The 288,358-nt window shown below is 40.1% G+C and overlaps 6 protein-coding genes, 4 long non-coding RNA genes, 1 other non-coding gene and 4 pseudogenes across 50 annotated transcripts; 10 read left to right on the forward strand and 5 right to left on the reverse strand.

The window, feature by feature from the left end:
- Nucleotides 1-25,358: 25,358 nt before the first annotated feature.
- On the forward strand, nt 25,359-29,504 carry Fam136a (family with sequence similarity 136 member A). The gene is made up of 3 exons (XM_005322122.5): nt 25,359-25,540; nt 26,476-26,616; nt 27,995-29,504. The coding sequence occupies exons 1-3, from the start codon at nt 25,454-25,456 to the stop codon at nt 28,181-28,183; spliced, it is 417 nt and encodes a 138-aa protein (XP_005322179.1). The 5' UTR covers nt 25,359-25,453; the 3' UTR covers nt 28,184-29,504.
- On the reverse strand, nt 28,667-30,646 carry LOC110597828 (uncharacterized). Its single transcript, XR_002483610.3, has 2 exons — nt 30,465-30,646; nt 28,667-28,873 (listed from the first exon to the last, which is right to left on the reverse strand). It is a non-coding gene; the product is annotated as an uncharacterized LOC110597828 (long non-coding RNA).
- Snrpg (small nuclear ribonucleoprotein polypeptide G) lies at nt 30,615-38,218 on the forward strand. Of its 2 annotated transcripts, XM_013357169.4 has the most exons (4): nt 30,615-30,755; nt 34,641-34,663; nt 35,644-35,768; nt 38,042-38,218. In XM_013357169.4, exons 1-4 carry the CDS (start codon nt 30,724-30,726, stop codon nt 38,090-38,092), a joined length of 231 nt encoding a protein of 76 aa, XP_013212623.1. In that variant the 5' UTR covers nt 30,615-30,723; the 3' UTR covers nt 38,093-38,218. The 2 variants fall into 2 exon arrangements, with proteins under 2 accessions (XP_013212623.1, XP_077885175.1); XM_078029049.1 differs by lacking the exon at nt 34,641-34,663 and having other exon boundaries at nt 30,638-30,755.
- A 493-nt stretch (nt 38,219-38,711) lies between these two features.
- On the reverse strand, nt 38,712-58,519 carry Pcyox1 (prenylcysteine oxidase 1). Its single transcript, XM_005322121.5, has 6 exons — nt 58,331-58,519; nt 57,136-57,342; nt 55,826-56,000; nt 43,453-43,664; nt 42,710-42,859; nt 38,712-42,297 (listed from the first exon to the last, which is right to left on the reverse strand). The coding sequence occupies exons 1-6, from the start codon at nt 58,440-58,442 to the stop codon at nt 41,639-41,641; spliced, it is 1,515 nt and encodes a 504-aa protein (XP_005322178.2). The 5' UTR covers nt 58,443-58,519; the 3' UTR covers nt 38,712-41,638.
- Nucleotides 58,520-58,948: 429 nt separating this feature from the next.
- LOC101966591 (eukaryotic translation elongation factor 1 epsilon-1 pseudogene) lies at nt 58,949-62,375 on the forward strand (annotated as a pseudogene).
- A 2,128-nt stretch (nt 62,376-64,503) lies between these two features.
- LOC144369351 (uncharacterized) lies at nt 64,504-69,654 on the reverse strand. Its single transcript, XR_013428881.1, has 2 exons — nt 68,860-69,654; nt 64,504-64,649 (listed from the first exon to the last, which is right to left on the reverse strand). It is a non-coding gene; the product is annotated as an uncharacterized LOC144369351 (long non-coding RNA).
- Nucleotides 69,289-69,359, forward strand: Trnag-ccc (transfer RNA glycine (anticodon CCC)). Its single transcript has one exon. It is a non-coding gene; the product is annotated as a tRNA-Gly (tRNA).
- Nucleotides 69,655-69,790: 136 nt separating the features above from the next.
- On the forward strand, nt 69,791-100,592 carry Tia1 (TIA1 cytotoxic granule associated RNA binding protein). 16 transcript variants are annotated; one of them, XM_021724332.3, is made up of 13 exons: nt 69,791-69,925; nt 81,841-81,943; nt 84,026-84,124; nt 84,911-84,965; nt 85,135-85,167; nt 86,385-86,472; nt 89,530-89,605; nt 93,630-93,738; nt 94,130-94,225; nt 94,346-94,430; nt 94,804-94,927; nt 96,104-96,249; nt 97,903-100,592. In XM_021724332.3, exons 1-13 carry the CDS (start codon nt 69,900-69,902, stop codon nt 98,027-98,029), a joined length of 1,167 nt encoding a protein of 388 aa, XP_021580007.1. In that variant the 5' UTR covers nt 69,791-69,899; the 3' UTR covers nt 98,030-100,592. The 16 variants fall into 16 exon arrangements, 14 of the variants coding, with proteins under 14 accessions (XP_021580007.1, XP_021580008.1, XP_005322175.1 ...); XM_021724333.3 differs by having other exon boundaries at nt 96,107-96,249; XM_005322118.5 differs by having other exon boundaries at nt 81,841-81,937.
- Nucleotides 100,593-101,982: 1,390 nt separating this feature from the next.
- On the forward strand, nt 101,983-102,081 carry LOC120885146 (U6 spliceosomal RNA; annotated as a pseudogene).
- A 4,535-nt stretch (nt 102,082-106,616) lies between these two features.
- Nucleotides 106,617-140,931, forward strand: C12H2orf42 (chromosome 12 C2orf42 homolog). 11 transcript variants are annotated; one of them, XM_078029055.1, is made up of 11 exons: nt 106,617-106,706; nt 113,911-114,188; nt 114,946-115,780; nt 117,044-117,154; nt 122,103-122,207; nt 126,265-126,369; nt 128,639-128,746; nt 131,125-131,225; nt 132,854-133,016; nt 133,989-134,047; nt 140,286-140,931. In XM_078029055.1, exons 3-11 carry the CDS (start codon nt 114,958-114,960, stop codon nt 140,472-140,474), a joined length of 1,764 nt encoding a protein of 587 aa, XP_077885181.1. In that variant the 5' UTR covers nt 106,617-106,706; nt 113,911-114,188; nt 114,946-114,957; the 3' UTR covers nt 140,475-140,931. The 11 variants fall into 11 exon arrangements, with proteins under 11 accessions (XP_077885181.1, XP_077885187.1, XP_040127011.2 ...); XM_078029061.1 differs by having other exon boundaries at nt 117,074-117,154; XM_040271077.2 differs by having other exon boundaries at nt 133,993-134,047; nt 140,286-140,373.
- Nucleotides 140,932-147,668: 6,737 nt separating this feature from the next.
- Nucleotides 147,669-147,771, reverse strand: LOC120885152 (small nucleolar RNA SNORA70; annotated as a pseudogene).
- Nucleotides 147,772-163,641: 15,870 nt separating this feature from the next.
- On the forward strand, nt 163,642-164,679 carry LOC144369352 (uncharacterized). Its single transcript, XR_013428882.1, has 2 exons — nt 163,642-163,905; nt 164,311-164,679. It is a non-coding gene; the product is annotated as an uncharacterized LOC144369352 (long non-coding RNA).
- A 34,220-nt stretch (nt 164,680-198,899) lies between these two features.
- Pcbp1 (poly(rC) binding protein 1) lies at nt 198,900-200,583 on the reverse strand. Its single transcript, XM_078029064.1, has one exon. It carries the CDS (start codon nt 200,351-200,353, stop codon nt 199,283-199,285), a length of 1,071 nt encoding a protein of 356 aa, XP_077885190.1. The 5' UTR covers nt 200,354-200,583; the 3' UTR covers nt 198,900-199,282.
- A 193-nt stretch (nt 200,584-200,776) lies between these two features.
- On the forward strand, nt 200,777-256,875 carry LOC106144768 (uncharacterized). 14 transcript variants are annotated; one of them, XR_013428897.1, is made up of 7 exons: nt 201,758-202,027; nt 202,437-202,527; nt 205,234-205,366; nt 207,037-207,121; nt 226,411-226,487; nt 229,864-229,955; nt 250,676-256,875. It is a non-coding gene; the product is annotated as an uncharacterized LOC106144768 (long non-coding RNA). The 14 variants fall into 14 exon arrangements; XR_013428896.1 differs by lacking the exon at nt 207,037-207,121 and adding an exon at nt 208,992-209,070 and having other exon boundaries at nt 201,759-202,027; XR_013428890.1 differs by lacking the exons at nt 201,758-202,027; nt 207,037-207,121 and adding an exon at nt 200,777-201,023 and having other exon boundaries at nt 202,434-202,527; nt 250,676-250,990.
- A 15,584-nt stretch (nt 256,876-272,459) lies between these two features.
- LOC120885111 (small nucleolar RNA U13) lies at nt 272,460-272,570 on the forward strand (annotated as a pseudogene).
- The last annotated feature ends 15,788 nt before the right edge of the window (nt 272,571-288,358 follow it).

Raw genomic sequence — 288,358 nt, forward strand, 5'->3', positions numbered from 1 at the left:
TTGTTATCTTATTGTTTAATTTTTTGAGTTCTTTGTACATTCTGGATATTAGGGCTCTATCTGAGGTGTGAGGGGTAAAAATTTGTTCCCAGGATGTAGGCTCTCTATTTACCTCTTTTACTGTTTCTCTTGCTGAGAAAAAACTTTTTAGTTTAAGTAGGTCCCATTTGTTTATTCTTGTTGTTAACTCTTGGGCTACGGGCGTTCTATTAAGGAATTTGGAGCCCGACCCCACAATATGTAGATCGTAGCCAACTTTTCCTTCTATCAGACGCAGTGTCTCTGTTTTTATATCTAGCTCCTTGATCCATTTTGAGTTAACTTTTGTGGCTGGCGAGAGAAAGGGATTCAATTTCATTTTGTTGCATATGGATTTCCAATTTTCCCAACACCATTTGTTGAAGATGCTATCCTTCCTCCATTGCATGTTTTTAGCCCCTTTATCAAATATAAGATAGTTGTAACTTTGTGGATTAGTCTCTGTGTCCTCTATTCTGTACCATTGGTACACCTGCCTGTTTTGGTACCAGTACCATGCTGTTTTTGTTACTATTGCTTTGTAGTACAGTTTGAGCTCTGGTATCGCTATACCTCCAGATTCACACTTCCTGCTTAGAATTGCTTTTGCTATTCTGGGTCTTTTGTTATTCCATATGAATTTCATGATTGCTTTATCTATTTCTACAAGAAATGTCTTTGGGATTCTGATTGGCATCGCATTAAACCTGTAGAGAACTTTTGGTAATATCGCCATTTTGATGATGTTAGTTCTGCCTATCCATGAACAGGGTACATTTTTCCATCTTCTGAGATCTTCTTCTATCTCTCTCTTTAGGGTTCTGTAGTTTTCATTGTATAAATCTTTCACCTCTTTTGTTAGGTTGATTCCCAAGTATCTTATTTTCTTTGAGGATATTGTGAATGGAGTGGTTTTCCTTATTTCCATTTCAGAGGTTTTGTTGCTGATATACAGGAATGCCTTTGATTTGTGCGTGTTGATTTTATTTCCTGCCACTTTGCTGAATTCATTTATTAACTCTAGCAGCTTCTTTGTAGATCCTTTTGGGTCTGTTAAGTAAATTATCATGTCATCTGCAAATAGCGATAATTTAATTTCTTCTTTTCCTATTTTTATGCCTTTAATTTCTTTTGTCTGTCTAATTGCTCTGGCTAGTACTTCGAGAACTAAATTGAATAGAAGTGGTGATAGAGGACATCCCTGTCTTGTTCCAGATTTTAGAGGGAATGCCTTCAGTTTTTCTCCGTTTAGGATGATGCTAGCCTGAGGTTTAGCATATATAGCTTTTACAATGTTGAGGTAAGTTCCTGATATCCCTAGTTTTTCTAATGTTTTGAACATAAAGGGGTGTTGTATTTTGTCAAATGCTTTTTCTGCATCTATCGAGATGATCATATGGTTCTTGTCTTTAAGCCTATTGATGTGGTGAATAGCATGTATTGATTTCCGTATATTGAACCAGCCTTGCATCCCAGGGATGAATCCTACTTGATCATGGTGCACAAGTTTTCTGATATGTTTTTGTATTCAATTCGGCAAGGCAATATTTTGGAGAAATGAAACAGGTAATCTGAAGTCTTTGAACATGTTCTTTGGGAATGAACCAGAGTGGCTGTTAGGGTACCTGGCATGTGGCCTTGTGCTGCAGAAATGTCACTTCCCTCCCCAGCATGTCAATGGTCTTTAAGGAACAAAGATATGTTGTTTGTAAGCCCCCATTGAGAGGCTTAAGTTCTGGGCATAGATTTCTCCTTAAGAAGATAAGCTACTCCACTGTCTGTCTTTAACCTTTCCCCATCTCTACTTCACTGATGTGCTCAGAAACAGTCATCCAAGAGCATCTCTAATAATAAAATATTGAACAATTCTATAGCACTTTATACTTTTTAACATATTTTCAAATCTCTGTATGTGTGTGTGTGTGTGTGTGTGTGTGTGTGTGTGTGTGTGTGTATTCGCACTTGCATGGGTACTAGTGAGGTTGACAGTGGATCCTCAAGACCAATTACAGCACACAAATTGCCAGAATGCCTCTTCTACTTTAAAAACTACTTGGTGTACCCCAGAGAGCCCATCAGAACAGCCAAAGCCGCAGCTTCCCACATCTCTATGCAGTCTGAACTCCAGGGCTCCTGCCATATAGCAGCTCACCTGCTTTTCCAAAGCTCCAGACAAAGGAAAGATAACCCCGTTCAACTTTAAAGTGATTTACAACGGGCAGGGCAGCAGAAGTTAGTAGGAGCGTGTTTTCTTCAAGCTGAAGGAGGTGAGAAGAAAAAAAAATAGTTGTAACAATCACTTTGTCAGTACCAAGGACATGGTGATGCAGGGCAGGTCCTTGGCAAGCAGACACTGAGCTGGGATAGGCCCACACCTGATAGTCAGAATAGCATTCTGTGATCCAAGAGGGAAGGAATGCATCTGCTCAGGAAACCAGGTGAGGCAAGCATGTCATTAAGGCAATCTGGGCAGAGCTATGATTACAGATGGACCAGCCTGTCTGGAAGAAAATTCACAGTGCCCGCTCCCTACCATGCAGCCAGCCTCTTCCATGCTGTCCTTTGGTCCAGCTGGTATATCTGGGTAGTGACATGGCCTTAAGTATTTGTGGATAAAGCACCTGATATTTATCAAAAATAATAATAATTTAAGAGTGTTAATGAGTGAGCTTTTGTTTTACATGAAATAATCAATCCTCACTCTCTTGCTCGTGAATTAGATGGAATGTTCTAAATTGAGATGGGTGTTGTTGCTGTTGTTATTTTTGCTTTTTGCTTTGTTTTTCTTTGTTTTTCTTTGTTTTTATGGTGTTATAGATTGAACCCAGGGCCTCACACACACTAGAGAAGCACTCTACCATTAAGCCATACCCCCAGCCTTAAGATAATTTTTACTTAACCAACACAGAATCATTTAGAAACCCCACCTAAATATTAAGAAAAAAATTATAAGCTGGTTAGTGGTGCACACCTATAATCTGATGGCTCAGGAGGCTGAGACAGAAGGATCCATGAGTTCTAGTTCAGCCTCAGCAACTTAGCAAGCCCTAAGCAACTCAGCAAGACCCTGTATCTAAATAAAATATTTTTTTAAAGGAGGGGGCCTGGGAATGTGGCCCAGTGGTTAAGCACCCCGGGTTCAGTCCCTGGTACCAAAAAAAAAAAGAAAAAATTGTATTCATTTCTAATCCTGTGACCCATATACAATGACCCTGAACATGTTACAGAGTAACTCTTCACACTTTTCTTCTATGCAGACATAAAACACATTTATTTCTTATGAAAAATAATATCATAAGTGCAGACTGTTTTGTTTCTTGATTTTTTTCACTCGATCAAGTATAACATACATCTTTCCATGTCGAAAATAAAGCATTCCTCCAGGTGCAGTGGTTCATGCCTGTAATACCAACAGCTTGATCACGATTTCAAAGCCAGCCTCAGCAAAAGAAAGGCATTAAATAACTCAGTGAGACCCTGTCTCTAAATAAAATACAAAATAGTGCTGGGGATGTGGCTCAGTGGTTAAGTGTCACTGGGTTCAATCTCTGGTACCAAAAAAAGAAAAAAAAGAAAAGAAAACATTCCTACAGAATCATTCTTTTTTTTATTTATTCTAATTAGTTATATATGAGAATAGAATGCACATTGACACATCATACATAAATGGAGTAAAACTTCTCATTCTTCTGGTTGAACATGATGTAGAATCACACAGGTCTAGTAGTTATATATGTACACAGGTTAATAATGTCATTCTATCCTTTCTACCTCCATACCCCTTCTGTCTCTTCACTCCCCTCTACCTAATCCAAAGTAACAACTTGCACAGTGATTTGGTTTTTTGTTTGTTTGGGGGGTGGGGGGGTACCAGGGGTTGAACTCAGAGGCACTCCACCACTTAGCCACATCCCCAGCAGTATTTTGTATTTTATTTAGAGACAGGGTCATTCTGAGTTGCTCAGTGCCTCAACATTGTTGAGGCTGGCTTTGAACTCGAGATCCTCCTGTCTCAGCCTCCCAAGGCATTGGGATTACAGGCATGTGCCACCGTGCCCAGCCTTGTTTTATTTTTGATCTCTTCAACTTTTAATGAATCTGAGTGTTAGTTCATGCATGCTAATTCCCTAGGGCTATTGTAACAAAGTATGGAAAACAACAGAAATTGACAATCCCGTAGTTCTATAAACCAGAAGTCTGAAATCAAAGCGTCAACAGGGCCATGGGCCAGGCTCCCTCCAGAGTCATCAGAGAGGATTTGTCCCAGGCCTCTCTCCTAACTTCAGGTAGCCTCTTGTAGATAGCTATATTCCCCCTGTCTCTTCATATCATCTTCTCTCTGTCCGTGTCTGCTTTCATGTCCAAGTTTTCTCTTTTTGTAATAAAGGATCCCAGTCACATTGAATTAGGACCCAATCTAGTCATCTCAATTTAACTTGATTATTTTTGAACAGACTCTATTCCCAAATAAGTCATGTTCTGAGATACTGGAGGCTGTTGGGACTTCAACATATCTTTTGGGGAGGTCATCACCTCCCCAAACAATATGCATGGCTCATGGATCAGCAGCATGGACTTCACCTGGGAGCTTGTTGGAAGTAGAGAATCTTCATTTCCCCCAAGCTTCCTGAATCAGAATCTGCACAGGATGCTGTGTATGCACGCCTGCAGTTGAAGAAGCATAGGAGTAGTGAGGATTTGCTAATTCAAGAAGCAAAGAAAGAAATTAAATTCCTAAACTATGAAAAAAGAAGGAGGAAGAGGAGGAGGAGGAGAAAGAGAAGGAAAGAACGGTTCCTTGAAGATGCCATGAATAGGGGCTGGGGTTGTGGCTCAGCAGTAGAGCACTTGCCTAGCATGGGCGAGGCACTGGGTTTGATCCTCAGCACCACATAAAAATAAATAAATAAAATAAAGGTATTGCGTCCAACTACAACTAAAAAATATATATTTAAAAATATAGATGAATGAGTAAACTTACATCTGGAGGAAAAGGAAGCATTAAGTCAACAAGGGAAGGAAGAGTACAGCAGGCAGAGGGGACAGAATGTGTTCAGCCCCTCTGACAATGGAAACCTGATGCATGTGAAGAACCAAAAAGGCCTGCAGGCCTGGAACACAGAGCTCCAGGCAGCGCTCCAGGGGAGATGAACTTGCAGAGAGAGGAGGGGCCAAATACATAGACCCTTACGGAGGAGTTTTGTCTTTATGTTCAAAGCAATAAAAATTTATGGTTATGTTTCAAGCATGGGCATAACTTAATTGCAGTATATTTGGACTACACCTCCTTTATGTCTCTGAGCACAAGCTGGAAGGTTGTGAATTTCCTGTTGCCAAGATTGGCATTCTTCTCCACGTGGAGGATAAAATAGAGCCAACACACAAAGAAATGCAAAAAGGAGAAAACTAAAAGCTCTCAGACTGCTCTGAGGTCTTTAGATTGAGGCAAAGCTAGCTTCATCTCTGCTCTTTCTTTGTCTGATGACACAAACTAACAAATTCCTTTGATACTTTCTTTTCTTTTTTTTTTCTTTTAACTAGAGATTGACAGAATGAGACACCAGACTCATCTTTTCCTATAAGGTCTAAAAGAACTCAGCCTGTTTTTATCTTGGACTCATTTTCTCTGGAAATCCCTGAAATGAATTTTGCCTGCCTTTGCAGGCTGCTCCCCTGTGTGTAGCCTTTCTGGGTTACTTTGTTTTCATGGCGTCTCTTAACAGTGGCTGCCCTTCACTTCAAATGTACCTCCATGAAGTAATGAAAGGTGAGTGTGGACTTCCAGGACTTTGGTTAGTTTGTGTCTTGCCCTTGGTTGCCAGCTACATTACTCAGCCTTCCATCACTTGACACAATGCCTGAGAAAATCAATTTATAAGGGAATAGTTTATTTCAACTCATGGTTTCAGAGATTTCTGGCCACCAGAATTATCCGTTGCTTGGCACTGTTGCTTTGGGCCTGTGGTGGCACAGTATATTAAGGTAGGAGCATGTGGCAGAGGAGGCTGCTCACCTCATGGCATCTGGGAACACAAACAAGAGAGAGAAGGGGTTAGGGCCTCTTCAAGAGTACACCCCCAATGAACCATTTAGGCTCAAACTCCTAAAAGTTGCACCGTTTCCCAGTAGCACCCCAAGACAATCATTAAGCCTTTAACACATGGGTCTTTGAAGGACATTTAAGATCCAAACTATAGCACCAGCCCAACCTACCCTGCTTCCCTCTAATGACTGTGCAACACAGAAGACTCTCTGGCCAACTTTCTCTTCTCCTCTGGTGTTTTTATCTTCATAACTACTTAGGATTTTCCTGTCCTGATTCAGTTTCTATCTCTTTCCCAAACTTTTCTACTGTGCTCGTTCAAATTAATTTTGCATATGTTAAGTCCTCCCATACCATCAACCTCCCCACTAAATGCTTTCAGTGGAAATATTTCTTCACTTCCTTCTCTTAACCAAAACTAGATTTTCCCATGGGATCTCCACTTCTAAAATATATTTAAAGTCTGTGGAAACTCTACCCCCACTATGTCATTTCAACATTCTTTCCCTTTAATTTCTTTTGTATTCCTTTTTTATTTATGTGCTCTATTAGAAAGTTCCATGTTATTTTTGCCTACTGTCCCATGATCTCATCTTTTTTTTTTTTAATCTTTCCTGGAAACCACATTTTCTTGACTTTTATCTAACAAAAAAAAGTGAAGATATTATCTGAAATTTTGTTCTGCTTCTTGCAACAAATATTTTCTAAAAACATTTTTTTCTTTGTTTATTCTGTGTTACAATATTCCTTCAGGTCCTAGAAATTTTTTTTTCTTTGCAGTGCTAGGGATCAAACCAGGGTCTTGCATGTACTAAGCAAATGCTCTATACTATTCAGCTACACCCTCAATCCCAAGTCTTAGAATTTTTTTTTAATAGGATTTACATGGGTCTTTTTTCTCAGTTTACTAATTCCTAAAATAAAAGAGTTTGGGGACTCAGTGTTAGAGAGCCTGCCTAGCATGCACAAGACCCCAGCACTGGAAAAAGGAGGAGGAGGAGGAGGAGGACGAGGAGGAGGAGGAGGATGAGGAGGAGGAGGAGGAGGAGGAGGAGGAGGAAGAAGAAGAAGTAGAAGTGGAAGTCTGGTTTTCTCCTAGAAACTGGGTGGGTGGGCTCTCATTAACTCCCCTCACTCTCTATTTGTAGGCAAGAGTTCAAGTACCTCAGGTTGAAGGGTTCTGGGCCTATTCAGTGGTCCAGGTATCTCAGGGGAACCAGGGCCAGGTATAATCAAGAGAGAGGAACTTTGCAAGTATCTTCTGCATTTTTAGTGAAGTTGCTATGCTATGCAACTCCTGGTGGTTCATCAGCCCTACTTAACATCCAGAACAAGTTATCAACATCCATAACTATTGCCACAGCCATGACTGATGATAGGCAGGCAACCCCCTAGCAGCCCAGCAGATCTTCCCTTCCCTCTCCCACATCAAGCACCATTAAACCAAGCCCACACCTCTTCTATCGGTGAAGAGCTTTTTTTTTTTTTTGGTGTGGGGAGGGATAACTAGGGATTCAAGTCAAGGGCACTCAACCACTGAGCCACATCCCCAGCCCTATTTTGTATTTTATTTAGAGACAGGTTCTCACTGAGTTGTTTAGCGCCTCACTATTGCTGAGGCTGACTTTGAACTCATGATCCTCCTGTGTTAGCCTCCTGAATCACTGGGATTATAGACACCATGTGACCAGCTTGTGAAGAGCTTTTCTGACACTCTAAACTTCTCCACAGAAGCCACTAAATACTTGCTATCTCATTATAGGCCCCTAACTCTCCACTGCCCCCTGCCACCACTGCCCACAGATCCCACTGGACCACAATGACCATAGGATCTCCTGTCATAAGCAAGAAGGCATGGTGGTTAAGGGTGGCCCAGCTGTGAATCCTGGCTTTGCTACTTGCAAACACATGGCCTTGGGCAAGATATCTAACTTTCCTGTTTCCTCATCTGTAAAATGGGAACAACAACAACAACAATCCCATAGGATTATAATGAAGATTAAATGAATAGATATTTGCAAAGTGGCTAGAATTATGCCTGGCACATAGTAAGCTATATCTTTTTAAATAAGTAACTTAGACTTTCCATACCACCAGACCTATTTACTCTATGCTTGGCATTGATCATGGGGTCCATAGTCTTCTCCATTTGTTTTCCTTCTAATTTTTAATTTGAAATGTTTCATGCAAACAGGAATGTATATTGAGACTAATAAAGTCAATACTTATGTGCTTATCAGTCAAACTACTTTTTTAAATATTTGCATAGCAGATACATATAGATAGATATAGATAAGTAAATTATAAGAATTAAAAGTGAAATTAACAATGAGGAGAAATTGTTCTTTTACTTAACTTGGAAAACAAGCAAAGCTTCCAAGTCTTGGGCAGGGTGGTCAGAGTAAAACACACAAAAGAAAACTAGGGGATTGGAGTCATAAAGAAAAACACAATAAGAGTGGAGGAAAGAGGACCCAAACCTCATGGCAGGCAGAATGTTCCACATCTCCACTGAAGGTAGGAATGGTGGAACACATTATGAACTCTACTCTCTTTGTTCAAATTAAAGTTGTTTGCTATACTGTGATGCCATATGACTTCTCTTGTTGCCTCAAACTTTCAGTCAACAACTGCCATTCACACTGCCATTCATGCAAGAGAGTATAGGAACCAAGATGGTACCTAGTAGGATGACAAGGTTTAGAAATGGAAGGGAGAACTCTACACGGGAAGAGAATTCCAGCCAAGATTAAATAGAGAAATGTAAGCCCCTTAGAGTTCTCAGAGGAACTGGGAGAAGGTTGTCATATTTCCTGGCACATGTGGATGAAGGTCCAAAACCATTTTATTTCAATCTTAAAGGGCAAAGAGGAGGCTTTTGCAGACATTCAGTGGCCAATAGTAAATTTATATCTTAAACACGTTTGCCAAAGTGGGAAGAAATGACAGAACTTGGCCTCCAATACAGGGTCCATTAGAAAACGTAAGATACTTTCATGTGTTCTCTTAAATCTCTGTCTACTGAATCTGTTCCTCTTAGTTCAGGCAACAGTGTCTAGCAAATGTGGGTTGGAATGCATTTATTATGTTCTAGATTATTCATACACAAATTGGCTGCCTTCCTCTTATCACTTAAAAAAAAAGGAATATTCTTTCCATTACTCCTTTATGCAGTTATTAGGCTATGTGTAGGACTTTCCTGGATTCCAAAGGAATTGAGATCAAAACTAAAATGATTTAATGCTCTCAGAGTTCACAGTCAGATCTGATGGGGATGAAGAGCTGGGAGAAAATAATGTTATGCCAACAAGTGCTACAGAAAACCAGAGAAATGGGATAGATCTTCCCAAGTAGGAGAATCACAAAATAAGGCTTGATCTTGAAGGACAGGTAGGTCTGAGTAGGAGGAAAAAAGGTCCATATTGACTTATTCCACTGTCTCCTTAGCATAAGCACATCATTAGCCCATGAGAGCCCCACTTCAAAGAAGCAAGAGCTCAAGATTGTCACTTGAGTTTGCCTAATGTTTAGCAGAACAAAGAATTTACTACCTCTGTGACTTTCCAAACATGGTTCGAACTCCTCCTCCTTTAGTGGTTTGAACAGGGACTATTAAACTTTACCTTCCACACTCTTCTAATCAAACTTCCCAGGATCCTTAACCAACCACATAACTAAGAGACCACTGCCACAGACCTAGGACATTCAAGCACTGTTCTCTAAAGGGAAAAACTGCTTCGGGGGATGTAGGTCTATCTTGGAGATCCTGCTATGCCATCAGAACAGTCCAAGTCCTTGGATATACAATGCCCCGAGCATCTATAATAGAACTGTGACTGCAACCTGCAACCACCTGCCCAGCAAACCAAACCTTATCTACAATAAACCACCCAGGGGGGCTGGGGATGTGGCTCAAGTGGTAGCGCGCTCGCCTAGCATGCGTGCGGCCCGGGTTCGATCCTCAGCAGCACCACATACCAACAAAGATGTTGTGTCCGCCGAGAACTAAGAAAAAATAAATAAATGTTAAAATTCTAAAAAAAATTAAAAATAAAAAAATAAACCACCCAGGAAGCCAGCCTGCTGTAAATCAGACTGTGGGAGGCCAGATTGCTATCTCCAGTGACAACCCCAGAAGCTAAACAACAACTTCCATAGCAATCATCTCAAAATGGCCAGGATTTGATTAATAACCAAAAGCTTCCCTAATTTTTGTCTCCACTTCCAATTTAGAACCAACCAGAGAAAGTCAACTATACTCTCCTAATGAATTATATAGGATGCCTTGTTTCTCCTTAGCCGGGCTAGGCTTCCCCAGGCCAACAAGGCAGGCCTAATGCTTTCCCCATTTTCCATTTACAATTCTTTCCCACTCCTCTTCCTGACTTTGAGTCTCTGCTAAAATGCAAGTCATGGTGGCTGACTATTTATCTAGCAAGTTCAGAATAAATAATTTTTGCTTTTCTCACTTGATTGGTCTTCAGTTATTTCTACAATCCACTAATGTCACATCTCTAGGTTACAGGAGGCCCAAGGTGCCATCAGCATATAGAGGTTCCAGGGGAGGCTCAGTAATCAGAGACAAATAGGCATGAGGAAAGTGGTGCTAATATGCACTCGAGGCCCACATACCTATAACCTGCCTTACTCCAGCCAACTCCTTGGCTACCTACCAACTAGTTCCTTTCTTCTTCCTCAGCCGCCACACACATCCCACTCTTTGTGGCTCTCCAGGGACAATATCTGTCTCTTCCATGTCTGCCTGTCAAGTACATTTTAACTTTATTATTTCCATGCAAATAGTGGAGAAAGCCAACCCTTGGCCAAGCCCCATAGCTCATTCCCATGAGGAACACACAGCTCCCCTCTGAGTACCTGGAAGTCTTCCCATGCCATGTAGGGGTTTTCTGGTGCAGGTGAACCCAGGGTATTTGTTTTCCCTCTTCTGTCCCTCCATTAAAAATGTGCTCACCTAGCCCTCTGGTAAATACTCTTCCTGGTCCCAGTAAGGAAGAGAGAAAATCATGCTGATCATCCTTCTTGTCATTGTCAATATTATCTAACCCCACCTCCTTTGGTGTTCCATAGAGCTGTCCCTGCAAGTCTACTAAGAGTTTAACTGGAACTTGATGGTCCTGCCTCTCTTAGGTTCCTAACTAGGAGCCACAAGCCCAGAAGTCCTAAAGCCCAGAAGTGCTGCTGGTAAAATGACAGCTCTTCTCCCCCCTTCAGCATATCTTACATTATTTCAACACAGACCACCTAAATAAAAACTCTTGCTAATCCACCATCACACCCCATGCCCCACCAAGTTGTGTTGACTTAGTGACATAAGTAAATGTGCATATTTGGACTTTAAAAATTACTTGGGCATAGTGGCACGTGCCTGTATTTCCAATTACTCAAGAGACTGAGGCAAGAGAATGGCAAGTTCAAGGCCAGCCTGGATAACTTAGCAAGAGCCTGTTTCAAAATAAAAATCAAAAAAGGTAGAGGACTTGCCTAGCATGCATTAAATCCTGGCTTCAGGCCCCAGTAACAGGATAAAAAAAGTTGAAAACAACCTTTTTATATTTCCAGGATCAAATACCCTCAGTGGTCCTGGGCCTGATGGGGAATGAGCTGCTTGTGCTTGGCCTGTCAGATCTGAGCTGTCCTGACTTGACGTGAAGTGCCACTCACATTCTAATATCACTAAGAGAAACTATGTCTAGCCCATTTGTATCATACTTCTCGTTGAACTTGGGTGTATTGTTAATATCTGCATCACATGGCGTTTGAAGTACACAAATATTTATTATTTATAGTAGATGAAATAAATCTTCAACAATTCTAGATTTCTCCATAAAGCCCCGCTCCTAATCCCTGGTCCTCTCAGGAGACTAGTGTCCTTATTTGGCAGAACCCATCAATCCTCACCACCTCCACCAAGTCTTTTTAAGACTCTGTTATGATTTGGATTAATGCCTCCCAGAGGCCTGAGTGTTAAAGGCTTGGTCACCTGCTTATGGTGCTAGTGAGAAGTGATGGAAACTTGAAGAGGCAGGGTTTAGTGGGAGGAAGTTAGGTCACTGGGGGTATGCCCTTGAAGAGTATAATGGGACCCCAGATCCTTCTCTCCCTTTTTCTTCCCAGATGCCATGAGGTATGCATTTATTATGTTCTAGATATTCTGCCTCACCACAGGACCAAAAGCAATGGGCCAATCAATCATGAACTGAAACCTCCAAAGCTGACCCAAAATAAACATTCTCTCCTTTAAAATTTGATTATCTCAGGTATTTGTTACAGTGACAGAAAGATAACTAACACAGCCTTAGAACAGACCTTTCCTCACCTCTAACTCTCCAAAATGTGGCTACCTGGTATATTTCTCAATTAGCAAGGGTCTCTCAGCCTCTTTGGTAAAGGGTGTTAAAGGGAGTAAAATTGATGAGAACCATAGATATGGATTAATTCAATTTTGCCCATTTAAAGAGAGATAAAGAAACAGTTCCAGAAAAAAAAAAAAGAAAGCCTAAGACCAGCATATATCCAAAGACTACAACCAAATTTCCCAAAATGGACTTTTATTATAATGAGAAGCAGAGCTCTTTGAGTTAAGAGTGTGAATGACAGGGTCAGGTGGGGTGGTACATGCCTATAATCTCAGTGACTTGGGAGGCTAAGGTAGGATGATCTCAAGTTCCAGGACAGCCTTGGCAACTTAGTGAGACCCTCAGCAAATTAAAAACACCATGTCTCTTGGGGCTGGGGATGTGGCTCAAGCGGTAGCGCACTCGCCTGGCATGCGTGTGGCCCGGGTTCGATCCTCAGCACCACATATCAACAAAGATGTTGTGTCCACTGAGAACTAGAAAATAAATATTAAAAAAAAAAAAAAACACCATGTCTCAAAAAATATAAAAGGTCTGAGGATGGAGCTCAGTAGTAAAACACCCCTGGAGATTTGGTTCAATCTCCAGTACAAAAAAAAAAAAAAGTGTATGTGACAGGCTCAGGCCCCTCCTCCCAGGCAAACTGAACACTACCCCACAACTGTCCTTCCTTAAGAGGCTTTTCACCACTTCAGCTCCCAAAGCCTGACCCACAACAGGTTCCATGAATCATTATCATTCCCATCATTATTATTTTTATTATGACAACCAAAGTAATAAGAGGGAGAGAGAGGGAAATACAGAATTCCCAGCAACAATAATAATTATTTACCTCATACCTCAGAACCATTAACTACACCCCTGAGACCTAATAACACTGTCTACAATTTACAGAAGAGAAAAGGAAGGAAGGGAAAAGGGAGTGGCTCTGGCATTGAGTTAGCTGAGGGTCAACTTGTCAGAGGTAAGCTGAGAACACACAAAAGAGTTTGTGGCTCAGTCCAAGATTGAACCCGTAGATCAGTGTTTCAACAGAACCTATCTATGTGTCCTACACAATCCCTCAGCTCAGGCTTTCCAAACCCTTTGGACCATTACCCATGGTAAGAGTTGAAGGCTATGGGAAATGACAACACCCAAGACAGGGTATTGACAATCCCTGTGGAGAAAGTCAAAACATTGACCTTTCACAATAAACCTTTCCCCAGTGATAGGACAATCCCTGGGAAGGAGATACTCATCAATTTTAAAATGGCAGTCCCTGGGAAAAGGACAAGCACTGATCCTTTCCCAATAAATTTTTTCCTAGTGTCAGTACAATAGACCCTGGAGGGAAAGAGATAAGCACTGAATGCTAGACCCTCCATCCTTGCCCAATAAAAACATTGCATAAAAACAAGTTTCAGCTGGGCACAGTGCCACATGCCTGTAATCCCAGCAGCTTTGGAGGCTGAGACAGGAGGATTGTGGGTTCAAAGCCAGACTCAGCAATGGCAAGGCACTAAGTGACTCAGTGAGACCCTGTCTCTAAATAAAATACAAAATGGGGCTTGGGGTGTGGCTCAGTGGTTGAGTGCCCCTGAATTCAATCCCTAGTACCCCACATCCCCCCAAAAAAATTTCTTTAAATTCTCACAACTTGTTTACTGAATGCCCAAACTGAAACATTCTGTCAAAGTGATTAAATCATCTGTCAGTGTAATCTATAAAAACCCAAACCCCTTCTGTAATTGGTGGGCTATTTTCTTTTTCTTTTTTTTTTAATATTTATTTTTTAGTTTTCAGTGGACACAACACCTTTGTTTGTATGTGGTGCTGAGGATCGAACCTAGGCGGCACGCATGCCAGGCAAGTGCGCTGCCGCTTGAGTCACATCCCCAATCCTGGTGGGCTATTTCCTACCCAGAAAGTGAGCCTAACTCTACTGCTGAATAAAAGGCATGACTGATCCATGAACTCGGTTCCCATCCCAGTTATTTGTGCATTTATTATGGTGCCAAAATTGTTTTGGTTATTTTTGCTTACAAGAGTTAATTATTTTACACACCTTTCACACACATACATACACATACACATCTGAGATAAAAGTTTTCACAAAACAATCCTTTTTTCCTTACCAGCATAATATACTATTTCAATATTTTCTGTTTCATTCTAGTCTATTCTAGTTTGTTTTTTTAAAGTACAAGTTACAGGCTGGGGCTGTAGCTCAGTGGTAGAGCACTTGCCTAGTACATGTGAGGCACTGGGTTTGATTTTCAACACCACATAAAAATAAATAAAATATTGGGGCTGAGGATGTGGCTCAAGTGGTAGCGCGCTCGCCTGGCATGTGTGCGGCCCGGGTTCGATCCTCAGCACCACATACAAAGATGTTGTGTCCACCGAAAACTAAAAAAATAAATAAATATTGAAATTCTCTCTCTCTCTCTCTCTCTCTCTCTCTCTCTCTCTCTCTCTCTCTCTCTCTCTCTCCCTCTCAAAAAAAAAAAATAAATTAAATAAAGGTATTGTGTCCATCTACTACTAATATTTTTTAAAAATAAACAAAGTACTAGTTATGATCACATAAATGTACTTCAATGCACATTAATGAGTTATGACTTACAGTTGAAAAAAATACATCTTCAGAGTCAGGCATGGTGCACATACCTATAATTCCAGCAACTCAGAAGGCTGAGGCAGGAGGATCACAGGTTCAAGGCCAGCCTCAGAAATTTAGCAAGATGGCTGGCAAGAGCCACTGACACAATTTTAGACCAGTAAGTTCCACAGGAGCCAGGGAGCATGCATGGGTTTGGGAGTCATCAGATCTCATTTGAGACCCTTTTCCACTGTTCTAACTCTTGTGACTTTAGACAATTTATTTGTCTAAAAACTACTTTCTCCTGACAATGTTGAATTTCACTTGAGCCCAATGGTTTTGGAAAACAATAAAGGTTAGAAATTCCTTTGTGTCCCAGAAAAACAGCCTACTGATAGGAACCATATTTTCCCATGTGACCTAAAGAAAACCCACAGATGCCTCCCTTCATAACTAGGACTAAGCCAGACATAGTCCCTACAAATTCCCATTCTTTGCCTTAAAATGACAAGCTGAACTGCTTGTCCTCATTGATCAATCAGAATAAGGGGCTTGTAAACCATATTTTGGGTTGAGATTTTCTTATCTCTCCAGGCCCTGAACTTGGTCTACTCCTAGCCTGAGCCAGCATACAACCCTCCTTTAAGATCCCTCCCAGACAAAGCTAGCCACAGAGTAAAATCTTCTGTCTCCTCTCTGCTGATCATGCCATCCTTTCATCCCACTTCCCCACACTTGGTTCTTTCTTGCTTTGTTTACTCATTTACAACTGGAAAACTCTTGCCCAGCTTTTGAGGCTTGCAAATCTAATGATGACAAGGTGCTCTCTATTGCAATAGCATCCTTCCTTAGGGCAATAGTCCTCCTTCCTGTTGCAACAATCTTTTGAATTAAAATCTTCTTACTAAACCTGGATTTGTTTTTATTTGACACTTCCCTGTCAAAAGGATAAAAGTAACACCCACCACCCTGCAGAAAGGGTTAGAGATTCCATCCATATCACCTAGAATATCTATCACCCAGTATGTGCTCAATTAACAGATGCTACTGTTATCATTATTCAAAGCAACATCCCAGAAAAGAAAAATGAGCTCTACTCAGCTCTCAGCATAGGTCCAGCCCCAGACCCCACTCTTCAACAAGGAGCATTACCGCGATGTGATAGTATTAATAGAGGAAAGTGATCACATGGGACATTTCAAAAACCGCATGCTTGCCCATCTACCTAATCCCCTTGGAACTAGACCACCAGTTTCTCCAAGGAAGCTTTGTTCTCTGCCCACCAGAGTTATTGCCAGGTGAGAATAAGAAAAAGAGCTGATTTAGGTGGAACCCTCTTAAGTATTGTTGAGTTTGTCATATGTGAATCATAGAATTTCCCACAAGGAGAACTCTGTTGCTCTTTCCGGTGAGCATTGGCTCATATATTCAATGATTTGACTCATAATAACAATCCTCTGTGTTAAAAGAGATTTTCTTCTAAGAATCCAAAAATACTATTTATACCTCCCTGAAACTGGCTAGGGGTTACAGATTTGGCTCTCATATTAGAAACTGAGGGGCTGGGAATGTGGCTCAAGCGGTAGTGCGCTCACCTGGCATGCGTGCGGCCCAGGTTCGATCCTCAGCACCACATACAAACAAAGATGTTGTGTCCGCTGAAAACTAAAAAATAAATATTAAAAAATTCTCTCTCTCTCTCTCTCTCTCTCTCTCTCTCTCTCTCTCTCTCTCTCTCAAAAAAAAAAAAAAAAGAAAGAAAGAAAGAAAGAAACTGAGACCCAAAAGAGGAAAAGTCTCAATTAGCCTCATCAGGCTGGAGGGTCAAACACGGTTGGGAACAACTTCTAGGCAGGTCCCAACCAGGTAATCCCCACCCTCTACCTCTCTCTTCCTTCTGTGACTGGTTAAAGTTATTTCTCCACAAGGGGCTTGATTTTTCTCTGTCAACAGTCCTTGGGCTAGTTACTCAGTATCACCCCAAATAAAAAGAGTTCAGCCAACATCCCCTAGTGAGGTCTGTGTTATACTAAAACCAGTGCTAAGGAGAATGCAAAGAACAGCACCCTGGACAGTCTCCAGAGGCTCACCATCTAGGGGGATGAAAATAAAGAAAAGAATAATGGGCTTACTGAAGAGGTGCCAGGCCTGGGTTACCATTTTTTTTGTGGGGGCACATAGAGTTTGAGGGAAAAAATTGAGAATATATTTTTCAGTCTGCCTAGTCCCCATCATTCTTCACACACAGGACTTATACCAAGTCAACTTCTCCTGCCCATGCTCCCGCCAGGGCAAAAGGTGGGTGAGTTTGAGACCCCTGTTTTCTGAAAGGATAATAAGATCACAATGGGAGGGGTCAGATAACACAACACTGCGGGAGCCCACAGGGGCAAGACCTCCTTGTGTGGCTTTTGAGCCAAGGCTTAAGGAGGATCCCACAGGAGAAAGGAGTTGGGGCAGGGCTGGGGATACACAAGAGCCCAGAGGCTTGAAAAGGGATGAAGATGCATTTAAGGGACTATAAGTGGCTGGACATGGGTGGCATATGGTAAGGAAGATCTGGAGAGCTAGTGTGAACAGGCAGGTTACGGGCAGATCCTGATGGGCCTGACGATCCATCCTAAGAAGGCAGAACTTTCCTCTGGAAAGCTGGTGGGGGACTTTGAGTGGACAATGGATGTGGGGGAACTATCAATAACATCATATTTACAGTTTAGAAAACTCATGAAGGTTTGGAGCACAGATAGTTATAAGGTTCAACAAAGGTAGTTTTAATAGTCTTGGAGGGATAAGGGTGCTGAACCCAGGGAATGGCTAATGTCATTCAGGTCCCACTCCAGGGAGAGTGAGTTGGTTGATGAGGTCCATCTGGACACAGAAAGCAACCAGAAGAGTGCCTTCTCAGAGCCTAGAAATGGGAAGATAAAGAGCTGGTTCTGGCATCCTGAGTAGAGAAGTAGAACTCCCATTTTCTTAGTCACTGAAGATGCCCATGGAGCGTGCGTGTATGTGTGTGTGTGTGTGTGTGTGTGTGTGTGTGTGTGTGTATGTGTGTGTGTTTTCCTTCTTTTATTTTATTATTATTTTTTTTGGGGGGGGTGATGCTGGGGACTGAACCGAGGGCCTTATGAATGCTAGGCAGCACTCTACCAACTGAGTTATATCCCCAGCCCCTCCTTTTTTTTAATATTTATTTTTTAGTTTTAGTTGGACACAATACCTTTATTTATTTATTTTTATGTGGTGCTGAGGATTGAACCCAGGGTCTCACACTTACTAGGCAAGCGCTGTACTATGAGCCACAACCCCAGCCCATGTGTGTTGTGTGTGTGTGTGTGTGTTGTTTTGTGTTTTCCAATTGTATTCTTCACCTAAGGAACATACTTGGCTAATACAAATCTCAGTCCATAAGCTTCCATATAATTTTATTTTTCTAAGTCTATGAAATTTCTAAATTTGAGCTACCGTCTGCCAGGTAATCTCAATCAATTTAGAAGCCTGCACCAGAGCTACATCTCAGTGACAAGATACTTGGTGGGAGGGTAAGTCATATCACCTGCCCACACTGGCTTCTCCAAGGGAAAGGCTCATGCCAGCCACCACAGGATCTGTCCAAGTCTAGCCCTCTGGGCTCTGTGCTTGCTTCAGCTGCCTGGAGATCATTAGGCAGCTCCCCTTCCCGGCCATAGGACAGAGTGCTCCCAGGCTATCTGAGGCCTGTCTGGTTTCAGGTTGCTCTGGGGCAGCTCTGAGGCACATTGAGCCTTGGAGAACCCCTGGGGCTGCCCAAGACCCTCTCTGATCATAAACAACTAATAATAAAAATAAAAATAAATAATAAAAAATAAAATAAACCTAAGCCATTGACATTACCCCTCTGGAGTCTGAGCCTTCCCTGGGACTCCACTGTGGGAAGCCACCCTGAATGAACACACCTTTAAGTCCTGACGCAGGGGGCTCTGACCAATTACTACATTTTGTAGTGACTTAGACGTTGTCTCAGCTCAAAAAACAAGGCATGGCTCCAGCTGCAGGCGTCCCTGCTGGGGTTGAGTTACACTCACCTGTTCCCTTGGAATCCTACCCCTTCTGCTTTTTTTTGGATAGAATGTTCGAAAAAACAGCATCCCCCCAAATAAAAGCCCACTTCCGAACATGTTTGCCCTGTCTTTCGCCCACCTCTCATGACTTTCTCTTGTTCTCCTTTTTGGGGAGCTTGAGGCCGGGAGCCAGGGAAAGCCCTCCTGAAGCTTGTGTAAAGGTATTTTGTGTCTGCGTTTTAATTTGCATCACCCCAAATTCATATAAGCTGCCCCAGAGCAACCTGAAACCAGACAGGCCTCAGATAACATAAGTTCAGCCGCCCACGCTGGTCAGGCGCACTTGTTCAAACCTTAACATTTGTATTTTAATTCCAGTCCTCTTCTACTTAACCTTAATCACTGACTACATGCTATGTTTCCCTTTATTTTTGCATAATGATATGCAAACACTTATAAGTATGAAAGCAAAGTATCCAAGCATATATATTTTATTACTGCAATGTTTTTTTAAAAACAACACATAGGGGTTTGGGGTTGTGGCTCAGAGGTAGAGCACTCGCCTAGCACATACAAAGGCCCTGGGTTCGATCCTCAGCACCACATAAAAATAAATAAACAAAATAAAGGTATTATGTCCAAATATAACTTAAAAATAAAATATTTTAAAAAACACATAGAAAAAAATTGGAAAGACATAAATCCATATAAATAAATCAATACCATATACCATATAGATGGACATGGAAAAACAATCAGAAAAATCATGGAGCTGCCATATGAACCCTAGACTGCTTATCTTCAGATGATAGGGAAGAAATAAACATTTATCATTTATAAACAGAAGAAAGGAAGGAAGGAAAAGGAAATGAAGGAAGGATCAAAATACTGTTGGGTGTAGTGGTACACACCTATAATCCCAGCTACCCAGGAGGCTGAGGCAGGAAGATCACAAGTTATAAGCCCAGCCCATAAAGCTTAGCAAATAAAAATTTAAAAGAGCCAGAGATTCAGCTCAGTGGTAGAGCACTTACCTAGCATAAATAAAACCCTGGATTCATAGTAGGCCGGGCGTAGTGGCATATGCCTGTAATCTCAATTGCTTGGGAAGCTGACAGGGTAGAAGGTGCTAAGAAAATACATGAGAGAGAAGCATACATGATGGAAGGGAGCCAATCAGAAAAGACTTCTCTGATACCAGGATTGCAAGTTCAAAGCCAGCCTCAGAAATTTAGCAAGTCCCTAAGCAAGTTAGCAAGACCCTGTCTCAAAATAAAAAATAAAAAGGGCTGGAATGTCACTCATTGGTTAAATGTCCCTGGGTTCAATCCCTGGTCCAAAACACAAAAACAAAAACAGGGGCTGGGGCTATAGCTCAGTGGCAAAGTGCTTGCATTGCATGTGTGAAGCACTGGGTTCGGTCGTCAGCACCACATAAAAATAAATAAAGACATTGAGAGTCCATCTAGAACTAAAAACAATATTAAAAAACAAAAACAAACAAACAAAAAAAAAAACCTGGCCCAGCACAATGGCAGACGCCTATAATCCCACCAGCTCAGGAGGCTGAGGCAGGAGGATTGAGAGATCAAAGCCAGTCTCAGCAAAAGTGAGGCAATAAGCAACTCAGTGAGACCATGTCTCTAAATAAAATACAAAGAATTAACTGAAAGATTTAACTGTTATCATTGTGTTATGTCCCTCCTACACCTGGCAATGAATGCCTTGTGTGTATCTTGAAGTCAGACTAAAAATAAATAAATGACTGGGTACAGTGGCATATGCCTGTCATCCCAGAAGCTCTCAGGAGGCTGAGGCAGGACGATAGAGAATTAAAAGCCAACCTCATCAAGTGAGACACTAAGGCTGGGATATACCTCAGTTGGTAGAGTGCTTGCCTCACATGCACAAGGCCCTGGATTCAATCCCCAGCACCACAAAAAAAAAAAAAAAAAATAGGGCTGGGGATATAGCTCAGTGGTTGAGTGCCCCTGAGTTTAATCCCCAGTGCCCATTCCCCCCCAAAAAAAACCTGGATTCAATGTCCAGCACTGCAAAAAAAGTAAAATAGTAGGGTAGTATGGATTTTTACACTTTTATCTATTTATTGTTGCTTTTCTCTGGTTTCCAATTATTTTTAGTAACTTGATTAATTACTTTTTAATGAAATTAATTCGTTTATTCAATCATTAAACAAATTTTTACTAAAGAGTTAGTATTTGCCAGACACTAAGCAAAGAAATTGGAAACAGCAGTGAAAAACACACATGGTCCCTGTCCTCTTTGAGTGTTTAATCTATCAAAGAAAAATCCGGGACAAGTAATGAGCTGTAGTGACAGGCACTGTCACAGTAAAAGGTGCTAAGAAAATACATGACAGAGAAGCATACATGATGGAAGGGAGCCAATCAGAAAAGACTTCTCTGATACTATAAAGCAAGTTTCAACAAATCAAAAGACCAAAATTATACAGAGTATGTTTGCTGACCATAATCAAATCCCAAAAAAATTACCTAAAATTACCCATCTGTTTGGAAATTAAAAAATACTTTTCTAAATAACCTATGAACCGAAGAATTTGTGATGGAAATTAGAAAATGTTTGAAAAAATACTACACATTGAAACGTGGCAATAGCTAAAGCAGTATTAAGAGACATTTATAGAATTAGAATGTATATACTAAAAAGGTAAAAGACTGAATAAAATAAATAAATACAATTTTTAACATCTTAAGAATATATTAATGTCTTGGAGTTCACAAACATCTTTTTTAACAAAATGCAAAAAGAATGACCAATGAAGGGGAAAATTACAACTAGGACTACACTTAAATTAAGATTTCTTTCATCAATTCATGTTATTTAAAAAGTGAAAAGGCAAGTCACACAATAGAAAAGATATTTGTGACACTTTCAACTGACAAAGAGCTCATTATAACACTATATAAATATATTCTACAGGCCAAATAAAAGATGACTCAATTGGAAGATATGCAAAAACTTAAGCACGGCAAATTATAGCAGCCCAAGCAAATAATAATAATGAAAACTTTAGGGTGGTAAATAATAGGCTAGAGAGATGTGCATAGATTCAAGAGACTTTTATGTGGTATGATATATCATAAAACATTTGCTTTATTTATTTTTATAAAATAAACATAAAATAACCATTGTAAGTTTCAAATGTATTTTAATACTTTAGGCTTCTAAAAGGTTGAATACCTTGTTCGGCAGAAAATATTGTCCTTTGGGTGAGTGTTGTATTTTCCCCAGCAAGGCTTCCTAATCTACCAAGGAGTATCATAATTTGAAAATGATAACTTAAGAAATGCTCATTGATCCATAAATGTTCATCCAGAACTCTTCAACCAGACTTGGCTATAGCTAGTTCTTTGGCTGTCACCTACTACTAATCTGAGGATTAGAAAATGTGGCAGCAATGAGCAAAATTCACTCCTCCCCTCATCCCAGCTCTTCAGGTACCCATTTGTCCCACCCACATCCTAAATATAATAGGGAAGAGCCCTGATCCATCTAGGGCCTTTGTCTCTGCTGGAGTGACTGGGAGTGTATTTGCCACTGTTGGGCCTCCCCCAAAGACCTGAGTTCAGTGGAGATCAGAAGTTCAGTAGAGATCAGAAAGAAATCAAGACTACATAACTAAGCACCCCAGATCCTAAAAGAACTCAGACTTGCTTCCAGTGAGTCAGTCAAGGCTAGAGCCAGATAATCCTGAAACCTCATTATCTATTCTCAGAGCACCAGTATAATAACACAATCAGGTATCTGAGCTTCCTAACATGAGATTAAACTCTGCTTTCACCATGCTTCCCATTGATGTCCAAAGCCAACTGGAAGTCAGGAATCACTTTTCATAAAAACTAAAGAGCCATTTATTTGGGGGCTGGGGAGATAGCTCAGTGGTAAAGTGCTTCCTAGCATGCATGAGGCCCTGAGTTCAATCCCCATCACCATATAAAAAATAAACAACAACAATAAAAATTATATTTTTGAAAAGCCATTCATTTTGCACACACTAGTTTGCATAAACTGACAAAGACATATTACTGGAAGACTTTTAAACTCATTTTAGTATAATTAACTGGGCTCCTACACCTAGAAGTTGCCAGAAATATTTAGTCTGACATTTTAGGAATATGGGAGCAAAGTGAGGAGTTTTAGACTATGCCCTAAAGAAGAAAGAAAGAACTTTCCATGGGATTTATAACTTAATATACATTGAGATTCCTATTCCAACCACTTCTCCAAAGTTTCGAAGCTTGTTGGAATTGTTCTGTTTACAACAGCCTCTCAGGCCTGGACAAAAGAGATTTCTTACTTCTACAGTAAGAAATGGATGTCAGCCCATCAGGGTTGGTTGTCTAGCTTGCAACCTTTGGCAAGTGACTGCACCTCTTAGGCCTGGGATTTCTGCCCCTGAGTGGGGGAAAGTGCATAACAAAGTAACCATCCCAGAGAATTGTTGTGGAAATTAAATCAGATAATCCATTTAAAAAAAAAAAAAACTTAAAACAACACCTGTCCACTAGCATCATCTGGGTTCCAGCTGCTGCTGGGAGCAGTCTGTAGCCTGATTTTAAGTGGAAAGAATGTCATGGACCCTGAAACATGGATTTCCAGGGGGTTCATTGGCACGTGGGTCTGATGACAGAAGAACAACTTTGGGATGATGGTCTTTTCTTTATTGATGCTAGAAAATCAAACCAAAGACTTTGACGGAGGGAGCTAAGTACTATGCTACACCCTAGTCCAAGAACAACTTTCTTTTGGGGGAGGAGAGGGGACTGGGGATTGAACTCAGGGGCACTTGACCACTGAGCCACATCTCCAACCCTGTTTTGTATTTTATTTAGAGACAGGTCTCATTGAGTTACTTGGCACCTCGCTTTTGCTAACGCTGGCTTTTAACTCTCCATCCTCCTGCCTCAGCCTCCAGAGCTGATGGGATTACAGGGCATGGGCCACCTTCGGGTGAGAACAATTTCCTTGAAAGGATCATGGTTGGAGTCCAGATGCCCACTGCCCTCAAACCAGAGTTGCCCTGCCATCTAGTGCCCAATGGCAGCAAATGCCTGAATTCCACCCATAGGACCTCATTCCTTTGTGTCCCACTCAGCCACTAGTCTCCTTCCCTGCTCCAGGCACTTCCCCAAGGCTTCAATCTGGTTTGCTCTCTGTTTTGCTCATGACAGCCTCCGGAGCCTGGCCTCGGGGACTCTTGTGTGCCCAGCGAAGGCCCGCTCCTCAATTCAATCAGATTGAATGCAAAGGCGTTCCTGAGGCACCTGGGCGCTCATTTCCTTCTTCCCCGTGGGACCATCTCCTATAGCACTGTTATTCCAATACTACCTGCAACTGTCGACTTCCCCTTCTCACTGATGCTACCTTCTGCACCCAAGATCCTACCTAGTACAGTGCCCACAATGTGTTTGATAAATGAACGTTTAGGATAGTAAAGATGGGGGTTCGGTGGGGCATGCTAGATAGAACCACTCCAGAGTTCAAAAACAGCCTCCTGTTGCTTTCACATATATGCTTCGCCATTGATTGGATATCTGTACCCCCCCGCCCTGCCCTTGATGCTAATTTTTTATTATATATATATATCACACACACACACACACACGTACCCAATATTACTTCTAGATATTTACCCAAGATTAAAGAAATTCTGTGTCTTGCAAAAAACTTGCTAAGAGATGTTCCTAGTGACTGCTTTATTCATAATAGCTAATAATTGGACAAGACAAAAATGCCTTCCAACAAGGGAAAGGATAAAGTGTGGTTGCCCATTCAAAGTGATACTCCTCGGCAGCAAAAAGGGAACCAAAAACATGGTTCTACTTCAAAAGCATTATGCTAAATGGGGGGAAAAAAAGATAGACACAATGAGTATATGCTCAATAATCACATACACATGAAGCTTTAGAATGGGAAAAATGTAATCAATAGTAACAGAAAGAGCGGAGTTTGGCAATGGACACGGCTTGTTAAAACTCATCAAGTTGATCTGAGTGTTTGTATGTTAATTCCACGGGTTGTTTTTTTTTTAAGAATTTTAAGGATGGAACGGAAGAAGAAATAATGGAGGAGAGAAAAAAGGGAGGCAGGTGGGCAACCAGCCGCAGCGCTCGCTGCCGGGCGGGCGCACATCCCAGCGATTGCTGGTGGCTGGCTGCGCACGAGCCTGCGGTAGGCGGACCAGGGACTGCGCGGCGTGCGCAAACGCTGGCGTGCAATTGCTCCCTTTGGACGCCAGGGAGCAGCACGGGCCTGGGGAGGGCGGGCCGGAGAGCCGGGACGCCGCGGCGAGGGGCGGAACGTGCGCTGAGTCCATGTGGGCGCCGGCGCGGCGTTGCGCGGGGTCGCCATGGCGGAGGTGCAGCAGCTCCGGGTGCAGGAGGCGGTGGACTCCATGGTGAAGAGTGTGGAGAGGGAGAACATCCGGAAGATGCAGGTAACAAGGGGGACCGAACTGAGGTCCCCTTTCCCGCGGTCTGATTCCCAGACTCCCTCAGCTGCTGCTCTATGCGCGGCACCGCTGTCCCATCCCTGCAGACCGAGTCTGGGCGCCTCTGGGGTGACCGTGGCGTCCTTCAGCCCGCCTCGCCCTCAGACAGGGCTTTGGAGCTTAGGTTTATCGGGTGAAATCCTTGGCCCGGCCACGCGGTAGGCCGTTGTCCACCCAGTTCGACCTGGATGAGAGGGTTCCACGGGCCAGAGTTAGAAGGCTTGGGTGTGTGGGGCGTTCGTCCCGCCCCCCGATCCTCTCTGGCTCGGCCCCTTACGCAGGTGAACAGCCCGAGACCCAGAAAGGACAAGATGGAAGGTCAAGTAGAAAAAAAATCTCCCGGTCTCCCCAATAGCCAGGTCATGCCCGGTTCTGTTGCCCCGAACCTTGCATTACAAAACGCTAGTGTGTGTACAGTTCTGCTTTGACACACACACACACCCCCCGCCCTAAATGTTTTGTGATTGTTCGTCCCACCTCCCTCACCGGATTGTGGGTTTCCTTTATACTGTCCCTTGAGTCAAGGATTAATTGGTCGAATGCCATTTGGTGGAAGTAAGATTACTAGGTTGCCGACCTCTGTACCTGTGGGTTACCTGGTTTCACTTGTCCATTTCTTCCTTCCCTATCCACTCAGCCATTGGTACCAACAGGCACCAATGAGCTAGCCATAAGAATGCCATGAAACACTGTACTAAGCACAGGATAATTTTCTTGGTCGTGGTTTTAAGGTCCTGATATCTATTCTAATGGAAGGTAAAAGCAGGTTAAGAGAGACATGTAAATACACATGTAGCCTCCTAAGCCTTGTATTTACTACTTGATCATCTCTGTCCCTCTGAAGCTTTTCTACCTGACCAGGCTCTGTCCTCTCTCCCCAGGGCCTCATGTTCCGGTGCAGCGCCAGCTGCTGTGAAGACAGCCAGGCTTCCATGCAGCAAGTACACCAGTGCATTGAGCGCTGCCATGCACCTCTGGCTCAAGCCCAGGCCTTGGTGACCAGTGAGTTGGAGAAGTTCCAGGTGAGGAATACCCCAAATAGAGGTGTCTAGTCCCTGATGTACTCTGCAAGAGATAACAAGTGTTTGTTTAGGCTCTTGGCTTTAGTGTCTTAGTTCTGTTTAAATTTGTAATAGTCCTATGGCTAATCAATCTTCCCAGGGTTTGAAATTTTGAAAAGATCCTGAAAGTTGAGTATTAAGTTGAACTATCTTTTTCCATAAAACAGTGATGTAAAAAGGAATTACCAGACCTGGTGTGGTGGCACAAGCCTGCAATCCCAGCAGCTCAGGAGGCTGAGTCAGGAGGATCACAATTTCAAAGCCAGCCTCAGCAATTTAGCAAGGACCTAAGCAACTTAAGAAGACACTGTCTCAAAATAAAAAAGGACTGGGGATATGGCTCAGTGGGTTAAGAGCCCCAGGGTAAATCTCCAGGACAAAAAAAAAAAAGGAGTTGCCAGGGGAGTTTATGACCAAAAGCCCTTATACTTTGTGTTGTAAAGTTTGGAGTGTTTTAGACACATACAGATAGTGTGTATGCTATGTAGTATAAAATTTTCTAAAACATATGTTGATCCATTTTTAAGACAGAATTCCCAGGAAAGTAGAATAAGACAGTTTTTAAAGGTACACGGTTAGAGCAAAACCCTGCATTTATTTTGTGAACTTACAAGACCCACCCAAGACTACCCCTGCTTGCCTCACCCAAGGGGCAGTTCTGGTGTCACTGAGAATGGTCATTTATATGAAGCATTTTTGTTGACTGATGCCTGGCTCAGAAACACTCCCTGACATTCCTAAGAGAGCTGTCTTTTACCTTTCCATTTTATTCCCTTCTTCCATTTATATTTAGAGCCCTCTTCTGAACCAGTCTCTCATAACCTGAGATTCCATTCACAGGAAAAAGAATCACACCTAATCAATCTCAGACCAGACCTCACTCCTGAACTCCAGATTCATATGTCCAATGGTTTCCTCAACAGGTCCACTTACTGATTTTGTTGGTCTCTCCCCTCATTGAAATGCAAGTTCCATGGGGACAAGAACTTGTATCTGTTTACTCATTGCTGTATTCCACAACATTAGAAAAATGACTGTCCTCAATAAATATTTGAATTGAATTGAGTGTTCCTCTGTCACAAAAACAGACAATAAAGAATCAATACGTTTCAAGATAGTACAGTGGTTTCCACATAATTTACCCTCTTGTTCCCCTTCTTTCTAGTAATGGTTTGTCTGGATCTTCCTGGTGTGACCTTCTGTTTCACCCAAGACAATCTTAATTAATTGAACTTAGTATTCCTTTAACTGATCCAGATATGAATGCCAAGACTAGCACATGATGAGCACTTAGTAAATGGAACCCAGCCTCTCAGCCTTCTCTTCCTTCTTGCTTTAGGACCGCCTGGCCCGGTGTACCATGCATTGCAACGACAAAGCCAAAGATTCAATAGATGCTGGGAATAAAGAGCTTCAGGTGAAGCGGCAACTGGACAGTTGTGTGACCAAGTGTGTGGATGACCACATGCAACTCATCCCAACTATGACCAAGAAGATGAAAGAGTCTCTCTCATCCATTGGGAAATAAAAGTTCTTGCCAGTGACCACTGGGGCTCAGAGCAGGAATCTATTTTAAAAGGATTGAGAATTTTTAGTCTCTTAAGCAAAGTTTATATGAATGAAGAAACTAAGGATGGCAGCAAGTTTAAGGCATATATCACTTGACTCTAGACACTGGTTCCTTTGTGTCTTGATCCAAGAAAATGAAATGGGAAAAAAAAAATGGTGCTAAAATTTGAGTGAAAGGATGGGAGAGCCTTTTAGAGCCTAAATTTTACATGGCAAGTGGTTATCCTGACAGTAGAAAGCTCCCTTGTACCAAGCCAGAGTCCTCTAAGGTACCAGATTCTTACAACACAGGTATCTACAGGATGGCAGGTTCTTCCAGACTGCCAGTGACCTGGTAGAGTTTGAGAAGAGGTGTTTTTTGTTTGTTGCCAACCTCCTGTTTACCAGAAGTAACATACCATTTTCCATAAGCTGTAAAACAAAATCCAGGAGATCACTAATCTAGGAGAGGGGAAAGATTTCCAGATCTTTATTTGGTTTGGTAGTTTTTTATATACAAGGCATGAAATGGACTTAAGATGTGAATCTGAGAGGGAGAATAGTTTGAATAAGAACTTGGAAAGCTTCAAGCTTCCTTGTGTATACCCTTTATGGCCATCGAGATATGGATTTCTTGACATTTTTATTGCATCTCTCAGCTGGGAGACCACTGCAAAAACACAAGAGGCAATGTCACATTAAGTATGGGAAGCAGAGCTTCTTCTACCAGCATATGAGCCTTGAGGCATTCTGCAGCAAAGCGACAGAATAATCTTTCCCCCTTTAAGAGAAAGGAATTTTGATTGTGATACATATACCAGTATCTGGAAATAGTAAAACAGTGACTGTTCACTAGCTAACGGAATTGTGAAGTACTGTCCTTGGAAGAAGAAGAAGAAAAAAAAAACAACAGCGTTTCATAGAACAGAAAGGAACAGAAGCCTAAATCCAGCATTTCTTATTTAGTTCCCTGAATTAACAGAGCCTTATGGAGATAATCCCCTGGCAACAGAAAAGTTAAAAAGTAAACAGCTTGGGCTAGGAAAAACTGTGACACCCACTCCCACTTTGAGAGCAAAGGAGGGACAACCCACACAGTAACCTTTACCATTTTTGCCTGGGGCCTTTGCAACATGCAATATTTCTGCCCCAGCTTGGCACCTTAACTTCTGGATAAGGAGCATGTTGTCTTTTTTACAAATTTATTACTTGAAATGATAGTATAGCCTCTCTGTTTGCTCTGTCAAGGCTGTAATATATTTTCCTAGTGGTTTGGTTTTAAAATAAATAGTTTCATTATCTCCCTGTGATGATGTTTCTTTGTATCTGGACAGTTATTTTGTCACTTTCTTAGTATGTTTCTTCTCATTATGTGTGAAATTTTTTTTAAGATGTATGGAAGAGTGGAAATTAATTATATGTTCAGATGTAGGACCAATTCACAGAGGGAAGGCTAGGACATGATGACTTGAAATCCATTAATGAAGAAAAGAAACTAAAAAAGCCATATGACAAGTTTCTAGTTTCAACAGTAACAGCAAGTAATGGAAAAGCTACATTGTTATGACCCTTCAAGAGAAAATTCAGTGCCTAGGATTTTTGAGTACCATCATACATCAAATATATGATGTATTTTGTCTTTACTGAACATTAGGAATGCATTTAACTTTAATCTGGATTTTACTGTTTAGGATAACAACAGAAAACAAATGGGAATCCACTTTTTAGACTTGTATACTTGATGTTGAAAATCAATACCTCCTTAGAGAATATCTACGCTGCACTTCGCGTTTCATACATTGGGTGCGTGGTACATTGAATGGAGTTCTGGAGGCAGTGTTAAAAGAATTACTGGGGACTGGGATTATGACTCAGTGGCAGAGCGCTTGCCTAGCATGCATGAAGCACTAGGTTTGATCCCCAGCACTACATTTTTTAAAAAAAACTAAATAAATAAAGGTATTGTGTTCATCTACAACTAAAAAAAAGAGAGAGAAGAAAGAATTACTGGGCCATCAATAGGGACCACATTCCAAGGCTCTAGGTTCAAATTCCTGGAGACAGACCCAGCAGCCTTACTTCTAAATCACTAATTTGGGTGTTATGGAAAGCCCAGGAACAAAGTAGTAATTCCTGCCAAAGAAATATCATAGGCCCACTCCTCCAGAACTCATTTCCATTCGGCATATATAAAGAAAATAAGCAACATGATCCACAAACATAACTGGCCGGGGTTACCCAGAACCAGACACCTGACTTACCTCAACTTCACAAAAAGGAAACAATCAAGGCCCCTCCTCTCCGACAAGGCCAATTGCCCACGACGTAACCGGAAACCGGCGCCTGACCATCGTGCTTGGACTTCCTGTAAGTATCGCGAGGTGAGATGTAAAAATTACCGACCAACGATTGGCTATCGGGCCGGTGACGTCAATCGTAAAACGCCGAGTCTACCGCGGTAGCGTGAAGGAGGCCGCCAATTCCGATTCGAAGCGGCTTTGAGCTTGAAGAGTAGACAATATGAGCAAGGCTCATCCTCCCGAGCTGAAAAAGTGAGTATGTGTGAGGTCCGCACGGAAAAGGCCGCTTCCATGTTTGCCCCAAGTTTCTTTAAGTCTTTTCCATTTCCCGCCATTGTGACTGGCGTGTGTATGCCGAACGGGCTTGGGCCCCTTTCTGCCCATTTCTTATTCGGACCTGAAGCCCCTCGGGATTCACACCAGGGTCTGGCTTTCGAGCCGGAAGCCCGGGCAATCGAAAAGACAAAATTGCATAACTATTTCTTTGAGCTTTTACTAAGAAATTCCATTCCTTTTTTCTTTCTCCTTTTTAAATTTAAGTTCATTTGTAATTCATACATAGAAATCCTACTTACAAGGGCTGGGGTTGTGGGTTCAGTGATAGAACACTCGCCCTGGGTTCGAATTCTCAGCACCACATAAATAAATAAAAGTATTGTGTCCATCTACAACTAAGAAATATTAAAAAAATAAGAAGAAAGAAATCCTACATATGAATAGGGTACCACGTGCTGTTTCGATACATTCTTGCCCTGTTGTAATTAAGTTAAACTTGAATGTGGTGTTATGTCTTGTTCTGGTGTTAGAATTGTGTGAGAACATTAATTTTTCTAACCAAAAAAGGCTAGTCCTTTGGAGTTTTGTTCTGCGCCTGGTAGAATCACCATAGATGTCTTTAAGTAGTTCCCGGTTTAAAGCTTAACCTCCGCAAAACTTTTTGCCTGAACTTAACGTATGTCCTGTCTACGAAGTACTTGTCTTCTTTATAACCAAGTAGTAATTTATACATCGTTCTTTATCTGCATGTGTTAATTGGATTGCACAGCCATATAATCTGCCTTTTGTATAATCTGTTTTTTAGTGGTCCTGAAAAAAAGATAGACATAAGGAAGCGTTTGTATTTAAATGTACATTTTTATCAAAGCAACTACTGTGTACAAATCTGTGTGTATTTTAATTGAATTTGTTAAAGAATTATTATCTGGGTATAAGATTGGAGGTAGAGTGTTTACCTAACATTCCAGGCCTAGGGTTCAATCCCAGTACAGCAAAAAAGAAGAAAAATTATTAAACCATAAGTTCCAGCATTAAGAAGAATAGAGATTTTTGTGACAACGTTTATTTAAAAATTATTTTGTTGGTGAGCTGATGAATGAAGTCTTGTAGGTATCTGAATTCATCAGAGACTGGTAAAATGGTGATTATTTTTTAGCAAAAGGACTGTTCTCGTGTAATTTTAGTTTTCCTTCCTGTTTCTTGACAAATATTTGAGAATTTCAGAGAATGAAACTAGTTCTCATTCTTAGATATTATGAATTGTTAAATCCTATCAGGTATTCCTGCAAATGAGTAGATTTCTTCTTTCTTTAGTTTCCTGCAGATACTTTCTTTTATCTTTGTATTCTTCTCCTAGCTCAACATTTCTCAGTGATTCTTAAATGGGGCTGAGGAGTTTAGTGCTGCCAGCATCTAGTGGGTCAAGGTTGGGGATGCTGCTAAACATCCCACAAGATATTGGATGGCCTTCAACAACCAAGAAGTATCTGAACCCAAATGTCAGTAATGCTGAGGGTGTGATACCTTGGCCCAGCTAATTGACCCTCCCACATCTTAAAGTTTGATGCCCAGATAAGTCTTGCCAATGATTGACTGTGTTTTAACAATTTACCACTGTCTGCAAAATAAAGTCCAGATTTCATATCTTAGCATTGAGTCCCTCCTCCTAAACTCCAAGCATCAAATCTTAACAACCACTGATGTTTGAGTGTCTTTTTCTTCAGTCAAACTGAACCATTTGTGTTGCACACACTTTCTCACTAACTGGGTGACTTTGGGCAATTTACTTAAACTTTCTGAGCCTTGGTTCCCCATCTGTAAAATGGTGGTAAACAATATAATTCTCAGCTCCACATAAATACATACATACATAAATACATAAATAAATAAAGGTGTTGTGTTCATCTATAACTAAGAAATATTTTTTTAAAAAAAGAAGAAAGAATCAAGCTCTTGTTATAATATGCTGCTAAACATAGGTCCTACTAAAATGTATGATTTTATTCATTATACTTAATAAATGTATTTTTATTTGTAAATGTGTTTATTCCTGCCTACAGTCAGTCCCCATGTGTTATTATCTTTGAATTCTTCCATGATACCTTTACATTAAAATTGAATGGGGCTGGGGGCATAGCAGGGTACTTGCCTAGCAAGTGCAAGGCCCTGGGCTCAATCCCCAGTACCATTTAAAAAAAAAAAAAATTTTTTTTTTTTTCTTTTTAAAGGGCCAGGTACCATGACTGTAATATCAGCTACTTGGGAGGGTGAGACACCAGGATCACAAGTTAAGACCATGTCTCAAAATAAAAAGGGCTGGGGGCTGGGGTTGTAGCACAGTGGTAGAGCGCTTACCTAGCATGTGTGAGGCTCTAGGTTCAATCCTCAGTACTACATAAACATAAAGTAAAAGGTATGTGTCCATCTTCAACTAAAAAAAAAAGTTTTTTTAAATAAAATAAAAACAAAAATGGCTGGGATTGGGCAGCTCAGTGGTAGAACAACCCTGGCAATCCCCTGTAACACCACCACTCCCCCAAAAAAAATTGAACAAAATTTCATATTTTCTGGCCTTTAACTTAAAGTGGTAGGAATTAATTTGGCTGCATGGCTTAATGTTCACATACTATCCTACTGAGATGGGATTTTTCTTATTTAACTGAAATTTCAAAAAAAATACATTTATTGTTTTGTGTTGAGAACTGCCCTTAATACTTAAGCTTAATGTTTTAATATTAACCTATTTTTTGTCCCAAAGTCCCAGATGTGAAACACCTATAAGAATTTAAATATAAGGGCTGTGGTGTAGTTTGATGGTAGAGAGCTTGTCTAGCATACACAAGGCCCTGGGTTCAATCTCCAGTACTGGGGAAAATAAAACTTAGATATAGCCAGGCATGATAGTACATACCTATAATTTCCCAGCTACTTGAGAGGCCAAGGCAGGAAGATTACAAGTTAGAGGCCAGCCTGGGCAATTTAGCCAAATCCTACCTCAAATCAAAAGAGCTGGACAGGCTGGAGTTGTTGCTCAGTGGTAGAGTGCTCATCTAGGACATGAGAGGCACTGGATTTAATCCTCAGCACCACATAAAAATAAATAAATAAAAAGTATTGTGTCCGTCTACAACTAAAAAAATTAAAAAAAAAAAAATAGCTACGGGTGTAGCTCGGTGGTAAAATGCCCCTACTTCAATTCCCAGGACTACCCAAGGTGGGGTGGAACTACTTAAATAAATGTATAGTTATATTTTGATAAAAATATGATTGTAATATGATATTAAGTAATAATATAATCTCTAGATTATGAGTTCTGACCTATTTTAATGAACCTCTGTCAATTTCATTGAACTAGTTGTAAAATTGAAATCTTGGGACTTAATAGGTTAAATAAAACAATACTTCTTATCTCAGGTGTAAAATTAAATACTTATTGAATTGGATATAGTTTGATTACTATTTTGGAAATAACCAGAACATAACCAGATTTTTGTTTTTCTGTTTTGATTATAAAATCCAGTCATTGAAAATTGGGTCAGTGAAGCAACAACATGGTATTGAACAACAGTAATACTTTTGAAATTCACATTTAAGATTCAATTTAATGTAGATTAATATAGTCTACACGTTCTGTTTTATTGTCTTGCACCATCCCAAATTTTGTTATTTTGTATGATGTCTAATTTAGGTAACCTTTTGATCCATCACCCTTTACAATAATATAAGATTTTTACTATTTTAAACTTCTTATTCCAATTGTATAAATTTCAGCAAATTATTTTAATTGTACATACTTTTGTGCTTGTTTTTGCTTAAAATTTTTGAAACAGTTATATAATTTTTACCCCTTTGTTTTTTCAGATTTATGGACAAGAAGTTATCATGTAAGTTTGTTGCTTTGTCTTGGTTTTTTTTTAATTATTCAGTTGCTTTTTACATGTATCTTTAGTGTCCAGTGTTTGGAGCCACTTGATAAGAATTTAAGCACACAGAACTTCTAATTCACATCCATTCCTTAAGTAGGTTTATCAAAATGCTAACCAGACAACTTTATTTACCTAATTTCTAATAGCACTTAAGATTTTGGATAATTTAATATAAACCCTTCCTCACTTTGATAAAATTAACAGAAATTTTCTATGCTGTAATATTTGAAAATTCAACCATCAACCTTTTTTTCGTTTTAAAACAAGCTACAGGGCTGGGGTTGTGGCTCAGCGGTAGAGCACTGGCCTAGCTCTTATGGGGCCCTGGGTTTGATCCTTAGCACCACAAATAAATAAACAAAATAAAGGTATTCTGTCCACCTAACTAAAAAAATGTTTTTAAAAACAAGCCACAAAGGATTTAGACAAGGAGCGCTTACTCTGTTTCTTGGTAATATATAGGAAAAACAGATTTGTTAAACCTAAATAAAGGGGATGGGGTTGTGGCTCAGGGGTAGAGCACTGCCTAGCAGTGTGAGACACTGGGTTCGATCCTCAGCACCACATAAAGAAATAAAAATATTTAAAAATAAAATAAAATCTGACCCATGCCATAATTGAAGTACATAGGAATTAAGAGCATTAGGCTTTATAGGTAAGCAGTCTTTAGTTTGATTGAATCTCAGCTGTGACAAACTAACCTTAAAGCTTATTAATTTACAACTTCAGTTCCAGTGCCCTTGGATAAAGATATTATTACTGTTGAGGGTTCTTACAAATTAAAATGTAGAATTAAATATAAAATGTTTAGGCCAGTGTTTGACATATAGTAATGATAGTGGGTCAAACATCTCAGCTACCTGTGTCTTATCATACCTGGTTAGTAACGAATGGCTGTTAATGGATGGTTTTATTAAAACTTTTTTCCCTTTTTATAGTGAAATTAAATGGTGGCAGACATGTCCAAGGAATATTGCGGGGATTTGATCCCTTCATGAATCTTGTAATAGATGAATGTGTGGAGATGGCAACTAGTGGACAACAGAACAATATTGGAATGGTGGTAAGTAAAGAGAAGACCTCCATTAAAGATTTCATTCTTGCTTTAGAATATGTATTTTGTTCCCTTACAGTAAATTTTATACTTAGAGTATTGACCCCATAAAAGGCAAATATCAGGGAAGATTAAGACTTCCCATTTCCTTTTTGGTTTATCATACCTGAAAATAAGTTTTCAAGTACACAAAATCTTATAAGGTCCTGTAGCATGAAATAGCTGTTAAAAATCATTTTTTAACTTTATAAGAGAGACCTATAATCAGTTCTTCAATAAAGTAGTAAAGTAATACTTGAATATGTATATGAATCCCCAAGGCACCTTATTAAAATGCAGAGTCTGATTCAATCGATGTGGGATAGACTTTGAGATTTTATTTTATTTGTGTACATAGTTAAGTTTAATTTTCTGATTATCACACCCAAAATTTAAAAGTAGTCGAGGTAAAAGTTGCAAGGGATAATCATGACAGCCATTCACATGGGAGAAAAGAAGGTGTGTGTGTGTGTGTGTGTGTGTGTGTGTGTGTGTGTGTGTGTGTGTTAATTAGACTCTTTATTTTAGGGTAAACATTCCTATATTCATTAGGCCAGAGTTATGTGGCTACCAAAGAAAGTTTTGGTGTTGTGTTTTTGTGAATGTTTTGTTTTTATTGGTGCATTATAATTGTATATAGTGATGGGACTCATTTCATATGTGTACATGCACACAATATAACAATGTACTTTGGCCAGTATCACTCCCTAGCACTTTCCCCTTTTACTCTGTAGTCCCTTTCCTCTACTGATCTTTTGATTTTCATGAGATTCCCACCTCCACCACCTTTCTTTTCCTTTCTGGCTTCCATATATAAAAGAAAACACATAACCCTTGACTTTCAGAGTTTGGCTTATTTTGCTTAATATAATGGTCTCAGGTTCCATCAACTTCCCTGCAAATGACGTGATTTCATTTTTCTTTATGGTTAAGTAAAAAACTATTGTGTATACATACCACATTTTCTTTATCCATTCATCTGTTGATGGAAACCTAGACTGGTTCCATAATTTGCCTATTGTGAATTATGCTGCCACTGAGTCAGACCCCAGCCCAAAATGCCTCTATTTTTAATAAATACTTCGATAATCATATTTTTTATCATCCCACTCCTGTCCTTTCATTCTTCAGTTCTACTTCACTGGTCTGTGATCTACAGATCTTCATGATCCATAAGTCCACCAGAAACTTCTTATTTCCAGTCCCTTCCAATTTCCACTTGTTTTTCTATCCCTCTTGAATTTACTTATCACCATTTCATCTATGTTCTCATAAATATCCCGGCTTATCATTGTTTATAGCATATTTACTAAGTCAGGCACTGTGTTCCTAGGGCCCTCTCTAACTTCCTGCCTCTAAGCACCTTCATTCATATTTACATATGTTGTTGCCAGGACTGTTATTGTCTTTCCTCTAATCATTAAGTTTTATTTTATTTTAAACTATTGGTTTGCCAGTTAAATGCCCTCCATTTTAAGATTGGCATTTGAGACCTTTTAAGATTGGATACCAAGTATCTTGGTTTCCACCTTCCTTCATGTCTTTCCTGTGACATTCAAATTAGATTCTTTCCTTATTCCCTTATACTTTGTCTTCATCCTAATTCTGTTGAGAATTTACCCTGTCGAAGTTCTACCCACTTTCCTAAGTAGGTCCAGCTGATATTGCACAAATTCCCTCCTAAGTTTTTTCATATATGTATGTACTGACATATATACCCTTCTTTGCCTGTTTTTCCCATTGATTTTTAGATCTGAAGGACAGGACTGTGTATGTTTTGAGTCCTGTAAGTTTAAAAGGTAAATTGAATCAGTGGGGATTTGGCATCTCAAAAAGTAATTATTGGCTGGATGCAGTGGCACACGCCTATTATCTCAGCAGCCCAGGAGGCTGAGACAATAGGATCATGAGTTCAAAACCAACCTCAGCAATGACAAAGTGCTAAGGCAACTCAGTAAGACCCGTTCTCTAAATAAAATACAAAATAAGGCTGGAGATGTGGCTCAGTGGTTGGTTGAGTGCCCCTGAGTTCAATATCTGGTACCCCCTGCACCCCCAAAAGAAAAGAAATCATGTATCTCTTCCAAAGGACTTAGTATACTATTTTCATGTCAGGATTAAAAGATTTATTTGGTCGCCCTATGACTTGAAAAAAGTCTCTCAAACTGATATGTAATGTGGAGAATCTATTAATGATTTGGTAGAAATTATCTACTGAATGAAATTTACTTTTCTCTTTCCAGGTAATACGAGGAAACAGTATCATCATGTTAGAAGCCTTAGAACGAGTATAAATAACGGCTGTTCAGCAGAGAAATCTGTGTCCTCCCTCCAGAAGCCCTGTTTAACTATGACTTGAAAATTGGGTCATGTACACTTTCATATTAAACTTTTTGTTAAATAAACTTCAGTAGCAAAAAGCTTTGTCAGATGTTTTGAATGCAGACATAGAATGTTAGCTCCTAACTTTTCTAACATGAATTTTCATGGTTGAGACTGATTCTAAAAAGTATATTTATACATTAAAATAGGAGAATCTTACTGAGTGTGAAACATTACAAGGATTTTTCTCCATTTTTTAGTGCTGAGAGAAAGAAACAGCCAACCTGAATGCATGAGTGGGGTTACTATGAAACATGTAAACTGGTAACTTATACTCTGACTTTTCCAAGTGTAGATTATCCCTTATCCAAATGCTTGGGATCAGAAGTGTTTCAGATTTCAGAATATTTGTACAAACAGTAAGTTATGGGATGAGACCCAAAGCTAGTGTTTGCTGCATTTTGACAGCAGCTAGTCGCATGAGGACTGGTATGAGTGCTCCAAAAAAAAGTTGTAGTATTGCAGATAACGACTGCTCATTCTGTACATCTACATTCTAAGTATAGTGCAACAGAAGTAAAACACAGGACGTAATAATATAGTGGTTTATTTTTTAAACATAATCATTATGTGGAGAAATTTTGAAGAGTAGAAATAGAATTTCAGAGAAAAGCATTCCAGTGTATTGTGGCTCTTAGAATAGAGAAGAGCAGTGAGAATGCTGTCCACAATATATTCATCTAGTTCATGAAATTTTATTTATGGCTCACAAGCTCAAATGAGAGGTTTATTACAGATGGTTGTATTATAAGCCTAACCTTAAACATTCCAAGAAAATGCTTAAGGCCTATTTTTATGATCTGAAAAAAGCCTGCAAATCAGTTAAAACTATGTATACATGAATACATACGGGAATATGTAAGTTTTTTAACACAATCAAGAGTATAGATATAGTATTTCCTATTTATAGAAACTATAAAACAAAAGAACAGCCAAAGGGATCAAACTAAATCACAGTAAAATGAGTTGACAAGAAGTCCAGTATATTCTTTAGCATTTCTGTTTTCACTGCTGGTAATTTTTGCAGCCATACAGAACTAACTTGTAGAACCAGTTCTCCCAAGTGTGGTTCCTAGAACAATAGCATCACCTCAGAACTTAAATAAAAGTTTTTGTATCCCACTACAAATGTGTTGAATAACAAATCATACTTAATTCAGTTGGAGAACCACTGGAGTAGAGTTGTCTTCGTTCCACCCCTACATCATTTCTCCCAGTCTCTTCTGTTAAAAAAAAAAAATAATAATCTCCTGGAATAGCAAAACCTGATAGTATTTTTGTTTTAATAAAATTATTCTAAAGAATAATGCTGTAGTTACATTAAAACTAGTAGGCCTGGAATAGCAGGCTTTAATAGTAATTTTTCTTCTAGAAAAAAATATTATTTTTTAATACTGTAATTATACTGAAACTACCTAATACTCCTGCTAGAACCTGTTTTGGTTTTGAGGAAGCAATTTCAGATGCCCTACTGGAATTTTAAGTCAGTAGGTTTGATATGAAACATTTTAAATAGGTATTCTTACAAGAAAAAATATATCCCATTGTAAAACAAGTATACAAATGATAAAAGTTAAACCATTTCATTAGTATTTACCAATATTTACAGTAGTCCTCCCATACCTGTGGTTTCATTTTCCAATTTTTAGTTTACCCTTAGTCAACCATGGTCTGAGTGTACTAAATGGAAAATGACAGAAATAAGTTTAAAATAACATTTGTTATATTATTTTTTTATGATTATTGTTAATCTAATGTGCCTAATTTATAAATTAAACTATATGTGTATAGATATATAGGAAAAGACTGTCTTTTGCTATGTATACTGTCTACAGTTTCAGGAATCCACTAGGAGTATTCCAACATAATTTCCCTCAGATGGAGGAGGGACTATCAAAGCATATAACAATGTTACATTCACTACAAATAGTCTTCATTAAAACCACAAAAGGAGAACATAAATGCCTCTTAACATACTTGATAAGAATAAAATTAGAAAAAATATAACCCTTCAACAAATGATAAACTTAATTCCTGCCTCTATATCAACTATCTTGGCAGTTTTTTTTTTTAGATATCAATATTCAGAGACATAGTAGGGAAGAAATAATGGTTAAGAGTCAGCATTTTCTCACATCATTTTGCTAAAGTAGCTACTGCCATAATCTGGCACTTAACCTGGTTTCAGTTATTTATTAATGCATAAGCTTTATATGGGTTCTTTTCTACCAGTGACTATGACATTGATTCATGATCTCCATATAGCAGATGTAGAACTGATTCTCAAGTTTGGTTGTGTACAGGAAGCATTAAGCCCTACAGTTGATTCTAACAGCCAAAGTTGAGAGCCACTGCCACTGAGATTTTAGCAACCAACTTTTCACCTCACATGCTACAGTAACTGATGCATTTAACATTCCAAAACTATCTGAACTTGGTTAAGTTTAGTGGCATTCTAAATGTCCTTCTCTAATGCCAGCTGCTCTAGGGTTATAGAAGTTGCCTCTGCTGTTAGGCTGTCAGTGTTTCTTACTATCAAGATTAATTCTGAAGTTCTCATTGAGATTCCTTGCAATGGATCTGCTCTGATGTTTTGTGTTTCTTACTACTTTTAAGGCACTTTTTAAAAACCCTTTATAGATATTTTAATTCCCCCATCTGTGCTTCTTTAGTTGCACACTAGAAATTTAAACTGACAAGGTGGTATCTTTAGTCCTCCTTTTAATGACAAGTTGGTATCCTCAGTCCTTTAACTTCTAATCTATAGTTGTGAGGACCTATCAGTAATTTTTAAAAGCTCCTCAAGTGAGAACATTAGAACGAAGGTTGTGGTTCAGTGACAGAGTGTTTGCCTAGCATGCCATTTTTTTAAATTTTAAGATTATACTCTATGACTTCTGAATTTTACCCCTAATAAAATCAAAACATAAACAATCAAAAGTCAAGGTTTTAGGCATTTACATCAAAAAGGCATATAAATTACTAAGCCAACTTCCAGAGTGGTTTTATCTGACTGAAGATTTTATTCAGCTGTGAAGCTCAAATAAACTAGTACCCAACTAAGATGTCTTTAAGTTCTTCCTCAAGTACTCATCTTAAAACACTTTTGATCAAACTCCAGGGTCCCACCCCCTGAACCTACTGAATTAGAATCTCAAAGAGAGAACCCTTGTTTAAGGAACTCCAGATGATTCTTATACTCAGACGAGCTTGGGCAACACTGTCAATGGATATTGCAAGAAATTTTGGAGATGGATAAGGGCAAGAGTTATCCAAACCTTGTAATTTTCTTGGAACACAACAGGATTACTTTGTAAAATGATGAAAATGGCAAAATATCTGTTTCAAAATCATTTCTGCTCAGATTTTTCTTTTTCTTTTTTTCTTTTTTTTTTTTTTTTTTTTTTTTGCCAGTGGTACTCATGGGGAACCAGGAGAGGAAAAACGAGAATGTTATTTCATAGCTCCGTTTTAAGTTTCTCATAGAGGCCATCTTGGTCAATCATGTCTGCGTTCCCATTCCAGCGGTGATAGGCAAGGAGTGCAGCATTATGGGCTGCGATGGCACTCATTTCCATGGCACTTGCTGCAAACTCTATACCATTGAGGTAATACAGCCGATCATGGAGTATGATGGAGGGACATTTCTCCGGGGGCTTATAGTGAGGATATGCAAGCCAAGACTTCTTCACAGCATAATCATAGGACAAAAAGAGCTTAAAAATTTGCTGTTTAGTAAGAACTTCTGGGGAAAAAGTCTTCCAAACATACATTCCATCTGTTGATGGTTGAGGACTGTCCTTTTCTCTTACAGAGGACACAATCCCAACGTTGTTAATAAACAGGTCTGAACTATCAGTGGTCAAAACTGTAGACAGGCCAAACTGATCTTTGGCTCTAGAGCTAAATACAGTTGAATTCAATTCTCCCTTAACCAAAGTTGTCACTATATGTTGGTAATACTGATGAAATTCCTCAATTGGAGGATCAAAGTTGAGGAAAGTAATGTTGGACATTTTTTGATTCAATGGAGTGGCCACCAAGACGATGTCATAGAAGTCTGAGTGGGTCTCGGATCCACTTTGGTACACCACTTCATACATCTTTGTGGGATTTCCTAGAAAGAAAAAGGCAGCACACATTTCTTAGTGTTTCTAACATACTGTATTTTATACCATCTAAAAATAATTCTAAAACTTAAATAGTTTCTCTTTAATTCCAAGAAATTAAAGAGTTTTAGCCCTTAAGCTAACTAAAGGTTCCTTGCAATTTTATTACATTGAGGACAATTTCCTATTCAGAATGTCAATAAATACAAAATATGGCATTGTTACTCTTGATGAGATTGCTTTTTAAATCCAAAGAGTCATGCCATTGTATTTGAGAACATTTGGAAATATTTCTACAGAGTATAACATAAAACAATTTAAAATTCTATCTTTTTGAAACAATGAGAGATGCAAAAGGAGTTTTTCTCACTGAACAACCATTTTCTGCAGGGATAATTAGAAATAAAAATTCAAACTCACCTGTCTGCTTGGTCCTTGTTTTCTCTATATACATTACTGAGCCAGATATAAGATTGCTTTTGGAAGCCTGGAGGAGCCGTGAGCAAACAAGTTTATTACCACCTTCTACTGCCCAAAGGCCAGAATCAGCAGCAGTCAGTGACACTGCCCCTGTTGTCAAAAGGGGGGAAAAAAAATGTGTTTTCATTCTGACTTTGAAAGAAGCCCAATAACCACTCTCCCTTTCCAATTAAATGTTCTGTTCAGAATGTCTTCTGACATTGCCAAATGGCCCTTTGGGGCAAAAATCTTACCCAGTTGAGAACAAATTAACTATTGGAAGCTAAGAACCTTCTCCTAAAAATACACACCTATAAATACATAATTTTGCTAACAATGTCTGAATTTGGGGGGTTTTTTGTTGTTGTTGTTTTGGTACTGGGAATTGAATCCAGTAGGCCTTAACCACTGAACCACATCCCCAGTCTTTTTAATTTTATTTTGAGACAGGGTCTCACTGAGTTGCTCAGGACTTCACTGAGTTGCTCAAGACCTCGCAAGTTGCTGAGGATGGCTTTCAACTCGCAATTCTCTCAGCCTTTGGAGCCATTGGAATTATAGGGGTGTACCACCATGCCCAGCAATGTCTGCAATTTTGAGAAAGACAGCCTTCTCCAAACCACGGCCCAAAGTGAGGAACCATCCTAACACCATCAAGTTCTTTTATGAACAATCATGCAATACTTTTTCAAGGCCTAGCTTACCCACAAAGGCATTGATGTCTGTGCTTTGACCGTAATTGACCCTCATGACGGGAGCAATCATTTCATTGAGGAATTTCTCAGAGAAGCCTGCTTTCTGCAAGGTTTCATGAAGCGTTCGGTTAAGCAACCCAAGGAAGTCATCTCCTCCTACAGCATGGAGTAATTTTTCTACACTACTGAAGGCATAGTCATGAGACTGGTAGCGGTAGATCCTTGCAAAAAGAAGAAAAATGCCATTAAGCACCAAAAAAGGTGGGGGAAAGGGATATATAAAGATAGAAAAGAACATCATAAAAGTCAAATTGACTTCCATGTTTCCTTCTGGTGAGTTTCTGCCTATCTTCTGAGACACAGCTTAGCCATCACCTTCCCCAGCTCTCCCAGAAGCTCTTGGCCCTCCCCCATCCTCCACCTCTTCTGAAGTCTATGGTCCTTTGAACACACTCTTCTTTTTCTGCACTAGGATCACCTTATAAAGAAATGGGGCTGGGCATGCTAACACACCTATAATCCAAGTGGTCTGGGAGGCTGAGGCAGGAGGTTTGCAGGTTCAAAGTCAGCCTCAGCAACTTAGCGAGCCTAAAAGCAACCTAGTGAGATCCTGTCTCAAAATATAAAAAGGAATGGGGATATGTCTCAGTGGTAAAGCACCCTTGGGTTCAATCTACCCAAAAATTCTTGCTTATTAAACAAAGTCCAGATCATTTAGCCTGATATCAAAAAAAGGAATTGCATGCAGGTGTGGTGGCACACACCTGTAATCCCAGCTATACAGAACAATGAGGCTGGAGGATCACACGTTCAGGCTGGCCTGGGCAACTCAGTGAGACCCTGTTTCAAAAATATAAAGGGCTAAGGATGAAGTTCAGTGGTATATCACCACTGGTTCCAATCCCTAGTACATTAATTAATTAATTAATTAATTAATGAAAAAGTAGAAGCAAAAGGCTTTGTCTAAAGGTGACATGCAAATAGAAGGCTTAAAAACACAACTTGACATTTCTACCCTCAATCACTCACACATCCTCCACATGTGCACTTCTGACCCGTTCACTGATCTTAACTATCTCTGCATAGTCCCCTCAGGACTGTATAGGCTCTTCCCTCTCTCTGGACTTCCCATTCCAAACACAGAACAGCTACATCTCTTCCAGAGAGCTTGAGTCCTGCCTTCTCTGCAAAGTCTTGCCCAACTTCCCCGTCCACAGGAATGTCACTATCTCCAAAGTCCATAAAATTTAATATCAATGCCACTCACTCCCAGAAAATATCACATGACATTTCTTTGCACTCCATGGATTTTTAAAGAACATTTACATAAATTAACACTTGTAGTAATTCAATGAATGGTTGTTCAGGTTTTGCAAGGGGTATAAAGACAAGAAAGACATGGCTCCTTTCTCTCAAGAAGCTACGGTTATAGACAGGGCACACACACAGATAAATATATGAAATAAAGGAAGAAATAAGAGCCAAGGAAAGATACTTCTCAGTGATCATAAGAGGAAAGCTTTTATATAAAGTTTCTTCTCAAGTAATAATAATAATAATAATAATAATAATAATAATGTTTTTAGAGAGTAAAGGGACAATATTATAAGCTTTTTTTTTCTTTCAATACTGGAGATTGAACCCAGGGGTACTCTACCAATAAGCCACATCCCCAAAGACTTACCAATATTTTTTGACACCAATCTCACTAAGTAGAGGAGGCTGGCCTCAAACTTTCTGACCCTCCACTCAGCCTTCCAAGTAGCTAGGATTAGAGATGTGTACCACTGTGCCTGGCTATATGCATTTCAGTTTTACCTACTAAGAATGTAGTGTACAGGGGCTGCGGATGTATCTCAGTGGTAGAGTGCTTGCCTTGCATGCATGAGGCCCTAGGTTCGATCCTCAGCACCACATAAAAATAAATAAAAATAAAGGTATTATGTCTATCTACAACTTAAAAAAAATTTAAAAAAAAAGAATGTAGTGCACAAAATGTAAAATAAGGTTTTATTAGAAAAAAATGATTGGATTCAGTGCCAAAACAGAAATACTAAAACAACATCACCCAACCATATCATTTGAGTTTTAGTTTTAGGAGCTAGGAAAAACTAATATGAAAACACTGAATTCTTGGTAGAGCACATGACTAGCAAGTGCAAGGCCCTTGGTTTAAATCAAAAGAAAGAAGGAAAGAAGGAAGGAAGGCAACAAACACTGAGTTCTTCAGAAAAATAACCAACTGAATAGAACGTAAGATAAAGAGTAATCTTTGGCTAATAGCATGACAAAATAATAACCAATTAAATAACCTATAAGTGGTGCTATGAGTCAAATAATCTGCCAATGAACTTCACCCCATTCAATCAAGCCTCCTGAGATAAGTCCATCTGGAGGGTGAGACAAGACCTCAAATATGAACACTGAGAATTGTACCTATTATACAACAGTAGGTGCAACTAAAAAATCAGACATGTAAACAGCTGGTAGTTTCTGCTGGTAAGACTGCTTATAGTCTTTTTTTTTTCCAAGTGACATTTTTATAACCCTTAATATTTACTTACTTATTCAGTCAACAAATATTTATGAACTTTGAGCCAGGCACTGTTCTAGGTGATGAAAATACAAAGGTCAACATAACATAGATAAAAAGAATCACTAACTTCAGGAAGTTTGTGTTATACTGGAGGAAACAGGTAATAAAATTCAAGAAACTAAAGTAAGTTATTTAATAGGTACAAGGATAAGTATTAAAGAGAAAAATAAATCAAAAAGAAAAGGAATGCATGGGGCAAGCAAAGTTATAATTGTAAATAAGATGGCTCAAGAAATAAGTCCAGTGGTCAGGGAAGTCTCACTGACAAGGCAACACCTGAACAAAGATGAGGGAGGGCAGATGCAAGCCATGCAAACACCTGGGGGGTAAATCTTCAGGTAGAAGTAAAAGTAGTACAAAGGCCACATAACAGAACCTGGTTTCTTGAATAAACAGTGAGGCCAGTGCAGCTGAAGCACAGTGACCCAGGAGGACAGGAAACATACATTCAGAAAAGGGGCAGAGGACTTGAAATACTTCCAGAATGGTTAATGAGGACCTCTGAGAATCAGCTCCTCCATGAGAGCAAGGAGTAAGGACACTGGCAAAAACTGTCAGCACTGGGCTGGGGATGTAGCTCAGTGGCAGAGCACTTGCCTAGCATGCATGAGGCCCTAAATTACAAAAATAAAATGTCAACATTTTGAAAGTCAACATTTCTTTTTCAGAACTCAGGAAATAAATCAAACCCTTAACAAACTATAAGGAGTATTTATTCAAGGAAAACGGCTAAATCTCAATAAAAACGATGAGCTCTGTAGAATTACAATTTGCCTATTCCCATTCCCCTCTTGTCAGCTCTGCGGTAGCCTTAAAAAGCAGCCAACTTGCAACAACAACCATGAAACCATCAAGCTAGAAGCCACTGGAAAAGGCAGAATGGATTTGGAGCTCCTAAAAAAACATAATCCCCAGAGAAATGTCACTCTTTGACCTATCTGGGAACTCAGGAAAAGCACTATCTTCAGGGCTTGTCTTTATTTGATCTGATTCAGACCTCATTCTGTACAAACCAGCTCCCATCCCAAACCATTTGTCCAAAAAAAATCATTGGCAACTATTTAACATCACTGACGCCTTAGGGTTGTGATACCAATTGGGGCTAATAAGAAACTGACTAAAAAACTATAAAAAGATACTAGGGAATGAAAATGTTTCCAGGAATCTAGAAAGTCATGTGATTGTGCAAGACTGTCTGTCCTGGGCCAAGGAAAGTTCTGAAACAGCTTCCATCTATCGGTCAACTTTTACAGACTTTGAGGCTTAGAGTAAGCAGGAAATTAAGGCTAAAGTAGAGTTTTAAACTATATGCTGGAGCACTGAAAATATACACCAACATACACACTTAAGTGGCCTTATATGACAAAGAATACAGAACTGATCCCAGAAAGTCAGTAAATAAACCAATAGTAGCAACAATAAGCAGCCTTGGGGTCCAGGAGAATCCAGTTTCCAGAGCTGCCCACCATGCCCAGTCCAAAGTCTTTAAATCAACTATTATAAATATGTTCAAGTAACTAAAGGAAATCATGTCTAAAGAACAAAATCAAGTATGAGAATAATGTCTCATTCACCAAATACAGAATCTCAACAAAGAGGAAAAAGTGATTAAAAAAAAAAAAAAAAAATCAAGCCAAGCACAGTGGCACACATCTGTAATCCCATCGGCTTGGGAGGCTGAGGCAGGAGGATCACAAAATCAAAGCCAGCCTCAGCAACTTAGTGAGGCACTTAGCTAGACCCTGTCTCCCATAAAATACAAAAAAAAAAAAAAAAAAAGGGCTGGGGATATGGCTCAGTTATTAAGCATCCTGCATCCTGGATTCAATCCCCAGTACCAAAAAAAAAAAAAAAAAAAAAAAATTCTGGAGTTCAAAAGTATAGTACCTGAAATGAAAAACTCACCATAGGGACTAAACAATAGATTTGAAATGGTAAAAGGACCAGCAAACTTGAAGACAGATCAACTGAAAGTATAGTTTAAGGAAACGAAAGAAAAAAAAAAGTTTAAAAAAATAAGCAGCCACAAGACCTATGGGACAACCTGAAGTTTATGCAACATGCAAACACTGAGAATCCTAGAAGGAGAAAAGGAAAAGAAAGAGACATAAAATTATTCAAAAAAATAAAGGCCCAGCCAGGCACAGTAGCGCACACCTCTAATCCCAGTACCTCAGGTGGCCGAAGCGGGAGGATCACAAGTTTAAGTCCAGCCTCAACAACTTAGGCCTTTCTCAAAATAATAAATAAAAAGGGTTGGGGGGGATAGTTCAATGGTAAAGCACCACTAGCTCAGTCCCTGTACCAAAATTAATTCCCAAAACTTCCCAAATTTGATGAAAAACATTAATCTGCACATCCAAGATGTTCAACAAACTCTACCCATAAAAGGGTCTTCAGTTAATCTTAACAACTGACTTCTCACTAGAAACCATAGAAGCCACAGATAGTGGGATGATAGGCTGATATCCTTCAAAATGACACAAAATTAGGGCATTCCCAAGTAAACAAAAAACAGAAAATTCAACACTAGCAGATCTGCCTTACTCTTATAGGCTGACCAGGAGGCTGGAGGAAAGGGGGTTCTCATGAAACGGAGACCCAGAATAACCCTGTCTGAGCCTGTAGTTCCTTCCCCTCCCAGCTTAGGGGCTGGGAGCATTTCAAAAGAACCAAACACCTCTCACTTATGTCCCTTCCTCAGTTACATGGCTACACCACTGACCACCTTCTTAAATGTAAAGGGGAAAATTTGGCTGCGGGCAACTCCCAGTGCTACCTTGGAGCATTGCTACCCAACCAGTGGCAAGCAGCCCAAGCAGGCGGATGTAACACTTTTGTCCTGGTAGAGTGGGCTCTCTGGATGCCAAGTGGAGTACTGGTTCTGCTATCACTGCAATCAGAACCAGCCCACTCTCCTCAAGAAGTTCTGAGAAGCTAGTTGGAGGTTCACATTTTACCTGATTGCCTTCGTTGCTGGGATGCCATCATTGTGGGTAAGCCCTGGTCTATGACATGAGGAAAATTTGGGAGAGATATCCCATACAGAGCATCATCCCTTCTCAGTATTGGTACCACGGTTGAACTTTCCTTCTTCTGGTCACTGCTTTCAGCATTGCCTCTGACATCAACCAAAAGCTTGTTTGTTTCTTTGAGTGGAGGTGGGGACCAGGGATTGAACCCAGGGGCATTTAACCAATGAGACACATTTTTTTATTTTGAGACATGATTTAAGTTGCTAGGTCCTAGCTAAATTGCAGGGTCTGGCCCCAAACTTGTGATCCTCCAGGCTCAGCATCCTGAGCCTCTGGGATTACAGGTATGCACTATCACATCTGTCAAGCTTCACCTGTTTTGCCAATTACCTCTGAGAGGAAACTCTCATCTTGGCTCTGCCTGACTCTTCAGACTATAATCAGCCAAGATGTTTAACTACGGGACATCTTCATGGTTTTGGCTATTGTTTTTATCATCACGGGACTGGTAATCCTGCCCTTGTGGATGCTGCACTACACCCGGGTATACCCGCTGGAACTCTAGCCTGCCTTCCTTGATTACTACTTCTTCATTGTCATGATGGAAGTGCAACAGAATGCAGACGTAGGGTCCCAGCCAATGGCCATCCCATCTGCAATCACAACCATCATAAGAATAACTGAACAAGTGTCCTAGCTGCCTCCCAGATTAATGCATGAAGCCAAGGAACTAGCCAATCTTGCCCATAGGGTCACTTCCTGCCCTAGAGAGATCTAAGGAGAAGGGGGAAAAAGACTTCTCTGTGTCCTCCCTCCTGCTTTATCAACCAGTCGCCTTTAAAACAAATTCTAACCAGGCTATCCCCAGGTAGAGAGGAGGCTGGTTATCTACTTTATTAGCAATAGGGTAGTTTTATTTTCCTTTGTTCTCTAGGTTATCTTTTCTATTGCTTTCAGGACCCTTCCTCAGTTCTGGGAGTAGGGATTACAACTCACATTCCTTATTCTTGAAAATTTGGTCCTGTTTGCCTGTGACTCCCTCACTTCCAGATCTAGGTTGTGCCTTAATGTGGGTCTTATTTTGCCAAAATTGGACCAAGGCTCATTTTCTAAGCTCCCTGACTTGGGTCAAAAAACAAAGCTAAATATGTACAATATGTCAAAATACACTCTACTGTCATATGTATCTAAAAAATAATTTTGAAAAAAGAAAAAGTTAAACTGACTCTTATTCCCTCCTGAAAAAAAAAAATGAACTAAGCACAGGAGGGTACACAGGACCCTTCCTCTGCCAATAAGTGGTGACGACACCAGGACTGCTCAGATGACTATGATGCTACTTCTCTGCCAGCTGTGCCACCGCCACTGGTCCAAGATCTTCCAGCTTCCTCTCTCGGGCCTCTTCCCCTTCCTCTTCTCTTCAGCTAGGCTAGCTTGTTTGGAGTACAATGGCAACTAATCCTGATTTTTTAATTATTAAACATTTAGAGTTTTGGTTTTAAAGCCAGAATTACAGCTACCACCTGATACTTCAGGAGAGGACCATTTCAGACAAAAATATACTGCTAATTTTTTAATATGTATATTAACAATTAATATATTAAAGAATAAGTAAAGTGTGGCAACAAGTTAAAAAAAAAAGAGGCTGAGATAGAATATTAGGCAAAAGCTTGACTCCACATGAAGAAGACCACTAGTAAAGACATTTACAGAAGTAAATATAAAAGGCAGTTTAAAGGCATATTTGTTTGTAACTTTTATTCTCCTATTTCACTTAAAAGACAACTGCATAAAGCAATGATGATAAAACTGTAATAATGTGATTATAATAAAGAAAGATAGAATTTGTATAACTACAAAAGGTGGGGGTTACAAAGCCATGATAGAGTGAGTTGGTATTAAAATAATAAAGTTATTTTAATTAGTTTATTTTTAACAATCAAGGTTGTCCTAAAATATTGTTAGAGAATAATTCAAAAATATATAACAAGCCAGACATGGTGGCATATGCCTGTAATCTCAGGGGCTCCAGAGGCTGAGGCAAGAGGATCTCAAATTCAAAGCCAGCCTCAGCAACAATGAGGCACTAAGCAACTCAGTGAGATCCTGTTTCTAAATAAAATACAAAATAGGGCTAGGGATGTGGCTCAGTAGTCTAGTGCCCCTGAAATCAATCCCTGGTACCCCAAAAATAATAATAATTAAAATGGTACTCAAAAAAAATCTATTTAAAGCAAAAGAAGGCACCAGGCACAGTGATGGACAGCTTTAATCCCAGCAGCTCAGGATTCAAAGTTCAGTCAGTGTACAAAAAAAATAAATTAAAAATAAAGACAGAAAATCTAGACCTGTTGGGACTTCTGTACCATGGTACAAATTTTGGCTGTGACTCTATGAAATAGAAAGCACTGAAGGTTTCTGAGTGAGGAGTAGTATGAGAATCTTTAGCTAGTATCCTGAAAAGAAGAATGGCACAAGGATAGAGCAAGGAGATATTCAAGAGGTATATTAGGGCTGGGGATGTGGCTCAAGAGGTAGCGCGCTCGCCTGGCATGTGTGCGGCCCAGGTTCGATCCTCAGCACCACATACAAACAAAGATGTTATGTCCGCCAAAAAATAAAAATAAATAAATATTTTAAAATTCTCTCTCTTTCTGTCTCTAAGAACTCACTCTTTAAAAAAAAAAAGAGGTATATTAGTTTCCCTGTTATAATAAACTCGAAGACTTAAAATAACACAAAGGCATGATAGACAAGAACTCCGCTAAACTACATCCCAAGCCCTTCACTACTAGGCATAACTGGCACATGCCGGCTGAATACCAACGTTCTCTTCAACTGTTGTTGTTGCTGCTCTTTGTTTGTTTGGCACCACAGATTGAACCCAAGGACACTTATCACTGGGCCACCTCCCCAGCCCTTTTTATTTTTTACTTTGAGACAGGGTCTCACTAAGTTGCTGAGGCTGGCATCAAACTTGCAATCCTCCTGCCTCAGCCTCTAGTGTTGCTGGGATTACAGGTGTGTACCACCATGCACAGCTCTCCAACTGTTTTACAGAATGAAAAAAGCATCAAAACAAAACTTACATGATACTGATTCACACAAAGAAAGAGATGTATGATGAACATAAAGATCAGTGTATACAAACAAATGTCAAGGATGGGGGCCATCCTCTCCAGTAGTTATATAAGCCCACAGACTAGTGCATTCAAGGAGTGACCCCTATCATTTCCTGTCTTTGCCCTGAAGAAACTGTCTCTTTTCTACTTACTTAAATAAATCCTACTCTTTTTTTTTGGGGGGGGGGTGAGGGGTACTGGGGATTAAACTCAGGGGCATTCAACCACTGAGCCACATCCCCAGCCCTATTTTGTATTTTATTTAAAGACAGGGTCTCACTGAGCTCCCTTTTGCTATAGCTGGCTTTGAACTCGAGATCTTCTTGCCTCGGCCTCTGGAGCTGCTGGGAATACAGGTATGTGCTGCAGTTCCCAGATAAATCCTACTCTTCTATGCTTTAAAAAAAAAAAAAAGATGGGAGCCATCAGATATTTGACAAAGGCACCAAAAATATATCTTGGAGAAAAGATAGCCTTTTTATAAGGCTGGGAAAGATGCTAGGAAAACTGGATAGCTATATGTAGAAAAATGAAATTAGACCCCCTTCTCTCTCACCCTGCACAAAATTCATATCTAAATGGATCAAAGACTGAGGAATTAGATCAGAAACTTTACAACTGCTAGAATAAAACAGGGTCAACACTTCATTACATAAATATAGGCACCAACTACCTTAACAAGACCCCCAAAGCACCAGAAATAAAAATCAAAACTCAATAAGTGAGATGTCATCAAACTAAAAAGGTGCACAGCAAAGAAAACAATTAAGGGCATAAAGAGAGAACTTACAGAATGAGAGAGGGAGGAGTATTTGTATATCCAGAATACACAAAGAACTTAAAAAACTTAACAAAAAGAATTGAATAACCCAATCAATCAATAAAAGAACTAAAGAGAAACTTCTCAAAAGAAGAAACACATGGCTGATATATGACAAAATGTTCAACATCTCTACCAACCAGGGAAATGCAAATCAAAATTACCTAAGAAGAGCATGGTGGCACGCACCTGTAATCCCAGTGGCTCGGGAGGCTGAAACAGGAGGATTGTGAGTTCAAAGCCAGCCTCAGCAAAAGCAAGATGCTAAGCAACTCAGTGAAACCATATCTCTCAATAACATACAAAATAGTGCTGGGAATATAACTCAGTGGTCAAGTGCCCTTGAGTTTAATCCCCAGTACCAAAAAAAAAAAAAAAAAACACTACACTAAGATTTCATCTGACTTCCATCAAAATGGCAATGATCAAAAATAGGAACAAGAGGGACTGGAATTGTAGCTCAGTGGAAGAGCACTTGCCTAGCATGTGTGAGGCACTGGGTTCAATTCTCAGCACCACATACAAATAAATAAATAAAATTCCATTAACAACTAAAAAATATTTTTTTAAAATAGGAAAAAGAATAAATGATGGCAAGATTGTAAGGAAAAAGGAACACTTGGACATTGTTGGTGGGACCACAGACTAGTACAACCACTCTGGAAAGCAGAATGGAGATTCCTCAATAAACTAGGGATAGAACCACCATATGATCAAGCCATCTACTCTTTGGTATTTTTTCAAAAGATCTAAAATCAGCATACTACAGTGACACAGCCACATCAATGTTTATGGCAATCAATTCACAATAGCTAAATTATGGAATCAGCCCAGATGTTGTCAATAAATGAGTGGATTAAGAAACTGTGGAGGGCTGGGGATGTGGCTCAAGCGGTAGCTCGCTCGCCTGGCATGCGTGCGGCCCGGGTTCGATCCTCAGCACCACATACAAACAAAGATGTTGTGTCCGCCGAGAACTGAAAAATAAATAAAATCTCTCTCTCTCTCTCTCTCTAAAAAAAAAAAAAAAGAACAGTTTAAAAAAAAAAGAAAAGAAAAGAAACTGTGGAGTGTGTGTGTGTGTGTGTGTGTGTAGAATGGAATATTGCTCACCTTAAAAATGAATGAAATTATGCAAATTAGTTTGCTGGTGGAGATGAAGGGATAGAAATGAAGACTATTATGCTAAATGAAATAAGCCAAACTCAGGAACTCAAAAGTTGAATGTTTTCTCTCATATACAGAAGCTACAGTAAAATAAAGGAAAGGGGAAGGGAAGGACAAGATAATATAAAGAACCAATCAAATATAAATTAATAGATAAGCAAAAGAAAGTCAAGTAGAGAAAGGAGAGTGAGAGGGGGAAGGAGGACAAGAGGAAAAAGGAAGGAATCATGAACTGAAATTGATTTCTAGGCATGTATGAGTTTGTCAGAAGGAACCTACTACTATGTATAACTATAAAGCTCTAATTTAAAAAAAATTAAAATGGAGGAAGTGCAGCAATACCATAAAGTCTGAGAATTCTTTTTCTATTTTTTTTCTTTGGTGGAGTAGGGGTACTTGGATTGAACTGAGGGGTGTTTAACTACTGTGCTACATCCTCAGTCCTTTTAATTTTTTTCTTTTGAGACAAGGTCTCACTAAGTTGCTGAGGGTCTCACTAAGTTGCTGTGGTTGGCCTTAAACTTGAGATTCTCCTGCCTCAGCCTCCAAAATTGCTGAGATGGGAATTCTTTTTTTTTTTTTTTTTCTGTATTGCGGATTGAACCCAGGGGTGCTTAACCACAGAGCTACATCCCCAGCCCTTGTTATTTTGAGACAGGGTCTTACTAAATTGCTGAAGCTGGTCTTGAACTTGGCAATCCTCTTGCCTTGGCCTCCTGAGTCACTGGGATTATAGGCATGCACCACCGCACCCAGATGAGATGGGAATTCTTTTCAAAATCCAAAACAGTACAATCTAGGAGCTATAGAAGCTCAGTAGTAGAATAATTGCCTGACATACTCAAAGCCCTGGGTTTGATCCCTAGCACTTGGAGAATCAGAGAGAGAGGAAGGAAATAAAGAAAAGACTAAAAAAGAAAAAGAGTCACCTGCATTCTTGCTACCCAAGACTGCTGTCATTTAATACTGACATTTAAATTCTTAGGGCACAAGCGTGATACTCTACTTCAGACTGTTGGTTCATTGAAATATCATATCACTATTAAAACTCATTCAAGGGACCAGAGATATAGCTCAATCTGCCTAGCATATGCAAGGCCCTGAATTCAATCCCTGGGAGGGAGAGAGGGGAGGAAGGAAGGGAGGAAGGAAGGAAGGAAGGAAGGAAGGAAGGAAGGAAGGAAGGAAGGAAGGAAGGAAGGAAGGCAGGCAGACAGAAAGATAGAAAGGGAGTGAATGAAAAGAGAAAAAAAAAAACTTCATTTAAGCTTAAATGAGTTTTCTTATAGCTTTTCAATCATCTACACACCAGCACAGTGCTGACACTAAGACTCTAATTCAGACTACCTGGTAACTCAGCTCCACCACTTATCAGGTGGGTGAACTTATACACTTAAAACCTCTGGATGCCTCCACCTTCTATATCTATAGAAAGAAGCCAATAATAGTACCTACCTGAGAAAGTTGCCATGAGAATTCAAAGAGTTGATTTTTATAGAGCACCTAAGAGTGACAACACTAAAGAAGCATTTGTGAAGTACATTTCAGAAGCACATAACAAACTACAACTTCAATTCCCAATAGGATCAATGCATGTTTTCTACAAAACAGTGTGCCTAAGAATCTTACAAACGGGGCTTGCAGTTAGATACAGGACTGTTCCTAAAGGTCTTAAACCAGATGGAAAGGGGAGAAAAATTACCTCATGAACTTGTCCAACACATCTTCAACCCACATGTGCATTCGGAGTGACTGAAATCCATAGCGCCAAACTAGTTTAATCATGTTCATTATAAACCAGCTGCTCTCCTCAAACACCAGAGTTTGTCCATCGTACACCCCCAGTAGGCCACCCGAAGCCTGAACAGTGGAGAGACCTGCAAAAATAGAGAAAGGGCAGCTAAGTCAGTGGTTTCCAGGCTGATCAAATGAAAGAAAACAATCCAGAGGTTGTCCCAGGAACACTGTGAATTTGGGCTTCCATCAATTCTCAGGAGATACATTAAAGGAGCTCTATTTAGAAGAGCATGATACACTAACACTCACTGCACTGTCCAAAAGCAGATTCCCTAGAGGATGGGTCAGAAGATCATGCAGATGTATCTTCATTAGACTGGCTGTTCTTAGTCACAGAGACAGAAGCACAGGAAGCACCCACAGGGGATGCACAAGGTAGCCAAAGAGAAGAGGCATTCCCATTCCAATTTTAATCTTCTTTTGCAAAACTGGATTTTTCAGGTAAGTGGAAGGAGGCCAAAATTTCACAATATTTCCTAAAGAAAGTGCCTGCAGAGGCCTGCCAGACTTCCTTCACAACCTGTCCAGCATCTCTGCTTGGCAAGGCAGCAGTGAAATATCCCGAGCAGTGAGCACATGTCAGCACCCAAAGCTGTGTGAATGACCTTAAGCCAGGCACTCCAAGCCACTGGGTCTCATTTCCTCAGCTGTAACATGAGTACTCTAAGGTCTCTGCTAGCTCAAAACATTCTCTGATTCTTCGCACAAACTGAGAGGTTTAAGAATTGACAACAGCAGCTGGGCAGGGTGGCACATGCCTGTAATCCCAACAGCTGGAGAGGCTGAGGCAGGAGGATTACATGTTCAAAGCCAGCCTCAGCAAAAAAGCGAGACACTAAGCAACTCAGTGAGACCCTCTCTAAATAAATTCAAAATGGGGAGGGGAGATGGCTCAATGATCAAGTGCCCCTGAGTTCAATACCCAGTAACCACCCCCATCCAAAAAAAAAAAAGAATTGACAACAACAGCCATCTTCTCAACCCCCATGGCTGTAATTCCAGATAACAGAAGATACAGATAACTAGTCTCCCATTACAGGAGAATGACTCCTAAAACAGCACCAACTGCTACCTGGACAGTAAGGGAAACTATTTCACCAACTTCTTTGTAAATGACAATAAACAAGGCAGAAAAGTTTCAGTTCTTCCTATGATAAAAATATCCAGGGTTGGTCATACTGAATTCTGCTTAGCTCCAAGACCAAAATTACATACCCAGGTCTTTGACAAAACGCTTCATGTGCAGATTTAAAGGATGTATGACAGAACCTCCTGCCTCATATTCTTGCCCTTCCACAGTCAGGGTGGCTAAACGGCCCCCCACCTCTTTTCTTTCAAACAGGTCAATCTTCACATCTTTCCCAAATTTCTGCCGCAGATAATAGGCTGATGAAGTGCCACCAATTCCAGCTCCAATAATTGCTATGAGAGGAAAGAAAGAAGTTTTTTTGTTTTTTCTTTTTTCATACCAGTGTGGGTTTTGTTTTGCCTTCAAAAGGTCACAAGCTAATAACAGAGGTTATGCAAGGCTACCGTCAACAATTTAGGGAAGCCTGAAGGGGAAGGTTCTGATGAAAGAACTCCCAGAATGTGGACAGAGGCTGCTCCCAGTCAAATGCAGATTAAGTTACAAACCGACATCAATTCTTTTCCAGATGCCCAAAGATTCTCACAGGTCTGTGGAGGCACCAGTGGGCCTGCAAGCCCCTTTTCCGTGTCCCAACTCATGGATGCATTTTAAATAAAGGGGCCGCCATTTTTGCCTAGCTTTGTTCTTTGTCTCAAGGGTAGACTCAGTGTAGACAGGTTAATGATTCGGAATAACAGAACTTTAATTGGTGGGTAAAGGGACCAGAAGTAAAAAACCAAGACGACTGAAACGAGAAACAGAATAGATTATTTCGGCAGCTGCAGCAACCCTAGGCAAAGAAACTGGGCAATACCAGGGCCTCAGAGCAGGCCGACCTCAGCAAAGTGGAGAGGGGGAGAGGGGGTTTCAGCCTAACAAGGGAAGCAGACAGGGTCAGCTTGTTTGCACTGCTCCCTGTGCTGTGTCTGGGCGAGCCTGAAATCTGCTTGGCAGGAGCAGCCAGGCGTTCCAGGACCGGTCAAAAGACTGGCCTCCCGAAAGGGCAGCATAAAGGAAGGCATCAATAAGGACCCTATCCTCCCCAGAGCCCCAGGCCTCCAAGACTAGGGCTGCAGGGACGCTTGGTCCCCATCACAGCCCATGCTTCAAGTGGGCATCTCTCCAAGCCCAGGAAGCGCAATCCGTCTTTAGGAAGACGGAAAGCTGACCACAGGTGTGAATCGGTCAAGGCGCGACGTGCCCGCCCTGCCTGAATCCTGGCTTTCGGACCTGGGCGCACTACGCTCCAGAGCCCTCCCGCGCCGCCCCCTTCTGGCCTACCGATCTTCTCCGGTGGAGCCCGCAGCTCGGCGCTACCGAGGCACCCCCAGCTGCACAGCAGCAGCCACAGCCACAGCAGCGACAAGCCGAGCTCCCCGGCGACGTGCCCCATGGCCTTCCCAAACGCAGCAACCGGCCTCCAGTTCCCCGCAGTCCCCACGCAGCGGCGCGTCTGCGCGCTCACTCGCCCCGCCCCTAGATTGCCAGGCCCTCCGAGCCCCGCCCAGGCTCGGCGCAGGCCCGCCCAGTTCCTCCCCGGCCACGCCCCTGAAAGGCCACGCCCCTGCCCTGTCCCTCGCTTCCCAAATCCACCCCAACTCCGTATCCTAGGCCACTCAGTCCCCCAAGCGCGCTACGCTTCTCGGAAACCCACCCTCCTTCAGAAAAGATCCAAGGCATGGTTAGAAGCTTGCCCCATCTGTTCTTCCTCCCGATAAAACACCTTTCTTCGCTAGTGCGCTCTCTCGTCCCCTGGATCACACCATCACAGAGAACGCACACAGCTGTCAGAAACTGGCCAGGGGGGCAACAAATGCTTATTGAGTGATCACTTTATTCCAGGGCCTCATGAGACAAATGGGTAAATGGTACTGGGTGAAAAGAAAGATAAGACTGGCGATGGGGCAGTGCAAAGTGGAGGTAGCACAATATAGTGACAGAAATGAATAAAAGTAGTGTATCTGTAAAAGCCCAGAATGTGCATCTCAAAATATGCCTCTTTGGCATAAAGATTATTTAAAGCTGAAGGCAACTGTAAAAATGTAGGTACAAGAAAAGCTCTCTGTCCCACCAAAATTGCCTAAAAGTAGGACACAAATTTTCAAACCCAAAGGTGTCTCTTCTTCCCTCTCTACCTGGAAGGATAAGAGTTACTTTCTGAAGATAAATTTAGATCTTAAAAATATATATATATATATATATATATATATATATATATATATATATATATATATAGGAAACCATTAGTCTGGACAGAGTTCCTGCAATAGGTCCAATAAACCAAACCAAACCAAATGGAGTCACTCATGCTAAAGTTCCTTGCCACCAAGCTGAAACTATGTTATCTGACCGGACTTCCAAGAAATCAGGAGAGATATAACACAGCTAAATTTTCAAACAGGCTGGTTATAGCAGACAAGAGAAAGAAGTTCTCTTTGCTTTAATCTTTCAAAGAGAAGTAACTTTGAAATTACTAATATGCTTTTTGTCCTCTGTTTCTGCTTTCCTCAGCCCTTTTCTTTCTATAAAGCCAACCTCCTCTGCTCAGCTCATTGGATATTCATTCTATTTTACAGAATGAGGCATTTCCCAACTCTAGAATCACAAATAAAAGCCAATGGAAGGGGCTGGGATTGTGGCTCAGAATGAGAGCGCTCGCCTCGCACGTGTGAGGCACTGGGTTAGATCTTCAGCACCATTTAGAAATAAAGGTATATTTTTAAAAAGCCAATGGAAAACTTTAAATTTGTCATAATTTTGTCTTTTGGCAGGCTTTAATCAGCCATGACCAGAGGAATCTATATCTAACTTTATCCAAGAGCTTTTCTCTACCATTTATTTGTCTTCCCACAATCTGCTGCCCCTAGAGACTCAAAAATCCTTTTCCTTGTCTTGTCATTTCTTTAAAAATGTACTGTTCTTAGGGGCTGGGGGTTGTGGCTCAGTGGTGGAGCACTTGCCTGTCATGTGAGAGGCACTGGGTTTGATCCTCAGTACCATATAAAATAAATAAATAAATAAGGGTATTGTGTCCATCTACAATTAAAAAATATTTTTTTAAAAAATTTACTGTTCTTCACTGAAGATGCTATAAACCTGAATTCAAAGTCACCTCTTAGATATTTACTCATTTCTCTGGGTATCTTCTACATATACATGTGGTAAACATTTTGTTTATTCTTCTCTTGTTAATCTGTCTTTTGTTACAGGGATCTGTACGAATCAAGGAGAAGGACACTAATTAGAAGGATAGAGGAAAAAATATTTTTTCCTCTCCTACATACTAATGTTGTTAACACAAGAAGACCAGGATGAACGCAAACTTCACAGATCAGATCAGCACTTTATTCAGGAACAAAGTTTAACACAGGAACAGGGGATGCAGGGATGAAATGATGCCGTGGTGGGACCCACTTTCCTAGTGGAAAATGAGCCCCTGAAATGGGAAGGGACTGGACTTATATAGGTTATCCTGAGAGGTGGTCTAATGAGCATACCAGTTTTCTTGGGCACCCAGGAATTTGGGGTTTGTTCTATAAGTGAAGGGGTCAGTTTGAGTGCTGAGAAATTTGAGCTCTTGGGTCAGGGGTCTGTGCTCCGCATCTGCAGAGGATTTACTCCAAGGAAGGTCAGTGCCCCTGAGAGGCTATCACCTCAGTGTGAGGAGACATCTCTTTCCTGCCTGCAATTAGCATCAGAGAAGCATTTGTCTTGGGAAATGAAAGCTGTCAACGCATGGCTTTCTTTTTACTCCCTTTTTCTCAAGCCACATTATTTGGGGGATTCTTCATTTTCCATCTATTAGATGCCATTCAGTAAAACACTATGCATTCATTAATAAGAATGTCTGGTCTATAACTACTTTCCCAATATATTAGTTCAGGAAAACTGGTGGCTGAGTGATGCTTATAAAATGAGCCCATTTCTATTATTACAATACTTTTACCCAAAAAACCAAAATAACTGACAACTATAAGAGCATAAAGATGGGTTGGGATTGTGGCTCAGTGATAGAGCGCTTACCTAGAATGCATGAGGCACTGGGTTCCATCCTTGGTGCCACATAAAAATAAAAACAAATAAAATAAAGGTATTGTGTCCATCTACAACTAAAAAAAATGAACAAAAAGAATGGACTGGATGGGAGGAATCTGAGTTGGATACAAAGAAAAGTTTAGCTTAGACCCAGAGTAGAAAATTCAGAGCAAAAAGCATTTATCCATTAAACAAATGTTGTGTTCCATTCTAAATGGTCTAGATATTTTTGAAAATCAGACTCTTTAAAAACTAAAAGCTTGGGGTTGGAGTTGTAGCTCAGTGGTAGAGCGCTTGCCTCGTATGTGTGAGGCACTGTGCTCAATTCTCAGTACCACATATAAATAAGCAAATAAAAGGTCCATCAACAAGTAAAAAGAGGGGGCTGGGGATATAGTTCAGTTGGTAGAGTGCTTGTCTCGTATGCACAAGACCCTGGGTTCAATCCCCAGCACCACACACACACAAAAAAAGTTCCTCTAATGAAGTTGATATCCCAGTGGGAATGTGGGGTAGTAATTAGAGTAAATAAGTAAATAGGTAAAAGATCTAATATAGAGACTAGGGTGAGAGGATTGGGAAATGGGTTGCAGTTTTAAATAGGATGGTCAGGGTTAGCCTCATTGAGTAGGTAGCACTTCAGCAAAAATTTGTAGGATATAAGAGAAGCTAAGAGATGCCTTGCAGATTTGAGGGTCAACAAGGAGGCTAGGCTGGAGAAGTCCCTGGGGCTGAGTAAGGGAAATAAGTATAGTGCCCAGGGCTAGCAACAGATTCCAGTTCTTCAAAACAATGGTCCAAGCCTAACAGGATTGACTATCAGAGCAACTCATCTAGTCAAAGAAGCCAACAAGGAGTATTTGCTGGGTAGTACTGCAGAGGAAAAAGCAACAGTTCAGCAGTGGCTGGAGTAAAGGGTCATCGAGTAGATAGACACCCCTAGTTAAGAGGATATCCACACTCTGTTGAAGGATCTGAATTTGTATCTTGAAGATAAAGTCAACCTTACAGGATATAACTTTAACTTAGCAGATATTCTACTGTACTATGGACTTCATCGCTTTATAGTTGACCTGACAGCTCAAGAAAAGGAGAAAGATCTCAATGTGTTTCGCAGGTTTTGTCACATTTAGCATTACCCAGGCGTCAGGCAACATCTGTCTAGTGTTGTCTTCATCAAGAACAGACTATACACTAACTCCCACTAGAAGTCACCATGCCACACACGGAGTGATTAAAATGTCTTAAATGGAAAGTGCATCTGGACCATAGTACTAATGTAAATTGATATGCTGTCATTGTTTATTTGTTGCTAGAATTTTTGAAATGTAAAACTGTGTCTGAATGTTTTATTTGTTCTTTAGTTGAAGTTTTGCAAATTTTGATGTAAAAAAATTCAACTGCTGTCCCCCAAAAAATCAAGTGAAATCAAGTTATAAATTACCTGGTTTTTAAAAGATTAAATTTATTTTAATAAAAGTTGCAAATCAGTGGCCTATCTTTAAAAAAAAGGCAGTACTTTCAATGGTTGATGTACTTGGCTATTTATTAACCTCTCTTTCATATTTTAAAATTCTTTTTCCTATGGATATTTACCATACTTTGCTTATTAAAAACTGTGATAACTTATCCCAAGGATTGAGAAAGGGAAGACAGATGTATCTGATTTAAATATTTATGTGAGCTAGTAAACGTGGCTGAAAAACTCAAAAAAAAAAAAAAAAAAACAAGGAGGCTAATGGAATAGAATAAGGAGGACAGGGTGGAGGTGTTAATGGAAGAGATGTAGGTATTAAGGAAATAAACACATATTTAAGAACATAACAATATCAAGATTTTTCAATATCTTTTTTACTACATCTTTTTTTTTTATTTTTATTTTTATTTTTATTTTTTTAAAGAGAGAGTGAGAGGTGGGGGGGGACAGAGAGAGAGAATTTTAACATTTATTTATTTTTTCTTAGTTCTCGGCGGACACAACATCTTTGTTGGTATGTGGTGCTGAGGATCGAACCCGGGCCGCACGCATGCTAGGCGAGCGCGCTACCGCTTGAGCCACATCCCCAGCCCCCTTTTTTTTTTTTTTTTTTTTTTTACAATTTTAATATTTATTTATTTTCTTAGTTTTCAGTGGACACAACATCTTTGTTTGTATGTGGTGCTGAGGATCTAACCCGGGGCCGCACGCATGCCAGGCGAGTGCGCTACCACTTGAGCCACATCCCCAGCCCTTTTCACTACATCTTGATATTACAAAGAAAAAAACTAAACCGTCTTTTACTTTCCATTTTCAAAATTATATTATTCCTATAATACTTCAGGGCATTAAATACAATAGGCCCTCAATAAATGTTTACTAGTTGATTAGAACTGGCCATGTAATTGACTGTGGCCCAAGGGTTGTATTTGGAAACTGATCTCTGATACTGAAACCTTGTGAAAGAATTGACTGAATGGGCATTTCAATGAAGACAAACCTTAGAAAAATTTGCAAAATGGGAGGCAGAAGGCTTTTTCATTCTGCACCCTTGCCCTTTCAAAATAATGCTTATTTTTTTTTAATATTTATTTATTAATTTTAAAGTTGTAGTTGGACACAATATTTTTATTTATTTATTTTTATGTGGTATTGGAGTTTGAACCTAGGGCCTCGCCTGTGCTAGGCAAGTGCTCTACCACTGAGCCACAACCCCAGCCCCCAAAATAATATTTATTAAGGAAATTCCAAAAGGTTAAAAAAAAAAGAATCATGGGGGAAAATGTTACCACATACCTAAAGGAAAACTATAAGGTAATGTAAACATTACTTGAACACAATACCTTTATTTTATTTTTATGTGGTGCTGAGGATTGAACCCAATGCTTCACACGTGCTAGGTAAGTGCTCTGCCAACCTAGCTACAACCCCAACACGGTAAGGTAACATTTAGTCAAAGGAATGTTGTCCATAAACATAGTCTAGGAAGCTAAATACTGAAGAAGATTCTCTCCTTGACCAAACTCTAACCAGGCCCTCTTCTGAGCACTTTTTTTTTTTCCTACTTGGCTTCACTTTTGGTCTACAAAGACATTGTAACATTGTTTCAAGTAACTCAAAGCCACAATCCTACCTCTGAAAGTACCTGCCTGAAAAAACTAAAGACTGCTAAGAATTTACTGCTTGTTTCAACCAACATCTGAAGATAGGGCTTATTGTTTCCCAGCCTCCATGGGAGGTTAGGAAGGTAATTTAAATGTAGTTAACAAACTCAGTCAAGAGTCAGTTAATTGGCATGATTGGTTGCACATGGGCCAAACCTTACTTGCTACATTTAACAAATTTTCACTACCCTACCCTATAATTTGATGTCCTACTCACCCCCTTCTCTAGTCCCTCATTCTTCCTTTAAAAGTAGTCAGGCATAGTGATGCACTAGTGGTTAATGTTTAAATTATATATATTTTATTTTAGGCAAAGTAGAAAATTCAGAAGCAATATAAATTGAACATTCGGACTGGAGTTTGGTTCAGTGGTAGAGCACTTGTCTAGCATGTCTGAGGCCCTGGGTTTCATCGATTGCCAACTCTGCAAAAAGAAAAAGAAAAAAGATAAACAAACATGTGATTACATAAAATCTATCCATTTTAAGATGTCAGAGGATAGCATTTTAAAGTAAAATAATAAACAATAATGCATAAGAAAAGTATTTACCATTAATAATAAAAGAGAATTTAATATTACAAGCATACAAAAAGCTCTACAAATTGATAAGAAGAGGTAAACTGCTTCATCTCTCAGCTTTCAGATTCCTCGTCCAAACACTTACAACTAAATATTAGTTGGTTACTGGATCAGCCTGAGCTACCTTAAAGAGGTACATGAGGCTCTGCTTTGATGGGAATGGACCATGTGGGAATAATATCATACTAAAAAACAAAAGCTCATTCTAGAGTTTGGCAGGCCCATATCCACAGTAACTCGGAGAAAGCTCCTGAGCACTGATTGAACCATTACTTTCGTGCATTTTCTTCTGAGACATTTTCTAGAAAGATGTGTATGTTATTCCTCTGTTTGCTGGGAGAAAATTAAAGGCCTAGAGACAGGAAGAGATAGAAACAGGCTGGAGCAGAACAAGAGTTAACTGAGGAAACATATGAAGTCATGAGTTCTTAAACCCTAGTCCCCTCTCCATCCTCTCTTTCCACCAGGAGGCCCTCTGACCTTAGTGGTGAACAGTTTGCTATAGTGCATCTTAAGAACCCGCATGGCAATCTGAAAGGTGGCTTGCAGCTCTAGCAGCTCCAGCAGCTCCAGCTTGATAGGTGCTAAGCAAAAACTGCTGGGGAGCACAGGTCTAGCCAAAGCAGGGACAGATACACCAGTCTCATAGAAGTCACTCACTTCAAGCCAATGGTTACCCTCCCCAAACCCCCTAGCAATGAACATGCCTAAAGATTAAGAGTTGGTTTATAGCAACAGTTGTCACAGAGCATTTAAAACTCATGATTTTCACCTTCTAAATTTTGGCCAAGAGACTGAGGCAGGAAGATCACAAATTAGAGACCAGCCTCAGCAACTTAACTAGAACCCCCTCAATTAGGCAAGGCCCTGTCTTAAAATAAAAAACGAAAGGGGGCTGGAGGTGGAGCTCAGTGGTGGAGTGCTTGCCACACACATAGGAGGCCTTGGGTTCAATCCTCAGGACTGCATAAAAATAAATAAAGTAAAGGTATTGTGTCCATCTACAACTAAAATTATAATATATATTTTTAAAAAGGGACCAGGTCAGGTGGCAGCCGCCTATAATCCCAGTGACTAGAGAGACTGAGGCAGGAGGAATACAAATTCTAGGCCAGCCTCAGTAATTTAGCAAGGCCCTCAGCAACTTAGCAAGACCTTGTCTCAAAAAAATAAAATAAAAAAGGGTAGGGATGTGGCTCAGTGGTAAAGCCCCTCTGGATTCAACCCCCAGTAGCAAAATAATAATAATGATAATAATTAATTAAAACAACTAGGGATGTAGTTTGGTATAGAACATCTCTGAGTTCAATCCCCAGTACTTAAAAATAAATAGATTTGAGCTGGGTGCAGCAGTGCATGTCTATACTCCCAGTGGTTTGGGAGGCTGAGGCAGGAGGATCCTGAGTTCAAAGCAGCCTCAGCAAGGTGCTAAGCAACTCAGTGAGAACCTGTCTCTAATAAAAATACAAGATAGGGCTGGGGATGTGCCTCAGTAGTCAAGTGCCCCAGAGCCCAATCCTGGGACCAAAATAAGTAAATAAATAACTAAGTAGATTTTTGGCAAAGTTTAACAGCCAATGAGGATGCTAATTAAAGATTGCTTTCCCCCCCCACAGAGGTAAAAAAAAAAAAAGGTAAGAAGTAGTAAGAAAAGGATTGTGGTCGGGCTGGGGTTGGGGCTCAAGCGGTAACGCGCTCGCCTGGCATGCTTGCAGCCCGGGTTCGAGCCTCAGCACCACATACAAACAAAGATGTTGTGTCTGCCGAGAACTAAAAAATAAACATTAAAAATTCTCTCTAAATATTATAAGCATATAAACTTGGTCAATATTATAAGCATATAAACAGCTCTATAAAGTGATAAAAAGAGGTAAACAACTTCATAAATATAGACAAAGCCTATGAATACGCAACTTATAAAAGAGTAACTGTCAATGGTAAAAATATAGATATCTAGATAGAAAGGGCTGGGGTTGTGGCTCAGTAGTGGAGCACTCGCCTAGCACATGTGAGGCTCTGGGTTCGATCCTCAGCACCACATAAAAAAACACATAAAATAAAGGTATTGTGTCCATCTAAAAAAAAAAAGATGCTCAACCCTTTAGGCAAATGCAAGTAGTTTAGGCAAATGCAAGCTAAAACAAGGAGAAGCCATTTTTTTATCTAACATAGTGGCAAAAATTAGTAAGAATAATAACATCTTTTTTTTTTAAAGAGAGAGAGAGAATTTTAATATTTATTTTTTTTTTAGTTTTCGGAGGACACAACATCTTTGTTTGTATGTGGTGCTGAGGATCAAACCCGGGCTGCATGCATGCCAGGCAAGCACACTACCGCTTAAGCCACATCCCCAGCCCTAATAACATCTTAATGCAGAAGAAAATGGAGCAAGTTTGGTGAAGGACTCAGGGACTTTCAATTATTGTTGGTAGAAATATGAATGATTATAACCTTTATCTAAATTATATATACATTAATATATATTAATTCTGCAATCTCATGTTTGAGAATCTATCCTACAGAAATAAAAGAATCAATTTATAAGGATATATGTACCAGGATTGCAACACATTTGTAATAGAAAAAATGTAGAGTAACTTGAAGGTCCATCAACACCAATTATGGTAATTTATTCAATTTACCTTTGAATAAGTTGTGCACATTCATTCTATGGACTATTTTGCCACAACTAAAGTTGGGACTGGGAGTATAACTCAATGGTAGTATGTTTAATATGCCCAAAGTCCTAGATTCCAGTCCTTGTATGCATATATAAAAAGATCTGTATTCATCAAACTGGATAATACTATGATGTAAGCTTAAATGAAAAAAGTTGCAAAGTATATACCATGTATTTTGAAATAACTAAAAATCCTAAGTACTTACATATATGTGTATCTGGATACATATAGAGTAAGATGTGGAAGCTTACAGACTAATTTGTTAATATTAGTTCTTAAAGAGGGAAGAATAAGGAAATTTTTAATCTTTTCTTTATATTATCTATATTATTTCACTTGTGATGGTGAACAAGTAGTACTTTTATAACATTTTAATACATGACTGTATTAGCCTGGTACAGTGGTGCACACCTGTAATCCCAGCAGTTTGGGAGGCTGAGACAGGAGAATCATGAGTTCAAAGCCAGCCTCAGAAATTTAGTGAAGCCCTAAACAACTCAGTGAGACCCTCTAAAAAAAAATACAAAAAAAAAAAAAAAAAGAGCTGGGGATGTGGTTCAGTGGTTGAGTGCCCCTAACTTCAATACTAAAACAAACCAAAAATCTACAATACTAAAAGAACATTGCAAAGGGACTTGGGATATAGCTCAGTGCAAGGCCCTGGATTCAATCCCCAGCACTGTAAAAAAAATATAATAATACAAACAAAAACAGTTCAAAATATTTGAGGAGGAAAAAAAAAAAGGAAAGGTGCCAAAGAGGAAACTGATAGATACAACATACCAAAGAGGAAACTGATAGATACAACATATATGAACCTTGTAAGCATAATACTAAGTGAAAGAAACCAGTTTCAAGGGAACATATAGTGTGCAATTCCATTTCTATGAAATGCCCGGAATAGGTAGATCCAGAAGTGACTGTTAATTGGAAAAAGTTTCATTTGGAAGAATGAAAATGTTCTAAAAATGATTGTAGAAATGGTTGAACATCTCTATGAATAAATTAAAAAAAAAACTACTTTAAATGGGTGTCTCAAAAATGTGTTTAAAAATACTGTCCACTATAACATCTGCTTCATCCTCAAGAAATAAATCTTGATATCTTTTAATATAATCTGAAGAATGCATCAGGGACTCTCAAGGCAATTCCAAAAATGGAAATCAGAAATGTAAAATAGTTCTAAAGGAACTATTTTGAAGAGGATCTAGTTTTTGGATGTGTAAATTCTCCTATGTTTATAAAATATTTCATATAACTTATAAAGTTCATTATGAAATGCATAACGAATACACTGAATCACATTTTAGAGCCCTAATTTTCCTTCCTTCTAAAAGAGTACTTAAATTTATGTTATCTTCTGATTCACTTACCTTATGATTCTTGTGACCAATTTGCTACAGAAACCACTTCTTAAATGCTTTTCAATGTACATTGAATACACCACAGAAAGGCAAAATAAAGAAAAATAAAAGGTCTGAAAATATTTTTTCAAGTCTCAAATAATTGGTTAGCACCAACAAGGCAAATTCTTCTTACTGAAACACTTACGTTTTTAAATAAAAAAAAAATTAAAATTGAATATTTTTTCTGTACAGAAAAACTAGAAACATCCATTCAACTGCACTGCAATGAGATAATTCGTTTCTCAAAGCAATGAAAAAAATAGCAGATATGAACTATCAAACCATCAGTACACTTTTATTTTCAAATTAAAATAACAATATATGAAGTGCATCTTTGAATGGGAATGTCTGCTTGCATTTTCTCCTAGGAGACTCTGGCGAGCGCTTCCACCAACAGCGCCGCTGGTGTAGTGGTATCATGCAAGATTCCCATTCTTGCGACCCGGGTTCGATTCCCGGGCGGCGCAGGCATTTCTTTTGCTCAAAAATGTCTTGAAAGAATCTTCATAAATCTTTCCTGTAGTGAAAATACTTAGAATTTTTAATTACTCTGAAGATCTCCATTTCATTATAATTCACTGGTGAAACATTCGGATCTGAAGCTAACCGACAGTTTACGAAAGTTTCAAAATAGTTAAGCTTTGCGCCTGCGCAATCCGAGCCAACACGAGTCGGGTGAAAGAGCGGCTGCGCAACAAGTGAACCTACGGATTGAGGTGTAGCCCCGCGCCGCGAGAGTGAGAGTGCAGGGTTATTCTGCGCCTGCGCGGTCTGGGTCACTTCGCTGGCTGCTCCTAGGCGCCCTGCTCGCCGCCATCTTGAATCGGGGCTTCATTGTTCGCGCTGTGCGGGGCATATCGGCGTAATTACCGCGGAAGAAGACGGCGAAGTAACCTCCGCTCAGCCGAGAAACCCCGCCATCCCGCAGCCATAGCCGTTCAAACGATTTGGGAGGTAGTGAAGGGCAGGGAGCTGGACCCAGAGGCGCCGCCGCGACAGCAGCAGCCATGGAGGACGAGATGCCCAAGACTCTGTGAGTCTGGAGCAACGATGAGGGAGGCGGGATGGTGGTCGTCCCGGAGGGAGGCCTCGGCCCTGCGCCGCTCCCCAGCCTATTGTCTCCGTGGATGCTGCGATATCGTGGTTCCTCTCTCCTTAGCACACACCTGGATGCTTAGAGCCAAGACCCGGGCTGTGAGAGGACGAAGTGGAGGGACTGGGGGTCGACCCTCAGAATTAATCCCTTCGCCTTAACTGCACCAGCGCGCGGCCTTTGGCCTCGCCGCCCGCCCTCTGGGGTCCTTAGACCTGGAGAAAAGACTTTTTCATTCAAACCTCTCTTTAGAACTCGGCGGACCCTCCTGTCGTCCCATGCTTGCTTTCTTCTCTCTCTTTTTTTTTTTTCCCGCCTCCCCCCCTGTAATTAACCTCTTTATATCTTTTCAGACTTCCCTTTCATTTTATTTTTCTCCTGAAACTCTTCCTTTCGTTTTCTTCTTGTTGGTAAGAATTTTTTTTCCCCCATCTTGAGGCCGAGGTAAACTTTATTCTCGCAGTTGCCAACTGGAAAAAAGCCAAATATCTTTCTTTAACCTCTCTTTGGCTTTTCTTCTATAGCACCCCCGACCCTCGACCAAAAAGCCTAACCGGACCACCACCCAAGGATTTTGAAACTGCTTTTTTAAAAAAAAAAAAAAATGGAAATCTCACCCGGAGGAATATATCTACTGAGGGGAAGTAGATCTAATACATCTTTATAATCGCTTGCTACTCTGGTGACATGTTGCCAATCAAGCAGGCAGTTTTTATGAAGCAACAGTTGATTATATAACGTATTTAGGCAAGAATTTTTTAGTATTAAGTGATCCGAGCTGGGGATATTTTCTTTGTGGTGTAGTTTTTTCCCCCCCCCTCTGCATTCTTTGTTTTCAGAATATTAATTGGATGAGCGATCCTGCCTTTGTTGCATTTCTCCAGGGTGCGGAGGAGGAAAAGCTCAATGAGATATGTTTTTGATTTTTACTTTATTGTGTGAATTTGAGGTTTACAAATAATGTTTAGTATGAAATACACAGAGAGAGCAAATTGGTTACCCCAGTAAAGCCGACTTAACATATTTATCATCTCACATAGTTAACTTTTCAGTGAGTTCCTGACGTGGCTTTTTGTTTTACTGTTGGATACTGGCAGTTTGAGAGCTCAATGCATTAAAAATACAATTTTAGGTTTCTTTTCACAACTCTAGATATTAAAGTTCTGAACTAGAGAGTTGTTTTTTTCACCAAAATTTTTTGAATTCTAAATTGATATTTCTTATCTATATGGGAAATGTTACATTTTACATTTCTTTTTTAAAACTTTTATATTTTATTTATTTCATTTCATTTTATTTTTTTGCAGTGCTCAGGATTGTACCCAGAACCTTGCACATACTAGGCAAATGCTCTACCACTCAGCTAAATCCCCAGACTTATTTTCTTAATAGGTTAAATATTCTGCTAGTTTATGGGTATCTTTTTATAAGGATGCAGCAGTTAGGGAATGGACTTTGCTTATAGAAAGTTTGTATCTACAGAAGAACACTGCCTAAAAACCTACTAGACTTTTTTTCCTCTTAGATCTTAGCTAGAAGCATGATAGCCACATATTTGGGTTAAGCACTGCTCATATTTTATAATGCCTTTACATTTAAGATTCTTACATTATTTTGAAATTTTTTAATTTCAGAAACTGCCAGGAATATATGGGAACTTAATCTTTTTAGCACTTTGATTTGGGAATATCAAATAATGAAGACAACTTCAGCATTCTCAGGCCAGTCTACACAAGCAGGTAGTTAAATAGTACTAGACTGGGGACAGGGGACTAATCATTGCAGGAGAAATAATAGAGTTTTATTAATTCACAGAGAGTCATTAAATGCTTAGTATGTGCCAGGCTCTGTGTTAAGTGCTTTAAATGCTCTTTTAATACTCATCTGAACATTAAAATAATTTATTCCATTTTGAAGCCAGAAAAAGCAAAATTAGAGTCTAATTAACTCACCCAAGATCATATACCTTTTTATTCCTCATCCTGCAATTCGACTGTCTTCAGCTCTTAACCATTACACTAATGACTGATTTTGCCTTGAACCTCTCATTAGAACACCCCATTTAAGAATCTTTTTTTGCTCGAAGTAGTCCTATTGTCTTCTCACTTGCTTCTGTCTCCCTCAGCCAAAATCTCTCATTTTTCCAGTTATACCAATCTTGGTTAAATATGGGTAGGCACTAATTCCTAAGTTTTTCCAGCAGCATTCTTACTTTTAATGTTTGCTTTCATGACTCTGGAACTTATAATATGTCAGGGGCTTTTAATATGTTCTTGGCACAGCATCTGGTCCATGGTAAGTGATTAATAGATTTGTTTTAAAATGTGATACAGTTCAAGAAGAGAATCAAGATTTTACTCATTTGATAATAAAATAGTCTGAATTCTAATACAACCTGTGTTCCTAAATGGCTTAGAGGAAATATCCATTTGCCACATCTCAGTGGTCAGCATCACCGTGTTAAATTTGAGATTGCTAGTATTCGTCTTTCTCTCAGCAGTACTTTGGAAACACATTGTAAGAAAAACATTCTTAAAGATTTTCCTGCAAGACTATTTTGAGGAGTGTTCAAAGTAATTAGTAATTCAGACATTTGTAGTGAGTGGATGGGTTATATTTACATACTATTATTCTTATGTGTAAATTGGAAATTGTCCATAATGAAAAATAAAAATATGTGTATAGTGAATCTGAATTGGCCTTGGTCACTTTGAAAACTTTAAATTTGTGAAATAAAAGCGGCACACTAAACTATAAAAACATTGCTGGTGTTAATTGCTGGAAGTTAATTCCTTTAGATCCAGGCACTTTAATGTCCTCTGAGTGATTTACTCTCAAATGCATTTTGATATAGCTATACAGTTACTGTATGGCTTTGACATTGTTAACAATGTAGATCTCTTTAAAAGCCCTCAGCTAAATAATTGCTGTCTAATTATTACTAATGAGGGCCTTGCCTTTCCATCACCCCATGCATCTTTCTTATTTCTACACCACTCTTCTCCAAACACTTTTGTAGAAGGAAATAACTCTTTTTTGTTGAGTTCAATTGGCTTATTCATTCTTAACTAGTAAGGTGAGATTGAAGGAAAGTTTGACTAAAATGAGAATTTTAGTTATTGGATAATACATTGTTTCTGAAGAATGGCCATGCGTCCTTGTAATCCCAGCAACTCAGGAGGCCAAGGCAGGAGGATTCCAAGTTTGAGGTCAATCTCAGTAATTTAGCAAGACCCTATCTCAAAAAACTAAAAGGGCTGGGGATGTGGCTCAGACAAAAAAAAAAAAAAAATTGACAATGTGCTACAAACGTATTCATTAGTAATATTTGGGAATGTAACTCCTGGCTATCACTGTTCTAGGAATTGGAAACACATAGATCTTTTTAGAACTTACATAAATAATTGTTAGGTGGTAATTAAGTTCTATAGAGAAAAATAATGCAAGATAGGGAAGATAGAGTGGAAATTATAGAGAACAGTAAGGAAAAGTCACTGTGAGGGGAGAACTGAAGAAGGTGAGGGAGAGCTATGCATATATCTGAGGAAGGGGCACTGCAGAAAGAGCTGGTGGCCCATGGTGAGGCATGCTTGTTGCAGAAACTGAAGAGATAGGAGAGAATTAGGAAATGTGGTTAGAATGATGTGAGGAAGAAGGGGTTATTAGGGGAGGTAGAAGATAACAGGGCCCTATGAGGGCTGTGTCTTGGAAAAAAAGTGGTAAGGGAAGCAATCAGAGGATTTTAAGCAGGGGAGTGATATAATCTGTTTTAACCATTGAAAGGACAGAGTCAAGTAGACTAGTATAGTTTAGTTGAGTGACCAAATGGTGACTTAAAAAGTAATACTAGTAGAATGATGAAAAGTAGAAGGATTTTGAATATGTCTTGAAAATCTAGCAGCGGAGATTATCAGTGGATTGGATGTGTTATGTGAGAATGACACCAATGGTAAGTGGATTTATTTAGAAGTGTATATCAATCTAAAATGTTTGCTGCATAAGTAAAAATGAATGCCATTTTGAGAGCATGGATATCCCTTAAGATGTCTTCAATTTTAATATTAGATACATTTGTTCAATCTGGTTTGTGTGTATGGCCACACAAACCAACTGAAAGAATTACTAGCTAATAAATAAGATAGCTTCCACAATGTGTAACAGATTATCCTTTGTGAAGTGTACGTAATTGTTTAATAATAGGTTAGGATGCTGACATGGTGTATATATACACATTACAGGTTTGTTTGTTTGGTTTTTTTAGAGAGAAATTTTTTTTAATATTTATTTTTAGTTTTCGGTGGACACAACATATTTTATTTTTATGTGGTGCTGAGGTTCGAACCCAGCACCCCACGCATACCAAGCGAGTGCGTTGCCGCTTGAGCCACATCCCCAGCCCATCTACAGGTGTTAATTAGAAAATAATTGTTTCCCCTGTTAACTTTAGTAATTCGGGCAAAATAATTTCCTAGCAAATTGCAAATGTTCTGAAGTCATCTAGAGAGTATAGTTATTCAGCAAATATTTATAGAGTACATAGCAATGTTCCAGTCAGTGTTCTATATAGTATATTTCCAGTCTGAATTTTTAAAATCCGTACTCTTATGGAATTTATCATTAAGTTAAAACTTACTTATCAATGCTTTTTTACTCATTTTCACGGGGATTTCTTTATTAAATTCTCCATTTTAATGATTGTGGCTAGAAACAAACCCATTCTGCTTTGTACATTTTCTTTGTAGGTTAATTGTCTAGAGCTTGTATTAATAAAAAATGAATATTTTAAGTGTTCTTGGATTCCAGTTTTGTAACTATTCGACTTAGTTACCAACTTCAACAATGTGTATTAAGATAATATGAAATTCTATCCCTGGCAGAGCTGTCATGTGGTCACTAGTAGCAGTGATGACTATTGATTCTACTTCTCAGGTATTATTTATTTTGAGAAATTAAAAAACCTACAGAGAAGTAACACAAATTGTACATTGAAGACTTAACATGCCTTTCGGGTGGAATTAGCAATTATTGATATTTAGCCATTTATGGGGGGTTTTGTTTTTGGGGGGTATTTTTGCAGAAACATTTGAATTAATTGAAGACATCATGACACTTCGTGTTTAAATACTTTATTTCCTAAGAATGAGGACATTCTGTTACATAATCACAGTATAATTCTTCACCTTAAGGAGATTACATTAGTACAATATTTGTGTGTTGCTGGAAATTGAACCCAGATTCTCTGGTACTAAGCATGTGCTCTTCAACTAAATTACATCCCCAGATATATTACCTCCAGATATAATATTAACTAATGTTTATTTTATATTCATATTTATCCAGCTGCCCCAAAAGACATGCTATGGTTGGGTGTGGTTTGTCCCTGAAAGATTCATATTCAGGAATTTAGATCCTTAATGTGGCAGTGTTAAGTGGTGAAACCTTTTAAGAGGTGGGGCCTAGTGAAAGGTGATTAGGTCATGGGGGCATTGCCTTGGAAAGGAATTTTAAATGTAGTTCTTATAAGACTGGGTTGTAGCAAGACCAATGCACTTGCTGGGCCCCTTTCTGTTTCAATGTGTTGTGATGCAGCTGGGGCTTTTTTGGTTAGATGCCAGTGCCATGATATCTGAACTTTCCAACCACCAGAATGTGAATCAAATAAACCTTTTCTTTAAAAGTTACTCAGCCTCAGGTATTTTGTTACAGTAACAAAAAATGGCATTTTTAAATTGATTACCGTAACAAATAATTCTGTCTCCATTTTCCAGTTCTGCACAGGATTGGTACATTATCCCAGGGGTGATACAGTAAATAACAATATGAGATACTTAAATCTGTGGTGTTAGTGAGAAGTCCATGGAATAGCTAAAAAAGACATTTAAATGTTATTCAAAAAAATATGGTCAAGGGCGTAGCTTAGTCATTGAGCACTTGCCTACTATGCTTAAAGCCCTTGGTTGGATCCCTAATGTGGCAAAATAAATAACATTGGTATGGTATACATCAAAAAAAGTAAACATTTGAAAAATAAATACTAGATAAAATGAAATTGTACATTTGTTTAGTAGTTCAGTAGACATCTTGATGTGACCTTGGTTTGCAACTGCTTTAGTAGAATTTTTTTTTTTTTTTAAGGTATAGTTGGACACAGTGTCTTTTATTTTATTTACTTATTTTATGTGGTGCTGAGGATCAAACCTAGGGCTTTACCACTGAGCTACAACCCTAGCCCCAGTACAAATTTTTATATAAAGATTAAGTATATGGGGCTGGGGATGTGGCTCAAGCGGTAGGACGCTCGCCTGGCGTGCTTGCGGCCCGGGTTCGATCCTCAGCACCACATACAAACAAAGATGTTGTGTCCGCCGATAACTATAAAATAAATATTTAAAAAAAAAAAAAAGATTAAGTATATGTAGCAAGGGAGTACTTTACTATGGGTACTTTAACTATGGAAGGAGCTTATTAAAAAATATATTGGACACTCTTAAGAATTTGTAGGAAGGTCATGGAACTTGGCTTGGAAAAGAGAGACAACTATTAGGCACAGTCATAATCAAATGACAGACCATCCCAGAAAGGATCCTGCTTCCACAAACACTGAAGATCAGACTCCACAGTTTGTACTAGCACTGCTCTATTGTGCCACCAAAACATTTTCTTCCATCTTTTCTTTTTAAGGCCTCTCTGTGAAGTCTGTTCAGTTCTGGTATTTTTAATACAACTAACTTCCATCATATTCAAATGTTCCAGCTGCAAGGAGGTCTACAAAACCTATTTGTCATTTTCAGCTTCTGTAGAGAATAGGACTCTGCCATAAGGTAGTAACTCTCTAAAAGTCGGTAAGGAAGATATTTGGTAGCCAAAAGAAAAAAAAATCCTCTACGCATAAAACTTAAAGCCATATTTCAGAGAATCCTTTGTTTTTAGAAACCAAATAGTAAGGAAAAACTAAAGAAACTTTCATATATAAAAATGAGAATGAACTGTAAAACATTTTGCAAGATGTAAGAAAACCTCCCAGTGTCTCAGGAGGCTGAGGCAGTAGAATCACAAATTCAAAGCCAGCCTCAGCAATGGCTAAGCAACTCAGTGAGACCCTTACTCTAACCAAAAAATATAAAATAGGGATGGGGATGTGGCTCAGTGCTTGAATGCCCCTACGTTCACTCTGGTGTGTGTGTGCGCGCATGTGCGCACACACATACATATATGAATGTATAATTTGTTTTCCATTGAAAGTATGTATAAAGAGATAAAAAAGGGTTGTTTTTATTTTGATTTGTGGTACTGGGATTGACCCAGGAACAGTTTACCACTGAACCATATCCCCAGCCCTTTTTATTTTTTATTTTGAGATAAGGTTGCTGAATTGCTTAGGGCCTCACTAAGTTGCTGAGGCTGGTCTTGAATTTGCAATCCTGCCTCAGCCTCCCAGAACACTGGGATTACAGGCACGCAATACCGTGCCCCACTAGTGAGTATTAAAAGGATCTGCAGATTTCCTATTTTTAGGCTTTCAGTCTCAAACTATTATTGAGCAAATATACTTGTAATAGCATTGTTTATAAAAATTTGAGGTATTAGTGACTGACATTGGTAAAAAGTTAAAGATTACTATAATGGGTTTTATTTTTTTGCACAAAGATTTTGTCATTGATTAACATGAAAATGTATTGTTACCTATAGTCTATTGAAATGATGTCCAAGATTGAGAGCAAGTTTTGTGTACAGCTTCCTCAAAAGAGAATAAACAGCTATGTGTGGGATGAATTGATGGAGGCTCCTGGAGATTATTACAGGCTAAATTAAGCAAGTAAACATAAAGACAATACAAACTGTGTGTGTGTGTGTATGTGTGTGTGTGTGTGTGTAGCTGCACACCCCCCAAAAAAGTGTTTTGTTACTGGGGATTGAACCTGGGGTGCTTAACCACTGAGCTACATCTCCAGCCCTTTTCAATTTTGAGACAGGGTATTGCCAAGTTGCTGAGGCTGGTATCACACTTGTGAACCTCCTGCTTCAGCTTCCAGAATGATGGGGATTACAGGCATGCTACTCTGCCTGGCCAGTGTTTCTTTTAAACCAGCTTGTTCCTACTGCTTATTATTACCTATCTTCAAATCAAGTATCAGAAAATATTTGAATTTAGACAATTTTGCAAAGAGTAAGTGATAAGATTAAAGTTCTAAAAACTACCCACTTGTCACTAGATCTCTGCCTTTGGCAGAGTAGATCTAAAGTTTCAGAAGATCCATTTTTTCATTTAGACTTAATTGCAGTTTTGTGGATTTTTTTATCAGCACAAAAGTTAGGTGAGAATAGGTACAGGCAGAAATGGTTTTGGAATTCTCACAGTCTCACCCAGCTTCCCTTAATATTAACATTTTACATAATCATTCTACAATTTACAAAAATAAGAAATTGACATTGGTGGATGCAAAGCTGTTAATTACAAGTTTTATTCCACCTCGCCCAGTGTTTTTGCACCATTAACCTTTTTTTGTTTTCCAGAATCCAATGCAAGATAATACATTACATTTAGTCAAGTCTCTTAAACCTTTTGAATCTGTGAGGAGATACCTTGTATGAACTGAAAGTTTCAAAATACTGTTTCTTCAGTGTACAGTGACTGCTTTCTGAAAATGGTTTGTTGAAGTGAATCAACTAGCCAGATGTAATGGTACACATCTGTGATCCCAGGAACTCAGGAGGCTGAGGCAGGAGGATCACAAGTTCAAGGATATTCTCAGCAACTTACTGAGACACTGCTCAAAATAAAAAAGGGCTGGGGATGAAGGTCAGTGTTATAACACCCCTGGGTTCAGTCCCCAGTGCCTCAGGAGAAAAAAAAAAAACGAAGATGAATCACTGAAATTAGCTTACACTCAAGAAGAGAGGATTGATGTGCATTTCCTAGAGATGTATATCAAGAGAATTTGTGGTCAGAAGATAAAAATCACCAATTAACTGGTTAAAGCCAGAGACTTTGAGGCTATGCAAGTATTTTTCCTTAAAATTCATCAACTAATTTTAGTTTTCACGGGTGGATCTTGCATGTAGCAATTATTACTATAGAGGTTTTTGTTTTTTAATATTTTTTTTAGTTTTTCGGTGGACACAAACAACATCTTTGTTTGTGGTGCTGAGGATCGAACCTGGGCTGCACCCATGCCAGGCGAGCATGCTACCACTTGAGCCACATCCCCAGTCCTACTGTAGAGTTTTAATGGTGATTTTTTTCCCCTCTCATTTCTTCTATATTTATTAGCATTCTGCAAGAACAAGCTCTTTTTCTCCTATCTAGGATCCAGTCAAGGATTATTAATTATATTTTGTTGTCACTATATACCTTGTAAGTCTATAGTCCTTTTTTTTTTTTTTTTTAATTAGGGCTATCATGGATTTTTGTTGTTTTAGTGCTGGGGAGTGAACCCAGGGCCTCACACATGCCAGATAGGATTTTTAAAAAAACTTTTAAAATTTATATATGACAGCAGAATGCATTATAATTCATATTATACATATAGAGCACAAATTTTTCATATCTCTGATTGTATACAAAGTATATTCACACCAATTTGTGTCTTCATACATGTACATTGGATAATGATGTCCATCACATTCCACCTCATTTCTAACCCTATGCCCTCTCCCTTCCCCTCCCATTCCTCTGCCCTATCTAGATTTTGTCCATTCCTCCTATGCTCCCCCTCCCTACCCCACTAACTCCATCCATTTACCTGTAAATGCCATGATTTTATTCTCTTATTGCTGAGTAATATTCCATTGTGTATATTGTAGATGGACATAATACCTTTATTTTATTTATTTTTATGTGGTGCTGAGGACCGAACCCAGGGCCTCAGTCATGCCAGGCTGAGCTAACAACCCCAGCCCCTAAGCAGGATCTCTTAACTCTGAGCTACACCCCAGATGCAGGACAATTTCTTGAAGAGATCAGGTTGTCTTATAAAATGTCTAACATCTAGATTTTGTGGTTATCTCTATATGCCCAATATCCTATAAACTTAAATCAAATTTTTAAGCTTGATCAGATTAGGTTAAATTTCTTTTATATGAATACTTCATAAGTGATATTGTTAATACATGTTATACAGTTTCTCATTGCCCATCTATAAGGTGAATTAAATTTTGATTACTGGGTCATAATGGTGATAGCCAAAGCACTCATTTTTAAGGTAGGGTTTTCCCTTTGCAATTATTTAAATAATCCATGATAACTTTGGCACACTGATTTTCCATTTATACACCAACCTTTCACCTAGTTATTTTAGTATAAATGAATGAACTTACTGATTTTATTATAGTTTATATATTGTTGATTTAATGTCATCCTGTATTTATTAATTAGAATTCTGTAAAAAAGAGCTTCCCCTCATTTTCTCTCTCTCTCTTCTCTCTCTCTCTCCCTCCCCCTTGAATGCAGATGCTGTACCACTGAGCTATATCTCCAGCCCTACTCTCTCTTTTTTTAAATGCCATTATTCTACCTGATCTTTAAATGTTGTTTGTTCTTTAAAATTAAACACTTCTCCCTTTAACCTGTTCGAATAGTTTAATTCTAATAGGCACTCGATATGTTTGTTGGGACAGTAGAAAGAAGAAATGGAATCCATGCTTTGTGGACATGTATAGGCATTTATTTTTCTAAGGGAGAGTCTAGTTTTCAAGTTCTCTGAAGCGTACCTGGTGAAAGAACTCTACAGTTATTAAAAGCTGCTGTATTTTATCGTGTCAGAAGTAGTAAATATGTAATATGCTTAGAGGTAATCTCATTTGAAAAGCCCATTTTGAGAACTTATTTATAAACCCTTTATAAAGATTATGTGGACTTGTAGTGCCCTGTTTATATTAATTAAGTTCATTGGTCATCAACTCAAATTATCTGGAACCTTGTTGTACTGCCTTTTATTTTTCTTCCACTGATCAGTGATGTTTAGTGAAAGCTTCCCATCTGTTTGTGAACTCTACCACACCTGAGAAACAACTTTCTCATGATTTTTATAAAATTTTTTCATTGCATATTCAAAGTCATTTGGAAGAAAACAAATGATTTCTGTATTAATATAGAAAAAGCTGGACATGGTGGCATGAGCTTGTAATCCCACTGACTGAAGCAGGAGGATCACAAGTTCAAGGCCAGCCTTAGCAACCTTAGCAAGACACCCCCCCCAAAAAAAATAAAAACTAAAAAGGGCTGGGGTGGAGCTAAGTGGGGGAATACCCTTGGATTAAACCCCCAGTAACATCAAAAAAGGAAAAATTACAATATGTCCCAGGATTGATTGCATAAAATATTTTATACATCTAAGAGTTTCAAAAACAACTTCCTAAGGTATGCCTAGAAACGTAAAGGGCAACAAATTTAATTTGCAAAACCTTAACCAAAATAGACATAGTGGTGTACATCTGTAATCTCAGCTACTCTGAAGTCGGAGACCAGAGAATTTGCTAAATTTGAGGTCAGCCTGGGCATCTTAAACTGTCTCAAAATAATAAAGGGCTGGGGGTGTAGCTCAGTGGCAGAGTACTTGCCTAGCATGTGTGAGGCCCTGGGTTCAATCCCCACTGTTGCCAAAATAAATACATGCATATGTTCACACACTATCTTCCATTCTACTAGCAGTGTCTAATATATTTGCACATACTATATTTTGAATCCATGAGAGTTTTTTTGAAGTGTTGGCAAACATTTACAAGGTAATTCCTAATAGTATAGTGTAAGGCAAAGATTTGTCATCTCCCAGCATCCATATTACAGTAAGCAACTTTAGGAACTGATGCAAAAGAAGCAAATCTGAAATGATAAATTACTCTTCTTTGTGTTTCAGATATGTTGGTAACCTTTCCAGAGATGTAACAGAAGCTCTGATTCTCCAACTCTTCAGCCAGATTGGACCTTGTAAAAACTGCAAAATGATTATGGATGTAAGGGTATTTTACTTAAGTTAACTTTCTTCTTTTTGACATACTTGTTAAAACCATTACCTCAAAGACTTCTTAGTTTATGTCTAAATTCATAGGGATTTTAGCATATTTATAATAAATCTGTCTTAGCAATGGATTTTAATTTATTTGCTAAATAAAGGAAGAGAACAGGGCTGGGGATGTGGCTCAAGCGGTAGCATGCTCGCCTAGCGTGCGTGCGGCCCGGGTTCGTTCCTCAGCACCACATACAAACAAAGATGTTGTGTCCACCGAGAACTAAGAAAAAATAAATAAATGTTAAAATTCTCTCTCTGTCCCCCTCTCTCTCATTCTCTCTCTAAAAAAAATTAAAAAATAAAGGAAGAGAACAGAACTACTAATCATTCCTAGAGCAGATAACTATATGTGGGTATGTATATATGTATCTAGGTTTTTGTTTTCAAATGCATTGAAATATCAATTAATTATTGTTCAGTTAATCTACAGTTTAAGTTATAATTAGACTAGAAACGGGGTTAAAAAAAAATAAGATGCATTTAGTACAGTGAAAGTGTTTTTGTTTTGTGCCAGGGATTGAACATGTTTAACCACTGAGCAACATCCTCAGCCTTTATTTATTTATTTATTTGTAGTTGTAGATAGATAGCACACTTTTATTTTACTTGCCTATTTTTGTATGCAGTACTAAGGATTGAACTCAGTCCCTCGCACATGCTAGATAAGTAGTCTGCCACTCAGCCCCAGCCCCTCCATCCCCTTTTTATATTTTATTTTAGAAACAGGGTCTTGCCAAGTTGCTTAGGGCCTCACTAAATTGCTACAATTGGCTTTGAACTCTCTATTCTTCTGTCTCAGCCTCCCAAGTTGCTGGGACTGCAGGCATGTGCCACCACACTTAGCTGAAAGTGTTTTTAATTTTATTTTTGAGGGTCAAGTTTTTCTCACATTTAGGCAGTTCAAAATTAGGTAGAGACCTTAATAGGTAGAGAAAACAATAGAATTTATTCATATAATTGGTATTAACCCTGAATGATAATATGTATAGAAAAACAAATTTTTAAAAATTTGATGAGGAATTTTATATTCCTGAGTATACATGCTGATAATGTATATATGCTTAGCTTATTTTTACTTGAAAAGTTTGTTTTTTTCTGGATACAAATTAGCATGCATGGGCTGGGATTGTGGCTCATTGGTAGAACACTCACCTCGCGTGTGAGGCACTGGGTTCGATCTTCAGCGCCACATAAAAATAAAATAAAGGTATTGTGTCCATCTACAACTAAAAATTAAATATTTTAAAAAAATAGCATGCATGATCTTTTCCATCTGTTTGCTCTAATCTTAATTGCAAGATACTTTTTTAACCATATTCTTATACTTGAGAACATTGATCTTTGTAATAGAATTCTCATTAAGTTTATCATTAGTTTGAATTATATAATTTTTGTATTCTCTAATTTTTTTAACACAAAGTGTAGTCCCAGTATATTGAATTATGTGTTTGCCACTTTTGAATTTTGAATCAGTTCTGCTTAGATTACAGAAAGAAATAAATGAACTATTAAATTGTTTAGCGTTTTGCATTGATAGGTATAATATATTAGAATTTTTCTTTTTTTCTGCTTTAATTTATAATAAAACTACATATTTGGTTTGAGTGTAGCTCAACTTGGGTGTAGCATGTTTACCTAGCATTCTCAAGGCCCTGAGTTTAGTCCCTAGCATCCCAACAAAAGTAAAAACAAAGCATCCAAGTTATCTTATCCCAACACCAGCAGAGAATAAGAGAATTTTTTTATATTAAAGCATTTTGATTTTATTTGTTGTTATTAGATTTTTATTCTACTTCTGTCATCACAGTGAGAAGTAAAATTTAATATCTTTATTTATATATTTTTATGTGGTGCTGAGGCTCAAACCCAGTGCCTCACACGTGCAGGGCAGGCTCTCTATCACTGAGCTATAGCCTCATTCCACAGTGAGCAAATTTATATGATACTAATCTAGTTGAGATTACAATTTTTTTTTTTTTTTGATGGGAGTGGATAAAGCTTAAATTTGACTTGTGTATTTGTTCTTAAACAGACAGCTGGAAACGATCCATATTGTTTTGTGGAGTTTCATGAACATCGTCATGCAGCTGCAGCACTTGCTGCTATGAATGGGCGGAAGATAATGGGTAAGGTAAGCTGTCATAATTCAAAAAGGTGACTTGTGCTGGTAAATTTTAAGTTATATGGTTTCATTTCCATTTTAGAAACATGTTCACTTTATCCTAAAAAGTCATTCACATTTAATATTAAAATGGCAGGATAAAGCTTTTAGAGGGGAGAGGCCTGTGTTTATGTTGGTATCGTGCATGGTACTTGAACATAAGTGCTAAAATACTTTTGAATTACTAAAGCTTGGAAGAAACTAAGGGAAAACATACATTGATACTATTTGTTTTAAAAAAAGGTTATTTGAATGTTAACAGAAATGTATAAAGATTAGGATTTGTTAAAGTTATTGGCATAAATATAAGTCAAAATATGAGCATCAAAACTTGACTTGAGGAACTGGGGATGTGGCTCAAGCGGTAGCGCGCTCGCCTGGCTTGTGTGCGGCCCGGTTTCGATCCTCAGCACCACATACAAACAAAGATGTTGTGTCCGCCAATAACCAAAAAATAAATATTAAAAAAAAAAAACTTGAGAGGCTGGGGTTGTGGCTCAGTGGTGGAGCATTTGCCTTGCATAAGGCACTAGGTTCAATTCGCAACACCACATATAAATAGATAGATAGATAGATAGATAGATGAATGTCCATTGACAACTTGAAAAATATTTAAAAAAAAAAAAACACTTCACCAGAACTGGTGTTCAATGTTTCATCTCAGACATATCTTTCTTATGTATTCATAGATACAAATCTGATTTTGAGCTTTGTTTTTATGGAATATAAATGTAGAAATTTTTTTTTTTTTTTTAGGAAGTCAAAGTGAATTGGGCAACTACTCCCAGCAGTCAAAAGAAAGATACAAGCAGTAAGTATATTTTATACTCTTTGAAAATTTGTTTTTGTTATACCCAGTAGTTTTATTGTAAAACATATAAACGTACATGTTTGCAGTAATGTTTTGATCGTTATCCTAAGATATGATTTAATGTGTTTGTGTTAATAAATTTAAGAACAAATCTAATCTTTGTCATCAGGTAGTACCGTTGTCAGCACACAGCGTTCACAAGGTAATTGTATCTTCTTAAACATAAAATGAAATCTCTTGAAAGGGTATTCACTAACCACCTGAATTTTTTTTGTCTGATATGGGAGGGGGGAGGGATTAGGTAGTAATCTCTTTGTTATGTCTCTTTGGCAATATTTTCCCCCTTCCTCCCAGCATTGACCAAGTGTGACTTGTCCACTACTGTGGTGCTAGTTCAAGGAATTCTCTTGGTAACAGCTGATGTTTTAGAAATACTTTCACCAACTAAAAGACAAGATACCCTGCTTCCTTGAGGTCACCTGGGCTTCATATACAGATCTTCCAAGTGTTTGAGTTGCTCCTGAAACTTTACGGAAGAGCAACCCAATATGTTGCTTGAGGCCTACCACATAGGGGTAATTTTTCTTTCCAAATATTCTTTATCAAAACTATATATTTATACATGTGTGACCATTTTAAAGTATTCAAAAATTTTGCATTTTTTGTGTTTCTTGAGAATTGTCTTTTTTAGAAAAGTTTCACATATAGGATGGTTATTTCTCTCCAATGCTTTTTTAATGGTTCTGATATAAAGTGAAGGGATTACTGTTTTCATTCTGTTGCCTTCAGTCTTAGTTCACTTGCACATGGATTCACATAAACTGAATGGTGTAATGTCTGGGCAACCAAAACTGTTGGCTTTTGAGAAAACTGTCAAATACTTTAACATCAAACTGTTGCAATGCAAGGTATTTCTTTGATTGTTCTTCACAAAATATGGTTAAACCAAGTATATGATGTAGCTAGCTTCAGTAAATTGTCTTAACTGAGGCCAATCTAGTCTATATAAATTAATACCACTGTTTTAATTTGTAAAGCCTTCATATAGTGGTAAAATGAATAAAAGTAAATAATTCCTTTCAGAATGTTAACTAAGTCTTTAAATTTTTACAGTTCTGAAGCTTGTTATATATTATTAGTTTATTCTCTTAGACCAGTATAATTGACTATAAATAGAAATATAACTGCAGTTTTCAGTTAGCTATATTATAGTCTTTTTAGAAGAATCTTTCCTATATTGTTACCTCAATGTATTATGTTTAAAATTGATAGGCTTTTTATAGAGATAGGATAGTTTTTTAAAATACTTTATTATAATCCATAAATTATATTAAGATTGCTTTATTGTATAAATTTTGGTCTTTTTTAAATTCTAAAGTTCTATTTTTCTTTTCACTTCCCCTTCTATCCCCTTATAAGATCATTTCCATGTCTTTGTTGGTGATCTCAGTCCAGAAATTACAACTGAAGATATAAAAGCAGCTTTTGCACCATTTGGAAGAATATCGTAAGTAGCAGAAGATAAATAAAATGTTTTTAATTAGAAACAATTTAAAAGTAATAAAAATAATTCTATTGTGAATTTGGGACATTAATTTTTAACTCTTGAATTATAGTATATTACATTATTTAGAGACCATTCAAGACTTTAAGAGCAAAAAATTGTTTTTCCATTAATAAATCTTTGATCTCTATCTTAAACTATTTTTTCAAAGATTTTAAGCATTAGTTTTTAAGAGACATTTGCATTGTACATATTATAGATTCTTATATAGATGTCTTGCTGGCTTGATAATAATCTATAGTAACTTAGATTTATGATTAAGGAATTATTTGGGCACTTCTATGATACCATGCATTTTGTGTTAATGTAATTTAACAAAAAGAATTTTTAACAATAGTATCTAAAGGCAGCTATTAAGTTTATCTCCGAAGTATTTACCCTCTTTTTTAACTATTAACAATAATAGTGCCTTTATAGTATTTTATAAGGCACTATCTTGCTTGCATTTAATAATAATTATACATTTTAGGCCCATATATAAATCAGTCGAGGTAGCATTCATCATAGAAGAATTTTAATATTTTAAAAAGCATGCCATATTAGCATAAGAATAGCAAAAATTTTTTATAGTACCTTTTAAGGAGTAATGGTTGAATTTGGAAAGAAATTTTTTTAGGATTTCTAGTGCTTCAGTATTGTTTCAGATAGAAGAATAAGTAAAAGGAAGTTCTCACTTTGGTTTGTATTGAGCAGACCAAGAGAGAAATAAGGAGGTGAGGAGACGGCAAAATAAATGCCAGTAGCATTGCTGATGAATTTGGGGAGTTTTCATTTGAAGAGTTACAGTTCATTAGTATGGCCAGCTTTTTAAGGCAGTCACAGATTAGGGCTTATAAATGGACTCTTGTTAGTGTTGACATTTTTCTTTTATTTCTTAATAGTTCCTCTTAGTCTGTCTAAGGGTTTCAGTAGTGGTTAGCTTGCTTTCAAAAATCTAGACTTGCAGGGCCTTAACCTTTGGCATCTCAAGGACTCTCTAAATTCCTTGCAAAATTGTGTTTGTTTTCATTTTGGTATGGAGAATATAAATGTCATCCTATCCTCAGAGTAGTCACAGGACCATAAAAGGATTAAGAACCTTGGTCTAGGTCTTTGCTACTGCTTTTTCAGGGAAGCCTTTCAGAGAGAAATAAGTAACAATTGAGTATATTTGGAAACTGATGTTTCCTGAAGCTTTAAAGAGAAAAACCTCTATCTAACATTGCAAACAGATTAAGTAGCTGTTTTGTTAAATGCTTTGATTTTGATTGAAGCAGGTTTTCCAAAAATGAGAATTTTAGTTTGGGATTAAATAAAGATTATTTTAAAAATTTTGTGAGTTTAGATTAAATAACCTTTTTTAACAGTTTCTGATTTTTTAAATCATGGATCAGTAATTTCGTTTTGTTAAATATGTTGGTATCATATTTTCAGTCTGTAGATTTTCTTTTGGTCCCACAATTACTGATGTGTACATTAGTTGTTTTCTTGGTAAGGCCTTTCTTTAATGTTATAATTTTATATTGAGGTATTATGCAATGTCTTGAGTTTTAGGCTATATAAGGAGTTAGTTTTCCTAAACTTAAAAGACAACTGACAGCATATTTTCCTGACTTTTCTTTCTTTCTTTAATTTTTGATGGTGGTTGTTGTTAAGAGATAAGTAATAACTATATGTTGAAGGGTTCTCATGATAGGCATTTTTAATAGGGAGCCTTTAACAGTGCTTTATTTTCTAGAAGGTATATAATAAACAGTGGCCTATTAAAAATTTAGTATAAGAAATATAATACTTCCCTAATTTACAGAACTTAAACTCCTCATGTTTCTTGAGTTTAGGGTAATGTAGCATATTTTGGTATAGAAGTGAATCACATACCAAATTAAATGCATGTGTACCATACAGGTAATTTAATAAGTTAATTTTACATTTTGTAAAGTGACTTGCTTTAGTTTTCCCTTTTCACCAGCACTTCTTGTCATTTTGACTACACTTAATAAATCAATTTCTATATTGATCTAAAATATGCTTATGTATACTTTAATATGAAATTACATTGCATGGCTTTCTGACTTGGGTTTTTGTTATAAAAGTGCCTGTTTTGTTCATGTGTCCTGAGAGAGCAAGCATTGTGACATACCTGGCTAAATTAAAAGCAGATTGTGAAGCACATTATGAGTCCAATTTTTTGAGGTATGGAGTTTTAGCTATCATGGCTGGGTTTTTACTCAATCTCAAATAATAGGGCTCTGGTTATTTTGCAGAGTGTCTCTGAAGAATGGACAGAATTGCCCTGGCTAACTACAAGCTACGGTTCACAGTGGATAAATGTTGGCGTGCTTTTTTACTTTCTGACTTTTTAAAAATTTTGCTTTTATATCTTATAGTTTCCAATCAATCTTAATATGAATGCTGTTATAAAATTCAGTATAAAATCTTGTATATTTTAAAACTGAAGTGTATCTAGTATTCTTCTTCAATGATTTAACATTTCTCAAAAAAAAAATTTACCATTCCCAAAAGTGGGGGGTATAAATTGATCCGAGAAAATGAAATAATTTAGTTAGTTTAGGGAATATACAACTTTTTAATTCTTTTATTTCCAGTTCTCTATTTTAATTTTTTATGATTAGGTAGAATATGGTATCAAATAGCAAATTATAAGTTGCATGGTTAAAGAAAGCCAATATTTAATGTGCCTGGAAACTTTATAAGTGGTTAAATAATTCATGTGAATAGCTACTTTTACAATGTCTAATATTTAAAAGTTTAAAAAACATTTTGAAATGGGAGGCAATTTCTGAATAATATATACAAATATTTAAGAAGTTATTGATTTGCATGTTTATAACATAAAGCCTCACTTGTTAATACATGTAAATTTGTAGATTAAAAGGTAAATTTACATTAAAGGTTTACTTTAATGAAGGTGAAACCTGAAAATGAGTTGTATATAAAATTTTCATTTTATATCTAGAAGACAGTTTGCAAACCTAAACTTCTGGTTGTTTCTGTTTTCAGAGATGCCCGAGTGGTAAAAGATATGGCAACAGGAAAGTCTAAGGGATATGGCTTTGTCTCCTTTTTCAACAAATGGGTGAGCTCAATCAGAAGTGCATGTGCAGTGCTTTAAGAGTAAAAGACGTAAAAAGTTTATTTTTCTTACATCTTTTATTTTGCCAATAATTAGCACCCTCACTAGAAGATATCTTCTTTCTCCTTTCTGATTATTTAGTCAACATTTATTTAACATGTGATGCATACAAAGTACTGATACAGTGTTTCAGAATATACATAGTAAAGATATTTAAATTATCAGCCAAAAGTAGATGTTAAAAATCTCTGTTATGGGGACTGGGGACATGGTTGAATAGTAGATCACAGCTTAGCATGCTCCAGACCCTGAGTTCAATCCCCAAGCACCTAAATAGAAGGAAGGAAGGAAGAAAGAAAAATCTTGTTATTCCCCTTTTATATTTCCAGAGTAATTAAAAAGTAAGTAATAAAATTCTCTGATGGTTGAGAACCTCTTTAAAAAAATGATACATTGTATTGAAACTTCTCATATTTTCCTTTCATTCTACAAATAGTTACTGAACCCTAATTTGCATTAATTTGAAATTTCTGATTTTTGTAGAGACAAGGAAGGGTAGCGTACTCGTTGTAGAAAGATTTCTATAGGTATTATTAGCTGGAAAGCTAATTTTCATTAAAAGGAAAGGGACTTGTATTAAAGTGTGTTTGGGTTTTTTTTTTTTTCCCTTGTGGCGATAAAAAAGTCTCTTAGCAGGGTTTTGGGTCTGGGGGTAGTTGTTGAGAAACAAGCAGATGAAGTAATACACTGTACATTGTGTTGTAGTTGATAATGTAAGTATATTATCAATTCAAATAATTAAGTGCTTAAAACTTTTTAATATAACTAAAGGTCAGAGCAGTTAAATGAAGTAGGATCACACTTGCAAAACTACAGGGATACATGTGGGAGATTTATTTTATTTTTAATTTTATTTATTTATATTTATTTTAGTTGTTGAGGCACCTTTATTTTTTATTTATATGCAGTGCTGAGAATTGAACCCAGTGCCTCACACATTTAAGGCAAGCGCTCTACCACTGAGCCCCAACCCCAGTCCAGGAGAATTTATATGTACAAATCTTTCAGCATATACTACATTTGCATTAAACTTTGAATTTTATTGTTCACCATTATATTAAGACAGGTAGTTGCCTAAGATGAATACAAAGCAATGTATTTTCTGTATTGGAGAACCTTAGAATGAACCATTAAAAGTTAAAAAATAAAAATAAAAAGTTTTTCAAACTTGACATGTTGGTGCACACCTATAATCCCAGGATGATGTCAAGTTCAAGGCCAGCCTGGGCAACTTAGTAAGACCCTGTCTCAAAAAAAATCAGTTTTTTCTAGTTCCTGTGTCTACTTACATTGACCTATGTCTGATTATTCCTATGAACTTTTACCATCTAGATATGTACTATAACTACTTATGATCATTTGCCCCAAATTTACTGTCCAAATTAGAAATTTGCTTTAAAAGCCTAGATATGGCTAGCAGGGCCAAAAAAGAGAATATAAAATGTCCTGCAATTATAATTCAGTCATTTTCAGAACAACTTATGTCTTCTGATCAGATGATCCGGTGGTTGTGTCAATGTATAGTATAGCTATCATCTTTACTATATAAAATATAACTGTCTTCTAAAAAAAGAAAAATCTGTGAAGAAAATAGGTAAGCTTATAGTATTGGAAAGAACCCATATATTAGAAGAAAAGTTAGAAATTGTAAAAGCATCTTGACAAGTGAAAAGAAACAAGATCAGTCATGTATGTGTCCCATCTATCAATTATAAGATATTTTTCCTATAAGGTGAGAAAATAAAAATAATTATGAAGCATAGTTTTACTTTATTGTTAGTCACAGTATAGTATTTTGGAAAGATAAACAATTTATACAATGGATTAATAGCCACAATTAATTTGAGTTCCTTAGGGTATTGAATTCATAGGTTTTGAAGGTGGTTAATACAATGTAGGGAAATGAAGTTGCAGGTTTGGGTGGGCTAGAACTCATTTTTCCCATTTGAGAATATGGAATATAAGTTTCTACTATTTAAAAAAATTACTAGTGAATTCATATTTAGTAAGAACTAAAATCAAATGGTCTTTGTTTAGATGAGTCACAGACATCTTAAACTTATAAGCAGAACTCTTCATTTATCCCTCAAACCTATTCCTCACCTCCTTCCTAGTCTGTTCTCATTTTAGTTAAAGCTGACACTGTCCTTCCAACTTCTGAAGCAGGAACCTAGGAATTATCTTAGATTTGTCCCCTTTTGCTTACTGTGTCCTCCTCAGTACCCCATTTTGTTGGCCTTTCTTTTAGATTATAGCCACAGCTACTGGCCAACATCATTTTAAAAAATCTGCAATGTTGAAGTAGTCTCAAAATGTCCTTTTCCTTTTAATATCCATTCCCCTAAATCATTTTTCTTCTAGCACTAAGAATGCCCTTAAAACATGGATCAAGCTGGTATGGTGACATATGCCTGTAATCGCAATGGCTCAGGAGGCTGAAGCAGGAGGATCTCAAGTTCAAAGCCAGCCTCAGCAACTTAATGAGGCCTTAAGCAATTTAGCAAGACCCTTTCTCAAAATAAAAAATATATTTTATAATAGCCTCAGCCTCTTGGTTCAATCCCTGCTACCAAAGAAAACAGATTAGATCATGATGCACTTTCTTAAAGTTTTTCAGTTCTCTGGCACTCTCCCTTTTTATGCACTAGATTCTGTTGAAACTAATCTTCCACATGTTTTTGTGACACAGACCAAACTCTTTCCTGCCTTAGAACTGGCAGTGCTTTTCCATCTACTGGGGCTTACTTCCCCTTTATTTTGACTTGGCTAGCTTCTGCTCTTCACAGTCTCAGATTATGTCATTTTAAAAAGTACTTTCCTGCCAGGCTTGGTGGCACACACCTATAATCCCAGTGGCTCGGGAGGTTGAGGCAGGAGAATCACGAATTCAAAGCCAGCCTCAGTAAAAAGTGAACACTAAGCAACTCAGTGAGACCTTGTCTCTAAATAAAATACAGAATAGGGCTGGGATGTGGCTCAGTGGTCAAATACTCCTGAGTTCAATCCCAGTACCAAAAAAAAAAAAGCATTTTCCTACACATGCTGTCTAAAATAGATCCCCATGCCCATATTATTTATTTTAGTATTTTGTTCCTGTCATGGTACCTACCACAATTTATAATTGCTTTTTGTCCTCCTACCACAGTGTATTCCCAGCTCTTAACCTAGTACCTAGAACTCCCTATTTACTTTTAGATGAATGAGAAACCCAGTACTATCATAAATAAGTTTGTTGGGATCGTGTAAAATAAAATTTTTATTTATATTAGGTTGAATTTTTGCATAAAGTTGATGATAGCTACCTTATTATTAGGGGATTGGGACTCGGACTTTTTCAGATAATTAATGTTACCAAAGTCTGATATCCAAAAAAGATAATTAAAAGGCACCATTGCTGTGTGTGTGTTTGTGTGTATATGTGTGTGTGTGAGAATGATACCAGAGATTGAACCCAGGGGAGCTAAGCCACTGAACTATATCCCCAGCCCTATTTATTTTTTATTTTGAGGCAGGGTCTCTCTAAGTTGCTGAGGCTGCCCTTGAATGTGGGGGCTTCTCTTGCCCCAGCCTCTGACATTACACGTGTGTGCCACTGTGCCCAGTTTAGCACCATTGCGTTTTTTGGTGGGAGATCAAACTCAGGGGCACTCAACCACTGAGCACATCCCTAGTCTTAATTTTGTTTATTATTTAGAGACAGGGTCTCACTGAGTTGCTTAGTGACTCACCATTGCTAAGACTGGCTTTGAACATGCAGCCTCCCTAGCTGCTGGGATTACCTAGGCATGAGTCATGGTGCCTAGCATCACCATTGCATTTTTAGAAAGCTGTCATAAATTGTATGTTTAATAAAGTACCTTCACTAAAAAAACACTAACAGAAAGCACAAAGTTATGTCTACCGCTAAAAGTTGTTTACCATCTACTAATGGTATATTCTTTGTCATTTCTAATATTGTGCGGAACAGGATGCCGAAAACGCTATTCAACAGATGGGTGGCCAATGGCTTGGTGGACGACAAATCAGAACTAACTGGGCAACCCGAAAGCCTCCAGCTCCAAAGAGTACATATGAGTGTAGGTGTATTGGAGAAGAAAAGGAAATGTGGAATTTTGGAGAAAAATACACTAGATTGTAAATGTTAGAGCTGTTCCCGGAGACTTATTGCAGAAATAGATGAGAAGCAAATCAAGACTACTGTTCAAAAATGTACTTAGTTTTCATTTTTGTAATTTTTAAATAGTAAATGATATTCAATCTCTAATGTCAAGTCTCCTATTACATAGAGAATACTGGGTAATTTTTTAGACATTCTTGGGGGAGGTTTAATCCTAATGTCAAATGTAATGTGTGTTCTCTAAGCATTTTGATCAAATATTGCTATTATAGTAGTGTAGTTAATGCTGCTTTTGTCCTTCTGAACATTTATTTAATGAATTGAAAATGTAAAACTTTTTCCTTCTCCAGCAAACACTAAACAGCTATCATATGATGAGGTTGTAAATCAGTCTAGTCCAAGCAACTGTACTGTTTACTGTGGAGGTGTTACTTCTGGACTAACAGGTATGGGAGCTTTACCTATATGCTATCTGGAAATTAATCTTTAAGCTGAGAAGCTTAATATTTGTAGGATTTTACTATAACTGAGTGTGGTTTCTTTTGTTTTTGTTTTTTGTCTAACAGAACAACTAATGCGTCAGACTTTTTCACCATTTGGGCAAATAATGGAAATTCGAGTCTTTCCAGATAAAGGATATTCATTTGTGAGGTAGGGATGGTTTTTGTGAAAACTTTTCCCCTTCAAATAATTTCTGAACATTTAACAATGGTTTCTTAAGAATTTACCTCATTTATAAAGACATGGAAATTTCTCTAGCATATGGCATTTTTGCTCCTGTATGTTTTATTCTCCCTTCTTCCAACATATCCTCTATTTAGAAAAGTTTCTCCAGAACTAAAAGATCTTTTAAAGAAATGGCAAAGAAAACCAACCAACTGCTTGTTCTACCTTAAGATCATCTTGATCTTTTTTCCCCTGCCAAACGGCTATTGAGTTTATTTGCCTTGATTTTAAAAATAGGTCTTATTCTTAAATTCAATTTAAAAGAATTTTTATTGATTCTTAATATTGTTTTCAATAGGTTTAATTCCCATGAAAGTGCTGCACATGCAATTGTTTCTGTTAATGGTACTACTATTGAAGGTCATGTTGTGAAATGCTATTGGGGCAAAGAAACTCTTGATATGATAAATCCGGTGCAACAGGTAAGAGGGTCCTGAACTTTGGGAAGTAATTGCTAGGTTAATATTAGTAAGGTTATTTTAAAATGAGAATTGTTGATAATCTTTGTTAATAAGTTTCTAGTTCAATTCATAATATATAAGAGCTCTTCCTATATGTATTATAGTTCCAGAGTGGTGTTTTCATGGATTGCAGTGCTGACATGATGAGTGTAACTGCCTCAATTGACTCATGCTCACACAGTGAATTTTAAAATGCTCTGACAAACCTAACAGGGCTTTAAGTCTTTAATACTTGGTAGATTTATTCACATACTATTTGGAGAATTCACAGGTGTGCTTGACTCAACTGATTAAAAAATAAAGCTATAGGGGCTGGGGATGTGGCTCAAGCGGTAGCGCGCTCTCCTGGCATGCGTGCGGCCCGGGTTCGATTCTCAGCACCACATACAAAGATGTTGTGTCTGCCAAAAACTGAAAAATAAATATCAAAAAAATAAAAAAAAATAAAGCTATAAGTATGTTTAGCGCCTTGGAATTTCTTCCAGATTTTGCTGTTTTTTGTTTTTCTAGGCAACTTTAAACTTGATCTCATAAAGATTTTTTTGAGGAAGTTATAAGTGGAGCAGAGAGGTGGGAGTAAGAAAATCCTAAACTATATAGATTTCTTCATTTAAGTAAATAATTTACCAAACACTTAAACATTATATTAAGTTTATTGTTGGGGCAATAAACATTATATTAAGTTTATTGTTGGGCCTTATAGACTATAGAAAATGATGTAGAGTTGCAGCAGGAGAACCTAAGGGTTTTTTTGTTTGTTTGTTACCGGGGATTGAATTCAGGGGCACTTAATCACTGAGCCACATCCCCAGCCCTTTTTTTGTATTTTAGAGACAGGGTGTGGCTGAGTAGCTCCTTGCTAAGTTGCTGAGGCTGGCTTTGAATTCTGGATCCTCCAGCTTTAGTATCCCTGACTGCTGAGATTACAGGCATGGGCCATGCCATTTGGCCCTAAGGGGTTTTTTTGTTGTTGTTTTGTTTTGTTTTAGTAATCTCTAAATTATTGTTTATCCTGTCATTTTAATTATAAAGATGTTTTTTATATGTTTTTTTAAGTATTTGTTGTATATCAAGAACTGCATATATACAAATAATTTTAAATAATACTAAATTATCTCTTATAATTTTACCTAATAGCAGAATCAAATTGGATATCCACAAGCTTATGGCCAGTGGGGCCAGTGGTATGGAAACGCACAACAGATTGGCCAGTATATGCCTAATGGATGGCAAGTACCTGCATATGGAATGTATGGCCAGGCATGGAACCAGCAGGGATTTAAGTAAGCATGTTTGACCTTTTGCTTTATTAACATTCGAAAATGTCCATTTTAAGTAATTAGTAGGCAATGTGGCCCCCTATGCAAAGCACAACTATAACCTTTGAAGGACTTACTGCTAGAATAGTAATTTATGGTTTGGTTTGATACTGGAGATTGAACCCAGGAGCACTTTACCAGTGAGCTACATCCCCAGAACTTTTTATTTTTTGAGACAGGGAGGGTCTCACTAAGTTGCCCAGGCTGTCCTCAAATTTGGAATCCTCCTGCTTCAGCTTCTTGAGTGACTTGACAGTAAACACATGTGCTACTATGCCTGCCTAATTTATAGTTTTAAATAATTATCTTTAAAAATTTGCCTAGCATGTGCAGGCCTTGGGTTCGATCCCCAGTACTGCCTGGGACGGGGGCGGGGGATGTTGTTTTGTTTGTTTGGGTTTTTTTTTCTTCTTGGTGATTTTTCCTAGAAACTTGTTGCCTTCAAGTATAATCAGAGTCATACAAATTCTGGTAATGTTTGGTAAAAAAATCAACTAATTTTTTTAGTGAGGGAAAAAGTGCTTAATAGTTGTTAAGCCTTTCAGACGACTAATGGTCACTTAGCCATTCTTAGATGCACATTTTTTCAATCCAAGAGTAAAGTATTTGTTTGCATTTAGTGAACTTCTCTCCACATGGCTTTTAGCTACCAAGGACATAGTCACACAAAAAAAATCTCCTCAGCTCTTCTAGAGAGGAATTTGGACTTAATGATGATGGTGACTGGCTACTTTGAGAATTTTCCCTTTCCCAGAACTGTAGTAGCTAAATTGCACCACATCACTGGTGGCAGCAGTTCCAGGCTTGTTTTGGCAGCACTTTATCTGCTCACTGACCAACGTTCAATTTTATTAAGTCTGACAGTTTGGTTTATTAAGTCTGACAGTTTTTGGTAATACCTCATACCATCTTTCGAAAGTAACCAAGTGCTATTTGTCAGAATTGATTCTATGGTAATAATACACGCCACCAGCATTATCCTGGCCTCCCAGGTGCTTTTGGTTCTTGCCACTGCAGCCCTGGCCATGCTCACTTGGCCCTGAAGTTTCTTCAGTCCCTGGTCGTCATCTTTCTAATAGCATATCAGCAACTGAAACAAAAGAGTAGTATAGGAGCTGGGGTTGTAGTTCAGTGGCTGAGTGTTCGCCTCACATGTGTGAGGCACTGGGTTTGATCCTCAGCACCACATACAATGTTGAAAAATTTATGAGTTACACATGCTCATACTTATTTTAATTTCTTTAAGTAATATAAATGCTAGTTTTTTTGTTTTATCTTGTTGGGTGCTGGGGATTGTACCTAGGGTCTTGTACATGTGAGGTAAGCATTTTACCACTGAGCCACATCCCCAGCCCTAAATGCTAGTACTTATTATACCAAATGATGGAGTTTCTTTCAGGTAGTAACTTACTCAGTTTAAGTACAACTCAGAGGGAGAATATATAGATTTTTTTACTTTACTTTTGCGTTTACTTTCTCTCGCTATACAGTTACTTTTATATTTGGGTTTAAGTAAAAGTATGTTTTCCCTTTCCATGTTGTGATTTGTTCTTAGCATTGCATTGTTTTAACTGGTAGATGTCCCTTCTCTTCTGCTTCTTTCACCTTCTCTACCAGTCAGACACAGTCTTCTGCACCTTGGATGGGACCAAATTACGGAGTACAGCCACCTCAAGGACAGAATGGCAGCATGTTGCCTAATCAGCCAGCGGGGTATCGAGTGGCAGGGTATGAAACCCAGTGAAAAAGGACTCTAGAATATAAAGCCAGTGGCTTGAGGCTACAGGGAGTGTAGTAAAGCCGTTGTTTACTTAAAAGATTTATCAAATCAGTCAGTGCAAATATCAGATACAATGTATTTATTTAAAAGATTCATTTTTTAATCATGAAATTACTTATCATCCACATTGTTTTTAAAAAGAAACAAGATGCTGGATGTCTGCCAATTTTTGCCTTCATTACCTTTTTTGATAAAGTTTCTCAGATCCTTGTTTCAAATACAAATGCAGGGATTGCTGCCACTTTTTAAAAATTAAGAGGCAGAAAATTGCACAATGTTGAACATTTTTCCACTAAAGTAGTGTGCAGTTCTAGTTTGCATTCCTGATATGATTTAAAACATGTAATGTAAAGATGGTTTTAAAAAAAGAAAGAAAAACCAAAACTGTGCAAAGTCTAGAAGTTCTTTGTTATCTTCAGCTTGTGCACAATTCTGTTTTAGATTAAAAAAATAATAGGCATTGTTTGAGCTGTCCCATCTTCACTGTTACCCCTTGGGGTTTTTAAATATAAATTATTAGTTTACATCATTTTTGTATTTACATTTTTTCACAAATTTGTCTTGCCTTATTAAAGTTCTGTAAAATATAGTTAAATGGAAAAAAATGATGTTCGCTTAGATTGAAAACTTTTCTCAGATGGATTGATAATTGCATTCATCTTGTGTTTTATATGAGAAGGTGCCTCAAGAATTCCGTTGGATTTGTTTAAAAGGATTTTTATCTTCTGTGATAAACTTTGCTGTGTACCAGGAACTGTAAAAACAAAAACTTGTTACTCAAGAAAAATCTCTGAAATGTGATAAGTTCTTATGCCATGTAACTTTCATGTGTCAACTTATACATTTACATGTATTATTTCATTATGTAAAATGTTTTAGCAGTTTAATATTTTGCACAGTTACCAAACTTTGTATGTCATTTCCTTTTTAAAGGCATCATGCAGAGTTGACATAAGATTTATAAGGTTTTAGGTTGTTTGCATGTGAATATCAAATACATACTTTGGTAGTCTTTGAATACAAAATCATCTCTTGTTTTTCAAGAATTTTGAGACACAAAGTTTTATGTAAAGGAATATAATTTGCCATTTTCTAGTTAGATTTACTTAAAAAGAGTAAATCAACTTAATATGTACAAATGATAGCTGTGAAACTGTAGAATATCCTTATGTCAGGCTTGGGGTTCCTTATAAACTCCAAAAATAGCCTGAAGGACCAGCCGGGCAAAGCATTTTTTAAATGTTCAGAGGCCAAAAGATAAATAAAAACAAACAAAAGAAAAAAAAAAAAGAAAACCTTAAAATCCTACCTCCTTAAACAGCCTTCAAAGAAGAGAATCCTCAGTGCAATCACTATTTTGATTCTTTGGGTACCTGTTTTATTGGAGTTACCAATTTTATTATTTTGGTGTGGCTCCAAGCATTAAGAGGTTTAATCTTTGATGGCATTGTTCTAGTTTTGAAATTTCTAGTACATTTCAGAGTCTCTTAGAAGAGTTGTGGGAGATGTGATTTTTGTTTTGTTTTCAGTGAAGGTCACAAATCCTCCTTGACTCACAGAGAGGAAGGGTCCCCAGTGTATGTGTTTAAAAGGCTGGTGGTTTTTAAGATTCTCCGAGAGCTCCCAGTATTTTATTTAGGAACCACAAAGGCCTGTGAAGTCAAATGAGTTTCCTGGCCTGTATCTTCCAGGTAGGACAAATGACTCTAAGCTGGTCTCTAAGCCAATAATACTTTGTAAACCAGAGCCCAGGAAAGACAGCTTGTAAGTGTATAGTTTTCTGGAGCTCAATTCTATGCAGTTGTACTGATGTTTCATTAAGTCACTGTGTATTTTTAAGTGTTGATAATACATTAAAAGTTGCTTTATGGAAGATGAGTAAATTTTTCAAATACTTGGAAATGTTATTTCCTTGTTAACTTCTACAGATCAGGGCATGCAACCAAAAGCAGCTTAAATACTCAAAATAAAATATCAGGAAGCTATTTTTAGATTCTTCTGGCTTATGTTTCTATTTTAGAAGCCTCATTTTTCTCTTATTAAAAAGTATTTTCCTATACACTCATGGACTGCAGGGTAAGTTGTTTGGGCGTAAGTAATTTAATCTGAACACAAGTGTAGCTTTCTTCTCATTTTGACTATCTCAAGTAGTAACAGTTTTTATTTATATTTTCTTACTGTACAAGCTTTCAACTGTACATTGACTACTTTTTGAGGAGAAAGAGATACCCAGTATTCAGAATGAAAAGATCACTACTGAAAAAATTCATATTTCAGAAACATTGCTAACTTTGGTTTAAACCTTAGTGTTAAAACAAGTCATTTAAAGATTTTTCAGTCTAAAAAATCATACTGGAATTAGTATCAGGTAAGGAAATTAAAATTTTTAATAATTTCATTCTCTGCAATATGCATTCAGACTTTCTGGTACTGTAAAGAACCTGAAATGATTCACTCTTAATGGGTCATTTTAATCCAGAATTCTTTACCCTGTTTGGATATTAAAGTTCCTTTATGTTTTCTATAACCTGTGGGATCTTCTTGGCAGTGATTATTGTGTGTGAGAATTTTTTTCTTTTTGGTCTAGCCAATTGTTATATTCACTCATTCAGATGTTTATATATTTTAATTCTTATTCCAAAAACCGTGGCTTGCATTGGGTTAGCTGTTTAATACCACAAAGAATTTGCATTCTGCAGTTTTAACTAAATGTGAAACTAGGGTCTCATTTTCCTTGTTAATATTGTCTCCTTTTGAAAATGAGATTCACATTCTAGTTTTTATTCTCCTGTTTTATTCTTGTGATTGGTCATCTTCCGTTTATGTAAGCATTAGAGTCCCATTTAAAAAGGCAATCGAAAAGGACTAGATTGCACTTACAAAGGGAGTGACTAAATTCACTAAGTGAATTAGGGAAAAAAAGTGTTTGGGGCTGGGGTTGTGGCTCAGTAGAGCGCTCACTTGGTGCGTGTGAGGCCCTGGGTTCGATCCTCAGCACCACATAAAAATAAATAAAGGTATTGGGTCCAACCGCAACTAAAAAATAAATATTTTTAAAAAATGTATTTATAGAAACTAAAAAAGCAAACCTCTTAAATGATTTTTAGATACATTTATGCCTTTATAGTGGGTTATTCCTATTACATCTTATTTCATCCACTCCATTTTAACTGCTGTTTAGGATTTAAAGACCATAACTCCAAAACTCTGAATTTTAATTTAAAAGCTTTAATAAAATGATTGAGTATGTTCCATTTGAATAGGATTTTTCTCCTTTCATTTGGAGACTTTAATTCACATAGATATCATATAAGGAATTAACCAAATATAAAATATAAAGTCTATAAATATTTATAGTGGATTACCTTGAGTGAGTACCCTTGAGTTATTAAAAATTTCTGTTTTATTCAGTCATCTTCAGCACTGGATTTGGAACTGAGATTTTTACCAAGATTGACCAGTAATAATGATTTCTGAAATGGGAGGCTAATGTTACTCTGATAAGAATTCAACTGAAAAAAGGAAACAGTATACTTCCTTACTCGGCCATGCTGTACAGAAAAGGAACATTTACTGTATAAATTCATATTCCCTAGCATCTTATCTTTCTTCAGCTCTAGAATATATATATCCACCAGGCAAGATGTTGGAGAATCCTTCTGTGAAAAAAACTGAATGACTACCAAAAGGTAGGCACTGACATTTGAAACTCCACCAAAACAAAAACAAAAATTGGCCATTAGTCACCCTACTTTGAATTGTGCCAGTCAGAAATACTAAAAGACAAGGAAATGGGCTGGGGCAAAGCATTTGCCTTGATCCTCAGCACCACATAAAAATAAATAAAATAAAGGCATACTATCCAAATACAGCTTAAAAAAAAATCTTTGAATAGAAATCAAAAGCAAAGAGAAGTACTTGCTTTGGCAGCACATACTAACATTGGAAAAGCACAGAAATTAGTATGGTCCCTGCACAAGAATGACAGGCAAATTTGTAAAGCATTCCAATTCTTTTGAGGTTATTATGTTAAGTGAAATTAGCCAAACTCAGGAGGTCAAGAGTCTTATGTTTTCTCTCATATGTGGAAACTAAAGGAAAAGGATAAGAAAGGTGGAGGAGGGGGAAATCTCATGAAAATATCTAAGAGATAAGTAGAACAGAGGAAAGGGATCAGAAGAGAGAGGAGAGGGAAAGGGGAAATACTGGGGGGTGGTATTGAGCAAATCATTGTTGTGTGCATGTATGAATATGCAACCACAAATCCCACTATTATGTACAGATATAATCACCAGTTTTTTTAAAAAATGGAGAAAAAAGCAAAGGGAAAAAAAAGTTGGACCAATTTAGGAGACAGTATACAACTAATCAGACTCCAGGAAGAGAACTTGAGATTGTGAGTGGAATTTGAAATTTTTTCCTGATGAAATGATAGGTTTGGGGATCATAACAAAGCTATTATTGAATTAAAAACCTGTACCACTAAGAAATTTTGGAGGGGCTGGGGATGTGGCTCAAGCGGTAGCGCGGTAGCGCGCTCGCCTGGCATGCATGCGGCCCGGGTTCGATCCTCAGCACCACATACCAACAAAGATGTTGTGTCCGCCGAGAACTAAAAAAATAAATAAATAGTAAAAAAAAAAAAAGAAATTTTGGAACATTCTAAAAGTTGTGAAATGGAAAAAGGACAGAATAATACTGGACTTTGATTCTCAACAGCAACATTGAAAACGAGGGGTCAATAGGATATTGCCTCCAAAAATTTGTATCAATTAGCCATGGTGGTGGTACACACCTATAATCCTAAGCACTGAGGAGGCTAAGATAGGATGATAAGTTCAAGGCCAGCTTGGGCAACTTGACAAGACCCTCTCTCAAAATGAAAAAAAAAAAAAAAAACTGTGGATGTATATAGTTCAGTGGTAGGGCCAGTATGGGGAAAAAAGAAAGTATGATGGAGTGTCTAGAGATGGGATTCAGCACAGGAATGGATAAAGGGAAGTGCTAGGATGATGGCTTTGAAACCACTTGGCAGCCAGTCTACACTGATGGTCAGAGGCGTAGACCTTGTTATTAGGTTGAACTGTGTAGAGTTAGATAATGGAACATTTTTATAGCAGTATGGAAGATGTAAAAAAAAACATGTACTGGTCATAATAAGGGAAACTCTGAAATGGGATTCAATTTAAAAAAAAGAGTTCTATTGACAAGGGTCTGTGAATTAAGATGCGAATATTAATAGAAAGGTAATACTAAACTGATGAATCAAATATGCTGGGGGCTGAGGAAATCGCTCAGTTGGTAGAGTGCTTGCCTAGCATGCACAAAGCCCTGGGTTCAATCCCCAGCACCACACACACACACACACAAAGCATATTCTAAGTATGGAGACAAACCAATGGGGAGATAGACTCTCCTTTAATTTTCTCATTTGCAAAATGGAAATAGTATTATCTGTTCCATAGAGAAGCAGAGAATTAAGACAGCACATAGTGAGGCCCTAAGCAACTTAGCAAGACCCTGTCTAAATACTTTAAAAGGGGCTGGAGATGTGGTTCAATGGTTAAGCAATCCCTGGTATCCCCCGGCCAAGGAAAAAAAAAAAAACTGGGTTTAATCACTAATACCAAAAAAAAAAAACCCCAAAAATGTTTAAAAGCTCTACACAGCAAAGAAAACAAGAATGTGAAAAGAGAACCTACAGAATGGGAGAAAATCTTTATTAGCTACTCTTCTGACAGGATTAAATCAAGAATGTAGAAAGAGCTTAAACAGACACTTCTCAAAAGAAGAAATACAAATAATCAACAAACATGAAAAATGTCCAACATCATTAGAAATTGGGGAAATTAAAATAAAAAATACCCTGCGGTTTCATCTCGTACCAATCAGAACGGCAGTCTTTAAGAATACAAACAATAGGGGCTCAGGATGTGGCTTAAGTGGTTGCATGCTTGCCTGGCATGCATGAGGCACTGGGTTTGATCCTCAGCACCACATAAAAATAAAATAAAGATATTGTGTCCATCTAAAACTAAGAAATATTAAAAAATTATTAAATAAAAGAATACAAACAATAATGTTAGGATGTGGAGAAAAAGGAACATACACTATTAGTGGAATTGTAAATTAGTACAACCACTACAGAAATCAGAGTGGAGGTTGCTCAAAAGACTAGACGTGGAACAACTATATGACCCAGTTATACCATTTCTCAGTCTTTATCCTAAGGAATTAAGTAATCGTAGAAATACATGTATACCCATGTTTATAGCAGCACAATTCACAATAGCCGTCAACTATAGAACCAGCCTAGGTTTCCATTATTAGATGAATGTATAAAGAAAATATGGTACATATACACAATGAACTTTTATTTAACAAAGAAAAATGAAATTGTCATTTATAGGAAAATAGATGGGACTTGAGGATATTATGTTAAATAAGCTAAACTGAGATAGTCAAGGGTCTTATTTTTTTCTCATGTGGAATCTATAGAGGAAAAAGGAAAATAATGGGGGGATCTCATGAAAATCTAAGGGAGATCAAAATAGAGGCAAGGGAAAAGGAAGGGGCAGGGGAAAAACTGGGGGATAATACTGGTCAAATGTTGTGTGCATGTATGAATATTTAACAGCCAATCCCACCATTCTCTACAACTATAATACACCAATAAAAAATATGGGGAAAAAAATAACTGAGGATGTAGCTCAGTGGTTGAGGGCCCCTGGGTTCAATCTCCAGTACCACCAAAAAAGGAAGGAAAGAAGACTTTAAGCATCAGAAGCTATCATTCAATCAGTTAACAGAAAAATAAAGCAAAGTTTCAAAAGGAAAGAAAAAAAATAACTTATGTTTTCTGACCATAAAGAAATTAGGTTAGAAATCAATAACAAAAATCTGTTGTGATCCAATTTACACTTGTGTAAATAACGTGGTATAAAGTATATAACAATTTCTTTTCTTTTTTTGGTACCCGGGATTGAATCCAGGGGCACTTAAGCACTGAACCACATCCCCAGCCCTTTTTTGTTTTAAATATTTTTTTAGTTGTAGATGGACACAATATTTTATTTATTTTTTTATGTGGTGCTGAGGATCAAACCCAGTGCCTCACTCATGCAAGGCAAGCGCTCTACCACTGAGCCACAACCCTGCCCCAGAGAATATATTACAAAAATTCTGGTTGTCACACTGATAGCAAACATGCTAAAATGTGAGAAAAGTGCACTTCAGAATAGAAAAAAAAAATTCTGGTTGTTATAAGGCTTAACAATACGTTATTTATGAGACATAAAGCATATAACATTGCTAAGCACAGAACAGCCATTATTACATGTTTCAGATCCTGGTTTGCCCAGGGCTAGGGATGTGACTCAGTAGTCAAGTGCCCCTGAGTTCAATCCCCAGTACCAAAAAGAAAAGAAAAGCATAATAAAACCCAGGGGACCTTAACCACTGAGCCACATCCCCCACCCCTTTTTTGTGTTTTAGAGGTCTCACTGAGTTGCATAGGGCCTTGCTAAGTTGCTGAAGCTGGCTTTGAACTCTCAATCCTCCTGTCTCAGCCTCCAGAGCCACAGGTTGGCAAATGTGCATCACCATGACTTTGATTTGATGGTTAAGTGACCCCTGAGTTCAATCCTCAGTAACCCACCAAAAAAAATTTTTTTTCCTCAGTGATAAAGAACCTGCCCACAGCGCCACTAGAAGGAAGCAGCTAGACTAGGGCGAGGGGTGCAGAAAATCTCATCACAGGGTTTTTTTTTTTTTTTAAAGACAGTTTTTTCTTTCTTTCTTTCTTTTTTTTTTTTTTTTTTTTGGGTGGAGGGGCGGGTGTTCCAGGGATTGAACTCAGAGACACTCAACCACTGAGCCACATCCCCAGCCCTATTTTGTATTTTATTTAGAGACAGGGTCTTGCTTAGCACCTGGCCATTGCTGAGGTTGGCTTTGAACTCCTGATCCTCCTGTGTCAGCCTCCCGAGCTGCTGGGATCAAGGCGTGAGCCATTGTGCCCAGCTCTCATCACAGGGTTTTCTAAGAGTCCTCACTTTGAGATACATTGTATTGGGAAGCTATCTCCAATCATGTTCAAAGATTTTGGGTTTATTCTGTGTGATTCCAAGACTGGAACTAGGATTACAGGAGGCCAATTTCGGCTCATTGTAAGGGAAAACGTTCAATAGGTCAAACTAATTCAGGGAGGAAAGGATAACTTACCATAAACATACAAGAGATAGAAACAAGCACTTTGGTGGGCAAGATCTCTAAACAAAAATCACTAACGACATCCGCTAGAGTAGAAAAATCTCAGGCGACTTTTGCATCAATTTCCAGTGAAACTATACACAGAAACATGATTTTTGCGGGTCTGAAGTAACGGTTTTCCCTGGAGTTGCTTTGGTGCCTTCCACACCAGTAGGGTTAAATTCAGCGACAGAACCTAAGCGGCACGGGATCCTGCCGGAAATTCTCAGAGCTCTCCAGGAGTAGAAAACTACAATTCCCATAAGACGAAGCGAGCTGAAGTGGGTGGGCATTTGCCGCGCGTGGGCGGCTCTGACCAATAACGACCGCCGTTACAAGCGAACAGTTTGGCCGTGTTTGTAAAAGGCCGCGGCAGGCGAAGAGAGAAGAGGTGAGGGCGGTCATCCGCGAGGGGCCCTGGGGCCCACGGGGCGGGGGGGCGCAGGGCCGGTAAGACGACTGTATTGAGAGAGGGCCCCGACGCGTTGGACAGGGGTGTAGGGCTGGGAATTCTGGCGGAGAGCTTATCCAAGGAACAGGATGCCGACGAGGTGATGCTTGTGCTTGGGCCTACTTAGTACCGGAAGTGAGCGGTCGCGCGGGTAGGATGCCGGGAAGCAGGTCCCGGGGGATGTGCGTCTCGCGGCAGGCGGGTCCCCGGAAGCGGGAGTTTCGCGTCCTGGAGGCCGGCGGCTAGGCGTGTGCCCGAAGGATGTCTTTTCCCTCCGAGGCAGTACAGGGCTAATGTGCCGTCTCCTCTCACTTGTGGTTTGACAGGAAATCCAGCACATTACAAACTCATGTTAGTTGACCGCTGGCTGTGACAATTTCGTTAAATCTCAGCCAGTTTCATCTCCAAGATGGGCAATTCTTCACAGGCTCGTATGAGCATTACATGAGTAAATGCGTAGAAAGGGCTTATCCACACGGAGGGTACTCGTGAAGTTGTGTGTGTGTGTAATCGGTGTGTGTATTTACATTCATGATCGTCATTCATTCTCTTCTAACCGCTTTGCGAGCATTAAAAAGCATTCTGCAAACTATATAGTTGCACAGCCAGACAGAACCAGGATGAAAACTTCAGGGAGCGGTCAGGGCTTAACTCTTCCATCACCAGCCCCTTTACGTTCTCTTGCTAAGGAGACTGTTTTTGTAAATTTGCCAAAAAGAGACTACCTAGAGAACTTTCATCTTTCAAATACAGGGTCTTTACAGTTAAGTGTTTGTATATGCTTTCAATACAGAATCTGTAATAAGTGGTACTAGCACACATTAAAATTAAAATACTACAAAGGTAAGTGGTACTAGCACACATTAAAATTAAAATACTACAGTGAAAGGTAAGTCTTCTTTCCAGACCCACTGTTTCCCTAGTCACAAATCACTTCTGTGGCAGTAAACGTTCGTACCCATGTATACACCCCTATTCTCTGTCCCCTTTAAGACCAAGAATAGCATGTTATAAGCAAAGTACTACGATTTTTTTTTTTCATTTCACAATGTACGTTGATATTTGAACCACAGTACACATACATCTGTTCAGTTCTTGTTTTGTTTTGCAGTATGGGGATCCAGATCAGAAGTGTTCTACTTTTAAGTTACATCCCCGGATATGTTTTTTTTTTCCCTTCTGTACTTGGGACTGACCCCAGAGGTGCTTTATCACTGAGCTACATTTCCAGCCCTTTTTATTTTTTATTTTGAGACAGGGTCTCACCAAGTTGCAGAACTGTCCTGGAACAGGCCTCCTGCCTCAGCCTCTTGAGTAGCTTGAGATATAGGTCTGCACCAAACCTGGCTGTTGTCTGATTCTTTTTAATAACATATTGTGTGATTACACTAAAATTTTCTTATGTCAGTTCTCTACTGATGAGCTCTTAGACTGTTTTTATAGTTCTGTATTTATGGACAATTCTGCAGTGAGTATCCTTTATATACTTTTTGCACATGTGAGAATACATGCAATATCATAAGTGGAATTGTTAAGGCAAAGTATGTATATGACATTTATTGTATTTATATCTCTTCCAAGAGTTTTACAATAACAGTATAGAATGTTTCTCCACATTCTCATGAATACAGTGATAATTTTCTTATTTTTTTTTCCACTTTGCCAAAGTGTTATCTTGGCTTTTTTGTGTTTGTGTGGGTTTTTTGCTGTTGTTATCTTTTTTGTTTTTCACTTTGTGGTGCTGGGGATTGAACCTAGAGCTTTGAACATGTGGAACAAATACTTTCCCACAGAGCTGTACTTAGCCCTGTTACCTTGTTTTAAATTTGCCTCTTCCTTACTATAAGGTTGAGTGTCTTCACATATTTAAAATCACTTTTAATTTTTCTTTTTCTCAACCTTCTTTTAATGTCTTTTCTCCTTTTTTTAATGGATTTTTTTAAGAGAGAGAGAGAATTTTAATATTTTTTAATGTTTATTTCTTAGTTTTAGGTGGACATAATTTTTTTTATATTTATTTTTTAGCTTTAGGTGGACACAATATCTTTATTTTATTTTTATGTGGTGCTGAGGATCTAACCCAGTGCCTCTCACATGCCAGACGCACGCTACTACTTGAGCCATATCCCCAGCCCCTGGACATAATATCTTCATTTTACATTTATGTGGTGCTGAGGATCGAACCCAGTGCCTTGTTCATGCTAAGCAAGCACTCTACCACTGAGTCACAACCCCAGCCCTTTCTTATTGGTTTTTAAAAACTCAGGAAATTAGACCTTTGGCATTTGAATTCCAAATATTTTTGTCTTTTTTAAAATAATAACAGCTTCATTAAAATATTCATATAACAAAATTTAGCCTTTTAAAAGGTGTTACAATTTAAAGGTTTTAATATATCCACAAAGTTATACAGCCTTTCATCACTCCAGAAAGAAACCTCATACCCGTTAGCAGTTAACTGCCAATTTCCCCTTTCTTCCAGCTGTGGCAACCACTAATATGCTTTCTTTTAATTTTAATTTATGTTTTGGCACTAGGGATTGAACTTTGGGGCACTAATTACTGAGTGACATTTCCAGCCCTTTTTATTTTGAGTCAGGGTCTCACTAAGTTGCTGAGGGTCTCACTAAATTGATGAGGCTGGCCTCAAGTTCAGGATCCTTCTGCCTCAGCCTCCCAAGTCTGGGATTATTGGCATGCACCACTGTGTCCAGTTTACTAATTTGCTTTCGTCTCTATATACTTTGCTATTCTGGATATTTTTTTTTTAAGTTGTCAGTGGACCTTTGTTTATTGATTGATACATGGTGCTGAGAATCGAACACAGTGCCTCACACATGCTAGGCAAGCGCTCTGCCTCTGAGCCACAACCCCAGCCCTCTGGATATTTTATTTAAGTGGAATCACATAACGTGTGGTCTTTAGTGTCTGGCTTCTTTGATACAGCATAAATATTCCATATGATTACCTAAGCATGAGAAATGTGGTACAACATCATTATTCATTAGAGATTTGTAAATAAAACCATGGTGAGATACCATTTTTAGGTCCACTAATCAAATTGCCATAATGAAGAAGACCATAACAAGCACTGGCCAGGGGTAGAAAAGTGAGAATCCTTTTGGGTTGTTGGAGAAAATGTAAAATGGTACAGCCACTTGTTATCAACAGTTTGGCAGTATCTTAGAATGTTTATATATTTATAGATGAGATAGATATGTTTATTCTGATTTGAACATTATACAATGTTTATATATATTGAGACATTACATGGTATCCACAAATATGTACTTTGTGTGTGTGTGTGTGTGTGTGTGTGTTGCTGGGGATTGGCACCACTAAGCTACATTCCCAAGTTTTTGTTTTTTTGTTTTTTGGGGAGTGGGTTGTAACCTGGAGATTAGACGAAAGGGTGCTTTATCACTGAGTTATATCCCTTGGGGTTTTTTTGTTGTTGTTGTTATTTGTTTTTTTATATTTTTGTTTTTGAGACAGTCTTGTTAAGTTGCTGAGGGTCTCACTAAATTGCAGAGACTAGCCTTGATCATGTGATCCTCCTGCCTCAGCCTCCTGAATCACTGGGAACAGGTGTGTGCCATTGTGCCTGGCTTGTGTTTTTTTAAAGCTATAAGGAAACCTTACTTTTGGGAAAGTATTCCATTTTACATATGTGTATATATATGTATGACATAATTAATTTATCCAGTTTCATCTATGAAGAACATTAGGTTATTTGTGAGCTCTACTGTTAACAAAAGTGCTTGTGAGTAGCTTTATATTTCCCTCACTTTACACATGTGAGAACCTGTAAGATAAATTCTTATTAGTGGAATTATACTAAAGGAGTATGCAGAGGAAATATCAACAACCTCAAAATGAGGAACATTCTATAAAATTCCTGACTCTTCAAAATATGTTAGGATTATTAAGACCAAGGAAGGGGCTGGGGATGTGGCTCAAGCGGTAGCGCGCTGGCCTGGCATGCGTGCGGCCCGGGTTCGATCCTCAGCACCACATACCAACAAAGATGTTGTGTCCGCCGAGAACTAAAAAATAAATATTTAAAAAAAAAAAAAAAAAAAGACTAAGGAAACATAGTAACTCACAGGCCTGTGAAGACTAAGGAGATGTGATAGCTAAATGTAATGTGGTATTTTGGATTGGCTCCTAGAGATAAAAAAGACTAAGACTGGAGTTCAGTTAATAAGGTACCTCTTGGGCTGGGGATGTGGCTCAAGCGGTATCGAGCTCGCCTGGCATGCGTGCGGCCCGGGTTCGATCCTCAGCACCACATACAAACAAAGATGCTGTGTCCGCCAAATACTGAAAAATAAATATTAAAAAACGTCCTCTCTCTCCCTCTAAAAAAATAAATAAATAAATAAATAATAAGGTACCTCTGCTGGTTTCTTAGTTTTGACAAATGTCCTGTGGTAATATGTAGTACATCACTATTGGTTAATGTCAGAAGAAAACGAATTAGGGGTATCTGCAAACTCTATTCTATCTGCAGCTTTTCTGAAAATCTATAATTATTCTAAAGTAGACAGTTTATTCTTTTAAAAAGAAGACATTAGAAAAATTGGTGAAATCCAAATGAAGTCTGTAGTAGAGTGAGTCGTATCGCACCAATGTTAAACCTTATTGTGACAGATGTCTCATAGTTATGTAAGATATTAATCTTAGGGGAAACTAGGTGAAGCATATACAGGAATTCTTTGTACTGTCTTTGTAGCTTTTCTACAAAATAAGTTCCAAAGTTGAACTTTTTTATTTATTTATTTTTTCAGTGCTGGGGATTGAACTCAGGGTCTTAGACATGTTAGGCAAACAGTCTGCCTTTGAACTACATCCTCAGCCCATGAAAGTCTTTTGTTGTTGTTGATTGTTGTTTTTAAGAAATATGCAGGGCTGGGGCTGTAACTCAGTGATAGAGCACTTATCTGACATGTGCCAAGTCCTGGGTTCCCAAAGAACAAATATGCAGTTGTAATTTTGAAAGATACTAGCAAGTTGCCTTCTACAGGGCATAAAGCAAACAGCAAAAGCTGGGAATGGAAGTACAGGACTGTAATCCCAGTGAGTCAGGAGGCTGAGGCAAGAGGATTGCAAGTTCAAAGCCAGCCTTGGCAACTTAGCGAGATCATTTCAAAATAAAAAGGTCTACAGATGTGGTTCAATCAATGCCACAAAAAAAAAAAAAAAGGTAAATCGTCCTTTGAAATTGGGGGGAAAACAATGCTAACTGCCAATTTAAAAATCAGATTACTTTTTAAAAAAGCATTAAAATTCAATATTTAAAACATTGAATGTTAGCCAGGTGTGGTAGTGCATGCCTGTGATCCCTGTGATTAGGGGGACTGAAGATGGATGATAGCAAGTTTGAGGCTAGCCTCAGCAATTTATTGAGACCCTGTTTCAAAATAAAAAAGTAAAAACAGTTGGGGATGTAGCTCAGTATTAAGAGTGCCCTTGAGTTAAACCCAGTTCTGTATAAATAAATATTTAGATAATGATATCCATGCCAAACATGTTATTTGCTTTGTTTTTGTTTTTTGTTGTTGGAATTTGTGTGTGTGTGTGTGTGTGTGTGTGTGTGTGTGTGTGTCTGTGTGTGTGTGTGTGTACCAGAGATTGAACCAGGGGCACTTTACCACCGAGCCACATCCCCAGCCCTTTTTTATATTTAATTAGAGACACAGTCTTGCTGAGTTGCTTAGGGCTTCGTTAAATTTTTGAGGCTGGCTTTGAACTCAGGATCCTTCTTCCTCAGCCTCCCAAACTGCTGGGATTACAGGTGTTTGTCACCATGCGGGGCTTTTAATTTGAAATACATCAAAATATGAGAGGAACTGACAGAAGGAAGGATAACTAGACATAATAAAGCAAATATAATAAAATGTTAATTGAAAAACCCAATGGGTGGGCACATGAGGAACTCACTGTATAATTTTATATCTTTGAAATTTTTCATAATATTGAGGGGGAAAATCACAGGTAGAAACTTGGTACTCTTAGATTTTTGTGTTTTTGCAGAAACAGCATTGCCAATATTGCTGGCTGGAAAGGAAGGAATTACATAATTTCTTTATTTTCATCTATAGAGCAATTGTTTGGCTTAAATGAGATATCTTATATTGTGAAATGCAAATGAAATAATGAATATGAAAGCAATCTAGAAAATGTAAAGCACTCTTTTTTTTAACAGTACCTGGTCAATCAATGTTCATTAAATAAATGTTTTTCTGTTTCATAGTTTTGCTGTCTATAAAATCATGATAGTTGACATTTATATCTGATTTCAAATTTTCTAGTCTTATCTGAATTTAATACCAACAAATATTTCATGAAGGATCTGGTTGTTCTCCTTGGCATTAATTACGAAAGTTATACTCCAGCTCTTTTTCCATCTTCAGTTTTACCATCTCCTCTAAAAACAGGCTCTTTTTGTTTCCTTTAGCACCTCTGTGGACTTGAAAATACAACATTGATAAGTGAGATTAGAGACTTCCACCATCAAACACCTTTTCACTGTGTGAATCTTTTGCAGAAGACAAAAGCCAATTGCAGCTGTGTTTGCAGAGAATCCACAGTTTAATTATGCACTGGATGGGTGTGGTGACAAGCTTGCCTCTTTACAATGATGATGATGTAGGTTTTAGAGGTCTTAGTCCATGGATGGCTGATTCCATTCCTTGGGGCCAGAGATGAGGCAGAACATCATGGTAGAAGATTATGGTGGAGGAAAGCAGCTCAGGACATGGCAACAGGAAGCCTAGCCATAAAGCACTCTTAGGAGTGTAATATATTACAGGTGTTCTTGTCAACTGGAGGTGGAGTAAAGTTAACATTGTTTCACTTTCTTGAAGTTAGAAGTATAAAACATTTAACCATTTCCATAACAATTTGTCAACTATTTCTCAAATAATTGTGAAAGACTTAGCTTCTGTGATTTTTATTTCTTTTGTTATCTTTTTTTTTTTTGTGTGTGTGTGTGTGTGTGTGTGTGTGTGCTGAGGATTAAACCCAGGCTCTCACACATGCTAAGTTTGTGCTCTACTACTGAACTGTACTCCCAGCCTGTATTCTGTCTGAACCATCTCATCTTTGTATATTAATATTTTTTTTCTTGTTTTACTTGTAGACCACCAAAATCTCCACTTAGGGAAGTGGGAATCTTTGACTGTGGAACATTGAGCAGGAGTTTGCGATTGGCTGGTCAAGAAGGAGGAGGCAGAATGTCTGCATTGTTACACCATAGAATTCAAAATTGAGAAGACTTTGTGTTAAGCAGTATCATTTACTCTGCAAATGATCATGCCTTTACCTGTCCTCTCTGATCATCACAAACTAACGAAACACACTTTAAGTCTTATAAATTCAGGTTACACTGTTTTTCAGATGCCCTGACAGCTAGTACAGGTAGGACTGGACTGGGTTTTATGGGGAATGGAGAAAGGGAAAGAATCTGTCTTTCCTGTTCTCTAGTCCTTGCTTAAGTTAAAACATCTATGCATTAAAGATTTGATTAAATAGCTAGATGTGGTTGTGCTCACCTGTAATCACGGTGATTTGGGAGGCTGAGGCAGGAGGATCCTAAGTTCAAGGCCAGACTGGGCAGTTTAGCAAGACCCTGCCTCACAATTTACTAAAAAAAAATTTTAAAGGGTTGGGGTTGTATCTCAGTGGTAGAATGCCCCTAGTACCAAAAAACAAAAACAAAACCCAGATAAAACAAATTTGGTGAAATAACTTCAAATGCTGTACAGAACAGATCATGGAAAAATGCTTTGGTTGCTACAGTAGAATTTTTTAAATGTATAGAGAAGTAGAAAGAAAAGTTTTTATCCAATTTATTTTAAGTATATTTTTTAGTTGTAGCTGAACACAATACCTTTTTTTGTGTGTGATGCTGAGGATCGAATCCAGTGTCTCACATGTGCTAGACAAGTGTTCTACCACTGAACCACAACCCCAGCCCCAGTTTTATCCACTTTTTATTTCATTTGATGATTTAGATTTATGTTGTTTTGTGATATGATTTTAAAATATTGGATAGTTTACACACACTATGCTAAATATTACAAGTGACTTCAGCTGTGTGTGTGTGTGTGTGTGTGTGTGTGTGTGTGTGTGAGAAAGTGACTGTGTACTCATCCTAATGGGCTTGTCTTCCTAGGGCCTGTGAAAAATGGAACCAAACTCTCTGAGGACTAAAGTCCCAGCTTTTTTGTCTGACTTGGGAAAGGCCACATTGAGGGGAATCAGAAAGTGTCCCCGCTGCGGCACATACAATGGAACCCGGGGCCTGAGTTGTAAGAACAAGACATGTGGAACCATATTTCGCTATGGTGCACGGAAGCAGCCTAGTGTTGAAGCTGTCAAAATCATCACAGGCTCTGATCTGCAGGTCTACTCTGTACGGCAAAGAGACCGGGGTCCTGATTACCGATGCTTTGTGGAGCTTGGTGTTTCAGAGACGACAATCCAGACAGTAGATGGAACTATCATCACTCAGCTGAGCTCTGGACGGTGTTACGTCCCATCCTGCCTGAAAGCTGCTACCCAAGGCGTTGTGGAAAACCAATGCCAACACATCAAACTGGCAGTGAATTGCCAGGCAGAAGCTACCCCTCTGACCCTGAAGAGTTCAGTCTTGAATGCCATGCAGGCCTCCCCAGAAACCAAACAGATCATTTGGCAGTTGGCCACAGAACCCACGGGTCCCCTGGTACAGAGGATTACTAAAAACATCTTGGTGGTGAAATGCAAGGCAAGCCAGAAGCATAGTTTGGGATATTTGCATACATCTTTTGTGCAGAAAATCAGTGCCAAAAGCTTGCCTGAGCGCCGCTTCTTCTGCTCCTGTCAGACTCTGAAATCGCACAAGTCAAGTTCTTCTAAGGAAGAGGCAGCCCAGAGATGCATTCATTTCTTTGCTTGCATCTGTGCCTTTGCCAGTGATGAGACATTGGCTCAGGAATTCTCAGACTTCCTAAATTTTGATTCCAGCGGTAGGTGGTATGATTGATGCATACTTCTCTGTTTTTCTAAAATAGCAATGAAAGAGTTTCACTGATAGATCTGGAGATTGTCCTGGCAACCTTCAGAAACAGTTGCTGGATAATTCAAATGAAAAGCTTTCCTTCTTTTAATCACAGTCAGCATAAAAGGTTGACTGTTTGGTTGATTTGTTGGATGGATAAATTTGATGAAGAGAGTTGGGCATTTTTATTGAGGCAATAAATCTAGCAACCTTAGCTTTACTTTGTTTTACTTCACAGTTGTTTTATGTTAACAACAACAGCAAAAAAGAACAAATCCCTTTCACTCTTGTTTCCTACCTGAAGATGAGGGAAAACTAGCACCTTAATCAAAAGACCTTTAGAAGCTTCTTCATCAAGTCTCTTGTTTTCATTTACATATATATATATATATATATTTTTTTTTTTTTTTGGCAGTACTGATACTGGGGATCAATCCCAAGGGCCAAGGGCCCTGTTCCATGGAACTACATTACCAGCCCTTTTTTTAATTTTTATTTTTAGATAGGATCTAAGTTGCTGAGGATGACCTCCAACTTAAAATCCTGCCTCAGCCTCTCAAGTTGCTGAAATTACAGGCATGTGCCACTATGCCCAGCTGTACACTTTTAATTTCTTCATGATTTTCTTCATGATCATTAGCAGGTAGCAGCTCCCAACTTTTAGTTTTATATTACTCTGTAGAGTCATCTATCAAGTTAATGATCTATGAATAAATGCGTATGTTTTGGGAAATTTTTTCAAGGAACTTATTTTTATCATTATTTTTATGTGGTTCTGTGGATTGAACCTAGGGTGCTTTACGACCAAGTTATAACCCCAGCCCTTTTTATTTATTTAACTTATTTTTAGTTGTACATGGACATAATTCCTTTATTTTGTTTATTTATTATATGTGGTGCTGAGGATTGAACCCAGGGCCTCACATGTCCTAGGCAAGCACTCTACCACTGAGCTACAACCCTAGCCCCCTTTTTATTTTTTTAAGGCAGGGTATCACTAAGTTGCTGAGGCTGGTTTCCAACTTGTGATCCTCCTGCCTCAGCATCCCAAGGAACTGGAATTAAAGGTATGCACCATCAGGCCGGGCTCAAGGAACTTATTTTAAAGCGGCGATCATTCCATCTTTTGTGTTGGGGATTTAGATTTTTATAAATTAGTTTTTCTCTAAATGGGGGCCCATACTTACTCTTGGATAGTATTAGTAATTCAGAAATCTTTTTTATTTTTTAGGTCTAAAAGAGATTATTGTGCCCCAAATAGGTTGCCATTCAGAATCATCTGTATCAGCTTGTGAGTCTACTGCCTCCAAGCCAAAGAAGAGGAAAAAGGATGAAGTATCTGGTGAGGAACTATTTTGTTTCTTTTGGTGGTAGAGTCTCTGGGTATTGTTTTATAGGTAGTTGTGTGTAGGTGTGAGTACAGGCATGTATATGTAGTGCTGGGGATTGAGACCATGTCCCTGAACATGCTAAGGAAGTGCTCTACCACTAAGCTACATCCTCAGCCCATCATTTTACTGTTTTGTATCTTTCCTTGAATCTTAGAAATTATGAGAAGTCATTTTTGTTCTTATGGAGTCACGTGTGTGTGTGTATGTGTGTATGTGTGTGTGTGTGTGTGTGTGTGTGTGTGTGTTTGGTGCTAGGGATTGAACCCAAGGCCTTACATATGCTAGACAAACATTTTACCATTGAGCTACAGCCCCAGACCTTTTTATGACTTTTTTATTACCCATTGATAATTCCTTTTTTTAAAGATGGACACAGTACCTTTATTCTGTTTGTTTATTTAATTTTTTTTTAAAAAAAATTAGTTGTCAATGGATCTTTATTTTATTTATTTATATGTGGTACTGAGAATCAAACCCAGTGCCTCACATGTGGTAGGCAACCACTGTACCACTGAGCTATAACCCCAGCCCTATTTATTTAATTTTTATATGATGCTGAGGATCGAACCCAGTGCCTTACACATGCTAGGCAACCACTCTACTACTGAGCTAAACGCCAGCCCTCCATTGATAATTCTTTATCAAGTCAAGCTGAAAGTTGCTTCTACTGACCAAAAGTAAGATCCAACCAAATTTAAAGTCAGACTAATCTTTTTTTTTTAATATTTATTTTTTAGTTTTAGGTGGACACGATATCTTTGTTTTATTTTTATGTGGCGCTGAGGATCGAACCCAGTGCCTAATGCCTGCTAGGCGAGAACTCTACTACTGAGCCACAATCCCAGCCCTAAAGTCAGACTAATCTTATTATACTTTAATATGCCTTAGGACAACATTTTGAAGTTTTCCTTCACAGAGGACTTTAAAAAACTGATGGGCTGAAGGTATGGTTCAGTTGAAGAGCATGTGTTTAGCATACACAAGGCCCTGGATTCAATCTCCAGAATCAAAAACTTGTAACAATATAACAGTTATATTTCTCACTCTAATTTAGGAATACAGTTTGCTTGTATTTTCAGCAAGTGGAGATACATAACATACAGATACACATACACGTACACAATGTTCCTTGACTTATGAAGGTTACATTCTGATAAACTCATAAATTAAAAATATCTTAAAGGAAAATGTATCTAATATACTAATCTATCAAACATCATAGCTTAGTGACCTAGTATACTGTGGAGTATCCATTGTTTCCCCTAGGGATCTTGTGACTAACTGGGATCTGTACCTCACTGCCACTCACAGAGAATTATACCACATATTGCTAACCCAGGAAAAGATGAAAATTCAAATTAGGGTTTTTACTGAACATGGATGGTTTTCATATCATAGTAAAGTCAAAAATGCCTAAGTGAAACCATCATAAATCAGGAACCATCTATGCACATATATACACATATTAATTCAAATATTTAATGTCAGTTAATGACTCATATAAATCTGTAAAAATGTTGAAATACCCTAGTAAATAAATTTCAAGAAATCTAAACAAGGGCTTGGGATATAGTTTAGTTGGTAGAGTGCTTGCCTTGCATGCACAAGGCCCTGGGTTCAGTCCCCAGCCCCACACACACAAAAAAAGAAATCTAAACAAAAAGAAAATATCCACTGCATGCATGTGTAACAAATTGCAAACTCACTAGTAAATAGACTCATGCAAGCCTTTTAGAAATTCAAAAGTGAAACTAAATAACTTTTGCAACCAAATTAGCAAAGATTTTTTCAAATGATGAGACCGCAGGCAAAGGTGAAATCTGGGGTCTTAGATGGGCATGGTGGCACACACCTGTAATCTCAGCAGCTGGGGAGACTGAGGCAGGAGGAGTGGAGTTCAAAGCCAGCCTCAGCAAAAAGCAAGGTGCTAAGCAACTCAGTGAGACCTTGTTTCAAAATACAAAAAAAGGGCTGGGGCTGGGGCTCAGTGGTCATATGCCCTGAAGTTCAATCCCCAATACTCCAAAAAAACAAAATTCTGGGGTCTTGGGCATGGTTAATGTGGTATAAGTTGTTTAAATCGTTTTTAAAAATAGCTTGCAGTATTTGTTAAGAATCTTAAAATGGTTAGGTGTCATGGCACATGCCCATAATCCCAATGAACTCAGCAGCCTGAGGCAGAACGATCCTAAATTCAAGGCCAGCCTCAGCAGTTTAGTGATATTCTGTCTAAAAATGAAAAATAAAAAGGCAGAGTATGGTGTGCACAGCTGTAATCCCAGAGGATCAGGAGGCTGAGGCAGGAAGATCTCAAGTTCAAAGCCAACTTCATCAAAAGCAAGGGGCTAAGCAACTCAGTGAGGACCCTGTCTCTAAATGAAATACAAAATAGGGCTGGGGATGTGAGTCAGTGGTCAAGTGCTTCTGAGTTCTATCCCTGGTGCTCACCCCCACAAAAAAATTAAATTAAAATTTAAAAGGGCTAGAGATGTAGTTCAGTGGTTACCAAAAACGCATGGGTTCAATACCCAATCCTGCAAAACAAAACAAAAACCAGAACTGAGGAAGTGTTTAGGTCATTCATATGCTCAGATAAAGTACAGAGTGCTCAAACTTGAATTTAAGATAAATAACAATTGTTAGTATAAATACCTCCCATGTAACATTTGGAACATATTTTAAAAATTATTTATTGCTTATTCAGAAATTCAAAAGAAAATTTTTTACTATTCTGACAATCCTGATGCAATTGTAGTTACTTAAAAATCACAAAACTAGCAGGGCTGGGGATGTGGCTCAAGCGGTAGCTTGCTCACCTGGCATGTGTGCGACCCGGGTTTGATCCTCAGCACCACATACCAACAAAGATGTTGTGTCCGCCGAGAACTAAAAAATAAATATTAAAAATTCTCTCTCTCTCTCCCTCTATCACTCTCTCTTAAAAAAAAATAAATTAATTAACTAAAACTTTAAAAAAATCACAAAACTAGCAAAACAAACTAGTGACAGAAGAAAATATAATATAGGTCCCTGGAAAGTTAGTTATAATTATCTGAGAGGTGAGAAGAATGGGTGACTTCTTTTTTTTCCTTTTACTTCTATCCCCTACCCTCCAATTTCCTATAAAGAGCATAAAAAGTTTAAATTGTATGTGTAAATGGTTAATGCTAGGAGCTAGGGATGTAGCTCAGTGGTAAGACACTTACCTAGCATGAGGCCCTGGGTTCGATCCCCAGCACCAGAAGAAAAATAAAAAAGTTAGTACTAACTCCTTTTAAAAACTATGAAGCTAACTAATATTCTACTGTGTATAAATGCCATATTTTTAAAAATCCATTCATCTAGGTTGGTTTCACAATTTAGCTATTGTGAATTGTGCTGCTGTAAACACTGATGTGGCTGTGTATACTGTTTTTAAGTCCTTTGGGTATAGAACAAGGAGAGGGATAGCTAGGTCAAATGGTAGTTCATTCCCAATTTTCCAAGGAATCTTCATACTGCTTTCCATATGGCTGCACCAATTTGCAGTCCCACCAGCAGTGTGTGAATGTACCTTTTTCCCCACATCCTCGACAACACTTATTGTTGTTTGTATTCATAATACCTGATATTCTGACTGAAGTGAGGTGAAATCTTAAGGGTAGTTTTGACTTGCATTTCTCTAATTGCTAGCGATGATGAACATTTCTTGATATATTTGTTGATTGATTATATATCATCTTCTGAGAAGTGTCTATTCAGGTCCTTGGTCCATTTATTGATTGGGTTATTTCTTTTTTTGGTGTTAAGTTTTTGAGTTCTTTATATATCCTAGAGATTAGTGCTGTATCTGATGGCTTGTGGTAAATATTTGCTCCCATTCTGTAGGCTCTCTATTCACCTCATTGATTGTTTCTTTTGCTGAGAAGAAGCTTTTTAGTTTGAATCCATCTCATTTGATTCTTGATTTTAATTCTTGTGCCATAGGAGCCTTATTAAGGAAATTGGGGCCTCATCCCACATGATGGAGATTAGGACCTATTTTTTCTTCTATTAGATGCAGGGTCTCTGATTTTATTCCTAGGTCCTTGATCCATTTTGAGTTGAGTTTTGTGCATGGTGAGAGATAGGAGTTTAATTTCATTTTGTTGCATATGGATTTCCAGTTTTCCCAGCACCATTTGTTAAAGAGGCTATCTTTTCTCCAATGCATGTTTTTGGCACCTTTGTCTGATATAATATAATTGTAATTTTGTGGGTTAGTCTCTGTGTCCTCTATTCTGACCATTGGTTTATCAGTCTGTTTTGGTGCCAATACCATGCTGTTTTTGTTGCTATTGCTCTGTAGTATAGTTTAAGATCTGGTATAGTGATGTCACCTGCTTCTTCACTCTTCCTGCTAAGGATTGAGAATAAAATCATGGCATTTGCAGGTAAATGGATGGCGTTGGAGGAGATAATGCTAAGTGAAGTTAGCCAATCCCAACAAACCAAATGCCGAATGTTTTCTCTGTTATAAGGAGGCTGATTCGTGGTGGGGTAGGGAGGGGAAGCATGGAAGGAATAGACAAACTCTAGATAGCGCAGAGGGGTGGAAAGGGAAGGGAGGGCATGGGGTTAAAAATGATGGTGGAATATGATGGTCATCATTATCCAAAGTACATGTATGAAGACACGAATTGGTGTGACTATACTTTGTATACAACTAGAGATATGAAAAATTGTGTTCTATATGTGTAATATAAATTGTAGTGCATTCCGCTGTCATATATAAATTAAAAAAACAAACAAACCTGTGAAGGTAGCCTAGAAATTAGCAAAGACAGATTGATTATATGTTTTAGAATCCTTAGAAATTAATATCTAGTCAATATATATTCTGCAGATACGTTTAAATACTGTAAATAATTTGTGATTCAGGTGCACAGATGAACAATTCACTAATGCCTCCAGATGCAGTGAGCAGTAATCTAAGGAAGAGTGGTCTGAAAAAACCCGTGGTTGCTTCTTCATTAAAAAGGCAGGGTAAGTTTCCCTTCCCTAGAATAGGCTGCAGTGGTGATAAGTCACCCTAAAGTCAGAAGCAGTGTTAATCAAGACATTCTGAATGTTGTCTCTCCCAAAAAGTGCTGATATTATAAACACTTGTATATGAATTTATCTGAGCTCGGGTCTTTCCTTTTCCAACAATTTCAAATCATGCTCAAAAATAAATTACAACTAAAATCATAGAGACCAAAAATAGATTAATAGATGCTGCCAGGTGTGGTAAATAGAAAGAAGTCTTGGGACAGAATTGTTTTATGTATTGTCTGTAGCAGCAGTCACACAAATACACATGATAATATTGCATGGAACTATACACACACACCACACAAGTCCATGTAAAACGGGTGAAATTTGAATAAGCTCACTGGATTGCCTCCATATCGTTGTCCTGATTGTGATATTGTACTATAATTTTACAAAATATTATTGAGGAAATCTGGGTGTAGGGTATATAAACTTTAAGTTTCTTATAATTGCATATATAATTATCTCAAAAATGTTTTTGGTTTTGTTTTGTTTGGGGGGTACCAGGGATTTAATCAATGGCACTCAACCACTGAGCCACATCCCCAGCCCTATTTTGTATTTTATTAAGAGACAGGGTCTCGCTGAGTTGTGTAGCATCTCGCTTTTGCTGAGGCTGGCTTTGAACTTTCGATCCTCCTGCCTCAGCCTCCCAAGCCACACAGAGGCACTCAACCACTGAGCCACATCCCCAGCCCTATTTTGTATTTTATTTAGAGACAGGGTCTCAATGAGTTGCTAAGCGCCTCAACATTGCTGATTCTGGCTTTGAATTCACGATCCTCTTGTCTCAACCTTCCGAGGCGCTGGGATTACAGGTGTGTGCCACTGCACCCGACTCAAAAATGTTTTTAAACAACATTTGAAAAGCCTTAAAGCTGGGGGCTGGGATTATGGCTCAGCATTAGGCCCTGGGTTTGATCCTCAGCACGACATATAAATAAATAAATAAAGATATTGTGTCCAGCTACAACTAAAAAATAAATATTAGGGAAAAAAAAAAGAAAAAGAAAAGCCTTAAAGCTGGGCATGGAGCCAGGCACAGTGGTGCACGCCTGTAATCTCAGCCTCTCAGCAGGCTAAGACAGGAGGATCACAAGTTCAAGGCCAGTCTTGGCATTTTAGCAAATCCCTAAGCAACTAAGTGAGACCTGTTTCAAAATAAAAGAATAAAAAGAGATGGGGATATAACTCAGTAATAGTGTGCCCCTGGATTTAATCCCCAGTACCAAAAAAAAAAAAAAAGCTGGGCATGGTAGTGCATGAAAATATTGCATGGAACTCTATGCACACATAGCCAGCTACTTGCCAGCTGCTTTGGGAGCTAAGGCAAGAGGATCATAAATTTGAGGCCAGCCTCTGCAACTTAGTAACATACTATCTCAAAAATGAAAATGGGGGCTGGGGTTGTCCTTAGTGTAGAGCATTTGCCTAACATATTTGAAGCCCTGGGTTCAATTCTCAGCACCGCATACAAATAAAATAAAAGATCCACTGACAACTAAAAAATATTAAAAAAAAAAAATGAAAAAGGCTGGGGATCTAACTCAGTGTGGAATGCCACTGGGTTCATTCCCTGTTACCTCCCCCACATACACACACACAAAGGCCTTAGACATTTCTAAAAACAAATAAACAAAAAACCAAATTATGTCTTTTGTTTTTACAGTGCTGAGGAATGAACCTGAGACTTTACACATGCTACGATTGAACTACACTTCTAGCCCCTAAATTATATTTTTAAATTAAAAATTACTGACATGGGACTGTGGGTGTAGCTCAGTGGTAGGACACTTACTTAGCATTTGTGAGGCCCTAGGTTCAAATGCCAGCACTGTAAAAACAAAAATTACTAACATGTTTTGGTAGCAGGTGTTTTTTAAAATGTGTGTGTATGTTCCTTTTATTACTTCTTACCAATAATGTAGTTGGTATGAGATTCAAAGTAGAAGGAAAAAATAATATATTTTATAATTATGCAGTGAAAAGTATTTGTTGAGAAAGATAAAATATAGACTGTTTCCAAAGTCAGTGAAGCTTGAAAACATATCTGAGAGCAGTGGCATGACTGTTGCTCTGAATTAATGAGACAGAATGACTTAATTTTTTTTTTTCCAGAGATTGAACCCAGGGTGTTTAACCATTGAGCCACAGCCTCAGCCCCCCTATTGTTTTTCATTTTGAGACAGGGTCTCAAGTTGCTTAGAGTCTCACTAAATTTCTAAGGGTGGCTTTAAACTTGAGATCCTTTGATCTCAGCTGCTGGGATTACAGGCATGTGGCACTACAGCCAGTAGAATGACTTAATTTTGAACATAATTTATGAATTTAAATGTATCTCTTCTCTACTCAGAATTAATTAAGCTTGAAAATTTTGGAATCAACTGTTCATATAAATTATATAGAAATAATTTAGTTCAATTTTGGCAGTATTTATTGAATACTTGTTGTGATGTGGCTGGCCATATACTATGACTGACAGATTAAAATCAGGACATCAGCCTTACTCTTATACCCTGAATTTAGAACAAGACCAATACACTCTATATGGTATTATAATATTGAATATTTATAACTGTTTTATTGAGAACTTGTACCTTCTATTTATGGTTTTGGATAGGAAGTAAACATGGACAATATCAAATAGAAGATTTTGAACAATTTTTCATCACTTCTTTCAGTGCAAAGAAAAAAGATGCTGAGTGTTGTGGTGCATTCCTATAATTCCCCAGCAACTCAGGAGGGAGGCAGAAGGATTGCAAGTTCAAGGCCAGCCCCAGGAACTTAATGAGGCTTTAATAAAAAATAGAAAGGGCTGGAGTTGTGGCTCAGTGGTTAAGTACCTATGGATTCAGTCCCTTGTACTAAAAAAGAAAAGGACAATGGCCTCCATGCAAATTATCATTGTATGTATTTACATATAATTTTAGTTTAAGTGAATAGTAGTTATGGCAATGTTTGTTTATTTATTTATTTTGGTACTGGAAATTGAACCCAGGGTGCTTTACCATTGAGCTACTTTCCCAGTTCTTTTTTTGTGGGGGAAGTGGTACCAGGGATTGAACTCGGGCACTCAACCATGGAGCCACATCCCCAGCCCTATTTTGTATTTTATTTTATTTTTTTAAATGAGAGTTTTTTCTCTTTTTTAACATTTATTTTTTTAGTTGTGGGTAGACACAATATTTTATTTTTATTTTTACGTGGTGCTAAGGATCGAACCCAGTGCCTCACACATGCTTGGCAAGTGATCTACATCTGAGCCACAATCCAAGCCCTCTGTTTTGTATTTTATTTAGAGACAGGGTCTCACCAAGTTTGCTTCGCACCTTTCTGTTGCTGAGGCTGGCTTTGAAACCTTGATCCTCCTGCCCCAGCCTCCTGAGTCGCTGGGATTATCAGCATACACCACTGCGCCTGGCCCCAGTTCTTTTTATTTTTTGAGACATGCTCTACTAAGTTTCTTAGGGTCTTACTAAATTGCTGAGGTTGGCCTCAAACTTGCAATTCTCCTGCCTCAATTTCCCAAGTACTTTCTATGGTTAATTATCTTAAACCTACTAGTCTTTAAGAACTTTCATTTATTTTTCTCAATGATTTCTTTAAAAACAATAGGTCTATTGAATTATCACACTGTCCCCCATACATATGTATAGTTATTATATTAATTAAGAAGCAAAACCTAGGGCTGGGGCTACAGCTCAGTGACAGAGCTCCCATCTAGCACATGTGAGGCACTGGGTTCAATCCTTAGTACCACATAAAAATAAACAAATAAAATAAAGGCATGCTGTTCATTTACAACTACCAAAAAAATTTTTTTAAACAAAAGAAAAAACAATGTCCCAGAATCTGTTTCACTTACTCCCAACTACTTTCTTTCAATTTCAGCTTCATGTACTTTTTTCTGTACAAACTCTATATAACTTTTTCAAACTTTAATTATTTATTCTGAAAGAAATAACATTGAGAAGAAGGTTTTTGTTTTTTTTTTTTCTTCTTTTTCTAGCATGTGGCCAGCTGTTAGATGAGGCACAAGTGACCCTATCCTTCCAAGACTGGCTGGCCAGTGTGACAGAACGTATTCATCAAACCATGCACTATCAGTTTGATGGTAAGTATTGGTCATCCAATTGGGCTGTTGCAGAAAGTAGAAGAAATTAATGTAATTTTGCTATAGTTCTACTCTGTTTTGATAAAAAAAAAAATAAGTGCACTTTAATCCAGAGAGCGTTGGGACACATGAAAGTAGAAAGTTGATAGAAAGGAATAATCATAACTAAATCATTTATTTAATCATAATTAAAGTTTAGCACCTACAAAATGAGTTTAGACATAGAAGAGAAAACACAGCAAATAACAAGTAAAGGTAGACTCCCTTGCTCTTGTCTGTGTGTTTTTATGTGTTTGGTAAAAGAAATAGCAAAGCTTTAAAAATAGATTATTCTAACCCTCAAACTTAAAATCAAAGTGTGTGTGGGGGGGGCTTAGAGATAACCTAAACATGTGAGACTGAAATAGTTATATCAAATTACATAAACATGGTACCAGAAGTGGTGGTGCACACATGTAATCCCCAGCTACTTGGGAGGATGAGGCAGGAGAATTACAAGTTTGAGGCCAACCTAGGTAATTTAGTGAGACCCCGTCTCAGTTTAGAAAATAAAAAGGTCGGGAGATGTAGATCAGTATTTCAAACTCCAGTACTGGTGGCGGGGGGATTACATAGACATGCTAAGGAATATTGGAGAGTGCAGGCTGGATTTGGGTGTGATTTGTTGTAGCCTAATGAACTCAGTGATGTCAGAGGCAGGTACTCAGCTGGTCCTTGCCCATTACCTTGAACACATCCTCAGTGGATGGTTTCCAGGCTTTGTTCAGTGCTTTTTGAGCTCATAACATAATACTTTTCATTGCTTTTAGTTCTGTGTTCTAGCTACATGGTAGGTGTGGTCTTATTTCCAAAAACCAGTCCCTGCTACTGCATACACATAGACCCCTTGACTTGCTTGACAAGTCTTCTTTTTTCCAAGCGATACATCTCAATTCATCAAACACTCCTCATAACATCTTCACAGACCTCATATCATCTTGATGTTATTTGTTGAATATATTCTAGCTAATGAACATCATTTTAAAAAATAAAGTTCCTCGGGACTGGAGTTGTAGCTCAGTGGTAGATCACTTGCCTTGCATGTGTGAGACACCTGATTCAAATCTCAGCACCACATAAAAATAAATAAATAAAAAATATTGTGTCCAGGCTGGGGATGTGGCTCAAGTGGTAGTGCGCTTGCCTGGCATGCGCGCAGCACTGGATTTGATCCTCAGCACCACATACAAATAAAAATAAAGATGTTGTGTCCACTGAAAAACTTTAAAAAAAAAATATTGTGTCCATCTATAACTAAAAAAATATATATATTTATAAATAAATAAAGTTCCTCGAAACAGAGCAAGATGGTACATACATGTAATCCCAGCAACTCCGGAGACTAAGTCAGGAGGATCACACATTTGAGGCCATGTCTCAAAAAGAAAAGGAGTTGGGGATGTAACTCAGTGGTAGCGCACCACAGGTTCCAACCCCAGTACCAATAAATGAACAAAATGAGAATTCTGGGGAGCAAGAAAAATGAATTCCAAGTTTTCCTTAAACATTTCTCCCAAGGGCTAGTGCAAGCAGAGAGAAAACATCCAAAACCATGTGGATAAACACAGAAATTTGACCTTCATAATTTTTTTTTTTAAATAAAAAGAAATTTGACCTTCCTGGATGTACCTCTTTACTTTTTGTTGGCCCAGGTTTCTTTGAGAGATCTCAGTACTTTTCAAATATTTTACCTGTCTTCAGAGCATTCTTAGAACAACTGATGCTTACTGGATAAGCAGTGTCCTAGTTTTTCAGTCTCTCAGCAATCATTTTCCTGACCATCCAGGTAAGAGCATACTTTGCTTAGATATGAATGCAAATAGCAAAGTGACCAGGGATAGTGAGCAGGAATGAAACAAGTAGATACAGAATGAAACAAGTAGATACAGATGATTAGGTTTTCCTCAGCTTGGCCTCAATGTTCTCAGCTCCTTTCACATATCCTTTAAGGGGAAAAAATGAACACGGTGATATTTACAAAATTGGGGATTCAAAAGTTATCCTTAATGGGAAACAAGGGTCTGCCATGTGTTTTATGATTGAAGGGCACAAGAATAGGGATGATGACTGCTTGACTCATAAAGATCCATCTGAGCCTTATTTTTGCTTCTGTGTAAAGAAACCCCAGGAGTGTGGTTGTTACTGCTCCTTCATTTCTCTTCCTTTACCTCTCTCTGCACATCAGAAAGCCCACTGAGTTTTTTAAATGACTTCCTTCTTATTTCTGTAGGCAAACCAGAGCCACTGGTGTTCCACATTCCTCAGTCCTTTTTTGATGCGCTGCAACAGAGAATATCAATAGGAAGTGCAAAAAAACGTCTCCCCAACTCCACCACAGGTACAGAATTCTCCTTTAGGAACAGCAATGGATATTTGACCTTAGAGAATTATTGAGAAAAAAATTGTGTAAACTTTCAGGGTTAGGACTTCTAGACATGCTTGGAGCATGAAGCCTTCAATAATTTGCTCCTGGAATAGTGACCACACTCTTCAAAGGCCTTTTTCTTACTTATTCCAGTAAGAGGTTAGAAGAAAAATTAAGAAAACATAAGCTTGGTAAAAGAACAATTAAGAGCACAGCAGGACCAGGTGTGGTGGCCACACCTATAATCCCAGATACTCCAGAGACCGAGGCAGGAGGGTTGTAAGTTTGAGGCCAGTCTCTGCAATTTAGCAAACCTTGTCTAAAAATAAAAAGGGCTGGAGTTGTATTTTAGCTATAGAGCTCCCCTGAGTTCACTTCCCTGTACTGTAAGATAGATAAATGATTGATTGATGATAGATAGGTAAGTAGGTAAGTTTGAAATTTCTAAGTAGGAACTAATTTCTGCAAAAGCATTGCAGGCCCTAGTAGTTATTTGGACCAGCTTCTTGGAAGTGGATTGTATATAAATTAAAATCTTTTGGTTTTTAAAAATCTTTTTTTTTTCAACATTTGATGAAGGAGTAATTTATAGGCTTTGACCTTTATATATTTGGTACTGGGAACTAAATCCAGGACCTTACACATGCTAAGAATGGACTCTACCACTGAGATACATCCCTAACTCTAACACTTTATTATATTGTTCCAGTGCTTATTAACATCTCTCTTCTAGGGATCTCAAGACATGTATTAAATAGTACAGGAAATAAGGAAAGGAAATGGATGAAAAAAAAATATTATTTAGTGGCAAATGGCCAAGAGTAACTACACACAGAAACCAGTGTTATTCAGTAAATTATTCTTTGATACAATCGTGACTTCTTGAGTTTTAACTCATTTTTTGAACATTGCAAGCTGTGAGTCACTATATATGGGGACATATAAGTCTTTGTGTTCATAGCTTAACAATCTGACTTTTGAAGCAGTGTAGAGTCTTTCTTCCAGTTTAAACTTGAGACCTAATACATAATTTCAACCCATCCATTGGCTATTTTTCTAGGCTCTTTGGTGGAACTACATATAATCCTGCATGTAGGCAGTGGATTGGCAGGACTGGCAGTCATGTTAGAAATCTTAAACTCCATGTAATTGTTTTTTTTTTTTTTTCTTTTTGAGGTGCTGGGGATTAAACCCAGGGCTTTATGCATGTAAGACAAGTGTTTATGTAATTATTTTAAAGATTATAATTTAATTTAAGCTGTAACATCTGAAGTAGTAAGAGTCTACTTTAAAGTGGAGTCCTGTGCACATACCTTTACAAGTGTCTAAGGTAGCAAAAATAAGTAGGATCTCAAAAGGAGCACTAGAGACTTCACATAGCAGAAATCTTTATCACTGGATTTGTCATATATCTGCCAAACCCTGCTATATATTTTAAAGTGTTGAGATTTGGGCTGGGATTGTGGCTCAGTGGTAGAATGCTTGCCTAGCATGTGTGAAGCACTGGGTTTGATTCTCAGCACCACATAAAACAATAAATAAATAAAATAAAGGTATTGTGTCCATCTACAATAAAAAATATATATTTTTTTAAAAGTGTTGAGATTCGATGAGTGCAGTGGTGCACATCTATAAACCCAGTAGCTTGAGAGGCTGGCACAGGAGAATCACAGGTTTAAAGGCAGCCTCAGCAACTTGGTGAGCCTCTAAGCTGCTAGGCTGGTACAATTTCTGGTACCAAAAAAAAAAAACTAAAGTCTTGAAATACTAGGTCACAGCAGTGAAAAAGCTGACTAAAACATAGGGTCTAACAGTCTTATAGGAAAGTTCTTTCTGTAATATTCCACAAAGCTATCTGCTTAATCCGCCCATGAACTTCCTAATCTTTTGGTGGACACCTTGGGAGTTGGGGCTCCCTGAGTATGTGCCTAAAGTAACAGAGGTTTACCAGGACAGAACTTAGATTGAGACATGCTTCAGTTAAATGCAAGAGTTAGTACTGTTCGCCCCTGGATGAAATTGTTAGGCTCTCTATACCTTAGTTTCTTCACCTATAAAATAGAGATGATAGTAGTACCTACTTCATAGTTTTATTTTGAAGATTAAATTGGCACTTGTAAGCATTTGGCATACAGTTGCTATTATTATGATGCATAAAAACATGTAAGGAAGTCATTGAGATACAGCATGATTCATGCAACAATAAAAATATGTTCAAGATAAAAAAAAAGTGTTGAGATTATATAAGGAAAAAGTAGCATTGCACTGAACTCTAGAAATCGAGTAGCAAATACAGTGAAAGGGAATGGTATTGTCTGGTAGTCTAATTTTGTCCCTTTTTTACATTGAAGCTTTTGTTCGAAAAGATGCCTTGCCACTGGGAACCTTTTCCAAGTACACCTGGCATATCACTAATATTCTACAAGTTAAGCAAATCTTAGATACCCCAGAGGTAAGAGTTTATTTCTACAGTAGTGGGAGGGCAGGGAGGGAAGCTAGTGTAGGGAGTAAGTTTGCAGCAGTTCCCTAAGATCTTTGCCAGTTCTGAGTTCCTTTTTTTCATGCCAGAGATTATTCAGAAGTAGTTGTTACAGTTCTGACTCTGATTTTACTGGGTATTCCCACTTTAAAAAATTGTCATAAACAGATATGGTGGCACATGCCTGTAATCCCAGCTACTTGGGAGGCTGTGGCAGGAGGATCACAAATTCAAAGCCAGCCTAAACAACTTTCTGAAACCCTGTCTCAAAATTAAAAAAAAAAAAAAAAAAAAAAAAAATTCTGAGGGCTAGAGATGTAGTCGATGATGAAGTACTTGCCTTGCATGCACAAAGCCCTGGTTTCAATCCCACCAACAATAAAAAGATGTCTTAAAGTATAATTTTTCTTTTTTTTTTTTTTTTTTTTTGTGGTGCTGGGATTTGAACCCAGGGTCTTGTGCATACTAGGCAAGCACTCTACCAACTGAGCTATATCCCCAGCCCAGTATAATTTTTCTCTGCCTTCAGATTCAGAAAGCAGGGTCTTATAAATTCAGTAATGATCCCATAGTAGCTATGATGACCCCTAGATTTGATTAGCAGGCAGCTAGAAAGGATATGAATTACTTTAGATGATATACTCTTTGTAAAGTCAAGTGGGTACAATTAAACCCTCCTTCCCAAAGTGTAATTTGGTTTTTGCAAGAGAAATGGCCCTTAATTATCATTGTCTTTCACCAGAGACACATAGACATTTTAAAAATTTTCAAACAGATCTTGAGAATTTGAGAAGGAATATTGTATAAAATTCAGCATACTGTGATTTGATACATTAAGACTACCTCAGTGGCAAAGCATTTTTATGTTCAGAAAAAGAATAAGTTGTTTGGTAGCTATGGAAGTTTCCTATGAACCCAGGAAAAGGCCTGTGTTAGCACTAAAGACTTGGGAACTTTAAATGCAGGGTGTTCAGAGGCAGCTTCTAGCCTAGAATAGGTGGCATTCAGGAAAGCATCAAAGCAACTCAAGGCAAAGGCAGGTTAGGAGAACAAGCCAGTGATCATTGACCAGCTTCTCCTGGTCATTATTTACCTACATTGTCTCCTTTACCCTCCCAGCCATGCATGGGTAGACACTGAGTTTTGCAGATGAGAAAACAGGCCCTGAGAAGTTAGCTTGCTCAGGGCCACCCTACTATTTGGTTCAGACTCTATCTGGCTCAGTCCTAGGATAGTGTGAAGCACACAGGATGTGAGGTGAGCTATCAAAACACTGTTCAGAAGAATGCTGCCAGGAGGGGAAGTAATGAAACTGATTTTAGAGCATGTCTGTGTCAGTAGCAGCCCTGTAGTTGTGAAGATCTTACAAGTTCAATTGGTATATGATTTTGCTGGAGTTCAAATTAAGGAAAGCCAGAAATGATGTAAAGGAGAAAAGGCAGATTTGTGAACAGGATTTACTCAGAAATACAAAGGAAAGTTTTAATTCATTGGCACTTAACAAGAAAGAAGGAATCGTAAAAGATTTATTGCCATCCAGGTATTTGTCTACTTTGAAAGTTTTCCATGTCTCACCTTTCTTGTTTTGTCCTGGTATCCAGATGCCCTTGGAAATCACCCGTAGCTTTATCCAGAACCGAGATGGGACTTATGAGCTGTTTAAATGCCCCAAAGTGGAAGTGGAGTGCATAGCAGAAACTTACGGTCGCATAGAAAAGCAACCAGTGCTGCGACCCTTGGAACTAAAAACTTTCCTCAAAGTTGGTGAGTTTCTTCCTTCAAGGGTTGTCTCTGTACATTACACTCTCTGAGGCTTTAAATTATTTATTTATTTAGTTAGTTAGTTAGTTAGTTATTTTGGTACCAGGGATTGAACCTGGGGCACTTAACCACTGAGCCACAACCCAATCCTTTTTATGTTTTATTTTGAGACAGGGTCTCATTAAGTTGCTCAGAGCCTCACTGAATTGCTGAGACTGGCTATGAACTCACAATCCTCCTGCCTTAGCCTCCCAAGTCGTGGGGATTACAGGCATGCACCACATCTGGCTCTCTGAGGCTTTGAATCTTGACCTTAATCAAAAAAAGACACATATATTCATTTCGTAAAGGCAGTGATGGGATAAAGTATTTTGTCTCATTTGAGCCACTGCTTCAAAATAAAATTACAGAAGTCATACATGTTAGAGAAATAGAGTCTCTCTGGAGAAAAATTATAGATTTCATTATAGAACATAAAGGACTAAATTTAAAACTACATTTAATCCCCATCCCTCCATGCAGTAGGGAGTATCACTGTTAAGTTCTTGGTGCATATCCTTTCAGACTCTTCTGTACATCAAGAGTTTCCAAAACATGGGATGTACTTCTGCTGCTTTTTTTTTTTTAACTTATTACTACATGATGAACTGCTTTCCATGTCTATCTTTTTTTTTTTAGTTGTAGATAGACACAACATCTTTATTTTATTTATTTAGTTTTCTATGTGGTGCTGAGGATCGAACCCAATGCCTCACACATGCTAGGCAAGCGCTCTACCACTGAGCCACAACCCCAGCCCTCCATGTCTGTCTTTAATGTTATTTTTTAAACTTTTTTATCATTATTTAAAAATATACATAGTAGAAAATTTACCGTTTTTATTTATTTTTTAAATTTTTGTACTGAAAGTTGAACTCAGGGGCACTTTACCATTGAGCTACATCCTCAGCAGCCCTTTTTATTTTTCATCTTGAGACAGGGTGTTCCTAAGTTGTTTGAGCTGGCCTCAGCCTCCTGAGTCACTGGGATTACAGGTATGCACCACCACACCAGTTTAAAACTACCTTTTTTTTTTTAAAGAGTACCAGGGATTGAACTCAGGGACACTCAACCACTGAGCCACATCCCCGGCCCTATTTGTATTTTATTTAGAGATAGGGTTTCATGAGTTGCTTAGTGCCTCACTTTTTTGTTGAGGCTGGCTTTGAACTCGTGATCCTCCTGCCTCAGACTCCCAAGTCACTGGGATTACAGGTGTGCCCCATGCACCCAGGGGAAGTAATGAAACTGATTTTAGAGCATGTCTGTGTCACTAAACTATTTTTTAGTGTACAATTATTTTGCATTAAGTACATTCACATTGCTGAGTAACCATCACTTAATTTTCAGAACTTTTTATTTTCCTCAACTGAACTCATATTCTGGACTGGGGATATAGCTCAGTTGGTAGAATGCTTGCCTTGCATGCACAAGGCTCTGGGTTCAATCCCCAGCACCACACACACACTCAAAAAAAAAAAAAAAAAACTGATTTTCTGCTCTCCATACCTGCCTCCTCCAAATCCCTAGCCACCCACCTTCTACTTCTGTCTCTGAGTTTAACTACTCTTAGTACCTACATAAGTGGAATCATACAATATATGTTCTTTTGCACCTGCTTTTGTTACTTAGCATAAGTTCTCTCTAAGGTTCGTAGCTTAAGTCAAAATCTCCTTCTTTCGTAAGGTGAATAACATTCCATTGTATGTATATATACCTTTTTGTTTATTCATTCATCTGTAGATGTACACTTGGGTTGCTTCTACATTTTAGCTATTGTGAATACACAGGGTTTTGTTTGTTTGTTTGTTTGTTTCATTTTTCGTGGGTTATGTGGTGCTGGAGATTGAACTCAGGGCCTTGGGCATGCTAAGCACATGTTTTACACTGAATACGCCCCCAACTTACAGTGTTATTTATCTATGTATGTCTGTATTTTGGTACTGGGGATTGAACCCAGAGGTGCTTTATCATTGATCTACATTCCTATCCCGTTTTATTTTTTATTTTATTTTGAGACAGGGTCTCATGAAGTTGCTTAGAGCCTCACTAAGTTGTAGAGACTGACTTTGAACTTGATCCTCCTGCCTCTGTCTCCTGAATTGCTGGGATTATAGGCATGGGCCACTGCACCCAGCATACAATAATATTTTTTAGCAGTTGCATAAAACTCAATTACTGCACATGCTCAGTGGCATACACTTGTAATCCTAATGACTCTGGAGGCAGAAGAGGCAGGAGGATTGCAAGTTTGAGGCCAGCCGCAATTTAGTGAGACCCTGTCTCAAAATAAAAAGGGCTAGGGTGTGGCTCAGTGGTGAAGCACCCCAAGATTTGAACCCCAGCAACAACAATAACAAAAAAAGAAAAAAATACGTAAAGACATATAAATATATGTGTGTATATGCATATATATATATTTTTTTATATATATGTATATATACACACGTGTATATAAAATTCATTCATTGGAATGTCACCTAATCAATCCCCTACTTAAGTTGTTTCAAACTTTTTTCTGTTAACTAAAACAGTACTGAAATTAGCTTCCTAAGAAAATAAAACTTTTCTTATTTTTTAACTTATGTAGGATATTCCCTGGGATAAAGTCTTAAAAAAGAAATTGGAGGGTCACAGTTTATGTATATATTAAGGCTTTTATCCATCAGCTCTCTAGAAAGATTGTAATATTTTTAGAATGTATTCTTGCTAGCCATGTTTAAGCATTTCTTGGACTAGGGCTATAGTTCATTGGTAGGGTGCTTGTCTAGCATGCACAGGGCTCTGGGTTCAATCCCCAGTACTGTAGAAAGGAAAAGAAAAAAAAGAGAGAGAAAAGGAGAAACACTTTTTTAATTTTTGTTGATTTGATAGATAAAAAAAAATTCTCTTTTTATTTGCATTTTCCTCAAATATTAAAGAGGGTTAACTTTGCATATTTATCATTTGTGGTATTTTTTATTTTTAAAATATTTTTTTAAGTTGTCCATAGACTTTTGTTTTAACTTCATTTTTTTACTTATTTATATGTGGTGCTGAGGTTTGAACCCAGTCCCTCACATGTGTGAGGCAAACACTCTGCCACTGAGCCATGGGTTTTTTTATTATTAAGGAAATTAAATTCAGAATGAACACACATATACAAAAAGAAATCTTTAGGCCTAGATGTTTCACTGGGAGAATTCTATCAAAAGTCATTTCTGTTTGATGAATTGGTTTTTATTTTTGTTTGTTTGTTTTTAATTAGGGTATTTATGCAATAATGTCTATAAAAAGCATTTAATTATCAATTGCTTTGTGCCAGGTATTATTTTAAATGGTTTATATAGCCTGGCATAGTGACACACACCTATAATCAGGAGGCTGAGGCAGGAGGATCACAACATTTGAGACCAGCCTCAGCAATCTAGTGAGACCTTCAGAAACTTAGCAAGACTCTGTCTCGAAAAATAAAAAGGGCTGGGGATGTGGCTCAGTAAAGCACCCCTGGGTTCAATCCCCAGTACCAAAAAAAAAATTAAATGCTTTATATGTGCCTTATATTTCCTCATTTAATGCTCATCAGTCCACTGAGAGGTAGATTTCATGATCCCCATTTACAGAGGAAGAAACAGAGGAGAAGGTCAGTGCAGCGCGGGGGGGCCCCCCCCCCCCCAGGGTTACCTACCTAGTAAGTGGTAGTGCTGCTTCAACCTCACACCATTTTGGACTCCAGAGCCTGCACCAACCATCTAGTACTCAGTTTTCTTTCCACTGACTATACTATAAGCCCTTCCAAGGCAGTGAACTGTGGCACTCCTGTTAATCACTGTACCACATGGTCTAATGATGGCTAAATGCCTGGTCATAATAGGTATCATTAAAGACTTGTTAAATGTCTGAATGAATGCTAGGCATATTGGGGCATTTTCCTTTTTTTTTTTTTTTTCTTTACATCAGCCATAGTTTTTTTTGTTTTGTTTTGTTTTTTTTTAAGAGAGAGAGAGAGAGAGAGAATTTTTAATATTTATTTTTCAGTTCTCGGCAGACACAACATCTTTGTTGGTATGTGGTGCTGAGGATCAAACCCGGGCCGCACGCGTGCCAGGCGAGTGCGCTACCACTTGAGCCACATCCCCAGCCCGAGAGAGAATTTTTTAATATTTATTTTTTAGTTTTCGGCAGACATAACATCTTTATTTGTATGTGGTGCTGAGGATCGAACCTGGGCCGCACGCATGCCAGGCAAGTGCGCTACCGCTTGAGCCACATCTCCAGCCCCAGCCATAGTTTTCATTATTTTTCTAGCTTTGTGATCTATCTCGCAGGCCCCTTCTTTTCTTTTAACTGTGTATTATTCCAGGAGAAATTATAATTTATAATTATTTTGTCAGATTCTTATGAACATATTCTTAGGTATGTTACATTTTTTTGTTGCTCTTGTGAATGAGATAGTTGTTTCTAACTTGTTATTGCCACTGTATGGAAAGCTCTTGGTTTTGGTATACAGTAATATCCTTATCTGCAATTCTGTTTTCTGTAGTTTTAGTTACCCTCAGTCAACTTCTATCTGATAATGTTAAATGGAAAATTACAGAAATACATAATTCATAAGTTGCTTTTGTTGTTGTTGTTTATTTTTCTGTATGGGGGATTAAACCCAGGGTTGCTTAGCCACTGAGCTAGATTCCCAGTTCTTTTTTATATTTTATTTTGAAAAAGGGTCTCACCAAGTTGCTGAGGTTGGCTTTGAACTTGTGATCCTCCTGCCTCAGCCTCTTGAGCTGCTATGACTACAAGCATGCAACACTGCTCCCGACACAACAATTTATAAGTTTGAAATTGCACATCATTCTGAGTAGCATGATGAAATTAGGTGTTAATCTTTCTCCATACCACCTGAGATGTAAATCATCCCTTTGTCCAGTGAGTCCATACTATATATATATATATACACACTACCTGCCCATTGGACACTTAACAGCTATCTCAGGAGCCAAAATTATTTATTTATTTATTTTTGCAGTGCCAAGAGTTGGACCTAGGGCCTCACACATGCTAGGCACAAGTGCTTCACCAGTGAGCTATATCCCCACTCCTCAGAGACTAAATCTTAACTTTATCAGTTCAGTATTTGTAGACAGATGACCCTTATTTTACTTAATAATGACCCCAAAGCACAAGAGTAGTGATGCTGGTAATTTTATTATGGTATATTGTTATAACTGTTTTACTTTATTATTATTATTATTAATTTCTTAGTGTGTCTAATATATAAATTGAAGTTTATATGTGTGTCATAATATGCAACAGAATCAGAGTCATTCCTGGTGGATTGGGCTGACAATTAAAAAAAATACACAAACACAGAAAATACCTTTTTCGGGATTCAGGACAGCTCTGCAGCCTCAAGAATCAAGCTCCTATGCTGAAGGGCAAGGAGAGCAAGGAAGACAAGAGGCAGGCAAGAGAGAGCAAGCACACTTGAAACCCCCCTATTTATTGGGGAGAAGCCATTCATAGAATATTCCACCCAAATAAGGCAAGAGATTGGATTTTAGAGGGTGGAATCTTGCTTGATGATGTCTTGTGGTCAGCAGTCTGACTGACAGCTTAGAAAGCCACACCCATCTCAGGTGCCTGTGGGATCAAAGGCAGAGCAACCAAAAAGGCACACATACATTGCACAGCCCATTCAGGCAGCAATGTCAGTTCAGTTCCTTTATAAGCTCACATGCGCATAGCTCACTCACATAGCACATGGGCTGACTCAAGACAAATGTGTATATATGTGTGTATATATCAACAGAGAGAGTCTGTGTGTGTGTGTGTGTGTGTGTGTGTTTGGGAAACCATCCATTGAAGGTCTTAGAATGTATCCCATGAAGATGAGAGGCCCCTTCTTTTCTCTTAACTGTGTATTATTCCGGGAGAAAATTATAATTTATAATTATTTTGTCAGATTCTTAACCAAGTTTCTTAACTTTAATAAAGTCTTAGTAATGATAATAGTAGTTGCTTCCCTCCCATTTCTATAAAATCGGTGACATCACCTACAAAAATCATGATCATTTTATTTCCTATCAAACATTTTTATCTTTTTTTCTTGTTCAGATAGTGAGGATTTCAAGAGCAATGATGAAAAAAAAAAAAAAAAAAACAACTAGGAGTCATGCCTATCTTTTCTTTTCCCCTGCATAATAAAATCTTTCCAGTGTACTATTTTCCAGCTCTGTCTTTAAGAAGAGATAGTAATAAGTATTTTGTGGGGAAAGAAAAAGCATTACTTTTTTTAAAAATAAATAAGTTTGGCAGATGTTACATATTATATCTTTGTGATTCTAAGGTCCTTGATTACAAAATGCTTAGTAGATGTAGATGTACTAGCCACTTTTCTGATGGGAAAAGAAACTTTGCCATGTGAAAACTGTTGTGGTTTTAATATGATACAAAGAGATCTGAGAAACTATGTTACAATTTGATAGAAGAGGCAGTAGGGAGAAGTGTCTTAGAATATAATTTATTTCTTGCCTAGCATGCATGAGGCCCTGGGTTCCAGCACTGGAAGAAGAAGAAGAAGAAGAAGAAAGGATGAAAAAATATTGGGGATAAAATGGAGGGGGAAATAAGATAGTGAAGTGAAAAATAGAATATTAGGGGTCTGGAGCTGTGGGCTCAGTGGTAGAGCGCTCGCCTAGCACATACAAGGCCCTAGGTTCAATCTTCAGCACCACATAAAAATAAAAAAATAAAATAAAGGTACTGTGTCCAACTACAACTAAAAACTAAATATTTTTTAAAAATAGAATATTAGTTTATGAAGTCAGAAATAAGTAATACTGAGAGAAAAAAAGGTATACTGTACATATATTTAGTTAGGGTCTTTCTCCTCTATCATTTTTTTGTTATATATTTTTAAAAATTTTGTTTTTTACTTTTTCTCCTGAAAACTATCCTTATTTTAACTGACAGAAATTGAATCTGAATTTTTTGTTTCATATCTGCCATTCAGCTGACACTCTAGCCTGCAACATCAGTTAAGAAAGACCTAAATTACAAATATGTGTTTTAATTTTATAATGATCAGAAAACCTGATACTCTATTCACCATTAACTATGTAGGCCCTTCTCAACTTTCTGATTATCAAAGCTGAGGAGACTGTTCCATCCCAAGACACTTCTTGCTATAAGGAATGCCCATGAGAGTCAGGTGGAATTGTACTAATTAGTGGTCCTTCTCCCTCCCGCTTTTAGGAAACACTTCCCCAGATCAAAAAGAGCCCACACCTTTCATCATCGAGTGGATCCCAGACATCCTTCCCCAATCCAAGATTGGCGAGCTGCGGATCAAGTTTGAGTATGGTCACCACCGGAATGGACATGTGGCAGACTACCAAGACCAACGGGCCCCTCTGGACCAGCCCTTGGAACTGGCCCCTTTGACCACTCTCACTTTCCCTTGAGGCAAAACAAAAGAGTTTTTTTGCTGCTAAATTTGCACATCCTCACCTTGACCACTTTAAATACTAGTTTGGCACTTAGATGGCCCCATTCTTTAGTGAAACTGCTCTTAGCTAATCGGGTTCTGCTGAAGAAAAACTCATAAATAGCCTTTTGGGTGCTGTTTTGCATTATAAGTTGGACAGTTTAAAACTGGCTACAGTTTTAAAAGGAACAAAAAGAAAACCAACTCACTTTCCTTCTTATAGATTCACCCTTATACTTTATTTCAACCTTTTTCTAGTTCTCTAAGAAGTTAGCAGCACTCAAACTTATGCCAACAGTGTTAGAAAATTAATACCCCAGTTAGGGCAGAAGGTAAAGGACCATCTTGGCAGAGTTCCAGCCATGCTTTTTATTCTGTTCTCAAATAAAGCAAAGTGTCACTAGTTTTTCCAAATTATACTTCATGCTGGCCTAATTATTCCACTGTAAACTTTAGGAGAGATTGACCTGATAGTGAAATATAGGGAAAAAAGGTCTGGGCAGCAAGAGATTATTGATATTTCTAACTAATGCTTATAATTGCTTAGTCACTTGACATTTATTTCCTTTTTTTATTCTTCAAAAAGTTTTAAGTTGGTAAAATTCTGTTTATGGATTCACTGATCACAGAATGGAGATACTAAAAAAGAAATGGAAAGGTGTCTTCAAGGAGGAAAGAAGGGAACAAATATTTTCTATGTGCTTACCATATACCAGGCACTTTGTTTTACATTCTCATATCATCATTTTTCTCATTGAATCCTTTTTTTTTTTTTTTTTTTTTTTTTAAGTAAGCAGCCTCTTTGAGGTTATATATCTTGTTGGAAACACATTAAAAGGAATGTTTAGGGGGCCTGGAGTTTAGGCTCAGTGGTAGAGCGCTTGCCTAGCATGTGTGAAGCACTGGGTTCGATTCTCAGCATAAATAAATGAATAAAGGCCCATCAACAACTAAAAATATATATTTTTAAAAAAATGTTTAGTTTTACTCCAGTATTCTAATTACAATAACGTGTTGCTTCAATATCTTTCTTAAATTCATTGTCCTTGGAAAGCAAGGACAGTAAGCTAAAAAAATCCATATGAAGTAGGCTCTTGGTCGTCTTTCAATGACAGATGATAGAAACTCAGTTCTAGCCAGCTTAGAATGAACAACTGTTCATGGACACTAAAATAGGGCTGGACAACCACATGGGAGTAGAGGTGGGCCACTGTCCAGGGCAAGAGTTCATCTGATCCACTTCCTACTGAGGCTTATTCATGCTCAGAACAGAACAGCTCCTGGCAGGAACTATGGCTCCTGAAACCTAAAAGTATGGATTCCACAGAATTTGTTTTATAATGGCCCATTTAAACTTTTAACATGCATAGGAATCACCAAAGGGATCTGATTAAAAGGTATATTCTGATTCATAAATTCTGAGTCTTCAAGATTCTGCATTTCTATCAAGTTTCCAAGTGACACAAAGTGCCCAACTGTAGGACTGTGACCTGATCCATAACTTTCCTTCCACCTTTCATTGCCACTAATAAGAGCAGCGCTAGAGGTTGGTGCACTTGTGAGGGATTTTCTGACACTACCATAAAGTTGTTCTAACAGATGAGGGCACTAGCCTCATTCCTTGTGAACATTTCCAATTGATCCGTCCAAAAGTGGAAAACATTCCGATTCCACAGCTCTGTGAATCTCCTGTGGGTTTTTCTCCCTAGCTTCATTTTTCAGTCTTTCCCAGTCTTCATTTTAAGGTTCAGATCTTAAGCCCTGAATTTGAAAACCCAGCTCCGCCACCCTTATTAAAGTACGACTTTGGGCAAGTTATTTAACACATCATCCAGATGAGGAATGGGTGTAGTGTTAAATCAGCTGTGAATCACTCATCTCACCTATTTTTTTTAAACTCTTCTTAAGAAGTCTTGAAGCTCAAGTGATGTTTTTTGTCACTTCTAGGGAATTATTGTAATTAATACCACTGTTACACAGTAAGATCACAACTGTGTTCAATGCAAGAGAAGGTATAGTTAAAAATGACTGGGAATGCTGATAACAATGTAATTTTCTTAACATCTAAATTTTCTAAAATAAATCATATTAGCTTGACAAATCCTAAAAGAGACAAAGTAAAAAAAGTGGAGGCACAATTAAACTTTCACACTATCCTGGGAGCAGAAGAAAAAAAATAAGAGAAAGACGACACTAAAACACCCCGGGTGGGGGCTGGTCACGCGGCAGCCGCCTGCTCGCCTCCGCGCGATGACGTAAGTCACGCTCTCCCCTCGCCCGCGCCGCCGCTTCCGGCCGCCTTAGCGGCTTTCTTCCACCAGGCGGCGCCGCAGGACGTTTAGTTACCTACGCTGCCTGCGCAGCCGTATTGGAGCCTAAGACACGTCACCACCTTCGCGTCTTTTCTGGAGAGCGCGGGAATGCGAGGGCTGGAAGGTGGTGACGTCACCGGGGTTCCCCGCGTGGCTTGCGGGGGCGGGGCTGGGGACGTGGCGCGCGCTGCGGCCCTCTCAGGGAGGGGAGTGGAGAGCGAAGAGGGGGAGGGGAAAGGAAAGAGGGGGAGGTGCGGGAGGGAGGAGGGCAAGCTGCGCGCGCTGGTCTGGCGGGGGCCGACCCGGCCGCGCCCGCCTCGTGACCCACCCTGGGGCCTAGCCTGGACCTGCGCGCCCAGCCGAGCTGCTGACTAAGCGGGCACGAAGCGGCCTGGCGCGAGGCTCCTCAGAGGGCGATCGTTGGGCGGTCGGGCACCGACTCCCTAGCACCCTGGGCGGCTGCGCCCTCCTGCGGACGGGCCTACGCCTGGATGTGGGCACGAGGTCCTCTGGGGCGGCGGATCGGCCTCAGAGCACGAGGTGCCCAGTAGCACCCGAGCTCCCAACCGCGCGTCGCTGCAGGGAACGCTGCGCTCAGGGCCCCGCCCCGCCCTGTCCCGTCGCTAATTTGTCGTCAGCCCTTTCTAGCATTTTGCAGCCCTCACCTGGGCGGTGCCTGTCAGGTAGGGAAAGAATAGGGCGCTCCGAAAAAGAGCTGTGCGTTTGCACCCGGGCCACCAATTGCTGTGTGCTGCTAGCCTTGAGCAAGCCATTCAGCATCTCTGAAATTCGGTTTTCCTTTGTAAGTACTTGTAGCACCGTCCACCTCACTGAACCAGTAGTCCGTCTGGCGCGTGGTGGGCGTTGCGTCTACCTGCATTGATGTGAACGGTCTTCACTAATTCCCACCTGATCAGAAGGGTCAGCTTTAATAGGGCGGTGATTCCTGCGTTGTCCATAAAACAAAAGATTTTGGGGTTTCCTTGTTCGGGCTGTTAATGGCAGCTTCTCTTTTCTTAGGGTGCGTTTCATAACCCAACGAGGGGCTTTGGAAGAAAGGGTGGCCAAAGGCTCATCTGTGACCCTCTGCCTCATGTGAACTGTGGGAAGTTTTCTCTACCCTAGCACCTACTTCACTCTTTACTGGAAGACCCGTATAGGATGCATGCACAGTTTTTACTGCCCCTCCCCAGAATTTTTCACCTTGTGTGACATTGCTGTGACCATCATGGGAGGGTGGCCTGAACCCTGGAGAGAAGTTAGCCTCCAGGAGCTTGAAGGAGACTGACAAGGACCATCTCCTGTAAGGAAGAAAAGAAAGTGCTAATGTGGCACAGGTCAGGGACTGACCTAAGTTTTTTTCACAAGTGAGCTCATCTGAGGGGCTGAGGCTGTGGCTCAATGGTAAAGTGCTTGCCTCTCATGTGTGAGGCACTGGGTTCAATCCTCAGCACCACGTAAAAATAAAGATACAAGTGAGCTCATCTGAGTCCATAAGGGTGTTGTGAGCTAGGTGGAACATTTGATATAAGGAAATTGTTCAGCAGTTTGAAATAGGTCACTTCATATCTCATAGCAAGGATGACATAGAGCCATACTCTTGGAGACTCCACTGAAGTTGTGTTCCAGGGCTCTGGCAAGAAAAAATCATCTGGTCACGTCTCCCTCACAGTCTTGAGATGCTAGGGACCATATTAGAGGGTATGAATGAAGGCATCTTACACTATGGCCTACCCCTCCAAGTTCTCAGCCGTTTTTCTCAGAACAAAACCACACTAGGTAGCCAGGTGTTCAGGCGTATGCCTGTAATCCCTGCTACTTGGGAGGCTGAGGGAGGGAGATTGCAAGACCAGCCAAAACAATTTAGTGAGATCCTGTCTCAAAAAAGGGCTGGGGATATAGCTCAGTGGTTAAGTGCTCCCATGTTCTATCCCTTGTACCAAAAAACAACAACAAAATAAAACACACATTAAACCATGTGGGGTGGCTTATGCCTGTAATCCCAGCAGTTTGGCAGTCTGGGAGGCTGAGACAGGAGCATTGCAAGTTCAAAGCCAGCCTCAGCAAAAGCGAGGTGCTAAGCAACTCGATGAGACCCTGTCTCTAAATAAAATACAAATTAGCACTGGGGATGTGGCTCAGTAGCCTAGTGCCCCTGAGTTCAATCCCTGGTTAAAAAAAAAAACAAAAACAAAAAACAAAAAAAACGCATAAGTAACAGATGAAGGAGGGCATTGAGATAGAATCCCCAAAAGGCAGAGGAGAGGCAACCCTCCCCCACTCTTCCTTGGTCTTGGAGGGGTTAATGAAAGAAGTCCTGTGTATCAGAGTTGGGCCTTTTTTTAGCACCATCTGGCAGGAGTCACCTCTCCTGCACCTGCTACTTATACAAACCATTGCTCCTTTGCCAGTCAGCAGTGCAGAGATGTGATGCCTGTGTAATTTGGATTCAATGCCCTCCAGGGTCAGGTATGTTCTTTGCTTCATGTTATGAGAATGGAAGTCCCTACTTGCTGTTGAGTTGTATGTGGAACCATAGAGACAAGAGAAAGTCAACAGAGGCAGAAGTCTCTCTCCCCCAGCCTCCAATCTCAAAACTTGGCTGAAGTATGAGAAAGAGAAACTTCCAAGGCAAACAAATGAAGGCCTAAGTATTTAGGAATAGTTCTTCAAAACACAGGGCTTTGTAGGTAGGTACTTCTTAGTTCTGAACAGGTAGCTTCTATGTTTCAGATCAAAACGTGCATGAAACTGGTTGACCCTTGGAATTGAGTGAGGTTTTCCCTTCCTTTCTTTGCTGCCAAAGCAGCTTTTCCTGTCTTAAATTAGCTGACATACTTATTGAGACCTACAAAGTGTGGACCCTCAGGAACTTGCAGACAAGTGAGGGGCTGGAGAGTGACTATAATTTAGGTTAAGTCTACTCAGTTATGTTATGAACCAGTTTGAAGAAGTGAACAGAAAGGGTCTGGTCATCCTCAGAAGTATAGAAGTGAGTCTTGGCAAGACCCATGCTGGCGCTGACTAACTGGGGCTGGATCCTGACCAAGGAGACTTGAGCTCTGATTTCTGTGGTCAGGTGGCTCCTGTAGCAATGAGAAGCTCTTGCCTTAACAGAGAACTGACTTTAGGTGGTTACTTTTGTTTTACATTTACTAAGCAGTCTTCAGCACATGGGGAAATCAACTGGTTAGGCCAGTTCAAGTATTCCAGTCCACCTGGTCTGTCACCATTCCTCAGGGTCAGTCAGCAAATTGACATTTGGTTTGTATGTCCCTCAACTCTGTGTGAACTTGGTAAATAGGTGTTTGAGATATAACTCCCCTCACTATGGACCAACCTGAAAGTATCAGGCCCACATCTGGGTCCTTGTCCTGGGTCCATTTAGCACTGGCTGATGAACTGTAGGAAAAGGGAGTGGAAAAGGGACAGGAAACCAGCTTTGCCCAGGAAATACTAACCAGTGTCTACTACTGGCCTGATTGCAGTCACATTATTCAGGAAAAGTATATTTGTGTGTGTGTGTATATATATATACACACACACACACACAAAGTAGAAAATGCTGAATTCTAGATAAGGGACACATACCTGGGATGCGGTGGATTCAGGGGAGGGTGAGATTGCTGGGGGAGGTTAAGGGATAGTGCCACAGAGGAGTGAGTAGGTCCTATAGAATAATGTAATGTCAGTAGCTGGAGATGGAGGGGAGCTACCTAGAGCCAATGGAAAGGCATGTTTTTTGTGGGAGAGGGAAGTGGTAGAGCCCAGAAATAAGGAAGACCTATTGAAAGAAAACTATTCATTTAACAGTTTGTTCAACATTTCTTGAATAGCTAATATGTGTAAAGCGCTGATCTGAGTCCTGGAGCTACAACTCTGTGTGAACTTGGTAAATAGGTTTTTGAGATATAACATGAAAAAAAAAGTCCTGTTTTCAAAAAGTTACATTTTAAGCCAGGTGTGGTAGTGCATTCCTATTATCTCAATGACTTGGGAGGCTGAGGCAGCCTCAACAACTTAGTGAGGCCCTGAACAACCTTGTGTCAAAGAATTTTTAAAAAGGAGCTGGGGATGTGGCTCAGTGGTTAAAATTCCCCAGGGACCAATCCCCAGTACCAATTAAATAAATAAGTAAATTTAGGACTGAGGATGGGATGTAGCTCAATGATAAAGTGCCCCTGGCTTCAATTCCCAATACAAAAACAACCCCGAAAAAGTCTATATTCTAGTGAGGAGAGAGAGCTAACACAAATGAACTATATAGTATGACAGAAGGTGATAAAGGTGCTTTGGAGAAAATTCAAATCAGGAGTGAAAGGCAGGAAGAAATGCTGAAATGTCTCCCTCCTCTTTTGTTTTAGTAGGCGTAAGTAAGAAAGAAGCTGCCCAGTGGAAACCCTTAGGAGCCAGGGCCTGCCACAGCCATTTGGGATAAGCTCCTTCTCAGCCACCATGTCTCCAAACTCACCTGAATTATGGCCCCACCTCTTTGATATGTGGATATTGTATAGACAGAGAACTCATTCTTTCTCTTCTTTCCTTTTTTCTCCTTCTTGCAGTGATGGGCATCAAACCCAGGGCCTTGTGCATGCTAGGCAAACACTCTACCACTGAGCTATATTCCCCAACCCTAGGACAGGGAACTTAAATGTGGCCCTGCATAGTCTCAGTTACATACTCCTGGTTCTGCAGCATGGTGTGGATGGTCATAAAGACTTGGCCAGTGTGAACCCTGGCCACTGTGCCCTGACACATCCCAAAGACACCCCACATACCAGTCTGGAGCCTAGATTGGTGCCTAGATTGAAGTCAGAGACATGAACGTCCACTGGAAATAGCTGTCTCCAAGGTCCCTGCGGCAACCAAAAAAAAAAAAAAAAACAAACAACTGGTTGCGTGCACCACCAGGGAGGCTACTGTTTGTGGTCACTGTGCACAGCCCCCATGAGTTTTCTCCAGATTTTAGTAAATTGTATTCAAGTGAATATAAAAGTAAAAGGGATACACAGTCTTTAATCATTTCCCTGTGAATTGGGGAGCCGACCCTGTTGTGCCACAAAAGATAAAATGTGTGAATATGACTCATGGCCTGGAGAAAAATAAGCCAAGAGCTCTGAATCCAGCATGTTCTCTGAAAGCCAGAAAAGCCAAGTTCAATGATAGAGGAAAATGGAATTTTACCCTAGACAGAAACACTACAGTTCTGCTTTTATTTTGTTATTTTTTGTGGTGGTGTTGGTTGTTTTGTTTTAGGTACATACCCAGATGCCCAGTCCTTCTTTTATTTTTCAGTTTGAGGTAGGATCTCACTAACTTGCCCTGGCTGGCCTCAAACTTATGATCCTCCTGCCTTAGTTTCCCATGTGGGATTATAGGTGTGTATCACTCTGCCAGATGATAGACTATAGTTCTAAGAAAATAACTGGACTGTGATAAGAGCTAAACTGGGAAGAGGAATGAGCTAAAGAAGCACATTCTCAGCAACTTTTCCTCCTCTGGGCATGGGGCTGGGGAGCAAAGAGTAGGGAAGGAAGACTCTGAGCCAGTTATAGCTGTGTAATCAATGAAAACCACGTGTGTTTCCTCAAGAGGCTCTCTGTCCCCTGATGTAAGCCTGGACATACTACTGACTGAGGCAGGGATCTCGGAATGCTCACCGGCACCATTTTCAGAACCAAGACGTGTGTGTGGTGCGTGCGTGTGTGTGTGTGTGTGTGTGTGTGTGTGTTTGTGTGTATGAGAGAGAGAGAGAGAGAGAGAGAGAGAGAGAGAGAGAGACAACATCACTCAGGACCTTGTATATGCTAGACAAGCACTTTACCACTGAACTATATCCCCAGCCCCTAGAACCAAGACTTTCAAAACTATGAAGTGTTATCATTACCAGAGATGAAACTGGAACACAGGATAAGGCATGTAGCTCAGTGATAAAGTGTTTGCCTAGCATGTGCAAGGCCCTGGGTTTGATCCCCAATACTGAAAGAAGAAAGAAAGAAAAGAAATTGAATACACACACACACACACAAAGGTATTTGGAAGTTTTTGATAGTTTAAGAACAAAATGGGACAAAATAGTAGACTGAAGTAAAAGCTTGTGGTTAAAAGGGAAAGATTAAATATGGGACAGTATGAACACTGGTGTCAACAGGTAGTACCTGTTGTTGTGTTGAGGTTGAAAGATGGACAACAGTTCCTCCACACTAGCCAGCCAAATATGGTGGAGCATGCCTGTAATCCCAGTGGCTCCAGAGGCTGAGGCAGGAGGATCAGTTTAAAGTTCAAAGCCAGCCTCAGCAATTTAGCAAGGCCCTAAGCAACTTAGTGGGACTAAAAAGAGCTGGGGATATGGCTCAGTGGTTAAACCCCCTTGGGTCCAGTCCCTGGTACCAAAAAATTTTAAAACAGTCCACACTAACCTTTAAGACCTTTGAAAGAGTGGTCCGCTATATTCTTTTTGAAGCTGAAGGGGAAATGAGGCCAGATATATACAACCCAAAATGAGTAAGGCTGATAGCTGAACTACACTTAGTGACTTAAATTCCTGGCATCACCTGAACCCTCTAGTTGCCCCCTCTGTTAATTATCAGTTGGGGGAAATTTAAATGGATGTCTAATAGAAGAGGTTCTGGGAGACTTCAGTTTTTGGCTGGCTCTGCTGACCTCCAGATCTACCCTTGGGCAAATGCCTCTACCCCTTGGAATTCTGGCTGCTGTTTCTGCATGAGAAGGGCTTGAACTGATCTCTCTTGGTCCTTCAGGCCCAGACATTCTGTAAAGAAATGATGGGGGACTGGGGTTGTGGCTCAGTGGTAGAGTGCTCACCTCACATGCATGAGGCACTGGGTTTGATCATCAGCACCACATAAAAATAAAATAAAGGTATTGTGTCCACCTACAACCAACCAATCAATCAATCAATAAAAAGAAATGATGGGGCTTTTCCCTTACATCCTGGCCTGATGGTGTAGAAGGAGGTTGGCTACTTAACAGTAGTTCATGCCATCCTTTTCTAAACAGGGTGTTTACTTTTTACTTCCTTTTCACAGAAGGGACCATGGAAATAAGCATAAGAGAAGACCTTTAGGGACCTGAGAAGTGGCTTCACCCCTAAGACACAGAAATGTATGGTGGAGACCACCAGCTTTTAAATTCTGAGAAAGCAGAGTACACCTGTAGTTTTGAAGAATCAGTAGGTTGACCAATACTTTCTGCATGTGGTCTGGCATTGCCCATGAGAAATTATAAAAGTATCCATACTCTTTGACATTAAGGCTCACCTTGTGTCCACCCACTTCTTGCCACTCCCAGGGCACTACCTTGGTTCAGCTATCTTCATCTTGCTCCTGGTTCCCTGCAAGGTTCCACCTGGTATTCCTGCTCCCATTAACTCTTTTCAAGTCTTTTTGTAGCATGTCCGTCTAATACACAAACCTGGCCATATTGTTCTGCTTGGAACCCTTCTGTGGCTTCCCGTTATCTTCAGCTGTTCATTGACAACTAATTGTGTCCATCTTTTATTTTTTTAATGCTTGGGTGATAAAGCAAACATAAAACCCAGCCCCTGGGGAATGAATGTTGCTCGGTTGTAGAGAGGTTTTGATTCCCCAGCACAGCACTGAACACACACAAAAAAAAAAAAGAAAGAAAGAAAATAAAACAGACCCAGCCTTCCTTAACATGATGACAAGGGCCTTAGTCACCTAGTTCTGCTCATTTCTCCATCTACCCTCATCCCTTCCACCCTAACTCTGTTACCCTCTATTTTCCATCCACACTGAATCATTCATTGTTCTAACTGAGCCATGTTTCCTCTCTCCTTTGTTCCATTGTGCATATTGCCCCACCTCACCCCCAACCTTCTTTCTTTTCCCCACTTCCCTGGCTAACCTTCAGGCATCACAGCCTCTGCTTACTTTTCCCTAACATTCTGTGTGCCCCCATCCTTAAAACAAGATTAATATAGTAATAATAGTGGCAGCACTTTGGGCACACATCCATGGTACTGCCTTACTGGAACTGTTGGCTTATTTTGCCCTCTGATGTTTTGTTTGAGAGAGAGAGAGAGAGAGAGAGAGAGAATTTTTAATATTTATTTTTTAGTTTTCGGCTGACACAACATCTTTTTTTGTATGTGGTGCTGAGGATCGAACCTGGGCCGCACGCATGCCAGGCGAGCGCGCTACCGCTTGAGCCACATCCCAAGCCCTGCTCTCTGATGTTACATTCTGAACTTCTTCAATACAGAGAAATGAGTCTTAATTCACCTGTGCACTTCCAGTACCTAGAATACTGCTTGAAACCTCAGAGGTGTTTATAAATATCTTTATAATTATATTTATATTTATAAATATCTGTTGAATGAGTGAATGAAGAAATTAATGAACAGATAGATGAGTGATCTCTCTGATCCTGAACTTGCCATGACAAGCCAGAGTGCAAGGAGGGCCCTGGCCTACACCCTGCTTTTAAGGGAATCTCCTTCATCCTGTGGTCTTGCCAGGGAGACAGTATATACTGTTTAGTGTAGCTTTACACTGTCCAATGCCAGGTGGCAAGGCATGTGGTCCCATGGACACTGGGAATTCACAGATAATCTTCAGAGTCACAAGCAAAATGAAAGCTGCCACTTACCCAGTAATGCTTGTATCCCAAATTTGTTACATCCTTATGGCAAATTTGGTCCAAGCCTATTGATTTAACATAGGGCCCCTTCTACTCAGAATGTGTGCATAGAGCCTTCCCCAGGCTAGATTCTTTGAGCCAGTTCATGTCCTCAGGTTCCTCTTCACCTGGAAGAAAAACTACTTGTCATTAATTGGAACAGGTTATTTTCATACCTGCTTTTGAACTGTATTTTGCAGACTGACAGATCTCTAGATTCTCAAGGACATAATCTGCCTCCATAGGCCTTCTGGAAGCTTCCCATCTGTCTGTTCTCTGATATTTTGCAGTGCAGCCCTGTGTCTCAAGCCAGGATGTCCTGACAGGGAACCTAAGTTAACATATTTTCTACTTCTTCCTGCTGGCATGTTTGTGTGGGCATGTGGGAACCATCACTGTGTGGTAGCTTCTTCCTGCTACCTACAGTCTGTGGTGTCATCACCTTCTGCCTGATGGGGGTTTCCTTTGAGAATAATTCAGTAAGGAATGAATCTTGAGGTATCATTCCTGGTGACGCTGTACATGTGTAATAGAGAGTGAGCATTCTGCCTCCATAGGCCTTCTGCTCGTCATTCCCTGCAAGTTTAACAGCACCCAAGGGAAGGAGTGTTCTGCTCCAGCATCCTCTGGGGAGATATATGGTGTGATTCTAGACACCTGAATCCCAGCCCAGCTCAGCTTCTGTGAGAATGATTTGCTTTTAGACTCACATTTGATTTCAGCAAAACCCTTCATTGAACACACCTGGAAGACATCTCCAATTTCCTGCACATTAGCCAAGGAATTCTAGCTAATGAAAGAAAGCTGTCACTCTTATAGCTAAATTAACACCCTGAAAGTTCAGTGAGTCTTATGTGAATTACTTAAGAGTTAAAATTTCAGCTATGATCTCTGCAATATAAAAATCTGTTTTCCCCAAAACCTCAAAAAAGGGAGAGGGTAGAAAGTCATGCCCATAAATCATATTTCTGACATAGACAACCAAAAAATGGACTTAAAACAAAATAAAACAAGCCAGACACAATGATGAGTTGAAGGTATCCTAATACGGTTGATAAAGTTTGGCAGACAGGAGCTAGGTCTCATGTTTGGTGCTGTCCCTGCCCAGGGCCTCACAGCAATGGAGACATATTCGGTGTTGATTAACAGTCACTGTATTACTGAATGGAAATTTACTGGGGCTCATTGCGCGGCTAGACACCACACTCAAATAGACCTGCCCCATGGGATTCCTCACAAGAACAGATATTTTATGAGAACTGTCACTCTGATGTGATTGAGCTGACAAAGTGAAACCAAATAGATTCTCTCTGCAAAATTTTACAATTGGGACATTTTTTTTTGGCTGGGGAGTTGAACAAAATAATGTGTAATTTGAGGTTTTTAAGTTCTATGAAAATACCAGGGTTTTTTTTGTTGTTGTTGTTGTTGTTTATTTTTTTAAGACAGATGAACCCAGCAGGTGAGCTTGGCAGGAAGTCTGACTGCAGTCCTTGCTGAGAGGATGACACAGACCAAAGAGAGGAAGGAAAACAACAAGCCAGAGCTCTACAGCACTTTGCAGTTGCAGAGCTTTCCAGGTTTCTCTGGAAAATGGAAGAAAAGGAGAGCAAAGGGCAGAAGAAGATGGGTTGACAACTGCCTTCAGAAAGCTGACTCAGGGATTCACCTACTGGTTTGTTTTCTAGGTCGGGGTAAGGAAAGAGGGTGTGCTGGGCTTAGCTGCTTATTGGCAGGACATAGGAAGTCCCTGTGCTAAAGCTGTCCTTAGAGCCACCAGGGAGTCAGGGTGGCCCACTGCCCTGGAAGACATTAGAAAGGGGGACAGAAACTATCCTCCAGAAATGGATGTTTAAACAATACAAGGATTTTGTCTGATTTTGCCCTTAAACCGTTTATATGCATTGATTTCTCAGAATAGGTATTTCACTTACAGTGTTCAAAAAAATAAAATAAGGTAAGCATAGGGTCACATGCTTATAATTCCAGCTACTCAAGAGGCTGAGGCAAGAGTATTGCAAATTCAAGGCCAGCCAGCCTGGTGCAGAGTCTTAAAATAAAAAATAAAAACGACTAGGGATCTAGTACATTTATATATCTAACAAATCAATCTTTGTGGTGCTCGCCTGATCCCAGGAACTCAGGAGGCTGCGGCAGGAAGATTGCCAGTTCGAGGCCAGGCTCAGTAACTTAGTGAGGCCCTAAGCAACTTAGTGAGACCCTGATTCAAAAAAAAAAAAAATGGACTTGGGATGTAACTCAATGGTTATACACCCCTGGATTTAATCCCCAGTGCAGTTTTTCAAAATTTTAGAGGCTATAAGTCTGAAGTCTGAAATAAGTGTCACTAGGCTGAAACCAGGCTTCGGGCAGAGGTGTGCTGGGCTATGTCAGTAAAGCCATGCTCTATCCAGAACTGTAGGGAAGAATTCATTTGTTGTCTCTATCAGTTTCTGGGGACTGCTGACTTACAGTACTTGACTTGCAACTGCAATACTCTTCTCCATGGTCACAATACTGCCTCCTCTGCCACTTGTCAAAGCTTTCTCTCTTTGTCAAAAGGACACCTGTGCTTAGCTCAGTGAAGCACTACTGGGATTCCAGTGATCCGGGAGGCTGAGGCAGGAGGATCACAAGTTCCAGGCCAGTTTTAGTAATTTATCAAGACCCTCCTAACTTAAGGAGACCCTGTGTCAAAATAAAAAGAATTGAGGATGTAGCTTAGTGATAGAGTACTCCTGAGTTCAATCCCCAGTACCATAAAACAAACCAAAAAAAGAAAAAAAAAGAAAAAGATCAGGTATCCTTTTTTTTTTTTTTTTTTTTTTTTTTATACAGGCAGTTGAACCCAGGAGCACTCTACATCTCCAGTCCTTTTATTTTTTTATTTTGACACAGGGATTCCCTAAGTTACTGACACAGGGTCTCAATAAATTACTAAGGCTGGCCTGGAACTTGTGATCCACATCCTCCCAAAGTCAGCCTCAGCTACTTAGTGAGACCCTGACTCAAAATTTTAAAAAAGGGCTGGGAATGTGGCTCAGTGGCTAAACACCTCTGGGTTCGATCCCCTGTGTCCAAAAAAAAAAAAAAAAAAAAGTGCTGGGGATATAGCTCAGTTGGTAGTCAGTTGGTAGAGTACTTGCCTAGCATTCATAAGACCTCTATTCTGAGACCTATACTTTAGAAGACCCCGAACCACAGACATAAAATAATAAATTATTTAAAGAACAAATTATTATTGTGATGATGATGATGATGACGACGATGACAATAATTATGGAGGAACTGTGGATTGAGACCAGGGATTGAGAATGCTGGGCAAGTACTTTACCACTCAACTACACCCCCAGCCCAAGAAACTCTTTTATACATGGTTTGCAGGAATCAATTCTAAAAATATTAGATTGTTTATTTTTAGAGAGTCTTAAAACATCTGTTTTAGCATTATTCATTAGTACTTTTACTAAACTGGAGAAAAGAAAAATTAATTTTATGAATGTATGCTTTAAGAATTATGTTTGGCTGGGTATGGTGGCATACACCTGTATTCCCAGTAGCTCTGAAGGCTGAGACAGTAGGTTTGTGAGTTCAAAGCCAGCCTCAGCAACTTAGTGAAGCTCTAAGCAACTCAGTGACACCCTATCTTTAAATAAAATATAAAAAAGGGATGGGGATGTGGCTCAGTGGTTAAGTGCCCCTGGGTTCAATCTCTGGTACAAAAAAAGAATTATGTTTGTCTTTATTTTACTACTGATCACATTACCAGTCTATTGATATTCCAGGCATGTAATAATTAAATTCACTTAATGTTGGTATTTTGCACACTTCTTTTTTGTTTTTTATTTCATTTTATTTTATTGGCACCAGGAATTGACCCCAGGGGCACTTGACCATTGAACCACATCCCCAGCCCTTCTTATTTTTGAGACAGGGTCTTGCCAAGTTGTTTAGGGCCTCATTAAGTTTCTGAAGTTGGCTTCAAATTTGTGATCCTTCTGCCTCAGCTTCCTGAGTTGCTGGGATTATTACAGACATGCACCACTATGCCCAGCATATACTTTATTTTTAAAAATATGTGTGTATGTATATATATAAAATTTAGTTGTAGATGGACACAATACATTTATTTATTTATTTATTATGTGATGCAGAGTATTGACCTCAATGCTTCACACGTGCAGCAAGTACTCTACCACTGAGCTAGCTCCCAGCATATATAATATTATATATATATATATATATATTTTTTTTTTTGTGTGTGTGTGTGTGTGTGTGTGGTGTCAGGGACTGAACCTAGGGCCTTGTGCATGTGAGGCAAGCACTCTACCAATTGAGCTATATCCCCAGCCCCACCAAGTATATACTTTCAATTTCATAGTTTCACTCATAGATTACAATTTTGTTGTTTTTGAGGGTATAAGTCATATGTATATGGGCCTCCATTTGCTCTCTTTCCTCAAAAGATTAGGGCTGGTAAGGTACGGTGGCACACACCTGTAATCCCAGCAGCTCAAGAGGCTGAGGCAAAAAGATCGCTTGTTTGAGGCCAGCCTTAGCAACTTAACAAGTCCTTGTCTCAAAATAAAAAGGAATGGAGATGTAGCTCTGTGATAAAGTGCCCCTGATTCAACCCCTAATAGTAATTAGAGCTGTTTCTAATTACTTTCTTTCCTCTGTATGACCAGGCACAGTTGGAGGGGTGACATTTTAGGCAATATGTTCTTTGATTAATTAATTAATTAATGATGATGCTAGGATTGAACCCAGGACCTCCTCCTCCCATACCTTCCTTTATGGAACTGCTTACCGCGTGCTTTCTTATTCCTGAATACCTTTCCACATTCCCTCTGATTCTCCTCAACCTTTTGCTTTCAATGCAATAAATATTTATTGACTAAATAAAGCAATGTGAGGTGTGGCTGTCTATAAGGACTTTCACATACATCACCTGCCTGAAGTACAACTGATCACTCAAGGAAGGAAATAGCAGAGAAGGAAATAGACTGAGAAAGTTTGAGGGATGTGACTAAAGTTTAACAGTTAATAACTTGGGGTCTCTTGTGCTAAAGTTCTTGCTCTTTCCACTTCATTTTGTTGCTCTGTGCTAGGTTTTGGGAGCTGCAGCCAAAAGAAATAAATTCTCCTTGCCTTCAAGTTTACAGTTCCCTAGTGGGAAGAGGGGAAAGAAAGAACAAGACATATGGGCCTCAGAGAGGTACACCTCAAAGGTTGTGGTTCTCTAAGGAAAAAAAAAAAAATCCAACTATTTGGGAGAAAAGAAAAGCTTCATGGAATAGGAAAGATTTGGATTGGGCTCTGATTTGGACTGGAGATATAGCAGTTAAGGAAGCATGTCACGGAGCCAATACCATAAACATAGGAGAAAACAGTGGTTTAGTGTGGCTGAAGCTCAGGATCTGTGTTCAAGACAAAAAGGAAATAAGGGGACAGACAGGGCTGTTTTGATGAGGCCTTGGGTGTCAGTTTTGGGATTCTGCATTTTATCCCAGCAACAATGAGTCTACAAAGACTTTTTAGGCAAGAAAAGGGCATGCTGCAAGCTCAGCATTTAAAAGAGAAAAGCACAGGCACCCTGGTGCACACCTGCAATCCCAGTGACTCAGGAGGCTAAGGCAATTGGATCACAAGTTTGAGTCAGCCTCAGCAACTTAAGGAGACCCTAAGCAACTTAATTGAGACACTGTCTCAAAAAATAAAAAGGTCTCAGAGCTGGTAGAGTGACACACGCCTGTAATCCCAGCAGCTCTGGAGGCTGAGACAGTAGGATCGCGAGTTCAAAGCCAGCTTCAGCAAAAGCGAGGTGCTAAGCAACTCAATGAGACTCTGTCTCTAAATAAAATATAAACAAGGGCTGGGGATGTAACTTCGTAGTTGAGTGCCCCTGAGTTCAATCCACAGTACCAAAGGGAAAAAAAAAAAAAAAAAGGACTGGGGATGTAGCTCAGTGGTAGAGCGGCCCTAGATTCCATCCCCAGTATGTACATACGTACATACATACATTTGAGGAAAAGTTAGAAGCATGGAAACCAGTTCAGCAGAGACTCAGTCAATGACGGTGGGAATGGCAATGAGTGAAAATGAATCTGTGGACATGGCATGGCAGTAGAATCTACAGAAGATGACCACAGATTGGCTGTGAAAGAGAAGGCATGAATAAGAGGCCAAACAAACCAAACCTTTATCCTAGATACCTGGGAAAAGAATGTTTTCCTGACATAAGTATTGAAGTCAGGAGATAGGGTGGTCAGGAGGGGATTGAGGCAGCAGGGGTGAGGGTACTGGGAAGGTCAGCAATTCAGTTTATGGACATTATTAGTTGACATACTCGTGTAACGTCCAGAAAGAGAGAACTTGTCAGATCTTGGAAAATCATTTCTGGAGGACAGGAGAGTCTTCGATTAGGGTCAGATTTAAGGGATATCTGCTCTGCGATGGTATTGGAGTTATGGGAGTGTGGACCTGCAGAAGGAGAGAAGGGAACCATCTTTGCCAACTTTGGGAGCTGAGAGGAAAAGGAGACAGTAAAAGAGCTGAAGAAGCAGCCATGGGAAAGGAGGCTCCTTTGAGAGTGACCACCTTGAAGACAGAGATGGGGTGTCTCACCTGGGTGTCTCTTGCATCCATGGCCATGCCTTGTGCACAGCAGGCACAACTCATGGGAGATCTGCTGATTGAGCGAAGGAAGGAAGGGAGGATCCAAAGAGAGATAATAGAATCAAAAAGAAAAGGGAAATGAGCACGTTCAGAAAAAGTGGATAATAATGTAAAATGAAGAGGGCAATGTTGACAAATGGGCTGCCCTCAGCTTTCTCAGTCTTTTTAGAAAACTCAAGTGATCACAGGTGGGGCGCATGGTGACACCACACAGCAGGGACCAGACTCATCCCACTGAGCCACTTACTTCAGGGTCCTGCAGCTCCCAGGTTTGGGTGGTGTGCCCTGCCCTCTGAGTCAGGGAGAACCCATTTCTTATCCTTTGTTTGGCTAACATGAGGGACCGGTCGGTGTTGGTTTTTTTCATGCTGGATTTCTACGGGTGGGGACCCTGGCCTTACAAGGAGGAGTGAGCATGGGTTTTTCCGCCAGCTCCCCAAAACAGGCATTTTCTGAAGCAAGAAAATGGGGTTTGAAAGGAGGAAATGACAAAGGGTGAGACCCTACCTTCAGTCCTAAGTCACCACATCTTCTTTCTCATTTGGGTCCCTCAGCAATCTGGGAATATTCTAGAAGTTTGTGCAGGGAGATAGAATGGGGTCACCATACTGGCTGGCCACCCACATGGACATCCCCATGGTGTCAACTCACCTCAGAACTTAAGTTTGGTCCTCAGCCTTGTCTGGCTCAAGATCTAAATTGGCAACAGGGAACAGATCAGCTCTCTGGGGTCTGACTCACTAACCTAGCGCTCAGATTCTGCTGTACATACAGGGATAATATTTTGAACTCCTTGCCAAAGTGTTCTTTTTTTGTGCTTCCTGTTCCCCTGTGACCCTCCCTTCCCTTGGGATGGCTGGACAATGATGCCTCTTTGGTCTCAAAGCACCATTATAGAGCACAATACAGAGAAAAGACAGCTAAGGACGTGGATGACTCAGAATTTGTCTTTTCCCCTACAGTGGATCAAGTTTTCCCAAACTGGGAAAAGCATGTTGTCTTCAGGCATTTGTAAAGATCTGCATCTACCCCCTGGAATAGTTCAGTTTATGGACATAATTAGTTGACATACTAGTGTAATGTCCAGAAAGAGAGAACTTGGGCACGCATCAATAAATAGCAAATAAAAACCACCATGAGGGGCTGGGGATGTGGCTCAAGCAGTAGCGCGCTCGCTTGGCATGCGTGTGGCCCGGGTTCGATCCTCAGCACCACATACCAACAAAGATGTTGTGTCCGCCGAGAACTAAAAAATAAATATTAAAAATTCTCTCTCTCTCTCTCCTCTCTTAAAAAAAAAAAAAAAAAAAAAAAAAAAAAAAAAACCACCATGACAGGGAGAGAGGCTGCAGGAGAAAGAATGAGAAAAATTTTTTTCCTCCTTTTATTAAAAAAAAAAAAGAGACTGAAAATTGTATAGCTGACTCTGCTGGCAGATAAAACATTCCCTAAAGACTTAGCCAAAAGTCTAAGAATATTTTGGGACTATTGTGGTTTAAGGTACAAATGTCAGCCCTGTCCAAATTTGGTACAACGTTGGGGGCTATTTCGAGCCACGTGAAATGTCAACACCTGTGGTAAGGGACTATTAGCAAAGCAAATGTGAAGTGACTGCACATGTGCCAATGGAAAAAAATCAAACTTGCTGAAGGGGATTGCTGGCCAAATTTCATTTGAAAGGGAGAAAAGATGAACAGAAAAGGCTGTGGGGAGCTGGGCATGATGGCACTGAAACATCAGCTACTCAGGAGGCTGAGGCAGGAGGATCCCAAGTTTGACGTGAGCTTCAGCAAGTCAGCAAGGCCCGAAGCAACTCAGTGAGACCCTATCTCAAAATAAAAAATAAAAAGGACCAGGAATGAAGCTCAGTAGTAGATATATTTCTTAGCATGCTCAAGGTCCTAGGTTCGCTCCCTGATGGAGGAGGGGGGGCTAGTTTGTTCCTCTTTGAAATGAGATGGCAGATCATTTATCCTGATAATCTGTAGTTGTAAGTTAGAATTTGACATAGGCAATGCCATTTTGAAAGATATCCTCCATTTTAGAACAAGAGTCACCTCAAAGTCACTCTGACTCAGCCTGACCTGAACCTCAGATAATACTCCATCATCATGCAAAGAAACCCCCAAAATCCATCATGTTAAGAAAAGAAATTGTTATCTGGGATTGAAATCCTGAAAACACCTAGTTCCTTATGAAGGTGACACCACAGGGACCCTTCCTGACAACCCCTAGCAATAGCCTAATTCCCCCTCCCTCAAATCCCCCATATCTACCCCAGTGGAAGACAGGTCTCAGTCTCCATTGGGACCACCCCTGCAGGTTTGTCCAGAACAAACCTGTGTTATTGTTGAGACACTTCTCTTTATTTCCTTCTTTCGCTTCTTTCCTTACAAGGGTCAGATCTAACAATCAAAACCTCAGGAAATCTTAATCTGGGAAGAGCACTGATCTCCCTTCCTTCTTCAATATTAAGTGCCACCAAATTCTGGATATTGCCAATTCATTACTCAGCAATGGTATCCATTTTTTTTTTCACACAATACCATTTTTATTTATTTATTTATTGTTACATGGTGCTGAGGATCAAACCCAGGGCATAGCACATGCTAGGCAAGGACTCTACCACTGAGCCACAACCCCAGCCCCCAATTTTTTTTTTTTAATCACCTGTCTCAGAGTTCAAACATTGTTTTTTAAATTTTTTTGTTGTTGTTATAGATGAACACAATACCTTTATTTGATTTATTTATCTTTATGTGTGCTGATGATCAAACCCAGTGCCTCACACCTGCTAGGCAAGTGCTCCACCACTGAGCCACAACCCCAGCCCCAGCAATGGTATCCTATGTTTATTATTATATCTGATTCCTAAGAACTCTGAACTCTAAAAGAGTCTTGCTAATACTTCTGTTTTTCGGTTTCCTTTTTCTTTCTTTCTTTTTTTTTTTTTTCTGACAAGGTTCTTTCTAAGTTGCTGAAGCTGTCCTCACACTTACCTCAGCTTTCTGAGTTGCTGGGATTGCAGGAGTATACCATGTGCCTGGCAGGTCTTGCTTGTAAAAAGTTACTTCAGATGTTCGCTTCCTTTGTTGAACTTATCATTCATATTTATGTTCTTATTTTATTTGGAAACATTTCTTACCTACCAAATATAATACCATTTTGTGAGTCACATGTGTTGGAAATATGTTTTCCTGGTTTGTGCATTGTTTCTTTGTCTATTTGGAAGTCTCCAAGCCACATCATCTGAATGGAATGAATGAGGTCACCATAACAGTAATATCAAAATCTCATTAATTCAATTTAATAATCACCTAATTTACTGCTAATAATATGAACATTTACTGAGCATATACTAGGTGCTTTGTGTGCCATTAATCCTCAAAATTACTCTATAAAGTGGGTACCGTTAGGAGTTCCACTTCATAGGTCAAAAAACAAAAATAGGAGAAGATAAGTAATTTGTCCAGTAAGGACAAATTAAGGATTGGAATGTGGATATAGAATCCTGACCTGTCCAGCTTCCATGTCCTAGGTTTCAACCTTGCACTGTCCAGGACAGTAGCCACTTATAGCCATTGAGCACTTGAAATGGGGTCAGCCTGATTTCAGAGAACAAGTATTAAAAAGAAAAATGAGTTATCTCATTAATGTTTGTATTGTTTTCTTTCTTTGTTTGTTTATTTTGGGGTACCAGTGATTGAACTCAGGGGCACTCACTACTAAGCCACATCCCTAGCCCTATTTTGTATTTTAATAGAGACAGGGTCTCACTGAGTTGCTTAGTACCTTGCTAAATTGCTGCGGCTGGCTTTTTTTTTTTTTTTAATAGTAGATGAAACAATACCTTCATTTTTATTTTTATGAGGTGCTGAGGATCAAACCCAATGCTTCACACGTGCTAGGCAAGTGCTCTACCAACTGAGCTACAACCCCAGCCCCTGAGGCTGGCTTTGAACCCCATGATCTTCCTGCCTCAGCCTCCTGAGCCACTGGGATTATAGGCCAGCGATGCACACCAGCCAGTTGCTTATTTATTTTTGAGATAGGGGTCTTGCTATGTTGCCCAGATTGGACTCAACATTCTCTAGGGGCTGGGACTGTGGCTCAGTGGTAGAGTATGTCTAGCATGTGTGAGGTACCGGGTTCAAGCCTCAGCATCACATAAAGAAATAATAAAACAAAGGTATTTTGTCCATCTGAAACTAAAAAAAAAAAAAAAAAAACTAATCTCCAGCCTCAGTTTTCTGAGTAGCTAGGATTATAGGGCTCATTATTTTTTTTTTAATAATTTCAAATATTTGTTCTATTTTTTTACATCTTCATACATGTATTTTGTATAATGCTGAGGATCTCCTTTCACCATCCATGCTATTCCCCTTCATTATTATTTTTTAAATTAATGACATTTTGAAATGATAATGGGGGGAGGAGCTACTGGGGATTGAATTTGGGGCACTCTACCTCTGAGCTACATCCCCAGCCCAGTTCATTTTACTTTTATTTCTTTGGTAACAAGGATTGAACCCATGAGTGTTTAACCACTAAGTAACATCTCCAGCCCTTTTTATTTTTTATTTTGAGACAGGGCCTCCCTAAATTGCTTAGGCAGGCTTTAAATTTACAATCCATTTGCCTCAGCCTCCAGAGTAACTTGGATTACAAATGCACGCCATAGAGCCAGGTTTTTATTATTTTTTAGACAGTTGTGCTAAATTACTCAGACTGGCTTTGAACCCGTTATCTTCCTACCTCAGTCTCCCGAGTGGCTGGCTAGGATTACAGGCATAGGCCAACACTTCCAGCTCTCAATATTTTTGATACACAGGTTCAGTAAAATGTTTTATTGTCTTGTTTTATGTTTTGAATGTTGCTACCAGAAAATTTAAATATGATTCACATATTCTGACAGCACAGTTCTAACCACTTTATTACCCTGCAATCTTTTAGTTGGATGAAGATGGTCTTTGTAGGTGATATGAATCTTCTCTCCCTCAGTAATATCGTACTGTTGGTTCCGTTTAAATTTAAAGTTCAACCTCCAGTTGCTTTTTGCCTGTTTCTACATGAATAGAAATCACCCCAGGGGTGCTGGGAGTGTAGCTGACTGGCCGAGCTCTCGTCCAGCCTGTTCAAGGTCCTGGATTCCGTTCCAACAAGGCAAAAGGGGGTGACGGTGGAGGTCAGGAAATGGGGGTTAAAATGGTAAATTTTCTTATGTACATTTCACCAGAATAAAAAATTTTTAAAAAAGGAATGCATTCTCATATATGCTACCACATGGATGAACCTTGAAAACATTCAACTAAGCAAAACAAGCCTGACACAAAAGGGCAAATATTGCATGATCCCACTTACGTAGAAAAATCTAGATAGGCAAATTCCTAGAGACAGAAAGTAGAGCAAAAGTGACTGGGGGCGGCGGGGAGGGGAAAGGGAAAAAAAAAAAAGAATAAGAATACTGGGGAGCAAATGGCTGCCTGGAAGAGAGGGGAGTGGGCGGCCGCGCGGGTGCGTGGGCGCCAGGGAGCTATGGGGTCGCGCGCGCCGCCCCGCGCTCCCGCCGCGCAGGCGCCTTTGTCCCGGGCGGCGACGCGCACGCCCACCGGTCCCCGCGCCGCGCATCCCCTCCTTCACCATCTTCACCTAACAAAGGGCTGAGAGACGCCCCTTTCCGCACAGCTCTGCGGGCGCTACCGCCCCACACCCGGAGGTCACCCGCAGTGATGAGGTGCGGGGAGGACTTCTGGGCTGCCTGGTGCCCCTTCCCCGCCGCCGTGTCGCCGAGCCTTGGGGCCCCGGGGCGGGGTGACGAGGCGGTTTTGCATTTGCCCCGTTTACCCTCTGAGTAGTTAGGATTTCTTCCCCTGTCTCTGTCTCATGTTCCACCATCCCGATTTGGACTAGCAGGAGTATATACTCCCGCCATAGCTCTCGTATCCACGTACAACTACCCGCACCCGCACGCAGCGTTTGCTTTTGTTTTCTAAAATAGCACCATCAAGTAGGCGAGTCTCCCCAGTACAATGTGGAAACCCCCCAATCCCAGTTTATTCGCTCTTCTGACACGAATCCAGCGCGCGAAGGCACCTCTGTGCATTTAATAATTCTTTTGTTCCCTGTGTTTTGGCACCAGAAATTGCGATGCGATGAATGCGCACCACCCACAGCGGGAACAATCGCCGTTTCTCCCCAGTTGAGTTTGACAACAACTCTCCAACCCCGGGAGCGTCCTGCCAGCCGGCCTAGTGGAAGTGACCTTGTGTCGCTGCTGCCTTTCCGAGATGGCGCCCACCAGCAGTGGCTCTGAATCTTCCTGGCCTCCTCCTCGCCATTTGCACCCTGTCCCTGACGACACTACCCGGTTTTGGAGCCCTGCGCTCCCTGCTGTTCTCCTGCCCAGTCTCTGTTCACTTAACCCCTCCCCCCACATTTTCAATTTCATTTTCCAGAGTTGCCCAGTCTCCCCAGTCCAAGGGGGAAAAAAAAGAACCTGGTCTGCCCAGTGTTATTGTCCTCTTTCTTTCCTTCCATTTTCTATATAATTTGGACAACTTTTCCTCATTAGTTTGTTATTACATGCTCACTGCTCACAATTCAAAGGATAATAGAAACAAAGACAGACAAGCCAGAGGAGGTGGTGCCATGGCATATAATCCTAGAGACCTGGGAGGCTGAGGCAGGAGGATCACAAGGGGAGGCAGCAAAGCCTGGTCATCTTAGCGGGGCCCTGTCTCAAAAATGAAAAGGGCTGGGGATGTAGCACAGTGGTAGAATACCCTGGATTCAATCCCCATTCCCCAACCTGCGCCCTGTCACCTCCACACACACTCAGGCAGCAGAGCCCTGTCTGCTAACCGCTCACTTTCCTCCCTCAAGGCCACCACTGATGCCACTTTCTTGTCTATTTTTCTGGAAAAAAATTATAGCTCTGAATTTATATTCACAACAGTAGCATGAAAGGTACAGACTGCCCTGCAATGCAGCAGAACTTCTTGGAAGGCTACCTGCTCCCTCTGGCTCCTCACCAGCTTCTTAACCATTCTCTTCTGCAGTCCTCACACCACTGCAGCTCCTTGGCTCTAAGGGATGGCACTCATCTCTAGTTTCTTCCAGCAGGTTCTGTATCTTATCAACTTGCTGGGTCCCAACAGTGTGACCTTTCTGACCTTTATCATATCTGTTGTTCTACTCTCTCTTCCTTATTCCTTTGACTCCACCTTCTTTGGGCCTCATTTGTCACCCTGCCAGGTCACTGCAGTAGCTTCCTGACTGCCCCCAACCAAGATTTCATTATTGATCCCTCATCCAGCCACTGGGGGTTGATTCGGTACTTTGTAGCAAATCCTGTTCCTAGGAAACGGCTCTTTCATTTCAGAAGATCTAAAAGGTTTATTGCATGAAAGAAGCACTGGCCTGAGTGATGGGAGGCCAGGGTTAGCACCTGGACCCTGCCTTTTCCTTGCCTGGTACTGCAGTCAGCAAATTGCCCACTTCTCTAGTTTCCTTACCAGATGACCTCCAAGGCTCAGTTGGCTGTAGCTAAGGATGTAATTACAATTCCATTCCTCCCTGGTCATGCCCCATCTTGCTCCCTGTAAGACCCTTTCCCCAGTCAGCCACACTTCACTTTCCCGCTCACAGCACCTCTGGAAAGCCCTTCTTCTGTTTCTTACTGTTTGTTTTTGTGGTACTGAACATAGAACCCAGAGCTTCATGCATGTAAGGCAAGCATTTCACCACTGAGCCACATCTCCAGCCCAATCACTGCTCCACTTTTTTGGTACTGGAGATTGAACCCAGGGGTGCTTAATCACTGGGCCACATCCCCAACCCTTATTATTATTTTATTTAGAGACAAGGAATTGCTGAGTTGCTTAGGGCCTCACTAAATTACTGAGGCTGGCTTTGAACTAAATCCTCCTGCCTCACCTCCCAAGATGCTGGGATTACAGGGGTGAGCTCCCTTCTTATTCTGAACATCCAGATCCTGTTCATCCTTTGTGTCTCCCCAAAGCCTCCTGCATGTCCTCTGGTAGGAAGAATTGCTCTGTCCTTGCAAAGCCACTGTCCTTAGCACTTTATCTGTAGTTCACTAATGTCATTAACTCTTGTGTCTGTTCTGCTGCCATCTACCTATCCTGAACTGCTTTGGGCTTGGTAATTTACATATGGGAGAAGATATGGTTTGGGGAGTCCCAAGACCTGAGCCCATGTATGGCTGTGACACTAAATAGTTATATTACCTTGTATATGTCACTTTGCCTTTTATTTTTATTTATTTATTATTTATTTTTTTTAAAGAAAGAGGGAGAGAGAGAGAGAGAATTTTAATATTTATTTTTTAGTATTTGGCGGACACAACATCTTTGTCTCTATGTGGTGCTGAGGATTGAACCTGGGCCGCACGCATGCCAGGCAAGCGCGCTACCGCTTGAGCCACATCCCCAGCCCCTCACTTTGCCTTTTAAACCTCAATTTCCTTAAGTGTAAAATGAAAATGGTCACCTAGTTCATGGTGTGCTTATGTGATTAGGTGAGACAATATTTATGAGAAAGTGCTTTGTGAACACTAAAGCTATTTACAGATGTAAATAATAATACTAAAAATTAAGAAAAATATTACCCAAGCAGGACATGGTGGTGCAGGCCTGTAATCTCAGCAGCTCAGGAGGCTGAGATAGGAAGATTGTGAGTTCAAAGCTACCCTCAGCAACAAAGAGGTGGTAAGCAACTCAGTGTCTCTAAATAAAAATACAAAATAGGGTTAAGGATGTGGCTCAGTGTTTGAGTGACCCTGAGTTCAATCCTGATACCAAAAAAAAAAAAAAAAAAAAAAAAAACCCAGATGTGGGAAGAATGATTTCCTTTCCAAACAGAATTTTTTTAAAAAGTTGGGAAAAGTATAGAAAATGTAAGGATTTTTTTTTTTTTTTGGCACTGGGGAGGGTACTTACAGGAGATTGAACTCAGGGACACTCAACCACCGAGCTAATCCCCAGCCCTATTTTGTATTTTATTTAGAGATAGGATCTCACTGAGTTGCTTAACACCTCACCATTGCTGAGGCTGGCTTTGAACTTTCAATCCTCCTTCCTCAGCCTCCTGAGCCACGGGGATTACTGGCATGTGCCACCGTGCCCCGCCTAAGGACTCTTTTTCTTAGTTGCTGACTCAAAATTTGGAGGTCAATTTTTAATTATTCCTTTTAAATAAATTACCAGATGGTTTTCAATATACTAGTAAAAGTCAGGCACAGTGACCTATGCTTGTAATCCTAGCAAATTATGAGGCTGAGGCAGGAGGATCTCCATTTTCAGGCCAGCCTCAGCAATTTAGCAAGGACCTGTCTCAAAATAAATAAATAAATAAAAATAAAAAGGATTGGGAAATGTGTCCTAGTGGTAAAAGTGCCCCTGAGTTTAATCTACATTAACACACACACACACACACACACACACACACACACATGCACATTTCTGAAGAATGTTTAATGACATAAAACCCCCAAAATTCAGGATACTGAAAGATGTTTATAGAGAAGTATAAGAAAAGACTTTCCCCACCACTTCCAAAGCTTTTTATTAGGCCTCCAAATGGGGCACCTAGTGCCAAAGAGCTTGGGACACCTTCCAGGGCCTGCGTCTTACACAAATAGCTCCTTTCCTGTCTCCCAAGAGCCAAGGATTCAGGGCGGATGAACCAGAACCCTAGTGCCTCCAGGGAGGCCATGGACTGTCCCAGATCCAAGGACAGGCTTTAGTTTGCCTCTGGGTTCCTGTGGCCTGGCATTCTAGGGTCGTCTGTCCACTAGGAGACCTAGCTGAACTGTGGACCTCAGAAAAACACAACCTCTCGGGTCCAGAGTGGGTTTACAGGAAAGCAGCTCTCCAGATGAAAATCAGGAGGACGAAGCTCAGAGAAAGCGGCCACGTTGGCCACAGGAAAGGGCAGAGTGAGCTCTCACAGGTGGGTGGGGAAGCAAGGGGCTCCAAAGGGAAGGTGGAAGAATTGTAGTAATTTGTCATATGGAGCTATTGTTGCCCAAAGCTCAGTCCTTATCCCTGATGCCAATCCAATAAGGAGGACACGGGTTTGAGAAAAAGGAAAAAGAATGTTTTTTTTTGCTTTGCTAGCAAAGGAAAAACACAGGGGCCTCCTGTCCTAAAGGCTGTGGTTCTGCCCATCAGCAGGAACAGGGGAGGGTATTTAAAGAGATGATTCAGAGAAACTGAGATTAGGGAAGAGAGATGAGGAAGGAGAAGATCAGGGAAAATATATCAGGGAGGAGAAGGTTAGAAAAAGAATATAGGGAGAAGACAGTTGGGAAAAAGGGAAAAAACCTGTAAGTTTCAAAGCCACAAGGGATATATAGTCAAAGCATCAAGTGAATCCCTGTTACAACATGATCATTAAGATAAAGTTGAATGGTGTTATCTTCCATTTCATTCTTAAGGATGAGAGAGGAAAAATATTTTGTTTAAAATATGCTTGCTTTCCCTTATTAAAACTTTTCAAGCTGAGATGTATGTAGTTCAGTGGTAGAGAAAAACAACAGAAATTCTTGTTCATGTGGGACAAGTTTAGCTCCAATTTCTCCCCTCGCCCCTTCTCTTTCTCTTTCTCTCACACACACCCGCCCTTACCCCCTCCCATGCATTGGCAAATCCCAAATCCTGCCAGTCTACCTTCAACACATACACACTGACCAGTTCTCCTTACCTTCTCTCTATCTTGATCTACTGATCCTGGCGCACTTCATTGCAGTAGCCCCTGTCTGGAGTCCCTACATCTATTTCCCAACTCCCAAGTCTGTTCTCCACATTGCTCTCTTCAGAGTGCTCCTTTTTTTTTTTTTTTTTTGAACCAGGAATTGAGATGCATCCTCAGCTCTTTTTTTGGTGGGGGTACAGGGGACTGAACGAACTCAGGGGCACTCGGCCACTGAGCCACATCCCCAGCCCTATTTTGCATTTTATTTAGAGACAGGGTCTCACTGAGTTGCTTAGTGTCTCACTTTTGCTGAGGCTGGCTTTGAACTCGAGATCCTCCTATTTTAGCCTCCAGAGCTGCTGGGATTACAAGGCATGGGCCACTGAGCCCAGCCAGAGTGTTGCTTTTAAAACATAAGTCAGTCACATCATGTCCCTTCTCAAAATTCTCCCCTTCTTACTCAAAGAAAAAGTCAAGTCCTTAGATGGCCACAGTGTTCTCCTAGATGACCTGTCCTGGCTACTTGGCTGATTTTGCCTCCTCCCTTTTGTTGACTGTACTCCCGCCACAGGGGCTTCCTTTCTGTTCCTCAAACACAGTAAAAGTATATGGTTGCCTCAGGGTCTTTGCACCGGCCTTTCTCTTAGTTTAGATTTCTTTGGGAGTTCTGGCCTTTCTATCAGCTCTCTGACAAATCGCCACTCCTCAGTGGGCCTCCCAGACCACCTAACTAAACCTGCAAAGTCCTCCCACACCCTCTTCTCTACTGTGCTTCCCCCCAGGGCACTTTTTTTTTTTTTTTTTTACCAGCTTCTTTGATATCTTTTGTGTTAATCTCAAACCCCAGATTTACAGCCTCACTCTGTCTCTTAAGAAAAGGCTCCAGTTTCTGTCTCAATCCTTTTTCTCCACGGAGGTTCAACAGTCCCCTTGTCTGCATCTCCCTGCCCCCCAGGCCTGATTTCCCCAAACTTCCTTCTTGTCAGATCTAGAATCTGTACTCTGGGAGGAAGCACCAGGTTTCCAGGTCCCCAAAAGGCTCAAACTCAAGTCTGAGGGTAGACTTTGCAAGCAAACTTATTCATTCATTCATTTTACCTTTTACACAAAAGAGATCATAACAACGGGACAGTCAGGATTTTTTCCAAGGTTTTACTATTGTAGACAACCTGAACACACCCATGATTGTTTCCTTGAGATAAATTATTTGAAGAGGAATTATTGAATCAAAGGATGCATGATTTGCAAGGCTTCTGGGTGTGTTTTGCCAATTTTTTCTCTGGTTTATCTAATTATATTCCCACCAGCTGCATGTGATGCCTTTTATAGTTTTACATCCTTGACAAAACTGGGTATTTAAAATACATTGGGAGATGAAAAAAAAACTATAGCTTGCTTTAACTGACATTATTAGTTAATTTGAAGTTCTTTTTAATCTGTTGCCTTTTTATTTTTAATGATTTTTTTGGCGGGGAGGGAGGGTTGCTGGGAATTGAACTCGGGGGCTCTTAACCACTGAGCCACATCCCCAGCCCTTTTTATTTTTTATTTTGAGACAGAGTCTCACTAAATTGCTTAAGGCCTTACTAAATTGGTAAGACTGATTTTGAATTTGAATTTGTGATCCTCCTGCCTCAAGCTCCTGAGCTGCTGGGATTACAGGCATGAGCCGCCTTGCCTGGCAGTTCCCTTTTTATTTTTTATTTTGAGTCAGGGTCTTGTTAAATTGATGAGACTGGCCTCCAACTTGCAATTCTCCAGCCTCAGCCTCCTGACTGACTGGGATTACAAGTGTGTGCCAAAATGCCCAGTCTTTTCCTCTTGATTTATAATCATTATTTTAATATTAAGAATACATTTTGAGCTGGACATGGTGGCACATGCCAGTAATCCCAGCAGTTGAGGCTGAGGCAGGAGGATCGCAAGTTCAAAGCTAGCTTCAGCAAAAGTGAGGTGCTAAGCAATGCAGTGAGACTCTGACTCTAAATAAAATACAAAATAGGGCTGGGGATGTGGCTCAGTGGTCGAGTGCCCCTGAATTCAGTTCCCCGTACCCCCACCAAAAAAAAAGGGCTGAGGATGTATCTCAGTGGTAAAATGTCCCTAGGTTCAATCCACGGTATCAAATAAATAAATAAAATTGAAATGTGCATGAACAAGTGTGTTTTTTTTAAAAAAATTATCAATTCTATTTTATACTTTTCAATACAGAAAATTAGAAATATTTACAAAATCAAGTCTCTAAATCTTTTTCATTGTAGCTTTTTGTTTTGGTTTCATGCTTCTAAGTGGCAAGTTTTAAACAGCCCTCACAGCTAAGACCTAATAGTAATTGGAGAGCATTGTAGATGGAAGGCCTTCCTCCTCAATCCACCTAGACAATGACTAAAAAAACTTTTTACTTCGATTTTTACGTTTTGTTACATTTTATATTACAAACCCCTACACACAAAACTATTTAATTAAAATTGATTTTAGAATGTTTCGTGAAACATTGCTTATCATAGGCACATGTGATATAGCCAGATTATGAAGATGATGATGATAATGATAATGATAATGATTGGCAGTAACGGGGGATTGAAACCAGGTGCTTAACCACTAAGCTACATCCCCAGTTCTTTTTTCAAATTTTTATCTTACGACAGGGTTTCACTAATTTGCCAAGGATGGCCTGAAACTTGTGATCCTCCTGCCTCAGCCTTTTGAGTCACTGAGATTTGTGCTACCGAAGCCAGATAGTGTAGTTAGGTAAATTGGGTCTAATATCGAGTAAAATAAATAAAATGGAGGCCATTATGGAGAATGGAGTCCAGGAAACCAGAACAGCCCTTGGGGAAATTGAAATGTGAATGTCCCCAAGGCCCAGAACCCAACCTAAGGAATTGTTAAAGAAACAGCTCTCAGCAAACAGGGAAGTGCTAATCAAAAGCCGCCCCAGGCCCTTCCTGCCCAGATTACTTCTTTAGCCCACCTGTCTCCCACCTTTTGTACCTTCCCACCTGCATTCTATCACTCACTGCAAGGTAAAGGGAAACTTTCTGGTCCCCTTCTTCCCCTGGGGAGAAGTCTTTTCTGCTGTCCTTTAATAAAGCTTCTACTTTCCACTCTACACTTGCCTCTGGTGTTATACTTAGCATTCGGGGAAGCAAGGACTCGTCACTGGTAAACAGTGGTAACACTGCCATGCCTGGCTATAGTCTGAAATTTCTAAATAAGAAAGTCAAACAGACTAATTTTACTCTATTTCATTTTCAAGAAAATATTGAGAGAGCAGAGCATGGTGACACATGCCTGTAATCCTAGCAGCTCTGGAGGCTGAGCTAGGAGGATTTCAAGTTCAAGGCCAACCTCAGCAATTTAGTGAGGCCCTAAGCAGCTAAAGGAGAGCCTGTCTTAAAATAAAAATTTTGCTGAGCACAGTGGTGCAGGCCTGTAATCCCAGCTGCTTGGGAGGCTGAGGCAGGAGGATCAGGAGTTCAAAGCCAGCCTCAGCAATTTAGCGAGGCCCTAAGTAACTCAGGAAGACCCTGTCTCTAAATAAAATATAAAAAGGTCTGGGGATGTGTCTCAGTGGTTAGGCACCCCTGGATTCAATCTCTAGTACCAAAAGTAAATTAAAAATAAAAATATAAAAACTGGATACATAAATCAGAAATGAAGGTGAAGCTCCCCTGGGTTCAATCCTTAGTACAAAACAAAACAAAAAAAAAAGTTTTGGGAGGCTCAGGCAGGAGGATTGCAAGTTGGAGGCCAACCTGGGGAATTTAGCAAGACCCTGTCTCAACATAAAAAATAAAAAGGGCTGAAGATGTAACTCAGTGGCAGAATGCCCTTGGGTTCAATCTCCAGTAACATTTAAAAATAGTAATTAAAAAAAAAAAAGATTTAAAATAGGGACTAGGTGCAGGTTTGTGGTAGAATGCATTTTTAGCATTTATGAAATTCTGGGCTCAGTCCCCAACTTCAAACAAACAAAAACAGGTGTCAGTCTTAACCAAAGAAATTGATTTCACACATCAAGGAACTTAACTGAGTTTGAAAAACCTAAATTAGGACCAGGAAAAGGCTGGTTACTCTCTACAGATCTTATCTACTTCCACACCACTTTCACTCATCTCCCTCTCCAGGGAGGTGATGGAGAGGTCAGGCAATCATAAATTCATAGAGGAACACCCAACACTTGTGTATGGGCACTCAGGCTGAACTAAGCTTTGATTGACATCTAACAGGCAAGAACCCAAACTCTGGTTTTGAATTTCAATCCTGAGGTTTAGCATAACATTCCTCCTAGTTCCACAGCCTGGAGCCCTTAGCTCACCACACTCACTTCAATATAGTCCTAGAAAACTCCTCTTGTCTACAGTGTAATCTGGGACTTGGCAACAAACCATCACCAGGATCTACTCCAGCTCAGCTGTTCTTACAATTAGAGCCCAAGAAAAGGATGACCTTACTTTCCTGGGCAGGGAAACTAACCGGATGCATTCTTTTTTTTTAGTTGTTGACGGACCTTTATTATTTATTTATTTATATGCTGTGCTGAGAATCAAACCCAGTGCTTCCCACGTTAAGCAAGCTCTCTACTGCTGAGCCACAACCCCAACCCCTCGGATGCATTCCTTGCACATACATTCAGACCAGCATGGAATCCAGCCCCACTGTTCAAGAGTAGAGAATATTTGGTAATTTATTTGGAAAAAATGGCTGAAGACAGGCTGGCACGATGGCGCACACCTGTAATCCCAGTTTCTCGGGAGGTGGAGTCAGGAAGATTGTGAGTTCAAAGCCAGCCTCAGAAACTGTGAGGCACTAAGTAACTCAGTGAGACCCTGTCTCTAAATAAAATAGACTTAAAAAAGTTTTTTTTTTGTAGTTGCAAATAGACACAATACCTTTATTTTATTTGTTTATTTTATTTTATTCTTTTATGTGGTGTCAGGAATTGAACCTAGTGCCTCACGCATGCTAGACAAGTCCTCTACCACTGAGCCACAACCCTGGTCCTCTAAATAAAAAACAATATAGGGCTGGGGATGTGGCTCCATGGTCCAACGCCCCTGAGTTCAATCTCTAGTACCACCCACAACGACTACCACCATCCACGACTCCCAGTAGCAAAAATGGCTGATGAGCCAGACATTGTGGTACACACCTATAATCCTAGTGACTCAGGAGGCTGAAAAAGGAGGATCACAAGTTACACTCCAGCCTGGGCTATTTAGCAAGACCCTATCTTCTTTTATTTATTTATTTATTTATTTATTTATTTATTTATTTATTTATTTATTTATTTATTTTAAAGTTGGAAAAGTACTTCATGGGCTCAGGGCTCAAAGTGCCCCTGGATTCAATCCTCAGTACTGCCAAAAAAAAAAAAAAATGCTGATGACATAAGGGTATAAATAAATAAGTGAAGACTCTATTAGTAAGTCCTCATAAGATACATGACCCTAGGTTTTGAGGTCTAAAGAACTGAATTCAAAAGTCAACCATTCTTTCTAGGATTTCCCAACCTTCTGTTCTGTAATAAATCAAAATTCCTCCATGCCTCAATCATTCCTCCACAAATGGTTATAACTGCAGCTTTCTCAGGATTGTAGAGAAATGCAATCTAAATAAATAGCAATAAGATGTTAAGCAAAGGTAGTTGCTGCTGTTGGTTCATACAGAGACCTTCCTGACTCTGAAAAGCTGTTCAATATGGTCATTAATTTGGATATTATTTCTGTCTAGAATTCAACTTCAGTCAGAGCTAATAGTTCTACTATTCTTCAAAGGGTTTTAGAATTTGGACCAGGAACCCCTGGTTATTTCTTGTTAGGACTCATTGTGCAGGCACAAGTTTCTATGTAATGAACCCTAAAACAGTTACACTGAGTCAAATGCCTGGCACACATTTTTATTTCTTTTTTTGTAGAGAGCCCCAGGGGTTTCCTGGAAAATGAGTACAGTCTGCCTCTCAGGCATCTCTGAGCTTTCTAGATTGTATGCCTTCCTTCTCCCTTCCCTGAGCAGCCCTTCTCTCAATAGCCCCCAAAGTGTGCCTTTGCAAATAAGCTCTGGAACATTGAAATTGGTATAGGTAGAAAGAGTTCAAATGCTGCAGATACACAATCAGGTCAAAATGGCAGATATGCTGCCCAAGTTTGCAACCCTGAGGATGAGGCTATGAGTGGAATAAGGCTGACAACTCAGGCTCAATTTATAGTTCAGAACATTTCCATGAGAACTTCTCAGGTGACAGGGCACTTCTGTTGCCTTTTTCTCTTTCCCAGAAAATTTGCAGCTCAGAACACAGGGGGAGGGATTACTTGGCCCCTCAAGGGACTTCCCTGCCAACCCCCAGCCTGCACAATAGTGCATGCCTGTAGTTCCAGCAACTAGGGAGGCTGAGGCAGGAGAATCGCAAGTTAGAGAGCAGTCTTAGCAATGTAGTGAGGCTCTAAAACAACTTAGTGAGACCCTGTCTCAAAATAAGGAATAAAAAGGTTTCAGAATGTAGGTCAGTGGTAGAGCACCCTTGGAGTCAAATCCTAGTAACCCCTCCCCCAAAAAAGCAACACCTAGGATGAGCATAGGTTCCACACCTGGGGTGCAGGACCCTGCAACCCTGGACAGAGCTGACTGACAGGGCTGCAGACACCTAATCCCGGCAGGCAAACCAGGATTCTCTCTCCTGGGAATTTGAAACCTGAACAGAGAGTCTCTGAGTCAGCCAAGCTCTCAGCAGTGTCACATGAGCCACAGTGTTTTAGAAAGAAGGTCCCAGGCTGCCCTCATTCCTGCCTGTCTGCTGCTGCTTGTTACCTGTTCCCACAGTGTCCTTTGAGCCACTCCAGCCTCCTCCCAGTTGTAGTAGGTGGTCAGAGTTGCTTTGGGGGGATTCAAACAGAAAACCAAACCAGCCAGATGAGAAGGCCATTATGAACATTATAACATCTGTGGAAGAGAAGCATGGTGTAGTGGAAGGGCCACAAACTTTGTTTTTTTGGTTTTTTTTTTTTTTTTTAACTCTTTCCATACTCAAAAGTAGCTTTGAATATTGCTTTTCAACTGGTCAGCTGTATAAATTTAGGCAAGCCACCCTTCCTGAGCCTTAATTTCCTCAGCTGTAAAAACGGGGATCACTTAACCTCGTAAAGTTGGTTCTTCAGTTAGTCAACTGACATCTCTTGTGGTCAGTGTGGCTATTTTTGCTCATTTCCTAGTGTACTGGCTGTGTGACAGGCCTCGGGATGGTGATGAAGTTAGGGTTCTTTAAACATCACTACATCTGAACGTTTTATTAAACCAAGGATCCTCTCTTCTCCATTTTCTCTAAGAATCAATGTTTTAATATTTCCCTATTGAAAAGGGTTTTTGTTTAGGGCCGGGGTTGTGGCTCAGCAGGAGAGCGCTGGCCTAACATGTGTGAGGCACTGGGTTTGATTCTCAGCACTGCATATAAATAAATAAAATAAAGGTCCATCAACAATAACAACAACAAAAAATAAAAATAAATAAATTTTAAAAAAAGGTTTTTGTTTAGTTGATTTAAAATTCCACTCCACAGAAAGGTTAAGGATATCAACTGCACATTCAGGATTTTGTTTTGTTTTTTTGGACCAGGGATTGAACACGTGGGTGTTTAACCACAGAGCCACATCCCCAGCCCTTTTTTATATTTTACTTAGAGACAGGGACTTATGGAGTTATTTAGCGCCTCATTAAGTTGGATTTGAATTCCCAATCCTCCTGCCTCAGCTTCCTGAGTGGCTTGCTTTTTTTTTAATTGTGAAGAAATACACAGGACATAAAATTTGCATCTTAACTATTCTTGTCTCTCTTTCTCCTCTTGTTTCTCTCTTTTTTTCTTTTCTTTTCTTTTTTTGGCAATGTTAGAGGATCATATCGAGGTCTTCATATATGATGACCAAATGCTGTGTTCCTGAGCTACACCCTCAGCCTCTTATCCATTTTTAAGTATACACTTCAGTGCCATTAGTACATCCTTGTTTGAAGGTGATTCCAAATATTGAATTGCATTGTAAGCGTTATGAAAACTTATCATGCTAATAAAAAAAAAAACAGAACAACTTTTTTCCCATTGAGCTACAACCCCAGCCCTATTTATTTATTTATTTACTTTCTTATTTTTGGTACTGAGGAATGAACTCAGGGGCACTTCACCACTGAGCCACATCCCCAGCCATTTTTATATTTTAGTTAGAGACAGGGTCTCTGTAAGTTGCTGAGGATCTCACTAAATTTCTGAGGCTGCCCTCCAATTTGTAATTCTCCTCCCTCAGCCTTCTGGAATCCCTGGGATTACAGGTATGCTGAACTGTGCCCAGCTAATAATAATAATAAAAAAACAAAAAACAAAAAAAACTTTCAAACCCGTTGTCAGATTACCTGTCTATTTTTCTGGTTTAGAAAATACAGTAGTTGTTAGCGCGCACTGAGTCAAGTTCTTTCTTTTTTGCAGTAATAGGGGTTGAGCCCAGGGGCCTTTCACATGCTAGGCAAGCTCTATACCACCAAGCTACATCCACAGCCTAAAGTAGGTCAAGTTCTAAGCAATTTTTATATTCTACCCTGGAGAAAAGTTCTCACAAGTTAGTGCGGGGAGGGAGTTTAGGAATTGTCCAGTCCAAGGCCTTAATTTTCATAGTCCCCAGTTAGTTGGTCATTCAAGCATCAAACCTATATTGAGCCTGTGTGCCAGGAGCTGGATGGGAACTGAAGGAAGGACACAGAAGTGGCTGAGCCACTGTCCTTTCCACTGGAGCTCAGGGCTGTCCACAGAAAAACATGGACATAAGGGCTAAGTAGGCTGGAGAGCAGGACACAGATAGTTGTAGTTTATTCATGAGATTTTTTAAAAAGCCTGGGGCTGGGGATGTGGTTCAAGCGGTAGTGCGGTAGTGCGTTCCGCCTGGCATGCTTGCGGCCCAGGTTCGATCCTCAGCACCACGTACAAATGATGTTGTTGTTGTGTCCGCAAAAAAAACTAAAAAAAAAAAAAAAAAAATTCTCTCTCTCTTAAAAAAAAAATTAGAAAAAAGCCTGGGACCAGATTTTGAAGGGCTTCAAATGCAAAAGAGTAGAGCTTCAATTTTTTTTTTTGGGGGGGTAGGATTGGATGGGGCTGGGGGCTCCTACCATTGAGCTACATCCTCAGCCTTATTATTATTATTTTTTTTATTTCGAGACAGGGTCTTGCCTAATTGACCTGGATGGCCTCAAGCTTGCTGTGATTCTCCCATCTCAGTCTCCTGAATAGCTGAGATTTCATTTGTGTGCCACAGCGCCTGGCTTAGACTTGCCTTTTTTCCTACTATAGGTATCCCATGGAGGTAGTGGGGTGGGAGTGAGGATGGCATCAGATGTGCATTTTAGGGCCAGTGTGGGCAGCAATGCAGATAGTGGGCTGGAGGGCTGCTAAACGGAGCTTGGAGGGAGGCCTCTTTGTCCTCAGCAGCTTGAAATCAATAAATATCTTTTTAATCACACAGTGATGGAGGCAGGTCCCTTCCCTGGTCCTGGGTGTTTTCTAAACAATTGCCACAGGATGGATTTTCAAAACTTTGCAATGATATTTCCTTCCAAAGAAGATTCCCTCCCATCCCATCCTTGTTCTTCCTTCATTCCATGGCCATTTCCTGAGGCCTCCCTGGGGGAAGGTCCCTCCTAGAAAATATAGGAATGAAACTTGCTAGAAAAATGTGAAACATTCCCCCAAACCACCTCCACACCCATGGCAGCCTTTGCAAAGCTATACTTGTACCTTCCAGATAAACAGATCAAAATTTCTCCACAATCTGATTCCCCAGGCTGGTTTACAGGAGCAGGGGTGGAGTGGGGGGGAGGGATAGGGTGAAGTACTGAGAGGCCACAGATGGAAATTTCTGTTCCAAAGGTGAAGTCTCTGTCTCAGCTGGCAGCTCCCGATCTGCACTAGCAGTCCTGCCCTCTGGCTAATAGGATCGGACACAAAATCTAGGGCAGAGTCTGACCTTGATCTAGTATCCTGGAATGTCCAAGCTGGAAGGATCCTTGTGAGGCCAACCTGCCCATTTCACAAATGGGGAAGTTGAGCCCCTAGCAGTGGCAGACCAGCCTGGACATCATGCCCCTTTCCACAATTTCTTGCTGCTTTCATCCAGTGGTCCTGTGTATGTGTGTTCAGATTTTAAAATAAGTACAAGGCCCAGTGTGGTCGCTCATGCCTGTAATCCCAGTAGCTCAGGAGGCTGAGGCAAGAGGATTGTGAATTCAAAGCCAGCCTCATTAATTTAGCAAGGTCCGAAGCAACTGAGCAAGACCCTGTCTCTAAATAAAATACCAAAAATGGTCTGGGGTTGTGGCTCAGTGGTAGAGCACTTGCCTAGCATGGGTGAGGCACTGGTTCAATTCTCAGCACCCCATATAAATAAAATAAAGGTGCATTAACAACTTTAAAAAAAAATACAAAAAAGGTTTGGGGATGTGGCTCAGTGGATGAGTGCCCCTGGGTTCAAGAACCAGTACACTCCCCCACAAAAAAAGTATAACTCCAGGAAAAAATAAGGTGGAACAGAATGCCCCCCAAAGCAGCTGAATTTTTAAAAAGATGCCTATTCAGAAAGAGTCCAAGTCAAAATGTTGTGTCTTAAAGAAGCACTATGGTCCTTTGCAGTGAGTTCTGTTTGCTCTAGCAACACTGTCCTTAATTTGGAGCATCAGACCAGCCTGACATGGTTATGATGGGGTGGGCAGTATAGACTGGAAGAGCAAAAGAGAGAGCTGGGGTTGGGCGACCAATTACCTTTTTACCCCAGTGGTTTTCAACCAAGGCTACTCATGAGGATCACCTGGGAAGATGTTAGAAATCCCAAAGCCCTGGTCCCAAACCACAGACATATGGGAATCTTTAGGGATGAGGCCCATGCATCAGGATTTTTCACAACTCCCCAGATGATTACATCTGGACAGACAAGATGGAGAATGATAGCTCTCTCTCTTTTATTTTAACTTGGGATTGAACCCAGGATGTCTAACCACTGATCTACATCCCCAGCACTTTTTATTTTGAGACAGGTTCTGGCTAAGTTGCTCAAGGCCTTGTTAAATTGTTGAGGCTGGCCTCAAACTTGCAACCCTCCTACCTCAGCCTCCTGAGCCACTGGGGTTGCCACTGGGATTACAGATGTGTGCCACTGCAGCCAGCTTGCTGGCTGTACATCTGTAATCCCAGTGGGTTAAAAAAATACTCAGTCAGGTTAAAAAAATACTAAAAATACTAAAAGGTCTAAGTGTTCCTGAAGGTAGGTTTTGTTTGTTGTTTGGCTGGGACCTGTGTGATTTTTTTGTTTCATTTTTCCCTGAGGGTAGTGGGTTTTTAACTTGGGTGTCCTCTGCTGTGTGACAGCTCCATATGTGAGCAGCTTATGTTTTGTCAGAACATGTGTCTGTGGTGTGCCCCAAATAGTCCCTAAGGTCTTTGTCACTAGGAAGGCATTTTGGCTTCATAGTTAACAATGGGGGTTCTGGAAGCGGCAGATTAGCTTTCTGACTTAGGGCAAGTTACTAAATCAGTGCAAAGTGCCTAGCAAGTAGTTAACCTTATAAAAACCAGTGCCATTATTATTATAAATGGCTTTTGTGCCTTCATGCTTCCTTGGGCAAAGTAAGTATCCAATAAAAATTCAGTGGTTAATGAAGTTAATGCAGCATTAGCCAATAGAATTTAATAGACGACACATATGTAATTTCAGATCTTCTAGAAACCATATATAAAAAGTCCAGTGAAGTGTCTGGTGGCATAGCTTAGTGGTAAAGTGCTTGCCTAGCTATCCCCTAACACTGCCAAAAAAAAAAAAAAAAAAACAGGTGAAATCAATTAAACAACACAGTTAACTTAATGCAAATATCATTCCAACACGCAGTCAGTATTAAAGTTGTTAATAAATTATTAGTGATCTATTTTACACCGTCCACTAAGTCTTGGAATTCAATATATACTTTACATCTTAGTTTAGAGGATCGCAGTTCAAGTCTTTGACAGCTCCATGTGGCAAGTGGCTACTGTGCTGGACGATGCAGGTTTCCTTCATGCCTCAAATCTGCAGGCTGTAAGTTCCCATCACACCTGCTCTTTTGGGCTGGTCCTGTCTCCCCCCACCCCCAAGACCCCTTCTCACAGTAGCACCTAAGCTCCCCAGGCCTTCTCTTGTTCCAGCTTGAGCTGTTTTGAAAAGGCCACATTTTTAGCTTGCTATCTTGCATCCCCATTCTTGTGCAAAGAGACCCAGGCCTTTGAAAGATTGCTTGCTCACGATGGGAAATTTCTGACAGTAAGAGGAAAGTCCTATTTACTATCTTAATATTTACAAAAGTATTTATTAGATGAGTCCCAAAGGCAGTCTGCCCTCTAGTTAGGAAAAAGAAAAAGAAAAAGGAAAAGAAAAAGCAGACTGTTCAGGGGCAGGTTGGGAAGTTTGCAGGAATCTCCGCACCTTCCACTCTTCCCACCCAGGCCCCACCCCGCTGGGGGTGGTAGCCCTGTGGCCTTTAGCAGCCAAGCAGCATGAGTCATCCTGGTCACTTGTTAAACCTTCGCTCTAGACTCAGAGCCGCTTTTGTTTTTCAGTTGAATAGGCAGCCCTGAAAACACACACACACACACACACACACTCACACACACACACACACACACACACACACACACACACACTATTGTTTGTGGTAATTACTATCATATTCCTGAATCAGACCCTCCTCTGCCTCCCCAGTGGCTCACGGCCTCTGTCTCAGGGAAGCTCTCTTATATTTTAACTTAGGGAAGGAGGTTGGGGAAAAATTCAGATCCTAATGAAGGGCAGAACCAGGCAGAAATTCATCCTCCTATGCTATACCTGCAGGGACCCCCTGCTCTGGTGAGGGGAGCAGAGCCTCTCTTAGTCTTTCCCCTCCCTAGGTTTAGGGACTCAGCCTCCAAATGCTCTAATTCACTTTATTATTTATTTATTTTTGGTACTGGGGATTGAACCCAGGGGTTCAACACTGAGCCACATCCTCAGCCCTTTTTTTGAGTCAGGGTCTCACTGAGTTGCTTAGGGCCTTGCTAAGTTGCTGGGGCTGGCTTTGCACTCCTCCTGCCTCGGCCTCCTAAGCCTCTGGGATTGCAGGCGTGCACCACCAAGCCCCGCTCTCATTTACTTTTTACCCCAGAGGGTCCCAGCCATGGCTGCCATTTGAATCCACCTGGAAGCTCTCTGTGCCTCTGCTGAAATTCTTTTCCATCACATCTATCATAGCCCAGGCCGGTCCTGAGCAGGCTTTCTGCCCCACTCCTCGGAATCCTCTTCGGAAGATACTTCTTCTCCCATGACAGGGAGAATTTTGAGGCCTTTGCTTGGGCCAGGTGGAGCTGTGACTTCCCAGCTTAGCTGGGACCTAAAGGCTGTCGGCCAGAGTCCTCAGCCCAAGAAAAATAATTTGAGCACCTCCCCTGCTCCTAGCACAGGGCTCCTTTGCCATTAGGGTGGGGGTGGGGGAGAGCTTAGAGGTGGGATCCCCTTTACTGCAGAGGCACTAATCCTTCAGGCCACTTCAAAGAGAGCTAAAAGGGGCCCACTGTGGAGGCCATCCCTTCCACACCCTCCCTGATGCTTTCCCTCCTTTTTAAAAATTTCATTTTATTATTATTATTATTATTATTATTTGTTGTTGTTGTTATTGGAAATCGAACCCAGGGGTGCTGTACCACTAATGTACATCCAGCCCTTTTTATTTTTTATATCGAGACAAGACCTCACTAAGTTGCCTAGGCTGGTCCTGAACTTGTGATACTCCCACCTCTATTTACTCCCAAATCTTTGGGGTTCCAGGGGTGCATCCCCTTGACTCTACACTTCTGTTTTCTAAGCCTTTAGCTTGTTTTTCCTTTTCAGGGCAACACCCTCTTGTTGCTGCCACCTAAAAAAATCCCAGTCCTTTCCCCTTTGTCGTTGTTCCTCATCTCTTGCCTTTTCTTCCCTGCTAAGCTCCTTGAAGGAGCAGCCCTGAAGGGAGTCTATATTTTCTCCCCTCTCCTCAACCCACTGCAGGTAACTTTGACCCCATAACATAAGGGACACCCTGACACTCACTAAGGTCACCAATGTCCTCCTAGCTAGTTGTGCTGTTTTCAATCTTGGTCTTTTGACAATGCCCATCACTTCCTCTCTCTGAAATGCATCTTTGGTCTCCGGTGAATCCTCTACCGATTTCCACTCATCACTGTCATGGTGTCTTCCACATTTCCTCTACTTGGCTTAGCCTTGAGGCTGGTATTCTCCAGTTTTTTCTTTGACCTTCTCTCCAGTGTGAATTTACCTATCTCAAGGCCTTAGCTATACCACCTGTTATCATTGGGGTGTCCAGTTGGGGTCTAGGTCCTTGATGTCTCAAAGAATTGAGCAAGACATGCAGAAATAACAGGCAAACTACAGATTTATTGAAGGTGAAGGCAGCCCGCTGTAAGATAGAGTGAGCTGACAGAGAGAGAGGCTCAAGGCCCCAGTGTTTGGAAATTAATATTTTATGTGCTGAGCTGGGAGGCGTTCTCTTTCCTATATGGACCAGATTGAAGACCTTACCCCATTTGCTCCCATTGGCTACCTTATAATTAGAATTTGTCCAATCCTCCTCCCATTGGTTACTTCAAGAAACCTAATTAGAATACTGCCCACTGTGTCCCCATTGGTTATTTTAAAATATTGAACCTGTAGCAGGAGTTGTCATGGTGATAAATCCTGGACTCATCATAAACAGGGACATGACTCATCTCCCTGTCTTGTCCTCCAGAACCATCCTTTTTTTTTTTTTTTGTACCAGGGACTGAACCTAGGAGCAATCAACCACTGAGCCACATCCCTGGGCCTTCTTATTTTATTTAGAGACAGGGTCTTGCTGAGTTGCTTAGGGCCTTGCTAAGTTGCTGAGGCTGTCTTTGAACTCAGGATCCTCCTGCCTCAGCCTCCTGAGCTGCTAGGATTACAGGTGGGTGCCACCGTGCCCAACCAGCAGCATCTTTCTTGTACCCTGTCTCTACCATCTTGGCATCCCTGAACTCTTAATACCTATATAATGTTAACTCCCAAATCTTTGTCTCTAGTCCAGATTTCTTACATGTCCAGTTGTCTACTGGAATCTCCATACTAATATCCCTCTGAACATTTCCAAACTGACATCCATTATTTTGTTTTTTTCCTCCCTCTGCCCCTGCTGCAATATTGGGGATGGAACCCTGGGCCTTGCTAGGCAAGCTTTTTACCACAGAGCTACATCCCTAGCCAATTTTAAAATTTTATTTTGAGACAGTGTTACTGAAAGCTCAGTCCTTGTCCCCACTTCCAATCCAATAATGAGGACACAGTTTTAAGAAAAAGGAAATAAAAAGAAGCTTCTTTGCTAGCAGAGGAGAAACTCACAGGACTACTGTCCCAAAGGCTGTGATTCTGTACTTCGGGGGAAATGGGGTTTTTTAAAATGGTGATTCAAAGGCCACGCTCTACCCATTCTCTGTGGGCATTGTAGGTCACTTGTTAGTTTGGGAGGTAGTCCTTTCTGAGATCTTCGGGTGCCATCCCCGAAGTCTGTATTCCTTCATTTCTGTGGTGGGTGTGTGTTCAAGGACAGATAACTCTGCCTAGGATGGGGAAGAAAGGTAATCCTGTTTCCCCTGAGATTAGGAAGGGGGAGGGATAGAGGAAGAGAAAGAAACAATTCCTTTTAAAAATAAATCACAGAGGCAGGGCAACAAGAGCTACATTTAAAGCATAAAGTGGACCACTGTTATAACAGGGCCTCACTAAATTGCCCAAACTGGCCTCTAACTTTCAATCCTCCTGTTTTAGCCTCCTGATTAGCTGTATTATAGGATTATGCCACCATGCCTGGCATGGAACCCATTGTTTTCTTTCTTCTTCTTCTTTTTTTTTTTTTTTTTTTTTGTGGGGTGTGGTCCCAGATACTGGCGATTGAACCAAGCAGTGCTCTACCACTGAGTTACACTCTCAGTCCTTTTGATTTTTCATTTTGAGACAGGTTACTTAGGGCTTCACTAAATTTCTGAGGCTGGCTTCAAACTTGCAATCCTCCTGTCTCAGTCTCCCAAATTGCTGGGACTACAGGCATGTACCACCAGATCCAGCCCATTATTTTTATCCTATCACATTTCTTTCTCCTTGGGTGGGCATAGTAGAGCATCTGTCATCCCAGCTACCTAGGAGGCTAAGGCCCAAGGATCCCAAGTATGAAGCCAGCCTCAGCAAGTCAGCAGGACCCTGTCTCATAAAACAATAAAAAGGACAGGGATATAACTTAGTGGCAAAGCACCCCTGAGATCAATTCCCAGTATCCCCATCTACCAAAAAAAAAGATTATATTGAAAAAATTCCACTGTAATGGCAACCATGAATATGAAATAAACTTAACCAATAATTTAAGATTTATTATAATAAAACCATTTAGAGACATAAAGGGAGCCTTTTAAAAAATGAAAGTAATACTGTGTACCTAGATTAGAAAATCTAACAAGAATTTCAATTTTTAATTTATTTATTTTGGAGACATTTTGATGCAACACATTTAGTTGAAAGTTTAAAATTAGAGAAAATAGTTTTAAAAAGTGCTGGGCAACAGTGGCGCATGCCTGTAATCCCATCGGCTTGGGAGGCTGAGGCAGGAGGATCCTGAGTTCAAAGCCAGCCTCAGCAAAAGCTAAGCAACTCAGAAAGACCCTGTCTCTAAATAAAAATAGGGCTGGGGATGTGGCTCAGTGGTCTAGTGCCCCTGAGTTCAATCTCTGCCCATCATTCCCCCACAAAAAAAAAAAAAATAAAAACATTTTAAAAAGTATAAGGCCTGTGCCTCCAGTTATCACCACTTAGCATGTAGGAGAGATAACCAAACAGTATGGAGCTGGCACAAAATGGCAGGTGTATAAATAGAACAGAAAGGCAGATATCGAATAAAAAAGTATTGTTTAGTAGACCCATCACACATCAGTAGGAAAAGGCATGGGTTGGCCTAGGGAGTGACAAAAGGCTTTCTTTTGATGCCAAATCTCACAGGAAGGAGGTAGCCGCCTGAAGTTCTAGGAGGGCTATTCTAGGTTTAGCCAGGAATTCTGCACTTGATTAGAAATATCTTCCAGAGGCCCTGGAGGGGGACACTGACTTCACTGGGGCCACCTATTTGACATTCATGAATTATTCATGAAAACCCCTGGGATGACTAGCCAGCAAGTTTTGGTGGTGGTGGTGGTGGGGTCATTAGCTCTTCTCATCATATATCCACAAATATGGATGGATTATATTTAATATTAAATAAACAGAAACATACTAGGGGGGAAAAAGAGGAAATTTAAAAAAACAAAATAGCAAGTATTGTGGTTAGGGAAGGACTTCCCAAGTTTGACATTCAAGACAGAAACCATAGTTAAAGATTGACAGATTAGCTACTTAATCATTAGAAACTTCTGCAAAACACAAGTTAAAAGGAAACTGACAAATGAAGAAAAAAAGATGCAGGATATATGATGAAGGGCTAATATTTTAACATTCAATAAGTTCCTCAATTAGTGAGAACATTATCAACACCCTGACAGAAAAAGGTTAAGAAAGGTGAGAAGCAGGCAATTCACTGAGGGTGAAATGGGAACCACTGAGAAACACGGAATGTCTGTGTGTGTGTGTGTGTGTGTGTGTATTTTTTCCCTTTGCCAGTAATCTAAGGAATTTTTTTTTTTTTAAAGAGAGAGTGAGAGAGGAGAGAGAGACTTTTTAATATTTATTTTTTAGTTTTCGGCGGACACAACATCTTTGTTGGTATGTGGTGCTGAGGATCGAACCCGGGCATACGCATTCCAGGCGAGCGCGTTACCGCTTGAGCCACATCCCCAGCCCCAATCTAAGGAATTAATATATATATATTTTTTTTAAAGAGAGAGGAGAGAGAGAGTGAGAGAGAGAGAATTTTTAATATTTATTTTTTAGTTCTTGGCGGACACAACATCTTTGTTGGTATGTGGTGCTGAGGATTGAACCCGGGGCGCATGCATGCCAGGCGAGCGCGCTACCGCTTGAGCCACATCCCCAGCCCAAGGAATTAATATTAAAACAATGCCATGCCTTTTTTCTTTACCTGCCAGACTACTCAAGAAAATTCTCCAGTATGGCTAAGAATGTGGGGAAAAAAGTTTGAAATGGAGAAAAAGCTCAGTTAATGGGGCATGCTACCTTAGACACAAAATCCACTTTGTAACTTTTTTTTTTTTTGTGAGCAGTCAAGAAGTGGATGGTGGGCTGGGGTTGTGGCTCAGAGGTAGAGCGTTTGCCTAGTATGTGTGAGGCACTGGGTTCGATCCTCAGCACCACATACAAATAAAATAAATTTATAGTGTACACTTATAACTAAACAACTAATAAATATTAAAAAAAAAAAAGAAGCGGATGTTGGCATTTACTAGGGACATCTGCAAAAAGTTGTGAAAGGAGATCTCTGTCGCTAAAGCCACAATTCTGTAAGTTTGTGGTTAACAAGAATATCCTGTAAGACTGGTTAAATTCTAGTTTCTGTTTCTTATTCTAAAAGGTCTCATTTTAAGATATAGGTCATGAGGCTTAGGCTATTTCCCTGAATAAAACTTTTCAGTTTTTGTTTTGTATTTTCAATCCCTGGGGATTGAATCCAGGGCCTCTCATGTACTAGGGAAGCACTCTTCCACTGAGCTTCAACCCCAGTATTTCTTAAAAATTTTTTTTTGAGACAGGGTCTCCATAAATTGCTCACACTGGCCTTGGCTTTTCATTCATTGGAGTAGCTTGAATTACAGGTGTGTGCTGCTGGTCAGGCTTTACCTTCTTAAATATCCAAATCATCTTGCTACAATTGTAGGTATCAACTGGCTGCATCTCAGGGTACAGTGAGACAGCCCCCTGCTGGGCACCACTGTGTTGGCCTGAGGCCAGGAGGCCCACCCAGCTGGGTCACCTCAGACTTTGTGAGAAACTGGAGACCCACTGGTCTCCAGCCTTGAATCAGGTGAGACCTACCTTATGACACATGTGCTAACTTACAATAAACCCCACCTGTTCTGGGTGAGCCAGAGTTTTATCTCCAAGGTCATTTGGTGGGAGGTATTTATGATTGTGTCATCAAAGATCATCTTCATTGTGGTGCAAATATCCTTTCACTTTCACTGTGTCTTACCCAAATAATCAACAGAATAAAAATGGGAGGTTTCACTAATAAATTAAAAGTGCAGATCAGGTATCTCTTGATACCTTTTTAGCCAAACAGGCACATTTACACACTGCTGGAAGGAAAGTAAATTGGAGGACAATTTATTTGATTTTGGATAAGACAGAGAAAAGGATGATGTCATTAAAAATGGTGATAGATTTGCCTTTTTTAAAAAATAATAATTTTAAGCCAGGCATGGTGGTACACATCTGTACTCTCAGGGACATAGGAGGGTGAGGCAGGAGGATCACAAATTGGAGACCAACCTTGGCAATTTATGGAGGCCCTGTCTCAACAACAACAAAAACTGAGCTTGGTGGCACACATCTATAATCCAGTGCCTTGGGAGGCTGAGGTAGGAGGATCACAAGTTCAAAGGTAGCCTCAGCAATTTAGCAAATGCTTAAACAACTTAAAGAGACCCTGTCTCAAAATAAAAAGAACTGGGGGTGGGGGTGTTGTAGCTTAGAGGTAGAGCACCTGACTACCATGTGTGAGACACTGAGTTCAATTCTCAGTACCATATAAAAATAAATAAAATTAAAGTATTGTGTCCATCTACAACTAAAAAAAGGGGGGGGGTATGGTAAAGTGCCCCTGGGTTCAATCACCAGTATAAAAATAATTAAAACCTTTTTGCACATCAAAATTATTTTCAGAATCTAGCTCGGTAGATACTTGCCTAGCATGCTCAAGGCCCTGGGTTCAATCCTCAGCATCTCTCTCTCTCTCTCTCTCTCTCTCTCTCTCTCTCACACACACACACACACACACACACACACACACACACACACACACACACAAAAGTGGTTTTATAACCAGTAAGGTAAAGATGTCCAACTCCAGGAAGAAAATATGTAAAGGATATAAACAGGCAACTCATAAAAGAAAACATAAATGTGAAACTCATGAAAAAAAGTTTCAATATAGTTAGAAATTAGAGAAGCCAAGTTAAAATCAGGAGAAATCCTGGTTTTTGCTTAACAAAGTAGTAAAGTTTAAAAAAATGTGATGCCTGGTGTTGGTGAAGATGTAGAAAAAAGGGCCCAATGGTGAGTATACTTTGGTAAAAGTTTTCTGTAAAGCAGCACTTCTCAAGAGTGGCCAGGAGCCCTGGGGCTCCCTGAGATACTTTCAGGGTCAAAGAGGTCAAAGCTCTTTTCATAAGAATGCTAAGATTGTTTTTCCTTTTTCATTCTCTCTTGTTCCCTCCTATAGAGTGCAGTGTTCCAGTGGCTGCATGACTTGTGATACCACAACAGACTGATGCAGAAACAGATATGAGGCGCCAGTGTATTCTACTGCCAGACATTAAAGAGAGTGGCCAAAACCACGTGTGGTAGCACATGTCTGTTATCCCAAGGACTCTGGAGGCTGAGGCAGGAGGATTGAGAGTTCAAAGCCAGCCTCAGCAGTTTATCAAGGTCCTAAGCAACTCAGTTAGACCCTGTCTCTAAATAAAAAGGGCTGGGGATGTGACTCAATGGTTAAGCACCCTTGGATTCAGTCCCCATTACCAAAAAAAAAAAAAAAAAAAAAAAAAGTCAAACAATGACCCTTTCTCACTAAATGTTTTTTTCTTATGGAAAATGTTCTTTTCAATAAATATATATCAGTTACTTCAGGTACAGTGGCAAATGCCTGTAATCCCCAAAACTTGGGAAGCTGAGGCAAGAGGTTTGCAAATTCAAGGGCAGTCTCAGTAATTTAGTAAGACCTTCAAAATAAGGAGATCCTGTCTAAAAACAAAAACTAAAAAGGTCTGGAGATATAGCTCATTGATAAAGCATCCTGGGTTTAGCACCCAGTACCAGCACCAAAATCAAAACAAAACAAAAACTTATGTTAGCATTTAATGGGTTTCCTATAATTATTTAAAAAACAAAACTGGCAACAGTGACATATACCTGTAATCCCAGCAATTTGGGAGGCTGAGGCAGGAGGATTGAGAGTTCAGCCCAGCCTGTACAACATAGCAAGACCCTGTCTCAAGATAAAAAGGGCGGAATGTGCTCAGCAGTAAAATGTTCCTGGGTTCAATCCCCAGACCTCAACTAAAACAAAAAAAGGACTGGAGATTTAGCAAGTGGTAGAGCCCTGGCTTAGCCTGTGTCAGGCTATGGGTTTGATCCCCAGCACCAAATACACAAAAAAAGTACTGATCTATGCTACAACATGGATGAACCTTAAAAATATTATGCTAAATGAAAGAAGTTAGAGTCAAAAGGCCACATACCATGTGATTCTACTTCATAAAATGTCCAGAATAAGCAAATGCATAGAGACCGAAGGTAGATTAGTGCTTGTCAAGGAATGAGGACTAGGGATTGGAGGTGAGGGAGGGAATGAATGATAATAGCTATGGGAGGATGAAAATGGCACAAATTAGTGATTATGATTGATACCATTTGTATATATACTAAAACCCACAAAATTATACAATTTTTAAATGACAAAGGGTCAGACCTGATTGTGCCCACCTGTAATCCCAGCAACTCCTGAGGGTGAGGCAGGAGGATCACAAATTGAAAGCCAGCCTTAGCAATTTGGGGAGGCTCTAAGTAACCTAGCCCCTGTTTCTGGGAATGTAGCTCAGTGGGTAAGACCTTCTGGGTTCAATCCCTGGTACCAAAAATAAACAAATAAATCGATAAAATTTTTTAAAAGTGGCGAATTTTGGGAATGGGAATGTAGTTTGTTCAGTAGTAGAGCATGAGATTAACATACAAGAGGCCCTGGTTCCATCCCCAGCACAAAAAAATTAAAAAGATATACAATATGAAAAATACAAAACATGGTGAATTATATTTATTTAGGTACTGGGGATTGAAGCCTGGGGTTCTTTGCCATTGTGGTACATCCTCAGCTCTATTTTTTTTAAGATGGGTTCTTTCTCACTAAGTTGCTGAAGCTCTCCATAAATTGCTGAGGCTGTCTCAACCTCCCAAGTCAGTGGGATTAGGAGTGTTTGCTAAAGCAACCAGCTAGTTTTAATTTTTTTACAAAATTTTATTTTTTTATTTTATTTATTTTGCAGTACTGAGGATTAAACTCAGGGCTTCACACACACGCCAGACAAGTACTCTATCACTGGGTTATATCCCATCTGCAAATTGTGAATTTTATGGTATATAAATAGGTTGATTTGATAAAAAAATTGCATATAAGTTAGGGTGTAGAGTATGATTTCCTTTTTTAAAAAAAGTAGTACATACATGCATAAAACAAAGACTAGAAAATGTTAACAGCAACAGGATTGTCATATAAACTACATATTCACATATGTTTCATAAAAATGTTTTGCTTTCTTAATTGAAAAACTGGACAATGAAAGTCATTAAATACAAACTAGGGGCTAGGGTTGTGGCTCAACCTAGAAGAGTGCTTGCCTTACAGCACCACATAAAAATAGATAAACAAAATAAAGGTATTGTGTCTACCTACAACTATTAAAAAAAAAAAAGACAAAACAAACCAGGCATGTTGGTGCACATCTATAGTTTCCCAATTATTGGGGAGGCTGAGAAAGGAGCATAATAGTCTACGTGATTTAGTGAGACTATGTCTCTCTTTTTTTTTTTTTTTTAAAGAGAGAGTGAGAGAGGAGAGAGAGAGAGAGAGAGAATTTTTAATATTTATTTTTTAGTTCTCGGTGGACACAACATCTTTGTTGGTATGTGGTGCTGAGGATCGAACCTGGGCCGCACGCATGCCAGGCGAGCGCGCTACCACTTGAGCCACATCCCCAGCCCTAGTGAGACTATGTCTCAAAACAAAAAAATAAACACTGGGAATGTAGCTCAGTGCTTGCCTGGCACATGTGAGGTCCCAGTTTCCATCCCTAGTATGGGGTGAGGGTGGGGGACATCTACTGCATGGGACCTTGAACTCAGTGAATTAATTCATTTAAATGCTAGCAGTGTGCTTTGTATATGGTAAGTATTTGATACATGTTAGTCATTATTGGAGGTGTTGCTTGGGGTGGGTTCAGGTTCCAGTTGAGGGAATGGTCACATCAGACCTCATTAAAGTCCTGTTAGGAGTCAGTGGGAGAAAGCTCTTGTAAGAGTTCACTGAGCAAATTCAGAAAATGCTTTTGAACAGACAATGAACTAAAAAATGAAGTCATGCTGGGTGTGATGGCGCACGCCTGTAATTTCAGTGGCTCAGGAGGCTGAAGCAGGAGGATCATGAGTGTAAAACCAACCTCAGCGACATAGGGAGGCCTAAACAACTCAGTGAGACCCTGTCTCTAAATAAAACATTAAAAGAGGCTGGGGCTGGGCCTTAGCAGGTAGCACACTTGGTGTGTGTGAGGCACTTGGGTTTGATTCTCAACACCATATATAAAAAAATAAAGGTCTATCAACAACTTAAAAATATATTTAAAAAATAATTTTAAAAAAGGGTCTGGGGATGTGGCTCACTGGTTAAGTGCCTCTGGTTTCAATCCCTGGCACCAAAGAAAAGAAAAAGAAAAAGAAAAAATGAAGACATGGGTTTCATCCATATCCACATGGAGGCAGGATTAAGAAAGGGCACTGCATCTCACTGTGATCCAACTGCTCAGGGAGTAACCAATCCAGTATCATTCTGAGTGACTAATTGGGCAATGTGTTTGGTGCCACAGAAGTATCATTGCCTAGCTGGACATCAAGGCCTGCTCAGCCTGGCAGCAGATGCCTGGAGGCATAATTGGCCCTGGGAGAAAAAGAGGAGTCTGTAGTTATCTTATCCTTACATTAGAGTACACAAAGCCCAGGGGCCAATCAGAAAGCTAGGGCACAGGGGCAGGGGATGGAAGGGAAGAGGGATAGGGTCTGCTTTTAGGAACCACCTTTTCATGTCTAACCTTCACTACCATGCCCCTTTTCTGCATCCCTTCTGTGACCTCCTCTCTTCCCCACAAAGCCTAAAGTGACAGGCATGACCAGGGATGTGTGAGCAAATCTGAGTTCCTTCCTTTCTCCTTCCTCCCCAAGCAAGCACCCATGAATAGCTGCTCAAAATGCCAAGCTAAGGCTTGTTGCTGCCAATTTTTTGTTAATTTCTGCTTTTCTCTCTTGAGTGTTTATAGAAGGCCAGCGTGTCAGAAGTCAGAAGCAGGAATGGGTGCCACAAAGGCAGTACTATTTCCCAAGGCAGCCAGGGAGTTGTGGGTATTATCTTATCCAGTCTTTTCAGAGGGAGAACTGAGCCTCAGAAATGGGGAGCAACTTGTCCAAGATCATGCAGTGACTCCTTGCCAGAACCTGGACTGGAACTCAGGTCTCCTGGTCCTCCAGGTGTGATTTTCCTGTAGAATGTTGATGCTCAAAAGCAGGAGCTCTGGGGACACACGCGTACAATTCCAGCAATTTAGGGAGGCCCTAAGCAATTTAGTGAGACCCTATTTCAAAATAGAAAATAAAAAGGGCTGAGAATATATAGCTCAATGGTCAAGTCTCCAGTGCAAAAACAAAACAAAAATAAAAAAACAGGAGCCCAAGAACCCTAGACCTCTAGGCAGGGTCAGGGTGAAAGAACAGTTATGTCACCAGGCTAGGATACCCAAACAAAATGACTTGGGGGGAACTGCAAGTTGTTGGGTGTGGAAAGCTGGTCGGTACTGCACTAGTGAGGTTGGTGGGAAAAAGAACCTGAGGGCAGTGTAAGTCTTGCTAAAAAGTTTGGATTTTCTTTTGTAGGCACACATGGAGAGTGGACATGAGACTTAATTTAAGTAGGAAAGTGATGTAAGTCATAGTTGAATTTTTTAGAAAGGCCCCTCCTGTGACCAGGCAAGGTGACCAGAAGACCTGGCAGTGGAAAGCTTCTCCTGCCACCACTGCTTATTCACATGTCTGCTGGGTGCTGTCTCACCATGAGGTGGTGGCAGACCCAGGGATGTTGGACAGCATGTAGTGTACCACTTAAGGTCACCAAGAGTGCCTGGGGGTGAGGTGGGTTCAACTCAAGCACCAAGCTCTTGGTGAACACTGTTTAGTTTTTAGGTCACAGAGAATAAGTATGTGCTGGAAGGGTGAACCCAAGCATGGTGATTCACTGTCCCTTAAAGTGCTGGCCTAGTGGAGCATGTGGTGGTAATGTTCAAATGTGCCTGTGTGTGGGGATTGGGGACTAGGGGGATCAGCCTTCTAAACACATGATACAACTCCTGTGGCTATGACACAACAGGTGTTTGTCAACCTGTTCAGGCTCCTTTATTGTGGCAGTGGCTGTGGCCTCACAGCTGGTGGTAGGAATGGAGCTATAACAAACACAGCAACTGCAGAGGGGCCTTATGATTTTCAATCCTTAGTTCGGAAGAGAACTGGACATGCTCAAGCTGCCCCAAATAAAAAGGACAAAATATGTATGTGGGTGGGTTCTGAAATAAAAATCTCCTTAGGAAAGAGCACAACATAAGTGAGTTAAATTTCAATAGTCCAACTGCCTAGGCCTAAATTGAAGACCTTCTTCTACCTACAGTTCTTATTTATACCTTTAACACTCTGCTTCCTTTTGGTTCCTTATTATCTGCCTTAAGTGAAGTTCTTTCCAAAAACAACAAAAGAATCGTTTTCCCTGATGCTCTCTCCCTCAAGTTCTAGTTCTGTTTCCCTCCTTTGCACCAAGTGTTTGAGTGGTCCACATTCCTTGGAGACAGGAGGCCCTCTCCTGCTGCACTTCCCTCATTGCTCTTCTGAAATCCTACTCTCCAAGAGCATTCACTTCATTGAAATTTGTCTTCCTCAGTATTTTTTTTTTTTTAAAGAGAGAGTGAGAGAGGGAGAGAGAGAGGAGAGAGAGAGAATTTTAATATTTATTTTTTTATTTTATCAGCTTACACAACATCTTTGTATGTGGTGCTGAGGATCCAACCCGGGCAGCACGCATGTCAGGCGAGCGCGCTACCGCTTGAGCCACATCCCCAGCCTTCCTCAGTATTTCTTTATCTCTAAAATAACTGAGTGAAAGGGTAAAAAAACTACTGAAGTTTACATTTCTTTTTTTGTTACTGGAAATCAAACCTAGGGGTGTTATACCACTGACCTACATCACCAGGCCTTTTTTTTTTTTTTTTTTTTTTTGAGATAAGGCCTAAGTTGTTTAAGATGGATAAATTGTTTTTTTTTTTAAACTTTACTTACTTTTTTAAAGAGAGAGAGAGAGAGAGAGAGAGAGAGAGAATTTTTAATATTTATTTTTTAGTTCTCGGCGGACACAACATCTTTGTTGGTATGTAGTGCTGAGGATCGAACCCGGGCCGCACGCATGCCAGGTGAGCGCGATACCGCTTGAGCCACATCCCCAGCCCTAAGATCGATAAATTGTGAGGCTGGCTTTGAACTTGTGATCCTCCTACCTCAGTCTCCTGAGCCACTGGGATTAAAGACATGGGCCAACACACCTAGCTTGAAATTTAGGTTTTTATTTTAAATATTTTTACTAGTTATTAATGGACCTCTATTTGTTTGTTTATATGTGGTGCTGAGAATTGAACCCAATGCCTCACACATGATAGACAGTGCTCTACCACTGAGCCACAACCCTAGCCCCAATATCATTATTTTATTTTTATGTGGTGCTGAGGATCAAACCCAGTGCCTCATGCATTAGGTTTTTATTGATTAATCGAAGGGGATAGAACCCAAGGCCTCACACATGCTAGATAAGCACTCAATCTCTGAGCTACACCCCAGCTCCTTAATTTTTTTTATCTTAATTGCTAACATTTAAATTTTTGTTTTATCATGTAATTCTTAGAATTCTGCTTGTATGTTTTACAAAGAAGCAGAATGATTAATGTATACATGTAATTTATGAATAAATATGTAATAAGGGTAAGGCTTCTTGTTGGAGATGCAAAAAACAAAATGTTTGGGAACCACCACGAGTTTTTAGGATAAAGCTTGAACTCATAATTCATTATGACAGTCGGTACTGCACTAGTGAGGTTAAGAATTCAGCCTCATCTTCCTCCCTTTACCATTTATTCATGCTTAGACATCTTCCCTATGTATCACATCATCCTGTTTAAGTTCAAAGTATTTTACCCATGGTGGATGTTCAATCAGATCTGTTAACAACCTCTTTAGCATTACTATCACTTCATCAACCTTGAAACTTTCCTCCTTGGCTCCTCTCAAGGGTACTATCCTGGTTTCTCTCCTGCTGCTTCAACTATTCCTTCTCTCTTCCTAATTGGCTGCTTCTTCCATGTTTATTCTATTTTTTGTGTGTGAGGTTCTTGAGTGCTCTACCAATACTGAGCTACATTCCCATCTCTACAAATATTTTTTGAGCCTCCATTCAGCACAGTGACAGGTGCAAGATACAGCGATGAAGAAGACAACTAGGTTCCTCACCCTCAGATGAGAAGGAGAAACTCAAGTCTCTAGCCCTTTTCCCTTATTTGTCTCACATAGCTCTTCCTTTTTACATTGCCTCCCATTTCTAGTTACTGGTCAAATATTTCTGCTGGCATATGCTTCTATCACAATGCCTAGATTCATTGTTTCTCATTATATAATGTCTCTGGCCTCCACACCCAGTTTCTCTTGCTTTGATTGATCCCCCACAAAACACCCAGAGGTGCTCTGAGGTACATCCCATCCCTTTTGAAACAAGGTCTAAGATGCCCAGCCTGGTTGAACTTGGGATCCTCCTGCCTCAGTCTCCCAGTAGCTGGGATTACAGGCCTATAGCACTGCTTCAATTGGACCCTTTGTGTGCCTATTGATACCACTTTCCAGTCTGAGTTAGACCTGTTTGAGGTAGTTTTCTAACTGCTGTTCCTGCCTTTTGTCTCTTTAAGGTATAATTAATCACATGCCTTATTGTCCAAATTATTTTTTACAAATTATCACCAGCTTTGTCCTAATAAAGGGCATGTATAGTGGGGAGGAGGGTTAGGAAAGGTTGTGCTCTAATTTTCCATGGGGTATATTCAAATTACTTCGCCTAGCAAGTTTCAGAGACTATAGGCATGGCGTCTCTGGGTTTGAGTTCATTACCTACTTGCCCTGATTAGTGCTCATTGTTTCCAGAAGGTAATGAACAGGCTTCCAGGTCTTCACTATTTCCCATTCCCCCATGTGTCTTGGCCTCTCAGACAAGCTCCTCTAGCTCAACATTTAATACTAGTTTCTTACCTTTTAACTAATTGTCATCTCTTCTCAGATATTCTAGAAAACTCCTACCTCCCAAAATAGGCCTTTAAAAAAAAAAACAAAAACATGTTCTAGACTCTCTCTATATATATGTACTTGAAATTGAACTCATGGTCATTTAAACACATTCCCATCACTTTTTCCGTATTATCGAGACAGGTCCTCACTGTTTCTGAGGCTGGCTTTGATCCTCCTGCCTCAGTCTCCTGAGCTGTTGGGATTGCAGGCATGAGCCACTGCGCCTGCCTTGAACATCTTGCTTTCCCTAACATTCTTTTTACTTTCTTAAGCCTAGGAGCTGTATACTTTTAACACTTTCATTTTGTAAAGATTATAAATTAATTTCCCCAAAGCCAGCAAGTGGCAGAATGAAGTATGAAAGCAGGCTTAACTAATTTGAGCTCCTTTCAGCAACTGCCTGACCCGCCTCTACAGTGGATGTGAAGTATATGGCAATCTTACCTCTAGGGACTCTCAAAACCAGGCCTACACCTCAGGAAAAACGTCCTCTAGAGAAGCTTCAACAAATATTGTGGGTAATATTCCCCTTCCACAGGAATTTCTCTTTGCTAGTAGTGATTTCATATAGTGCCTAGGGTTTGCATTATCTACTTTGGTACCTAATTATCTTGTTGCCATTGCCTTGTTGATAATTTTTCTTTCATTAGGTCCATCCTAGCCCCATTAGCTGATGTGGACATGGGACATCTAGGCCTTCACCACAGAATTCCCCCCATCTGCCAAAGAGAAAGTGATACTCAACTCAAGACACTTTTGGGGTGTTAAAAATGCATTTCTCTGGTTATTTGGGTAGGATCCAGGAATTTGTGTTAACACCCTGATCATCTTTAGGCTGTGATCAATGGTTAAGTCAAAATTCTTGCCAGTAAGAATTTAAGAAATCTTGCCTCCTTTAGGCAGGATCACTTCCTGGTACAGTGATTCTCTGAACATTGCACGCAGCTGAAAAACTGGGAACTGGGCCTCTTTTGTTTCTGGACACCTCACTTGACAGGTGTAACAACATCCTCAGACAGGCTTGCCACAGGTGCATGCAGGCCACGTGCAAGGTACTGTCTGCCTAGCTCTTCCTTTGACCCCTTTCCCCCAGCTGTCCAGCTAATAGACCCCTCCATCCCCACAACGACGACGCAGCTGTTGCCCTCTTCCCACCCATGCCCCTCCCCCAACCCTTTTCCACCCCAGGCTCCTCCCACCTCAGAATATTTTATTGTTCCTGGCTAAGTTTTTCCTGGATGGGGGTAGAGGGGGATGGTTAGATGGAGAGGATGCTCTCCATTCATCAGGTCCTACTGAATGGGCACTTTTTCCACATCAGAAAACCTTATGTTTTCTATCAGGGAAATGGGCAGAGGCCACTCTCTGGAACTTAGTTGGAGGGATGTCATTCAGGAAAGAGCCCCTCCATCTCTGTAAATACCCAAAGCAGGCCCAGCCTGCTGTGCTCCTTTGTTGAGGCAGGGGGAATGGAATCTTACCGATAAGGTGAGAAGAGCTTGAAAGAATACTGAGGGCGGGGCCCTCTGCCCTCCAAACACCTAATGCTAAAAGGGGAGAAAAAAAAAGCACCAACAAAGAGTTTAAGATAGCAATTCCCAGCTTTTTCAAATATGAAGCATTTTTTAACCAATCCTTTTTAATTCTTAAATTCTTGACATTACAGAACTAAACTGAAATTTATTAACATTCCACTCTTACATTTCTTATCGACAAACAGAAATAAAATCCATGAGCCAAAAAACCCAAAACAAAACTAAAAACAGGGAAAAGCTTATAAAACTAAATATGGATTCCAGCATTAACAGCTGAACAGAGAATGTGATTTTTAAATTCTTAGCGGATGATAAAGTGTAGAAACTGAACACTTACAAATTATTTAAAACCTGGAATCACTGACCAGAAATTACACAGTTGGATCATGGGAAAACAGCAGAAGGGGGTTATGAGTGATCCTACACTGTTCTAGCTGCAACCCATGCCCTTCTCAGAGGAAAGCCTGGCATTGATTAGATATTGGGCCAGACTAATACTGGCAGCAGAGCCAGTGATAGTAACCTGCCTACCAGAAGAGCCTTCCACTGGGTTGGCAATTTTGATCTGGGCCCCGGACATCTGGCGGATCTCATTGATGTTGGCGCCTTGGCGCCCGATTATGCAGCCAATTAAGTTATTTGGAATGGTGAGTTCATGGGTGGTTTGAGTAGATGCATCCAAACTTGCCCAATAGCCTTTCACCTCTGGAGAGCTGGAGTCAATTCCGGCGAATCCGGTCCCGCCGTGCATCATGGCAAAGTGAGACTGTTGTCTTGCCACCTGGTTCAGCTTGGCCAGATCGAGCGGAGAAATGGTGTGTTGTCCTTGAATCGAGTAGGCATCTAGAGGTGGTCCCTCCAGGTCATGGGTGGCGTGAGGGTAGCCCGCAGCGTCGCTGCACCGATCTTGGCCGCCAGCGCAGATAACCGGAGAGCTGGCCGGCATGGGCTGGTACGGAATGGTCATGACTCTCCCTTGCGGAGACTGGGAGAGCGTCTCCAGCATGACCAGGCAGATCTGCTTGACACACTCGGTGACAGACTGCGGCACGCCAGCGATAGTGATTGCCCGCTCGGTGGAGTTGGGCAGCATATCCCCCGCCACCTGGACCTGGGCCCCGGTACTCTCGCGGATCTCTTTGATCTTACAGCCGCCTTTCCCAATCAGGGAGCCGCACTGGGTGGCCGGCACCACCAGCCTCAGGGTGACCGGGGGCCTGCTAGCCGCCGTGCTGTTGGTCATGGAGCTGTTGATATCTTCCTCCAGCTTGTCGATGATCATTGCGAAGGCCTTAAAGATGGCATTGGTGGGGCCGGTCAGAGTGATGATTCTCTCCGGACAATTCCCCTCCGAGATGTTGATCCGCGCGCCACTCTCCTCGCGGATCCTCTTAACCGACTCCCCTTTCTTCCCAATGATGCTTCCTACTTCCTTTCCGTGCATAAGAAGCCGAATGGTGAGAGTCACATTTAGTCCACTTTCAGTCACACCGGCATCCATGGCGAGCGGCGGGCGGCGTTCGGGGGAGTTGGGCTCGTTACGTGGTCAAGTCTTTGGTGGCTGGCGGGGGGAGGGGAGGTGTAGGCCCAAAACTGCCGGCGCGAGGCGAGCGAGGGCCGCGGGAGCGAGCAGGAGCGGGCGGGAGGCCGCGGCGTCGTCGCAGGGGCGGGCGGCGGCGGCGGAGGGGGCGAGCGGGGCCGGGAGCGGCGGGCGGGCGGGTGGGCGAGGGCGCGGCGGTGGCGACTCCGGCGGCAGCCTCGGCGGTCTGGGCGGGGCGGGAAGCCCGCTTTCAACCCCGCGTACCCTCTGACCCCGGAAGTGCTTGCTGCGCAGGACCCCTTGAAAAAAATGAGGACCCGTTTTTTTAGGTCACAAGATTGCGCCAACCTCCACGCGGTACTTAAAAAAAAAATCCTTTCAATACCGGAATAGTGAAAATAATGCATTTGATGGGCGGAAGGTGTGAGTCCGGCAGGGTTTTAAAGTGAACACGTGTTTTGTTAACTCCAACAGCACTGGCAGGTGGCTGAAAATATTAATGTTGTTTTTGGGAGACACATATAATTTTCCTGATATACCAAAGGGATTTATGCGCAGAGTGACAAGGACAGCCCCGGCGATCAGTGCAGGCGGCAGCTGGGACGCCGCGGGTTTAAAACGTGCGCGTGAGGTAACCAGACCGCATGCGCGAGGGTGTGGGGAGGACGGGAGGGGCAGCCGCCGTCTTCCGGGGGGGAGGGGCGGCGAGGTGCGGCCTGTGGGGCGGTGCGCGCGCGAGCGGGCACGTGGGGCCCTTTCGTCCCCGGCGTCCGGGCGCCCTGCGCCAGCCCCCACTCCTGCCCCGGCCCCACGGAGGTGGCCGGTGAGCAGAAAGATCGAAACCCGAGCCCCTACCGCGGGCCAGCGCAGTCGCGCCTTTGTGTTTGTTAAGTGCTCGTAACAGCCATGAAAAGAATGGCGTCCATTTACATAATGCTTTGTTTGCATCTTGCTGGTTTCTTTCTGTTAAAACCCGCAGAAACCCAACCTAGCTTTTCGGTCCTTTCTACCGTGGCAGTCTCTTGTCTGCTATTTGAAACAATAGTGTGCGTCTCTGGAGACCTTATTTAAATTCGAGCGGTGCCGACCAGAGTTGGAGGTTTCTGCGGCATTTCCCGCGCGGCCTCTCCGGTTTTCGCTTTTCGGCCCTTTTCCCTCACAGCGCAGCCGCAGCGCCTCACTCTCCAGCGGCCCCTGGTGACGCCCGCCATCTTGGGAGGCCTTTTCTGCCTAGTTCATCTCGCTAGAAAATGTCGCTGAAGTGCTGGCGCATGAGTTGTGATTTCTGCCCCTTCCCTTTCCTCCTTGAGCTAAGCTAGACTCGAGAATGTCAAGTGAGCAAAGCATACTGAGTCCCTCAGTGAAAGTGGGCTAACGTGGCGCTCCCCATCGTCGGCCCCCCCCCCGTGGCCGCCATGTTTCCTGAACACAAAATGGCGACACGTGGCCTGGATTCGTCGCTCAGGAGAAATTGGGGTCGCCCGAAAGCTCTAGAACGCGCCGCCTCCTGTTTACTGGGACTTCCTTTCGACGCGAGTCCTTAAGATCCCTCCTGTAGGCTGGTCCGAAACGTGGCGGAAGAAGTTTAATCCCCCCTCCTTTAATTTGAAAGGAGAATGTGAATAATAGTAAAATGTAGGCACGGTGTCGATCATCTCGGCCTTTTTTTTTTTTTTTTTTTTTTTTTAGATTTTCATAATGTATGGGCAGTACCAAGGGGAAATTTGAAGTGCCCCCCCCTCCCGTACCAAAACACTTAGAAATCACTGCTTTAAGGAATGAGATGGGAAAATACTGCTTTCCCAGATCTCCTAGTACAGGGTGTTGTGCTGGGAAGACCAAAATATAATTTTTAAAATAATACAAATATGCAGGCATACTCTATAGGCATTTTAACAGGCAGTTAGTTGGTCAGTGACCCACAGCTTATTATAATTTGTATTGTCTTTTATGATCTAGAAGGGACATTTTATTGCATACTATCTTAATTTTCACCACGCTCTACGAGGTAGTTATCCCCTTCTCTTTCTTTTTTTTTAAGCAGAGGAAGACACTTAAGCCCAGAGAAATGAAGTGAGCCATTCAAGGTCATACATTGTCCGGGATGGAATCGAGACCTTCTGATTTCCTTACTGGTGAGCACATTTTCCAGTTTTTCTATAAATCAGGTTTTTGAATTAAATTTTTTTTTTTTGGTAGCAAAAAAGCTACCAAAGGTGCTTAACCATTGAGCCACATTCCTAGCCCTCACCCTTTTTATTTTTTTATTTTAAAACAGTGTCTTATTAGGTTGCTTACAGCTTCGCCAAGTTGCTGAGGCTGGTTTTGAACCTGTGATCCTCCTGCGCCAGCCTCCCGATCTGCTTAGAATTTAAATTGTTTTTAACGTGTAAATGTGCTGGCTTTGAAGGTTACCTTTATGTAATCCTTTGTTGTGTAGTCAGCCCATTTGTATCTCCTTGGGGATTTCCATTTTCTCTTGATGTGAGTGACACACACATTTGAGCCCTGTCTGGGCTTAAATGCTGTTCTGTGAGGTAACTGGATAAGGAGAGAGAGACGGAAGTGATTCAGACCTTATCCAAGGCCCAGGTGTCTTAGTCTGGCCTCCTCGGTTGCACATTTGAGTTACCTGGCTTTAGGGGAGTGAACAATTCTTTGAGAGACTTACCAGATTCCTTCAGCTACTTATGCTTCACTCCTTCTTCACTACCCCTTATCCCCAGCTCTGTAAAAATGAGTTATTTTACTCTGGCACCAAGCCTCCATTACTCTACAAATATTGACAAACCCTGACATAGTGTTAGATAAATCATAGTCTGTGGACACCTCAGTGTAACACATGGTTAGGGGGTCCAGGTAACAAAAACATGCCTAAACAAGGACTACATGGCTATTACAGATGGAGAGGGATTTTTGCTTTTAACTTACATTAAAGTGTGTATCAAATTTTCCAAAAGCTTTCACATTGTTTTATATAACTCTGCAAATAACTTTGATAGGTACATATTGTAATAATAATAGCATTAAGTACTTAGTTGTATGCTAGGCCCTGTTCTAAGCCTATTCTATGCTTTAACTCAGTGGCTCTTAACATTATTAAAAGTAAAATATTAGAAGAAATCGATATTACATTGTAATTCAGATGTACACACATATATCACATATCAGTTCTTTTTTTTTTTTCCACATTGGGAATTTAACTGAGGATGCTTTACCATTGAGCAACATCACATTTTATTTTATTTTTTAAATTTTGAGACAGGGTTTCACTAAATTACTAAGTTGCTGAGGTTGGCTTTGAACTTGGAATCCTGCCTCAGCCATCCTAGTTGCTGGGATGATAGGTGTGTGCCACTGTACCCATTTTATATAACAGATTTTTTTGCAAAATACTACTTATTACTACATGCAATGTATTCTGGTTCCAATTTCTGTTCATTTATTTATATTCAAACATAAAAGGGGTTGTTATAACTAAAATGATTCAAAACCCATTAGTAGGTTGTGACTGGAATACACATTTAATCCTCATATAAGCTCATGAAATGGGTGGTGATATTATTTCCATTTTACAGAGGTACTGAGAGGTGAAGGAGTTTGTCCAAGTTCAGATAAAGTAGTAAAGTATGGATATGAATGTAGGCAATCTGAGTCCACAGATGATATACTTAACCATAAGGTAGATGTGGTCTCTGTAGAGTTCCATTTAGGGAGACAGAGTAGATTAAAGAATTAAAAATACTGGGCTGGGGATGTGGCTCAGGCGGTAGCGTGCTCGCCTGGCATGCATGCGGTCCGGGTTCGATCCTCAGCACCACATACAAACAAAGATGTTGTGCCCGCCGAAAACTAAAAAATAAATATTAAAAAAAAATTCTGTCTCATTCTCTCTCTTTCCTCTCTATCTAAAAAAAAAAAAAAAACAAACTAGTAATGGCTTGGCATGGTGTACACACCTATAATCCTAGCCACTTGGGAGACTGAGGCAGGAGGATTGCAAATTTAAGGACAGCCTCAGCAATTTAAGGCACTAAGCAATTTAGCAATATCCTGACTCAGAAAATAAAAGGGCTGGGGATGTGGCTCAAGTGGTTAAGCACCCCTGGATTCAATTCCTAATTAAAAAAAAAAAAAAATACTAGTAATGGTTCAAATCCGGGTGCGCTCTCCAAATACAACAACAAAAAATATTAGAAAACAGGAGACAAAAGGACTAAATTGCATATGGTCATGGAGTATCCTGATTGAACGAATTATGGTCCTCCAAATTTACTTTTTTTTATCTTCCCTAAAGAAATTTTTACCCATCAGGTAAAAAAATTTTTTTTCCCCAAGATTGCCTGTTTTAATTCTTTTCTGCCTGAAATATTTCCTTGATTTCTTCTTATCTGAGTACCTCTAGGACTAATTGTACTCCTCAGTGAAGTATTCCCTTTCTCATCTTCCTTAGCTCTTAACCTCCCCGAGAATCCTGTATCCCACCTTTCAGTGGCCCCACATTTTACTATTGATGAAATCCTAGAGTGATGTGTCCTGTAGGCTCTCCAGGTGCCCTGGAAATGCTGTAATTTGTCAAAGTGGGCTCTGGATTTTGGAATCCAAGGCTCTATGTCCTAACCCCATTCTTTGACTGACTAGCTGTGAGACTTCTACAATTTATATATCTGGGTCTCAGTTTTTTCCACTGTAAAACAAAAGATTAAATGATCACTGAGCCATTTTTAAATTCTGTTCTGGAAGTGATACTATTTAATGACCTTATTATCTCCGAGTGATGGTGGGTAGGGTTATGTAAATGTTTTACTCACTTTTGGAAAATTCTGTACTCCCTTACTCAGATCTGGATTAACTTTTGAATTCCACATTACCCATTTTATGGATGAAGCTACTGAGATATGGAACAATGGATTGAATAGTCACCGCCCCAACCCTGGAATCTCACACAGGACTCTTTCACTCAAATGACCACAGGTTGGTTAAGGGGTTTAATATGACTGGGAAGGTGAGCCAGGTTTAGACTTTGGAAATTGAACCACAGGATTTATCTTCCATTCAGAGGAACAATTTTTTTTCCTCTTACATTATGTTGGCATGTTATATACATAAAACTTTAAAAAATGATTTTATATTATTTGTATAAGTATCACAGACAGCTTTGCCAATAAGTTATTATTGTACCCATTTTACTGATGAGCCATCTTTGGATTAGAAGAGTGAAATAATTTGTTGAAGGTTATACAGCTTATTGGGACCTGAGTTAGATTTCTTTTTTTTTTTTTTTTTTTAATTAGCTGCCATGACATTACAATGATCTTGGCAATTCATACATTTGAATCAATTGGGGTATAAATTCTCATTTTTCTGATTGTACAGATTGCAGAATCACACTGGTCATAGAGTCACCTATATATATACAGCGTGAGTTAGATATTTTGACTACTACTTATAGATTGTCCTTTTCTTGACTTCTGATGTCTGTGGCATAGACTTTATTTTATTTTGCTTTTTATTTTGGTATTGGGGATTAAACCCAGGGTGCTTAACCACTGAGCCACATTTCCTTTTTATTTTTATTTTGAAACTGGATCTTGCTAAGTTGTTTGGGACCTCATTCAATTGCTGCAGCTGGCCTCAAACTTGAAATACTCCTGCCTCAGTTTCCTGAGTTGTTGGAATTATTGGTGTGTGCCACTGTGCCCAGCTGTGTCACAGTTTTGAAACTTGGATAACTTTAAATTCAAAAAGCTTCCCAAATCAGTCTTTGTTTTTATGTCCTGGAACATCCATTCCAATTACCTTAGGCTTCTGACTCTTGTTTTAAGATAATTTCTTCTCTTCTTGATCTCTAGTGCTTACATTTATGAGTTTGTGAAGGAGTGAGAGTGATTACTCAATGAGACTCCCAAATTCCCTGGTGGTAGGGACCATATTTCTTTTTTTTAACCTACTTGTCCCAGCAAAGTATACTATAGCTATTTAAAATTGCTCTATAAACATGTAGCATTGTTTTTTAAAAACATGGTTTAATTTTTTTCTCCTCCTTCAGAGCTCTCTTATTTAAATAATATTAAATTGAGAGGGCCTTTTCTCTATTATATTATAGGCTACTATAGCCTAGAAACTTATCTTACCCACTTTGCAGATAGTAAACTAGGAGGTCACTCTTTTTTTTTTTTTTAAAAATATTTTTTAGATGCATGGATCTTTATTTTATTCATTTATTTATATGTGGTGCTGAGAATCGAACCCAGTGCCTTACACATGCTAGGCAAGTGCTCTACCACTGAGCCACAGCCTCAGCCCCTAGGAGGTCACTCTTTGGTTGCCTGAGAAACATAAGAAGTTTATTGGTATAGTTTGCAGAAGTAACCCAAAGATACAGCAACATCCTTGGCCTGAGTTCTCCCTATTAGACAAAGCAGTGCCCTTGGATACTCTGTGGTATCTCTGCCTGAAATAGAGCAAGTGGAAGAGATGGCAGAGGAAAGTTTAAAAAGGGGAAAAATGAAAACCGAATGCAAATACAAAGTATAGAAAGTGAGGATGGGTAAAAAGCCAAGAGTGAAATGCAGTATTGGTGGGAAAGAGGTGAACAAAACAATCTAGAGGTTCATTACCCCTGCTTCCCTCCTGTGTGCCAGTGCACAGCTGGTGGTTTGAAAAGCATAGACTGCTGTCTTCAAAGAAAAGCAGTGGAAATGATGACTCCTCTTGAGTTGATTTCAGGTACCACACACTTCCATTTTTTTTTTAAACCTCTATGTTCGTTACCATGTAGAGTAAATTCTTTGCTTCTGCTATCAGCTGGGGATGGGATTGGGTGCCAGTAACTTTAATATTAGCCTGAGTTCAGTTGATTTATTAGGGAAAATATGTTAAAAATTACTGAAGGTTTTCTTGGTCAAGTTTGTATACATTCATTCAACAAATCATTATTGATTGTTCAATATGTCTTAGACACTAAGGATATACAAATGCATGAGATCCTGACCTTGGCCTTAAGATGTTTATTATCTAGATGGAGAGACAGGTAACACAGACAGTGTGTTAAGTATTAATATATGAGTTAGCAGAGAATGCAGTGGGAGAAGAGAGGAGAGGCCTTAATTTAGCTTTGGAAGCAATTGGAGAAGGCGGTCTAGATAAAAGTTGACATCCAGAGTCCCAAATGTGAGGGGGAGGGTAGGAAAGGGTATTACAGGCAGAGAGAACAAAAGTTCAAAATCAGAGAGAGCATAGTCCATTTAGAAGTTGTAGCCATTTATGACGGATGTTTGCATTATGCAATTTTTAGTGATTATTGTTCTCCTGCTTCAGAAGTGTGGATTATTCTAACTTTACTGTGCTTGCTATAGCAGAGAAAGTTACAGACTTTATTTTGGAGTATTACTTCTGTTTTAAAATGAAGACACCAGAAATTGCACTTTTATCTAGGAATGCTAAGGAGAAAATGTAAATGAAGCCCAACCTTTGAATTAGCAAATGACTGGTGATCAAGTGTCCAGTAAAAGAAAGAAGGTACAGTGGCACATCTGTAATCCCAGTGGCTCCAGAAGACTGAGAGGAGGAGTTCAAAGCCAGCCTTAGCAGATTAGTGAGGCATTTAGCAATTCATTGAGACCCTGTTTCTAAATAAAAATATAGGGCTGGGGTTGTGGCTCAGTGGTAGAGCGCTCACCTGGCACGTATGAGACCCTGGGTTCGATCCTCAGCACCACATAAAAAAATAAGTAAAATAAAGGTGTTGTGTCCAATTACAACTAAAAAATAAAATTAAAAAAAAATAAAAAAAGGGCTGGGACATCAGCTCACCTGGGTTCAATCCCTGATACCAAAAAAAAAAAAAAAAAAAGAAGAAAGAAAGAAGGTACAACAGAGTGTGATAGTGCAAGCCAGTAGTCCTAGCCAATTGTGTGGTTGAGGCAGGAAGATTGCTTGAGCCCAGAAGTTCAAGGCCAATTTGGGCAGCTTAGCAATACCCCATCTCAAAAAAAGAAAAAGAAAGATGCAGTGTACAGTGTATCTTTGTCATTCAATTTTAGGGTCTGTGCTCTGTTTTGATTTTAAGACTTTAAGGCTTTGTGTGTGTGTGTGTAAATTTATGGTCTTATTCAGTTGGTTAGGATATTTGAGTTAGGAGGGAAAGGGGGTTTAGAATAATTGTGCCTTTTTATGGCAGAACAAAAGAAATACCTTTCATGCTGGGAGGTGGCACACGCCTCTAATCCCAGAGGCTCTGGAGGCTGAGACAGGAGAATCACAAGTTCAAAGCTAGCCTCAGCAATTTAGTGAGGCGCTTAGCAACTCAGCGAGACTCTGTCTCTAAATAAAAAAATGGCTGGGTATGTGGCTCAGTGGTTAAGCATCCCTGGGTTCAATCCCTGGTCCAAAAAAAAAAAAAAGAAAAAATATGTTTAAAAAGCTCTGATCCCAACAACTAAGTACAACAAGGCATAGTCAGGAACTTTGTTTTAGAAAGACAAGTTACTTCAACTAGACAAAATGTTTGTTCAACATCATTCACTTTGTAAAGTCTGTTTTGTTCAGATTAAGAGCATTGATTTTTGTTTTTATTTTTTTTCCCACATGGTCCTAGCTCCATTAAACAGAAACCTTATGTGTATTCCTTGAACAATGCTGGGAATTTTACTGGATTAAACAATAACAACAAAAAGGTATATGTGAAATAGGGAAGAATAAATTTAGAAATCAGCTTGTAGATTCAGTGGTCATTTCTCAGTCAACTTTCTTACCTTTCTTATTAGAAGCAGTTGCTGCTCCTTCCTTGCACTATGGCTTCACTTAATTTCTATGGCATTCTCTTAGCTCTCTGACTACCTCCTTGTCCCCTCTTCCTTAACATTTTTTTTTCTTCCTAATGCTTTCTCATCTCTTCTGCCTCCAGTGACAGAGTACTCAAAGTAGTCTGTGTATCCCTGTTCTGCCTACAGTTATTTTTTAGTGCTTTATTTTTTTTCAAAACTCTAAATACCATATATACAGGTGTGGTGGCGTACACCTATAATCCCGGTGGTTCAGAAGGCTGAGGCAGGAGGATTATGAATTCAGAGCAACTCAGTGAGACCTTGTCTGTAAATAAAATACAAAAAAGAGCTGGGAATATGGCTCAGTAGTTAAGCACCTCTGGGTTCAATTCCTGGAAGCAAAAAAAAAAAGGTCTGGGGATGGTTCTCAGAGGTAGCATGCCCTTGGTTCAATCCCCAGTATCTGGGGGAAAAATTTATACACAAAACATTTTTATATTTAATATATAAAATATTTATGTGTATCGGACATATAATACACACTTTGTATATTATATAATATATATATTTGTTAACCTGATAATTCTTTTTTATTTTTTTGTGGAGCTGGGGGATGTATCACTGAGCTACTCACTCAGCCCAGGACATTGTTTTGATCATTGCTGTGTTCTCATATTCTAGAATAGTGCCTAGGATATTGGAGTTGAATGAATAAATTTATTTAATTTTCAAACAAAAATATATTGGGTATATAAAGGACCACATAACAAGGGAAATATCTGTGAATAAGGTATTATTCCTGCCCCTAAGTTGCTTATAACCGGAAAAAAAAAAAAAGCTGTTTCTTTAGCATGATAAAGTGCTACATCATTCTGGAATTGGGGAGATTAAGGCTTGTATAAAGGGGTGTGCTTGTCCTCAGAGATGAAGTCCTGCTTTGTCAGGCTTATCAATCATTTGTGCTCTTTCTGGGAGGGCAGAATTGATGATAGCTTAGTTCATTACTGGCTTCTTAGGTTACAATTCCTGATTGGTCTTGCCTTGTTAGAGCAGTTATGATCTTTTGAAGAGTTTCTTAAAAATCCCATTATCAGTCTTAATTCTTTTGGGGTGCCTTCTAGGTGTTTTCTAATATAGCCCCTGCCTCTCAGGATGAGTGAAAAGAGTTCACCAACTTTACCTTCCGCATATCTGAAATTTCTTTCTAGTAATCCTGCCCATCTACTTACTATCTGGCCTTAAACCTTTCTGAACCTGCTTCTGTACCTGTCAAATGGAGATAATGACAAATGGCACCAGTCTTTGTTATGAAAATTAAATGATGAATATATAATTTTAAAAATAGAATGGAAAGTGGAAGAGGGATTGTTATTTTCTTTTTAAGTAAATACTATATATCTCTGCCCTATTTTGAAAAAAGTTATAATATATACTTAATTGAATATATATTTTATATGTATCTACATATCTATATATCCTCTTCACTCCCCTGGACTGGGAATTGAACCTGGGGGTGCTCCACCACTGAACTACATTCTTAGACTTCTTTATTTTGAGACAGGGTTTCACTAAGTTGCCTAGGCTGCCTCAGCCTCTCAGGTTGGTGAGATTACAGGTGTATATGTGTTATCGGCGGACACAACATCTTTGTGTATGTTGTGCTGAGAATCGAACCCGGGCCGCACGAATGCCAGGCGAGTGCGCTACCGCTTGAGCCACATCCCCAGCTCGAGCTTTTGCTCTTAACTGTTATGCTATCTGTCTTTAGTAGGTTGAGGGGAAGAGGTTGAACAAGAACTGCATCTTGTTGAACTTGAACTGAGTGTAAAGGGTTCTGACATTCTTAACGTTTATTTCTGACCATAAGCATCTTATCATTATAGCATGTGCCTTAATCCTCTGAACTGGTTCTTCCCTCAATCCAAAGAAATATATGAGCAATAGGTTAGTTGTAGTCTTCTCTTGTAGGATTGGGTATTTCCTGGGCCAGGAAATGAAGCTAAATAAATATGTGTGTCTCAGTGTTCTTTGGAACAGAAGTGGGAGTTTCTCTGATCTTTTGTGGTTATGCTTGTTTTTCCTCTTCTTCTTTTTTAAAATTTTTTAGATGTTGGTAGACCTTTATTATATTCATTTATTTTTATGTGGTACTGAGAATCGAACCCAGGGCCCCTCACACATACTAAGTAAGTGCTCTACTATTGAGCCATAATCCCATCCCCTGTTTCTTTTCTTTTTTTTTTAAGAGAGAGAGAGAGAGAGAGAGAGAATTTCAATATTTATTTATTCTTTTTTTAGTTTTCGGCGGACACAACATTGTTGTTTGTATGTGGTGCTGAGGATCGAACCCCAGCCGCACGCATGCCAAGCGAGCACGCTACGGCTTGAGCCACATCCTCAGCCCCTGTTTCTCTTCTTAATACAACTGGTAACAAAGAGAAGCAGAGCAGTGTACTGAGAATTTTCATGGATTATCTCAATCCTTAAACATAACCTTATAAATAGTCATTCTTTCCAGGTATGGTGGCACGTGCCTATAATCCCAGCAACTTTGGAAGCTGAGGCAGGAGAATCACAAATTCAAGACAGCCTGAATAATTTATGGAGACCCTAAGCAATTTAGCGAGGCCCTGTCTTAAAATAAGAAATAAAAGGGCTGAGGATGTAGCTCAGTGATAGAGTTCCCCTGGACTTAATCCCTCGTACCAAATAAATACATCGTCATTTTTACTCCTGTATTTTATAGAGTCAAAGAGAGATTAGGAAATTTGCTTAAAGCTACGCGGTTAATAAATAGAAGAGTTGGGATTTGAATAAAGGGCTTGGCTTCACAGTCCATGCTTTTAAGCTTTGTGTTCTGCTCTTTCTAGGCGTCTTTGACCTGTGTGAAGTAGGTGGTACAAATTGAATATCCCTTATCTGAAATGCTTAGCATTAGAAGTGTTTCAGGCTTTGGAGTTTTTTGGATTTTGAAATATTTGCACAGATTTTTACTAGTTGAGTATCTCTAATCTAAAAATCCAACATCTATATCTTGAAACTCAAAAGGTTGCTCAACCTATGTAGGCCATGTGGTTTGAGAGGTAGAAGGACCAGTTTTGTTTTTCCCAAAATGGCAAGATTTTGGCTAGTGACTAGAAATAAAGAGGCCTTTGATCTTTCTTGGTTCTGTTACCAACTTGTTATGTCTAGGAGTTCACTTTTCTTAGCCTTGTTGTCGTCATTCATTAAACAAAGGAATTGCTCTATATGGTCTATAAGGTCCCTTTAAAATCTCAAGTTCTGAGATTGATAATAGCAAGTAAGAAGAATGACATTTTTTAGCTTGGTGTAGTGGTATTTGTGCAGTCTTAGGAACTCTGCTTTGTGCAAGGAGGATGCCAGATTTCAGTGAAGGGTTGTGCCTCCTTCCTGAAGAAGGCAGGTCTGGGCTTTTTTTTGAGATTGGTTGCCAAAGGAACTTAGCTGGTCAGCAATAGCCAGAAATGCTTGGGTACAGATAACTGAAACAAGCAGGTTTCAGTACTTACCTCCCCTACTCCCTTGCCCCCCATCATTCCTTTCCCTTTCCTTTTCAAACTGCTAGTTCTGAACACTTTCATGTGTAGGGCACTGTTTTAAGTACTTAACAAAGTATTATATCATTTAATTTTTATAGTAAGTTTGTGAGAATAGGGCCTTTTCTAAATTTACAGATAATGAAATGGAAGGAAATAGAGTTAAATAATTTGTCCACATTTACTCAAGTAGAAAATAGAGTCAAATCTATGCTTTTAGCCACTGGGTTATACTGTCTGAGTAGATCTAAAAGGAAAAAAAAAAAAAGTAGAAGGAGAACTTTAGTTTTTTGTTAGTGAGTTTTGTTTGTTTTTGTTTCGTTTTATTTAGAAATGATGGACTCTCAGAGCTGGAAAGGGCCATTAAAGTAATTTAATACAATCTTGTCTCCAGTCTGCCAACCAATTACAGGAAAGCTTTCTATTGTCTCCCTGACAGATAATCATCCAAATTCCCTTTGAATATCTCCATTGATGGGGGAGTGCATCACTTCTTGAAGATATTATATTGTTGAATAGCTCTCTTTGGTGGATAACTGTTTCTTCTTTTGAATTGAAATCTAATTCAGTCTTCTCATTAATTTTAGGCCAATCCCATGAACCATATAGGATAAATATAATTCATCTTCCATATACCAGTCTTGTGAACTTTTGGAGACAGTCTTCCTAAGGCATATTTGCAATTTTCTTATAGCATCTAAACTTGCTTTGAATTCTGATTGATATGCACAAGAGCAATCTCTGCCTCTCACTATTTTGTAAATTCAACCTAACAAATCTTTATTTCTTGTGATAACTTAGGCACAAAGTGGACCTTTCCCACATCCTTGGAGAGTGAATAGATGGTGAGATAAGCCTTTACAATTGCATATGATTTTGGAGAATTTGTAGTCTTCTACTCTTATAATTTCTATAAGTTCAGGCTGCTGCCTTGCACACTGTTAGAAGTCACAAAATGGCTGTAAGTTTATCCCAGCTCGATGAACTGCATTTACTACATCAGACCACTAGGTGATGAACAACTCAAATCCAGACTGCCAGGGACTGTTGTGTACAAGGATGGTTTCTGTTTGGAATTGGAAAGACTATCAGAAGTCATCTGGTCTAACCTTATTAAAAGGATTTTTGGGAGTAAAGAGAGGAAATCTGTTTTTTGTATACTTTGTTTTTCCTGGGTTTGTTTTAATTTTAGATACTGATTTTGCTAGTTTGTTTCTTTGATTTTTATACAAGAGGGGCATAGACAATCTTTAAATATATATTTCTTTAGTTTTTAATTTTTCTTTTTCCATATTTTTTATTGGTGCATTATAGTTATACATAATGGTGGGATTTATTGTTACATATTTGAACATGCAAATAGTAATATAATTTGGCCAATGTCATTCCCCAGTATTTTCCTTTTCTCTTTCCTCTTCCGGTCTCTTTCCTCTACTCCACTGTCTCTCTTCCATGAACAGTCTTTATATGTCCAATTTTTTAAACACTTAAATTTATTTTCTGACATACAAAAACAAAATTGTACACATTCATGGTATACCATGTAATATTTAAATCAAGTTAAACATATCTATTCCCTCATATATTTCTTTCTCTTTTTTTCTTTTTTCTTTTTTTGGTACTGGAGATTGAACCTTGGGGTATTTTACCAATGAGCTAGATCCCTGGCCCTTTTTATATTTTATTTTGAAACAGGGTCTCCCTAAGTGGCTAAGGGCCTCACTGAGTTACTGAGGCTGGCCTTGAAATTGCAGTCCTCCTGTGTTAGCCTCCCAAGTCACTGGGATTACATGTGTGTGCCACCATCCCCAGCTCAAACATTTATTTCTTTATGGTAAAAATATTCAAAATTATTTTTTCTTTCTGTTTGAAGTATATAGGACATTATTGGTATCAATACTCATCCTTCTGTGCAAGAGCACAGCAGAAGTACTACTTTTTTTTGGTACTGGCAATTAAACCCAGGGGTGCTTTACCTCTGATATGCATCCCCATTTTTTTTTTTTTGAGATAGAGTCTTGCTAAATTGCCAAGGGTGGCCTCTATTTTGCAATTTTCTTGCCTTAGTCTCCTGTGTTGCTGGGATTATAGTCATGCGCCACCACACCCAGCAGCACACTAGAGCTTCTTACTCCTGTCTAACTATAATTTAGTAGCCATTGATCAACCTCTTCCACCCCTCATTCCTTCTTTCTCTCTCTATCCTGTGGTAGCTATTATTCTATTCTCAATTTACATGAGATCAGCTATTTTTATTTTCTTTTTCTTTTTTTTTTTTTTTTAAAGAGAGAGTGAGAGAGGAGACAGAGAGTGAGAGAGAGAGAGAATTTTTAACATTTATTTTTCAGTTCTCGGCGGACACAACATCTTTGTTGGTATGTGGTGCTGAGGATCGAACCCGGGCCGCACGCATGCCAGGCGAGCGCGCTACCGCTTGAGCCACATCCCCAGCCCCATATTTTTATTTTCCACATATGAGTGAGATCATGCAGTAGTTGTCTTTCTGTTCCTGGCTTTTCTTAACATAATGATCATCAGTTTCATACGTGATGCTACAAATGACAGGATTTTTTTTAAAAGAGCCCATTCTTGCCAGGCACAGTGGGTCATGCCTGTTATCCAGTACCTCGGAAGCTGAGGCAGAAGGATCACAAGTTCAAAGTAAGCCTTAGCAACTTAGTGAGGCCTTAAGCAACTTAGTAAGACCCTGTCTCAAAATGAAAAGGGCTGGATGGGGCTGGGGTTGTAGCTTAGTGGTAGAACACTTGACTTGCGCATATGAAGCACTGGGTTCAATTCTCAGCACAACATAAAAATAAATAAATAAAATAAAGGTATTATGTCCATCTACAACTTAAAAAAAAAAAAAAGGCCTGGAGATGTGGCTCAGTGGTTAAGTGTCCTGGGTACAATCCCTGGTACCAAAAAAAGAAAAAAGATTTCATTCTTTTTTATTCCTGAATAGTATTCCCTTATGCATATGTTCTGCATTTTCTTTATCCATTCATCAGTTGATAGACACTGAGGTTGTCTCCATTTCTTAGCTATTGTGAATACAATAATACTGCAATAGACATGGCAGTGCAATGTTTTCTTTGTTCAATTTTTTGTAAACTTCATGCATGAATGATGTCTTGATTGGGTTTAGGATTCTCCCTGACACCATCCTCCCCACTAGGGATTGAACTCAGGTGTGCTTTACCACTGAGCACCATCCCCACCCCTTCATTTATTTATCTTTTGAGACAGGGTCTTGCTAAATTATCTGGGCTGGCTTTGAATGGTGATCTTCTTACCTCAGCCTCCTTAGAGCTGGGATTACAGGAGTATGCCACTCAGCCTAGCTGGGTTCAGGATTCTTGAAATACTAGTCCTAGTCTCTATAAAGACTGTAAGCAGCTTTTCACTATCTTGATTTTCTAGTGATACAGATGAGAAGTTCAGTGAATAGGATTCTTTTTCTTTTGTGAATAATAATCCGTTGTCTCTGGAAGTTTCTGAATTTTTTTGTTCTTGCTTAGAGTTTCACCATAATATACTAAGGTATCTTTTTTTGGAGGGTACTGGGAATTGAACTCAGGGGCACTCGACCACTGAGCCACAACCCCAGCCCTATTTTGTATTTTATTGAGAGACAGGGTCTCACTGAGTTGCTAAGTGCCTCTCTTTACTGAGGTTGGTCCTCCTGTCTCAGCTTCCCAAGCCGCTGGGATTACAGGCATGTGCCACCACACCCAGTCAGTATCTTTTTAAAGTAACCCTGCTGGGCACTTGATGAGCTTAAATCTTTCTTAAAGGACATTGTATTGCTTTCCTTCTTTCTGTTTCTAGTCTCCTTACTTTATAGAAGAAGAAACTGAAACCAAACCCAAAAAGATGAAATGTCTTGCCTATAATCATATAGTTATGATTGAACCTCAAGATAACTTAACTCTTTGAACTAAAATTTTATTGTATTAATATTGCTTCAGTGAGTGGGCCATTTTGAATAATTTTGAAAGTTTTTAGTGAAACAGGAATTTTGGAAAGGGTTCATGGGGAGGTGAACAAGGAAGAAAAGATAATAAAATTCATTACAATTAAAATATAGCCATGGCCAGGTGTGGTGGCACACGCCTGTAATCCCATTGGCTCCAAAGCTTGAGATAGGAGGAACAAGAATTCAAAGCCAGCCTCAGCAACAGTGAGGTGGTAAGCAACTCAGTGAGACCCTGTCTCTAAATAAAATATAAATTAGTGCTGGGGATGTGGCTCAATGGTTGAGTGCCCCTGAGTTTATTATTGGTAACCCCCCCCCCAAAAAAAAAAATGTGGCTAGGACTGAGGATATAGTTCAGTGGTAGAGCACCTGCTTGGCATGCATGAGGCCTTGGGTGTGATTCCCCAGTATTGAAGAAAAAAAAAAAAGAAAATCTTTTTTAGTCTTTCAAAAGAAATTTTTGAAAGACTAAAATGTTTATAAGTCCCTTACTATCACAATTAGTGAACTACCCCAAAGCTCTAAAACTGAATAAAACGAGAAAGTTGCTTAAGCACTCAGGGAATTAGATATTTAGTAGTCAGTCAGTGGATAAGAGTGGTCATGCCCTGTTGTAAATATTGGAAAACATATAAATGGCATCTGAAGGCTGGCTTGGAGACAGACATCATAAACCATGTCTTATCACTGGTCTGGTTTCTGTTTTGAGTTCCATCCTGAGACCCTTTTCTGATGGGAACCACCTGTTCCTGGCTCTATTGATCTTTGGATTTCCCCAGCTCTACAGTACCTTTCAGTTTTGAAATGAAACCTACCTCAGAGGGTGAGGTCAAGTACCAAGAGGACTTTGACAGCTCACACCAGGTTGTTTTATTTTCCAGGACTGTCTGGTATGTGTCTGCGTGAGCTGTGAGGCTCAGCAAACTGTGATAGAGAGTAATTGATGATGAATCAGCTATTGTGTAAGGTCTGGGCAGTGTCATTTCTTTGGGTGACCAGGAAAACATGAGGAAGTACGTTGTGTTTTATCCACAGAAAGTTGAAAGTTAAGAGCACAGTCCACCAGAGAGCTGCCTATGATCTCTCTGCCTTTGGTTCACTTAAGAAGGAGAGGCTTTATCTCAGCTGCTTCTTTCTTCATTTGTAGAATCTACTCACCTCCTTTTTATTCAAGCCTCTAGCCTCTTCTTGCTGCTCCATCTATTGTAAGCCTTTATAGTGTGCTTCCTAGAATTGCTGCTTTGTGAAGTGACTCCTTTAGATACCCTTCCTTCCAACTTGGCTCTTCACAAAATACAGCTTGTTTTATTTCCTTTGCTGTAAACCTGGTTTCCACCAGATTATAGCACTTCACTTGGAATCTTTACAAATAGAACTAGCTCACCCTTCAATTCACCCTTAAATGACTTTGCCTGATTGTCCTCATCCCCATTTCCCAGCACTTGGGAGCTGCTTTTAGACCTTCAAATATCTTTTCCCCGTTGAGATTTCTACCTAATCCTTGTGATCCTTTTTTTTTTTTTTTTTTTTTGTACCAAGGATTGAAGCCAAGGGTGCTTAAACATTGAGCCACATCCCCATCCTTTTATATATTTTATTTAGAGACAGGCAGGGTCTCTCTGAGTTGCTTAAGGCCTTGTTAAGTTGCTGAGGCTGGCTTTGACCTCCCTTTCTAGGCCTGTGGCCCTCCTTGGGGGTTCAGTGGCTAGGACTGACTTGGGGCCAAGGATTCAGAATAGAGTGTGGAATTAGGGGGATTGGTGTTAGCATTTTCAGATTTGGGCAGATAGGAAGCCGGAAGATGTGAACATGAAGACTAGTGGAGTGTGGGAGGGACAAACAGAAGATATCTTTTATAGGCTTCCTCTTTTGCCCATTCTGTTTTGAAAAAAAAAAAAAATTTTTTTTTTTAATTTAGAGAAAAAAGGGTGATTACTAAAACACAAAAAAGTCCCCAAAAGGGTAACTGCTGTTTGGGGTTGGGAGTGTGGCTCGGTGGTAAAAGGAGTGCTTGCCTAGCTCTCAAGTCTCATTGCATATCTGCAATCCCAGTTGCTTAGGAGGCTGAAGCAGGAGGATCACATATTTGAGGCTAACCTCTCCAATTTAGCAAAGCCCTAAGCAAGTTAGTGAGACCCTGTCTCAAAAAACAGGAAAAAAGGGCTAGGGATGTGGCTCAAGCGGTAGCGCGCTCGCCTGGCATGCGTGCGGCCCGGGTTCAATCCTCAGCACCACATACAAACAAAGATGTTGTGTCCACCGAAAACTAAAAAATAAATATTAAAAAATTCTCTCTCTCTTTCTCTCTCTCACATTCTCTCTTTAAAACAAAACACTTTAAAAAAACAAAACAACAACAACAAAAAAAACCAGGAAAAAAGTCGGGGCTGGGGCTGGGGCTGGGGATATAGCTCAGTGGGAAAACACCTCTGGGTTCAAAGAAACAAACAAAAAGGCCTTGGATTTGATTCCCAGCACTACAAAAAACAAACAAACAAACAAACAAAAAAACACCAGAAACATACATACACACACACACACAAAGTATAATTTAGAAAGAATATGGCAAGTGATCTTTTTTAAAAGTCAAAATATTGTAAACATATATATGTTTTTTGTTTGTTTGTTTTGGCACTGGGGATTTAACCCAGGAACCCTTTACCACTAAGCTATATCTCCAGTCCTTTTTTTTTTTTTTTAAGAGAGAGAGAGAGAATTTTTAATATTTATTTCTTAGTTTTCGTCGGACACAACATCTTTGTTTGTATGTGGTGCTGAGGATTGAACCCGGGCCGCACGCGTGCCAGGCAAGCGCACTACTGCTTGAGCCACATCCCCAGCCCCTCTCCAGTCCTTTTTATTTTTTTTATTTTGAGACAGAGTCTCCTAAATTGTTGAGGTTGACCTTGAATTTGGGATCCTCCTTCCTCAGCCTCCTGGAGTTGCTAGGATTACAGGCATGTACCATTGTGCCCAGCTGTAGAAAATATTTTGACTACTCCCCCCATCTCAATTATTTTTATAGTCCTTAGTGGTAACACACTGGTGTTTTAGAATGAAACTTTCAGACTACTTTTTTCCCATGAGTTTATATCCATTTGTATGAAGTGCATTTTGGTGATTTATTTACACAAATATTATTACATTTTATGTATCATTCTGGTATTTCCTTCTTTGTTTTTTTTAATTGTAGATGGATATAATATCTATTTTTGTGTGGTGCTAAGGATCTAACCCAGTGCCTCACAGTGCAAGGCAACTGCTCTACCACTGAGCTGCAGCCCCAGCCCCTCCTTTTTTGTTTTAAGAATGTGCCTTGCCAGTATTCCATATTAGTACATAAAGATACATTTCATTCTTTTTTAAAAAAATATTTATTTTTTTAGTTGTAGTTGGACACAATACCTTAATTTTATTTATTTTTATGTGGTGCTGAGGATTGAACCAAGGGCCTCACATGTACTATGCGAGCACTTTACTGCTGAGCCACAACCTTAGCCCCACATCTCATTCTTTTTGGTTTCTGTATAGTGTTCCATAGACTGGCTAATAACTTTTTTTTTTTTTTTTTGCTACCAGGGATTGAACCCATGAGCAGTTAGCCACTGAGCCACATTCCCAGCCCTTTTTATTTTTTTTTATTTTGAAATAGGACCTTGCCAAGTTGTTGAGGCTGGCTTTGAACTTACAATCCTTCTGCCTCAGCCTTCTAAACTGCTGGGATTACAGGCATGCACCACCACACCTGGCAATATTTAACTCCTCTATTGAGGGAGATAAGATATTTCTAGTTTTTTAATATTATAAATTACTCTTGTTTTATTTTTTTTTAAAGAGAGAGTGAGAGAGGAGAGTGAGAGAGGAGACAGAGAGAGAGAGAGAGAGAATTTTTAATATTTATTTTTTAGTTTTTGGTGGACACAACATCTTTGTTGGTATGTGGTGCTGAGGATCGAACCTGGGCCGCACGCATGCCAGAGGAGCGTGCTACCGCCTGAGCCACATTCCCAGCCCTGATTCTTGTTTTAAATGTTGGCATTCTGCTGTAGGCCTTTTCCACGCCCTGTGCTTTTCCTTGTACTTACTCTGAGTGATCTCAGCCTCTTTGACAGTTTGTTACCATCTACATGTGGATGATTCCCAAATCTCCAGCTCAGATCTTTCTCCAGACCAGAATATCCAACGGTTTAATGGAAAACTCCACTGGAATGTCTTTTATTCATGACAAAACACAGACTCCTGCTTTGTTCTACTTGTTGTTTCTCCAATGCCCTACCATATACATTGTAATTTAGCATGTAATGACTGAAGCCCAAAACCTAGTAGGGATGGGTAGTCCTTCCTTCTTTCCCACATCTGATGACCAGTTAGTCACTAGGACTTGTCTTCCTTCTATCCTCAGATTTTATTTTCTTTTTTTCCTAAGCACTAGGAATTGAATCCAGGGCCCATTATTGCTGAGCTACATCCCCAGCTTTTTTTTTTTTTTTTTTTTTGATATAGAGCCTTGCTAAGTTGCCCAGGCTGGCCTCAAACTTGAAATGCTCCTGCCTCAGACTCCTGAGTTGCCGGGATTATAGGCATGTACCACCATACCCAGCTCCTCAATGTTTCTTTTTTTATTAGTGCATTGTAATTATACATGATAGTGGGATTCATTATGCCATATTTGTATATGCATATAACATAATTTTCTTAGGCTTCTTCCTTTTCCCTTCCTTGATATTTCTTGAATCTAGTCATTTTCATTTTTCATTGCTACCACCCTATACCTGGGTTTCCTAATTTAAAAAACCATATTGTGGGGTTGGGGATGTGGCTCAAGCGGTAGTGCGCTCGCCTAACATGCGTGCGGCCCGGGTTCGATCCTCAGCACCACATACAAACAAAGATGTTGTGTCTGCCGATAACTAAAAAAAATAAATATTAAAATTCTCTCTCTCTCCTCTCTCTCTCTTTAAAAAAAACCCATATTGTGAGCATTTACATGAAAAAAAATCTATCTATCTATCTATCTATCTATCATTCTACTTACTTGAATATCTACCTATATATATCCCTACCTCCATTCCATTCTCCACACTGTAATAATCTTTATAAAATGTAAGGATGATTATGGAGTTATTCCTCTGCCTAAAAATAGTTCAGTGATATATCTGTTAGGCTTTTGTTCATGTTATCTCCACCTAGAATGCTTTCCTATTTGATTTTTGAAAGGCTGGCTTCCTTTTATTGAGATACCGGCTTTTAAGATAGATGCTGATGGCATATGCTTGTAATCTCAGTGATTTAGGAGGTTGAGGTAGGAGGATCACAAAGTTCAAGGTCAGTCTCAGCAGTTTAATGAGACTCTCAGCATCTTGGACTCTGTATTTCAAAATAAAAGGGACTAGAATGCTCAATGGAAAATTGTCCCTGGGTTCAATCCCGTACCCCATAGCCTTACCAAAAAAAGAAAGAGAGATATACAAGCTTTTAAATGTCATCTCTTCTGAGAGGCATTCCTCAGACTGATTAATAATTTTAAAAGTAGTCACCAGATATTTTCTATTCCATTATCTTATTCTTTGAGTAATACTTAGTACTGATATTTTTCTGATTTATTTGCATATTTGTTTATAGTATTCTTTAATTAGAATTTGGCCCTTGTTTATTGTCATTCTACTTACTTGATCACCTTTGGTGATTCCAGTGTTTGCCAGGATGAATTTCTAACATGCTTGACTTGAATCATCTGATGTGCTTGTGTTTAGTTTCCAAATCATGTTCATGAAACTAGAGTAAACCTGACAGGGGACTTGCCCATGATAGGGACATGTATGCCTAGGATGAAATGGAGAACCAGTGTAGGAAGCGTCACATCAGGCTGGGCAGGCAGCAACCAAAGTTGGCAGATTTAAAAGGGCCCCTGAACTGGCTTTATTGAGATATCACTCCCAGGCGGAACTCCATCAGACCCGCAGAGGGGACAGGGGAAGGGTCTGAGGAGAAACTGAGTGGAAGCTCGACCAGACTGGACTTTTATGGGGCTTATAGCAGAAAAGGAAAGGCTTGGGACAGGAAAAGGTGTCTCTAGGGTCCCTTGCCCCCTTGGAGTTGGTCAGGGGAGTTGGCTGAACTCCAGGATTGGTCAGGGGGTCCTGCTGATTGACAGGCATTAGTCAGGAGATCTGGCTGATTGACAAGCGTTTCCACCGGCATCGCGGGCTGCTTTGTTCTAAGTTGCCACCAAGTCGCCACCAAGTCGCTGCCACCGACCTAACAGGAAGATTGTTAACTCAGGTAGGAAGATTGGCTGAAGACAGAAGAACTGAGAGTGGAACAAAATTGTAAGCAAGGTGAGAAGCAAAAGGCCTGAGGGATAAGGCAAGGCAAAGATGAAATAGGAAGATGAAACATTAGGTCAGAAACCTAGAGAATCAAGATAGTGTAAGGGACAGGGCCAGCAGTTCAGGATTAGGGTCATAAATCAACTTGGGGATTACTTATATCATCTTTTAGTAGTCTTACCTTTTTCATCTAGAAACAGCTTTTGAATTATCAGGTCATTGACCTACAAGTGTTTGAGTGAGATTGCATATTCTTTTCTTTGTATTTTATTTGCTATTTATTTTAAAATCAAAGTCTACCTTACCTATCCTCCCTCAGATTCTGCTAAGGGATTCTGTTACCAGATTCTGTTTTGTATTCCTTTAAATATATCAGGTTCAGCTATCTCTGAAATAAGTTTCTTATATGAAAGCCTGAAGCAGTCCTGGAGTTCCATTCAGGTAGGATGAAAGGAGGGAGCACTCCTCAGACCATCTCTTCCCACTGAACCAGGCATAGGAGCTCAGCAGCCTCAGGAGTTCAAGACTCTGTTGAGACTGAATCTGGAATTTCCCTCTGAATTTTGGGAGGGGCATAAGAGTTTAGGCAATAGGAAGGAATTCTATCAATAAAGCATAGTAAGAACTAGTAGAAGACTGAGTAGATATGTGTAGATGGCAGGATCTAAGGGTGTGGAGTGGATTTCAAGGTTTCTGATCTGGAATGGTCCTCAAATTAGGCAATGTTAGGGGCTCTGATATACCAAGTAGAGAGGCATTAATAGTACTGGTCCTTAGCCCTTAGATTGTTCTTTGTATTTTTCTATGTAGCCTAGAGCTCTTCTATATGCTGAGAAGGAGTCATGAGAGTAGAAACAGTACTAACTGAGAGCAGAAGTAGTTTCTCTCTTTCTTTTTTTTTTGTTTTGGTTCCAGAGATTGAACCCAGGGATGTTTAACCACTGAATCACATCCCCGGCTCTTTTTATTTTGAGACAGGGTCTTGCTAAGTTGCTTAGGCTGGCCTTGAACTTGTGATCTTCCTGCCTCAGTCTCTGCAGTCACTGGAATTACAGGCATACACCACTATACTCAATGAACAGTTTCTGTTTTGAAGGTTAGATGGAGTGGTTGTGTGTGCAGAGTGGATAGTCTATGGCCAGTCATCTGGCCTGTGTAAGGCAAGACATCTACACTCCCCTTCTAGGGCTCTATTGGGAAAATTAGGCTAAGAGTCAGCAATCATGACCATTGTTCATGATTTCCCCATGTATTCCTGGTCTTTGCTTACCCTGCTGCTCTAAGCCCCAGGCTCTGATGTTCTGCCTTCTCTTTTATGGTTTAAGGCCTTCAAATTGCATATTCATTCTGAATTCTCCTTCTAGATTATTCACTCCATACCCAGCTTGGCTTTGCCCATATGTCATTCGCTAATTTTGACATTGCTATCCAGGTTTAAGTAAGGGCCTTCCTCCATTAACCCTGTTCCTAGAGCTATTATTTTTAAACTTTAATGCATAGAAATTACCCATGGAGTCAAGTGGGAGCCTGGATACTTGTTTAGGAGAGATTCCTGTTCTCTTCCTAGATATTCTGATTCATTAGATGTGAAATGGTGACCAGGAATCTAGTTTGATCATCCTCCAGGCTGATTCTGACCCCTGACAGAGGTCCCTGTCAGCTCCTCATCCCTAAAAGAGCAAGAAGAGAATTTTAATCCTTTATTTGGGTTTTAAGATCCTAGAACCATAGTCTTGTTGCCTATCATGCAATGATGACAGTGTCTTATATTCTGTTCCTCCATCTCCTATGAGAGTACCAGAACGTGAGACACCGTAGGAACAGAGCCCAGATGAGGTGGAAGACCTTAATATCTCTCCAATTGCAAATCAGTATCTTTGGGGTTTATAGAGGACTTTGGCACTGGACTTAGAGAAAGTAGGTTAATGTAGACCCTGAGGCTGCCAATCATACTTCAGATTTGCCTCTGGAGTTCTTCTCATTTTTATTTACATTGACTGTGCTCTGACATTGGTTTTCCTTATCTAATCTTGAAGCTGCCCTCACTCTCCTTTGTGGCCATCTTCTATACTGCTTCCATCCATCTTTCTATGGACAACTTGATGTTATCTTTCTGCTATAAAATCTTCTGTTACGTCCCTATTACCTATATACTCAAGTCCAAATGTATCAGGTTGGAATAAACAATCATGAAAAATTTGGCCCAAATCGTCTGAAGATCTGCAATATCTCATGTTTCTCCAATCTCATTCCAGGCTACTCTCCTCCTTCCTTACTCCTACCTTCACTTGCTTACAGTCGCTTGATCATTTTTCCAACTATTTCTGGCCTCAGGGCCTTTGCAATACCATATGGCCTCTGCCTGGAATACTTTTTACCTTGTTCTTTATCTAATTAACTATCCTTTGACTTACCATGTCAACTAATATTAGTATTTGTATAAAAAAGAGGGCAACTTTGTGTATCTATATAATCTCCTCTTAGAGATCTTTTTGGCCACTGTATATCAAGAAACTATCTTAGTCCCCCATTGGCTTTAGTCAAATCACTTAATGCTATTTACCTGTTTGTCTTTCTCTCCTTTTAGATTATAAGCTCCATGAGGGCAGGGGTCTTCTTGTTCATGATTGTATTTTCAGTACCTTTTGCATAATGCCACTCAATAAGCCCTTGTTGACTAATCCATATTTTTGTTTTCTTTTTAGTATCTGTTTTGCTGCATTGTGGCTCTGCACAGCTCTTGCCCTTTGCATAAGCTGTTGCCTGTCCCAGAAACACCCTTTCTCTTATTAACTTGTCAGATTGCTTCTTGTCCTTTACTGTTTCTTTAAGCATTTCTTTGACCTTCCCAGGTTGTGCTGGTTCAACAGAGACAGTGTTTTGTTCCTCTTGAATAGGCTTTCTCACCCTGTGTTGTGATTTTGCCTATGCGAAAGATAGGTGGTATTGCCTGTTTTTATAGGTGACCAACTGGAGGCTCTGAGAGATTAATTAACTTGAAAATAGGAAATCTGATAATTTGAACCCTGAGAAGCCCTATTCTACTTCACTATGCTCCCTCCAAGGGAAAAAAAAAAATCAGCAGATCTAGAGACACTGAAGTCAAAGGGGTGCTTATTATTATTAGTTAACGCTACTGTGTATGCTCTTTAAAATATCCTGAGAGTTAAACACAGTAAAATAAGTAATATTGATAAGCCATTAGTAGGGATAATAGAGAAAAAGGGTGATTGTAGTGTTCAAAGGATGATGTATATTTCATGTATTTTCTTGATCATATCCTTGTTGCCATTTTTTTTTTTTTTTTTGATACTGGGATTGAATCCAGGGTTGCTTTACCATGGAGCTACCACCCCAGCCCTTTTTATTTTTTATTTTGAGACAGGGTCTTGCTAAGTTGCTGTGGCTGGCCTTGAACTTGTGATCCTCCTGCCTCAACCTCCCGAGTTGCTGGAATTACAGGTATGCACAACTGCGCCTAGCTCTTCTTAGTGTCTTCTTGTGATTCTGAGAAAACTAATCTACAGCTTGGTAGAAATGATGTGGAACACTATTAAATTCAAACCAAAGCAGTTATCAATAATTAACTCATGATTTCTTAGAGGATATATGAAGAATGACGTCTGTACATTTTTTTTTTTTGAGGGGAACAATGTGTAGAGAGCCATCAGTACATTTTGCTTAAAAATATATCTTATGGGCTAGGGGTGTAGCTTAGTGGTAGAGTGCTTACTGGCTTGTGTGAAGCCCTGGGAACCCAGTACCACCATAAAAACAACAACAGCAATAACAACAGCAACAAAACATTGATAAAAACTAGTTGAATAAATTATAATGGATATGTTAGCTTTCGTTGCTGGGACAAATTAGTTGAGAAAATCAATTTAAATAAAGAAAGATTTATTTTGGCTCATGGTCTCAGAGGTTTCTGCCCCTGTTTGGCTGGCTCCATTGTTTTTGGGCCTGTGGTGAAGCAGTACATCATACTGAGGAGGGCGTGGAGGAACACAGTCACTCACCTCATGGTAACCAGGAAGCAGAGAGAGGGAAAGGGGCTATGGACAGGATATCGTCTCTTAAGGGCATGCCCCTAAGGGCTCTGACCAACTGGATTCTATCTCCTACAGTTTCTACCCCCTCCCAGCAGTCTATTTAGCTTTGAATCCTCAGTGAATTAATTTGTTGATGAGGTCAGAGTCCTCATGATCCAATCAGTTCCCATAATTCCCAGTTTTGAACAGTGCTGCATTAATAATCAAGTCTTCAACACATGAACTGTTGGGACATTCCAGATCCAAACCATAAAGGTGGTTAATGCCGTATTATGCAGCTATCAAAAAGAATGATACAAATACTTACTGGTATGGAACAATCTCTAAGACCTATTATTAAGAGATAACTAGAGAGAGGTACATAATAGTATTTATGGTTATTGTGCTAGTATTACTATTCATATGAGTAAAAAGGGAAAATTTATATACCTATTATGTACCCAGACTAAAAAAAATTGATTGATTTTGAAACTTAAGATAACCTGTGTACATCAGAATATCACACTATTTTTCTTGCTCTTCCTACCATTTGTTTTATTAGCATCTTTATTCTTCCTGTTCCGTTCAGTAGAAATCTTGGAAACCCCCCCCCCCCACACACACACCCCTGCACTTTTGAGTATTGGGGATTGAACCTTAGGGCCTTAGACATGCTAGACAAGTGCTGTACTGCTGAGCCACATCCTCAGTCCTTTTTGAATTGGATTGGATTGAATTGAATTTATTTATTTTGGTGCTGGGTATTGAACCTAGGGGCACTTAACCACAGAGCCACATCCCCAGCCCTTTTTATTTTTTGAGACAGGATTTTACTAAGTTGCTTATTAGGGTCTTGCTAAGTTGTGGAGACTGATCTTGAACTTGATATTTTTCTGCTTTAGCCTCCCAAGTCACTGGGATTATAGGTGTGCATAAACCATGCCTTGGCTAGGAGCAATCCTTTTTAAAAAAATGTGTATGTATGTTGGTTTTGATTTCCCAAATGGAGAAAGTTCTCAAAGGAAGGAGGCATCTCTTAAGATTTTATCCTATAGTGAGTAGCATAAGATTTGCTTATTAAACATTCAACAAAGATGAGAAAGAAAGACTCTTCTATAAAAGGAATGATTGGTTTTTTCTGACACATCTTGCATACTTCTCTAGCAGGTTGTTTCTTCTCTTTGACAGACTTAAGTGTGTTGGGGGCTTGGGGAGTGGGGGAGGGGTGGGGAGAGAGGAAAGTAGGGGATGAGGAGAGGAAGGAGAGAAAGAGAAAATGAATTTGTGAATGTTTCCTGCTGAAAGCCCAGGAAAGGAGCAGAAGACAGATTGGGGCCTAAAGTCTCTGGTCAAATAGTATGTAGTTTGAGACTTCTGTGTCATAGCCCTAGGAGAACCTCAAATTTTCATCCTCTTTCTAGTATCAGGCCTGGATATTTAATCAGGTTAGCAGGTCAGCTGAACCTGAATGTGCCTTTGACGTCTTAAATTCAATAGCACATAGTAGGAATATGATAAAAAGTAATTATGATCAAAAGTGATTTTTAAAATAATTTTTTAATATTTTTTAGTTTTAGGTGGACACAATATCTTTTTATTTATTTATTTATTTATTTAGTCAGTCAGGGATTGAACCCAGAGGTACTTTACTGAGCTACATCCCCAGCCCGTTTTTATTTTATCTTTTTTTTTTTGAGACAGTATCTCACTAAATTGCTTAGGGCCTCACTGAGTTGCTGAGGCTGGTTTTGAACTTGAGATCCTCTTGCTTCAGACTCCTAAGTTGTTGGGATTATAGGTGTGGGCCACTGTACCTGGCTCCTCCATTTCTCTTGTATCCCCTTTTCACCCTATGAGTGACCTGGCTTCTGGAAAGAAGAGGGAAAGGATGAGGGAGGATGGGAAAAGTCAAAGAACTTGGGAGGGTGTGTAGATGTGCTCTCCTTATATTCTTTCTGGAACAAAGTATGGGGAAGAAGATATGTAAGTGGGTGGGAGAACGTACACACTACCTGTACCACTTTCCTAGCACTTAATCAGAACCCTTGTTTATTATTAACCATCTCTTTACGTGCTAATCCTCTCTCACAGAGTATAAGCATGTATATGTGTAAATTTTTTTTTTTTTTTTTGTATTGAGGATTAAACCTAGGGGTGCTTTCTTTACCACTGAGCTACATTCCCAGGCTTTTTTTTTTTTTTTTTTTTTTTTTTTTTGAGACAGGGTCTCACTAAGTTGCTTAGGGCCTTAGCCTTTTGAGTTGCTGGGAGAGAGAGAGAGAGAGAAAAAAAAAAAGAATATAAGCTTCTGCCAGTAGCACATGACTTTCTATAGTTTTTTTTTTTTAAAGAGAGAGTGAGAGAGGGGGGAGAGAGAGAGAGAGAGAGAGAGAATTTTTAATATTTATTTTTTAGTTCTCGGCGGACACAACATCTTTGTTGGTATGTGGTGCTGAGGATCGAACCCGGGCCGCACGCACGCCAGGCGAGCGCACTACCGCTTGAGCCACATCCCCAGCCCGACTTTCTATAGTTTTAATCACACTGGGCATTGCAGGGTTTTTTTTGGTACTAGGTATTGAACCCAGGGCACTCAACCATTGAGTGCCCTGGGTTTTTTATATTTTATTTTGAAACCGAGTCTTGCTAAGTTGCTTAGGGCCTTGCTAAGTTCCTGAGGCTGGCTTTGAACACACTGTCCTCCCGCCTCAGCTGCTGGAATTACAGGTGTGCACCACCATGGCTGGCTGGCATTGTGTTTTTTGTCTTATCCATCCTACAGGTGATATATCTTATCCATCTAACAGGTCACATGATAAGTCAAGAGTAAAGAAGGTGTCTTTGGAACTAGCTTCTTATAGCCCGAATTCTGACTCAACCGCTTGTTGTGTGACCTTAGGTAAGTCATTTACCTTCCTCTGTCTGAGTTTCATCTTTAGTAAAGTAGGGATGATAATAGCACCTATTTTAAAGGATAATTATACCCAAAACTAAAAAAATAAATATTAAAGGGCTGGGGATGTGGCTCAAGCAGTAGCGCGCTCGCCTGGCATGCGTGCGGCCCAGGTTTGATCCTCAGCACCACGTACAAAGATGTTGTGTCCGCCCAAAACTAAAAAAATAAATATTAAAAATTCTCTCTCTCTCTCTCTCTCTCTCTCTCTCTCTCTCTCTCTCTCTCTCTCTCAAAAAAAATATAAAGGATTATTATAAGGAATAAATAAGTTCAATTAAAATGTTTAGAATAACAACTGAGGTATAACAATAAATGATTTAATTTGTATTTTTGAATATAAAAGATTAAACATCTTTACAAGTATATTTTGTATTTTGTATTTTTCTCTTTGACTTATTCATATCCTTTGAACATTTTTCCAATGATTTTTTTCTTTCTTTCTTCCTTTTATCCCCCCACCCCCAGTGCTGGAGGTGGAACCCAGGGTAGTACTATAGTAAACCTGTTTTGCTTTGTCTTTGTCCTCATCATCTCTTTTCAGAACTCTAGTTCCATTCTTTAACTCAAGATGGAGGTAAGGTGATTCTTATATAACAGAGCACTTACATGTCCTATTGGCAGCTGCTGCCTGACAGAAACAATAATGAAGGGTGATTAACCTTTACATAGAATGCATTAAAGCATAGTCTGGAGCACCGACACACATAAGCCCCTTATTATGAGGTTGATGCTCTGTTAGGTCCATTCCCCCCAAATTCATATACACATCCAGAACCTCTGAATGTGATCTTATTTGGAAATAGGGTTTTTGCAGATATAATCAAGTTTCAGATGATCCTATTGGCAGAACCTAATCCAATGACTTTCTAAGGAGAGAGAGAGAGATATACAGATGGTCACATGACAGTGGAGGCAGAGATTAGAGTTATGCTGCTATAAGCTCAGAAATGGCTTTGCACTCCAAGGATTGCCAGCAACCACCAGAAACTAGAGACAGCAAGGAAGAACTCCTTAGAGCTTTAAGAGGGAGTGTGGGCCTATTGACACCTTAATTTCAGACTTGTAGCTTCCAGAACTGTGAAATAACAAATTTCTGTTTTAAGCCATCCAATTCGTGTCAATTTGTTGTAGCAGACCTAAGGAACTAATATATGCTGTTACCATCATCTCCATGTTCAGATAAAGAAAACAGAAACCCAAAGAGGTGAGATACTTTGAGATCTCTGTAGATACTGCTCTGATTCTCTGGCTCCTGTTGGCTTTCCACCTTCCCCAACTTCTGGCAGTGCCAGAACTGAGCTCCTGATATGTCTCCCTTGTCTAACCTATTAGGCCATAGACTTTCACCAGTTCTTACCCACTTCATATTGTAGTGCAGAAACTCATTTCAAGAGACTTCTGATGGTATCCTGACCATTATAATTGGTCTCTTTTTCACAGCTTTTCTCCTTTTTAAATTATTTTTCATGCAGTCAGAGACCTGATGTGACAAGATTGGGGATATCCCTCAGCTGATTCTGGCCATTGTTTTTATGATTCCTGCTTCTGGCCAGTTGTGTCTTTTAGAATTTCTGTTCTGATAGCTCAGATTTTGTGTTTTTATTTGAAGTTTTCAGGATCTCACACACAGCTTTCAGAACATGGTTATGAGCAGAAAAGGAGCAACTGTGTGGCTGCACCAGCTGTGAGGGTCATCAGTCATCATGTTATTGATGAACTCAACCCATCACAGTGGTTCTTTCCCTTGCACAAAGGAAGTGAGGGGTAGAAGGCATTCTCTGAACCAGCTCATCTTGAATAGCTCCTTGACTTCTTATGGACTCTTCTGCTCCCATCTCATTGCTGGCTGAGGAATCTTGTTTTGCAGTATAGACCTTTGGCTGTGGATCCTGCTTTTATTCTCAGCTACTCTCACTAGACTGTGAGCTCCAGGAATATGGGAACCATATCTGTTTAGTTCATTACTCAGGATGAGCAAAGACCTGGCATTACTAGCCCCTCAGGAAGTGTTTGCTGAATGAAGAAATGAATATTGACCTTGAAGATTCAGACTCTTGATTTTTCTTGCCTCTTCCTAAAGCAAAGGGCCAAATTAAAAACTTTAAAGTTTAAATCATTTGAGCCCTTAGTGTATATATCAAAATCAGTATTGAATGCAAAAAAGTATAAGGAAATACAGCAAAGAATTAGGAATATGTGGTAAAATTCTGATTTTTATTGTAGTGACTACTTTGATAAATATAAAATAATTTAAGGGCTGGGGTTGTGGCTCAAATGGTAGAATGCTTGCCTAGCATGTGTGAGGCACTGGGTTTGATCCTCAGCACCACATAAAAATAAAATAAGGATATTGTGTCCACCTAAAACTAAAAAATAAACATTTAAAAAAATAATTTAAAATAATTGTTGTCATAGTCTCTGCCAGTTTCCTAAGCACATACTGTTGGGTAATCCTGCCTGGACTAGTCACTTCCTCACCTAGACTTCACTTTCAGTTCTTTATACCACCTGCTGAAGCTGCCAGCCAGCCTTTTCCACCCACAAGAGGTGTCTGGCTCCTGAGAACCCAGGCTGGCTGGTATTCCTGGCTCCCTAGGGGCTTTCCAGGAAAGTCAAGTTGAATATACACACAAAAATGCTAAAGAATACCTGGCAATGAGAATCCCTATGCTGAATGGTGATTTATAGTGAGCACAGCACATTGTGCCAGGTGATTATACTAAGGCTGATTTTAGCATAATAATCTGCTTCTGTGATCCTGTATATGGTAAGCCTAGAAATTACTCTGTGATCCTTCTTTCTGGATTATGGAGAGAGAAATTAGGATGCAGGTCCTTTCTACTTCCTGTGTTTAATCTGTGCCTCATTGAGACCATTTTGAAAGGAAAAGAAAAATGTGATGTTGGAAATGGGGCCCAGGCCTCCCATAGACTGTTCCAAGGCTCTGACTATCCTCAAATTCTATTGCTTGATTCCAAAGAGTTTAAAATAGTGTTGGAAACCTCCTAGGAAAAAAAGTATCACTATAACTTCCTGGCTAAGGAAGTGGTGTGTGCTGGCTATAGCAGGAGGGGCAGCCAAGACTCCCAAGTTCTATTCTGGACCTGTTACTGATTTGAGGTATGACAGCAATCCGAGCTGACATTCTGTAGATCTGATTTCTCATCTTCATCTCAGAGAGTCATGGAGGCTGTGTTCCCAAGGAAAGAGGTGACACTGTAGTCTTTTTATCCTGTGGGAGAGTCTCACCATTATAATTCTTTCATTTGAATTTTTAAGTTCCTTTTTGAAATACAGAAATACCCCCACAGAGTTAATGTAGGAACCCAGCAATACTGTTTACATTGTACTTCAATTCATTTCACCATCAGACTTGCTTTCCTTTAACAGTGTGATGGGTCAGCTCTCATAAGAGATGGAATCTTGGGAACTTTGATAGGGATTAGGAAAGGAAGGTTTGTATAGGGAACACTTCATGGCTTTGGACAGCCAGAGAATATCTTGAGGGCACCAGGTACATAATGAACTAAATGGGGAAAAACAGATACTCACCCCTTGAGAGTCAAGCATGTATTAGATGCTTTTCATGTATTTTCTTACTTAATTATAATATAAACCAGTAAAAAATATCATCCTCATTTTTGTACATAGACAAGTTGAACATTCAAATTATATAACTTGCTCAAGGTCACACAACTAATAAAAGGCTGAGCTTGGTTTATTCCTTGTGTCTGTCCAGCTTCAAAGTCCATGCTACTTTCTAGAGCTTTTCTCTCTCCCGTGAGATTTAGGAAAGGAGGATGAGGAAAGACAGGAAGATACTATCTTTCTCTACCTCACAATTTTGCTTGGAGTGATCCTTTTAGCTAGAGGATCCTGTTTATAGAATACTAGGCTCTATATATAGAAATGCTGCAACAACATATATGGGAATGATACCAATAGGCTGTAGGGGAGGATTAAAAGAGCCTTTGTTCTTTACTTCTACATTTTCAGTGTTGCCCACAAGTCAAAAATAACCATGGGTAACTGGCTTACTGCTTAAGTGGCTCCATCCTGTCCTCCACATGAAATCTGATGTGTCTCAAGGAGTAAGCTGTGATGGGTAAGAGGTGAGGGTATGGTATGCCTTCACTGCGTGTGTTGGAGCTGGTGACACCTGTTGTGTGTCTGTTACAATGAATTAGTACTGAGTAAACAAGAGGTATCTCTCTTTTGCCTTTCTAAGGGAGATCAGGTGGCAAAAAGTACTGGCCCTGATCCAGGGTGTCCTGGTCTCTGGACTAGCAGAAGAGACAACCTGAGGGTGTCAGGTGATAGAATAAAAAGTCTGGTCTGTTAAGTGGTATAATTTCAGAGGTACCAATAATGTGTCCTATCCCTCAAAGACTTGGCACAGCTGTTTGTTGTTGCTTGGAATTCCACAACTGAAATTTCTTCCCTTTGATTTAAATCTCTGAGACCCTATTGAATAGTGGTAGAGAGTATACTTAGCATGTCCAAGGCCCTGGGGGTTTAATTCCCAGCAAACACACACACACCCCTCCAGGAAAGGATTTGATGATGAGGCATCTTGGTCATATAAATGAAAGTGTAAAGGAGTTTGTGAAATTGATTTCTGAGAACTAGACTAAGGAAGGAGTAGAGAAGAGAGGACACTGCCCACCTAGTTGTAGGAACAGAAAAGAGGCACAATGAAATTGAGGTAAAGGTGCTGAAAAGAGAAACTGACTCCCTAAAGAAACTATTTCCTTCACAGTTTTGTTTATAAAAAGACAAATAGCTAGCTTGGCATAGTGGCTTACATCTGTAATCACAGTAATTTAGGAGGCTGAGGCAGGAGGATTGCAAGTTTGAGACCAGTCTCAGCAACTTAGCAAGTCCCTAAGCAATTTAGCGAAACCCTGTCTCAATAAATAAATAAATAAATACATACATATATACATACATACATACATACATACAGCTAGCAAGCAAGCAAGCAAGCAAGCTAAGGTTGTGGCCTCAGTGGTACACTGTCCCTGGGTTCAGTTTCTAGTACCAAGAAAACAAACAAACAAACAGAAAATAGCTGAGAATAGAGGTTCTTAACCCCCAAAGAGGGGATGCTGAGTAGAGAGATTTTCCCACCAGCATGCTATATTACAGACAGCGTTGTTTGGAGGGTAGTAACTAGGAGTGTAGAAGCTTTGGGTCTGTGGTTTGCTGTGATGTCTTTAGATGAGGTGGTCACAGATCTTAGGAAGAGGGAGGTACAGCTTCCCAGAAATGATGCAACCTAGTGGCGCAAAAGAGGCCACCACTGACACCAAGGGCAGGGCACTTCCTCAGTGGCTGCTGGTCACAGACAACTTTTGCTCTGTTTCCCAGTGAGTTATATTGTGATGGGACTTTGCCGGAAAACAACACAAGCCATGTCAACAGCAATGACAAAGCACTTGGAGTGTGTACACAAAGGTACAGTTCCCCCTTGCCCTACTAAATAGATCTAAAAACTTTAAGGGTAGCCCTTATGATTCAGATATAGAAATTTTTTTTGGCCTGAGTTTCTCCATAGTCTTCCTAGTTGACTGGGCATCCACTTTCATTTTTCAATGTTCTCAAATGGCCTTTATGATATGAATTCTCATGGCTTTTCCTTCCCCAGGGAATTTTTTTCTGGGGCAACTCAAATCAATATTCTTCTCAACTCCTCACAGTGGTGTTCATGGATTCCCTTCACTTGCAGGCTACAAATTCTACTCTGAACACAATCCCATCTTAAGTCCAGAGCAACTTCTTTAGGTTTCATTCAGTTCCCTTGGATTCTAAGTCATTTCTTTTGGTACATTCTTTAGAGAGCTATCATGAAAATGACCTCTATTCTCTTCTCCCCAGTGTTTGATAAAATCTGGACCTCTTTTCTTAACAGAATCAGCTCAACTCTGTGGAAGTTTCTGGATACTCCACACCCCTTTGTCTCTTCCCAATCTTCACAGCCTTCTACACCAAATTAACTGGATCTGCTGATCACCAGCATTTTGAAATCAATGCCTGATTTGGGGGCATGTGTTCTGTGCCGTAAATGATAGTTCTCTGTCCACCCAATCTCTGCCTCCCCTCCATCTTACTATTTTTGCCTTTTACCTAACAGTACCAGGCTTTGTCCAGCACCTTGCCTGGCACCCCAACCTTATCCAGGACTAAAGTCCTGCTGTTGTCCCTCACCAGGGTCTGTGGCTTTTGCTTTTTTAAAAGAAAATGACATTTATTTATTTAATTTTTTTTTTAGAGAGAGAGAGAGAGAATTTAAAAAATATATTTATAGTTATATTCGGCGGACACAACATCTTTGTATGTGGTGCTGAGAATCAAACCTGGGCCGCACGCATGCCAGGCGAGTGCGCTACTGCTTGAGCCACATCCCCAGCCCTGGCCTTTGCTTTCTAGCCTTTCCTGGTCCAGGTAGCTTTTCTAATATTAAAGCCTTTTTTTTTTTTTTCTCTTCCTTTACTTTGAGGCTTCAGTAGTAGGTAGAGTCCTTCCCATGCAGTGATCTCCTTGTACTGACCTCCTTGAACTCTGCCTACTGCTCATTGTGCTAACTGGATGTCATTCTGGTCTGTCTGGCTGCTCTTCTGGAACAAGGCTGTTAGCTTAGATGGACTTTTGTCCTGTTTTTCATGCTAGCTCTCCAGCTGCCTCCGCCTCAAAAAGAGCTTTTAGTAAGCATTATAAAACTCCAAAAGGGAGAGACTTGGACTGTGGCTTAGCGGTAGCGCACTTGCCTGGCATGTGTGAGGCACTGGGTTCCATTCTCAGCACCGCATAAAAATAAATAAAGGTCTATTAACAACTAAAAAAAAAAAAAAGATTTAAATTAAAAAAAAAAAAAACTCCAAAAGGAAAATGAGAATATAGCATTTTCCAAACTTATTTAACTAGAGAACTATTTTTTTTTCTCCTGGAGGAATATTTATTAGAATTTTAACACTGCGCCTCTGCTTAGGCAGCTATGATCTGGAGTGGAGCTCTAAGGAGAGAGAGAGAGAGAAGAGAGAAATTTTAATATTTATTTTTAAGTTTTTGGCAGACACAACATCACAGTATGTAGTACTGAGGATCAAACCCAGGCCGCACGCATGCCAGGCGAGTGCGCTACCGCTTGAGCCACATCCCCAGCCCTGCATTCTTTTTCCCATTTTGAATCCTTTCCTCCTTTTGTCTCCATTGAAATATGAAGTGGTGAGTGAGGTGATACCATCATGGCTATAGATGTCATCAGTTCATGGATGCAAAGAAGGAGAGCTTCTCAAGTCTCCTTTCCCCAGGTTTGACTTCTGTCAGGATTTCTCTAAAACACACTGAGCAACTCTTCCTCCTACTTTGGAACTGTTTGTCTCAGCATCAGCCTTAAGTCTCAATGCTGTTTCAGGATTTTCACCTACACATGGAGATCAATGCCAAGTAGCATGGAGCTCATTTTTATGGAATGGTTGATACGTTTTCTTTCTTTTTTTTTTTTTTAAACTTTTAAAAAAATTTTTAAAATATTTATTTTATTAGGTGTAGATGGACACAACACAATGCCTTTATTTTTATGTGAAGCTGAAGCTTTATGTGGTGCTGAGGATCGAACCCGGGTCTCGCCCATGCTAGGCGAGCACTCTACCGCTGAGCCACAATCCCAGCCCCAGTTGATACATTTTCTACTTTCAATATTAAGTCCCTTTTCTTCTACATCTCATGGGCAGTATGGAATATAGTAGTATTGGGCTGAGGATGTGGGTCAAGTGGTAGCGCGCTCGCCTGGCATGCGTGCGGCCCGGGTTTGATCCTCAGCACCACATACCAACAAAGATGTTGTGTCCGCCAAGAACTAAAAAATAAATATTAAAAATTCTCTCTCTCCCTGTCTCTCTGTCTCTCTCTCTGTCTCTCTCTCTCTCTCTCTCTCTCTCTCTCTCTCTCTCCTCTCTTTAAAAAAAAAAAGAATATAGTAGTATTTCTCAGTCCTTGAATGAAGATAGGTACTTGCTTTCTGAGTGGGGCAGTGTTACAAGTGAAGAGCCTTTTAAATCTACAGGATGGATGAGCAAGTGCCAGGAGTTGTAGCTGACTCAGCTGGTAACTAAAGAGAAGCCTGCCACTTTCTCTGCATGCCATTCACAATCAGTGTAGCTAGGAAAGGACCATTCGAAGCAAATAGAAATCTCTAGGACTCCTGATTTAAAAACTACTGGTCTTTTGAAGATCCTGATGTATATGTCTTTCCTTTCTTGAGTGAGATTGTTCTTTGGCTGATCTTAGATTGTTAACTGAGCTAATCCTAAAACAAAATAGATGGAAAGACTCAACTTTCACCTACACTTAGGTATGATGTTCTTTGAACATCTATCATGTAGTATCCTTTACCCACAAGGGGTGAAGAAGAGGCCTTGGGGCTTTGACCTGTAGTACTTGTCTGTCTGCTATTTCCTTTGAAAGACTATGGTTTGGTTTTTATGAGAGATAGGGTCTAGCTGTGTTGCCCAGGCTGGCCTAAAATTTGAGATCTTCCTGCTTTAGCCTCCTAGTAGTTGGGACTATAGGGGCATGTGAAGATCAGGGAGTCAGCTCACTTTTAGGAAGGTACAAAGAGGGCTTGAAATGGGCACTCAGAGATCTTAAATAGAGCCTGTTGGTTATATTGTTATTTTATAGGTTTTTACTAAATCGGACTATATCTGTAAAAGACTTGTTTTCCCATTACTAGATTTTCCCTAACAGGTTCCCTAAATGAGGCCATTTCCTAAGATTCTATCCTTGGCCCACTTCCCACCTCCCTTTATATACTGTCTCTGGTGTGATGCCATCTGCTTATGGTTTCATCTTCTACTAATATGTCAAATACTCTTAAACTTGTTGTCTATAGCATTTTTTTCTTCTGAGTTCCTATCTCACAGTAACAAAAACACTATTGATAACTATAACCTGGATAGCATTTAGGCATCTAAAGTCAGCATTCCAAGCCACATTAAATTCTTTATCAACCCATTCTTTTTCTCCTATTCCAAATCTCCTTCTCTTCCAGTTTTGTTCTTAGACTCAGGTATGTCACTATCGGGCATTACTTTTGCATCACCATCTTCCACTGTTCCTCTATTAGAAATTTAATAGTCTCTGAGTATAATGTAAGGTGTTTAGTATGAGCCCCCACACTTTTTTTTTTCTTAAAGGTCTACAAGGAATCTAGTTGAATTCTACAGTAAAAAAATAACAGAAAAGGAAAAAAAAAAGATTCAAGAGCAATTAAAGGTTTATCTGAGATTTAGATTCTAAATAAAATGGAAGTCCTAGAAGGAAAACATCTGAGGGCTAAGGGGGCAGGGATATATGTCATTGAACAGCTGAGAATTGACACCTTTGTATGCATGAAGGATGGAGAAAGAGTAGAACCTATGATCCTTTCTTGTATAAGCAGAGTAATTGGCACCTCCTCTGGTGACTGTGTTTGTAAGTGTACTTAACCTTATGCAGTTTGGTTCCTTTTAAACAGTTTAAGGATTAAGTATCCCAGCTTAAGCCATCAATTGACTGGGATTACTCTTCCCTTTTAAATTTTATTTTTTTTTAAAGAGAGAGAGAGAAAATTTTAATGTTTATTTTTCAGTTTTCAGCAGACACAACATCTTTGTTTGTATGTGGTGCTGAGGATCAAACCCATACTAGGCGAGCATGCTACCGCTTGAGCCACATCCCCAGCCTCCCTTTTAAATTTTAACTCAAAGTATCATTCTACAATTTATAGGAAGTCTGATTCCTTCTTCTAGATTTCTTATAAGTTCCTGGGAGCTCATGTATTACGGTCCCTCTGATTATGAGGTCTTGCTCCCACTAAATTATTTCAGATTGTGGATGGTCCTACAGTTAAGCATGTTTTGTTCCCATTTCTATTTACATTGAATCAGATGCAGAACCCTCAATTAAAGCTTTTGTATGTGTAGTAGGCTTTATTAAACTTTTAGAGTAATGAGCAGGATTTTACATTGCAAAAAGGTAAGTAACTTTATTCTAATACTGGCCTATCCCTGAACTTTAAAGTGCTCTCTATTAGGGATGCATCACTATTCATATTGCCCATGCATATGGCCTTGGTCTTTTTCTCCTTTGAAACTTTCCATACTATAATTGTGACTAAGGACTACAAATTCTTCTTACTGTGTTTTGCACAGCAGTTGAATTCTCACTAATTATTCTTCCTGAAAGCAACTCTTGGTTCACTTCTGTTTGTTCAGAACCCACTATAGGGCTCAGCTCAATAAAGTGCTCCATCCACTTCTTCAGCCACACAGAAGATCATCTGTAGAACCTCTGATGTGTTCTTTTCATTATCTTTCTCTTTTAAAGCCATTTCTTTTTGAAAATGCATTTACTTTTTAGCCCCATGATTTTGCATTGAATGATTTATGGAGTAGAAGCAGGATGATTATCCAGGCATGGACAACAATTTGAACATAGGCAGCAATCTTTATAAGACCTGTGTGAACAATGAAGAAAAACTAGTACTATTGCAAGGGAGAATTCTTGTTGGTGAACAGAGCTCAGAATAGATTAAAAAGTCCAGAAACAGATCTCAGTTTCAATAGGAAAGGATAGTTAGGACAAATTATATAAAATAGAAAACTGACTAACCATTAAAAAAAATTCACTGTTTCCATATAAATTCTAGATGGATAAGAGGTTTTTAACATTAAAACAAAAGTAATAAATGTATTAGAAGATAATTAGGTTTTTAAAAAATATATCAGTACTGTACACAAAACTCTTACAGATCAATAGGGAAAAAAAGCAAATACCACAAAAGAAAATGTGCCAAAGTCATAGGAGAATAAATACAAATAACCAATAAAACACACAGAAAAAGCCTGTTTCACTCTGATGCAGAAAACACAAATAGAAATGAGGTACCATAGTTCAACTGTTAGATCAACCAATATTAAAATGAAGAAGACAAAGGGCTGAAAGTGTTGCTCTGTGGAAAAGCTAGTATGGTGTGAGGCTCTGCGTTTAACCCTTAGCACTGGGGAAGGAAAATAAAAAAAGAAGAAGAAGAAGAAAATATTTATTACTGGATTGCTGATATGAGCTTGAGGAAGCAGGAACTCATACTTTGTGATTGGGAATATAAATTAGTACAACTACTCTGAAGTTGAACTTGACAGTATCTATCAAATTAAAGTGTGTATTGGTTCCACTTCTGGGTATCTTTACTAAGGGCAAGTTTACAGGGATAAATATATATATATATATATATATATATATATATATATATATATTTGTTGTTGTTGTTGTTGTTACTGCAGAGTTTAGAAAACAAAATAGCCATTGATAAGAAATTGGTCAAATATGGTGTGTCCATACATTGATAATGAGGTAGATTTATAATTAACATGGAAGATAGCTATAATATATACATGAAAAACATATAGTATATGAACTTCTTTCACCTGAAATAAATATAGGCATAACTATATGTATATATTTAAAAAAATTATACAACACAATGTTATTAGAAGTTGTCTTCAGATTTGGGAAAAACTATTGAAAAAACAGAATTCTGACTTGTGAGTGATGGGTGAGCTGACAAAATTATTTTACCTTGGTATATTAGCTAATGAAAAGCCATTATAGATTACTGGTCAGGTGGTTGTGATAAAAGTAGTAGTGATCAGGGAAGTTTTTATGGTGTGGGTGTCTGAAATGAATGAAGCAGAAAATAATATTTGAGAAACTGATTAGGAAGCTATAGTGACAGTATAGGCCTGAAGTAATAAGTTATCAACTAGGGTGGACAGTAGGATTATAACTTTAACCAGGGAGAGAAAGGGCTAATCTAAAGACATTTCATGGAAGAAACTACTGGTTTGATAGTCTGTAAGGCTGGAAGAGGAGAAAGAACAAAGAGTAGTAAGTCACCAATAATGCCAGTATTTGTCTGTCCTATAAAATTGGAAGACTATCCATTATAACAGAAAGGGGGTAATTAGAAAAGGGAGCCACTCTTATAGAAGTGGGAGATGAATTTGTTTCCTGGAGTCGAATTTGAAGGTCTAAAGGTATATCTGAGAAGAAATGTTTTGTAGGCTATAGATCTCCATTTAGAGAGAAAGTTACTTGTAAAGTAGAAGTGGTAAGCATGGAGACTCCCTAAATTTGGTGCCCTTACAGGCTTGGGGGAAGCAAGGTGGTATCTTAGTTCTTTCTTTGCTGTACATCTTAAGAGACACTGGAGAGGAATGCAAGACAGCGATCTCAATCAGATCTAAGGGTAGATCTTGGGGAAAGGTAGGAGTTCTTAGTAATAATAAACAACAGCCAAAACAACACATAAAAATCACTGTATCATTTACAGAGTACCACCAATACAGTAACTTAGCTAACACAATCCTGCATACTTTTCTTTATTACTTTTTCTTTTATATGGACATTGAAACTCAATTAGAATGTAGAAAAAAAATAGAAAAAAAAAGAATGTAGAATTAGGACTCAAATTGAGATAATCATCTTCAAATTCCATTTCTAATTTTCCCATTCTCTTGCCTCTTAAAGGTGAATTTTCTAAGGAAGGAAATACTGATGCAAAAGCTGTAGCCTGGAGTTAGGAACAGTTATGAGATGGGCAGAAGAGGACCACTTTGTCACTGCATTGTTCCCTGGTCCTTTTGAGCTCTGACATTCTCCTAAATCCAGAGAATGTTGAATGTTCCATTGAATTCAAGGCAGGGGATGTGGGGTAAGGGTCCTAACCTGTCCATAAATAGCTATGAAGTGTTTTGGAAGTAAGGGTGTCCAGTTTGATTATGGCATAGTTAGTGGTGGCGTAGTAGTTTATTGAATTCTGGCCTCAGTCTTTGAAAGTAATACAGTAAAAGTGTATTGACTTTGACTAGTGAGGGAAAGGCTTGTCTGAGTTAGTTAAATGATAAAAGAATTTTTTGAAGTCATGATGTTTGTTTAGTTTTGGAATCCCATGTTACCTCCACTTGAGTATTCACTAACTAGTGAAAATCTTGGGAGGACCTGCTTTAGTGAGTAGAAAATCATGAATCTCTTAAGTCACTTCAGTTTTCCAACTGGAAATTATACTTATGAAATTAAATTATTTAGCTTATTCTGATAGCATAAATACAAAGGCAGTTATGACCTTTTAGATGTTCTGAATCCAAAAGGTCAACTTTAAGGATGGTCTGCAGTCATTAGACTTGTGTCTTTAAAGAATTTTACAGGGAATCCTTACAGTCCAGTGCTTGGAGCATTCTGGGGAGTCCAGGAAGGATGCTTGAATGAAGGACTGATGGAATCTTTCTTCCTGAGGCTTGTTGAGCTGGGTGGAACAGTTTTCCCAATACCACAGCTTTGATGGGTTGTTCATAATAAGTGTTACTGCTCAGATTTTATGGGGAGGAGGGAGGAAATGGAGGCACTATTAGAAGTTTCTGCTTTATGAACTGGTGATTGTTTAGGTATTTCCAAAACTAGTAAGCTAGTGTCACTTGGGTCCCAGTCACATGATCTCTTCTCATAAAGGATGAGAACAAATGAAGAGGTCCAAGGAGATAGGAGATTTCCTGTTGGCAAACTGGATCTTACCCAAAGAGTTACATTGTAGATCTTCCTCCTGACTGTTTGGATACTAAATCAGGAGCCTGTTTTGCTTATCTCTGACTTTTGCTTACCTACACTGGCCCTGCCCTTTGGTTGTTTGCCATTGGTGGTTTTTAGCTCTGCTAGAAATTATGGTCTCTACTGTAAAGCAAACTTGGGAGGTGTAAGTTCTGGCTCCAGAGGGACTGAGACCTGTCACTTAACCTTGCCCTGTGTTTTCCGTCATGCATTCCTGGCCACCTTTTTACCCTTGGCATGCTTCTCCAAGTCTGTAATTCTGCCTAGGTAAGGATTAGGGGCTAGCTTCTTCAGAGGGATGTGGGATAGGAATGTGTTTTAGAAGAAGCTCCTCTATGTCCCGTGCCATGGGAGCATTACTGGTCTCATATAGATGATCTAACAGTTATATTGAGAGTGTTGGGGGGCACAAAGTATATTCACAAAAGGATATACCACTGCATTAATAAGGGCTATTAATCTCTTTTCTTGAGAGCACGACCCTATGCTGTGGGGAAATAGCAAGTAGAAATTGTTTGAGAAAGTCTCCTGGGGAAAAGGGAATACTGTATCCTGTGTATTGGTGGACAAGTTTAAACTTGAACTGAACAAAGGTCAGTTTTTTTTTATTCTGCTTTTCAGAATAAAATCTGATTTTCAAATGGTAATATGCAATTATTCACAGAATATTAGTACCAGAAAAAAAAACTTTTTAGATTTTCTAGATCAACTTCCTTATCTTTGAAATGAGTAGATCTAGGGAGGTTGGGCAAGGGACAAAGCCAGACCTGTGCGGAGGAGCTGACATGGTTGTGTGAAAGTAGTTGAAGTATTTGGGGGTAAGGGAGAAGGCTCACTGCCTTCGGCCTGCATAATTCCTACCTCATTGACTTATCTTAGTTCTTCTAGACTGGTCCTAAAAGGAAATAGTCCCAGAATTTGCATTTTCAAGGCATATTTAAGTGAGTGAAAGCCTAAATTACAACATGTGAATGAATGCAAGTTTATTAGATAAAATATATAAGGAAAGCTAATTATTAGGTTAGAAAAATGTCAGTGGAGGTTCTTCTTCAGGGGGCCTGATTTAATGGGCCAATTAGATTGATTTCTAACTAAAATTGTGCTTTATATAATATATGCTTATTAAATCCATTTCTTCATTTATCAAATATTATATTAACTGCAGAGAGTTCTGCAATAACTCAACTGAGCCTGCTTTTGAGGAACTTAAGTTTAGCACATAGATAACTTTAATTGTAGAGAAAGTCATAGTATGACAGATTCAGAGTAATGCTGTGGGAATTCAGAGTAAGAAGAGATTTTTTCCAAGTTTTGGATCTAGAGAATTAGGAAAGGTTTTAGAAAACAGGTTGGTTTGTTTTAGAAAAAACAGTAAACAGTCTTACTTATATCAACATTGTTAGAACTATGACTTCAAACATTTAAAAAAGCAAAAGCAATCTTACTGTTGCTTATATCAACAGTGTTGAAAATCTGTTCTAGTTCATATTACCAAAAATTTCTCTCACTATTATAACTCTATATCAATATACACTGTATTTCCAGTCACTGTACTCTTTTGCTAATTGCTAAGGTATTTTTTTCAAAGAGCAGAATTTTTGGTAAGTAAGAGTAATCACTTGGGCTGGGGTTGTGGCTCAGTGGTAGAGCACTTGCCTAGAAAGTGTGAGGCACTGGGTTCAATTCTCAGCACTACATATAAATAAATAAATAAATGAAATAAAGGCCTATCAACAACTAAAAAAGTATTTTTTTAAAAAAGTAATTCATTGTTTTAGTGGACCATGACTGCAGCTCGTGAATGAGAGGCAAGGGTGTGACCCCATTGGGGAGGCTCCTCTTTGAAGAAGTTCAGCTGTGAAGTGAGAAGAATTAGTAAAAAGAGGGTGCAAGATATAAAGGGGGCTATTAATCTCTTTTCTTGAGAGCACGACCCTATGCTGTGGGGAAACAGCAAGTAGAAATTGTTTGAGAAAGTCTCCTGGGGAAAAGGGAATACTGTATCCTGAGTATTGGTGGACAAGTTTAAACTTGAACTGAACAAAGGTCAAGGCTGCACTGAGATTAACATCACCACCAGTACCACCATTTGTTACTTTCTTACATTTTGCCAAGATTCTTCTGAACACTTTTTTTTTTCTTCCCCTCCTAAGATGTAGTTTCACTGTGTTGCCCAGACTGGTCTTGATCTCTGGGTTCAAGTGATTCTTTGCCTTAGTCTCTCAAGTAGCTGGGACTACAGATGTGTACTACTGAGTTCTGCTGAGTACTTTTAAGTCTTATTTCAAGGGATATAATGGGGATATAATGGGTTAGAGTGATTTGATGAGATTTTGGGAGACAGTTGGGCTTTCTTTGAGCTTTGTTTTTTCTGAGCAGAAGTTGAAATCATCTGTTAGGAGCAAGTGAGATAGTGGGGAGAGTGGTATGGTTTCAAAAAAAAACTCTTGTGCCTTTGGCTATGACCTTGAGAGACATGTAAGAGGATAGCTGAGCAGTGCTGAAGACTCACCCAATGTTGAAGATCATTAATTTATAGAGGAAGCAGCCCTCATTACTAATGATTATTTTAGCAGTATGAAACAAGTGGAGGATTAAAGCTGAGAACATCTGCATTCAGATAGAAACTGTGTTGTACAACAAATAGAAGAGGAGAAATAGATGTGGCCTAGAGTATTGGTGGGAGAGTGGTTGTCCTTTAGCTGACTAGAGAAAGAAGTGAATCCAAGAGAGTTCTGATGGTGGCACAGTGGTGGGGAAGGGCCTGGAAATCACAGTATAGTTAAAGAACAGAAGTTATAGACGCAATGATGAGAAGTAGAAATAGAGGAGGTCATGACCAGACAAAGGTTTGACTTGAGATGGAAAGGCAGACTGTGACCAAGCCCTTGATGACCAGGAGGTCAGCAGATGACAGCAATGAGTAGGAGTATAGTCGTTCAGCACAAGACTTAGCAAAAAAAAAAAAAAAAAAAAAAAAAAAAAAAAAAGATGCTTTTTGGTAATATTATAACAATAATGGTTTTGAAGCAACATCAGGGCAACAAGATATCAAGCAAAGAAGTCTCTTTTTCCTCCTCCTCCTGCTGGACACTGAAGATTTTTTTTTTTTTTTTTTTTTTAAAGAGAAAGGGAGGGAGAGAGAGAGAGAGAGAATTTTAAATATTTATTTTTCAGTCTTTTTTCGGCGGACACAACATCTTTGTTGGTATGTGGTGCTGAGGATCAAACCCGGGCCACATGCATGCCAGGTGAGCGCGCTACCACTTGAGCCACATCCCCAGCCCAGAAGATTGTTTTTATGTTAGAACTTTCATTGCCCAGAATGCAAGTTCATAAAGGAGTGTCAAGTTTCAGCTGGAGGGAAGGTGGCCAGGACAGTTTTTCAGGTATGCTTTCTACACTGCCTGCTTAAATAGTGTGGGGGTTTAATGGGGTTGCTGGGGTGAGTGATGGCCAACTAGGACAACAGCAGCAAGATCCTGGGCCTTTGTTTACAGATACAGAGGCCAAGTACTTTTAGGGAAAAGCTATTGGCCCTCTTGTAGGCAAATCCTATTTGGCCACTAGGGTTTTTTTTTTTTTTTTTTTTTTTTTTTTTTTTTTTTTGTTAAACTGCTCTAGTTCAGAGTAAGCTGTACTAATCATCTGTGAGAGGCTGAATGGAAACTTTTAAAAAGTTTCTTGCGTAAAACTCTAGTAGGAATCAGTGGACTCTTGAGCCTTTGTATTCCTTTGGGGTCTGACGTTTATTTTTCCTGGGCTGTGTTCAGTCATTCCCTTCATGGTGACAGCAAGTAATGCCCTAAAGCTTACATAGTTTGAAAGAGTGGAAATTCTCAGTTCATTGTTCATAAAGCTGTTTTAAGGATTTTCAGTGATTCAGGATTCCTTCAACATTGTTAGTACTATGACTTCAAACATTTAAAAAAGCAACCCCAAATTACTGGAAACAAACAAAAATCCTCATAGTTCTTTTTGCCCTTTCTTGATCAATTTTCACTGTCACCCTGGCTATAAAACCAGAACTCAGAAAATAACTGTCTAACCAGCCACTTTATCAAGGGACCTAAGTGGAAGAGACCATAGTGGCTCAGAGCTTGAGGTGCATTGCTCCCATTTCACTTTTTTCTAAGTAATTTGTAATTGGTTTTGCTATATAAAAGTGAGAAACTTGGCTTGGGGATGTGGCTTGATGGTAGAACGTTTTGCCTAGCATATGCAAGGCCCTGGGTCCAAAAAAAAGAGAGAGAGGAGAGAAACTTGTTTCTGGCACAAGTTACTATAAACAAAGTTAGAAGAGAGCCAACAGGCTAGGAGATTATTTTTGCACTATATGTAATAGATGATAGATTAATATCTACAATCTTTAGAGAGATCCTACAAATCAATAAGAAAAACCCAATATAAAATGGCATAGAATACAAATAGGCAAGTTACAGCAAAGCAAACAGATTTCATCTAAGGAATCACTCACCCCTATGCCCAGAGTCTTCTAGAGAAGGATGTTCATTGTAGTGGTGAATATCCATGAGTAGGGGTACTGTGAAATTCTGTGTGGCTGTTAAACATTGAAGTAGGTTTTTGTGTCCGTAAAAATAGAAAGCATGGAACAGTATGAATAGGAGATTCCCATTTATTTTGAATATCATTCCTGTTTGACTTAGAATGTATACATTTTTATTGATGAGTTTCTTTAAGTTTCCTTTATTTAAGGCTGTATTTTTCTAATGATGGCATTAAAGAATGAAATGTTAACTTTTGCCACTTTCTTATATAAGATAGAAAATGTATATTCTACATCATTACCTTTATGCTTTCTTTGTTAATGTACTTCGGTATTATAAATTTTAGCTTCTGGGAAGAATTTAGAGACTTCTCACCTATCTTCCCAGGAACTAAAAGGATCCTTAAGGAATGCTACTATGTTGTCTGCAGTTGCATGTTTTGGAGTGATGAATAAAGGAATTCAAAGCTCAGGATTCTTCTTTGCTAGGATTTACTTGTTTTTGGTGTTCACAGCCTTGCAGAGCCTCCCTGTCTCTGACTCTGATGCAGGGGCCTCTGCGTGGGAAGCCTTGCTTGTCCCATGCTCTTAGAAAAGGATGGGAAACATGAGTGGCTCAGGAAAGCAAGGCTTAAAGCTGGCCTAGCCCATGGGAGAAAACCTGCTCTTTGTATCTGTCCTTGCCTCTCTTTTGGAGAGGCTTTCTCACTGGTTTTAACCTTGGTTCCAGGCTCACCAACCTAGGTGAAAGGAGTCTTTGAAACTTACTCTAGTTTTACCTATTTTGCTGAAGTTTAAAACTCCAAAACTCCAGCCTGGAAACAGCAGGAATTCCATCATAAGGTGGCAAGGATATATACTCCCTTGTCTTTCAAAGATTGGCAGTGTCTCTGGGACAGAAGTGTTGCTTTGCTTACTCACATTTCAGTGTCAGTGGACATATGGGGATTGTTTCAGACTTGTTACATAAGCTATTCTCTGAGGTGGAGAATTTAGGGTAGTGTAATATAAATTTATTTAAAACAAAAACTTTGACTAGTTCTTCTTGTAAAGAGGGGTGATATAATTTGTATTCCTACTGGGAAAAAAATCATTCCATTCCTTTGACCACTACAGAATGGTGGTAGCAACAAGAGAGTAAAAGTTCCTAACTGTTCCTTGGTGCTGATCAGGGAGAAACCTGGAGTGAATGATTCTTAGTGGGTTCCCAACTCTGGAAGGGGGATGAGAGCTAAGGTACTCTGAATAATATAAGGGGAATTTAGTCCCTACCACCAACAAAATGTGAGGAGCATGTGGAATGGATAAAAGGACCAAGCAGCAGGGTAATATAAAATCCCTGTCTCTTTATACTCTCAGGGAAATCTGACAGACACATGATGCTTTGAGTGAGTTTGTGTGTACATATTTTTTCTTTGGAGTAAAGCATGGAAAAAGAGCTGAGTCCCACATCTGGGACTGTTTAGAGCAGAGAGAAGAGACCAGCCTCAGGAGGTGAGATGTGAAAAAGATCAAAGCTCTAGCAAGAGTTGGAGCAGAGCCAAAGAGACTACTAAGAGTATTAACTGCTGGTAATTCAGAATGTTTAACAGTGGTTCTCCAAAATCTTGCTCTCTGAATGCTCAAGGAGCTATCATATTATATTCCTCTTTCTGCCCGGTGAAAACTGTTTTCTGTTCAGACTTCAAAAGGGAAGCAAAAAAAAAAAAAAAAAAAAAAAAAAAAAAAAAGTCCACCATGGAGGACTTTGTCACATTTCTCCTTCCCTGTGAGTTATGCAGAACCTGAGGATGCTGGTTAAAGAGCCAATGAGCTATACCCTTCCCAGCCATGCTATTGCCGAGTAGGGTCTATCATTTAGGGGTAAAGAAAAATTGGGAAAAATCTTCTGTAAAATCTTGGAACTTGAAAACTGTTCTGAGCAAGGACCTAAATAAATAGTAAGACTTCGGTTAGTATCTTTTTTTTTTTTTTAAAGGGAGAGAAAGAATTTTTTAATATTTATTTTTTAGTTCTTGGTGGACACAACATCTTTATTTTATTTTTATATGGTGCTGAGGATCGAACCCAACGCCCTGCGCATGCCAGTCGAGCGCGTTACTGCTTGAGCCACCTCCCCAGCCCTTCAGAGTATCTTAAAGTAAGAAGTCATGGTCTCTGAGCAGTGTGAATCTAGTCAGTGCCACACTGAACTTAAATGGAAGAACCTACTGTATAGTCTCAACACCCACTTTGAGAACAATAGAGGTCAGTGAGCTTTGACTATTCGCCATTCTCCTTTCTTAAATAAGAGCATTTTTATTTTATTTTCTTTGGGGAACCACTTCCTTTCCTATTTTCAGAAGTTTTTGGTTCCAGTGGAGTAAGTTCATCTCTTGGAGGACACATAGTCATATGCCAGTCAGAGAACAGTACTTGGCAGGCAGGGGCATAGACCCACATCCAGGCCAATCAGGTCTCTCAGGGTTTTTGTTAGAACTATTAAGAAGTGCACTCTTATTTTCCTTTCCAGCTTGATTGCCCTGACCCTACAGAATGTAAGTCCCATGCTGCTGGACCATCTTGTCACCCTAAGGAGAATACTGCCCAAGAATGAAGGCAACACAGATGACAGCTGAGCTGTGAGATGGCAAAAACTGGAGACCAGATGGTGTCTTGAGTACCTGGATGTAACCATGTGTTAAATTGGTGGAATCCTGGGCGCTTATTTTGTGTGGACCTAGACTTTCCCTTTTTTTTCCCCTTATAGAAGTTTGATTTGAATCGTCACCTGCTGCCAGAGTGTCTTAATTAATCCATGTCATAAATGGTATATCATTCTCTTACAGAGAGTATGGTATGGTTCACCTTTTTTTGGTGGGGGATGCGGGGTACCAGGGATTGAACTCTAAGGCATTCACTCACTGAGTCATATCCCCAACCCTATTTTTTGTGTTTTATTTAGAGACAGGGTCTCACTGAGTTGCTTAGCAGCTCTCTGTTGCTGAGGCTGGCTTTGAACTCACCATCCACCTGTCTCAGCCTCCCAAGCTGCCAGGATTACAGGTGTGTGCCACTGCACCTGGCTAGGTTCAGCTTTTTCAACAGATCCTTTTATCTTAAAGTGCTGAATTTGAATTGTGAGTTTGTTATAAAAATCAAATGAGACCACACATGTAAAGAACTTAGTATTACCTTTGGCGTAGTAAATATAGGAAGGAGGGAGGGATAGGGGACAGAAGGAAACAAAGGTGCCAAATTGAAAGAACCCTGAAGTCCTTAGGATAATATTCTAAGAACCTTCAGACCCTATCTGGTCATACTGTTCTAAATGCCCTTAGCACCCTATACTTTCCCTTCATAACCTTTCATCATGGTTGTGTTGTTATGTTTGTATCTTATTTTGATTAATACCTGCCTTCCTGATTGACCTGGGTTGTTCACAGTTCCATCTCAGCACCCAGTCTAGTATATCATATTTGGCAAATATTTTAAATGATCACATACAATTATCCAAATTGGACTGATCACTTTGATTCTGGGGGGGGGGGCAGGTCAGGAATGTGGCAACATTGGCAAAATCAGGGAAAGAAGATATTAACCCTCCTTAACCTACTGCATTACCCACATTCAACATACAGAGAATTTTGGCTCAGTGAAATATTTCTTTTTGGTTGTGAAACCCTTTACCAGACCACTAGTTCTTATATTTTTATTGGACCATTTTGTGAAATCATTGAATAATGTGTTTCTGGCTTAATATCTGGAAAGCCTTGCAGAGAAGCTCTTTGTGTTTGAAATCTTCCTTGCTCCTGTGTCTGTCAGGTACCTATTTAACTGAGGTAGTCTTCCCTCCCTCAGACTTTTGCAGAAATGTGTTGCAGGTTGTAGGAAGGCCGGGAAGCTGATGAGGGCAAGCTCCTGGCCTTTGGAGACTTCACTCCCTAGTAAGAAACAAAAGCAGTAAAAGGTACCCCTGGTAATCTGGCACTCAATCTTGAGTACTTTTTTGGTGAGGCATTTCTCAAATATGAGCCTGGGCCCCCACCCACTGCCATTTCCTCTTAGCCAGGTTGCCTCTCATCCCCTAGCCCACTTTCCCTGAGGTATGTGTGTGGGGGATGTTCCCAGGGCCCATGTGACTTCCACTGGCAAGTGACGATTACAGATGCTTTACCAGTCAGTAAAGCTGCCAAAGGCTTTTGTACTGTAATAATCCTTTTCCTTTTTAAAACTCCAGGGTTTTTCTACTGTTGCCAATAGTTTTGCAAGTCAGCAATTACGGTGTGGATTATGTAATGGCTGGGTAGTAAAAATAGAAAAGACCAGGGTTTGCATCTATTTTAACCAAATCAAAACAGAGCAAAGGGAGGGGAGGAAAGGAGAAGAGGGAAAGACCAAAGGAGGAGGGGAAAAGACATGTGACAAGCGGCAGTATGATTGCATCTTGTGACTGGATAATACAGCCACAATTTATGTGCCTTTTCCCTGCCATTTTTGACCTAAAGTCCTGCACTTCTTTCTTTGGCCTCTCCATGGGTGGGAGTGCTGCCAGCAGTTCCTTCAGAGGATACAAGATCCCCGTGGATAATCCTTAGCTCAGTCCTGTTGTGTTTACCTGCTTCTGGCAAGCACAGTGGCTCAAGGAGAGGGAGTTGAATTTGACAGCTCCCCTCAAAGTCCAGGTCTTTGTGTCTGGATTTCCAAGGTCTTTGTAGTCAGCTTATTTTCTTGTGCAGTGGTGGAGCTAAGGAGTGGTTTATGGGGAGAGTCTGGCATACCAAATCCCTATCAGTCTTAGTCAAAGCCACCCTAAATAAATATGCAGTGTAGTTACAAACCATATATTCTCTGAAAACAGCTTCTAGATAGACACCCTTAATTCTTCCACTTCCCCACTCACACTTCACTCCTTTGCCCTCTGTGCCCCCGATAAAGGAATTTCAGGGCTTCCACTCATTTGTTCTTGTGTAACTCTGCACCAATCCCCTACTCCTACTCTTAGTTAAAAGTTATATTTATATTTCTTTAGAGACTTTTTAAGCAATTTTAAGGACCCTAATGGTAAAATTTTAGGTACCAGGTGGATCTAGAGCAGGGAAAATATTTTTGGAAAGAAGACTTCTAAGGGCCTAATAGATTACATAAAAACACACTCAGGCCTCCTATGATATTACCTCCAGAGGTAACCATAGAAGGAGGTTTTGAGTTGGTCACTTGTTAACAGCCCTTGAGTCTGTATAAAGCCCAAGCAGAAAGCCCTCTACCTCCTAGGTCTCTGATGTTAGAGAGTGGTGGATACTTTGAAGAAGGCAGCTCACTAATTTCTAAAACTGAACCCAAATAAGTTCAGTAGGGTTAGAGGGGGACCCAGAAGTCCAGATGGTAAATAGACTCAGTCACAAGTAACACTAGAAAGTTGTTTTCTCACCATTCTTCATCATTACTTCTGTATACTCCTCTATATACCCATCATACTCCATTCTCAGAGCCCTCATCTGTACTGGAGTGGCTGAGTGTCAGCAGTTCAGAACAATACTGGTCCCAGCTCCAGTTAGCCTTACTTAGCCCCACCCGTCCTGCCTAACCTGCTTAAAGGTCGATAGTTCTAATTCTGGATTTTAGGCATTTCATGAGATAGGTGGGAGTATCTGGGGACCTACCTTAGGGATTTTCAGTCACAGTTCCCTGAATTGGCTCATGTTCATGATGTGGTACCTCTCTCTTACCCTTGTGGATTTTTCGTTTCCTAGAGCTAGATTTCTATTCACATTTGCCAAAGATCGACTTTGGTAAGAACCACCAAATATCTGCTATGATCCAGATTTTTATCCTCCTAACTATGTTCGTTCATGTACTTGAACAAACCTAGTTATGTGTCCTGGTCTTGGGTTTGGTTGACATCATTGCAGCATCAGTTTTTCTGTATCTGGATACACTGGTCACTCCAAACATATCAGCGGAAGTTGGGCATCTCGGAGAATATCTGCCTTCCAATTCCCATCTTATCTCCCAGTCTTTGAGCAACGTAAGGAGTCCATGGAATTACCTGCTTTAGGAACAACTAAGGGCTGGGGGTCAATCCAAGATTAAATCTCTGTCAAGATCCACAAAGGAAGAATTCCTACCTGAATTCAACTTGTGTTGACTCCTTTCCACCCACCCCATGGATAGAACCATAAAGAGACATCAACTTGACCACAGTAATGTCAGGTACACTGGTCATCCCCTTCTTTTCCTGAAGGAGGTGACTCTTTTTGTCATTAAAATATTTAATAGTTTTCTATGGTACTCATAGTGTCTATTGCTGGAGATACTAAGTTATTCACAGATGGAATAGAATGAATAGCAAATTTAACTACATTTAACTTTTACTCATCCAACTATACTGACAAATTTGAGACACAGTATTGTTTATATATGTGAGACATTTATTTGGATTACAAACAGAACAAGATACGAAGTGATGGATCATTTGGGTTAGCTCTAGTACCAGGGCTCAGAGCTAGACAACTATCACCTCTTACTGCACATCCTTTACCCCTGGGGTCCCTTTTTTGTTCATAATATCATACTGAGAAATGAGTTTGAGGAATGGGCCAAGACGGACATAGGGTTAGGACTCAGGACTTTACCTCTTTGCTGAATTCTTCAGGCTGAAATTGCCAGGAGCCAGGAGAGGGCAGGATGTCGGGTGAGATAGCATGGCACCTGGAGCTATTCTTTTCTTTCAACAGAGGATGGGGGTAAGGAGGGGAGGCTCAGAGGGGGAAGAGGAGAATAGGGAAGAAGGAAAGCAGTGAGTGAGGAGGGAATTGTGAGAAGGGTGGGTGGTTTGCTACTCTTGAGGAGGTGAGCAGGGATGTCTTGGCAGCCTGGTTCAGCCTTGGAGTAACCTGTCTTCAGGGAACAGACCAGTCTCTCTGTTGTACTCTCAACATCCTCTTTCTTTCCAAACAAGACTGACAAAGTCCAAGGTCCAAAGTTCCAACTCTTGTCACAGAAGACCACATCTGAGGAACAACTTACTAGTGCTTAACTAGTGTATTTTAAGAGGAAACTCCAGGATATTACCTCTATTATGACTTTAAGTATTACTAAAACTATTATTTATTTTCTAATTGATGTTGATAATTTTAATTCCCAAAAAAGTCTTGAGGCTATTAATGTAGAATTTTTTATAGTTTAATATCTATTTTATCTTTTTCATTCCTAGTGTCACTTATTTGATGCTGTGGTCTTTTTTCATAATAATTTTTGTTACTCATCTGCCTCTTATGAAATCAGCTTTTGTTCTAATTATCTCTTATTTGTCTTCTAGTTCCTTAACTTTTTTTGGGGGGGTACCCAGCGGGCTTAACCACTGACCAATATCCCTAGCCCTTTTTATATTTTATTTTGAAAGAGGGCCCCACTAAGTTGCTCAGGACTTCACTAAGTTGCTGAGGTTGGCTTTGAATTGTGATCCTCCTGCCTCAGCCTCGCGAGCCTCTGGGATTATAGGCATGCACCACAGCTTTTATTTTTTAATCACTTAAATATTTATTCTGTAATAAAAATAATATAGAGGGTCACTTTATCTTACAAAATAAAAAGACTAATAACCCAAAAGAATGGAAAAAGGTTTTTTATGGCTTATAAACATAATGCAAAGAATAAAGTAAAAAAATGCATGTTTTAATGGTAGACCTCCAGGCTTGAGTGGCATTTTATCTGTTGGGTACTAGGGATTGAACCCAGGGACGCTGAAGTACTGAGCCATATTCCTGGTCTATTTTTTATTTTGAGACAGGGTCTCCAGTCTTGTTTAATTGCTGAAGCTGGCTTTGAATTGTGATCATCCTGCCTCAGTCTCCCAAGATGCTGGGATTACAGGCATGTGCCACTGTGCTTTGCAATTTAGGCATCTTGTTGCCAGTGCCCGGCGAAGGGACCCCTGGACTGCAGACAGAAAGTGCCCCTCTATAGCCCTCTCTTTTATTTACTGGTGTTTCCTCCCCTGTAAATCGTAACTGATTAAAAAAAAAAATGGCCCCACCTGCCTTTACTTCATGTTGTATCACATCAGATATGGAATGTGAAAGAGATAAGACACCTGAACACCTGTTTAAGCTCTGGCATTATTATTCTCCCACTGGTGGGCTGCAAGCAGGGGTTGTGAACCCAGCCTAGCCTAGCAGAGCTACTTACCAGGCCTTGCCACTATTGCTAGAGGAAAATGATTTTGAGGGTCTTATTCTCTCTTTAGCTTGCTATGTCTGATGTCTTATTTCTTCAACTAAGTTTGTTTGGGGAGTTTTATAATTCTGCATTCAATGAAGTAAATGGAAGGGTAGGTGTGTTGAAAACAGGGTCCAAGAACTGGAAGAGAGGAACAGATAGTCTGCATCAGAGGTTCTCAGATGTTTTGCTCTTAGAAACATTTTACTCCTCCCTTTTAGCTTTATTGAGGTATAATTAATATACAAAAAAATAGCACTCATTTAATGTGTACATTTCAAATTTGAACACATGAATACTCTTGCAATTCTCTACCAATCAAGGTAGACAAAATGTATCTATTCCAAAATTTTTCTTGTTTTCTTTTGTTTGTATGTGGCTTTTTAGTGGGAGGGGTGAGAAACCTAAGATGATATGTATCCTCTAAACATATTTTAAAGTGCACAATACTGTATTCTCAATTATATGGACAATGTTGTATGGCTCTTTTGTATGATAAATCTCTAAAACTTATTCACTGTGTATATAGAAGGGTTAAAAAAACATAGTATAAACATACAGTAGAATATACATACTAAAATGACACACAAACACACACACACACACATATATTTATATATATAAAATTTAACAATAATCATGCCATCTACAACAACATGGGTAAACCTAGAGGGCACTATGCCAAGGGAAACAAGTCAGACACTGAAGGAAAAACACTGCATGATTCTACCCTTATGAGGCATAAGGAAGTGAATAGAATAGTGGCTATCAGAGGGTGTAGGGAGGGAGTAATGGGAAATCATTTTTCAATGGTCATCAAGTTTCCATTATATAATTTAAAAAATTTAATTGTGGTAAAATAGATTATAATATAAAATTTACCATCTTCACTATTTTAAGAGTACAGTTCAGTTGTATTAAGTATATTTACTTTATTGTGCAACCATCACCACCAGCCAGCTTCATAACTCTACTCATCTTAACTGAAACTATACCCACCAAATAACAACTCCCCTTTCTCCCCTCCCTCTTCTAGCCACCTCCCATACTGTCTGTTTCCATGAATCTTATTAGACACCCCGAGTGTGTGGAACCGTAGAATGCATCTCTCCCTGTGACCAGCTGTGTTACCCAGCACAGTGGTCTCAGGCTTCATGTTGTAGCATGTTTCAGAACTTCCTTCTTTATATGTCTAAACAACATTCCATTGTATGTATATTCCATATTTTGCCCATCTGTTCATTCTTCGATAACACTTGTACCTTGCTTGCTATCGTGATAATGTTGCTGAAAGCATGAGTGTACAAATATCCCCAGCTTTTTTCTTATTTATTTTGAGACAGGGTCTCTCGTAAGTTTCCTAGGCTGCGCTTGAACTTGCTATCCTCCTACTTTAGCCTCCCAGGTCGCCGGAACTATAGTTGTATGTCATCATGCCTGTCGAGTTATTTATATATTTTGAATAGTAACCATTTATCAATAATTTGCAGAAATATTTCCCTATTCTGTAGATTGTCTCTTTCTTTTTGCTCTGTCCTTTAGGGTTTTTTCCCACATTTTTTATTGGGTGCATTATAATCGTACATAATGGTGGGATTTGTTACATATTTGTAAGTGCACACAATATAATAATTTGATCAGTATCACTCCCAAGTATTCCCTTTCCCTCTCCCCTCCATCCCCCTGGTACTTTTCCTCTATTCCACTGATCTCCTTTTGATTTTCATGAGATCCTGCCTCCCACCAACCTTCTTTTCCATAAATGTGAGAAAACATACCACCCTTGAATTTTGAGTCTGACTTATTTTGGTTCACATAGTTTCCTGCCAGTGACATAATTTCATTCTTCTTTATAAAAGCATTATGGTTTGATGGAATCCCATGTGTCAATTTTTGTTTTTGTTGCTGGTGCTTTTGGAGTCATATTCAGAAAATCTTTGCCCAGACCAATATTGTGGGCTTTTTCCTTTTTGTTTACTTCTAGTTGTTTTGCAGTTTCAGGTTTTACATTTGTTTTTAATCCATTTTGAGTTCATTTTTGTGTGAGATTAAGGTTTAATTTCATTCTTTGGCTTATGTATATTCAATTTTCCCAGTGCCATTTATTGATGAAACTGTCTTTTCCCTATTGTGTGTTCTTTTTTTTCTTTTTTTTTTTTTGTACTAGGGATTGAACCCAGAGATGCTCTATCACTACCACTGCACTAAATCCCCAGCCCCTCCTTTTTTTTTGTTGAGAGAGAGGGTGTTGCTAAATTGCCTAAGCTGACCTCAAATTTGTGATCCTTCTGCTGGGATTAAAGGTGTGTGCTGCTGTACCTGGCAACATATAATTGTTTTTCTTGAGGTGAAAGGCTCACTTCATTCATTTCCCTGAAAACATCTGACAGATATACGAGTATGAAGAAGCATAGTCTGTCAGTCCTTTATACAAAAATGATGTTCACAAAAAAACAAAACAAAACAGGTAGTTCAGCTTGTAAAAACAATTGTACAAGTTCTTCCTGGACTTCTGTTTTCAAAATTGCTTTATGAGCAGACTGTTAGCAAGACAAGTAATTAATAGTCCAGTTTTTTTTTTTTTAGAATTTTTTTAATATTTATTTTTTAGTTTTTGGCAGACACAACATCTTTATTTGTATGTGGTGCTGAGAATCGAACCCCGGCCGCACGCATGCCAGGGGAGCGCGCTACCGCTTGAGCCGAGCCACATCTCCAGCCCCAATAGTCCAATTTTAATAAAATTAATGGTTATTAAAATATTATCATGGACTTTTGTGGGTGTGTATGTGGTACTAGGGATTGAACCCAGAGGTGCTTAACCACTGAGCCACATCCCCAGTCCTTTTTATTTTTTATTTTGAAACAGGGTCTCGCTAAGTTGCTTAGAGTCTTGCTAAGTTGCTGAGGCTGGCCTGGAACTTTGATCTTCCTGCCTTAGCCTCTTGAGTTGCTGAGATTACAGGCATGCACCACTGTACCTAGCTGTTATGGACATTCTTATATGAAACAATTTAAAAGTTTAAAAACTGCAACTATGGTGGGTGAAGAGTATGACTTTTAAGGAAGTTTTGTGCCGGTTTGGAGATTTGGGTTACGGCCCCATAAGTGTCACCCACTGTTGCTTCTGCAACATAAAGGCAAATGTCCACAAAGTGAATACTTCAAAAACCTTTGGGCATTATTATGAAAATGGTCTTGACCTTATGGACCTCCCTGGAAGGGTCTTGGGTGCTCTAGAAGTCAAGGGGGGTGGTCACAATTTGAGAGCCACTAGTCTCTGTGACCATAGACCTTGGTTGCATTTGGCCTCTACCACTTTAGTCAGCCTCCCTGGGCCTTGGTTTTCTCTACTGCAAGTGAGGCACAAGTTTTCGACCCTATTGGACTCTATTTTCTAGTCCTTGAAAATGCTTCTCTCTTAATTGTGATACGACCTTGGCTTCTTTTCCTTCTTCCATCTCATACCTGCTTTTTTCTCTTTTCTCCTGACTCCTCTTCAGCTCACCAATTAAAGGTTGACATCCCCATTGTTTTACCTTCTCCTCCTCTCCCTGGGTGATCTTATCCCCTCTCTGATTTTTAACCATTACCTGCAGGCTGATGGCTCCCAAATCTCTTCTTTAATCTAGATGTTTTTCCTAAGCTCCAGTTTCATCTTTCCACCTGGGACCTCTCTACCTGAATGTACTTAAGGCATGTCAAAGTCAGTCTAAATTGATTCCAGAATCTTCTTCCCTTTCTCCACATTGTCTCCTCTTCCAGAATAGCCAGTTCTTGGTTTACTCCTCATCTACTCAACTGCTGAAGCCAGAAGCCTAGGAGCCCTCCTTCGCTTATCTGGCACCCTGGTTTAATCACCTAGGTTTATTAATTCTGCCTCCCAAATATTTTCCCTATGTCTCCCTGCTCTCCATCTCCATCACCACCACTTTAGGTTAGGCCTTCATTACTTCTCACCTAAATTATTACAAGAGCTTCTTCTTGGACCCCTGCCAACCATTTCCAACCTAGACTCCAAGGGTTGGAAACCATAAGAGTGTCTCACATTTTATGTTTTTTTTTTTGTTTTTTTTTAAAGAGAGAGTGAGAGAGAGAGAAGGAGAGAGAGAGAGAGAGAGAATTTTTAATATTTATTTTTAGTTTTTGGCAGACACAACGTCTTTGTATGTGGTGCTGAGGATTGAACCCAGGCCGCATGCATGCCAGGCAGGCACGCTACCGCTTGAGCCACATCCCCAGCCCATATTTTATGTTTTATTAAATAAGTATATATTGAGTACTTACCATTAAGTAAGTATATATTAAATAAGTATATATTGAAGTACTTACCATTAAGTAAGTACATATTAAATAAGTATATATTGAAGTACTTACCATTGCAGGCACTGTGCAGGGTGTAGGAATGCAACAGAGAACACAACAGACATTGTTCCCTTACCACCAGTACTCACGGCGTATGGAGGAGGAAGGAAAAGTACAGGGTATGGATCATTAAGATGCAGTGCAATGGGGAAAGATGGAACAGGTGCTTGGGAACTTCTAGAAGCGTAAGCTGAGAGCTGGCTGAGTCCCAGGGTGGTCAAGGAACACTTTCTGAAGGAAGAGAATCTCACACTCAGACTGCTCATTGGATAGGAATTAAGAGAAGTGGGAGTATGGTAGTGAAATGCTCTCTGATAAATTTGATCATCTCATTTCCCTGCTAAACAGACCTCTTTTGAGCTTTTCCACTGCCTGCAGGATAAAGTCCAAATTCTTTACCATGGAACACAACCATTGTTGCCTCATCTTCTACCACACCCTTTCATTTACTATAATCAATCTATGGTGCTTTCAATTCCCCAAACCCCACACTCTTTCTCAGCTCCAGGCCTTTGCACATTTGGTTTCCTCCACCCTTGCCATCCAATGTCCCATAGCCTATCTATCAAGCTCTGAGTCACTGACATCAGCTGTCTCAGGAGACCTTTCCTGATCCCGCCCATGTAGACTTTGTGGCTCCCTCTCTTGTGTTCCCTGCCTGTGCACACACCTGGACTCATGCACGTGTCACATTGGTAGGGCTCATCCACATGTCTTTCTTGCTTCTGACTGCTATTTCAGGATCCCAGTTCATGCTTAGTTCCCACACCCTCACCCCAAGATCATTTTGGTTGTTCCCAGGGTGGGTGTTTCCTGTGTCCTAGTGGACAACTTTAGAAAATTATTACTACCTCCACCCCTATCATTTTCCTTCCTCCAGCTCTGCAACCTCCCTGTGCCCCTACCACACCCCATGGAGTTATCAGTTCTGCTGGACATTGCCACACCCATCATGCACCTTATACCTTTAGGGAGTCAGCAGCATGCCAGTTGACCTCACTAAAGCAGCAGTGCTGGGAGTTGTTGGTCCCCTGTTGCCTTGTAGAGCCATGGACTTGGCCTGCAGATATATCTAATTCACAAATACCAATCTATCTCAGAATCAGCTCCTTCCCACTGAGCAAAGCTTCGTCTCTGTATCAGCTCCTTGTGCCAGTTTCCCTCTTACCTTAGAAAGAGTTCTTTCTCAGAAGGTCTCTCAATTCCTCATACAAAGAGGTTCCCAAGGGTTGCCCATGAACGTGCCAGAAAGGGATGATGGCCTGCACCACCGTCTATCATCAGCCTGATGGCAAAGTATGCATGAATATTTATTTATTTAAAATAATAAATTAGCTGATGTGGTGGTGCACACTAGTAATCTCAGCAACTTAGTGAGACCCAGTCTCAGAAGAAAAAGCAAACAAGACTGGGAATGTAGCTCAGTGGTAGAGCACGCCTGGGTTCAATCCCCAGTACCAAAAAAACAAAAACAAATACAATAATAAATTATATAAGCAATGCTGAATACAGTTTCATAGTTGAACACCAAATGGTTTAGAAATATATAGAATAAAAAGTTAATGCGGGCTGGGGATGTGGCTCAAGCGGTAGTGTGCTCGCCTGGCATGCGTGTGGCCCGGGTTCGATCCTCAGCACCACGTACAAAGAAAGATGTTGTGTCCGCCGAAAACTAAAAAATAAATATTAAAATTCTCTCTCTCTCTCTCTCTCTCTCTCTCTCTCTCTCTCTCTCTAAAAAAAAAAAAAAGTTAATGCTCCTCTTCCTCCCACCCCACATCCAAAAGCCTATCCTCCAAGTAGGCACTATTAATTATTTGGTAGAAACATTCAGACTTTTTGCTTTGCACTTACACATATGTGAGTCTGAGATAATATTTGTGGAATTGATCTTTTTTCATCCCTGAATTTTCCCCTTTCTTGTCCTCACATTCATGGAGCTCATCACTTCTGAACTTCTCCCCAGGTTAGAAATCCAAATCAGCTTTCAAGTATCTCTGGCTTTTGTGTCCTGAAAGCTTAAGCATTCTCTAGAGCAACCTCAAGATTTTCTGAACAGCTCATCAAAGGACAAGGGCTCTCTCGCAGAGATTGAATGCCTTGACTTGAAACAAGATGGAAGAATAATTTGCTTTGGAGTAGAAAGACCTCCAACCCTTGTAAGCCCTCCCTTTTCCGGTCTGACTAAGGGCAGGAGACACAAGAGGAGAAATGTTCCACCTTGTTTTCTACCTGTTCGCCTAGACAGGCAGTAAAATCCCAAAGAGAGTTGACGTCATGGTGAAGGCAGGACACAAGGTCACTGGCAACTTGGTCTGTAGTTCCTGATTGCTCTGAAGAGGCACAGAGCAGCAGGGTCTGCCATACCTGGCCTCAGCCAGCCTCACCTTCACCTTTTCTAGCTTGTGCCTGGCTCTTCCAGAATTCAGGAGAATTTAGACACGTCTGACATCAAGTCTCCTATTGTCAGGACTGAAGCTTCCCATAAGCAGTGAATTGAGTTACAGGCACTAAAATGTGATTTCTTGCATGCCTAAGTTTGTAAATTAAGATTCAGATGTCATGTACTGTTCATATTCTGCCACTTAAAAATTAACAATATATCTTTTTTTTTTTTGTAAAGAGAGAGTGAGAGAGGAGAGAGAGAGAGAGAGAGAGAGAGAGTTTTTAATATTTATTTTTTAGTTCTCGGGGAACACAACATCTTTGTTGGTATGTGGTGCTGAGGATCGAACCCGGGTCACACGCATGCCAGGCGCGCGCGCTACCGCTTGAGCCACATCCCTATCCAAACAATATATCTTAAAAATTTCACACCAGTGAAAAAGTACATGAGCATGTACTTTTAAAAAAGTTTTCAAAAGTATGTGTACATGATAAGAGATTCAAACAGTATCAAAGGAGAAAGCAGAAGTTCTTGAATCCTCCATTTCCTTTCCCTAGATAAAACTATTGTTAAAACCTTAGAAAATTTCTTTGCAGATTACGTCACATATCTATTTATTTACTAGCTTTTTTATATAATAATAAGCTCTAACTCTATATACTTTTTGTGCATATATTTTCTATTATATAATAGAAATCTTTATTTCTATATAAATAAATATTTATTTATATAGAAATAAATAAATATTTTATTTATTTATTTATTTATTTTCACTTAAAAATACATGAATAAGCTTTTATTCAACTCTCAGAAAATTTAAACTTATCATTCTTTTTTTTTTAATTTTTTTTTATTGGTTCACAACATTACAAAGCTCTTGACATATCATATTTCATACATTAGATTGAAGTGGGTTATGAACTCCCAATTTTACCCCAAATGCAGATTGCAGAATCACATCAGTTACACATCCACAATTTTACATAATGCCCTATTAGTAATTGTTGTATTCTGCTACCTTTCCTATCCCCTACTACCCCCCTCCCCTTCCCTCACATCTTTTCTCTCTACCCCATCTATTGTAATTCATTTCTCTCCTTGTTTATTTTCCCATTCCCCTCAGAACCTCTTATATATAATTTTGTATAGCAATGAGGGTCTCCCTTCATTTCCATGCAATTTCCCTTTTCTCTCCCTTTCCCTCCCATCTCATGTCTCTGTTTAATGTTAATCTTTTCTTCCTGCTCTTCCTCCCTGCTCTGTTCATAGTTTCTCTCATTATATCAAAGAAGACATTTGGTGTTTGTTTTTTAGGGATTGGCTAGCTTCACTAAGCATAATCTGCTCTAATGCCATCCATTTCCCTGCAAATTCCATGATTTTGTCATTTTTTAGTGCTGTGTAATATTCCATGGTGTATAAATGCCACATTTTTTTTTATCCATTCATCTATTGAAGGGCATCTGGGTTGGTTCCACAGTCTAGCTATTGTGAATTGTGCTGCTATGAACATCGATGTAGCAGTATCCCTGTAGCATGCTCTTTTAAGGTCTTCAGGGAATAGTCCGAGAAGGGCAATAGCAGGGTCAAATGGTAGTTCCATTCCCAGCTTTCCCAGGAATCTCCATACTGCTTTCCAAATTGGCCGTACCAATTTGCAGTCCCACCAGCAATGTACAAGTGTACCCTTTTCTCCACATCCTCGCCAGCACTTGTTGTTGTTTGACTTCATAGTGGCTGCCAATCTTACTGGAGTGAGATGGTATCTTAGGGTGGTTTTGATTTGCATTTCTCTGACTGCTAGAGATGGTGAGCATTTTTTCATGTACTTGTTGATTGATTGTATATCCTCCTCTGAGAAGTGTCTGTTCAGGTCCTTGGCCCATTTGTTGAGGGGACATTGTTTTATGAGGAGAGCAATTTCCTTCTTTTATAATCAATTGTGGAGCCCACTTGTTTCCTGAGAACAGAGGGGTTGCTGCTGCCCCTGTGCCCAGAGGCCCCACTAAATAAGAGCATCTTCTCTTGCTGTGGTCAGGGCTTCAGCTCTGAATTTTTTCTGACTCTCTCCCTTTCAGACTGGACTGGGCTCCCAGGAGTCTTGGGAACCCGGCTCATGCCCTTTAAGGCCAAGGCCACAGAGTGCTAGAGGAGTTTTTCCCTTCTCTTTTTTCTATACCTTCTTAGTCTCCTAAAGGTGAGCTTACTTTCTAACTGGAAGCCCTCTAGTCCCCATTTTCCTATTCTTTCTGCAAGAGGAGAAAAGGACATCCACTTAGAGAAATAGGTGCACCTCCCCACCTGCAGCTCCTACATCTAACCACAAGGGGCCCACTGCAGGACCTCCAGGCCTTGATGCTCACCAGACTTGCACAGAGGTGGGTGGTCACAGTGTGTGGCCTGGCTTCTTCATGGCCTCTGGCTTTTATGGGAATATATCAGTGGTTCTCCGACAAGGACACTCCCAACAGGGAACATGTGGCAATGTTTGGAGATATTTTTGGTTGTTACACTTGATGGTAGTGGCGTGTGTGTGTGGCGTGTACATGCCCAGGCATGCATACACACATTTGGCGCCACACATACACTACTGGCATCTCCTGGGTAGGTCAGGAATGCTGCTGAACATCCTACAACTTACAGGACGGCACCTACAACAAAGAATAATACAGCCCCAAATGAACCCTGGGCTATGGGAGGGCAGACAGTACCCAGTACATGGCTGCCCCCTGTGGCTTTGTTAAGTGAAGCTAAAAGGTGGGTGGCTGTGTGAAGGGCAGTGGCTGTGGAAGTAGTATTTACACACAAAAAAAATTTTTGTTTTTTTAAATAGAAAATAGTAGACACTGTTTTCCTGTCAAAGAACAGGAAGATGGTTGGTGAAGTTTGGGGGTGGGTAGTGGGATAGATAAGCATTCCTTACCTGCATTACAGACTATTGAGAAATTAAGGATGTGAAAAACACTCCAAAATTTACTAGATATGGCCCAGCTAGTCTCAAGCAAAATGCCTGGAATTAAATGTTTTATCATTAACCAGAAAGAAGGGAATTAAACTCCACAAGCTGGAAACTCAAGAATGAAGACAAACCATAAGAAAACAAACTGATGAAAACAAGATAAAACAAATTAATGAATTAGAAAACAGGAAATCTGTTCATTTTAATAAATACATTGAAGACAATACAATTAGATACAAGTGGACCTGGAAATGGAACAAAACATTGATTGAAGAAGCCACAGAGGAAGCTCTCTGTGTGTGTGTGTGTGGGGGGGGGAGGAGGGCACAAGGAGGGTGACAGACTTTACAGCATCGACATGCACTTATTTAACATCAGTTTACTGATCACATGCTGTGTGTAAGGCACTTTCTAAGCACTGGGAGCATAACACTAAACAGATGAAGAGCAATGCCCTCAATGCCATTCTGAGCTCTAATGAGCCTTGAGGTAATGTCAGGTGGGAACCAGTGACATCAGTTCATCTAAGTCCCAAGGCTGGCCAAAGTGCCTGGATCCCAAAATGTAAGTTGAACAAACAAGAAAATGCTGCGGCTCAGGTGAGATGGTAAAGCAGGAGATGAGAGGAATTTAAATTTCTTTTCAGAAAGCCTAGATCCAGAGGGCAGAAAAAGAACCTATTACACAAGAACATTAATATTTATTTTTCAGTTTTATTTTTTTGAGATGGGGTCATGCTGTGTTACTGTGGCTTGTCCCAAACTCATAAGTGATCCTCTTGCCTCAGCCTCCTGAGTGCTGGGACTCCAGGCATGTGCCAACCACACCCGGCTAGAAAATTAATATTTATTAATGACCCAGGGAACCTATCTACTCACCAGTGTGTCTGAAAGGCCATGAGATGGACTGACCAGCACCCAATTACCCAACCTCTTAAAACTAAGGACTTACTTTGGAGTGGGTCCCTCCTTCCCTCCCCTTCTGTTCCCTATTCCAGGCTCCCAGGTAACAAGAAATCTTTGCTATGGAAATTGGAGCCGTTTCCAGTTCCCAACCCTTAGGAGAATGTCTCTATGGAAATGGGACTCTCCCCAGGGGCCATTGTGGATCACCCCCAAACAGCCCTTGCCTTGTAGGCCTGTGGCAGCTGCCATGTCTGGCTAGGCCAACTCAACATCCTTGGAGGTCTGCTCAGAGCAGAGTTTCTGCAGAAATGTTTCGTGGCCAGTTTCAAAGCACCAGGGAGAACAGCTTGCCCTGTGTTGGCTGTGCGGCATCTGTTTTCTCAGAGAGAAGCTGGAGAGAGCTCGGGGGACTCACAGGAAGACATTTTCAATATTAACAATGGCCAAAATTTATGTTGTTCCTTACTCCATGCTTGGCATGTTCTAAGTGCTTGACATCCATTAACTTATTTAATCCTGACAACTCTGTGTGACATGTTCCACTGCTGTGGTCCCATTTTACAGGCCAGAAAGCTAAATCCAGAGATCAGATACCTTGCCCAAAGTCCCAGTGGGGGGTAGGCCAAGCTTGGCCTTCATAAAGCTCTTACATGTGCTCATGGCAAATGCTCCAGGACTTCCCTCTCTGCTCCTTTTTGGACCTTGTGAACACCAGGATGTGTTCATATCTGTAGAAGGGGAAAAAAGAAGCAGTTGCCCAATTCTCTCTCCCTGATTTTGACCCCCACTCCTTTTCCAATGGCTTTTATATTTTTTTCCTGCAGAAGGCATAACAAGTGAGCACTGATTGCAGGGATTCAAGACAACTATGAGATTTGAGTTGTTGAATTTGAATGGGAGAGCCCTTCTGTACCTCCTGTAGGGATTTCTGGGCCTAGAGGGTGAGCTTCTTGGGTAATAGATTGGCTTAGACTTGTCATGAAACTCTGTCACTTAGAAGGACCAGAAGGAGCTGGTGAGTCTGGGTGGGGACACAGGGACTTACGTACGGCTGTTCTGACCATGTCCACAGTTTGGATAAAGAGGGTGCTTCTCCATATGGGGCGTCCAACAGCCAAGACATGAGGTTGTAGATGGGGGAGGGTTGCAGAAGGAGTGGGCGTGTCTGTTGGTCCAAAGCCAATTTAGCACTGGAAATAAGGAAGAAACACTTATCAGCTCATTAATTATAGGATGCAGTAGGATTGGCTGTGCCTCTGGGTGTGGAGCAGTAATCTAATGCTTTAAACAAACAGCCCTGCCACTCAACAATAATTAGCAACAATAAGCATCTTCATAGAACTAGATTGATAGGTGGCCAACAACACACAGCCCCAAGCCTGGCCTAGAACTGGGCTTGGTTGCCACACTTGTGGAGCCAGCCAGTGGGTTTGGCCAGCCTACAGGAGCATGCACAGAAGTGATACATTCTTTCTTCTGCTGCTGTTTGCTGATAACTTGTTCTGTAGGAGGCACTGAGAGGAAGGAAATGTGAGATTTAGCAACATTCTAGTGAATTGAGGAGTCAAGATTAATAAACAGCAGCACAAGAAATATTCTATATGTCAAAATACAGAGTGTGAGTGCTCAGGGCCAAGTAGGACTTAGAGGCAGACTTTCCACCAGATGAAAGGTGAGGTGGACTTGTGGTGGGGTCTGCATTTCCTGTGAGATTTCTGCCAGGACACACTGCAATACTTCTTCTCAAGAAGCAGGAAACACAGGAAGAAAATTTTCAGATTGTACATATTGTTCTGTGATTTGCTTTTCATGCTTATCAATATGTTGTGAACATTCTTTCTTGTCCATAAATAAACTTCTTATGAATCTCTCATATTTTATTGTGTATTGAACATGATTTAACTAATCTTTTATTTTTGTCACTTAAGGTTATTAACAATTGCACCTATTATATATACTGACACTGGGTGCACCTTTATTTTTATCCATTGGATATGGTCTGTAAGGAGAATAGCTAGATCAAAGAACATGCACACTTTCAAGGTTTTGATACATATTGCTAAATTGCCTTCCAAAAAGGCATATCAGCATAGGTGCTCACCATCAGTCCTATGAAAGTAGCTCTTTAACTACATCTTTTCCATCACGAAATATTGACAATTTTAAAAAATTTGTAAATTTGATAAGAAAAAATGATATTTCATTATAACTTTAGTTTGATTTCTTTTTGTTACTTTATTACTTGGTTTTACAGGCCAATTAGTCACTGGTGATTCTTTTTAGATGAATTGTCTGATTATGTACTCTCTAGTCTTCTATTTTCTATATCTTCTTTCTTTCTTTCTTTCCTTATCTTGCTAACCCTTTTGATTTCTAAATTTTGAAACAGAGTCTCATTAAATTTCTTAGGAGGACCTTGCTAAGTTGCTGAGACTGGCTTTGTACCATGATGCTGCTGCTGCATCTGCCCTGGATCCTCCTGCCTCAGCTTCCTGAGCTGCTAGGATTACAGGTGTGCACAACAGCACCTGGCTCATTTATTTTTTATTATTTCATGGGGTATATTCCTTTTGCCTTAATTATTTATAAGAGTACTTAGTATGTTTTAAGGCTATTAACTCATTGTTTTTCATATGTTATAAATATTTTATTCTAGATTATCATTTGTTATTTAGTTTTGTTCATTTATAAAGTATTTATAATCTAAAATGTCCATGTAATTTAGGTAGTCTTCCAAATCACTGGCTGGAGGTGGCTTTTACCGGAAGCAAGGAGGCCAACAGGTGGCCCCTGACAGGATGCCGCTGCATCAGGATGAGGCCCATGAGGCAAGGCTAGAGAGGAAGCCCAGCTGCCAGACTCAGGTGGAGGAGGTGGTGATCGTGGGCAGGAAGCAGGGAAAGGGGAGGAGTCTGGATGACTCACAGGATGCTGACCTGGGTGAGGTCTGAGCAGGTGGAGGATGAGCCAGGATTGGAACTACAGGTAGAGGAGCAATAGGGGCAGGGCAGAGATTGGGACAGTTCCCTTTGGGCTTGTTGAGTGGAGTTTCCTTGTGGGATAATTCACTAGTATTTGGATCAACAGGACTGAACTGATTTCTGGCTTTGTGTTAGACTCAGGCTTTTTCTGCTACAGAATTGTGTATTTGCATTCACTATATCCTAATATTGGTGGCTTTTTTTTTTTTCCCCTAGGTCAGCTCCAGGACCTTCTGGTAGGTTCCATGGAGTAGCTCTAGAGCAGCATCATTATGGGGCACAGTTTAAGTGTACCTTAATAGGTGCTAGAGTGAGGCAGGCTTCACAATGCTTTTTCTCAGAATTGTTTTTGTTCTTTGAGGATGGGTTTCAAAATCACTTTACCACAGCTGTGTCTCTGGATTGCTCAGTGGAGCTAGGAACATAGGTGACCCCACTTGGACCCTTTGAGTCCCTCAGCACCAAATCAGCAGGAGCTGGATTTTGTAGAGTTGGACTTTATTCCCAGTGCAGATAGCACCTGGTTGGTCAGGCATAAGCTCTTTACTGTCATTGATCTCTCCATGGGGCTGCCCATAGCCTCTGGCCCAAAGACAGTCTGTGGACTCTCAGAGCCCTTGTGCTGCTGCTGCTGCATCTGCCCTGGATCCCCACTGTCGCCAAGCCATCCTGTGGTGGGATTTTTCAGACAGTTGTGCATGGTACCCATCTTCCAGTCCATGCTCTGTCCATGCCCAACCTCCCCTGAGGATTTTTTGTGGGTGCACTTAGGACATCTTTAAATCTTTTCTTATCTGTATTCTTGCCAGATGGCTTTCTCATGGTTTCTTTAGTAGACCCATGTTTTGAACTATTTCACATTTGGTAGCCTTTTTTTTTTAACCTATTTTCAAGATTTTTTTTTATGGAGAATAACAAACATAAAGTCAAAAATCCTAAACATATATCTCAGCAAACTTTTACATAGATATTCACTATATAACCACTTAAAACTCAAAATATTTCTTTTCTTTCTTTTTTTTTTTTTTTTGTACTGGAGATTGAACCAAGGGGCTTAACCACTGAGCCACATCCTCAGCCATTTTTCTATATTTTATTTAGAGACAGGGTCTCACTGAGTTGCTAAGTGCCTCGCTAAGTTGTCCAGACTGGCTTTGAACTCATGATCCTCCTGCCTCAGCCTCCCAAACCTGTGGGATTATAGGCATGGGCCACTGTGCCCAGCAAGATTTCTTTTGGAGTTAATAAGCAACTGAGGGATGAATGTGCTCCCATTATGTTTATTTATTTTTTCCTAGAAATTTCATGAAGGGTGTTATATGGGGAGCTACATGTCAAGTTTGGCTTTAGAAAGGGATATGGAGAATGGAGTGGAGTGTCTGATCATATTCTGATCATCCCCCTAACTAGCCATGGAAATTTTTTCCTTAGTTTCAATAACCTGCTTCATAGGGTGTCATGAAGATTACATGAGGCATTACATGTAAGTGCACAAAAAATGTTAATTGCTGTTTTTGTTGTTATTCATAAGGATGATGAAGAGGAGGAGGCCATGTTCTGAACTGAGAGTGTACATCAGAGTCACCTGAGGCTCTTTTGCAAAACACATGTGCTTGACCCAGCCAGATAGCTCCTGAGTCAGGATCTAGATTTTGCACGTATTCCCAAGTCATTCTGTTGCTCATCCATGGCTAAGAACCACCAGGCTGGAGGTGGCTATGACTGGAGGCAAAGAGGCTAACAGGTGGCCCCTGCCAGGGTGCAGCTGCCTCAGGATCTGGGCAGGGCTGGAGAGGAAGCCCAGCTGGGCAGACTTAGAGTGGAAAGGTGGCCAAGGTGATAATGGTGGGGGATGTAAGATGGAGAGGAGTCAGGGTGACTCACAGTGTGCTGATCTGGGTGAGGGCTGAGCAGGTGGAGGATGAGCCAGGATTGGAACTACAGGAAGAGGAGGGGTGGGGGTGGGACAGAGATTGTGATAATTCCCTTTGAGTTCCTTAGTATTTGGATCTTTAGGCTTGGGTGGGTAGTGTAGTTCTGGGAGGCTCAGGTGCAGAGAAGATGGATAGAGCCTCCACAGAGTGAATGTAGAGGTCAGAGGAGGGCCAAGTTCACAAGCATCCACCTCTGCAAAGGTCTGTGTCCACCTAATCTGCCCTCCCTAGAGATAGAGAAGACTCTTTTCTCATGTAGTAACCCCCCTGATGTTATAGAAGACTGAAAAATAAACTCAGTTTTCTCATCTAGAGGTAAATAATGATTTTAGGTCATTCCCTTTTCTCAAGCTCACGAAGTTTTTCATATCCCTCAACAGAGGAGCTTGCTTGCTTCGCCCTGATCCATCAGCATCCTCAAGCAGCACACTGAGTCATAGAAAGTGTCGTTCTCTGAAATCCCCTGTGTTGTCACAGCCAGCCACAGGTGGATGGTTTCCTTAGACCCTGGCTTTCTTCAGGCCCCTGCTGTCAATTAATTTCTCTTTTGTAAGAATTTAAGGTCTGATCCTTTTTGGTTCATAGTGTGATGATTGGGTGTTCACGCTGTTGTGTGAGATGTGCCTCCCTCTGAACCTTGTTACAACATTGACCCATTGGCATATTATCTATCTGTCATGAGAGAGAGGGGGAAAAAAAGATTTTAAGGGATTCCAGTGCCTTTCTCAGAAGCATTTGCATTTAGGATTGCAGGTGTAATAGAAATCATGAAAAATGTTGCATTTGTCAAAGAAGGTATACTGGAGTGGATTTATTATTAACTTGCTTATTCTAGAGCATCACCATCCAATAGGATTTCCTAAAATGACAGAAATGTTACTTTGTGCTGTCCAATTTGATAACCATTAGTCACCTGTGGCTTTTGAATGTTTGAAATGTGGCCAACATGAACAAGGAACTGTTTTTTGTTTTGTTTTGTTTTTGTATCAGGGATTGAACCCAGGGGCGCTTAACCATTTGAGCCATATCCCCAGCCCTTTTTATATTTTATTTGGAGACTTGGTCTCACTAAGTTGCTGAGGCTGGCTTTGAGCTTGCAATCCTCTTGCCTCAGCCTCCTGATCCACCAGGATTATAGGTGTGCACCACCTGGCCAGGCTCTGGATTTTTAAATTTTAATTAAAATTCAAATTGGCAAAAGAAAAGCAGATGCCATTATGTTGTATTCAACAAGAAACAGGAACATTAGGCCTGACACTCCACTCAGTTGCCCCACTATGAAGTGCCCCTCAAGGGTGACATTGAATATAGATCTTTGAAATCAAATGAACTTTTTTCCTGCCATCTCTCTGTCCTCTGTTCTTGTCTTGCCTGAATTGAGAGGCAAGACAAGAACAGAGGTATGTCAGCCATACCCCATGACCTCTCCCAGCCATTGTCTTTCCCACTCTTCCAACTCCTGGAAGGTCACCTGAGCCTTTCTGCCCTGGCATCCCCCTCCCTACTCCTGGTCATGGATCAAACCCCATCTCCTCCAAGAAGCCTTTCCTGACTCTTCTGTCCCTATGAGGTGAAGACAGTTTTAGGGCTCTGAGCAGATTCCATTGGCTTCCTAGTTAGGAGTGAGGGGTGGGGTGGTGATAGGTCTCAGGAAGATGTGGCTACACGACATTGTATTTCAGCTTCTCTGGCTACTTTTTTTTTTTTTTTTTTTGGTACTGGGGATTGAACCTCAGGGCACTTGACCATGGAGCCACATCCCCAGTACTATTTTGTATTTTATTTAAAGACAGGGTCTCACTGAGTTGCTTAGGGTCTCACTTTTGCTGAGGCTGGCTTTGAAATCACTATCCTCCTGCCTTAGCCTCATGGAGTCGCTAGGATCACAGGTGTGCACCACTGCACCCAACCTCTGGCTACTTCTCACAGTGAGAAATAAATATATCTCATGTACCAACCACAGCACATATTCCTATATATACAACACAAAAACAAAGTTTTATAAATATAATACTTACCTTCACTAATACACAAATGAAGCATGTGGATACTTTCTGCTACATTTATTTTTTAAAGAAAAATGTTGATTATGACCCATGGAACTGATTTCATAATGCACCAATGAGTCACAACGCACAGGGAGAAAAGCATAGCATGAGATTATAGCTTCATCTCTGATTCCAGCCCTGACAGCCATCCCTGACCAGACTCCAGGCAGGTCCAAACCTGGGATGAGCAGCTTGTCTTCCTGTCCCAGCATTGTCCAGACATGGCACTCCAGGCTCCTCACAGAGAGGGCTAGTGGGCGCCCAGTCTGTGCTGGTGGCCTCCTGGTGAGGCCCTGCTCTCCAGAAAGTCTTCTTTATGTGCCTTGGTTGGTCATGCCATAAAATGGCCATAGTCACAGATATGGTCTCAAGAGACTGAAATCCACAAAGCATTCTAGACACTCAAGAGCAAGATGCCAGCTCAGGGTCAGAGTCACAAGCTGCATACCTCATCCTTGATGAGGGACCTTCCAGTCCTAGTAGGGGGTAGCTGTACTACTGACCTAGCAGGGCCACCAATGACAAATAGAAACAGAGGCTGAGCAGGGGTATTGCTTAAGCCCAGGATTTCAAGGCCAGCCTGGGAAACATAGTGAGACCTCCATCTAGAAAGAAGAAGGACAAGGGTGGGGAAGGGGTAAGGAGGAGAAGAGCAAGACCTGGAGCTGTCATTCTGGCCAGAGGACAGATGATAAATATATTTAAGGAGCCTCCTGGGAGCACATGAGTCTTCATGCCCCATCTTCCTTTGGATTTTATCACTGAACTGGATGTTATGAAAAGCAGGACCCTAAGAAATAGCTAAAGCAAAATTCCTGCATCCAAACCAGGTGCTTTATTCCTCTGGGGCCTCAAACTCTTCTGATACCTCTGTAGGGTGGGGGTGAAGACAGCTGGGTAAAGTGGCAGAGGCAGCAGGTGGCTTTACAGACAGACTTGTAGATAAGAGGAAGGTGAAGCTGTAGGGAAGGATAGAGAACAACAAAATAGAAGCACAATTCCATTAGGGTCCAGTTTCATAGGGAATGCTTGTAAGGAATTCAATCACTGCAGCAGGAAAAGAAGTTGTTTTTTTTTTTTTTTTTTTTTTTAAGATATCACAAATTGTGAGCCAAATCTTAGTAATATTTCCCTTCAAAGTGGCTAAAATACTTTTTGGCAATTGAAGTTATACTTTTTTTTTTTTTAGAGAATTTTATTTTTTAAAGAGAGTGACAGAGGAGAGAGAGATAATTTTTAATATTTATTTTTTAGTTCTCAGCAGACACAACATCTTTGTTGGTATGTGGTGCTGAGGATCGAACCCGGGCCGCAAGCATGCCAGGCAAGCGCGCTACCACTTGAGCCACATCCCCAGCCCGAAGTTATACTTTTCATAAAAAGAATTCAACGAAGATTCTGGTTAATTGAGATGCTATTGAGTTGCACTCTTTGAGCTAGTCCTCCCCCTGGGGATTGTACACATTGTGTTCTCAGGTTCAGCCCCCGCCCCCCCCCTGCCCCCGCCTTCCTGGAGCTTGTCTGTCTCACCAGAAAATGCCTTCATTAGTGTTGGGCTAATTTACTTGCTGACACCTGGAGACGAATGTGGAGAGAGAACTCTGAGGTAGGCCCAGGTGACCAGACGGTGAGACAGAGCCACTCAGTATTTGGGCTTGGGGGGGACAGTTTTTGGAGCAGAGGGGTGAGCTTAAGGACAAATTTTACCCTCTTTGCCTGAGAAAGGGCAGCTCAGTCACTTTGGGACCCTGTTTATTTGGTAACATGTCCCTCCAAACTCTCTGGCCACTTGGACCCCGGATCTGCTTCTGTGAGTCACCCTGGGTAATTACAGGGGTGTTCCTCAGGTAGGGGACATCAAAGAGAAGCCAGGCATTTCTGAAAGAAAGACCGAATTATTCCATACCATTGGAGAGAACATGAAATAGAAGGTGGTGAGGTTGGGGACCTGTTACATCATTAGGAGTTTTCTGTCTTAACAATAGATTACTACCCATTATACATACATAATACATTACACACCCCATGGCTGACATTTGCAGATGCTATTTGATTATAAAATGATGAAACCATTTCTTCTGGTTGGGGGTAGAATAACAATAAATAAAAAATAATAATGTAAAATAACAATATCAAAGGTCTTTGATAAAATTTCAGAGTGTTTACAAAGCTGTCCCATGTCACCAGCACCAGAGATGGGGTAGAGCTTGTTCAAGTGGTGGTTTCAAGAAGCTGCTTAGTGGGAATACAATAACACGAGGGACTAAGGAAAACCTCCTTCACTTGACCGTGCTGAGTATCAACTGGATTCTGATGATGAAATCACAAATGATCCTAACAGGAAGAAAGCGGGGCGGGGCAGCAGCCAAAGTGGACAGGTGAGCTTAGTTCTTCAAGGTGCCCCCTGATTCTTCACATTCACCTGCGTTCTTCTTCATGGTGATCCAGGTATGTCACCTCCCCCAGGAGGACCAAAGTCCACAATCAGTATTGATTGCAAAGGAATCAAGTCCATGTGGAAAGGGAGGCAATGACTCCCCTCTGCCAGGGAGTGTTCAAATCAGAAAGAAAGAAAAAGTGTCCAATTTCCGTTTTGCTTCCAACTCTGTCTCTCTTGAGAATAGTTCTCAAACAGGAGGGGAAAAAAAGTGGAATAAGCATCATTGAATGAAATAAAGCCCCCAACAGTAGGGAAGATGTTAGTGAGGCCCCTCAACCCCTTTCGGGAGCAACTCCCAACTGTTCTGTTTCCCAAATGGGGTTAGCCGGGTAGACAAGAGCCTCTGAATCAGCATCTAAGGGAGGCCATCTAACCAGAGACAAATCCATTTATTAGTTCTAGATTCAAATACAGATGAGGAAACTGAAGCTTATCCTGCTAAGCTATTTATTTATTTTTTAAAAATAAATACCCTGAAGGGATTTATTTAGATGACCTAGACCTGGAGAGGAACAGTAAATGGCTTTGGGGTGACAAAATCAGAATTCTAGTCTTATCAGGATGGAGGGGAACAAAAGAGGGAATTTTACTTGGAAAAAAATGTAATACTTTATATTCAGGTCCACTAAAAAGTCCTTCGGGTAGATGGTGGGGGAAGCCGAGGGGCCCAAGGGAGCTAGTTTTCTGTAGTTTCTTGTGGACCAAGAGGGAGAGGCACAAGACAGCCCAGCCACAGTTCTCATCTCTCTGGACCTAGAACAAAGAGAGGCCACCACCCTTCCTCACTCCCTGGCCCAGTATGGGGTGCAGGCTCCAGGACACTGACCACATAGGAAATATCCAGGCAGGCCACCAGGAAGAAGAAGGTTTGGGGACAGGGGAGTGGGCGGTAAGGCAGGGGGCCATCAGCCTGGAGAATAAAAGTGAATTTAGATACTGAGAAGTCCCCCGAGGGTGACAGCACAGTTCTGTACATCCAGCAGCCATGTCAGAGGCAGGAAGACTTGGGCTCTGTCTGAGGAAGATGCTGTGTGTGATGGCAAATTCCTGGCAGTGAGAGGGTCTCCGGATGGCCTCCCTGCCAGGAACTCCTCAAAATGGGCTTTAGGGCCTACATGGGAAGGAGGCCTGAGGACTTCAGAAGCCCCCTCCCCAGATGCTGATGGACGCCCTGGACCCATCCTCGAACAGCAGTTTGAAGAAGAGATTAAAAGGGCAAAGCAGAGTGCCAGGTTCATGTCCTGTTTCTGTCTCTGGTGATCTTGGACAAGCTACTTAAGCTCTCTGAGCCTCTACCCCTTCGTTAAAAATGAGGACCAGGCTGGGGTTGGGGCTTAGTGGTAGAGCACTTGCCTATCATGTGTGAGGCTCTGGGTTCGATTTTCAGCACCACATATAAATAAATAAAATAAAGGTCCATTGACAACTAAAAAATAAAAACAAAAACAAACAAAAAACCCAAAAAACAAAAAAATGAGGACTGGGTCAATAGTACACACCTGCTAGGATTTCTTTGCAGGTTAAAAATAGATAAACTAAGGCACTCAGAGCTGTGCCACACCTAAGATGAAGACTATGTGCTGGATTGTCATAGTCACCACCATCGTCACCACCACTGATTCACCACACTAACTGAACCCTGTCTTTTCTGGGGGTGTAGAGATGAGTAGGTGGCCTGCTTTCAGTCAGTTGCAGTCTAGTGTGGAAGGCACAGAACTATCACACGTGGAGATGGGGGTGCAGCGTGGGGTGTGGTGATGTCACCTGAGACAGGCCCATCTGGAAAGGCTCCTGGGGGCGGCGGAAACCAGCTTCTGAAACTGTGACGTGGCTCAGAAGCATTTTCAGTGTCTCGCTGGGCTGTGCTCTCAGGCTGTTTGCTCTGGGGGTGGCTGTACCCAGGTGCCTCTGACACACCCCAACTGAGCGCTAGGACTGCCCAGGCTGGCTGAGCAGGTCTGAGGGCACAGGACCCCGCCCCAGGGCCCCGGGCATAGCTGAGGCCCATAGTCCCCCATTCCTGAGCCTCAGGCCTCCACACTAAAGCTCCCCACACGTGTGCTGGGCCAGTCCTCTGTGGTGTGGTGACACACCCTATCCTGGGAGATGGGTGGTGTCAGGGTCATCCCATTTTACAGCTAAGAAAACAGTCTGGGACTTTAAGTATCTTATAAAAGTCCGAGCCAGGACTTGGAGCTAGGGTTTTTAATGCCAAGATCTGGTGCCATTTCCGTAAGCAACCCTGGGCAAGACCAGAAGTGACTCAGCTGAGAACCCTGACCTCTGGGAGGAGATGGAACCAGATGACCACCCAGGGGGGCAGAGGGCCTTGAGGGGCCTGCCCTGTAGAGCCTGTCCACCTTCTTCCAGGTGGACCCCCGGGGCCCTCTCACAGCAACCTTTCTATGTCTTCACAGGGGCCACTGTAGACACAGAAGGACATGGTTTAAGGAAAACAGATGGAAGAGACTGACTTTTTTTTGTTTGTACTGAACCCAGGGGGACTTAACCTCTGAGCCACATCCCAGCCCCAACCCTTTTTTCAGTTAAAAAAAAAAAAAAAAAAATATATATATATATATACACACACACACACACACACACACACACACACACACACTTTTTTTTAGTTGTAGGTGGACACAATACCTTTATTTTATTTGTGTAGTGCTGAGGATCGAACCCAGGGCCTCACACATGCAATTTGAGTGCTCTACCACTGAGCCCCAGCCCCAGCCTCTATCCCCAGCCTTTCTAATTTTTATTTTGAGACAGAGTCTTGCTAAGTTGCATAGGACCTCACCAAGTTTCTGAGGCTGGTCTTGAATTTGTGATCCTTCTGCCTCAGCCTCCTGTGCTGCTGTGATTACAAGCATGTGCCACTACGCCTGGCTGAGGCTGGTCTTTCGTGTGAATGTACTCAAAATAGAAAATAGTTTGTTCTGGATGAAAAGCGAGGAAACATGTCATCTCCTAGACTACTGTTCTTCTCCATGCGGCAGGTTTATATTTTTGTTTTGTTTTCTAATTTTGGTAAAATACATAACATAAATTTTTACCATTTTTAGCCTTTGTGAGTGTACCGCCCAGTTGCATTGAGTACATTCACAGTGTCCTGTAACTACTGCAACCAACTATTTCCAAAACTTTTTTGTCTTTCCAAATTGAAACTCTGTATCCACTGAACATTAACTTCCCATCCCTCCTCCCCAGCTCATGCAGTTATAGTTATAGTTCCACTTTCCTGTCCCTATGAATTTAACTACTCTAGATGCCTCATGTAGGTGGAATCATACCATATTCATGTTTTTTTTCTTTTTTTCCTTAATGTCTGGCTTATTTCACTGAGCATAATGTTTTCAACATCCATTCATGTTATAATATGTATCAGAACTCCACCCCCCCTTTTTCAATATACCTTTATTTATTTATTTATGTGGTGCTGAGAATCGAACCCAGCGCCTTGCACATGCTTGGTGAGAGCTCTCACCGCTGAGTCACAACCCCAGCCTCAGAGCTCCACCTCCTTTTAAGGTTAATGACACTCTATTGTATGGTCATGTCACATTTTGTCCCCCTAGTCATTCAGCCATGGACATCTAATTTGTTTCTACCATTCAGCTACAGTGAAAGAATAATGCTGTTGTGAACACGGGTATAAAAATCTCTGTTCAAGTCCCTACTTTCAGTTCTTTGGACTCTATACCCAAAGAAGTGTGATTGTTGGATTGAATGGGTAACTCTGATCTACTTTTTGAGTTGCTGCCTACCATTTTCTACAGTGGCAGCACATTTGCATACCCACCTGCAATGCAGCAGATGTTGGTGGGGATTGGGATGGTGGTGGTGGTGGGTTCTGATTTCTCCACATCCTCACCAATGTGGCAGGATTTTTAAATTTCTTATTCATGCTTATATCCTCAGAGACAGTCAGGAACACACACAGTAGGAACTCAGTAGGTTTTTTTTTTTGTTGTTGTTGTTGTTGTTTTGGTACCAGAGATTGAATCCAAGGGTGCTTGATGACGGAGCCACATCCCCTTTTATTTTTTATTTTGAGGCTGAGACTCACTAGGTTACTTACAGCCTCACCGAATTGCTGAGGCAGTCTTCAAACTTTCAATCCTCCTGCCTCAGCCTCCTGAGCTGCTGGGATTACAGGTATAAGCCACCACGACCAGCTTTAATAGCTAATTTTTGAGTAAAAGGATGGGGGACCAGGGCTGAGGCTATGGTTCAGTGGTAGAGCACTTGTCTGGCATGTATGAGGCACTGGGTTCAATTCTCAGCACCACATTAAAATAAAGTAAAGGTATTGTGTCCAACTACAACTAAAAAGAAAGAATGAAAGAAAGGAAGGAAGGGAGGGAGGGAGGGGGACATTGGTCTCCGAGGAGCTGTACCTGGAAACCCTCCCACCTGAAGCTGGCACGCCATCAAGAGTGCCTTGCTCACACAGGGTCCCTAGAACTTCCCCTGTGAGTCCCTGTTCACCTCTGAGAGAATCACCCTTTTGAAGGGGCAAGCTATTTAGAGAGGTGCCTGCTGGTGTCAAAAGCTACACTGAAAAGAAAATTATGCCAAATAGGACCATGGAGCTGGAGGCTTTGAGGAGGTCAGGGTCTCTAACAAGCTGGTTTCTACAGGAGTATTTTTTCAAACTGAGACTCTTGATCCATTTATGACCCTTGAAACCAATTTTTAATGGCCAAATCTAGCACTTATGAAAAATGAAATTTAAAAAATGCCAGGGAAAACCACATGGGGAAAAAAAAGTGCATACCATTTTGTGTAACTTTTGCTTGCCTTGTGGTGTTTATGTGTATGTGTGCTGGATTACAAGGAGTTTGAGAATCACCACTGTTTGAGCTCACAGCTTTCGCTTCAAGACTTCCCCGTGGTCCAGAGCTTGCCCACCTTATCAGGAAGCCCACACTGTTTGGGGACTCACCGTGATATGGGAACATTTCTCCCTTAATTGAACATTTAGCCTGTACAATCTTTCTCTGAGCCCCTACTGTGTGCTGGGGAGATTAAAGGGTTTATCCCAAGGGCATAGTTTATCCCAAGATCAGTGAAGAGCCATGGGAAAGTTTTAAGCAGGTGTGTGTGCATGTGTGTGAGTGTGCATGTGTGTGTGTGTGTGTGTGTGTATGTGTGTGTGTGTGTGTGTGTGTGTTTACGTGAAAGGAAAAGTTCATCCAGGGAGAAGAGAAGAGTGGAGGGGCCTGAGGAATGTGAAGGAAGGAAGCTGTGGGGCAGGGGGTGAGGAAAGCCCACCTCTTTTTTTCTGTAGATCCTGGAGCTTGTCTGTGTGGACCTGGGAGTTGGGTGGTAGGAGAGATGGGATGTGACCTTTGGGAACATCCCCCATTTTCTGTGCCTAGTCCTGCAGCAGAGACACTGGAGAGAGCTGGCAGGTTTAGGGGCGTGATCTCTGAGTCTCCAGAACTCCTATTTCCAGGGTCTTCTTCACTCAATCCGACTCCTCCCAAACTCCCCATCTGCACCTCTGTCCGGGCTGTCCCCTCTCCTTTCCCTTTCTTCGTAACTCAAGGGCCAGAGGACGTGTACCTCCTGTGCAGGGCTGTACCCACCATTGAACTCCTCTGCCCTGCCAAGCCCATCCCTGCCTTGTCTGTGGTCTGTGACCAGCAGTGTGGGCTTGTGTTGGGCACTACGTGCTCATGGGGACTCCTTGAGCAAGACAGGAGTCTTGCCACTCAGTGGCTTCACAATCCTTTCCTGGTTCACAGTGAGAGGTGTGTACAGATGAGGCCCCAAACTGTGTTCCTTTTGTATGATCAAGACAGACAGCAGGGCGAGGCCTGGCGCAGCAGAGCCCAGCAGTGAGAGCTCCCCAGAGGGAGTCTGATGGCCTTCATGTCCTTCACCTTTTGGATCCTGAATGAGGAGGGACTGATACCGGAATCCAGGGCACCTCTACGACCTGCTGCATGGACAAGGGTCTGGGAAATAATCTTCCCATTTCCAATTCGATCTCTCTTCTACTCAGCACAGTTGACTGGGGACCTGAAGGCCTGAGTTCTGTAAGCTTTCCAGGTTGTGCCCATATGGACTCATGATCTGGGATGTCTTGACCTACCCATTGGGCAGCCCTGGTGAACAGATCCTGCTCGGGGGACCCTTGTGTCTGACTGGATGGGTGCTTTTGCCTTCTCACCCACTGGGCAGTGGGTTGCTGGGGAGGACATTCACCCTGTTGGCTAAACTGCCCCATGCATTTGGGCCACAAGTGGAGTTACACATGCAAGAAGCAGCCTAGCTTTGAATCCACCTGTATGACAGAGCCTTCTACACTTGTGTCTTTTGATAGAGATTTCTATTGGGCCGTGTTTGCTTTCTCCAAGGCACGCATCTGGCTGCAGTCTCCACAGATCTTGTTTAGGGTGACTGCTTCCTTCTCTGAGGTATCCTCTTATACTCTCCTCCGTCAGTGAATTTAAAATTTTCTGCATGATATGTAGTCACATTTTAAGTCTGGCCATTCTAAACTTCCCCTTCAAATGTCAATAAAGAAATCTTTACTGTTGCACAATACCAAGGCAGATGAGCGGAAACAATTGCACTTATGCACATGTGTGGTTCTTTGGTGACTACTGCAGCTCATGTTACCATCCGTGCCACACCCAGGTCTGGGCTCTGCTGGCACTGTCCTACACCCTCCCAGCAAGCTATGACACAAGGAAGAGCGATTGCTTCATTGTCTGCCCCCATTAGGCTCTTAGCTTTCAAAGGGGGCAGCAACTGTCCTTGTCATTGTTTTGTCCCCCGACCAGATACATGAAATCAGTGCTGTTTACGTATTTGTTGAGTTGATGGAATTTTAGACTTCCTGAGTGTGGGGACTCCCTCCACCCCTTTCTTACCAATTTCACATCTCAGTCTGCCCAGAGCTCAGTACACATGGGGTCAATGGGTTAGCCAGTTGATGGGACTACTAGAGAGTGACCTTGAAAAGCTTTCCTGGTCAAATTGGATTTTGATCTTGGAGGAAACAAACAAACAAAAAACCCAAAGGCCTGATTTGGCCAAATATCTGGAAGATCTGCCAGCCGAAGGCCAGACTCGATCATGTGTACCATAATCATAGGGCCATGGGAAGGTGGTTCTGTGGGTAATAAAATAAGAGAGGGGCTTTACACGAACAAGGGGTAATCAAGTGCCAGGAACTGGAATGTGGTTAACTCTGTTCTCTGTCCTTGAGGGCTAAATCCAAAAGAAACAGAGAAAGAAGGAAGGAGAAAAAGAGGAAGGAAGGAGGGAAGGGAGAGAAAGAAGAGGAAAGAAGCAAAGAAGACAGGATGTACGCTGCTTAGAACCAGAATAAGCCGGGCCTGAATCCCCTGTTCACTTCTTTTAATTGTGGAGGTCTAATATATTCTTCTTCTCGGAGCCCTACTTTCTGCACCTGTGGAATGAGATTCAGACATATGTATGTGATGGGCCTCACATTGCTCTTGGAATGTGGCAGACACTCAGTAAATAATGAAATTATTACCATAGCAAAATGTTTTGCATGCTGTGTCAGTTAGGGTTTAGCTAACTTAAGCCAAAAAAAAGGGCATTTATTAGACAACTCCTGACTCAAAGGGCTGAAAAAGGGGTTGATTCCCAATATCTCAGGAAGGCCAGGGATTTCAGCAAATCTGCCCCTGGGCAGAGGAAGCAACAACCTTGGGTGACTTCCAGGTTCCAATCCCCAGTCTTATTGTCCAGTTTGGATCCTGTGCTGACAGCCCCATCAGGACTATTTGACCCCAAGTTCCCCTCAGAAAGTGAGTCCAGAAGAAGGGAGGTGCAAGTCCCAGGCCACCACACAGGAAGACCACCCCCAGGCTCACTGAGCTCTGCGGGGTAACCCTCAGCACTCCTGTGCAGAACTATGTAATTACCACCCCACCCTCCCCCTTCAAATTCCTCCACTCATTTTAATTTCAACACACTATCTACTTGACCCAGACCAGCCCTGAGCAGGAGGGTGGCATCTTTGCTCAATGGTCTACCCTGCCCCAAGGGCCTCCTGCTCTCTTCCCCAGACCTTCCCAAGTCTCAGGCCAAATGTGCACCCTACTTGGAGAACCTCAGGCTCCCTTATAAAGTTCTTTTTGCTTCTTCCTACTTTGACATTGTCAAAAGCGATTTTTTTTTTTTAAATCTTTACTCTTGGCCAATCCTGCAGCGACTATGTTCCCGGGAAGCTTCTGGGAGACTTGGGGGTAATCTAGCAGAGTAGAGCTCCAAGGAGAATTGAAGATACCAATTCTGAGGATTCCTGAGGCCCCCCTCCCCCATGGTCATGGGAGGGAAGGGCTTGGCCAAGGGTCCCTTCCCAGGCTTTGCCAGTCCTTTCTGCTCCTTTCAAAGGTCTCCAGGTCTAAGGGGATTATACTTCAGAGCCCCAAGTTGTGATGCTGTCCAGGGTCATGAATCAGGCCCCCTCCTTCAGGATGTTGCATCTTGGACTTGCCTTTTGTCTCTCTCTTCCATCCCCTCAAGATTCCTAGTTTTCAGAGCTGGCCTGGCTCCGCCAAGATTTATTTGTCTGTTCAGGGAGGTACCGTTTGTCACCTACCTTCCCTTTCTTGTGCCTTTAGTTATTTATTTTTACCTTTTGTTGTTGTTGTTGTTAGATCTACATGACAATAGAGTGTATTTGGACATATTATATGTAGATGGAGTATAATTTATTGTAATTAGGATACCATTCTTGTGGTTGTGCATGATGCAGAGTGACACTGTTGGTGTATCATATATGAACACAGGAAAGTTAAGCCCGATTCATTCTACTGTCTTTCCTAATCCCATCCCAACTCCCTTCCCTTTCTGTGCCCCTACTAAAGCTTATCTTTCCTTTATGATAGCATCTATATAATTAGAAAGCTTTGACCAATGAATTCCCACATAGGCAGTAAATTTTTAAAATCTCAGAAAAATTTTATTTTAATAGGGGAGTTTTAATGACAAGAGTTTTGAAGGATAACTGAAGTTCCTTCTTCTTGTGAAGTTCCTTGGGAGTGTAGCTCTAGTGCTTGAAGGAGGTCTAGGTAGATGGAAGGATGGATGGTGGATGGGTAGATGAATGGATGGGTGAATGGATGGATAGATGGATGGGTGGATGGATAGATGGATGGGTGGATGGGTAGATGGATGGGTGGATAGGTGGATGGGTGAATGGATGGGTGGATGGGTGAATGGATGGATGAATGAATGGATGGATGGATGAATGGATGAATGGACGAATGGGTAGATCGGTGAATGGATGGGTGGATGGATGGATGGATGGATGAGTGGATGGGTGGATGGGTGATTTCTAGTCACAATCCCATCCTCCAGACTACTTCCATCATACAAGCTGATAGCTGCCTGTTCTGCCTTCATGGCCCTGGATTTGGGTGCAGCTAAAATTTTCTATCCTGAAGCATGATTTAAAACAATTTTTCATTAGAAAAATTATAAAAAGCAGTAAAATCTAGCTTTTGGGCTGTGGAATTTTTCTTTTTTCCTCCCTTCCTTCCCTATTTCCTTTAAAAAAATTATATAATCCACAAACTACAAAATTCCTTTAAAGTGTACAGTTCAGTGTGTTTTTTTAAAAATATACCTACCATGTGGTGCAACTATCATCACTAGTTCCAGAACATTTTCATCATCCCCAGAAGAAACCCTGGACCCTTTAGCAGGCATTTCCCATGCACTTAGCCCCTGGCAAGCATTAATCTACGTCCTGTCTCTACGGATTGGCCTATTCTGGGTATCTTATATAAGAAGTATCATAAAATATGTGGGCTCTGTGTCTGGCAATTTTCACTTAACATCTTCAAGGTCCATCCATGTCAAAGGGTGTATCAGTACTTGGCTTGTTCTTGTGGTTGAACAATATTCATTGTAGGGATACACCACATGTTTATCATCCCAATGGGTTGTTTCCACTTTTTGTCTGTTATGAATAATATTGTTATGAACACTCATGTACACTTTTCTTTTTTGGACATAAGTTTTCAGTTCTCTTGGGTATATACCTTCTAGTGGAATTGCTGGGTCATATGGTAATTCTATGTTTAACTTTTTGAGGAACTGGCATAGGTAGGGAATTTTTAATGCCTTTCCCCTTGATTGTAAACATATATTCACTGTAGAAAACTTATAATGTAAAAAAAATGCATTCAGAATACAATAAAAGGCTGGGGTTATGGCTTAGTGGATGAGTGCTTGCTTAGCATGTGTGAGGCACTGGGTTCGATTCTCAGCACTGCATATAAATAAATGAATAAAATAATGGTTCCTCAACAACTAAAACAAAAATTTTAAAAAAGATAAGATTCACTCTAGGGCTGGGGTTGTAGCTCAGTGATACAGGGCTAAAAATAAAATATAGGTATTGTGTCTATCTATAACTAAAAAAAAAAAAGATTCACTCTAATGATATGACCCATTAATAACTACCTTTAGTTTTAGTTTATCGGTGTATTTTCTTCTTGTCTTTCTGATGGGCATAGTTTTTAAAAAATTATATTGAGTTTAACTCATTAAGGCTAGTTGTTTCTAATGTGACTTTTTTATTTTTTATTTTTTTGTATTGAGGATTGAAATTAGGGCTTGGTGCATGCATAGCAAGTGAGGGACTGCTGAGCTACATTCCAGTCCTTTTTATTTTATTTTGAGACAGGGTCTTTCTAAACTGATGAGACTGGTCTCCAATTTCTGATCCTCCTGCCCCAGACTCTGGAAATTTGGGTTTACAGGTGTGTGCTACTGTGCCTGGCTGTACAAGGTGATTCTATCTGGCTACACTATATCATCCTAGGGTGCCTCATGACTCATTTAACCAACCTGTTACTCTTGGATGTGTCGAAAATTTCCACGTTGTTCTGATTATCACAAACAGTGTAATATCCGTAAATGTCCATCTGCGTCTCTGATAAGTTTTGAGATAAAATCTTAGAAGTGAAATTTTGGGTCAAAGAGCATGAACATTTTTTAAGAGAAAATTTTTATTTTGAAATAATTTTAGGTATACAAAAAAATCGAAAAGATACCACAGAGAATTCCCACCTCCCCTTCACCAGCTTCCTCTAACTGTCTGACCTAACCAGGCACATCTGTCACAACTAATAAACTAGAAGTGGTGTGATACTATTAACTAACCCCCAGACTTTATTTGAATTTCACTAGTTTTTCCACAGGTGTCCTTTTCCTGTTCTGAGATCCAGTTCAAAATACCATATTATGTTTGGGGTGTGAGTATTTGTAAGGCTTTTGAGACCCATACACAGTGTATGTTTATGTCTGCCAGTATAGATGGACAAGTTGTATCAGTTTACATTCTCTGCTAATAGGCATCAGAAGGTGCGTGTGGGAGCTCTACCAACTTAATAGGCATGACAGCAATAATAACAATGTGGCATTATTGAGTGTTGGGTTGCTGTTTTCTTTTCTATTCTTTTTTTTTTTTTTTTTTTTGAGATGGGGTCTATGTTGCCCAAGCTGCTCTTGAACTCATGGACTCAAATGACCCTCCTGCCCTCCTGCTTCAATCTCTTAAGTAACTGGGTCTACAGGTATGGTATGAATTATCACTCCAGGATTGTGGCATTTTCTTTTCTTTTCTTTTTTTTGAGGTACTGAGGATTGAGCCCAGAGGCCCTTAACCACTGAGACACAGAAATTCATCCTCACCCCTTTAAAAAAAAATAAAGGGGGCTGGGGATGTGGCTCAAGCGGTAGCGCGCTCGCCTGGCATGCGTGTGGCCCGGGTTCGATCCTCAGCACCACATACAAACAAAGATGTTGTGTCCGCCGAGAACTAAAAAATAAAAAAAAAATAAAAATAAAAAAAAATAAAGGTATCCTGTCCATATACATGTATCGTGTCCATATATATTATGTGTGCTGAGGATTGAACCCAGTACCTCACACGTGCTGGGCAGATGCTCTACTACTGAGCCACAACCCCA

This window comes from Ictidomys tridecemlineatus, chromosome 12 (genome assembly GCF_052094955.1).
Source record: "Ictidomys tridecemlineatus isolate mIctTri1 chromosome 12, mIctTri1.hap1, whole genome shotgun sequence".
NCBI classification, from domain to species: domain Eukaryota; kingdom Metazoa; phylum Chordata; class Mammalia; order Rodentia; family Sciuridae; genus Ictidomys; species Ictidomys tridecemlineatus.

What these genes read in the sequence shown, in the direction of transcription:
- Tia1 (XM_021724332.3), top strand. Translation starts at nt 69,900, where the DNA reads ATGGAGGACGAGATGCCCAAGACTCT. An exon ending in GGCGGAAGATAATGGGTAAG is followed by an intron (nt 84,125 to 84,910) that starts GTAAGCTGTCAT and finishes TTTTTTTTTTAG; the next exon opens with GAAGTCAAAGTGAATTGGGC. An exon ending in TGATAAATCCGGTGCAACAG is followed by an intron (nt 94,928 to 96,103) that starts GTAAGAGGGTCC and finishes TTTACCTAATAG; the next exon opens with CAGAATCAAATTGGATATCC.
- Pcyox1 (XM_005322121.5), bottom strand. Translation starts at nt 58,442, where the DNA reads ATGGGGCACGTCGCCGGGGAGCTCGGCTTGTCGCTGCTGTGGCTGTGG. An exon ending in GCGTTTTGTCAAAGACCTGG is followed by an intron (nt 56,001 to 57,135) that starts GTATGTAATTTT and finishes CTATTTTTGCAG; the next exon opens with GTCTCTCCACTGTTCAGGCT. An exon ending in GTGTTGGACAAGTTCATGAG is followed by an intron (nt 43,665 to 55,825) that starts GTAATTTTTCTC and finishes TCTTTTTGCAAG; the next exon opens with GATCTACCGCTACCAGTCTC.
- Pcbp1 (XM_078029064.1), bottom strand. Translation starts at nt 200,353, where the DNA reads ATGGATGCCGGTGTGACTGAAAGTGGACTAAATGTGACTCTCACCATT.
- Fam136a (XM_005322122.5), top strand. Translation starts at nt 25,454, where the DNA reads ATGGCGGAGGTGCAGCAGCTCCGGGTGCAGGAGGCGGTGGACTCCATG. An exon ending in AGAACATCCGGAAGATGCAG is followed by an intron (nt 25,541 to 26,475) that starts GTAACAAGGGGG and finishes CTCTCTCCCCAG; the next exon opens with GGCCTCATGTTCCGGTGCAG. An exon ending in GTGAGTTGGAGAAGTTCCAG is followed by an intron (nt 26,617 to 27,994) that starts GTGAGGAATACC and finishes TTCTTGCTTTAG; the next exon opens with GACCGCCTGGCCCGGTGTAC.
- C12H2orf42 (XM_078029055.1), top strand. Translation starts at nt 114,958, where the DNA reads ATGGAACCAAACTCTCTGAGGACTAAAGTCCCAGCTTTTTTGTCTGAC. An exon ending in GAAAAAGGATGAAGTATCTG is followed by an intron (nt 117,155 to 122,102) that starts GTGAGGAACTAT and finishes TTTGTGATTCAG; the next exon opens with GTGCACAGATGAACAATTCA. An exon ending in CTGAGTCACTGGGATTACAG is followed by an intron (nt 134,048 to 140,285) that starts GTATGCACCACC and finishes TCCCGCTTTTAG; the next exon opens with GAAACACTTCCCCAGATCAA.
- Snrpg (XM_013357169.4), top strand. Translation starts at nt 30,724, where the DNA reads ATGAGCAAGGCTCATCCTCCCGAGCTGAAAAA. An exon ending in TATGGACAAGAAGTTATCAT is followed by an intron (nt 34,664 to 35,643) that starts GTAAGTTTGTTG and finishes CCCTTTTTATAG; the next exon opens with TGAAATTAAATGGTGGCAGA. An exon ending in AGAACAATATTGGAATGGTG is followed by an intron (nt 35,769 to 38,041) that starts GTAAGTAAAGAG and finishes TTCTCTTTCCAG; the next exon opens with GTAATACGAGGAAACAGTAT.